Source organism: Camelus dromedarius, chromosome 7 (genome assembly GCF_036321535.1).
Source record: "Camelus dromedarius isolate mCamDro1 chromosome 7, mCamDro1.pat, whole genome shotgun sequence".
Lineage (NCBI taxonomy): Eukaryota > Metazoa > Chordata > Mammalia > Artiodactyla > Camelidae > Camelus > Camelus dromedarius.
Window position 1 is genome coordinate 68,100,039 of NC_087442.1, and position 288,358 is coordinate 68,388,396.

The 288,358-nt window shown below is 35.4% G+C and overlaps 1 protein-coding gene and 2 non-coding genes across 5 annotated transcripts; 1 reads left to right on the plus strand and 2 right to left on the minus strand.

Annotated features, from left to right (window-relative positions):
• The first annotated feature begins 35,650 nt into the window (after window positions 1-35,650).
• On the plus strand, window positions 35,651-212,680 carry SEMA3D (semaphorin 3D). 3 transcript variants are annotated; one of them, XM_010977991.3, is made up of 20 exons: window positions 35,651-36,028; window positions 61,871-61,966; window positions 95,362-95,552; window positions 115,269-115,429; window positions 132,471-132,533; window positions 140,664-140,783; window positions 146,138-146,231; window positions 149,961-150,089; window positions 160,561-160,703; window positions 173,872-173,986; window positions 175,176-175,245; window positions 177,956-178,100; window positions 186,827-187,049; window positions 189,188-189,276; window positions 191,120-191,161; window positions 193,975-194,132; window positions 196,311-196,375; window positions 202,968-203,107; window positions 206,165-206,188; window positions 209,968-212,680. In XM_010977991.3, exons 3-20 carry the CDS (start codon window positions 95,402-95,404, stop codon window positions 210,391-210,393), a joined length of 2,358 nt encoding a protein of 785 aa, XP_010976293.1. In that variant the 5' UTR covers window positions 35,651-36,028; window positions 61,871-61,966; window positions 95,362-95,401; the 3' UTR covers window positions 210,394-212,680. The 3 variants fall into 3 exon arrangements, with proteins under 3 accessions (XP_010976293.1, XP_064343688.1, XP_010976294.1); XM_064487618.1 differs by lacking the exon at window positions 61,871-61,966; XM_010977992.3 differs by lacking the exon at window positions 206,165-206,188 and having other exon boundaries at window positions 35,653-36,028.
• On the minus strand, window positions 126,949-127,054 carry LOC116154157 (U6 spliceosomal RNA). Its single transcript, XR_004138042.1, has one exon. It is a non-coding gene; the product is annotated as a U6 spliceosomal RNA (small nuclear RNA).
• Window positions 212,681-246,706: 34,026 nt separating the features above from the next.
• Window positions 246,707-246,781, minus strand: TRNAS-AGA (transfer RNA serine (anticodon AGA)). Its single transcript has one exon. It is a non-coding gene; the product is annotated as a tRNA-Ser (tRNA).
• Window positions 246,782-288,358: the final 41,577 nt, after the last annotated feature.

Here is a 288,358-nt window from a genome sequence, read left to right on the forward strand (position 1 = left end):
TCTATTTCAAAAAGGAGACCATGTTTAACCTTTACTTTAAACAATGCAATTAATTTGATGCAAATCTTTGGCTTATGATACAAAGACTTTTCTTGAATATGAACAGAAAAAAAAAATCAGCATCTTAGGCTTTCAGCGTTGGAACTGGAAAACTGCCTTTCCCATCATATAACCACTTCATCAAAGCAAACTATGAATTCAAAATCCTTTTTGATACCACAACTACCACAAAACCTGCAAATATGCTATCTGGGGTCCTTCCACAACCATAGAAGTTGAAAGAATATTTGCTATCATTTATAGTTTAATTCCACATTTAAGTCAAGAAAGAGGTCACCAAGTATACCATAAGTGTGTCATTTAATAAGAATGTGAACTAGTTTTATAAAAATAAGGATACTGAATTGTCTCTGGATTGAAGCTGAAAAACTCCAAGTTATTACTATTTTCATGTGCAATATGAAGTTGCTATTTTAATTTGTTAAACCTTAAAAAAAAAAAAAGGATAGAATGGAATGCCTATACCTTAGATTTTTTTGAAACTGAACTCTTGATCCCACCTCAAAAAAAAAGAAAAAAAACTTTCTGTTTAATAGACTGTCATATAAATCCAAACTGGTAAAGAATATTTACAGCAGAGAGAATGAATAAAACACATGAAAGCCATGGAATTTTAAACAGACTTAATACTGTAGAGAAATGTATTAATAATGCACTTGTAGAAAAATATGGGAATTTGATGAAGAGGGGCTAAATAAAGATTTTGACAAATTTAATGATAAATTGGCAAAAGAGAAACCATAAATGTAATTTAAGAAAAATTGCTCCAGCTTTTAAATCAAAATTAATCCACTGTGGAAGTTTTATAGTCTTATTTGTATCGTTTTGTATTGGTATTGCATTATATAGAATAGCAAGTGAAGTGTCCCAGGTAAGTCACTTAATAACTTAAGAAATTATGGTTTCAAAATGAAATCATAAAATCTATTTTTGCTTGTTTAAAAACTCATACTAACATCAGAAGTTTAAAATATGCCGATGCAACATGCTCTAGTAAAATGCAAGACACAACCTATGCTATGAAATAAATGTTGATGTAACATAAAAGTATTAATTTCTGAGGTTTCTCTTTCCTTCAATAGCATTTCATTACACTTAGGATAACTTCACAGCTATATCTATCTTTCAGACAAAGTGAACACAAAATCCTAAAAAAAACCCCAAAACCTTAGCTGTTAAACATGTGTTTAATAATAGGTCTCTGTGTTAGATCTAAATAAGCCACTGAATCCAGTAGGCTTGTGGGGCCTATGGCTTCTACCTCCTTCTACTTACTGATCCTAACCAGTTAGAGAAAACCATCTGAAAAATTATTCAAGAGATAATGTATACTCATGGTAGACATAATTTAAAAATTAAAGAAGAGTACAGTCTAAAGTACAAAATGTCTCTCTCTGGACTCCTCCTTTATTCTAGAGTTTTATTCTAAGATATGTATTATGTGTACATACACTTCCTTGCATAGCTTTAGTATTGCCATTATATATACATAAATCCTTTGCTTTATACAAATAACTCTCCTCCACCATATTGTTGCAATAAAAATATAGATTAACCAGATGTCCAGCTCAGAACACACAGATCACCCACAGTCTTTTAAAGAGCTACATAATATTCCACTAAATTCATACATTAAAATGTATATAATTATTCACTTCGAAATGGACCTTTGTTTCCAGTGTTTTCTCACTACTTTAATGATAAAATGAAAAGCCTTGAACATACATATCATTGTAACTTACTGGAATATATTAGTAAGATAAATTTTTAGAAATAAAATTGTTGGCAAATGTTGATTGTAAAAATCAATTTCATTGAAGATGTCTGCAAGTCAGATTTTTTCAATCCACTGTGTGCACATCTATGCAATTGATCTTTTTAATAAATACAATTAAAGAAGAAATGAGTTCCTATTAATATTGATGTTATGAATCGAACGTATACATCCTCCATCAAAATTTGTATTTGGAAGATCTAAACAACGGGGTGGCTGCGTTTGGAGATGGGAAGTCTAAGGAAGTAACTAGGTTAAATGAAATCATAAGGGTGCAGCCCTGTTCCAGTAGGACTAGCATCCTTGTAAGAAGAGACACCAGAGAGCTCATTTGCTCCCTCTCCTCGTGCACACAGCAAGGAAGGGGCACATAAGGATATAGTGAAAACGTGGCTGTCTGCACGTCAGCAAGAGTGCCTGCACCAGAACCCAACCAGCTGACACCTTAATCTCAGATGTCTAGCATCCAGAACTGTGAGGAAATACATTTCTGTTGTTTAAGCCACCCAGTCTGTGGTATTTTGTTATGACAACCCAAGCAGACAAAGACAACTGATGTTATTGTCACAATTTTTCTGTCAATTAGATTGAATAATTACCCAAATCACAACTGCTGGTAGCTATCCAGAAAAACTTTTAAACTTTCAATCTGGCTAGATATTACTTGTTAATGGCCAATTCAGTAAAAACTATATATATGATATATATAGAGAGACATAAGATATACACATATGCACATAAAGATGACATAAAAGGTAGAAAACAAATCCATGTTTCAGGAAATGTAATTCACAGCATATGTTTGATTTTCTTTCTTAGAAAATATTGGTCTTTAAAGAAAAATTCTCATTCAAAAGTGTTTATGAAAACTAAGAAATGAGAGTTTTTTTTCAACATATGAAAAATAATAAATGAAAATAAAGCCATAGTATAAAGGAATAATCATTGAATGTATACATGTCTATCGTCAATCACTATTTCATTGAATGTCTATTCATAAGCAAATTATTTAATTCTAGCATCCATATGGAATAGAATCATTACTCATACAAGAGTTAGCATTTTAGAAGTAAATTTCATGCATCTATTCATTATATTCCTACTCTTTTACATTCCCTAAAATAAAAATCACATGCTGGGAGTAAGATGCATGAAGTGATATTACTGAAACTTTACAGCTGAGGAAACTTAGGCACAGGGAAATTAGTGTAAAAATGTGAACCAAGATTTCATGAGTAACACTGTGTTCCTTCACCTGCAGTGCACTCTATTCTTTCTTTCATACACCTTCATAGATCCTAATGAACAAACTTTAGTGCGTGTCTTTTCAATGTTAGCACTGTGTGAGAAAAGAAGTGAGGCGGGAACATAGTGGTGTGGAATCAGAGAAGTAAATGAACAGTGTAAGCAGGGTAATAAATGCTCTAGTAGAAGCAGGCCCAGGGAGCGTGGTAATAGGCAGCTGACAGTCTGCAGAATATCAAAGAAGGCTCCCAGATAGGGTGATGCTTGGACTGCCATTAAAGGAGCCATGAGAATTACCCAGATAAACAAGGAAATGAGAAGTCAAAAACAGTCCTTATCAGACTTCAATCTCTAGTAATATGGAAAATGAAGGCTAGCTTACTGTTCCAAGACCCTCTCCATGAGAATACATGTATATAAACACTTGTGTGCACATATTAACTATGCTGATATAGACATACTTGTATTTATATTAATTTCCATCTCTATAACTATATTTATAGATAGACATATTATATTTACATTGAATTCATTTCTAAATCCGTAATTATTGAGATTCATGAGTTCACACCTTATCACTTTCAATTATTCTAGTTTTCTCCCTTTCAATATTCGTAGCTTCCCTAACAGTGAGATACTGAGGTCCCATTATTTTTAATTTATTTACATATTCTATTCACCCTCTGTAGTAACCTCTCATTACGTCAGCTACCCAGCCCCTGCATGGACACCTTATTTATCAACTCTTGTACTAGGAGAAACATCATCTTCACCCCGTCCAGGTTTTAATATCCTATACTAATTCACTCCACATACAAATATCTCTGCTTACTTGGGCTCTGAAACCCCACAGCAAGCCATCCCTCTACAGGGATGACCCTCACCAGGTCACCCAACCCCTTCATAGGGATGACTTCCTTATTCTGCTTTGGCTCTCAACATCCTACATCAGGCTGCCCCTCGAGGTGAGCACGTACCTTGCTCACTGTACCCCAACCTCGCCTCCCCCAAAGGCTGCAAGACTGAATTGTTCAGAAAGATCAGGGGAAGGGGAGAAAAGGGAAGAGGAAGAGTCACAAATCCTAAGAACACAGCTTGCTCTTTTTCTACTGGATAACCTGGAGCAGTGATTTCACAAAAAGGATACACCATAGATTCTGTGGGTTGAATCGCATAGCCAATATATAATTTTGTATTTGGAACAGAAAACAAATGTATTGTTTCCATGATACAAACTACTCAAAATGAAGCCAGACAAAATCTTCATGGATAAGGACAGGATCCTGTGGTGAGGGGGAAAGGAAGTAAGATTTTGCATTTATCAAAACAAAGCGTGAGTTTAAAAGTATAGAACAGGCATCTTGGCATTTAGGGAATACTGGTTTTGCTGGCTTTATTCCACTCAATATTTATTAGCATTGCAGGGTGAAAGACAGAGGACCCTGAAATAATTCAACACCAGGAAATCCTCAATTCCCTTAAATTCAACTCACTATATACATATGCATATAATATTTAATATTATATATGATACTTAATAGCATTACATATGATGTTTAATATCTTTATATATCATGGTTAATATCATTATATAGAGTGTCTCATATAAAACTTCCTTTACAATGATGGTACTAAGTCACTTGCAAGAAAATCTGTGATTGGCTAATTAGAAAATCATTTTCTTTTATTGCTTTATTTTTTTCAATGCATATACAATTTTCAAACAAACCAGAAATGAATAGAGGGAGAGGCTATAGTGCTTCCATTATTAAAGTGGGTATTATTGATGGAGTAACATGATGGTGGGTTAATACCACATATTTGCTGGTGACCTCATTCCTCCTTTTGGGCCACTTGAACATGGCTATTTCCACATACAAAAAAAAAAAAAAAAAACTGTAACAGAGAGGCTGCATCATAATGTTCTGCTTCAATTAACAAATTATTGAAAAAAGCCTTTAAGAGCTGCAAGATGCCTTTTGAATCATCAATTTTAAGAATTTACCTTAAGGGAAATTTCCTAAGGAAATCAGAACATATACAAATTTTAACTTAAGTAATAAAGATAACTATGCTATACAAAATTTTAAAAATGAAAACCATCTGAGATCCAGCAATACAAGCTTGGATGAATCATTATTTTATAACCATAAAATAGGATATCAAATAGTTTTAACAACAATTTGAAGCAGATATTGATTAGAAACTAATATTTTTATATGTTTTGAGTGAAACCTAGTATAAATGAATATATTTTATTTTAAAAAACAAATTTATATGCATTTGTATTTGTGCATATGCAGAGAAAGGCTTGATTGGGTATACATTAAAATAGCATTATGTACTGGGATTACAATTGGTTTTATTTTTATTTTTTGTTCTCCCTCAAATTATTCTTTGGTTCATTTTTTGTCCATTCCTTTAACAAATATTTAACTCTATCATGTTCCAGGCTGAAAGAGAAAACTTCATGTATATCAATACCTAATCTCCTTTCTAGCTGAGGACACCTGTCCCATCTTTTCTAATTTATAATTATTCAAAAAGACACGTGAAAAAACATTCTGAAACACCTCAAGTTATACCCTAAGTGATTTAAGCCTTCAAAAATATTGAAATTAAACTTAGCACGAAGCAAATCTTTTAAATATAACCTTTAAAAATAAGAAAATTTAGATAACAAAGGGAGAAATTTTATCTCTGAGCACATATAAAAATTCTCTGTCCAGAAACTGTGGAGTGTATTAGCTTGAACTGTAGGTACACAGTGGATGATTTAGAAAACCAGCATCTCTCTTTAGCCATTGTATTAAAACCAAGGAAATAAAATGTCTATATCCTGATTTCTAACACAAAACATTCTGATTACTGGAGAAATGTTATTCTACCTAGCTAGCTCAATTTGAAACACAGTGAATTAGACTAACTACGTTTATTTCTAAATTTATTTTGTGTGATCAAATAGATTAATTTGATATATTAATGTAATGATTACTGAGTAGGAAAGTGATTACAAACTACAGGAAAATAGTCTTTTATTTTAACGTTCCTTGTAAGCACAGAGATTTTAAAAACCAGCAGCTACTGTACCATTTAATTTCTATAAACTGGTTTAGGTGTTTGTGTTATAAACAATAAAACGTTATCAAGAGGAGTTAAGGATGTTACGGTAACTCACAAACCCAGGAGGCAGCTATATCCTCTTTATGTTGATCCTGAGTACTAAGCTGCCTAAACAGATGAGGGCAGTATCGGTATTGTTTACATTCTTCTTTTGCTCTAAATTTGGAGAACAGTCAGTAAACATCAGCTTAGATTTAAAGAATTATTCTCTCTAACGTATATTGTATTTCTTCGAATTTTTACTGAAATAAACATTCTCCTGAATTACTAGTTTCGGATTATGATAAGATCAATTTTGCAAACTGCTAGGACGCTATGCATCTCTCTAACACAGAACCATGAAGTCTATCTGTGAAGTGTTACCCTCACCCCTACCGTGGTGTTGGGATGAGACTGCTCCAGTATGTGATCTACTCCGGTTCAATCACTGCAAGCTTTCACAGCCCACCCTCACCCCCTTCCACAGAGGATACAAGAGCCTTTTTCAACTTCCCTACTCTATTACCCACAGCAGTTTGACTTATGCAGATTCAGATACAAATGCAGGGATTTCTGGATCTGCTACTGATGGTGACCAGCCTTCCCCTGGTGCAGCACTGGGTATGAAAGTGGCGATAAACAAAATCAGTTCAGTTCCATCATTTCTACAACGTCTAAAAGAGATGCCTTGCATAAAGGTCATTTGTTCTTCAGGTTGGGGAAACATAGAAACTCATGTTCTACATTTATTAGTTGGAGGGATCTCTTTCATTATGCTGTAGTGGAAAAGGTGAGTTTGTGTATGCAGCAAGGCATGACTAAGTCTGTATGAAAACTCGTCAAACTTGTCAGTGGTATACTGAGAGGTTCATCATGTGAATTGCTAGTTATTTGTAACATAAAACAATGAATATTCACGTTCCTATTTTACTGGAACAAAAACCATATCAAACAGAATGGTTTTAGAAAATTTATATTATAAGGTCCAAAGCCTAAATATGAGCCCAAAGTCTGCTATGTGTCCATTAGGAGGTGATATTTGGAATGACTCATTAGTAGGCAAAGCTAAAACTCAAAAAAGGCTAATGAAGCTCTTTATTTATGTAGTTTTCACTAGTGATGGAGAGCTAGCAAAATCTCTGTTCTTCCATTGACCATGCAGTTATCACTGAAATTTCAGTCCAGCCCTCCTTGCACCTAGAAAGGGATATATGATAGTTTGTTCTAACATAACACAAAAGAATTGATATGTGCTAATCATGGACCAAAGCATTTAAAAAGCACTTTCCATCTCCATTTTCCTTTTGTTTTCTACCAGCTAGCATCATAGAAGTCCAGGTTTAAGGGGATGACAGAGCCATGGGATGGAAGAAGCCTGATTCCCTAAATACCCAGATAGAATAAAATTGCCCCCAGACCAGGAGCAACTGTATGAGGCTTGTTGATACATGAGCCATAATTGTGTTAAGACACAGAAGTCTGTGGATTATTTAAGAAATTATCATTCTGCTAACATATTCTCTATATTACTCAAATAATGATTTGGGTAGGAAAAAAGGTACAGTACAGGAGAAAAGAGGAGAGGGATGGGCATAGGCACGACTGGGTTTTTGTTTTAAAGTTTCTTTCTTTTTTTTTAATGGAGGGCCTGGGGATTGAACCTAAGACCTTGTGCATGCTAAGCATACTCTCTGCCACTGAGCTATACCCACCCAATCGGGTTTTTGTTAATGTGTGAACAAAATGACACAATAAACAATGATAAAGCTAATCCTGGACTAGTTAAAATCTGCACATTCTAGTTCATCCATTACATACTTTAGGTACCTTCCCTGCTATTTTATGCAAGTTTTCTAAACTGCAAAAGAAGAAATTCCACTAGATAAACTATATAATTACTTTGAGCTATAACATTGCCAGTCCATATTTTCACTAACACAGGAAGCGATGTACTCTAAGTTACAAAAAGACCAAGCATTTATCTGAGAAGAATTGTGCTATAAAGAACACAGCACCGGGACTCACCCACCAGGATTCCAGGGTTTCCTCTATGCTAGATGGCTGCAGCTATTAAGACAAGTTATTTACATTTTCTGGGCTTCAGTTCCTCCCCCAGTAAAGTAAAAATAAAGGTAAAATTCTCTCCAGGTTTCCTTTAAGCTCTAATATTCAGCAAGGTATAAACAATCCAGTTCGTGTGATTTTTATGGGCATGAAAAGCAAACCATTAGTGTGCTTCTTAAGTAAAGGACAGAGTTTTCCCTATCGTATTATTAGGAAGTTGGCCAAAATCTGTCGATCCATAAATAATTTTTAAGAGACCACACCATCTTCACCAGATCTTTTCTCGCTTACCACTGTAGGATTAGGAAACTTTCCCTGAACAGCACAACAGAGGCAGCAGAAGTGCAAATTTATAGTTAGGTCCCAGCCCCTAGGCTAAGGTCACATTCCTCACTGATGATGTTCTCTCAGGGCAGGAGCTCCTCTGGAGACAGCAGCGCAGCGCACGCCCTCCTTTCCGTGCGGCAGGGAGGAGGGCTGTTTGTGTCATGACTAGCTACGGGTGGGAAGGTAAACATTTTCTCAAATTAGGCTTTGAAAGCATTAATTAATTCTGTCCAGGTCTTTACAACAGCTCAGATCCTCCATACACAGAAAAGTGAACCAACTGAATTTATCTTAAAAAAAAAAAGTCAGTGGACAAGAAAAAGAAAAGTAGGGGGGATGGCAAGTCAATTTAACTGTTAGTTATTAGTCTGTGTGTGTTTGTGTGTGTCTGTATAGGGAGGGAGAAAGAAAGAAAGAGAGGGAGAGAGATAGAGAGAGACTTTTTATTAATCTGTGCATTGCATTGGAATGGTTAATTTCTACCTATCTCCAAACATCCATCTTAGGTAATTTTTTTCCATTAAAGTAATTTGAAATTTAAATACAAAATTCCAATTTTATCTCTAGCTCCTTAGGAAAGAGCTTTGTTTAAATAAAATGTCAACTCACCGTCAAAAGGATAAACACAAGAAAATGTTTAGCTTCTCGGGGGTGAAAGTGGTAGCAAAATAAATTTGAGAGATAAAGACTTTCAGATTTTTTTTGGTTTTAAGGGTGTGTATTCTATAAATGAGAACACATATTAGGATTAATTGGGCTAGTAATGCACACATCTTGAGAATGGACAGCTAAATTTGATTGGGGATTTCTAAACCTCACTGCAACCTTAGCAGTTTCATTATCTGCAATGATTATATTTGTTTGCCTTTGTATCTTGCCTTCAGGAAAGACTTGCTTGACGGCTATTAACCTACATGTAATGAATTTGAGTGGCATAAAAAAATGCAGTTGAAACTATAATTACAGAGTGTGGTTTTCATAAAAAGGGAATTTGACATTTAAGTCAATGCTATTATTTCCTCACTTTTTTGTGTTATTCGTAACATGGATTTCTAAGTTTATTTTAATACAGATTTTCTCTCTTGCTTTCTCCTAAAGATACCTATAACATTATTTGACATTTTGCATGAGACATTTTATTTGTCCATATGTGTTGTATATATGTTTCTTGTGAGTGGCATAACATGAGGAATCAAGCTGTTACATACTTAGCTCTCTGTCTTATATTTACTTATATTTTGAGAACACCAAACATCAGCAACTATCATTGGTGATCACCAAATGAGAACATTGTGATGACCATCTTGGATGGTATAATGCAGAATTCAAGAACACAGGCTTGACAGCAGACAAAACTGTATTCACATCCTGGCCAGTCTGTGAACTTTGGCATATGATCTGTCCTCTCAAGGTGTGTTTTTTCTCTGCTGTAATGTGAGGCTATGTTGGAATCTTAACCTTTAAAAGTTTCTACTTCAAGCAATAGAGTATTATATGCATTGCTATTCTACCTCCTTTTGCATTTTAGTTTTTGCATTTTGATGATATTATTTATTGAGTTGCTTTTTACTCGTATTTTCTTCTCTTTCTAACATGGGCATCTACTGTCCAAAATGAAATTGCCTGGTTAATCAACGGAGGGTTTAGACAAGGATTCATCATTTCTCCTCTAATGGTTGAATGGGATCCATGCTAGTTTTGACTATTTCTCTGCTGGGGTCATGATATTGGAGCACAGGTCTGCTTGAAAAGACCTGAGGCCAAGGCCCTCTAGACTCTCCAATCACTTTTCCACCTGACCCTGACCCTTATTTAGAAAAGAAGTATAGTTTGCTGCTCTGACTTATACACTGCCCTGATCCAGTTTTCTGTTGAATTCTTTGTCCTACAGTTTGTGCAACATGATTCTCTATAATCAGGTCTTGGCCCTTCTGACCTGAGCCAACTGATTGTACCATGAGTTTAAGTGATTACTCTGGTTGGATCAAAGGAGAGAGCTCTTTTCATTCTGTGTAAACAGCACCTCAATAGTTGTCTTTCAAACTGTGCTGTCTCTTTATCAGGCAGAAGTGAAACATTAATTTTAAATTTGTAGTTTCCTTTAAATGTTACAAAGACCATATATATCTGTTATCTCTTAAATTCCTTCTAAGAATAAGACAACGCAGATAAAGTAGGTGTTATTGTTATCTTAATTTTACACCGAAGAAAGCTAAAACCCAGAGAGGTTAAATGAGTTGCTCAAAGTTACACAGTAACCAATGTGCAGAACTGAGATGAAATCGCAGGCTTTTTGGATCAGAAACCAATTTTTTTTCCTTCCAATAACCATATGACTGACTTGAACCATTCATAATTCGTGAATCAAAATGAGGAAAGACTGAGTGCCAATAAACATTTTTTGTTTCTCTTTGGGGGAAGAAGTGTGGCCAGAAATAACATAATGATAAGTTGAACATAAATTTATGAATAGAACTTTGACTGAAGAGAAAAAGAATTCACCCCAAAACTCTGCCACCCACATGTAATTCTTATTGAAATGTTTCTAGGCTAACTTGTTGATATAGCCAAGAAACCGAAGTGCCACTACGAGAGTGAATTGTTTAGGTACATAGCCACAACACATGGTGTCCAGATCTGCCTCAGAACATCTAGGATATAATACCAGCTGTTAACATAAAGAATGTAACACCTGAAAGAAGATGACATAAAGTAACTTTTTAAAAAAAGTACTATTTTTTATCATTAAAGTTAAAAGCAAACAAATATATTTGAGGGGGAGATTATTGATAATTTGCAATCAACATATCAGATAACATATTTAAGCCTTGATGATTTTAAATTTCCTATTGACAAAATTGGAGTAATATTGATGAAAAAATCCTATGAATCAATTGTGGGAGACTTTATGTGTGTTCTTTGCATTTGTATGAATAATTTATAATTCAAACTATTGTGGATTCATTATTTACCTATTTTTATTTCACAAATTTCCTTTGAGGTGGTTAAACCATACTGATAGGTGTAACAGGAAATACTTTGCATGCATAATCATAGAATTATGCAAATATCCCACTAGTGTTACTATCTCTCCAATGATAAGGGTATAGTTTGATCATACTTACATCATTGAAAGACTTCTACAATCAGGAAATGCTTTCCTGTGAGTATATACCTGTGTGTGAGTGCATATATTATGACTGTATACTTCTACTAGGAATCCTATTGACAAATAGATATTTTAATCTAATTAACTACTTTTACTAGATATATCAGACCTATGAAATAAACTGAACTTACATATAATTACTGTATAATAGAGAATAACTACAGAATTGGTGATGTATTGCTGAGCAAATAAAAATATCCTTCATCTTGTATTAATGGCCTAAAATGTATCAGGTACGGATGATGTATCTGAAATACAAACATGAATAAAATATGATCAGTGTCCACTCTGAGCTCTAATTCATTGAGGGCATTGGCCAAGAAGACAACATAACCCATTCTGTTATTTAGTAGTAGAAACCTCTTCATGCCCCAAAGGGCTCCTTTCCTTTTTCTCTGTGGACTCTAGATAACAAGCTACCTCTTTTTCTCTGGCAGCTGCCACTACCTCTTTCCTCTAGAGTTCTTTGTCACACAAGCACGGGTCTACAGAGGATACGACCTTCTAAGCTGTCACGCCTTGCCTGCTACTCCTTGAGCTGTGAACATGGGCCATATTCTACTTACGGTTTTACAATTAATCATGATTAAGAAGCAGAGAGGAGATTTTCCAAAATAAATGCAGACAATTCTAGAATCCATATATTCGACTTCTCAATTTCACGTGTATTTCAGAATCACTTTGTAAGTACTTTAAAAATGCATATCATGGACCAGGACCTGAATCAAATCTATGGTAGTTGAGACCTGGGAATTCCCATATTTTAAAGAAGTCTCCTGAGGGATAAAAACTGCTTTAAAAATCTCACAATATAGTTCCTAACTGCAGATGGTAAATAAAATTCTAGGACACTGGTCTTTAGGTAAACAACCTTGGCTTGCTCATGATAGGAATACAATATTCCAACTATTACGTATATCTAAAGTGAATGGAAAACAATTAAATTATTTCCTATTAAAGCTCAGATTGAAGATTATACTACAAATATAAACACAAATAAAATACAAAAAAAAGTAGCAGAGCTAGCATATCTCCAACAGTATAAGCTCTTTGAACTGCACATCATGAAGTAAAATCAATGATGATCTCATCAGATACGCCAAGGAAGTGTATAAAAATATCCAAAATTTTCGAGACTATGTGAAATACGGAGTCACATCAGATAGTTAATGGTATACCTCCCATGAAAAAGCTAAAAGTACATTAAAATATTGTTTATTTAATAATTATTTTAATCCTAATTCCTATATCGTGAATGTTTTATAATGTGCATAATGTATTAGTACAGTAGTAAATGTGCCTAATTTATAATTATATACATGTTGGGATACGTTCAGATCATTTTTACTCAGAAGTGTGCAATCAGAAAAGTGTAGAGACCAAGTCTAGAGATCTCTTCTTTTATTCAATTAAAGGATATATATTTTTTTCACAAAGTCTCCACTTTTCATGCAGGAAACACAATCAAAGAAGAATCACTGAATGCCATTTATCTCAAATGAACAATTTGTGTTTCTTTGGGTCTCCTCTCTGGGTGGCACAATTTGGGCACTCAGCCATGCCCAGGAATGACATCTTGTTTTGGATACAAATTTATAAATAGCAAAATAATTAGCTAATGATTATTACTGAAGTGTACAATGCTATGAACGCTACAGCTGATTGCTAAAAACAGTGAGACCATAGAGTAGCAGTAATAAATGATAACAACAATAATTTAATGACAGCTTTACAGCAAGCATTGTGCTGAAAGTGCATCAAAGGCAGTTGTTCTCTCCATGTATAATGAAGAAACACCTTTATCAAGGAATCAAACTGCTTGGTAGAGTCCTGAAAGACTTTGTAAAAGATAACATTTTTACGGGTCCTTGGCAAATAAATGGGTATTTGCTTAGGCACCTGTTGGCAAAGGATATTCCTGGGCAAAGTAACACCACAGCAAAAGGGTACTCACAGTTTCTGGAAGTTACACAACTCTCATTCATCCATCCTTTATTTTATTGGCTAGGTCTTACACTTCTTTATGATACTGACTTTTCTCCACTTACCAGTCTTCCTTGTCTGTTGAATTGTCTGTTGAATTCAGTGTCCCAGAACACATATCTTAATTTTTCATTTAATTATTTGTCTATAATCTCCAAACAGTATTTTCACTAGACTGTAAGATCTGTAAGAACAAGAACCACATCTCTATTACTCATTTTTATCTTTCCAGAGTCTAGGAGTATGTAAAAATACAGTAGGTATTGAATAAATATTTGATGAATGAATGAATGAAGATATTAGTCTGGCTTGATAACAGACAAATGCAACGATCACCTAGGGGTACCTAGACAGAGTAAATACAAATACTAGTTTGGCCTAAGTTTTGAAGGCCTCTAAGTAAAATAGAAGTCACAGCACTACAAGCCAAAGGAGTGTAGACAACTGGGGGGAGAATAAAACAGTACAAATCAGATTAGACAAATTAGCCTTGAATCCAAGATATTCCAGATTACTCAATCTGTGATATTAGTAGGCAATGTTTTGATGCTTCTAAGTCTCAGTGTCTTTATTTCTAGTTTGCTATTAACAATAACATCTGTTTCATAGATGTAATTTGAAATTAATGAAACTTATGCTTCAAGGCCTGTGATTTGCACAGGTATCTTTCAAGCCCTAGTTAATGAGTGTAGGACAGTTGAGAATAGTTACTATTCACTATTAAAGAAACTCTGAAAAGTCCTAAAATCTTAAAACTTTTATATGAAAAAAATTTAGTAGCATTTCCTGCAAATTTGTCTATAATCCTAAGTGTTTATATGATCTTGACTAAAACATGTTAGAAAGCTGAAAGGATCTTTCCTAAATTATCAGTGATAAAAATACAGATTTTAACAACCTTGGCAAAGAAAAGAATGATTTTTTTCTTTTTCTTTCCATAGGAAAAAATATTACAAAATTATTATCATATGAACAAAAAAAATCATAGAAAAATGTGTTTATGTGCATAGTCTGACCTGTTTTTAGAACACTTGATCTGGGGGTTACATACAGATAAAACTATTTAAATCATGATTATAAAAAATAGATGTTAAGTGGAAAGAATTTAATAGATGAACAATCATCTTATTCTCACCAGACTAAAATTAAATAACACCTTATTATTAGAGATGTTAGCCTAGGCACAATTAATAAAACATTGCAAACAATTTATAAAATGTATACAACCAAAGCATATTTTCTAATGATGACCAATGTTGGAATGTGAAAAATGTCCTGTTGCTATCAATCCACAATGCTGAATTAGTGATTTTACTCTAAAGAGGGGATCATATTTGTTAGAAGAAGAAACTGCCAACAAACCAAAACAATATGTGTATTCTATTACTCTTCTCATTTGATGTTTGACAAAATAAAATGGTACCTATCCAAACCACAATATCAGGTTATGTATCCAACTGAGTTTTGTTTATTTGAATCAATATACAGGATTGTGCACGTTTATGGGTTTCTGTTACCACAGCCACAGATGGTAGCCACTGAATGTATGACATTTTTACATGGATGCACATGTTTTCAATGATGCTAAACTTAATAATTTATGTATTTTTTTATATAGCCCATGAGACTGAAAGGCAGCCAAAGAGAGCCACATCTAGAAATGTTGCTGATGCAAACTAAATACTAAACATATGTATCAGATGCAGTTTTAGTACTAATCAAACACTGTGGGTCACAAAGGTTAAAGACATTGTGCACTTACGTTAAATGATTAAAGGGAGAACAGCTTCTGTTTAATGCCCCAGAATACTGTCCTCTCTTGTCTTCTTAAAAGATTATACAGCCCCAAAGAGAGGAACATTCTTTATCCATCTGTTAAGAAATGCAGACTGTGGTGGATGCAGGGCAGCCGTCAATACACTGAAAATTAGAAAACAGTTCCCTAGAGATACAGAATTTGAAGGGTGACTGTTTAAAAAAAACAAATGTATGCTCTGGAATTATAAGAATAACAAAAATCTTACCTGAAACTTATTGGAAAGCAATTTTTTCTTGCAATTAACAGTTAGCTCACCTGATAGCTTACAAATGAAGTGAAAAATGTCATATTGGAATTCAGCAGACTATACTTTCAAAGGAATTTCAACTGATGAAACTTAGTATCTCATTAGATACTTTCAGCATTTGTAGTAATTAGTCAAAAGTCTGGTAAACTCTTTTCACACGCTACTATTGCAAATAAAAACAATGGTTAATTCTTTATATGTGTGTTTATAAACTAAGCACACTATATTTATTAATTAACTGCTTACTGGTAGATATGTTGCAAGGAAGACAATGACCATAACTAGTGTGTCCAACATACGACAATTGTGATTTTTTAAAATCAGTACTATAAACTGCTAAACATGTGGGAAAACTGATTTTGTAGTAATATTAGCATTAAAATGTCTAAATGCATCCTCATATGTTTTGTTATAAACTGGTAATTTATAACTTTCAAGATAAATCCGCAAGTATAAAAACGGTTCTTTTAATAGTTGACAGCGTAGGCTCTCCTATGGGCAAAATTTAGACAAGTCTATAATTCTGTCTAATGCACTGTATAAATCATTACTTCACAAAGTTTCATTTAACAGATATTTTGCCTGAAATGCAATCACACGTATACATTTGCTATAAATTGAATGGAAATGAAAAATCCTTAAAAATAAATAATAAATAGTGCATGTTTTGAAAATAATAATACCAATTTGTAAGTTAGACTTTGGAAGAAAACCTTGTTACCAAAGCTGGAGTTTTACTATCAAAAAAGTTATCTTTGATGAATCTTTGAAGAAAGAAAGGTTAATTTACTTCAACTGTATAAAAATTTGATATTAAAAGGAGGAATGTTTTTCAGATGTCTAATTATACACACACACACATGCACGTACAATTCACGAATAGATTTATTTGTTTAAACCTTAGCTTATATCAAAGTTGAAAAGTAGAAGAGAATACACAGGTACTATATGTCTCAGAAGAACCAGTTAGCCCTGAAGTCTGCTTCAGGGAAAAATACTAGTTTAACAGGCACACAGTGCTGTCCTGAGGCTGGGGGCTTTCCAGCAAACAGTTTTTGCTCTGCTGAAGTGTTTTGATGTCAACAACTCAAGTGTCATGTGAAAGAAAATGTTCCAGCATTCATCTTCACCTAAAGGCAGAGGCTACAGGAATTCTCTCTAAAAAGATATCAGCAAAGAAAAAGACAGAAGGAAAAATTGTGAATTCAGTCTGGAAAAGGCCTTCAACAGAGATTAGCAAGCAACAGAGGAAAATGAGAAGACAGAAACAGAGTTAACAAATGCTTAGAATTGGGTCCCATTTCTCCTCCTTTCATCCAATTTTAGGAATTCATCTGAGCGGCTAAATTTTTCACAAATTCCTTACACTTACTTTTTAAGCTTATTCATCTTCCTTGGTCAAACAGCATTGAGGGTTGCTGTGTGTGAGACACTGAGCTGGGACAGTAGAGAATAAAGAAATCTCCCACTTAATCTTTCACAGCACCATAAACCTTGCCTCCCAACACTTATCACAGTTCCAATTTTACATTTATTTGAGAGTTAATTTAACAGGCTCTCTCTCTCAACTAAACCAAAAGCTGGGAAATTGTTTGAACGCACCACTTTTCTTTAGCATCTGCAGCAGACTCGTAGTAAGTATTTAATGCAGTATTTCATGAATGAATAAGTGGAAGTGATTCTAACAAAATCTTTTGGCCCAGTCCTACTCAAGATCATAATAAGCAATGAGCCACATAGCCCTGCATCATAAATTGACGCATATCTTACAGTATCTGCAGATCAATTTAGATGGAGTAATGCTTGGCATAAGTTAGTTTAGCAGCTTTTTTGATTTTTTGCCCTCTTGCTCTAGAAAAACAGTTTTTATTTCTAAATATGGTCTCTTTCAAAATAATCTTCAATCCTATTCAATGTTTATTTTATGTATATGGTGCATGTGCTAATTAACTCTTTAAACTGGTTACTAATGTAAAAGAAGGTATAGTCCATGATACAATCTTATTCATTTCAGACCTATGCTTTGCATCTAGCTACCTGGAATCTTTCGTCACTTTACCTTTCCTATGTAAACCGATGATCCTAAAATGTTTGTGCACATATGGATGCCTTCCAATTAACTCTGGAGTGTCAGATGATTGCAATTTGAGGAATTCACTAAAAACATAAGCTAAATAAAAAAGGAGTAAGCCTATCTTGTATAGTTAAGGTAGTTCAAAAATAACTTTTCAATTTAAAAATTGTTTGTGTTATGATCACACAATGGTTAACCCACGTCTTGATAGGAGAAAGAAAGCCAAGAATAATCAATAGATTATCTTCGCAGCTGTAAAAATGTATGTTTTATTATCAAAAGGAAGATGTATGAAGATAGTACTTAATTAACACTTGCTTGGAGAGGCTGTGGTGTATGATAGAATTAGCACAGAAATGGATCCTAGTTTAGAGTCATCCAATTAGTTAACTGTGTGACCCTGGGCAAACAAACCATCCTGACCCTCAGTTTATTGTCTGTAAATAGGAGGCTCGATCAATAAATTCCAAACCTAAAGTTCCACCGTTTTCCATGATGCCTGCAGGGGTTATCATTCCAGTTCTGATATTCTCGCCACCTTTTGAATGGAGAATTTAAATACACTGTAAATAGTTTGCCAGGCTTAATAACCAACACCAAGACTGACAATTGCTGCAAAGATTAGGTTTTTTTTTTTTTTTTGTCATTTTAAAGAAAACATATTTTAGTTAACCTTAATGAGAATTAAATATGCAGACATTGCATGTAAAATGTTTAGAGCCTAAGAGCTCAAAAACTAGTTGATCATTCATAATTGAAAAAATCTTAGTATATTGAATTGAACAGCTTGAGTTTTAGAGCTTATAGTGGTTGGCGGTGAGATATAAAATTTTATTGAGGGGAAAAAGTAATAAATCATTAGAAAGTGTCAAAGGAAAAGTGGAATGAGGGGGAGAAGATGGAGAGAAGGGCAGATAATCAATAAAGAATAATTATTTTTGCTTTCAAAAGCTTTTAGATAATTGGTGGGTGAGAAACAGAGCATGTGCTCAGCTGTGATGCACTGTGATGTGTTAGCCTCTCCCTGCTTCCTCTCCCTCCTCCTTTGAGAGGCCTCCTCCTGATTCACAAGTGCCTAACTGGTGTCTACCCAGGGGACCAGAATGTGTAAACTGTGATGACTATAATTTGCACAAGGCTTTAGTACTATCACACCAGTTGTATTTGTGTGTCTCTGTGTGTATTATACTTAAAATTATACACTTTTATACTCTACAAAAAAGTAGTATTTTCACAACTTCACTTCTGCCATCAATCATATCAGTAGATATATTTTGAGTTTGTTCTGTTAAAGAAAGTTCATGCTCAGACTACTCTATACACTCATTTTGATTGCACTATCTTGTTACCACTTACTAAACTGAAAATGGACCATATGCAGTGTTGATCTGGGGATAGATAAGACTAATGAGGTATAAATAGGTCTGATGGAGACAAATAAGACTTGTGGGGGTGTAGAAGAGACAGCTGCCCTTAGCTCTATTCGATTAGGATGTTCACTTATACTTGTCTTTCCTCAAATGTAATCATCTCTCAAACTCCAAAACAAAATTTTCCTCTTCCAAGTAACACATCAAGGTTATTTTTTGTAATGGCACGTGGATTTTCTTTGCTGTTTAAAGCTGTGTGTGTGTGTGTGTGTGTGTGTGTGTGTGTGTATGAGATAGAAAGATATAGTTTATAAGTGCCTTGGTTTACTTACTTTTTTTGCCATCTATCTTTTCTCACATTTCCCAGTGGCAGTGTGGGGTGTGATGTGATGGAATAGGTGAGAAGCAGAGCTTATCTTCTCAAAGTCACCACTGTTGTTTCTCCAGGCTCAGATTTCCAATTCAGATATGCTGAAAATGCCAAAGAAGTAAGTATCAAAAGCAAAATTTGGCCTAACCTGAGGTCAAAACCAAATCTTATCACCACAGAATGAACTAAAAAAGAAGAAAAATGGAAACCTTATTTAAAAATTATTTCCCCCTAAAAAAATGGTTAATTTTTTTTAAGTTTGGCACTATAATGCACTAATTTTGTAGCACTATTCATAGCTTCTTTGCTTCTGTAGTTACTCTACTGTAAGTTTGCAATATCATATGGATGCTAAAATATAAATACTTGTTCGCTGCTATGATAATTATAATACAATGATTAAATTAAGCAAGGAGTGTCTCAACTTACTCTGATGCATCTAAATGTTAAATTTTTTTAATTAAGTGATGTTCTACAATTGATAGTTACTTGGTGAATGTAATTATGCAAATCAAATGTTTATGATATTTTATAATTAATAAAGTTACCAAACTTTCTTTCAGAAATTAGCGTGTGCAAGTTAGAAAATCGAATCTGAGTAACTTAGTATTTATTTAGCATATAATTTAAAATAAATGAAACTGAACTTTTGGAAGACAGAATGCTCACTCTCTTCTGAGTTCAGTGAAAGCAGCAAGATATTTTCATCTAATGCTGCAGTGGGCACTGCAGATGGTGATGCTATGATTAACTTATCAAACTATTTTCCTTCCTATACTGAATGACCAAGACATAGACCTATCTCCATGTTTACTTCAGAACTTGAAGACTAGTAAAGATGAATTTCATTGAGGCAATCCACAAATTAAGTATTTTTAAAACACTTATAAAGAAAGTACTTACTGAAAATTTTCACAAAGTTAACACAATTGCCCTAACTTATATTTATATATATATATATACCTGCTGCTTCACAAACTCACTTGAAAAAAATCTTAATCCTCTAGATATAGGGTGACAGATCAATGCAATTAGCACGCAAAATAAAAATAAATAACATCTCTGAACTTCCACCTGGATCTCCACTTCCACTGAATACACACTTTGTTCAACATCTTTCTTGGAAGAGAAAGATTAGTTGAGTCTTCAAAGCAGGTATCATAAGGAACGTTTGCCCTCTGAAAGAACACCATTTTGATTTCTTCTACAGCTGGTTTCAGCAAACTCCTCCACAAGCAATCATTGGGTGTTGTTAACTATATGTCATCTGAGAAGTAGTGCATTACAACATTTGTTGAAGCACCTTTTTCAACATGAGAGCTGCTATTCTACCTTGTTGGAACATCTTGCACAAATAAATGCCAAGGAAGCTATAAAACCCCTTCTCTTTCATGGAGTTTGGCTGAAGGAGAATGATGAAAACACCTCATTATCTTCCTGCCTATGAACAGTAATTCTGTCACGTGGCACTTAATCACTTTCTAAACCCATAAGGAAAGAATATGAAAAAAATTAAGACTATGATTTCTCAATTAATCATAACCTTCACTTTGTCTGTTCCATTGTCTATGACAATTGTGCAACAATTACTAAGTTTCCAAGCTATAAATATTGTGACTTTTGTGAGATCAAGAAATCTGTTGGTAAGGAAGTAAAGTAGAAACAGAATTTATTTGATATGATGACAACCTATTACTCACAAAATCACTGATCCTGCAAAAGTTCAGTTACAACAAAAATAATGTGGAACTGAGTATTTAGCAAATAGCATGTCTGAGTCACAGACTTGGTCTGAAGCTAAACTTTAATGATGACATAATGTCCAGAGACTTTCCCTCCCCAACTCCAGACCAGTGTCCAGACTTATGACCTTCTGGTGAGGAAATGCCCTCTAGATAATCTTCTGGACATTGTCTCCCAAACTGGGGATATACTTTTAAACATTTGAGTACCTCCTTCTAATCTTTGGCCCCTAAAGAAGCCTCATTATAATTTAAGTACATGTAACAAGGGTAAAATTTTAAAAGCTCTTCATGTGTCTCCTGAGCCTTTGGCCTTCTCCTGGTCTGCCTGAAGTGTCTGTTTCCTGGAGACTAGGAATTCGTTTCAGAAATAATGCACAGAAAAAGCATAGCATTCTGTATGTGATAGTCAACGAGATTTTATAGCGAGCAATAATTTTGTGATGTAGGATTTTCCTGAAAGACAAGTTGGTTGTCTATTATTCCTCTCAGTCTGGCTTGCTGAACCAAAGCATTTTAGAAGTAAAGTAAGTTATCCATATTTGGAAATAAGAAGGCAAGAAGGAAAACCTTAGTGATTTCTAGCCACTGGGAATTACAAAGGAGAAGAGAGAATGCAAGCAGAGGTACGAATCAGTCAAGTGTATCCCACTGTAGGGCTGGAGAGGGGAATATTTACTAGATAAGTCAGTGTAGAGTGGCTACTCCTCAACCATGTACCAGTCTGGGCAACTCACATCAACTTGGTGGTCTGTCTGAGAAGGGCCCTGAGATGTCATTTTTCTCAGAAACTCTCTAAAGAGAGATAGCTAAGAGCCTAGAGAGCCTGCCAAGGTCAAGATGTCACAGCAAGAAACTCTGCATTGGTTGCTGCAGAGGAAACTGCCCAAGTTGTAGCTACACGGGCAGGGGAGGCAGATCTCAGTGTTCTGTAGAGCCAGTGAGAGCTAAGGAAAGCCTGAGACAGTCATGAAATGCTACTGGGCCTGGTGAAATTTATACCATGGAATACTACTCTTCCATAAAAAAGAATAAAATAATGCTATTTGCAGCAACATTAGATGGACCTAGAGATCATCATTCTAAGTGAAGTAAGTCAGAAAGAGAAAGAAAAATACCATATGATACTACTCATATGTGGAATCTTAAAAAAAAAAGACACTATGAACTCATCTACAAAACAGAAACAGACTCGCAGACATAGTAAACAATCTTATGGTTACTGGGGAAAGGGGGTGGGAGGGGGTAAATTTGGGAGTCTGAGATTTACAAATGTTAGCCACTATATATAAAAACAGATTTTTAAAAAAGGGGTTTTTTTTTTGTATAGTACAAGGAACTATGTTCAATATCTTGTAATAATCTTTAATGAAAAAATATGAAAATGAATATACGTATGTATATGCATGACTGGGACATTGTGCTGGATACTAGAGATTGACACATCATAACTGACTGTACTTCAATTAAAAAAAAGATCAATAATTGCCCCAATCATAGACTTTAGTGAAGAAGCCAGGGGGGGCAAGCATCACTCATGTGGATAAGCGGTATGCTCTGGAGAACAGAAAAAAACCGAAGCTATTGTGCTCCAGGACTTTGGCACTTCCCCGATGCTTGTGAGGCTACACAAGAACTAGGTCAGGCTGTTTAGGGAAAGAAGCAAGATCAGGGACAAATTACCCCAGAGTTTGATCACTTTTTTATCCCAAAGAGATTGAAAACAATTTTAAAAGAAAGTTTAAATTATTGATTTTTGCTAAGATAAGCGAGGGAAAGGAGATGAGAAAGACAAAAGAGATGGGAAAAGGAAAAACAGGAAACTTTCTTGTTTTAATTTCCCTCTGATGACTGATGTTACCATTTATTAGAAAATTTCAAAATATCTTTTAGTTTATTTCAGGGTCTAGAGAGTACCAGGAAAAAATGTAAAAGTGAGTTAGAATTCTTACTGGATTGGAAAGAATGAAACCAAGAGTGTTAATAGGGAAAAAGGATGCAAGAAGGCCAATTCCTAAGGGTAAATAAGGAAGAAAATACTGAGTGAGACTGGGGAACTAAGCCTGCTTCCGACGATCTCATTACTTCTAAAAGCTTCTATTCAGGACACTCAGACTCCTCTTAGCCTCACCCCTGCGCACAAAGTCTCTTCTCCCTGATCATATTAACAATCAACCATCTGGAAGGGAGAAACCATCCACACCCATCACTGCTAGGAGCCCTCTTCCCATCCCATATTGAAAGAACTAAACATGCCTTCTCCATAGAAATGTTATACATTACATAGTATGTTTAGGTTACATTGCACTGGCTTAGGTCTGGGGGCTATTTTCAGGAAAAATAAATTTCTCAGTCTAACCAAATCAATACATGACTTTAGAAGGCTATTTTCAAGTGTCTGACAGTCTGTTTTTACCATATTAGATCCATAGCTGTCATTTGAAAGGTCTATTCATTCAAGTGCTTTGGAGTCATAGTCAGTTTGAAATGCCTTTAGTAAATTGGAAAAATCACTGCCCTCAGATGAGTAACACGGGAAAGGTCAATTAAGTAATAGTCTGTTCTAGTCTACCAACCTTCTTCCCTGCCAATGCCAAAATATACATTTATTTTTCAAGAGCTCAAACGTTTTAAGAAGTGTTCTGTATTATGCATTATACAAAAGAAGACTTTATTTTTAAAAATGATTTTTCTGTTTAAATTATGTAGGACATACAATTTTCAACTATTTCTTACACTTGAACTGTCCCCATTCATAGGTCATTCCTTGCGTTCAGATCCTTATGACCCTGGAATATTGTAATTATCTTTTAGAAGGACTTTTGGCTTCTAATTTCCCCCACTTCTACTACATGCTATTGGCAGATTGGACTTCTTAAAGCAAACAGCACTGATATCACTACTGTGTGCAAAGTTTTTTAGTTTGTTTTGTTTTGCTTTTTTAATATCTCTCCTATTCAGTTCGTGAAGTTCTGGCTTTCTTAGTTAGGCATCCAAAACCTGCTAGGGTATCTTGCACTTCTATCTTTCATTCTCATTTCTTACTTTCCACTTTTATAGATACTTATTCCAGAACAACTGCACATGTTTACATTCTCCTTAACATACCACTCACACTCCCACATCAGGACTTTGTTCACATGGTTTTCTTATGAACAGTCTCACCTTGCAACCTCTCCCACAGACACCCACGCACCTCCCAGGTGCTTATATCCTGCTCACCCTGTGGGACCTTGCTCAAAAGCTATCTTAACTACAGTCTATCCTCAACTATGCTTAATTTTATAATCTCTTCTGCACAATCTTAGGTTATGCCTTTTCTCTGAACTTTGGTAGAACTTTATGTTTAGCTTTTATGAAATAGCCCTTTATGGCTTCAAAACGTTTCACAAAACCACAATTCTGGTTACATCTAACACTTCATTTAATTACTCCATGAAAATATATGTTATATTAGCATATTCATATTTCCAAAATAAATTAGGATAACACGTACACCACGATGATTTTCTTACTAGCAAACCCCTACTCTTGTGGGTATCTATTGCATACTTCCACTCTCTGCTCCTTACACTCACTCCAACCTTCTCCTCAGCTACTGGTCTTAATCATCCATTACTGGGAAGAGAGGCGGTAGGAAGAGAACTTCCATAAGCTCAACCAACTCTTTTATCAATTAACTTGCTTCTGAAAGCACGCAACTCTGTCCTCTCATTTTACCACAAACTCTTATTGCTCTTATTAACTTTTTAACTTGGATACTAGACCTCATTCTCTTTTGCCTCTATGTGAGAATATTATTCCAGAAGTTTTCTCCTAATTCTGCAGAATCATATATCTTTCTATCTACACTGTATAATTTCCACTGATATAAAACCATAATATAATTGTTTTTATGAAAAAAAGGGAAAACTTACGTTTTGTAGAATAATGACAACTACCTACATCAGAATCTCTTCTCACAACCTCTGAAAAACCTGTATAGAACAAGAAGGAATGCACATGAAATCTACCCTTAACTCATTCCTAGATCTTAACTAGGAGACAGAAAATACCACAGTCCTTAATTTACATAGAAGTAAGGGAACAAACATCCAAAAATGAGCAGGGCCAGATCTGGAAGCTAAGAGTGAGGAGGAGACTTTAAAGAAACAAGGAGAGGGTGGTGGGGCCAAGTAATGGCAGAAAACATAAAACCATCCACGAGAGAGAGAGTCCTACACTTAGACATTGAAAAGAGGTCACAGTGTGGACTGCTAGGGAATTATACAGAAAGAACTTAAAAATGCAGAATTAAAGTTAGCAGTTTTGGAATGGAAAGGCATAGCTTCTGGGAGAAAAGGAGGCATTCCTAGGGAGATTGGGGTTAATGGGAAAGAATAAACAAATGGTGCAAACTAAGCATTCTATGGAAAGAGAATTGCAAAATCAGAAGGCTTACCGATCAATCTTTCTCTTTCCCTGAAATAAAGGAGCCATCTATGAAGAAAACTACCGTTCACTGTACCAAAAGAACTTAGAGACCGAGAAGCTTAAGGATCCACATCCAAACTCCTCGTAGAGAATATTTTGGTTTTTGCTGGTCTAAGACAATCTAATCTTTCAAAAGGAATGACATTAACAAAAATCATCCATATATAACTTAGTCAAAAGAAAGCAGAAAATCAGAATCAAAACATTTCTGCTGATGAAAATCACTCTCATTCGAAGTAAATAATATCAAAAAGGAAGGACAAAACAAAAGAAAAAATTATAAAAATACAACATTATATACATGGTGAATAAAGCACAAAATAATATGACTGAGTTTTGTCAAAATATACTAGTTACATTAAATGTAATGAGCTTAATTCACCTATCAAAAGATAAACATTTTCAAACTGGCTCACAAACTAAAAGTCATCTATATGCTGAATTAATGAAACAAACTTAAAATGATGCTATTCAGAAAGCTAAAAATGGAAGGATGGGCAAAGGTGTATCAGGAAATATAAATAATAAGGAATAATTGGTTGTAATCCTGGTAAACAAGGCAGAATAGGTAAAAAGGCATTAAAGCAGACAACTTATAATGCTAAAGACCACAATACACAATGAAGATGTTATGGTTATCTATGGACCAACTATCAGAACAACTAACTTCATAAAGCAGAAACTACTGGTGAGGCAGAAGAAATAGACAGAAAACCACTAAAACTAAGAAATTACCACTCTCAGTGCAACAGAAATCAAGTAGATGAAAAAAAAAAATAATAAGGTTAAAGAATAATTAAGCAACATCATTGAGAGGACAGACCTTATGGAAATACACAGAATAACAGAAAAAGTGCCTTCATCTCAAGTGCACAAAAAAATGGTCATGAAAATTGATCATGTATTTGGTCCCTCAAATCCCCCAAATTTCTATGAAGTATGAATACTAAAACTAATATTTTCTTAAGTGGAGACAATAGATTTAGAAAACAGCACAATTTAAAACTAAACAATAACAATGACAGTATCTCTTTCGCCTAGAATTTAAAAAAAACAACTATTAATTCACTGGAGAAAGATAAAACAGGAAATTAAATTGAAGAATTTCTGAGAAATAATAACAATTCAACACTACATATCAGACACTATTGGCTCTAATTAAAGTGAGAATTAAAAGTAAATGTATAGCTTTATGTATTTATATTAATAAAAATCAATGAGTGAAAATAATTAAATTCTCAAAGCCAAAGTTAAAAAAAAGGAAACCCTAAAAAACAGCAGAAGGTAAATAATTATGGAGCAAAAATTAATGAATTTTAAAGTAGTAAACAGAAAAACTAATTAATAAATGAAAAAGTTCTTTTAACAAAAATCAAAATAATTATTAGCTTACTTAATCAAAACATAAAAGAAAGAAAACATAAAGATAATAAGAAATTACAACTGGTAAAAAAAATCACGAAAACAGGAAAAGTAAAAATAAAATGACTATGTATCCGACTCTATGCAAATAAATTTGTAAATTTAAATGAAGTAGGTAACATTCTAGAAAAATACAATTTACCTATATGTAACCAAGTAGACACAGAAAGGTTAAATTTCTATAAAAGTTATTAAAGATTTCCTCCAAAAATTCATAGACCAGATAATAACAATTATATGACAGTATTAATGAATAATCCAAAAGAATTCTTGATAAAAGAAAACAGTAAAATAATTCAGAAAATTAGTAAAATAAAAAATTAATACATAGAAAGCAGTATCTTCTACATATATAAACAATATCCAGTTAAAAGTTATAATGAAAGAGAAACCTCATTTACAGTATCAGCAATATTGTAAAATAGTTTGCACTAATATTAAGAAATATAAAAAACCCTTAGGAGAAAAGCTTCAAAATATTAAAGACACAGAAGTAAACTTGAACCAATAAAATGACATTCTTTGTTATTGGTTTGGAAGAAGCAACATCATACAGAGTCAATTCTCCTCATCTTGCATGATTATTTTCTATATGAAAATTAAAATCAACTTGTTTACTTCCATGAAAAAAAAAAAGACTATGAATCATGCTATGTATGTCTGTCTTCTTTCACTAACTGTTGGTTTTCTAAAATTAATGTATGTTGCTGGTATAGTTGTAGTTTATTTTTATTGCTCTATAACCTTCCATTGTGTGAACTGTCCACAGTATATTATCCATCCTATTGTTGAGAATAGTTTGCACGTTTTCTAATGTGAGGCTATTGCAAATAATTTTGCCATGAGCATTATTGTACATTTATTTTGATGAACATATCTATATTTGGGGGGCCTCAATCTATGCATAGAATTACTGGTTATAGAGTATGCATATATTTAGTGTTTGGTAGGTAATGCTGAAGAGTTTTCCAAAGTGGTTTAAAAATTTACACTTCTGCCCACAGAAGTATGTGTAAGAGTTCTGACTGGTTCACCCTTAGAAACTACTGGCATTTTCTCTTTTTCATCATTCTGGTGGGTATGTAGTGGAATCACATTGTGGTTTTAATTTGCATTTCCCTGGTAGCTGCAGAATTACTGGTCCTTTAAATACCCTCTTCTATGAAAAGTCTGTTCAAGTCTTTAGATCATTTTATACTACTTTCCCTTCTGGCCTTTGGTTAGATTTAGTCAACAGAAAAATTCCCAGATCAATAGACAAGGGAAACAGAAATGCTTTATGCTTCTAGGTCTCAAAATGAAGCAGGTACTGGTAGTTTCTGGTAGTTGCAGGTGAAGAAATAATAGGGTTGAACTCCAACACCGCAGAAGTACACCTTTCAGCAGACCACTCCTGGTCAATGCAGCACATCTTACAAACAATCTACACTGGAGCATCAAGCCCAACAGAGACTTGCAGCCATGGGGCATTAGTAGTATTTAATCTCTGAAAATCATTCTTCCTTTGTTTTTACTCTTCCAGATCCTCTCCTTTTCTCTTTTGTTGCTTCTTGCAATATTTTTCATCCAGTTCCCTATACTAAATGCCTTTGGTTTGACAGTTAAATGCTTGGATTGATTTCTGTGTTCATACTGGCTCATAAAGGGCCTTAGAGACAGAAAAATAAAATGACATACACAAGCATGTTCACGAAGCCTTGTTTGTAATAGCAAAATATTGAAAACAACTCAACTGGTCATCAATATGAGAATGGGTAACTTGTGATACATTCACACAATAATGTAATTAAAAGCAACGAAAATGAACAAAACAACAGCATACACTTAGGGAAAATGAATCTTAGTGCAGAGTAAAGAAAGTCACAGAAAATTACTATATTTAGGAAGCTGATACTATTTATATAAAGCTTAAAACAATAACACATCATGCAATTTATTGTTTAGAGCCACACACATATGTGGGAGGAAAAGGTAGAGAAAACAGTGCAAAGTTTAGAATACTGTTCACTTCTGTATTGGAGGCAAAGGGATGGAATTAGGGAGGAACACAAAACTTCAAAGATACTCATAATTCTCTAATTCTTATTTGGCGTGGCATAATCTTGAGTGAGAGTTCTATTTTACTTTGTGTGTATGCTATTTTTTGTATTTCAAATGTTACATAACAGAAGTAAGTTTTACAAAGGAAGGCATTTGTTACTCCCTTAAGTTTGGAGCCAGAAAACAAAATTCCCATTGTTTACATGAATTATATATCTAAGTGTATTTTTCCAGACTTCTAATTTATTTTATTTATTTGGTTATCTATTTGCTAACCGATAACTTACTATTTTAATATCATAATTTTTTGATGTTTTAATAGATAATATTGGTAGATCACTATTTTTAATACTGGACATGCTATCAATCATATCATGCTTGTAATATTGACTTTCATTATTGTGGACTGCTTGTCTTTTATTCTTAATTAGTGACATATTAATTCCTTAATACATTTTTAAATGGCCATGTTTTTGTGTTTTAAAATTGGCTTCATTTTTAAAATTGGAAGTTTTAAATATAGTAAATTAGAGATAATTTAAAAAATATGTATTATCATAGACTTTCAACATAGAGACTCTTGGCAAATGTATGAATAAACTTTGGAAAGTAAAATTTTGCTTAACATAGGGCAAGATAATTTTACTGAAATGTCAAGTAGAAAGAGAAAGCAATTTGTTAGCAGTAGTGTAGTATAGTGGTTCATTACTATTCACTAATTAAAAGTAAATAAAATTTAAAATCTTAAACTATCTTATGAATTAATGCTTGTTACAAATGATAATTCTAGTAAAATATAGCTGTGCTTCAAGGGTCAGAATGATTATTGAACTAGATAAAGTAACAGAATTCCATTTTAAGCTTGTAATTTAAAAAAGCTCCATATATCAAATTGGGCACTTTCGAAAGTTGTATTTATTCTTCCTGATAAGTAAAATACAATTCTGTCTACTTCAGCAGCAACTTGCTAAAGTAGGGTATAGATAAGGACATGGCCCATGGGCCCACTTAATATATAAGTAGAGCCAGTCAAATAGAACGTGTGATTTAAGTCATTTAACCATAAGTTTCTTCATATGTAAAATAATAATAATGTTAATCATAATTATTATTATTAGTATAGGGTTGGACTAAGGATTTAGCACTCTGGACTGTTTTAAACATCTGACATTCACTTAGTTACCAAGTTATTTACATCACAGTTATGTGAAAGTCATTCTTTCAATTAGCAGAGGTCATTTTCCATCACTAAACCTATTTCCACTTTGCTGTTTTTAGGAAAATACGATGGGCATTTTGTGTAGTATCATGAATTAATTATACCTGAAAATCATAGGCTGTAACACATTTGTTATATTTTCATTTCTGAGGAAACTAAAGGAAAGGAGATAAAAAAATATGCAAAGAATGAAAAGTCAGGATTTTCTTCACTGCTTCATTATACATGTTACTTGTTTAATGGAAAAATAAGCATCATCCCACAGTTAAATATTAGAGGCATAAATACAGTAGGAAAGGAAATCATGAATTTTCTCCTGTTTGTGGAAACTGATGGTTTAAGTTCGTCCAAAATAAACCTCACTATTTAGGAAAGAAATTCTATCTAATGCATTTATTTGGAAGGTATTTTTATAAAATCTGTAAGAATCTGTGGGTTATTTTGGAAAATCTTCCCGTTTTTAGGGATACTGATTTCATGTGGCTAAGCTGCTGCTTATGACCTTGAACAAGGCAGAAGTCTTGGAATGCCTTCCTGCTGTCTGCACCGACCTGTTCTCTCCAGTTACTGCACAAAGGAATAGTTTAATTCCACTTGGAATATAGGTATGTTTGAGTGTCAGGAAATAATAGAGCACTGTTGGTTAGTTGTGAACTAGAACAAATAAGCCACAAGAGGGCATATTTTTCTTGGTTTCCTCACCCTTAAATAAATAAGTCTTGCCTCAATTAGGTATCATAGGAATCCCTCTCCCTCCCCCATTTTCTTAGAAGAATACACTATGTCTAAAGCCTGCTCTAAGGGTGGAGTAGTGGTGGTACGAGCTATTAAGAAAAGCAAAGTTAAAGATATTTTTTTCCCCATATGATGTATAGTAAAATTGTTTATTTTTCCTTAACGTCCTTCCTTAGTGATTGTTTGTTGATATAAGAACATTGTTAAAAATAAAAAACAAAGAGTCATTTATTTGACTTTAAATTCCCTCATTCTGCAATAGCTATGTGGAGTCCTAGATCAGACAGAGAAAGCCTTTCCAGCCTCCAGTAAATGTTCATAGTCAAGGAGGTTTTCTTTTCTGAGGTCTCAGGACTTGGGCCAAAGGGGTTGGGCTGTGTTTTTATTTTTATTTTGAAGTGCATTCCTGCTGAATTTAATTATTCACCACACCCCAACCCAGCTAAGTAAATATAACCTTAAGATTCTGGCTTGGAAGGGTTTTGAAAAATAGCTTTTTTTTTTTTTTCCCCAAAGGCTCTATAGCAGGGTGCTGTTTTGCAGAGGGCATCAAGTCAGGAGTCAGAAGGAGCAAGGTGATCACTCTATTTTCTTGGCCCTGGTTTCCTCATATATAACTTGAGGGCTAGGAGGACTCTGAAGCCTCTCCTAACTCTGAATGTTTATGATTATTTATGATGTATAAGAGTTTAAAACTCAAAGACAGTAAGCAAAGTTCTGACAGTTTTACATTCTGATTAACTAACCATAAACTATCTTCTGTCTTTATTTGATGATGAGAAATAGGGCTCCACTTACTTCTGAGAGTTCCAAGCATGTGTAATTAATACTGCATTAGAGATAAAAGTCAGGTGTGTTCTTTTCCACCACTAAACAAGCTCTGATGATCCTAATATGTAACTACCTAATGATCCAGTGATGAGTGACTTGCCATGATCAAATGAAACAGATGGAAAAAAAATCTGCAGTTTATAAAGGGAAACTGATAGAAGATTAGGAGGTGGGTGAGCTGCTTTCAACTCATGCCATCACCTGTTTCAGTTAGACTTAAACTAATATATATCCCAGTTTTCTCATATGACATTTTTCATCTGTTAGTACTGATATGTTACTATATGGGAAAACATTCATAAAGTAGTTATTTATTATAAGGCAGAGAGTTTTTATGTCTTACCAAGGCAGGATGGGTTTTATAGATGTGAACACTAAATGGCTTCGGCCTCATCTCCATTTTCTTGCCTTTGTGCACAGAACTTTGCAATCTCTTTTCTCTATATTCTTTTTTTCTTTCCTTTTAAATTGACCAAATTTCCATATGCTTTGTGAATAGAAGACTGTGTGGAAAAGTACCTTCTTCTGAAAGTGTAGTCAAATCCTCTGACATCCTGCTAGATTTAAATTCAGGACCCAGTAATTATCTCTCTCTTGTCCTCTGGACAGAGGTGGCTATATGTGGAGTTGGAAAAGCCTTGAATATACCTATTCTGCTTTTTCCCATCCCTGCTACCTTCCTTTATGGCTCCCAACATAGGTGGATGATTCTTGAAATTCCACAATTAGAAATGTATGTGTTGGCCTCATTCAGTATTAAAATGTAATCTTTTGACAAAGAGTGTATTTCATATTATCTAACACATATCTACTACTGTACAGTTAGACTGACTCACTCAGATTCTACGTGTAAGCCCTAATGAAGATGGGTGAGGGGTGGTATGTCACAGAGGAAGAGTCTGGACCTCAAGACAAGTTTACTTATTCAACAATGTTTCTAAGCACCTGAAAAGTATTTTGTTTTTCATTTCTTTTCTTTTTTTTTCCCCTCAGACTGACACAGGCATAGCAGCAACAAATACACAGTGCTAACTGAGGATATACACATCTCTTTCAGTGTAATTAAGGATCTTTTACTGAATCTTGAATAGTCACCCCTGGAGGTCAGCTAAACTGTATAACATAATTTACATTTTAATAAAATGTAATATAAAATAGACTTTTTCCCACTGAATGTCATTGCAAGGATTCAGATAGGGTATTAACCAACACTACAGGACAGATTACCAAATTGCTCTTGACATTAAGTTTCAAACTCTTAACACGGGTTACAAAACCATACCAGTAGGATCCTGTATAGTTAGCAGAAATCACAGAAATAAATTCAGTGACTAATTATTGTCATCACATCCACTGTTTTCATTACCTCATTTCACCCCGAAATATTTGTTGAGCACCAACCATATGCAAGACACTCGGAGAAGTACTGTGAGGATTACAAAGCTCTGGACACAGCTGAGGCCATTCATCACGACTAGGCTGTGCAGTGGCCTCTGCCTGCTGTGTGCTCAGAGTAATTAAAAGGAAAGAAAGCACAGAACCCAGTTTCCAGATGTTGCCTTCTCATGGTATGTTCAGGATGCCCTAGAAAATGCAGCCTAAATTTGAAGTCAGGGTACTTCAAACCAAATCAGTTCAATACAAATTCACAGGCATTGTTTTAGGAGCTGTGGAAACGAGGACACAAAACAGGCAATGCTCTTTTATGGGAGGCAGACAAAAATGCATTACTTATTATGATATAACATGAAAGGGACTTATAATAGTAGTGAAATCAAAGTGCCTTGGAAAAACAGGAGGGAGTGATTAATTCTGTAGGGCCTTTGTGGAAAAGGTTGAGACAGTAGCAAAAGAGAGATGTCATCTGGTTTGAGTACATTAAACTAGGATTTTAGACAGTAAATAAAAAGGGGAAATCCCAGAGTTAACTACAATTCTAGTTAAATACAAAATTCTGGCCAGTAAACTGACAAAATTATTAGAAAATTAATAAATAGAGAATTTTTAAAAGACGAAAATTACTTATCATGAACCTAGCATGTGCAAAACCCTAATCTATGCTGTGGGAGACAGAAGAGGTATTTTGTCCTTACAATGAGCTTGCAGTTTTTACTGGGGGCAATGACATAATGAAATGAAAACAATATAAAAGTATTTAAAAATGCAATAAGCACACCAAGCATATGGTTAATTATAAAGCGAGTGGTGTATGTAATGTTGAATACAAAGCATTTAGGAAAATGTGGCTATAGGTTGGAATAGTCTGTAGGGCCTTACATTTTTCTGTATTCAAAGAGGAAAATTATGGGGTTGGTTGGTTGACAGTCAAAACCAAGGTTATAGAGATGGGGCAGCATGAGACACAGGAAAGAACTCTGGTCAGAGTTAGGAAACTTGAGTCCTTCCTGAGCCTGGCTCAGCCACCAACCATCTGTAACTTAAAATGACTCATTTAACTTTGGTGGCCCTCAGCGCTCTGCTGCAGAGGGAAGGCTGAATGAAGTCTCCTCCCCTCACCAGTTCTTTCCATTGTTGCCATTGTCTGCTCACTACCCCCAAACCAAAACAGCCCTTGTCATTTGCCAAGGGAACTCTGGGACCTTACAAGCTGTGCTCTTAAATCAAGCTGACAAATGCAGGACCCCGTGGCTGCTTTTCTTCTATGGCTCTACCCCAAGTCAGTTTTATGTTTGGGATTAATAATTGCAAGGTGTGTGAACACAGACCTAAAGTTCCAATCACACAAGGATTTACCATGCAGCCAATAAGGCCTCAATTCAGGACTCATCACTTGCACAGGCCCTTTCTATGTCCCTGAGGGCAGCCTGACAATTAATTCATATGTCACATGTTTTTGTAAAATCTGTAGAATGAAGCTGTTTCTGCATCTTTTCTTAAAGAGGATCCCACCTCCAAATCCTGTAAGTTCCAGTTTCCACAAAATGTTGTATCCACTCTGGTCCCCACACACTTTCAGGTTTCCTGCTGAGTGGCCAGGGTGTGTGCAAGTCTACAAAGGAAACCTAAGACAGGAAAAGGTGATATATCCCTGTTGGCCTCGTATGAGGTAAAAAGGAAAGAAAACTTACATCTTGTGTTTGTATTTTTGTTTTTGCTTTTCCTTCTGCTTGGTCCTTCCTCAGGGCCAGTCTTTTAATGGAGGGCTGATCTCTGTCGCTTCCTTGTGCCTGCTCTTTAAAGGCCAGTAACAGTGGATTGGGTTTTACTGGAACACAGGTACTTATTTTGAGGCTTAGAGTTTTTGAGACAGTATTTGTCCTGCTTCTTCCGCAGGGAGTCCTTGGAGACTTTATGGTATAGAATAAACACGTCCTAAAGCCACCCGGGCGCGGACTCAAACGTCAGAAGTTGCTTTACATACAGAGAGGCCTGTCCGGAAAAAACATCCCTCAGCGTGGCCAGAGCTACATTTAATCCACGCTGTTGACAGCCCGCGCGTCGACAGGGATGGACTTTTCTGCACGCCGGGGGGACTGGCGTGCGCAGAGGAAGGGAGGGGCTGAGGGCTGGGGGAGGAGATCGGAAGGGAAGAGGTAATCCCCGGCGTTTTGAGCATCCCCTTTTTAGAAAGACTGAGTCTCTCCCAGGACAGCTGCTGCGGTCACACCACAAACTTAAAAGCTGCCCTCCCGCTCCGAGCGTGCCTTTCCTCACCGCCCTCGCCTCCTCAAAGCTCCAGCTGGTGCCTGGCTCCGCGCCGCTCGAGGCAAGACGCTCGGGGGTCAGCAGCGCCCCCTGCCTCCCAGCCTGGTCGCTGCGAACGCAGCCTCCGCGCTTCGCCAGGGCCGCCGGCGGCTCCGCGGCACAGCCAGGGCTGCCGCTCACAGGAGGTCGCGCCGGTGCCCGGGGTAGCCGCGTCGCTCGCCCACAGCCCGCACCCCCTTCCTCTCTCTCTGAAAAGATATTGGGCAAAGAGAGAGGGAGAGAAGAGTCTGCGGCAGGTAAGGCTGGCTCGGGTCACCTGCTGCTCCAGTGGGAGGGCGCGCTGGGGACCGCGGTGGTAAGCAGGGGGTGACTGGGTTTCGGGGTGGCTGTGGGTCTGAAGTGAGGATACTGGGCGAGATAAGGAAACGTTCCCTGACTGAAAAAGCGTTCCGGAGCTGACAGGGAGTGGGCGCGCGGGGGGCCGGACGCGGAATCCCGGCGCTGAGCCGCGTACGGCCTGGGCGCGCGCGCGCGCGCGCGCGCGGGGGTACTGCGTGGCGGCGGGCGCGGTCCCACTCGCCGCTGCCGCTGCTTCCTGAGTCCGAGCCTCCGTGGCCCGCACGGCGCAAAGTTTTCTTCCCGAGACGCGCCGGGAACTTCGCTCTCTCCCTCGCTTCCTCGCTCCCTCCCGGCCCGGCGCCGAGAGCGCGTTTGAACGTGCCCCGTGGCTCCGCCGGCTGCAGGTTCATTCGGAGACGCGTTGTGGGGGACCGTCTGACGAGGACTTGACCGAGGGCGTCTGCACCCTCGCTCTCTCCTTTTCCCGACGGGCTGGAATAGGGGATGAGGACGCCGTGGCGGTTATTTGTGTTGTGGTGTTTTTGGGGAGGGATGGGCGACGCCTTTTTCTCTGAGGGAACCGCAGCGCTCCGTCTGATGGAAGCAGGCATCTTTCCAGACTCTGAGGGCAGAGTTGGAGGCAGACACCAACCTCAAAACTGGCTGTCTGGGAAAGGCGGTTCCGGAAAAACGCACTGTTGCGGGAGCGGGGCATCCCTGGGTAGCCTCGGCTTTGCAGCCTCCGAAAAGACCCGGATTTGACCCCTGCTGGGAATTTAACCGGTGATTTTAAGCCTGCGGATATCCTCCTCCCCTCAACCCCCCTGCCCCGCTCCCTCCCTCCGCTCCCGGAGTTGACGCGTTAATGGGCTGCCCTGGCAGCGCCCGGGCGGTTTTCGGCACTGGCCGAGTCTCCTTCCCTCATGACTTGAGTTCAGCCTCGTGGGCTGGTTGCTTTGCTTGCGTTCCAGTGCGCGGAGGGGACTTGACAGGAGGAGGAGACGCCGCCCTCCCGCCACCAGGGTGGACTCGTAGGAACTGGACCGGAGCCGCGCGCCTGGCAGCTGGGGCCGCTGAGGTCCCGAATTCCTTGTTACGGAGATTTAAGTTAAATGGGAGAACTTTTCAACGTTTGGCCCTGACTGAAGCCGTAATAAAAAGAAAAAGTCCCAAAGAGGACTGTTCTTTCTCCTCCAAGGCCCCTCCCATCCTTCCTTAGCTTGCCAGTGCCTTCTGCAAGAAAGAAGGGTTGGGGCGGGGAATTAAAGTTTTAAATTTAGCCAGAAAGGTACTTCCTCGATGTGTGAGTGTGTTGCGGGGTTGGGGGTCCTAAGGGATGGAAAAGGTTGAGGGGATCGTAGAGGAAACGGGATGACACCCTTCTTGGGTCTGGTGCTGCTGTTGTGTAACCATGGCAACCACCAGGGCAAGAGCGGTCAGAGCCTTCCGGGTTCTGCACGTGGAAAGAAAAATGTAAAGAGTGGGGAAGGGAGAGAATTAACATGTCATCACTCCAGTGATGCCTTCGCGTCTCCTGCTGTTCTGAGGCCAGACGGCTAGGAGGATGAGCAGGAAGAGTCTGGGCAGCCCAAGCTCGGAGTTGCTTTAACTCTGTCCAACCTTGGAGTCACTGAGGCTCGCCTCAGCAGCTAGACCTGGCCAGAGGAGCCATCGCTGACAAGCTACAAAGTTATGGTTCAGGTCAGGGAGATGAGAAAAGACCTTGGCCCTTGGAAGAGAAAGGCCAGGAAATACAGGAAGGTGATGTGGGAAGAGATAAGAATAGGGTCAAGAGGTAGCTGCGAGACAATAAAACGGTACTGATCTGGACTGCCAACATTTCAAATGGAATTTGCCCATTTATGAAATGGAAAATTGGTGAAGGGAAAGGACATTTATCAAACGCTTATTGCATCCTGGGTGCTTTGTATCACGTATTAGTATCTCAGGCTTATTACATACTAGGTGCTTTGTATCACGATTAATACTATCAACATTATTTGAAGTTTCATTATTCTCCCCCTTTTTTTAAGATAAAAAAAGCAGAGACAGAAGGTTTGAAATGGGTGGTGTCTCATTTTGGCTTTTGCTATCTTAAGAAAAATCATAAGTCTTAAAAATGGTATTGATGGTTAGGGGAATAGACAAAGTGGTTATTTTCATCTTAGAGATGAGAATGATGAGATGCAAAGGTGTTAGTTGATATGTTCAAATATAAACTCGTAAAGGACAGAGATGAGATTGAAACTGTTTTACCAGGATGTGGGTCACCTTTTAGGGACTTAAGGCAGCTTTCCATGGCCCCTCTTAAAGGGAGGGCCTTTCTAAGCTTAGTTTGTTGCAGTATCTGTATATTATAATTTACAGAGGAAGAATCCCAAGAATTTAAATGGGATCCAGGGTCGAGGATGAGTATGGGCTGCATCAAGTCTGTAGGCCAAGAATCATATATACATGATATTAATAATCTATACTTATATGGGTCTTATTGTACTTTATAAGAATTATTAGTGGGTTTAATAATGTTTGTAAAGGAAAAATTAGAACAAAAGAAACATTTTGTCAAATAGTTACCTCATGACTCTACTGAGAAAATTTCCTGCAATTAATGAAATTTTCATTAGTCTACTTATTGCCTTCATGACTTGAATACCTACAAACTGACTTCATATTTCAGCACCACTGGTTCACCTTTGGAAGAGACTGTCACCGTTCACTTGGGAGAAATAATAATTTGGCTCTGTTACCCTCCAGCTGACTCTCTGAGAGGGCGAGGTCAAGGAAAATTGTCTGGTAATGCAAAATGTTTTGGAATTATCAGGAAACTATAAACAACACCAGCAGAAACTTAGGGTAAAAGGCAAAGAAATAATTATGTATCCTTTCATTTGCTTTTTTGCAGAATTTACCTTCATAGATACATCTTAGTTAATGAATTTGCTTTATAATTTTGCATGGGTAAAACGCACAAAGATAAATTATTTTTAATCTCGTGTGTGTGTGGGGGGGAGGGCTGGTGAGGGTGGGAGTGAGAATTATTTTTGGTGTCAGGGAAAGTCAGGAATATAAACAATTACAAAGGCAGAGGAAGCACATGTACTGTTTCCAGTGACAGGTTAACAGACCAACTATAGATTTGAACTTCAGTCACTGAATTGAATTACTCTCACGTCTTCTCTTTTCCAGAGCTAGGAAGTACATTGGGGTTGGAGTTAAATTAAGACAGGAGGTTTCGTGGTGCTCAGTTCTTATTCTTCATACCATGTTCTCATTCTATGACATGGGTATTTGTTAACTATCAAAATTTGTCACAGACCTGAAAGTGTCTCTGAAGATGTCCTCTGGAATTGGCAGATATCTGTGTGGCCCAGTGTTTGTTTTCTGTTTGGGCAGAGTTACTGGGTTAAGTCATCCCATTTTTATTAGATATTTGAAAAATCAACTTCTCAGTCTCAAGGAGAAACATTCTGACTGATGCTGGTTTAATAAATATTAGTATGTCTTCAGACTGTTTGTTATAGCTTCATTATTTAGGAAAAGACAAACGTGACTCAACTTTTACTGTTCTTTCTGGGAAACATAATGCTTGGATGACATGTTCTTTGGGAAACATTCTTGTCAATTAGATGATTTATTTAATAAACATGAGTAATCATAGCTCTGTTTGAAAAGTTACTCTTAAAATAGAGTATTATTGCTTTCATGGAAAATAAGTAAAATTGTATAGGTATAGTATAGTGGTGATGTTATTAATATACTTTTACTATATTAATTATTCATTTTATTCGCTCTTTTGTTTTAGTCAGTCTTTTTTCACATCTTACACAGCTTTTAAGGATTATGGTGTTATATTTGGTCCAGAAATGAGCCTACATAACTGGTACCTAATAACTGAGTTAAATGTATATAGTTTTGAGTATATTACATTAGCTGAAATTAGACTAATAAAATTACTCAGTAGAGATATTGTCTGGAGTTGGCATTAGTGAAGAGAAATAGTATAATCTATGCATGTATTATGTGCATGTATGATTTACTTAAAAACAAAGTCCAAAAAAAAAACCCAAAGTTGCTTAAATAGTCCCATAGAAGCCTTTTTTAAAAAATATGTTGACAGTGTGATCCATGCCTAATGATGTCATAATCTCAAGTTATGTATAAACAATCTGGTTTCCTTTAATGGAATATATAAAATCAGTGTTAGGCTTTTACTCCTCTGTGGTTTTGTATCCTTCTCATAGACTAATCCATACAAAGGAAATTAAGGCATTTATTGATGCATATGAAATTCAGGTATTCTTGTGTTTTGGTATTTGCTGTTGTTTTCAGATAAATCTTTGCTCTTCATTTCTGAAATGATCTGTGATAGAAAGAAGTGTTTTCTAAGGTGAAAAATGAATACTGTTCTTAGTTGGAGGAAACTTTTCAATTTTGAAATATAACAGCACTTCACTTCAAAGATAGCTATTTAGAACTGTCAGAATTCTCAGTTTTATTTGTAATACTAAATACAGGGTCATTAGAGATTGATACTAATTTTAGTTTTCTTTTTGAAATCGAGTGTATATCCTTTAGAATTTGTTTATTTATTTATTTATTTATCTAAAGGGTAGGTAATTAGGTTTATTTATTTATTTTTAATTTTTTTAAAATGTAGATACAGGGGTTTGAACCCAGGATCTTGCGCATACTAAGCACACGCTCTACCACTGAGCTATACCCTCTCCCGATCTTTTATATTTACATTAATGGTTTTCATTACAGATATAATTCATGATCATTACTAAAAGACTAGAAAATACAGATAAGCATAAAGTAGGGAATTGTTAGTGAAAAATTATCCATAAATCTACTACACATAAAGATATATGGTAGTTCTTGGCTTAAACATGAAATTTTCTTAAAAAATAAATTTTGTATGTGACATCCAGTGCCTAGATCTCATTTTCTAATGTCATTCTCCAATGACAGGACCCAGGGATCCTCGGGGAAATGACTGTTCTAGGACTGGGGCTGGAAATATACATGAGCCTGGAGCATCTTGTGCCAAAAAATAAACAAATGCTCAAAACACACAGACATATATATGTGTACACACACACACACACACACACACTCTATCACACCACATATGCACAGTGATAGGGGTGTGTCAAAGAGACAAGCCAAAAAGAAAACAAAAACAAAAAACTCCCAATGGCCAAAGCTGGAACAATTTGAGCAAAAAAACAAAGTACTATTGATTATAACCCAAAGTATAAAATAAATATCCATGAGACCATGTTACTATAAATGAATGATGACTAAATGAATAAATGAAGGAGAAAAGACAAATGTCTCACCCAGGAGAATTTCAAATAATTTATGGAGATACTCTGCCCTCAAGGAAGGGGAACATGTAACTCCTTATTTCTGAGGTGTTAACTGAGCATGGTCACTTCCTCCAAAGAGTACTCAGTTTGGAAAGGGGAGAAAAGAGTACTTTAAAGTGAATAAGCCCAGCAAACATTGTCTCAACCAGCAACCTCAACATTCTAAGTATGTGCCCTTGATATGTTGGGTTGAAAATAACACTCACTCTCTCAATCTCTCTCCCCAAAACCCATAACCCCAATAAAACCATTGGAAAAACATCAGACAAATTCTAATAGAGGGACAGTCTACAATATACTTGACCAGTACTCCTCAAACCTGTCAAGATCATCAAAACCACAAAGTCTGAGAAACTGTCATAAGCAAGAAGAAGCCAAACAGACACGAACTAAATGTAATGTGGTGTCCTGGATGGGATCCAAAGAAAAAGAACATTAGGTAAACACTAAGGAAATCAGAATAAACTATGGACTTTCGTTAATAAGAAAGTGTCAATATTGGTTTATTAGTTGTAACAAACGCCCATACTAACATAAGATGTAAAAATAATAGGGAAACTGGGTGTGGGTTATAGGGGTACTCTCAGTACTATCTTCTCAATGTTTTTGAAAATCTAAAACTGCTCTGAAAAATAAAGTCTGTTTTTAAAAATTATATTTGCAAACATATAGGTTAACCATGGTGAGAAACTGTATAGAAGGTAAACCCTTCTCTGGCCAGAAATGTTAATGTCATTCAATTTAATGCTCATTTTTATTCCCCTAGTTCAAGGTACTACTATTCTACGTTTTTTTTTTTTTTTCTGTTGATGCTAAATATATTAGAGCTTATCATAATAAGCATGTGTTTTCAATTAGTTGTTCTCATAATTACTTATTTTTCAAAATAAAGTGGATTATTTGTATTAACAAAAGTTTCCAGATCCCCATTGTTACACATTCTCATGCAAAGAAAACTAGGTATCAGTGATGTCCTATAAAACAATCTTAAATGTTAAAAGAAGACAAACTTTTTTCTGCTTCTGGTTTTGCTATTTTATTGGTATTGACAAGATCCAACATATATGCCAGGTATCTTCAGTTTTACACAATGATTGTGCTTCCAAATTCTTGCTAAAATAGCTCAGTAACTATATATTCTTTTTTCCCCTCTTTGAATCTCAAGGACATCAGCTACATTAAATATGTTAAAGATTATTCTCTATCAAATATTATATGTATACTACACATATCATTGCTATTTTGAAATTTAAAATATACCCAGGAGGCCTCTGTGTGCCCCTGAATTCCTAGAAGCTGAGACGCAGGTGTATTCCAGAAATTATATATAGGCTGCCGTTTCCCTTTTTACCTCTGTGTGTGTGTGTGTGTGTGTGTGTGTGTGTGTTTTCAGTGCTTTCCCTCATTTTGTATATATACTTTCTTTTTATATATAAAAATCACATGTTATTCCTTCTATTCTGTGTTACAAATTGTTGCATAGTTTTTTAAAAACATTTTTTATTGATTTATAATCATTTTACAATGTTGTGTCAAATTCTAGTGTTCAGCACAATTTTTCAGTCATACATGGACATATACACACTCATTATCACATTTTTTTTTAAAAAAATTGAGTTTTATTTTCTTTCAGTAAGCTCTCTCACTTACGGTTGGATCCAAAGTCCTGTCATTCCACCTTATGCAAGCTTTTATACATGCTGATGTCTTATTTTTGAATGTTACCTTATGTTTGTAACTACTTAACAATTGCCTGATTCTGTGCTTTATAGTTAATGAGTTTCTGCTGAATTTGTGCTCTACTGTGGCAATTGTTGAAAAGTTTAAACATGCTTTGTTTTTTTCCTGTTTTTAGTTTATATGAGTCATTGCACATAAAAAACACATTTCAAGAACTTGTTCGGGAAGAGTCATGGAATCCAATCCCAGAATATGTGACTGTGTGACTAAAAGGCCTCTTTTTTTGGTGATTCCCCACTGAACTTCCTGAAATAATCAAAGTGTCTGAAAAAGACTCAGATCAATATGACTAATATGCTCCGGGCTCTCACTGGAATCTTAGATGCAGAGTTTTCATTTCTGTTACACGAAAGAATTGAGTAACATTTTTTAAAAGAGAGATCCTGCCTAGGATAATTTAGCTTATTCAAAAAGAGGAATGAAGAAATAAACCTTTAGAAATGCACATACCTAATTTGCATAATAGAGATAAGTGCAATTCATATTTTTGCACAGACTATCATGTTGCCTCCTTTTTACTTCCTATAGACATATTTTCAAGTATTGATGGATTATGAATACATAATAATAACCAGAGTACCATTTTTTAACATATCTTTGCAGATTAATCATCTCAGATCTCATCAATTTTGAGGTTTGACTGTCCTTATTAGAGGGCAAGTTTTCTATGTAGTTGTATACTTATTAACTTTATCCTTGACATATATTCTGATTCAAAATTTGCTCTTTTGGCCACGCTAGCTTCTGTCTCGTAGCTTCAAACATTTCCTTATCATAATCGAAATAGTGTGTTACAAGTTGCTTTCCAAGCATGTTGTTAGAAGGTTAAAATAACCAGACTATTCTGTCTGCTAAAGTATTTGCATGATGAAAAAGTGTAAGATGAGTTATTTATAATTTTAAAATGAGAAGTTAATATAAATCAAGAAATTATTGTAACAACTTATGAAGGTAAGGCTTTTATCACCTGTAAAGTAGCTGTTCAAAAGCATTTGTATAGGATATACAGATGAGAGGGTAACATTTCCCTTTCTTTGGCTTGATTCACATTTCACAGAGCTGTGGGGATTGTTGTCTTAGACTGCACTGTGATGAGGTTTGGCAGAGAGTGTTCATTGTTCAGGTTTTAAAAAGGGCAAGTTTTTGGCAGGAGTAACTAGCAGAGAAGAGGAATGCTATGCTTACACATGTGCACTCAATAAACCCTTCAGAGAGCTCGGGCTAAGATATTGCAATTCCTCACTCCACCCTACCCCCAGTCTCTGGATGTTGATTGTCTAGAGCCCTTCTTTTGTTGTGTCATTATCATGTGGGCCTTTTCATATTCCAGAAAATGGTACTTTTGATCCATAGTTCAGAAGTTACGGTCCGGTGAGTAGTCATCTCATATCCTGTACATTGTCACTTGAGACTTATTAAAACTAACAGTTGCATTCAGGTCTGCTTTCCCCTAATATTTATCAATCACACAACCATCATCTTTGTGATAGCCATCACTATAATCCTTTAATATATTTGTAACTCTTGGGTATTTCTAGAGTTTCCTTTTGTTCCTTTATTGGGTACAAGCAGAGTTAAAGAGTGTTTGTACTTTAAGTAGGTAATGTATTAGGAGGAACAGAAACAAAAAAGTCTTGTAAATTCCCCAAATTAATAAATGGGACAAATCAGCATTGATCAAATGGGCCCACAATTTCTGTACCCTGTCCCCATGGGACTTTACATTGATTCCTTCTTTCCCTTGGAATAATTTCCTTTTACCCACCATCACCTCTCCTGATCCCCAACCAATGCTCCCTTTCCTAGCCACCCTCACATATATCCACTAGGTCTTGCCTGGAAAAGTGCTTTAACTCAAGTTTTGCCCTCCTCTCTGTAAGATCTTTTTCAGTCTCAATGACTATTACTGTCTCTCTTACTTCCAGTGTCACAAGACTGTTTCTCAAGGATAAGGACCAAATGGTTGTTACTTCGACATCTTTCTCCATATTCTCATGCATATCATCACCAAGTCTTGTATATAATAAGCACACAGTCTCAATACTTGAATAGAAATTAATCTATTCAGAATCCATGACCTGTTTTTTCTTTGTGACTACTTTAGATGTGTAATTCATCATAAAGGTTATCGCGCACAAACATTCCTTCATTGCAAAGGTCATTTCACACATATTCATATTACTTTTGATGCCTTCCTATCCTGAATTCCCTTTTCATATTTTCTTCAATTCAGGAAGGGTTTATTGAGTTCCTGCTATGTGCTGGGCACTGTCAGAGTCACAGATGAAATACAGAAGTAAAAACATGGCTGCCACCCTGAGGCAGATGATTGTAAAAAGAACTCATCATCATCACGGGTCAAATCAAATCCCTTCATGAAGTTAAATCCAAAAAAACTAAAGGTCCTATTCATAGTCTTGGTCTTTTCTTTCTATCGCCTTTTCTTTAATGATGTCATCTTCTTCCCTGACCTCTATTTTTATCTATGTGGAGGTTATGCCCAGAGTATTATCTCCAACCCTGACTTCTCTCTTGGGTCCCTCTCCAACACCTGGGGATTAGCCTTTATTACTCACACTCCACTTATAAAGGAGGTCACTCTGGTAACTGAAAGAGTCTTTGATTAGTGTAACTGTAAGGCTTTCAGGTGTGGGGAGAAATGTGGTGCAGCGGTTAAGACTATGCCCTATGAAAGCAGACAGCATGGGTGTGAACCTAGCTCTGAACCTAGCTCTGAGACCTCTTAGCTCTGTGATTTAGACAAGTCACTTGACCTTTCTACATCTGTTTCCCATCCTTTAATTGTGAATTCATGAAAGCACTAACCTCCTAGGGTTATTGTAAAAAATAAATGGGTTAATGTAGGACAGTCAGATGCTGTATGGTACATCATGTTACCTGTGTGAGTATTATCTTTCCATTGTGCATACACAGATTATGCAGTTTACACATAGGTCAGGTTCTCACACCATCTATGCGTTGCTCTCCTGCCTTCTTGTATTTTGTCTGCTGAATATCATTCACCTCATTCAAAGAAAAGTCCTGTGGTGACCTCCTTCAGATATATCCCTGGGTAAGAGAATGACATTTTAGGATTGATTATTACCACCTCATGCTTTTGCACAGAAGTGTGTTTTTTTCTTTTCTTTTCTTTTTTATTGAAGTACAGTCAATTACAATGTGTCTGCCTCTGGGGTACAGCACAATATCCCAGTCATGTATATACATACCTATGTTCGTTTTCATATTTTTTCCATTAAAGGTTATTACAAGATATTGAACATAGTTCTCTTGCACAGAAGTGTGTTTAAAGAGACATCATTTGGGGGCAGACTACAACAGATCATGATGTGGGAATATGAGGGAGAATCCAGGGCAAACCCTTTAGCTGTCTCAGAAGGAACAGCTAGTTATAGAGGATAAACAGCAAGTAGTAAAATCTTTTGGTGCCCCATGTAGATTGCCAGGTTTATTTTGTAGCACTCCCCCATTCTCCTTTCTCTGTCTAATACTGAATTGATCACATTACATATTTCCTGGCTAAAGTGCTCCATCCCCAAGTAAACAATACAGAGGTGTTCAGCAGCCTCCACGACCCACTCTGACTTTTCTGCCCAGTGCACAGATATTTCTTTAGCCCTCCAGTGTGGGCCTGTGGTCATTCTGATCCCTTGCCCACAGCTTACTTCTGCTATTTGATCACTTCCTCGTCCCTGTACCCCTCCTAACCAGTGATTGCTCTTGAAATTTCTTATTAATGCCCTCAGGATTGTGTGGTTTGAGAATATCCTATTTCAGTCCTGCGTATAGGGAGTGAAGGGAAGCAAAGTGGCCTAATTCACTGGCCATCCACTAGAGGATCTGGAAATCTGCCCAGTGACACTCTCTTGTATGCAGTCTCATGCCCAGGGACTAGCCCTTTACTAGACGATATACCAGTGCTGAACTTGCCCTGCTTGAGCTAGAGACATCCCTGGATCCTTGCTCCCTAAGTGCTGGGCTTCAGGGGACCTCCAGGAACCTATAGTACGGCACTCAGGGAATCAAGTGGCCTAAGAGAAGCTAAGCCCTCATCTCTCAAGGAGGAAGTTTAAGGAGAGCCCTGAGATAAATGCGTAACTCCTGCATCTGGGTGTAAGCAGACTGATACACAGAGAAAACCTTTGTCCCATGCTGCCTCACCTGCTTGGCAGTTCTCTGGGATGTAGCTAATAGAAACAGCAAGTATGATATTTTCCAGAAATTGAACTTAAAGGTCACTTCAGCTTCTGAGCAAGTGGAAGTGAAACTGAATAACATTCTAGTTATTTTATGGGAAAATACTTTTCTAAGGCCGTTCTTGGTATTGTTTCAGATTAGTCTATTCCTATAATTGTCACTTTGGCTTATGACTGTTTATCAATATACTTTATATGAATCATAGTTTATAAATTGTTTTAGTGTATCTTAAATTATCTATTTTATATGTACTATATTCATAACAATATATAAGACCCTATTTCTATTTCATAGAAAGTGAGGCATTTCAGAAATAGGATAAATAAGATTTTCTTGAAATAATTTCTAAATATTTTCTGAATAATCATAAAGCCTTATACTCTACAGTGTTTATCTAGGCATATTAAATATTCTCCTGTGGTTGCAAATAAATAGATGTAAATTGACGTAAAATGTTTCTCATATATATGAAAGATTATATATATATAAAGATATATATATCTTTATCTTTATTATGTGGCATTTTCTATTGCATGAGTTCTTAAGGATAATCTTACTAGAGCAAATCAAGAGAAGGAAACAATTTTAAAGACTAGAACCCAGAGTCAATTTAGTTTGTTTGCTTTGTTTTTATAAATTCTCTCTTACTCCTGTTGGTTTTTTATTACTTTAGTGAATAAATATTTATAAATCTCCTGGCTTGTCTCTTGATGAGATTTTAAGTAAGGGAGATAATTTATATTACTTTTCTAAGCATTTTGCTGGGGCAGGGAGAGTTTCTTTTTCAAATGATTACTTCTGGCTGTCATGGGGACCAGCCAGGTTAATAGTGGTTTTCTGCACGGTTCCAGGGTCATTAAAAAAGTGTGATGTGGGCCAAGGTCATATTTCTTGTTCCAGGTGGGTAGTTCAGGACTGAACACAGGGAGAGGGGATGATCCTGGACTTCTCGGGCACGTTGTTCTTTGGGGGACCCTGTCATTTTGGGGTTGTATCTGACTGCTCCTTCTCTAGCTCCATCACTGGTTCTCCTTTTTCTTCCTCCCACTAATGGCACTTTGCCAACGGTTCTGTTCTTTTCTCTCTATAGACTTTCCTCCCTGATCCATTCACTTTCCTCATTTCTGTGACTATTTAAATGGGAAAGACACATAAATTATTAACCCTGACCTCTCTCTGGTCTTGTTCATGTTGCCAGTGCTTTTTCCAGGAGGCCCTGGTCTAAGGCAATTGATCATCCACTTAACAGGCAATTTAAATTCCTGTTATGATCTCATCATGTGCTTTCTTCCATTGTGGTTGTGATTTTCTACATACAAGTGTTTACACTTGATTGTGGTGGAAAGGGGGTACACTTTGGAGTCACAATTTATTATTTGGGTAAATTCACTAAGTCATTTAATTCGGCTTCTGGATCCCTCATATATTGAAGTGGGGTAGATGACAGCTCTGTATACAAAACACATCTGAGTATTAAGTAAGAAAATGTAAATAAAGAATCTCTCCTGGTGCCTGACAACACTGTTATTTAATAAATCAACTGAAATAGTTTTATTTCTTCTCACCAACATATATTAAGCAAATTTTTTTGGATACGAAAACCTACCAATGCCAAGATACAGACTTTGGATTTTATTTTGTAGGTAATTTGGAGCCACTAAGTTTTTGAGCCATGAAATAATCCATGAATTAGTGTTTTAGGAAGATGAAAGTAGGAATGGTTTTCAAGGAAACCAGCTAGGAGACTCTGTAGATAAAATAGGGGCTGGACTAATATGGTGGTGATGAGAATAGAAAATAAGCAAAGCCAGAGAAATAGAAGGCTATCATCTCAGACTTGTTACTTGTGTATTTCATGATTTTGCCGTGTTATGTAGCCAAAACATTATTATTGTCATAGCAACTTTGTACTCAGCCTGACTTAGAACTGCTCTATATTCCTCTCAGAATCTGAATATGTTAGCATTCAAACTTTCTCATTGATGTTAGGCTTTTTGAAATAAATACATATTGCTTCCAGAATTCATAATAGAACACGTAATATCTTCCCACATATAAGGTCACAAGTAAGACTTGATCCCAGAAGGATATAAAATACTCATGAACTTTTTTCCTGCTAAAGAAAGTTTTAAATATTTCAGATTACTGAAATAATCTTTAGTTACAGAAGATGGGAGTTTGTGTAGACAGCAACTTTCAGGCAGATATCATGAAACTAGAAATATAAGCCAATGACAATCTTAATATTTAGTTTGTGAAATAAAATAGCGAATCCTTATTTTGTTGTCATATATGTTTAACATTTAGTGTCCAGTATATGTCATGCTGCTATTCATCCTTTTGTCTTTTTAAAAAAAAATTATGGTATCCTGTCCATTTTTCAAAAGCTAATTAATGCAAATCTCATGTTCTTCATCAGGATAACAATTCATAAAACATAAGTAAGATTAGTAACCTATTTTCCCTGTCACACACATTCACATTTGTAATAAATTAGTTTAATTTAAAATACAGAGGGGAAGGTACAGCTCAGTGGGTAGATCACATGCTTAGCATGCCCAAGGTCATGGGTTCAATTCCCAGTACCTCCATCAAATAAATAAATAAACCTAATTACCAACCCCCCCAAATACATACATACATACATACATACATACATACATACATACATACATACATACATATTATACCTTTAACAAAACATCATCTCCTAGGGTAAAGATACGTGTCTACATCTTGTTCATTCTCCTTGACACCTCGTAATCAATCTTTGTTGATTTGTAATTGCAAGTTAAAAAAATAAAATCAAAGTAGAGCTGTGAGAGTCAAAAATAAGATCCTGAGTCATTATTTTGTTTAAATAAATAGCTATTCTTTTTCAGTTTTAGTTGGAAAGAATCTGGAAGTCATAGAATGATTATCCTTTCCTCAATGAAAGACATCTAAAATAAGTCTCATAGATAGCAGTAGTTATTTAATTAAAAAATGTTAGGTGCTAGATTAACTGTTTATAGCCTTCTGTACCACTAAGTTAATAAGTTATGAAAAGCTCCTTACTATCAGCTTATTTTGGCTTTAGATTACCTGCATTCAAAAGAAGGTTAAGAGCAAAAGTTACTTTGTGAAAGTAGCTGCAACATGTTAGTTTAGGAAATGTTACTCCTAATGTTTAATTTTACATTCTGAATATATTGAATTCGTGTGTATCCAACACTGAATTTTAGAATTTCTCCAACATGGTGTATTTCGTTAAGACTTCTTTAACAGAGCTAGTACCTGTGGGCTTTTGTTTGCATGTCTGTTTTAATTCTGGCCTGGGAAACAGAATGTAAGCCTGATAAATTATCAATCTCAGGATACCTATTTTGAAATCCCTGCAATTAAAAATATATATAAATAGTAAAATAACTTTCATCTCATAGACTCATGATATTTCAAAAAAAAAAAAACTGAGAGAATGTCTAGTCCAATTTCTTAATTTTACAGTGAGGATTGAGGATGAAGTAATGTGAATTCTTCCTTCCGTCCCTCTCTTCCTTACTTCCTTCCTCAAACATGAAAGAACAACTATATTCTAAGAATGGTGCTAAATGTTTGAGATGAATGGCCTGAGGCTTCCTTAATTCATGATCCATGTCTGTAAGACACTAGTTGTATTGTGTTCAGAGACACATAAATGAGTCATTACAATGCTGAGATTATAGTGAAGTATCTTCACTCCTAGAAGACCAAGGATCTTTTTTTTTTTTTTTCACTGATGTTGATAGATGACTTGGAAAATAAATCTAGTGCATTCTGCTGGGGCTGTTAGACCCAGGCAAAGTAATGACTACTAGTCACATAATAATGACCATTTCCAAAAGAACATATTAACTTTCTTATCTGATAACCAAAGACTCTGTTCTGCTTATGATCTCCAAAGCTGTAGAGCTGCTCTGGATCTGATCTCTGTCCTCTTTCATTATATATTTAAAAAGAATGCCCTTTATTAATGTTATAGAATTTTTAATCTATATATCTATGTATAGACACTCTTATGTATACGTATATATGTAAATATCTAAAGGGGAACAAATGTGTTGCCCCCAAAACTGCCTCTTTGGTGTAAGGATTATCTTGACCTCGTTATTTTTTAAGAGACAGCAGACATAGGAGAATCTCTGAAAACCTAGTAGAAGCTACCCTTTTGTAAGAGAAATTTGCATTTATAAGGGAAATCTCCATTTGTAAGGGTATCTTCTACTCTGTACCAGGAAGACAAAGGTGACTAAATCTTAAACTCTCATCACTGGAGAAGACCACTGACTTACATCTGCACAACAACTATACCCTTGTTTTCTGGGCTTTGCTTGGTAACTTCCCATAACTGGCTCCTCGTACTCCATATCTTTCTTTTGTCTTTAGCTGAAGAATGTATTTTAGGTGGTAGCTTGTGCCACTTAGTTTAGTTACTCAGTTTTCCTGGGTATCCTCCATGTATACAGGAGGTATACATGTTATTAAACTTCTGTTTATTTTTCTCCTGTTAATTTTTTTTTATTATAGGGGAAGCGGGTGTCTCAGCCAGGAATCTAGAAGGGTAAAGTGAAATTATTTTTCCCCCTTACAACATATATGTATGTACATATATATGTCTACTGCAACATGTTAACCCTTTAGGATATATATAATATAGGATATATATATGTGATAATATATATGATATATATGATAATATAGAATATATATATGACTACATATATAGTACATATAGGATATAATTTTATGTATATGTGTGTGTGTATATTACAAGATTAACATGTTAAATGGTAAGAAAGTTTTGGAGGGTTATTAAATACATTTTAAAAAACTTATTAGGAAAAAAATTTGTTAGGAAAGAATCAGAGCACTGAGGTAGAAGATGGGTTTCCTACTTTCTCATGTAAAGTAGTTTTTATTGTGAAGGAAAAGCCGGGTTGGTCTAACAAGATAACTCACAAGTCTAGGAATGTGAAGGAGAGGCTGGGCTGGGCTGGCAGGATAACTCACAAATGTAGGTATTGGAATACTGACCTTAGTTCTGCTAGACTAACTTGTAAATCTAGGTTAATTAGTGGTGGTTTGCTGTTCATGTTTTTTGCTAGCCAGCTGGATTTTCAAAGATACATATCTGGCTTTGGAATGTTTGTTTGCTGCCTCCCCGCCTCCACTTTTGTGATGATAATGCTGCTAAAGCTGTTTTATGCCTATTGGCTGAATACCCCAAGCTTGTACTTTACCCTATAAAACCTCATGCGCACGTCTTGGAGGTGCTCAGAGCTTTGGAGCAGAAGCCCCTCTGAGCCCGCCGGCGTAATACATCTGAGTATTCCAACCCTCCGAGTGGTGCTTGTTTCTTGACTGGCCTGTCGTTTCCGTAACATTTCAACAGTAAATAACATGAAAGCATGTGATGACTCAGACTCTCCTCTCCCAGTTGTAGTACTCACCCCTTGAAATCACCTGTTTTCTAGTCTGCAGCCTCTGTGAAGGCAGGAATGTATCTGTCTGGATGACCATGCTGTCACTGTAGTGCAAACAAATAAGCATTAAATGAAGGAATGATTCTTATATAGGATGTATGTCTGTGAAGTGTTCTTTGTGATGCTTTCATTGGTTGAAGACCTTCAGGAAGATTCTTCCAGGCAACCTGGAAAGTGTGAAGTCTTTGATTTGCTTTCTTGTTCTTATTTGAACTTACCTTGTGACTTATATTGTTGTTATCTATCAATTTTAGAATAGCCTCTTGATTCAAGAAACCTAAGCCAGATATAGGTTTATTTAAAGGTACTTGCCCTCATGCACATTTTGGAACTCATTTGTAAAGAGAGGCTTTTAGTAATAACTCAGCTATTTAAAAATATAAAATAAATATAGATTATACTTAAACATTGTTAAAAGTTGTTGAGTAGTATTTGCTGTTCATTACCCTGAGCAATTTGCTCTGAGTAACTTGTAGAAAGGATGAAGCTTTCTTGGAACTGGTGTCTAACTGCACACCCCTCACCCCCTCACCAAAAATGCTAAGTAATTGATAGATTATGTGAGCAGAGATGGGACTTTTCCGCTTTTTTAAAATATGAAAATCTGGTACAAAATGCTGTCAAACCATTCAACTAGACTAGACTTTAATCCAAAATAAATGTCCTTATCAAAAATATTCATGTTAATAGTATACTTTGCATTTTCTGGTTTGTTGTTTATAGTTCTTTGTCTGTAGGAGGTAGCCTTATGTAAAATGTGGCCATTTTACATTTATCATCTGGGTGTGAACAAAGAAAAAGAGATAACATTTTTACACAATATCATGCCTTCTTGATGTGATCACCTTTAATAATAGAAACCAAAAGAAACATTTCCCAATGTATTCATCATAATTCTTCCAGGAAGCAGATGTGCAGTCTTATTTTCTCTTAATCATGTATTTATTTATTTCATTACATCTTTCATTTGTGAATATTTTCCTGTCGAGGGAAATTCCATCCTTCCTGGAATAATAATTCCCAAATTTTGTATGTGTTTTTTTAAGCTGACGAGTTGATGTGGAAATACACTCTCCCTTCTTATTTGTATTGTTTTTTTGGATTGTATCTCTATATAGGTGGAGTTTAAGTGCTTATAACTCTTCCTGAGGACATTTCTGTGGTATCAAAAATAATAGATCCAGGGAATTTTAAGGGGAAATAATCACATTTCTACTAAAATACGAACAAATGAATCTCCAACAATAGTATCAGCTTCATGGGAAATTATAGTATCATCTAAAGGTGAAAATTTATAGTAACTCAACCTCTTACCACTCTAGCTCTTTCATTCCTTTCCTTCACTCCTGCTGAAATGATTTGTTTCCCTCAGAACATCCCCACCCTTGACTGTGCACCATATTTCCAAAATCTCTGGGTTTCACTTGTTCAAGTATCTAGCCTAGATCTCCAGATCAGGCATTTTAAACAAACAAACAAAAAAAATCAGCCTATTGCAACTCTCATTGCTGATGTAGGTTCCTACATAATGATGCATAATCTGGTTTGAGCTTTTTGATCCCCAGGTGGATTTCAGTTCATCTGGGTCTAATGGATTACCTATTGGTCCTCCAGCCATCTTTGCTGGTGGGTAGTTCTCTAAGGCCAATTCATTTGTGTTGGCCTCAGAACAATGTTCAGAAATGTTTGGCAAATCTGGTAATTATACTCACATTCACAATACCTATACGCCATCATTCAGACCATGGTGTGATCAGTTGTTTTGGCCATAGTCTGTTACACGTTATAGCCTCCTGTACAAACCTCCAGCTCATATTTCCTTATCTACTTTGATATCTTCCTGGCCTTCAAACACAAAATATGCAAAATAACACAGGTTTTTTTAATGTTTTATTTTCTTTACTGAACTTATTAACCTCTTTATTTCTATTATCTCCATTCAATCTGAATTTAATCAACAGTCATATATAATGCAGTGTAGAGCATATGTTTTGGGCTTAGTCTACCTGGGTTCCCATCCTTGCTCTGTCACTTATTGACTGTAGCTTTGGACACCTAATTTTATCTTTCTGTTCTAGCTTCCAGAACTGTAAAATGGAGTAATAATAATATTTAACAGGTTACTGTGGGGATTAAATAAATCAATATGAGTTCACAACTTAGCAGTGTCTGTTCTTTAATTATCCCCACATAAATGTTAGCTGCTATTATTATCACTTTCTGTTGCTCTTTATTTCTAGTTAGTTGAGCAATTTTTCTTAAAATGTCCCTCCTTTTTGTTCTGACTGTCTACACCATGACTCAAACCTTCATGATCTTTTGCATGAATTATTTGAATAGTTTCCTAACTCATATTCTCATTTAATCATAAGCTATAACTTAGAATGTTGCATTCCAAAACCTTTATCTTGGTTAAGAATACTGTATTTGGTAAGATAAAGGTTTTATAGAAAAATTTATAATCTAAGCAAAACTGAAAATGGCATTAAATATTATGAATATATGTATATATGTGTATGTGTGAATGGGTATGTATGTGTGTGTATGTATATGAAACCTTGTTCTAAATAAAAGTAAAAGGAACATCATTCTAACCAAATTAGACTCTCATGATTATTAAACCTGCTCATGCTGTTAACTGTCTTCTTGGCACCTTCCTCTGTTGATTAAAAAACTACAGAAGCATGTAATATGCTCAGGTATGTATTTATACAATTTTATGTTACAGAGACCATATATATTTTAAAATTTGTGAACCAGTTTTCATTTTCTCTTGATATATATATATCCATATATATAAATATATAAAATATATATATATATTTCTTTATTGAATCTTCTCCCCATTAATTGAAACTCCTTATACCACTCACTTGTTCCTATTTTTTTGAGAGGGATGCTCTTTTGTTTAAAAGGAAAGATCTGAAGTGGACTTAGATGTTGTGAATTTTTAAAAATCGCTCTACCTATGCATCAAGTTACTGAAAAATCCCAAGTAATGAAACCATTGTGGTAAAGTATGATTTTCCCCTGATAATGTGATCCTTTCATCATCAGCCATACTCTCATGCCACGTGGTCATTCATTCCCTGCCTGGAGTGATGGCAGAGTCCAGTTGAAGTGCCTTAAATTGGTATGATCTGGCTTTAATCTAACTTGGCATCTTAGATCACACTTATTTCAACCACATGAAACTGTAACAACACTAACAACACCTCTTTTCTCACGCCATGTCTTATGTGTCTCTTCAAGTATTACTTACTCTCCAATTCCAGCCTAAATGATATCCTTGCCATGAAATTTTTATCGACTTCACCCAATTCCCCTTCATCTTAATCATCATTTTTAATGATTTAGTTCATACTTTACATCTTTTATAGCAATTGCATTTTGCCCAAATTATAGCTGTTGTGTACATGTTTTCTTTAAGTACATTGTTACCCTCCTGAGTAAAGGACCTTATTTTACTGAGCAGCTACAGACAAAATACAGTGGAGCTGAGTCTTATACAGGTTCTAAGTTTTAACGTCACTATTTCAAGTTAAAATTTCATCCTGTCAATACTGTCCTGAAAAGTCACTAAAGTAATACATAAAGTGTATTATGCAGCATTTGTGTGCCACTTTAGGAGCTGACATTCAGTCTCTCAATAATGTATAACACTGAAAGTTTTCCTTCTGCATTGGCTCAAGTCACTGTTTCTTCACGTTAGCACAGATGAAGTAATTGGCTTGTATTTAGAGGCTGCGTCGTATGAAAGAATCCACGCCTCTTTAAACACGAAAACCAAATACACCTTGGTGAGATGCTTAGACTATCAGAGCTGAGAATGACTAAGGGAATTTCATTTTTTTCCCTTAAACTTATTTTTTTAAAAGCTAAGTTGTCTAAAAACTATTTTGTACCTTCTTGGTTTTTGTGAAATTTAGTTGTCTACTTTCACAAGTGTTGGGATAGGTAGGTAGGTAGAGATATAGATAGAGGGAGGTTTGGGTAAAAATATACTAGTTAGGGGGACTATATCAAACCTAAAAACTTTTGTGCATCAGAGCAAACAACTGAGTTTCAACGGCAACCACTGAAATGGGAGAAATTATTGCAAATCATGTATTTGATAAGGGTTCATATCTAGAATATATAAAGGACTCCTACAACTCAATAATTTAAAAAAACTGAAAAATGAACAAAGGACTTGCAAAGACATTTATTCAAAGACGATTTAGAGATAACCAATAAGCATATGAAAAGATATTCAACGTCACTAATCATTAGAGAAATGTAAATCAAAACCACCATGCCATGCCATTTCACATCCATTAAGGTGGCTACTGTCCAGAGAATAGAAAATAACAAGGGCTGATGAGAATGTAGAGAAATTGGAATCCTTGTGCACTGTTGGTAGGAATGTAAAATGATCCAGCCTCTTAGTAAAACAGTATGGAGTGTTCATAAAAAAACTGAAAATGTGCCCAGGAGTGGAATTACTGGGTTATATGGTAAGTCTATTTTTAGTTTTTTTGTAAGGAATTTCCATACTGTTTTCCATAATGGCTACACCAAACTACATTCCCACCAATCGTATAAGAGGATTCCTTTTTCTCCACACCCTCTCCAGCATTTATCATTTGTGGACTTTTTAATGATGGCCATTCTTACTGCTGTAGGTGATACCTCACTGTTGTTTTGATTTACATTTCTCTGATCATTAGCAATATTGAGCATTTTTTCCCTATGAGCAAGCAGTGCCACTCCTGGGCATATATAGAGGGAACTCTAATTTGAAAAGATACATGCACCCCAATGCTCATAGCAGCACTATTTATACTGGCCAAGACATGGAAACAACCTAAATGTCCATCAACAGATGACTATAAAGAAGTTATGGTATATATACAATGGAATACCATTTAGCCTAATAAAGAATAAAATAATGCCATTTGCTGCAACATGGATGCACCTGAAGATTGTCATTCTAAGTGAAGTAAGACTGGAAGAGATAGAAAAATACCATATGATATCACTTATATGTGGAATTAAAAAAAGAAGACACAAATGAACTTATTTACAAAAGAGAAACAGACTCACAGACACAGAAAACAAACTTAAGGTTACCAGGGGGAAGAGGGTGGGAGGGGATAGATTGGGAGATTGAGATTTGCAGATACTAACTACTATGTATAAAATAGATAACCATTTTTACGCTATATAACACAGGGAACTATAGTCAATATCTTGTAGTAACCTATAATGAAAAAGAATATGGAAAGGAATATATGTATGTATCTGTATGACTGAAACATTATGCTGTACACCAGAAATTGATGCAACATTGTAAACTGACTATACTTATGATTACCACATGACCCAGCAATCCCACTTCTGGGTATATATTCCAAATACTTGAAAGCAAGATATCAAAGAAATACTCCTCCACCGAAGTTTATTGTGACATTATTTATAATAGCCAAGAGATGGAAATAACCCAAATGTTCATCAATGGATAAATGAACAAACAAAATATGGTTTGTATATACAATGGAAAGTTATTCAGCCTTAAAAAAGAAAGAAATCTAGTCACATGCCACAACATGGATAAACCTTGAAGACATCATGCTAAGTGAAACAATTCAGTCACAGAAAGACACATAGCATATGAGTCCACTTTTATGAAGTATGTACGTTGTCAAACTCATAGAAAGTAGAATGGTTGTTTCAGGGATGAGGGAAAGGAGAAATGGGGAATTTGGCTCAGTGGGTATTGAGTTTCAGTTCTGTAAGATGAAAAAGTTCTGGAGATCTGTTGCACAACTGCTGCTGTACGTAACAATACTGAGTTGTACACTTTAAAAAAATGGGTAAGATGATAAATTTCATGTTGCATGTTTTTTTACCAAAATTAAAAATGATTTTAAGAATGCTGGTTTAAATACAAATGTTTAAATCTAGGATATTTGGCATGATATGATGTAGTGGTTCAGTTCAAATTATTATTCAAGAAAGGCTTTGCAATAGAAATATTGCTAAAAGAGCAAACTTTTACTCGGATAGACCTTTGTTCAAATCCATGCTTTGCTACTGGCTGACTATATGACCTGAAGCAGTAGTTTGAGTTCTCTCAGCATCAGTTTCATCACAAGCTAATTTGGATTAAAAATAATATCTACCTGTAGAAGCTTGAAATGAAATGCCTTGAGTTTAGCATGTAGTAAGCATTCAAAAAAAAGTTGTTTATTATTATCATTCTTATTGAAGGTTCCATTTAAAAAATAAATATTTATAACTTATATTGCAAGTTCAAAGCTTCTTTGTTAGAACAGGCATCTATGACTTTTCATTTCAATTTATATTTGGAAGATAGGCAGGCTTTACTTTTTTTTTCCTACTATTTTTGAAAGGGCATTCAGACATGAAATGCTTGATTATTTACTTGAATCAGGATTGAAACACTTGGTTAGTTGAAGGCAATTCTGGGAATGAGAAGAAGGGCCCCTCTCTGAATGACTGAAGCTGGATTTCTGAATTGCGTCTTTCAAAAATAATGGGGTTCTTTGCCCATTTTCCATTAATTTACATTTTTCATAGAAAATTGCCTTGGATCAGATACCTTTTAAGTAACATCTTTTGGGTTTTTTTTTTTTTTCCATTACTTTAAAAAAGTGCAGCCATAACTAATCTTAATCTTTCTCACTCCCATAACTAATCTTAATCTTTCTCACTCTCCCTATATCTTTTCTGTTGGACATTTGATTCTTTCTTTCCTTGTTTATTTTCCTATCATGTTTACCATTTTTATAGCCTTTGTTTTTTTGAGATTCCATTTCTTACTTTTCAAGTGTTATAAATATACTGTTAGGAATTTTTGCTTTATTTTGCTGTTCACTTTCTCACAAGCACTGTGTTCTTTGCTTTGTAAGAGTTTTCTTACTAAATTATGATTCTGTTGTGTGGTGAGTGGTATTGTTTTCTACTTTACACAGATGAGAAAACAGAGGCACAGAGCAATTACATAACTTGCCCAAGTTCCCGCCTATTAAGTGTGAGGAATGGGATGTGGACCCAGGCAGTTTAATTCCAGAGCTCAGGCTCCCCATTGCTACAGAAATATCAGCTCATTTTCTTGGAGAGACACTTTCAAAGGCTGCCTTTTGTCCCCTTTCCTTTATCCTCTGTATGTTTTACATTCTTGCACATTTCTTTTAGGAATTTTCTTCTTCCCTTCAAGCTGTAGATTAACATTTTAGAAAACACTGCTTTCCCTCTCCTGTGTCTTTCGTACTGCATCTCTGTCCTTCCAGGTCACTAGCTCACTGCTGGGATGTCCTCAGGCTCTGAACATTTGCCCTGTAACATTCAGTTGCTGACTCAGTTCTTTTACTTTTGACTTCCAAGTAGTCTGAGCATTTTAAATGTTATTTTCCTTTAAGTCAGTTCCAAGATGATGTTTGCCTCTGCTAAGTGTATTTCCTCTAAGCTACTGGAACCTTCTGTTCTGCAGATTGCTCCTTGGTGCATTTGGAAAGAAATTGCCAAGTCTCTTTTTTGTGCATATGCTCGTTTTTCAGTTCCTGGAGACTGGACAGAATTTCCAACTCTTTTTCTACATTTTCCTTCTTCAAGTTTCGCCTCACTCTCCCAGGATACCTCTACCATATTGTTTTCTCTCCAGCCCACTTCACTTCAGAATACCCTGTTGTTCCAAATGCTTGAATCTACCAGAACCTTCTACTGTCTTTGTTATTGTGACAAGAGTTGTGTTTTAATCAACTAGGATATGTCATTCTGTGAAAACAAATGGCTACACATTCTAGAAACTTTAGTAACTAAATTTTGTTATTATTTTTCACCTGATCTACGTCATCTGCTTCTTTCATTTTTCTTATAAGAATTGTGCCTTAATGATTCCCAAGAAGCTCGTGATAAGGATGTGGCTTTACATAATAATCAATTTACATGAACTCTAAATATTTATTGACACTGCGATTGAAGACACAAGTCACTTAAGAAATCCAGTGCAGCGGGAAGATGACAGGCATGCAGTCAGAAAGAAGATGCCAGTCTTTGCTCTTGGTGGTTCTTGTTGTCCACCTGACCTTAGGTTCTGTGCCATCTCCTCTTATTCTCAGCTTTGTTACTTGTAGAGTGGAGGATTAATGATACCTCACTCCAAAGGTGAGGCTCAAATGAGACAAAAACCCCACATGTGTTTTACAAATTGGAAATAGCTACACAGCAGGTCCAGATTGTTATTATATTGACTCTCAAAGCATAGAGATGGAAGTTTGTCAAGTGCATAAAATATTTAGTGAAAAGGAATGGAAAATATGACTTGAATGGTATAAGAATTTCATTTATTTGGTTTTCTACTGAGCATCAGGAGTTTTCTTAAAATACTGAAATCTGCACTTTGGGTTTTACTTAATAAAAGAAAGTTTCTGCGTAGGCCTGTGAATATTTGAGCATGTGAGTTTGGGTTGGTAACACGTTTTGCTGACCCAAATATTGTCATCCAAAAATAATACTTGTGTGGGTAGTTCTGTTTCTTTCTATGATAGGGTGGCTTTTCCAGTGTGATTCATAGGCAAAACAGATGGCCCACAAGGACGTGCAGCAACATGGTTATTATGGAAGAAGTTCTACCTGGGAACCCCTTGCTTCCTTCTGTGAGGAGTCATCTCACTCCCACAGGAATGGTGATTTCAAGGTTTTATCTATCCACATGTCCAATTATATACCAGATTGCAAGCCAACACAAAGAATCGCTGAAAACAATGTTAAAAGGATGATTTATCCCATTTTATGCCCCTATGAAAACTGCTGAATTATTACACCATTTCAAGCCATTAATTAATGAAGACCTCCGTATGAACAAAACATGGAGGATAAAGCTAAAATTTTCAGTTGTTTTAAAAACTGAGCTTGTTAACATGATTCCAATTTATTTTATTCTGTTGATTGCTTTGTCTTTTAGAGTTGTGGTCATCATCTGAGTGGTGAAGTTGCTTGTATCCTATACATACAGACGGATATCAGCTGTTTCCCAGGACGGAGCCTCACTCCGTACCAGGTGAAGGGATTTTTTGCTTGTGTGTTTATACTTCCCTTCCTAATTTTAGGATTGCCTTCTTTTCTGCCTTATTGCAATCATTCTCTGAAACCTCTCCCCTTGGTGCCAGGTTGAAGAATAATATCTTTTCTCCATATTATTTATGTCCTTTGCCTGTTTGTAGATAGCTAATTCACCCCTCAACTTGTTGCTCTGCCAAGATGTACTCATTTAATGCTTTCATCTTTTATTATTAATCATTTTTCTCTGCATCTTATTCATTCTTCCATCTTGTCTCTGAACTCCTTCCAATTTCTCTGCACCTTTTGGATAATGAGGTGCCTGGATCCGAACACCAGGTGCAGTCCCATCAGTCCTGTCAAGGAGGGTCCCACTGCCTACAGGCCTCTGTGATGCCTTCTTGTTCCCTGAGGTGCTCATTAGAGAGATGATGCCTGTCTCTACAGGCAGAGTCAAGCACGACTCCATCTCCCCCCTTCTCCAGCAAATCCCTTCTGGCTCATTCTTCTTCCAGAGAGAAAGACCCAGAGTTTCTCTCCCTCTCTCTCACATTCTTGCTCTCTGTCTCTCACTATAGTTCTGTCCCTGTTGTTCTTTGTTTGTAGTTTACTCATCCTGCCTGACTCATGATCTAATTGATCTGTTTGTTTCCTGTTTCTCTGTTTTTCTTGATCTAACTCAACGCCCTCCCAGTTCCGTAACTTTATACTTGGTGCGGATGGCAATCTCTGCCACTCTGACTTGCACGCACATCCATCTCTCAACCATACTGGTGTCTTTCACACCTCCAAGGAAAAAGATGCTTTTATTCTCTTACGTTTATCTAATATCTTGCCTTTTCATTTTTTCAATCAAATCACTATGTAGTTTGGCATTCTGTTAGGCTTGGAAATTTAATTATTTCATGGTTTCTCAGAGAATTGAGCTGTACATTATTTTTAATACTACCATTTGCAACTTAATAAAATAACATCTAGTTCAGTTTTTGTCCATACATTATATATTTGGGGGAAAGATATAATAGGTATGGTATCTCTGAAATAGTTATGATGTAAATAATGGTTTGTATTTCTTAATACTTGTTAGTCCTTTCTTCTCTCACTCCATTCTTTCCTGTCTTTCCTGCTTCCTTCCTCCAATCACATAATGGTTACGGAAATCCTACCATCTGCAGGACAGTGTGAGGAAGAGAAAGCAGCACCTGTCATGCTAGACCCTGCTCTGAAAGTGAGGAACTGCAGCCGCATCAAATCGCTTCCATTGTCAGTTGTGTTCTCATACATAAGAGTGGGGTTCAAAAATATGATGATTAAGTGAGAATAAGATGGCATTTTATTTGCAAATATAGGAATAGTGAGAGATAGATCCCAAATAAAAGTTTGGGGTCAGATTGAGGAGGACCTCGAAAACTCACCAAGTTACATGTAAAACAACAAAAGACTCCCATTGCCTGCCAGGTGACTTTTATCAAAACACCTTCAAGAGTATGAATGTGGTTTGCATATGAATGGAGAATTGAAGTGAGGGAGGCTGGAAAAGGAGCTTTGAAAATATTATAATAGTCCAGGAACTAAGTAGTAAAGACAGATGAAGGTTAGAGCTTGGAGGAAAATTTGAATCTCATACTATAGATTTGGGAGCCAACTTTAAAATTAGTGGCTAGTCAAAAGTGGTTAGATGGAGTCTCATACCACCTAGAGTGTCTTCATGGCTAATCCAGACTCCTGAATATGCCTCTGTGGCTTGCTGAAAGGGGGTATTTGGAGATGGTAGTGTGGAAACCGTAATTGTTACAGTCCTCTCTCAGTTGCTTCATATGCTTACAATTGGTTACAGAATTTTCAGGTGCAAGAGTCGTCATTGTCAGAGTAAGTTAATTTTAGGGTCTAGTGTGACTAGGAAAAGGAGGAGTAACCAAAGGGGGTCAATGGACCAAGAGACTAGGATCAGTCAGGGAAAAGCTAGCGGCTGCAGTGAGAGATTGATGTGATTTACCAAGCCGGTAGACACAAGAGGCGCAGTTGGTGGGAATGGGTGAAGAAGTTAAAGTAAGGAATTTGTGAGAGACCAAGGAATTCTGAGCTTTTGCTTTCAGTAGAATAGAAAAACTTCTGAGTGATGTTGCAAATCAGTGTGCTTTAGCTGACTAAAGTGAAAATTTGAAAACAGAATATTGTTGGGGAAGGGGACTACACCTCTGGCCAGCAGAGGTTTTGTTATTTTATTCTCTTTTGTTTTCTCCAAATAGTGATGATGCATGTAAAGCTATGCATTAATGCTTTTCCTCTACTTACAACTTTTGGGAAAGAAAAATTAAAAAGGAAATGGCTGATCATCTTTAGGCACAGTGTGAAGGACCCAGACATCAGAATATTTGAGCACTTTAGATAAAATATATAAGGTTTAGGCAAGCATCAAATAGTGGAGAAAAGATACATAAATTGTACAGTGCGGACCTGTTTACCAGATTATTAACTTCTTTGTAGAAGCATCTTTCAGAACTTAGTCTCACTTGGGAAAATGAATTAAAAATCTTTCTGTTAATATTTTGAAAATAGCCACAATCTTTTATTGAAGTTATTTTCATTTAGTAAACTACACCAGTATTTCAGCATTAACATCACAATTGTTACCTTGTTTGATATTAACATAACTTATTTATTTACTGCCACGTTTTTAGTATGGACTTTATTCATCTAAGCAAGTAAGAATGACTCTTTTATAAAATGAAGAAATAGAGTCAAAGCCCAGATCTTTTTTTTAAAAACCTGACTTAAATAGTAGGCTTGTGTCAGGGATCATGAGACTTTCTATATTTCTAAGTGGCATTTATTCCTGAAGCATGTCAGCTTCCCTGCACAGTGACTTACTGTTTTTATCTTTATAAAGAGTAAAGTAAACTATTATGCAAACTCACTTCCATTTGGGAACTGTGGTGCCAAGTGTTAATGGCATCATTATTCCAAACAAAATGTGTTAGAACTATTACATTTTGTGATAGGTTTCTTGTGGGAATTTCTATGAAGGGTTTGTAGTTTGTAAGATATTCGCATGGCATAACTATTTTCTTCTTACTATCTATTATGCTAATGATGTTCTTGGTAGACAGATTGGTCCTTTTATAAAGACATGTCAATTTCTTAACTTTTGCTAGTGGTCTGTTGAGTGTATCATTTATACTAAATGAATCTGGGTTATAAATAGGTGATAGCTTTGGAGGGAAATAGAAACAACACATAAGGGAATGGATGGGGTTTGCTCCTAAGTTGGTAAGCAGCTTAAAAGTATTCAATATTGAATTAGAATGCTGGCAGGATCATAAGTCTTAAAGAGAGACTTGTTTTTCTCAACAGAGAATTTTGGAATTTTATTGTTCTTGACAATCTCCTTATTCCTTCAGGTTATTAGAATCAAGCTCCAGCATTCTTATAAAATACTTAAAAGTTGGAGACTGCTTTATTATATGAAGAATTACTTATTTTACAGCATAATATGAAATATAAATATAGTAACACCTTATTTTGTCTACATATAGCACTTCTAAGCTAATATATGTGATATATAAATATATGTCAGAAATAGGTGATTAAAAATTACCAATCTTCAGAAGAAAAATCAATATAATTGAATAAATCCTGATAAGTTTGGACTTTAAAGCACATGAGGTAAAATGAAGAAAATTGTATAAATGTGATGAGTCATATTGTTCATTCATTATTTCAACAGCGTAGCATTAAATTGTTGTTAATTAGGGTGCCTCAGTTTTTTAATGAGAAATCAAAGACTGATTGCTTGTTATAGGATTGGTGCAAAGACTACTCTGGTTATATCAGACTCTTTAATAATTTGCATTCTAAGGGAGGAGGATATAGCTCAACTGTTAGAGTGCAAGTTTAGCATGTAAGAAGTCCTGAGTTCAATCCCCAGTACCTCCTCTAAAAAATAAATAAATAAATAAGTAAACCTAATTACCTCCCCCACAACAACAACAACAGCAACATAATTTGCATTCTATTGAAGAGCTAACCTGCATTAGAAATAAATATCTAAAATAATATAAAGCATTCATATCTGTAAATATGGTACACCTAGAAGGTAAAAAAAAACTATTATTATTTGATTGTAGTTTTTCAAATGTGTTTCACAGTCACTGAGTATATAAATGAATAATTTACAGAATGTCTTTCATTAACACTATCAGTAGGGGCTGCTCACTGATTTGCCCATAACTGAAGATTCATGTACACTTTCATATTACTCCCTAGTGTAAAATATGTTAAATTTCAGTATGACTAAATGTTTTTAGGACTTTAATATGTACCCATGGCAAAGAAAATAAGTCGCTGACCCATCAGGGAGATTAAAATTAATGCCATCACCTCATAAGCACCAAGCTCTAATGGACAAATTAACTAGCCTCCTAGTGACTTAGTGCACAGTAAGAAATGCATTTTGTTAATTATCATCTCTTAGCAATGTATTTTTAAATTACAAGAGAAAATAAAAGTATTTGTATCATGCTGAAATATTTAGGGGTGAAGGGTACTGATAGCTTCATCTCACATTGAAAATGTTTTTTAAAAAAATCAGATGGATTGGCAGAATGGATAGATAAGTCATAAAGCAAATATAGAAAAATGTTTATCATTGAATCCGGGTATGGATATATGGATGTTTGCTGTACACTTTATGTTTTATAAATATTTAACATTTTTTATAATAAAATTTGGAAAAACATTTGCAACCTAAGAAACTATTACATCATTTTTGAAAGCAATCAATGTGCTAAAACATGAAGGGAGCTGCCAATAATAACATGACATAGTTCCTTATAAGTAGAAAGACAAGCTAGGCTGTATTTTAAAAAATGAAGTATATTTCATAAGTTAATTTGAACTTTAGCTAAATTCCTTTCAGACATATGCATTTTATGAAAAAAAAAAGATTTTGCTCTTTTCTCTAGATTATGTGTTTAAACCTAATTATTTTTTATGATTGTCTATTATTCAGGGCTCACCTAAAGTTATCACCTTGCGCTGTATTTTCATCAATGGGCTTATTCAGTTTTACGAGTCTCTCTGGTAATTTACAAAGCACACTTTATTCTGCACTTCTACTGCCCTATTAACAAGGAAACAATCTCTACTACTGTATTTTAAATCATTGCCATCCCAACCATTACTTCATTTGCAATAAAAAGCACAAATAAACTCAGCAAGTGCATTTCATAGATGTCTGTTTCTGAAGTGTTAATGAGTACATGCCTGGTCAACCTTGGCACAGAGGAAAGGCAGACCCCCCACATGAGGCTGGATGGGGTACCAAAGTGTACCTCTCTGTCCATCCCCCTCTCATCTACTAGTCCTTCCAGGTTTTGTTCCATCTTGTTTTGAAATAAAACATTTAAGCAGTCTGGTAGAAGATAACTATTATCAGCCACTATGAGTTATCAATATTTGAGTTTTAATTAATGTATATCCTAGACAGTCCTACGAAAATGGGGCACAGGGAAAGTTTGGAACTTAGAAGTTCTCTGATGTCTGTAACATCTGAACATGTCTTAGTTCATCAGGCACCAGGGATGAAGCAGCGTGGAGGCCAGGCCGTCAGGAGTAAGCTAAGGCAGGTGCTCGGTAGGAGGAGCTAGATAAGGCCTCTTTGGGTTGAGTTGATGGAGAGACAGTCCACACCAGGGCTAACCATCTTTGGATGATCTGTGTCCATACCGCATGCAATAGTCTTTATAGAGATGACCAGTTCAAAAAGACCTTTGATGACAAATGATGTTTGTGTCTCTGCCATACAATTCTGATATTTCCACTGATATTTTTCACTGAAACAAGTACAGTATAAAGTCATTATAATGCCTTGAGTCCTACTAGTCACGTACTTTTTAATGTCATCAAGATTAGAAATTACCTATAAAGAGTTATTCATCTCTCACAGAATCAGGGTCACAGCTTTCTGATAATTGCCCAGTAGGAACAAGTGCAAATGTCCCAATTTCTGAGGCTACTTGACTTTGATTTGTGTGGGCGCCAAGAGCAAAAGATTGACAACTATGCTTGGGCTTTCTGCTATCTCATTAGGTTGACAGAATAACAACATTTACCGTATGGGTGACAAGCAGGTGGTCAGTTTCTTATCTGGATCAATATTTGTATTTGTTTCCTAAAGTATACTTTTTATAGAAATTATTTGGATAATGAGATTATAAATATGTATTTGAAGGCATATCACTAGTACCTAATCTTAGCAACGCTCTTTTATCATAAAATTATTGCTAGCTATCATATGCTCTGTTGGAGCTCTATTGTTCCACTGTTTTCCAAGCATAATCAATAGCTCTGTTTTCTCTTACTGTTAGATATTACTAACTTTTTACATACTTCTTCAGTCTGAGATCATTTTCATCCTTGCCAACTTGTCTTTTCCACAAACCAACATAGGTTTATGCTGTCTTCATACTTTACTGCTGTTCCTTTTTAGGCAAGAGTACAGATGTCTTTTGGCTACCAAATCGTTTAATTTGTTCACCTGAGATCAAATTTAGTGGTGAATGTTGGTATATCCTTCACTTGTTTATGGTTAACAATGATCTTTCCATATGCAGCTTTTGCTAAGAGGTCAATTCAGTCATTACTTACTGCACATTTCAGTAAAATTTGTCCAACAGATGTTTGAAATAATCAAAACCTAAGATCAAAAAGCACTCTCTTTGTATAAACAAATACTTTTCTACAAGTAAGTGTGGGTGTAAAATAAAACATAAAACACAACAAGGAAGGAATCAAAGCATTGATAAATGATTAATAAATCAGAGGGAAGCAGGATATTGTAGACTGATCATATTTTCCTGTATTCATTATCAGGCCATAGCAAACATACCATAATGAACATCTGAAATAATTAGAAAGTAAAGAAAACAATTCTGGATGTATAACACATTTGTAAGAAGTTTTCTTTGCAAATTAGTTTTGTGGGCTTTTTCATTATTTTAATCCAAGTGAACTTAGAAAACTTCTGATTCTTTTTAGAGAGGATCTAAAATTTGTGAATTTATAATATGAATGACAGTTTATTTAACATTTTTTAGAAAAAATCTAACATAAAACCTCAGGATGGCCTAGAACCTTCAGTTCAATATAATGAACTGAATATGAAATATTAATGCAAAAAGGTATTATATGAAATGCTTTGAGAATATATAAAGAATGGTATTCAAATAAAATAAAATATAATAATTAAATTAAAAACTGTATGCCTGAATGATTATCACACATACACACAAATTGATTATGAACTCAGTTTTAACCAGTACTGAAATATATTCTTGTCAGGTTATTAAATCATCTGATGAAGAACTATATACTTTCTGGAATTGATTTTGAAAGCAATCTGTTACTGTTTGTTAAGAACATCACACAGTTTTTGTTTGCTTATATGTTTGCTTTGTTTAGTTTTGTTTTAGTTTGGGATTGTAAGATTTCCAGAAATTGTTTGTATGAGTAAACGTAGATAAGTTTACCTGGTTTTACTGAAGATTTCCAAAGTGAAGAATGAAGGAAGGAAAGAAGACAGATTATTCAGGCCCAAGGGAAGGAAGGAGAAAATGAGCAAACTTCATGAATAACAATTTATTTTCTCTCTTCAACTTTTATATAGGTTTTCGGTGGTTATTTCCTTATGTCGCTTGTCTTTTAGTCTCAGTAATATGAGATAGCTTCTCTTATTCCATAGAGGGGTGTGTGTGTGTTTATGTATGTGTGTGTGTGCACATGTGTATTTCTTTGTTGCAAGTAACAGTGCTATTTAAACATTTATATTGCTTAGCATTTGAAGAAAGTTCAAGTGATATTAAGCGTTTTCAATATTATAACTGGGTTAAATTTATTTTTAAAACTTTGGAAACATTATTTTGAAATATTATTTTGTTGATCCCACATATACAGTGAAAGAAATTCACAGGAAACACAAAGTAACACCATCACCACAGAGGGAAGTCAGTGTGAATGAAGTTAGCTTTGGAGTCTCTCTAGTGGGACTTGATTTTGGTACCACAATAAGGACATTGTTATACTAGGATTCTACCTACCTGGTGAACTTCGATGTAAACTCAAAAAACAGCAACATAGAAAACCTTCAATGACTGTAATCTTCTGGCTATAAACCTAGCAAAAGCTGGAAAATACAGAAAAGTGTAGGAGATATGAAAATGAAGCTTGAAGATTCAAGCAGTAAGTTAATATATTGCATTTGCAAATTCTCCTGCAGATATGATTTGATGGATGGTCCTACTTGCAGTGATACATTTTTTAATTTCCCAGAAAAGCACTTAGAATGGAAATTTCCAGAGCTTCTCAGTTCACAGTACCTTAGCAGCTCAGTAAATTGTCCATGGCACCATTAGGGCAATAAACAACCAACCAAGAATTCTGTTTATTAAATAGTTTCAGCCAAACAGTTTATTAGTTATGGCCAGACAACTTAGTAAGTGTTTATGACCTGACAACCTAAATCGAAAGGAAAAATAAAATTAATATTTTTATTTTATTCTTAAATAGCCTCAGTTACTTATTAATGGGGGTGGGAGGTGTGTGCATAGGCATGTTGGGCCCTGCACAGTTTCTCAAACCTTGGGAACAGATTGAACACTGTCAACTTCATGACCTGTTCCACGTGGATTTTCAGGAGGTACTTACTTTTTATCTCATGACCTGCAGAAAACCCGGTTCTGCACAGCTATGACACCCTTGAAAGGAATGTTGCCCTCTCTAATGTTGAAACTGTGAAACACCTTGAGCAGTAATTTGTAACTATCTAACATCTGTGCCTGACAGACGTTGAATGCTATTGTGTTTACCTTGACATTTTAAGGTACCCCGCAGCACCCGCTGTGAGTTCGCTTAGCACTCCAGAGTGCCTTGGCATACGGTTTTGGAATCAAGTAAACTGTAAGATGCTAAAGTGAATCTTAGTCCCTGAATCTTAAAACTGAGACGTCAGAAAGCCTCTGCCAGAGTGAAATTACATGGGAGGCACCATAAAGCAACTATAAAAGCTCATCTCTTATTCTTGACTCTGAGCGTTTTCTAAGTCTCCTTATCACAGTTGTTTCTCAGCATTTACAATATCTTTCTGTGGCTTTGGAAGTTTGATGTTAGCATACACAGCGGTTGTTTGAGGCAAATATTACTTGTATGTTTTAAGAAAATAATATTATCAGTGTCTGTTAGGACCTTATCATTTTGACATGGCATTTTAAGAATTGGGCTGAATGTTTGTCAGAATTTCCAGCTACACATTTCACTCAGAAGAGCTACCTTTTCCCCAGCAGTCTGTGTTAGATGTACTGTAGGAGAGGAGGTTTTCTGTCCTCTTGTGTGTGTATCCTAACTGCAGACAAACCCTGAGGTGCTCTTAAGTCAGGGGATTTGAACTAATTTTCCAGTTTTTCTAATTTTTGCATTTCAGTCACCCAGTTAACTATATAAACATTGTTTCCTTTTAAAAACAAATATCTTATGGAAATGTGTATTTACTCTCAGCTAAGGAACTCGGTGGGTTTTATCTGGATTATTGGACAAAATCAAGTATGAGAATTTTTAAACTAGATGATGTTATCTGTTTCTTGAACAATAAACTGTGAGAACCGTGAGTGTCCCCAACTGAAGGCTCAGAACCAAAACCTAAAGCAAGTTATACTGAAGTGAACCATCAAGAATATAAATCCATTTTTAACTGAAAAGAAAAACAGAAAATATAAAAGCATAGAAGTCTTCTTACATATCTCAAGCAGGGCTAATATTGATCATTCATGGAGATCCCTAATTCCCATAAGTGACATTCTTATGATTTTGAATTCAAATTTTGAATCATTTATTTTTTTCCCATCTGTTCAATTTTAATCCCAATTTCCAACCACCTACTTTGTTGGTAAAGTTTCCACACCTTTAAGTAAATTAACATCATCATAATCTCTGGCTGTGGTAACAAATTAACTGGCTTTAGTAGCAGGGATAATTTGTTTAATTTTTATTCACTGGTTGAAATCACTTCTCATCTCCTAGACAATAGGTGTTTGAAGGAAGAAACCCAGAACTAGTAGTGCTGGGCGGGCTGGTTTGTCTGGGACCTTGTGAATTCTCTCAGTTGAAAGACTCCTGAAAATCTAGAGGGTGAAGTAGCAGGGAGTTGGTCATATGAATGAAGGCATTTGGCGGTAATGGGAAGGGCATTTCTCCTATGTTGTATGTTCAGGACTGACTGGTTATTTCCCGTCTGACTACGAGACAAAGCAGTAAAGTAGCCTATACTGTGATGTGCAATATCTAGGTAAGTGAAACATTAGGAGAAAATAATAGGGTACTAGAAGAACAAATAATCTGATTTTTTTTTAACTTCATAAAATCCTATCACCTAAATGTTAGAAATATTGAGTGTGCGTCTATATGTGCGTGTGTGTATACGTACACACACCTATATATGGTGTTTGTTTGCAGATTTTGCCTCTAAATTGTTCATGACATTTTATTTTTCATGATTGATATTGAATTGCTTTCTGTCTAAGTAATTAGTAGCACTTCTATAGATAGAGGCATATTTACAGATAGTTAGAAATAGGGATGATTAGAATGATGGAGAGAAACTCTGTCCCTGTGCTTACAACTGTGAGTGAATAACATTAACATTGTGGTGTGCAGCACAATGAAACCCCTCCCTGGAGGAATGTAAATGTTTACCTGGTTCACTCTCTTCATCCTAACTGCTATACCAAAGTGCCTTCTTTTGGGCTTTCTATTCCTTAGGCTCTTTCCTTGAAGTGTCCGTGTTTGGTCTGCTACTCCTCTGAGCACCCATACAGATTTGCAACATACTTTTTGAGCTGGCTTCACAAGTCTGCTAACACGTTACCAAAATAATCTGCAGATTTTGCTGTGTATTTCTTCATAAAAATAGATATTCAGATGTATTTGTAAAATGAGAGAAGACTGGTTCTTGCCACTCTTCCATTTGTTTTACCTATGAAATTTGCCAGTGTGCTATATTTTTGCTTTTGGAAGTATGACTAATTTCTTTCTATCAGTACAATGGTATGTCATCTTAACTGCAGACCTGAAGGATTTAAAAATAGTATATGTGAAATGTAATGTTGCTAACATGTGTACATCTGTATACATATTGCAGAATTATAAAAACCTTACTAAAGATCCTTACAGAAATTCTGGTGGTTGTGTAAATTGGGTTCATTTTTCTGTCCTGTCAAGTCTAAGGCCAAAAATATCTCTATACTGGGAATCCCTTCCCTTCTGTCTCAGAGCAAAATATATTTTCTACCTCGGGGGACGAGGATGAAGGGTGCAGATCTCCACATTTTACAGAAGTTTTAAAGCTAGCTTTAAATTCACCTCTTATTTTATTTTAATTAATTTAAAATTAAAATTTTGACAGTGGTACTCGATTCAGTTACAGGAAAACTTTTAAGTTTGTTTGAAACATCTATGGTACAGTCAATCTCCCTTTTCAGTTGTAAATTTTGTGAAATCTGAATACACACCAGGTGTTTCTAATGAAAATTTAGCATTCAGATAGGTAAATGCTGAAAGTGTAAAATGCACAGCTGATTTCAAAGACCTAAAATGAAAAAAATAAAGTGTCTGATTAATACTTTATCTATTGATTACATGTTAAAGTGATGATATTTTAATATGCTGGATTAGATAGAATATAATCATCTGTTTCACCTGTTACTTTTTGCTTTTCTTATGTGGCTACAAAAAAATGTTTAAAATGCATATCTTGCATTGTATTTTTATGGACAGAACTAGTATATATTTTAGAATTGGATTATATTAAATATAATATTACATATAGTAACATATTTTATGTTATTTTTATTTCTAACCATCTTGAAATTACTGTGATAATAAAGTTAATTTACTTTAGAACTTATGTGTCAGGTACCCTGGTAATCACTTTACTCATATAGCTGACTGTATTCAAGTGCACCATGTCATCTCATTTTCATGCCTAACTGCATGTAGCGTCATGACAGATATGTAGTTGGCATCCATTATCATTCTTGTGAATGAGTAATTTTTAAGATGCTCTTATTGAAGATACTTTTTGTCTTATGGGTAAAGGTATGATAGACAGGGTTATTGAAAAGAGAAGAAAGATTTTAGCAGATTGTCTCAAGTAGACTTCCTCTTGATGTTACTTTTCCCAATTAAAGTGGCGATGTCTTAGCCTTTGGCATTCCCAGAGAAAGTCTTTTCACTTCATGGCTCAAGAGGGAAATACTTAGGAAAAAAATGTATAAGATGAATTATATTTATTTTGAGAAACCATCTCTCAGCCAAAGAGAGAAAAGGTTATTACATTCACATCATATTGCTTGTCTGGGAATCTTTCTAGTGAGAAAGCAAAAAGAGCCATAAAATTAAAGAAAATATTGACAGGGTTTTCAGACACTAAGAAATGGCAGCCCCTCTTTCCTTTCTTATGAAGAATCTCTTTCTGGGATCTCTGAAACCAAACAAATATCAAAAGGCTTTATTCTTCTTTCTGAAAGATGTCTGCATCCTGTTCTCTAAGATCCATGACGAATGCAAATTGGGAAAGTGCTGTATTACCACGGAGAATGATTAAATAAAAATAGGACCACCATGAGACAGTTAGATTCTTTATGTCCCTGATGTAGTCTATGTCTTTTATAAATAAATTCTGACATCTTTAGAAAGTTTTTATTATGTAGTTTTAAATAAGGCTGTGATTTCATGTCTCAAAATAAATTTTGACTTTTAAAATAAAATTCTTATGGTACTAACTCTAGCTGATATTAAAGCTGTAGATGAAACTAAGCACTTTTCAACATTTTACTAGGCATTTTTGGCTCAAAAATCTGTTATATTGGTAAAGAAATAACTCATTAAGCTTTAAGTCAACAATTGAATAATTTAAAAATTGGGGGAGAAACACTAGCAAATTGTATTTCTTTAGTGATATTGATACATCACTGTTTAGGAGTTCTTATACACTCAAACCAAGGAAAATTCATTATCTACTTCCATATAATTCACAGAAACACATTGTTTTTCTTGGTTATTTCTTTTCTTTTTTGGGGGGGAGGGTGGCTGTTAAATTTAAATAGTAACTTAATGTATTAAAGCTCTGTTTAAATGCAATTTTTTTATTCTTTTTCTATTCTTTGTTTTTGAGTGCAAAGTGCATTGCACACATCATAAATTAATACTGAGAAATCCAAATTTACCCCAATAGGGTCTCTCAGTGATGACTTTATAAACTAGGCCCTTGTTTATTCTGTGTGTGGCCACTTTGGCTATTAGTAGGGGATACACTGACTGCCTTTTCCCAGATTTATGAGACTTGGCAAAAACCTTGAGAAAACAGAGCCCTGCTTCTCTCAATAGAAAACATTATGAGATATTAAATAAACATTAATTTAGGTAAACTGGTACTACTTGGCCCAATAGGAATACGCTCTTATTGGGATTTCACTCTGATGGGTGAAAGAATTCATGAGAGGAAATTGGTTTATAGAGGTCACAAAGAAGGTACCCTTAAGTGATAGCTAAGACTTTGTCTTTAGAACATCTTCTTGCTCATTCACGGAGAGGGCAGTGCTTCTCTGCCAGGGAGGCACGCAGCATGTCCTTCTCCCAGTGGGGAAAGATCAAGAGAACATTCAATCTTTTAAAAATCAGCACAGAATGCCTGGTAGCACAATGATTAATTTTCTCTGGATTCCAGCAAAAGCTTGGGGAAATAGGCATCCTGCGCAGTTGGTTAACACATGGTTTTCAAATAACTTACTAACTCTTGATAACATTGAAATTTATGAAGAGGTTAAAGCATGCTTAAAAGAATAACTTGAACCTTTCTCTTGTCAACAAGTTAATGTCATGAAAAACAAAAAGGGGAATGATTTGTGTGGTGGATTAAAAATGAGAGAGACACAGCAGCTAGATACAGTATGTTACACCATCTGGATCCAGAGATGGAGAAACCAATTATAAAGAACGATTTGGGGACAAAACTGAAAATTTTAATATGGCCTGGATATTAAATAAAATGAAAGTTTATTGACAGGCAAATGGAGATAATTAACTTATAAATAGATTATAAAATAGAATATTTGATATGATCTCATTATGATTAAAAATATGTATGGAAGACTATGGAAAGAGTAACAAGACTTTAACGGCGATAACCTCTGAGTGGAGTGGGAATAGAAATATGATGTTTTTATTTTCTTCTTTTTGTTTGTCTGTGGTCTGTGTAGAGTGCAAACATACTACTTTGGTAATAATTGCAATCTATTTTTAATAACATAACTAACCAGCAGTAAAATTTACCTTGATGTTTACACCAAGATATTGTATATTGTGAAAGAATATTAAGAACCCTGTACTTTAGTCAGGGCAGTAGGTTATGTCTTTAGTTTGTGGGGTAGACAACAACAGGTTGCTTTAATGCTGCTAAGTTTTTCTTGATACTAAACTACATGGTACAAAGAACAACACTCAGACTTTGCTAAAAAATATCAAGTCTCTTTCTCTCCAATAAGAACTTGATTAAAGCAGATTTTTTTCTACTTTTGAGAATTCTAAATGCATTTTGAATTTTTAGGGTAACAAAACAGAACACATTGCTCTGATAAAATAGTTTCTCAGAGTCCTTACATTCTCATCCCTAGTCATCGTATGCATGCATTCATTTAGTATGAGGCCATTCCCTCAAAAAAGGTCTTGAAACTTGGATTAAGTAGACTTGACTCTTAATAAGGACTCTGCGGTAATCAGAAACTGTTAATAATGTGTTCATGTCTTGCATGTTGTAGACCATAGTTTACACAGAATAAATGACATATGACAGCCAGGAAATAAGAAATAAGATCTCTGTTGTAACAGGTAGGACCAAATTGTGTGCTGATGTTTAAAGTGACATCATGATGAAGAATGTCTCACCTTTTCTTTTTAATGTAAGGAATCTTGCACACATTAGGACAGTGAGACACCTTAAAGACCATCTTCATTAGTCCCTTCTTTTAAAATAAGGAAACTAGAGTTCACAAAGATAGAATAATTTTTCAGCAGTCACACTGATATTTATTGGCAGAGCATAAACCAGAATTTAACTTACGTGATTTCTAATATTGTGCATTTTTACTCTGCCAGACTAAATTTTTTCCATATTTGAGGAAGGGGAGAAAATGCAGAAATTTAAGTAAGTTGATATGCATTACAAGAAATCATATTGAAGTTACAAATGAAAGCTTGAGGGTAAGCTGATTTACTCCTGGATGACCAAATATCTCCCTCTAAAAATTTAAGAACAGTAACCTTAAACACATCAGTTCATTTCCATAGATGCTATATGTTTATTTTAGCCCATTATATAATATATAGTGTCATATAATACCATTCACATTAATTAGTTCTCATGTTTAGAGAACATGTGACTCTACTAAGAATTACAAGTCCAAATAGTCACTTGTTACTCATCTTAAGATTGATTGAATATAAGTAGGCTGATTATATTTTTACTCTAATTTGGATTTCAAAAAGAAACGACTCTATTATGTTCTCCAAATGTCTTTCTTTTTTCAATTTGCGCATCAACTGAGATATGCAATTTGTAACCACATCATGAAAGTATGTTTGAACATTTTTATCGTCCCATTTGGCATATCTAGAGAGGAACAATGCCAGGTGAAAAAGAGAGATCAGAGTGTATTTACAGTTTAGAAAGAAAATCATTCTTCTTCTAAAGTGGAGAAAATAAGGCTTTTTTCAGCCTTCTCATGCCCAGTAAGTACAATGCTGCAAATGAGAACTGTCATTGCTTTGAATGTGGTTACTCTGTTTAAATACTAAAGATGTTTTAAATGTTCACAGTAAGCCTACTTAATGTCACTTAGGTAAGTTGTCCTATTTAGATGATAACTTCCTTGTCCCGCCTTTTAAATCTCTTGCATTTTTCTCCTTAGTGTTACCACATTCTGACACCTTATATTTCCTTTGTGTTTGGTTTCTGTTCCTTCTAAATACAAGCTGCTTGAATAGAGATTTTTTTTTCTGTGTTCACTCAGTATCTGTAGTGCTTGACACTTTGACACTTAGAAGGTGCTCAATAAATATTCTCTTGAATGAAGAAATCAATTCATAGTATCCATATAGTGGTTCAATTATTATTTTAAATCAGATAAATTAGAATATTTGTTTCCTTATGTTAACAAATACTGTATTTTATGCATTTGTATTGAAACTTATAATAGGGCTGTGTTCCTACCTGTCTTGGAGTTCTTGAATGATTATGTCTATGATACACTTGGTTTTTCTTGAGTAAACCTGAAATTCTAGAATCACTCTGAAACATTTTGACAAAATCTTAGTCAATATTATACTTAGTATATGTCACAGATGTAGAGGTGAAATCTAAAAATAAAGGTTAGTGCTCTTATTGCTAGTAAACTTTTCCTTCAGACCATCTGTATGGCTTTTTAACTTTAGGAAATTGGAGACAGTTCATCATGACTAGATCTGCCATACCGGAATTTTAGATTTAGAAAAGACCTTAAGGTTCCAGTAGTTCCAGCTTCTGTATTTTAAAGAAATGGACGATAAAACCTGAAGAGGTCTATCTCAGTCTATTTGAACTGCTATAACAAAATGCCACCAACTGGGCAACTTATAAACAAAAGAAATGTATTGTTCACAGTTCTGGAGGCTTGAAGTCCAAGATCAGGGCTCCAGCTTGGACTGTTTTGGTGAGGGCCCTCTTCCTGGTTCATAACCAGTGCCTTCTTTCTGTGTCCTTACCTGGTGGAAAGAGCGAAGGGGTCTCCCTGTAGCCTCTTTTTATAAGGCACTAGTCCCACTCGTGAAGGTTCACCCTCATGACTTAAGTACCTTCCCAAGCCCCCATCTATGATTGCCATCATCTTTGGAGGTTAAGATCTCAGCATATGAATTTTAGGGGCGGTGTGGAAACATTCAGACCATAGCAAGCTCAGATAAATTATCTGAGGACTAAAAGCTTGTTGGTAGCAGAACCTGGCCTCAAATTAATATCAGGAATCAGACTGATAGTCAGATATTCATTTATCCCTTGATGCTTTCCATTAAAGAGCATTCCATTATTATAAAAAGATGTTCATCAATTATGGTTGCTGTTAAAAAGAATGAAAAATTCTAAGAGGGTGAAAATGAAGTATCTTGGTTTTGCCCTTTGTGTGAAGACTATGTTGATTACACTAAATATAATTTAAAGTAATGGAGTCATTCAAAGAATCTGAGTGTTACCACCTAGTTTGATATTAGTTTCCCATGTATTTCAATGTTAAATGCTTTATACATCAATTTACATATTTACTCCATATTCTTTCTGTATTGCATAGGTCTTCTACCTAATATCATGTGCAGAAATAAATGAACACAAAATGAATAGTATTACAACTGCTGTGATATTTTGGTACAAGGGTGTTTAGTGATGGCATAGTCTGTATTTTTATGAATATGAGTAGTGTTATCTCAAGTTAAGTCATAAAATAACTCCATGATATACATTTCTTGTCACTGCATTTGTCATGTTACAAATAGAACATACATTGTCTGTTAGCCATGAAATGAAACCATGTTTTATATTTATCCAGTCTTTTTTTTTTTTAAACTTCTAATCGATTCCAATTTGATTATCATTATCAGGTTTTTTGATCCACCTTAGTTAACAGCTTATTAACTAGCACTTAAGGGGTAGCATTTTTTTTGTAGTTGCTGTTAGAGAACATGCTTGTGAAATTCCATAGTAAAATTAAAGAGGGAATAGCATCTCTAGGCTGAAAGTAAGACAAAAACATGGCAGACTGTTGATTAAATACTGCTGAAATATGTTTGGCTGAGAGAGCTGGAATTTTACAAAGATTAAAGAGAATCTTATCTGCTAATTTTTATCCTTTGATCACATGACAGAAATAATGAAACTTTATTTTCTAATAAATTCAGGAAAAAATATTCTGTATTTGTATTGTTTTAAAAAATAATTTTATTATGAAATGTATTATAAGTAATAGAGGATAGAAAACCTATCAAAGGTTTTATATCTACAAGCTGTAAACCTATTTTTAAAACCAGTTTAATGACTACTAATAAAATGAATATCCGTTGTTTTCCTGTTAAAAAGGCCCCCAAATGCAGAACTAGAACAAGATACAAGGGTGTTTCTCTGTTGTGCAGAAGGACTGATGTAGTCAAGGGTCCAGCGTCAGTAAGTGGCTTTGTTCTGCTCTCAGATTCTTTGTCTTGGTGCCCTGAGTGCTTTAGAGTGTTGCCCTCAGCTGCAGTGTCACCACAGCGGGCTGACAAGCACTTTGTCCATGTTGTAGCCTGTTTAAATAGAGAATGAGAGGGAATGGAAGCAAGCAATTTATTTTAAAGAAGCATTAAGTGCATTATACACATCCCTTTGAATTAGTCAGAATTTATGGACCCTGTCTCATCAGCTGTGAGAGAAGATGGAGGATGAGGCTTCTACCGTGTGCTTTACTTGAATTTAGGGCTGATGGGTTTTTACTCCTAACATGACGTATGGGTATTGACACCCGCTAATGTCAAGTAGGGGTGTGGATACTGGGGGATGGTTAATAGTTCCTGCCATACCTATATGCTTATTCCCACCGTAAGATAGAATTTTTTTAAAAATAGATATTCATTTTCAAGGAAAATACCATTTGTAATGCTAAAAGCTAACTTTTTATCTTTCATTAGTATTTCATTGTAGATTTTCAATCAGATCACACCTTACTATAAAGCACAGTAGTTGTTTTGTAGCTATATATGCAAATTGTAACCATAACTTTGAATATTTTGTCTGAAATGTGATTTATTTAGTCTAAATTATAAACCCGTCGGTAAACTTTTGAAAAATCAGTTTACGTGAGAATTTATTTTAAAATAAAGTCATCCTATTTATGGCCAACCGTCTTACAGAAATGGATACTATCAGAACTGAAGCGAAGAATGGTGCAACTACACTAGGACATGTGAGAAACGGTGTGATGTTTCTTTGTCTACACCTCAGTAATCTTTTTTACTCATAAAGCATAACCTATCTATCTTTCCCATTTCTTATAATACCTAGTCAGGTTTGTCAGGTTCTCTGTCACAAACTGACATGTGATTTTCAGGTTATTCAAAAATATCATTTATTTCTCTTAGAAAATGTGTGCCCAAATTTCATTTAATGTTTAATAAGTCAGATGAGCAAGATTAAAAAAAGAATGTTTTCCTTTAAAAATTTGTTGATTTCTTATCCATCTAAAAACCATTTTATTAGGCTTCTACTTTGAGCCTAGTCAGCTTCTGTGGGCTAATTTAAGGTAAATTTAAAAGAATATATGTTTTCAGTGTTTAAGCATCTTCCAGTATTTTAGGGGGAGTAGGAAGCATGCACAATTCAGGCCATGTACAAGATAATTTGACTGTAAGTTAGTGTGGTAGAAAACAAACTGTGCCGTAGTGATTTTGAGAGAGAGTCAATGTTTCGACTTGGAATTTATCCATAAATGGATGAGATTGGATCTGGGGAGCAGGGTATCATGTACAGGGAGAAGGAAATGAACATGGTTTGGATGGCGTGTGCTGGTTGACCATCTTGACTGGAAAAGGGAGTACACATTGAGGAATCGAGAGTGAAAGTAATTTATCTGAGGAAGGAACTGGCGTACCAAGGTAGGGAGTTCATATTTTAAATTAAAATGGCAGTATGAAAGCAAACACTTTCTGAAAACAAACAAATCTGGAAACATCAGGCTCTCCCAAGATGGGAGTCCACAGCTGGAGTCCAGAATACCAATTGTAGTAACCGAGGCATCCAGTAACTGTAACAGCTACTCAGGGCTCCCTTAGTGGCTTTGAAAATGGACTAGAAAAAATTAATCCTAGAGGTAACATAACATGTATGTTATTAAATGACATCACTGACACAGAGGATAGCCTTGTTTGATAATTAAAGAATAGATATTCCCTCACTTTTCCCTCCTGTAGATGTGTTACATCTCTTATTTGATGAAGTAGAATAGATCTGAAAGCAGGCTTTCTGATAACTGACTCTGCACTAGGTATGATCCAATAACATTGATCCTTGAGAAAGCAAGATTGGAGCGAGTGGAAAAAATGAACCTCTTTCAAGAAATGGGTTTATGTATGTTGTCTTTTTATTATTTTCAAAATATTTATCTGCACGTTACTAGAACTACATATTATCCCTATTAGGTTGATGACGTGTCAGCCTACTAAATTTATGGAAAAGAACTCTAACACTCTGAGTGGTTAATTAAATCCCTGAAGATAAGATGTCCTGTACGAGGCAAAGCCAGGCCTTTAAGCTTTAGTGCTTTTTTCTGCTGCAACATGGTTCATTCTTGTTCGTGTTCTTCATGTCCTTTATAAAATAATAGCTGGAGAAGCTGACATATATTAAAAAGTCAGATTTTAATAGTTAAAGTTGTGGGATGAAAATCTATAAATAGCAAAATATCAAAAATGTTTTTCTCCCATTTGAAAATCTTTTCCCAGTTGATGCAAATTCATTTTTTAGGAGCAATAAGGCATAATTTGCCTTCCAAGGGTAATGATTTGAACCTTTTTTTATAGTGTTTGAAGCAAAAAACATAATTATAGAGAGTTATATAATTAATTGCTTTAAACTGTATCTTAAAATACCATTTATAATGATGAATATAATGATTTTTCACAAAATATATGAGTTTACAAATTTGCACTAGGTTGATGGATGATGTAGGTGCTTGTTTTAAATGGTTCAAATACAATATTTGAAAAATCAAAGTTGCATGCTTACTTAATACTGATGCTTATCACAGTCCCTGGCAGTCAGCCCTTTTTGAGTGAATAAGTAAGATAGAATTTATTCACTTAAACTGAAAATATTAAGCCACATAGTAACTTTAAAAAAGAGAATTCTTAGTTTTATTGGAGTAATGCAATACGAGAGTTTTATTGAAGAGATGCCTGGAAAACAGATTTCTTGAAGTGCCAAGGATAGGAAGATACCTCTTTTTTCTCATCATTTTATAATCAAGAATTATTTGCTGTTCGTTGACATTCCAAAAGATGCATGCAAGCGCTATTAAACTTGAACTTCATATTCATTATTGCCCAAGACAGCAATAATCTTTGCATTTCTACTTTTTTCTCTTAAATAGCTTGCATATTTTACCACTTAGACACTGCTCTCCTATCCCCTTTTAATCTGGATATGCATTTACTAAGGAAAAGGTTTGTGCTGTGAATGTTTTAGGACAATGGGGACTATAAAGTCAGGGTGAATATTTAAATATGTGCTTAATTTCTGCTTATGTTCAAGTTTATGCTGTGTCTTCAAAGGTAAAAGTCAACAATTGACAGAAGGAGACAAGGGGAAGTAAAAAGGTGATAGCAAAGAAAGAACCACATTAAAATATCACATTCTTATTTGAAGGTTTCTCCATGGAGACCATTGGGGTTTCACGAGGGGAGTGAAACTTAACAGAATTTCCCTAATGGCTAGTGGGCATTCGCTCACTTTCAAATCATAGGGGCCAACAGGATACATTAGCAGACTGCGTCCAACTGGGAGAATTGAACTATCTTAATCTGTATTAAGGAATAATCATCATCATGGCTAATATTCATTTTACACATACTACATGGAGAGGAAATTGAATGGATACCCTTTCAAATCAAATGACATAACAAAGTTGCCATTATTGCCTAAATTTTGCAGAAATTCTTGTCCAGAAAGTGCTAACGTTAGAATTCATACCCAAGCCCCCCTGACTCCAGATGTCAAATACTTTACTATTTCATGGACTCTCTACATGTTTCTGCAAAATCCTCAAGTGAGGTGAGAAAAGTGTGACTCTGAAAACTCTTTAAAAAAGATACCCAGAAATATCAAGAATGTCCCTGACCCCCTCAGTTATTTCTTCTATTTTTCTGGAGGTGTGAATCTTTGTAGCAGCCATGGGGCCATTCTAGTTTGATCCAGAAGTTCCCATATGTTTCTGGTACTCCACATAAGCTTTCCAAGTCTTCATGACATCACACACACAGATGATTTGTAGAGATTTTGGCTGCTTCATCATTGTGAATCATATAAGCAGGCTGGTAAAGGAAAAAGGAAGAGATTGACTGCTTCTTTAATTTATTTAACAAATATATGCTCATCTCCGACTATGCCAGGCGCTATGCTAGACTGGGGATACAGTGGTGAATAGCATTCTCATCCTTGCCTTCATGTGACTTAAAAGAAGTACATGTGTCTGCCATTGGGGATTACACTTGTTCTGGAAGGTACAAGGGCAGACCTCGTGAGATGTAGGGAATGGCCTAAATAGGATTTGGAACACATTTTTTAAATTGTGATTTTACCATACCATGACAGTTTACTGTGTTTTGAATACTGAGAAAAAGTACAGCAATTATAATTTAGGTAAAATTCTTTATGTGTATAAATTCTTTTGGCTCTTATAATATCTAAATAAGCTTTCAGAAGGAACTTCACATTAACTTGCCATCAAAACTGTTTCTAAATATTCATCTCAGTTCAAAGGTTTTTGTGAAACATATTTAGTAACCCCCACATTGAATACTTTAAAATAAAAAGCATTTATTTTTCACTTGGCCTTTATTATTATTTTCTAACAATTTCCATATCCAGTAAAGCATGTGTGTTCTTTTGGTTAAGATTTCATTTTGGCAGTGTGCATTGCCAGAGCTCAACAAATTGGAAGTTCAGAGAAAAAGAATGTATTATTATTCCTGCAATATGGGATCTTATCTAATTGTGTACAGAAAAAAACTTACATTGTGGAATGAAAGTTGAGAACTTTAATGCCAAATTACACAAACACATTTGCAAGCATGATAGGAGAACATGGGAGTTTCTAGGTTTCCTTTTAAGTTTCATATTCACTTACTATCTTAGGAAAAAGAGTTGCTATCATAGTCCATGCAAAAATGGAAGAATTTTCAGCTAACGTATTTTTTTGAGTGCTACCTGTGTGCTACACAAGGTGGTATGTGCTTTCCATGCATTATCTCATTTTAATCTTGCAACAACCAGAGTTAAAAAGAACTGATAATCTTGTTTTATAGATGAGGAAACTGGATTTAGAGAAATTAAGTGAATTCTTTCAGGGTGTAAAGATGATAAGTAGCAAAACAGGGGTTACAACCCAAACCATCGCACAGCCAGAGCCTAACCTCTTAGGCTGTGTTATCGCTGGGAGATTCAGTAATTTTATAGTTGCTATAACACGTGGTAAAAATAAATGAGGTTATTTATAGAGGATTTTGAGAGAGAATCTAAAATGAATTCTGTATTTTAAAATCCAGACTACAGTGCTAGTTTCACTTGTAAATCAACTTCAGAGGTCATATCATAGAAGGTGATAAGATATTTTTTTCTAAGACAGAAATACATAAAAAATAAAAATGAGGAAATGTCCATCTGTAGCTGTCTGCTCAACGCAGGAATCTCCTGCTTATTCTAATTGAGGCAGAAAGATTTGACTATTTAAATTCACTTTTTCAGATATAGCTGACTATTTAAATTCATTTTTTCAGATATAGTTGATGAGGATGGAATAAAACACAGCTCAGAAACTGATATTAAATTTACACAATGTTATATGCCAATTATATCTCAATGAAAAAGAAAAAGAAAAAGAAAAAGAAAAAAGAAGCTGATACTGGTGAGTAGGGTACTAGATAAGAATGGCCATAAGAGTGCAAGAGGACATTGAAGAGCCAGATATTCAGCAAATGGTTTTAACCAGCAAGCATCCAAAAAAAAAAAAAAAAAAAAAAAAAAAGTTTGCATAAGAAAGAACAGAAAGGTGTTTAGAAATATGGGGCTACCTGATAAGACATTGAAATTTCTGGTATCTTATCAATCTCACTTCATAAGACAGCATCCCAATCCATTCTCCACACAGCCATGTTGCTCATGCCCTGGGCAACTGCAAGTTACTTTTGAAATACAAATGTAGAGAATGTTGGTAAAAGGGATTAATTCAGCTTTACCCATGAGCTCTTTAACAAGGTTCACACTGTGCTTCCAAATTGCATACCCAGTATAACTGATAGTGTTTCTGAAAGAAAGTGTTACAGAATCATGCTTTAAAATATGGTATCTTCATATGTATATATAAAGTTTAAAACTTATGTTAATTATAAGACACTACTCAATCATTGTATAATAACACTATTTGGTATTATACAATGCACTGTCATATTTACTTTTAGTTTTATTAATGTCTAATTAACATGAGTTAAAACATGCATTTTGAAGACAGTAAAGCTTATGTTATACAAACATTAAATGCTTATGCAAATACATATTTGAGTAGTCATTGAATATGAAAGGAATTTTTTAAATATATACTTTTAATATTCCACCTTAGAACTAGTAGATATATTAAGATGTTTTAAGAGGTACAATAGCTCTTTGAATCTGTGGGAGAGACAACCTCAATCTTTGGTATGTTGTAAATACAGCAATTTTGCAAGCTGTTATAAATAATAGTTGGAATGTTTACAGATCTGGAATGGTTTAAAATGTAATTGATTTTTTTCTTTTTAACTTACCTAAACCCAATTGAATATTAACATAATATCTAATTTTGCCCTGCTTTCAGTCAGGAAATATTGCTTCCCTATTTTCTGGGTTATTATAGCCAATAAACTAAAAATTATTTTTGAGCTCCTGCTATGCATCAGGCAGTGTTTTGCTATGTTATGATATATAGGGTATTAATAATGAAACTAGATCAACCATGTTTTGTAAGCTGGTATGAATTTTAAAATATACTTTATAATAAAACAGCAACTTTAAGGTAAGTAAAAAAAACTTGTCAAGCATTGATCTTGGATGAAATGTAACTTTTTAAATATGATTATTTTTCATGCAGGAAAATTATTTTCATTTGTTTAAAATAATGCTGTACATATATCAAAGCATGTTAGCAACTTACAAAATATAAATTATATAAACTTCTTAAGTGGCATCATAATTAGGCACAGTAATTTGTTTAAAGAAAGTAAAATGCAAAGTACACTGATAAGTGTGAAAGATCTTTATACCCATTTTAAAAATAAAGGTGAAGGGTAGAAATGAAAGCAGTACACTAAATTAAATAGAATAGATGGATCGATGTGTAAAAATTTAAAAATATATGTAATGTATTAAGATCCAGTAGAAAGGATATTTATTATAGACATATGTTATTGCTATACTTTGAAGAAACAAAACAAAAACCCAATCCAAAAATGGGCAAAAGACCTAAACAAGCAATTCTCCCATGAAGACATACAAATGGCCAATAGGCACATGAAAAAATGCTCAGTATCGCTAATTATCAGAGAAATGCAAATCAAAACTACAGTGAGGTATTATCTCAGACCAGTCAGAATGACCATCATTAAAAAGTCTACTAACGATAAATGCTGCAGAGGATGTAGAGAAAAGGGAACCCTTCTATACTGTTCGTGGGAATGTAGTTTGGTGCAGCCACTATGGAAAACAGTATGGAGAGTCCTTAAAAAAAAAAAAACTACAAATAGACTTACCATATGATCCAGCAATCCCACTCCTGGGCGTATATCCAGAGGGAATCTTAATTCAAAAAGATACATGCACCCCAATGTTCATAGCAGCACTATTTACAGTAGCCAAGACATGGAAACCACCTAAATGTCCATCAACAGGTGACTTGATAAAGAAGCTGTGGTATATTTATACAATGGAATGGAATATTTATACAATGGAATACTACTTAGCCATAAAAAAGAATAAAATAATGCCATTGCAGCAACATGGATGGACTTGGAGATTGTCATTCCAAGTGAAGTAGGCCAGAAAGAGGAAGAAAAATGCCATATGATCATGATATCACTTATGTGTGGAATCTAAAAAGAAAGATGAATTTATTTATAAACATATAGAATGAATTTACAAAACATATACAAATGAATTTATTTACAAAACGCTGACATATAAAACAAACTTATGGTTACCAGAGGGGAAGGGAGTAGGAAGGGAAAATTGGGAGTTTGAGATTTGCAGATACTAACTACTATGTATAAATCAAATGCAATCATTTAAAAATGGCTAATACTCATTCATCATTTACTATGCACTGGGCATGGTGTAGGGCTTTACATCATGGTCTTTTAATCCTTACAACATATGAGTTAAATATTGCTATTATCTACTATTTCAGATGAGATCAGGCACATTCAGGGTGGTATGGCTGTAGACTACTATCTACTATTTCAGATGCAATAAGTGAGACACAGTGAGGTTAAGTAACTTTCCCATCAATAGACAGGAGGCAAGTGGCAGACCTAGTGCTACTCTACTTCTGACATGTCTGGAGGAGTTATGGAAGGTGTAACTGGGGATGTTTAGAAATGTAGGTAGAAGAAATTTAACAATGCAGTCATACAAGGGTAAAAAAATTATAATTATATAAAAATTTAGTTTTACTATGAAAAGTTTATTGTATAAAAGTTATAACTTTATTTTTAAAATTATTTTTAGTGTTTTGATAGCAGAACTAAACCAAATGTTGAGGGTACTGACTGGGCCAGGGTCTTAAGAACTCTTGAATTTCTGGTAGTAGCTGAGGATTATCTGTGGCAAAATTCACAGTTCTATTATGGATAACCATCTTGCAGAGACCCAGCCCTTTTCTGGGCTAGCAGGCCCTAGGGTGAGCATGTGCAAACTTATCTTGTAAAATTCACTCAAGAAAGACGTAATAGTCATCAGTTATTGAATTCAGTATGCTAAAGAGGAGTTTGAAAAATTAATTTATTTTCACATTTAATTACATTAAAAATTGTTATTTGTTTACTTATTTGCAGCAAACTTGGGTCAATTATCATGGAATTCAAATCTGATATGAAGACCAGGTTTCTAAGTTCAGCATAAGACATTAAGTTCCTTTCACATGCTGCCTGTTTTTCTTCCCAGATAGTGTTATGTTTATGAAGTGAATTATTTAAACTCTTCTCCCTATGCAGATGGAATGCCTCACATTGCTAGAAATGTTTATTTCCTGTAGGTGTTTCATTAAATAGTGAAGAAAGAAATTGTGTTAATGTGTTGAGCACATCCTTTTGCTTAAAAAAAAAAAAAGCACTACAAAGGAGTTATTTGACTTATCGTAAGGGTTTTGATCTCAAAAGTACCTACATTCCTGGAGAATTTATGTGAATATGAAGTTCAGGGTCACATTTTTCCTGCTATGTGCTGTTTTTCAGATTAAGAAGTTTGCTTTTGATATTAGAGTTGCTGGTAGATTTGATTGGATTTCTTAGTCCGTTTATTTAAAAGTGTTAGATGTTTTACAGAGGTTCTTTATAATTGTTCCTTATCTTATGCCTGAAAAACATAATTTAATTAGTTCATTATTATTTACTAGTTTCCAATAGTTATAATCTTAAGATTCTAAATTAAGTATAGTGTGAACCCATGTTATAATTTAGCTTTGCTATATATAGGAACTAACTTAATTACTATTTCCTATACATAGGTGGTTTTGTATGATAGGTTGGTATTATGTTTATAAATTGGCAACTAATAACCTCTATGTATTGTTTTTAAGGATATGATGAATTCTCTGTTTTCCTTCCTGTAACATAACATAATCTTTTCAACAAATATTTTTAATTGGAACATATAGCATAACAGGTGAAAATTATTAAAAAATCAGGACCACCATACAGATCAGGAAATAAGAAATTCTTAACTGTATTCGTTCATCATTCCTATGCCGGTGCTGTGCTCTTGCCTTTGTGTGTCTTTACGTTGCTTCAGCCTTACTGTAAGTGCTGCTGAAGTCAGCAGCATGATGATATTTTTAAATGTAATAAGAGACCTACGTTGCTTTGAGAGACAAACTATGAGGTGCATAATTATTTCTGCTGATACAGAGACCATGGGGCCACTACATTAGTTTGTATATATAATATTCTATACATTTAATTGTTAGAGAATCAAAGATTTAAATCCATTTATTGCTCACCTAGCATAAATAGTAGATCAGTATTATGAAGTTTGAGAAAATCTTTACTGGGCAAGTAACTCAATGTCTAAATTAAAACTAAATGTGTTATTTCAGAACATAAAGTTAAAACTTTTGGATATTTACCAAAACATCACTCAGTTTTGATGATAATGACAGTCCTAAATGCTAAAATGAATAAAATAGAGGAACCACTGAATAATAAAAGCATGGCTAATTCTATTTTTTTATATAAAGAAAATATATATTTTTGCCTTCTTAATTAGTAGTAATTCCTACTCTGCTTTATTCGATATTCTGTTTATTTAGAAAAAAATCTCTTTTTAAACTGCAGGGGGCCACATATCAGACAGAATATTTGAGGTGGAGGGTGTTAAGTTTTAGAAAACAATCAGTTTAAATAATATGCATTTATATTTTGAATACAAAAGGCAGACATTAAAATTTGACAAAATATTCTATCATTCTCAAAAAGTATGTCAGAATTCCAAAGGGTGAGGAATAAGATTTTCTTGGTCATGAAAAGGTGCTTGGATCAAAATGCTCTCTTGAATATGAGAATTTGGAAAGGAAAATCATACACCTTTGAATTGTGGATTAATCAGATTTAAAGAGAAACCAACTATGATTATGCCATTGTTGCTTTCTCTGACCCTACAAATTGAGGACTACCAGTGCTCTGCTTTGAGTAGTCAATTAATAGGAAATTTAGGCTAAGATGACTAGCAGTAAAGTCATTTACAATCATGTTTTATTAATTTTTTGTAAATGTGTTAATTTCTTTAGGACTTTACAATGAAAGCATGGTTTTGTTGTTACTGTCACGTTCAGGAAAAAACGTAACCTACAATACTAAATCTAACAGGTTGCACATGTGTGTTCTGAAATCTCACTATCATATTATTTTTTATTGAGCTGGATTCATTAGGAGTAAGATCCTGGAGAATTTGACCTGGCTGTAAATACAAGACTATAAGACATGCAAAACCAGGTACATGTAACAGTGGTGCTTTGTTGAGCAGGATTTATACAACAGTATACTTTCAGTGTCTTTTAGAAATATAAACATTGTGTTTAAACCACTGCAAAATAAAAATGGAACTACTGTAGTTTATTCTTACTGACAAATAGCTCAATTTTACAGCTGATTACTGATGATGTTCATATTTAGTTTGGTATGTGGTAAAACGTCACTGACTTGTTTTCATAAGGATATTAGGAAGTAGATTAATATTTAATGAAATGTAAGTCTCTTCGTGATCTCTGAAAAATCAGATGGTCTTTCAGACTCCATTGGAATATATCAATGTATGAGGAATTTTTGACATCTGAAGGCAATGAAATCCATTAAAATCTGTCAATCAAAAGTTGCTGCTCTGTACGTTCCACTCATTGGTAATAATACTGCACAGCTGAGCAGTGATTGCATACCCCTGCTGGAACTAAAGTAGTAGAACATCATCTATATGTAGAAAACACATAAAGACAAATTTAGAAGGGATGACATAAAATAAACGTAAATGAAACACTTAGCATTCCAGGCTCCATTGCGATGGAACTTCATTCACCCTACTTGCATTCCACTTTGATTTCACTGCACTTCATCAATAGAATATAAGGTATCCCTCTGCAAACGTGAAGCTTCTTGTTTGCTATATTGTCTCTTTGTTGCTCAGATTTATTCTATAATTTCTATTTGGTTTCTTGTCAATATGTTCCAAATCCCTGTCAGGAAATAATATTACTAAATACTCGATCAGTCTTGTGTACTCTACAGGAAAACCATCCGATCAAAAAATAACTAGAAAGTGTGAGCTACAGTTAGGCCAAAGCAAGTTTATACTGATAGTACTTTTAATTTGGGAGTGATCATAACTCCTTGTGTCTCCTGAGTTAGATAAAAATTATCTAGTGATCTTACGTGCCCCACAAAGCTACGAAGAACAAATAACTCTTTATAAATTAAGAGATCAAGGATCCTTTTCCTCCTTTCCCCAACCTACACACACACACACAGACACACACACACACACCTGAGAAAGAATCCCAAATCTAAGTGTTCACGGTTTTCATGTGTGAAGACTTGTCATGTATTTTAATTATTCTTCTATGCATAGAATGTTTTTTTCATTATAATTGTATATTCTTGCCTTAATGACTTTTGGAACAAATAGATATAAGTAAATAAGACACAGCAATGATATTCACATGCATAATTGTACATCCCTAGCTTTTCAAATAATATTTTTGACGATTTGCCATCCATCTAATAAGTTCTGGACTCTTTGTATTCCTTTGGGAAATGGCACAAGGCCTTCTTGAGTGTGAGATTATGCATTTGGATCTCTGATTTAGTGGAACAGTGTATAAAAATCTCTCATAATCAGAACACTCCCTATTGGCTTCACATCTGAAGATCCCCAAGAGTGCTGTTTGTCCCAGTGAACATCTGGAATAGATTACATGCAGTTAATTGGCTCCAGGTCGAGCTTGTTACAGACAGTAGCATGCAGTATAACCTATGCAGTTCACCAAATCCACCCACTTTACGTTAAATCACACCTACTTCTCTCTATAATTCTTCCCAGATGCCAGACACACACACATGTGGGTACAAAAAACACTTGCAGACACCAACAGACACACATACACTAACATGCACTAGAAGATAGCAAAATATCAATAGGGTTGTTTGCAATATATTTAACCCATAAATTATCTCAATTGAAAGATTAACTATTGAATTCAAAGGATGGTTGGGAGGAAAAACAAAGAACCAGGAGCAGCTGATAATAGAGAGTGACTTTTATAGGACAAAAAAAGTTTTTTTTAAAAAGTTCCAGCAGGTTCAGAATTTTTGTTTTATTTTGTCCCTCACCCTTAACAAATGTTTTAGCACGTGTGGGCACTTCGAATGTCATAGTAGCAAGGAAAGCAGTGCTTTGATTTTTAACTTATTTAGCAATATTAATAAGTTGGGTTACAAGGAACAGTATGACTACTGTTCATTGGAAACCAAAACATCAATCTTCTTAACTTATAGTGTTGGAGGCACAGGGCATGTCTTAGCGATTAATGACCAGTTAGAGGAGTAGCTATCTCAATACACAGCTAAGGGCCATTAACCCCAACTGGTCATTAATTCACAGGAAATGTCCTGTCCTGAGGTCATTATTGCTAATAAAATGCACACATGGAAAGTTCCCTCTCTTTTGCCTGTGTACATAAACATACAGTCACATTACATACATTGTTACATGTCATGAAAAAAAAATCCTATTAAATATGTCCAGAAGCTCAGAAAAACTAAACCTAATGAGAAATTTAATATACTTAATCTCTACATTCAACTAACCTTTTACTTGTTTTGAGGGTGTAGGGGGTGGTGGAGGAATTCATGTTTGTGTGGCAAAGCTGTGGATCTGCTGTGATCAGATAGATACCCATGTTCTGCTAACATACGGACATAGGGAACAGTGAAAGGAACATGCAAATGGGATTAGAGAAGCACTGGTGAACATGGATGAAACCAGCACCTATGATCTAATACTAGAGGCAGTGTGGAACAGCAGCAGCATTTAAGTCCTAATGTATTAGGTACCAGAACAGGCAGGCGGCACATTTAAGCATTAGGTCAAATTCCTCTTTGGTTTCCTCTCTCTTCCACTCTACTGGATTATGCTATACTCTCTCCCTTCTCAAGTCCATCATGCTTCCAGCTTTTCAGGAACCCTTAACTAGGTATCACTGTTATCTGGAACTGGCTCTTTTTACTTTTTGTTCTCCTTTCTCTGTCCTCTATGAAACCATCCTTGTCTTGCTTAAACCTCTATGATTCTCCTTTGAGCTGTCTCCCATAGCGTCCTATAAATATCTCGATTTTAGCAATTATTTCACAGTGTTTTATTTGTGTATAATCTACTGTTCCTCCCAGAAAAGGATCTTAAATCTTTCTTCCACCTTAATAAATGGTTGGAGATAAGCTATGGTGTTAATGGCCATAAGTATATATAATATATATATGCATTCTTAAATGTTTATTTGTATTTGCAAAAAAAAAAAGTAAGTTTTTAAGGAGAATCTGTAACTCAAAGAATGCATCTGTGTTTTACTGGTGTAAATGTAAAATCGAAAAGTTGCAAAAATACAATTCTTAAGACACTGAGTAATTCAAAACACATAATTTTAAACTAATTCTGTTAAATTTTTCTGGAACCTGGTAAGTGACTCTGTTTCATGCATATGCATGTTTTCCTCCTAGTTCTGAAATAATACAATTCTTTATTTTTTAAGAGTTTGCTTTAAATATGTTATTTACCGAAGGACTTTATCAGTGTTTTATTTTAAAATATGTATTATTGAAGTTTTAGAAACTAGAATTTACATAAAGGTCTGCTGATGGTATAGATCTTTTTGGTCAGACAGACATTCCTGTCTTCTCTTAAATTATATGATTAAGTGAAGCCAAGAACTCAGTCTAATGACCTACTTGTTTAATTAATTTAGCAGCATTAAGTCATTTAATTTATGTAAAGTACTTTTTAAAAAGAGTCTGGTTCATATAAATACTCAATAAATATTATTTCTAATTATTATTATCAGGCTTAATTTGAAGTATGTGAGTTTTGGTTTACTGAATGTGTTAACAAAGACATTCTTGTTGATAACTACCTCCTCCCTCTTATAAACCCTTTTATTATGCAGTTAGTTTTTCTATTCAGTGCTACCCTGTGTGGAGTAATATAGGGTGCAGATAAGGTTGCATTGTCCCAGACTTAAAATCTGTACTCGTGGCCCTGACTTGATCTTGTCCAATTGTTCTGATTTTATGTAGACTTTTAAAATATTTTTGTCAGAATCAAAAATAACTCTTTCAAAACTGACAGCTTTTATTTAGTTTTGCTTAAGAGTATTCTCCTTTGAGGATGATGGGGGAAAGAGTAGGCTTCTACCAGTATTCTTATCTCATCAATTCATCAAGTTACAGAAAGAATTGGTTCCTCCTATATTTGCATTAAAAAAAGTGAAAACTTTAATAGAAGTGATGCTAATTAACATAAAGAGTTGAATTTTTCACTATACACTCATCTCCATCTGAGTAAAGCCAGACCTGAATTTATTACTCAGTTCTGATTCATTTCCCCTGCAACAATTTGTAAGAGCAGAACAGGAGAGAAAGAGCAATTAAAAAAAAATCTTAAATACATTCAGAAAATTATAATTTAATAAGTGTAGGGATATCTGCAAACTGCTATATTAATAGCTCTTCTCTTCTTTTTAGGTTAAATTCGCACCATTTGAAAGAGAACATTGTTTTCATCATGAATGTTAATAAAGATGAGAGACTAAAGTCCAGAAGCCACTATTTTTGCCTTTTTCATGCCTTGATGATGCTAAGCATGACCACGCTGTTTCTTCCAGTCATTGGAACTTCTAAGCAAAATATTCCACGACTCAAGCTAACCTACAAAGGTAAACCTGTCAATGTTTCTCAAATTGTCTTTTTAATGACAGTATTTCTTTTATTTAGAAATGCATACTGACTTCAGTGCAATGTTTCTAATATTGGCATCAGTTAATATTATTATTATAGAACACGAAGCCCAATTACTTATTATTTTTGTGAAGAAAATAGATGTCAAAACTGTTCATGTACACTTTTCAGTTCATTATTTATAATGATTGACTCTTGATTAGCATAATGAGGAAATTTTTGTCTGCAAGCTGTAGTCAGTTTTGTATTAAAACAAATCAATCCCTATGTGTAGTCAGGCCACTCGCGATGGCTGCTCTCTTGCTCTCTGCACATCCCTGCTCCACCAGTGCCGGCTTCACCTACACTGAACTCACCTGACTGACTTTAACGCATGACTGCCCCAGGCCCCAGCTAATGATCGTTCTAACTTTAACTACCTTGATAGCTTATCAAAGAGGCAATGAGGAGCTGCTCCTCTGCTAGTTACCCTGGTAGCCAATGAGCCAACCTGCCATCAATTTCCCTTATAACTGGTAACCTACGCTTGCTCTCCGGAGTGAAGGGTGCCGCCGCGTCCTGCCCTGCCTCCGGCCCGTCCCCACCACACGATGGGGTGTTCCTCCAGAACCTTGCTTCAGAAACGTAAGCTCCTCCATCCTTTAAACTACTGTCTTTTTTGCTGACTCGAAGCTCTTTCTTCGGTCTTGAAGTTGGGCAAGCACAGGCTAGAGAGCATTTTTTAAAACAGTGAGATATCTTCCAAAAAATTAACACACTAAAATACCTTCAACATCTCCAACACATACATATTTTGTTTAAAAAAAGTCTATGTGAAAGGCTTAAAAATTTAGAAATGAGAGAACATTTAAGAAATGAAATCCAATTGTTTTTAAATGTTTAAATTACTATAAAAGCAAAGTTTATATGCTATATGTAATCATCTTATTTATGTATGTATAATATATCAATATGTAAGTGAAGAGAGAGAGAAAGAGTCAAGTTTCATGCTCAAATATTTATATATTTATTTATTTTTTCTGTGTTATCCTTTTGGCTTCTTTAATACCTTAAGAAATGAGAGGAATGTAGGAGATTCAGACTCCTTTTTTCTGAACTTGGCAGGTGAAAATTATGCTGGCAGTTTTAATCTTGAAGACAGCTTGTTTTCAGCTTAAATTAAATATCAAGAATAAAAGCTAATTCGATGTCCAATGTAAGTGTAAGTGGAATTAGCATATTACATCCATTACACGTTTCATATGTTGGTATTTATTTGTAATCTATAACTCATGAATTTAAAAGTTAAGGTAAAATTATTTTTGAGTTTTTATATTCTAGCATTTCTAGAACACATGAAACTAATCTATGATTAAAAAAATCAGAACATTGCCCTTGTGCCATTGGGAGGAGGACTGGATGGAAAGGGGTTTGAGAGGAAACTGTGGGATAATGGAAATATTCTCTGTCCTGATAGGGATGTGGATCATGCAAGTATATAATACGGACTTTTCACGGCCCATCATATTGCTCTTGTCAGATTTGTTTGCATACTTTCCAAATTTACCCTACAAAAGGAATAGAACAAAAATTAAAAAAGTTTGAAAATTAAGAGATTGAAGGGGAAAAAAAGGAAATGCTATCTTGCTTTTTATGATATAGTGAATCACACAAGAACATTGCACTGATAAGTATGAACAATGTGAAATAAATTAGACTTGGAAAAAAACTTTAATAGCTTATAATCACTCCCTGAGGATTCTGTTATGAGCAAAGTATTCGCATAACGACTGTGAATTATGCCATTTCATCCTCATCACCTCCCTGTGAGATAGGGGTTGTTACCACCTTCCTATATATGAGGATACTGAGATACTAAGAAACTGAGAAATGAAGGTCTCAAATTAGTTGACAGCTCAGCTCCTGAGTCAGCCCCATGCTGCAAACAGCCTGCATGCCCAATGCTATTTCTCACACCCTAGACTTGAGGAGTTCTTCCCTGAGGCACTTACCTACCAAAGTGAACTTTAAAGTTAATAGAAGCATCATGCTGATATTTGGCTAACTGATAATGATTTCAGTTATCAAAATGAAATGGAGTTGAAAAAGACCACACGCTCTGTTTAAGATCACTAGGTAGCCAAAAGAGATTTACAGACTTGTGGGATTTTGTGCCCTTGGATAAATTTATGGGGAAAAAAAGGAGACTGTTAGTGTGTTGATTTGTGTTCATAATCAAAATTTTATATGACTGATTGTAAAATACTAACTCAAATATGGTTATTTGATCATTTGAGAATAACTAATCAGTTCCTTAAGATGAATAAGTAAAAAACATTAATTTTATATAGCTGCTACTAATTAGTTTATCCCTAGTTAGAGGGTTTGTTTTTTTAAGTATGAATGTATGTTTTTTGAATTGGAATCAACCATGTAATAGTTTAGAATTTTGTTTATCTTTCTATAGATTCTCACTCCTCTCAGCACCTAGTACTTATATAAAAGGAGAACTGATGTAAGTGTTGGATTAAATGCAATAAGAACTATTCTTCTGATGGTTCTTATGTTTAGTATACTTTCCAAATGCTGTATTTTTTTAGGTATTTATCTAAATGAAGTTATCTGCATATCAAAATCTAGTCAGCAGTAATAAAGATTGAATGCAGAGTAGGAATTTTAAAACTCTCTCAACCCACCCTCAATAGACACACACACATACATAGACACACGCTTTCTCTCTCTCTCTCTCTCTCATATTGTTCCCCATGACTGCAATTAGCCATTTATTTCCAGATTGTGTGCTAATAAGAGTAGTCATCTTGGCTAGAGAAGTTACTAACAACCCTTACGGAGCACGCCTCTTTCCACTTGGAGAATTTGAGGTCTTTTCTTCAGAAATCATCAATTCAGCACTGTGAAGTTGGCATTTCCCATCCATTTCCAAGAATTTCAGCAGTTTCCCTAGGCACCTCTTCTATACCATATCTGAGAGTATAAAAACAAAGTAGTTCAAATTCTGACCTCCTAGATTTTAAAAGTGGCCTGTTTCTGAATAAACAAAGTTAGAACATAAAAATCACTGCCAACTTAGGGTTATACTGAGGAAAATTGCTTGTTTACCACATTTCTACCTCTGAGATAATAATACAACTCTCCCTTCACATTTTCTCTCTTTCTCTTATGACTCTGACTAATGAATTAAGATCAGCTAGTCCCACCCATTGCTTAGATAGTTTTGGGGAAGTCTAAAATTTCACGCTTGGCACTAAAACGCTGCCAGATTGTGAGATTAGAAAAATTAATTTTATTTTCAAGAGTAATTCATTTTTATGGGCACAAAATCAGCTTTTTTTTCTTCACTTTCCATAACTCAGGCTTTCTTAGGTGCTGACCAGAGATGCAAGCCAGTATCAGTAGAGTTAGCTACTTTGAACAGCTGCAAGATTATTTTGAGGGATTACTTAAAGGCCAACAGAAATATAATAACTGTTTTATCCAAAGAATGCTCTTTGATAAAGACTTAGCTTTGAATCTCTGAATCCACAGGAGCTTGTTTGGTTCTATTGTTGTATAAAGAGATTTCCCTTCAGTTGCATATTTTGCATTCTTGCACATTTATGCATACTCAATCTGTTTCTTGAGTAACAGTTAGTAAGGAACCTTGGAGGTTAGAATGTTCTGTATTGCTGGATTTTGTGTTAAAAGAATAATAGATATATCTAGACTGACAAGGTGAGTTTCTCACAGTAGCTTGTACACTTTATACTACAGATGTAGTAAAACATAGTTTTTGAAAAATGACCAACTTGAGTCTTGCAATAAGTGTAAATATTTTCTGTATTATGGTCATCATGAAGGAACTCATGTGGATTAAGGATATTTATACCCAAGAAGCATAGAATCTGTAGTGGTACTTATTTGGAAACTCCTGAAGATGAGATAGGTATGATAGCTAAAGAGGGAATGGACAAAAGCTTTGAAAAAGGGAGAGAAAATCAAAGTCAACCAATTTTCAGAGATTCATCCTTTAAGGTGAATTGTAATTACTTTCATTTCATTTTTTTTTGTATATTCTCTTTAGCCTTCTTTTCTTTCCTATTTTAGATTTTAGTATTAACTTATATTTGAATGACTTAGATACTGATATAGGTTAGATTAGATATGTACTGAGCAACTACTACATACCTGGCACTGTACTAGGCTGGGTCAGAGAAAAGTCACTGTCCCCTTTGAATTTCTTTTCCAGATAGGGAGGCAGACAGTGACCAGGTAAACAAACGGATGAATGTTACTTCAGTTAGTGGGAAGTGCTATCAAGAATATAAAGCAAGAGTGACTGAGTCCAGAACCCTTTTTAGACTTTATCATGTCAAAGTGTTAGAACACTCTGAAGAAACATCGTTTTTATACCCATTTTATAAATAAGAAACATGAGGTCAGAGCCTGAAGGCCTTGTCCCAAAGCAAGAAGCTGTTAAGTGGCAGAACTAAATTGTGTGTTTTCATCTCTCTAGTTCAAGGCCCATGCTCTTGCCACCTTGGGCCCTGGAGGGAGACATTACATATTCAGGAACACAAATATCAAGATAAAAAAAAAAAATACCAGTTTTCACCATTACTTCTCTGGCAGTATGCTCTTTTCAGTAATTACCAGAGTACTAATTACTTTTTGCTTTGCATAACTTGTATGTATTTTCATAGAAAAGAAAACTTGTAATCACATTTCAATGTTTAATCTGCTATTGTATAGTTAAACATTAATGTATTTGATAGAATGGTTCTTTTTGCTTGATGTTTCTAAGAAATGAATGGATAAGTCTACATTTTTTTTCTTTACTTATGGATTGCTATATTTAGCTATGATATATGGCATGTGTCAGGTAGAGATTCATGGCTACTTGACTCATCTCACTTGTTTGATTTGACTGGTCTAATATTAGTTCTGTTACCTCAATTCAGTGTAACAGTCAAGAAGGCAATTTCTGAAGCCAAACTGCTTAGGTCTTAACTGCTGTTACTAGTTGTGAGATACTTGGATGTGTGTTTTCTATACTGCAGTTTTCTTAGTCATAACATAGCCAATCTAACAGTAAATCCAAATGCATTAGTGTTTAATTCTAATAAGGTTGTTGTGAAGGTGTGTTGATCCAGGTAAAGCATCTAAAGCAGTTTGGCATAGTAAGCATTTAATAAATACTGTCAATTAGTATTTCTTGTGAAATATTATTATCTTCCTAGATGTTAATGGTTGTTCCCAGACCAAAGTTTTTTCTATGTAAACAAGTTTGAAAAATATGACATAGTTCCCTCCTGGGGATTTACAACATATATTAAAATTGCTTTTGTTTATGCCCAGAGATTTTTCTACTAGAGTTAATTTCCCCTAGTCAAGTACCACCCACAGATTGTGAACTCATTGAAGGTACTTTCCAGTATTTTTCTTTGTGGTCTTCTAGTAGTTAATAAGTGCATAGGTCATTGCTGACCGTGAGAAGAGTAGTGTCTTTGAGTGGATGGTAGCCTTCAGAGTGGGTTAAAAGGAATCATAAAATCCTTCAGGAGTTCCTACTTGATGCTTTCCAAAGCAGACATTTTTGTTGTCAAATTAATGAGAAAAGACGGCTTGCTCTAAATATCTATCTCCTTAAGTACGTAGTGAAGAAGCATTATCGATCTTATGGTAAGAATTCCCATACAGTTGTTTTTTCTGTAAAGCAGGTCATTGATGGTTTAATTTTTAATAAACTCATTTGTTTTTCCAGACATATTTTCTCTAAACTGAGGCTCTGTGTATGATTGGGCTTTGGTAGGTTTAAGAGTTCAAGGATAACATTACTGTGTATGTGATACTTAGCAGTCAACAGTTAATAACAATACTGGCCAATGCCCACTCTTTCCAGCCTCATTCTGGCAATAAGGACATACATTAGGACGTAGAAAAGGCAAAACTTCCTGTCATCATGTAGTTTATATTTTGATACAGAAAGGCAGACCAATTTAAGTGCATTACACAGCAAGATAGAAGATGCTAAGTACTATAGAGAAAAATGAATCAGGAAAGTTAGCTAGAGAGTGGTGGGGGTAGAGTAATCAATATAGTGGTCAGGGAAGAGCTCACTGAGACAGTGATGTTTCCACAAATACTTAAAGAAATTATCATTGCAAGTCATGTGGATACTCAGGAAAGGAATATTTTTGGCAAAAGGAACAGCAAGTGCAAAAGTCCTGAGGAGGAAAGGTGTCTGGCATGTTCAAGGATCCTGCAGAAGACAGTATGGCTAAAAACAGTGGTTTGGGGGAAAGGAGAAAATTGATTAAGTCAGATTGATAATAGGAGGGAAGGATTAGATCCTTTGACTGTTTCCATTGTTCAACCATTGGTTTTTAGTCTGAGTGTTATGGGAATCCACTGGAGAATTTTGAGCACAGAGGTGACATGATCCAACCTTCATGATTATAGGATCACTCTGGTTTCTGTATTGTGCATACACTGAAAGGGAGAGGTCAGGGGAATAGGGCACCAAGTTTGAGGGTTTCATGATAATCCAAGTGAGAAATGATGGTCCTTGAGCCAAACTAGTTGCACTGGAAGTAGGAGGAGAAGATAGGTAGGCAGAGCCAACAGGATTTGTTGATGGCTTGATGTGAAGTATGAGAGAAGTCAAATCTGACTCCATGGGTTTTTATATTTATTTGTTATTTTTTTATTGAGGTATAGTTAGTTTATAATGTTGTATCAATTTCTGGTATACAACACAATGCTTTAGTCATACATGAATATACATATATTTGTTTTCATATCCATGGAGTTTTTGTTTTTTATCTAAGGGTGAAGTTATTATTAAATGAGATGGTGAAGTCTATGAAAGAAAGTTTGTGGGAAGATCAGGTGAACATATTTGTTTGAGAAGGATATTAGGTATATAAGTGAGAGGCAAAAGAAGGCATTTGAGTCTATAATCTCTGGAGTTTATGGAAGATGTCAGTTGGAGACATGAATTTGGCAGTTAGCATATAGAAATTTTTAAATCCATGAAATTCTGTGATGACTTAAGTCAGGAAATGAGAAAAAGGAGGAATGAGTATCAAAGAGAACTGAAAAAACATGCTAAGTATGTAGGAGAATAATCAGACGTTCTAGAGTAGCGGAAGTTATATGAAGAAAGTTAAGAAAAGGGATCATCTGCAGTGTCGTATTCAGCTAATGTGTCATGAAAGATAAGTAAAAATTAACATCAAATTTAACAATAAAAACCTCTTGTTGACCTTGATAAGAGCAGTATCTTTAAGTGCAGAAACCATAGCACAACTGGGATGGATTCTAAAACGCATGGTCTCAGGAACTGGAGACAATTATAGATAATTCTTTCAAGGAGTTTTCCTCTAATGTAGACAATGGGCAGTAGTAGCTGGAAGGACAATGAGATCAAGAGGCTTGTTTATTTCATGAGCTAAACAACAGCATATTTATATGTTAACCTAAGTAATCTAGGAAAGGAATAATTAAGGATTCAGGAGAAATGTGGGCTCACCCATACCCTATTGAAGGAAGTATCAATGAGAGTCAATTTTTTTTCTCTAAAATCAGGCTACTTATAGAAGATACGTTAATAGAATTGGCTTATTTTACATAATAAACTATTACCTGGTTCATTATTAGTGTCAATTGTCTAGGTGAGAAGAGGGATTAAACAGATACAATATATTCAAGGAGGAATATGTTTCATTTGATATAATACAGATTGGAAGTACTACGTTCACTTTGAAAATTGATACATATGGATTTGGAAATAAAACTCCAGAAAGATTAAATAATAACCCCAGGGTCATATAAATAGATAATTAAAAACTAACCTAAGTCTTCTGTATTTCAGTTCAATAGTGTTTGTACTACAACTTGCCTGTATCCAACACTATTATTTAGTAATAATTACAATCTATTTAACACTGTATGTGGAGCACTGTTCTATTGATCTGTTGAGGTTCACAAAGTGGTAAAAATTACCCAATAATATAAGGTAACACCTGATGTAATATTGTCATACAAGGATCATATAAAAGAGCTCCTGAAATTAAGAACATACATAAAAGTCACTGAGTTCTATGTGGTCATCAGGGTCCTCCTGCCAGGTAAAGAAGATCTATGTCAGGACACACTTTAATTATGTCCTGGTTATACTTAAATGTGAAAGGGACTTATAAGGACATAGCTTAGGTAAAGGCAATTTTTTCTGAGATTAAACCCAGTCAACTATTTTTTTGGTTAAAGTATTTTTTAATAGATCTTATATATAGTTGGTTTACTATTCTATAAATTATTGGGGAGATAAAATTTTTTTATATGCAACTGCTTGTTCTATGACTTCACTTACCTAAAATTTGTTTCTAATTCCTTGGGTCTTATTAAGGGAATTTTTACAGTGAGAGTCTTTCAATACATGTTTAAAAAATTAAAAATTTATGGATTTTTAAAATGAATGTCATTGATTCTTTTTTAATAGAAAATTTCATGAATGCCTCCCTCTTTCTTAAGAACTAGTGATATACACTTTGTATTTTTCTTGAGTCCTTTTAACATGTTGTTTTAATCCTGTTAATTCAAAAGAGGCATAAATTAAAACTAAAGTGCTTTTTACTTAGAAAGAAAGATACTTATAAAGAGGTTTATTTCACTAAAGCCACAGTGAGCCAGACACAGTCTAGAAAATAAGATAAATATTTCAGTAATCCTAGTGGAATGGTGAAGTGGAGGAAGTAATAGAAGTGAAATTGTCTGTGGGTGTGTTTCATAAAAGCATAAGTAGAATTGTTTTAAAGAATCTTGCTTTTCTAAGTAATGATAAATCTTAAAACATAAAATATAGCTGTAATGGGTGATGAGGCTTAGAGTTGGAAGACCTAAATAGGTTTCACCTCCTTCTCTGGCGTGTGCTGTTCTGCACCATTAGAACAGTTGTTCTGAGTCTAGGTTTTCTCTTCTGCAAATTAGTGATAATCCTTCTCATTCTCCTTAAGGGTCAAATTAAATAATGTAGAGAAAGCTTTTTGGATGTTATAAAGCATAAAATGATATTATGATAGGGCTTCAAAAAGAGACCAGACAAGAATAAATTACTGAATTAACTGAAGTAAGATGTGAAGAAAATTCAAGATCTTTAAAAATGTAATTATATTTAGGCATCTTGGATACAATTTCTGCTGCCACCAATAATAGGAAATTTACTTCAGTCAATAATCATAACTTATCTTTACATCTTCCAAGTTAATGCACATTAAATGAATGTACTTCTCTTCTCTGTATGAGAAAACTGAAGGGAAACAGTTTGTCATTGGTTTAAGCTAAGTAGGTCATTTATCACTTACCACAATTAAGTTAGTTTTAAGTTAATCACATTGTTAGAATAAAGTAATGATGTGTAGATTTGAGCAATGTAGTATTATAGAGGAAAAAATAATTTGGCTATTTTGCATAAATTAACTTATGTCATCATTTAAGAGTTGGAGAGAAACTCTAGTGTGGAGAAGCAAAGAAAGAGTCCAGCACTTCAAGGTTTTTGGGGGCCACAGTGTTCCTTGGCTTTTCTTCTCCAACTGTGATTCAAGAACCAGTAGCACCAGTATAATCCGGGAGCTTGTTAGAAATTCAAACTCTCAGACCCCTTCCTAAACTTTTTAATGAGAATCTGTTTTTTTTTTTTTTAACAAGAATCCTAGCTAATTTGAATGCAAGTTAATCCTGAGAAGCACTGCTTTAGAGTGTTTTATTTCAGACTCCCTACCCTTCCTCCACTTCCTCCCATCCCCCACGCCCCAACACACAGAGAAGAGCATGTGGATATCACAACAGGCATCTCTTACAATTGCAAAGCATTAGAGCCATGATTGGGTCTCCAAATGGCACATTTAACCTCTGTGAATTATTAAGTGATAAATCCTGATTTATATGGAAGTTAGATAAACCGATACAAACAAGAATCACTAGTTTGAAAAAATCATTGGTTAAATTTTTATTAAACTTCCTATGTGCAAGAAGAGGTGATGAGTCATAGTGATGATGTCAACTTTATTCTCTGCAAGGGCTTCTGGTCTTTTTAAAGGACAAAATAACTGTAAAAAGATTAATGCCATAGGAATAGGGTAAATAAAACCAAACATTTTAAAGAATTTTGGAGGAGATTGGGTGTGAAATTGAACTTTGAACATGAGAGGAAATTTAGTTTATTGAATGAAGTGTATGTTGGCATTGGAGGATTTTGATCCCAAAATTCTAATTAATTGTGATTTAGGGGGTAAAAACAGAATAGGCAGCATCATGTGGGAGGGACTGGTAAGGGAGGGGGCAGAGAACAAGGTAGTATATGCGCCTGTTACAATAACTTTGAGGACTAGTAATATGGACCCTAGCCAGGCTGACAATAGGAATATATGTTTGAAGAAGAAGAATAGAAAATTTGCATGATGAAATCTATAAGGCTTAAAATTTACCTGGATATTGCTGTGAGGGGAAATGCAATAGACTTAGAAGTACCAGTTATTTAAATAGGGGGAAAAAAAGAGTAAGATTGTAGGAAAGATAAGCTAAAAATGATTTTGATATCTTGAGCCTGAGGACTAGGTCATGTCGTTAAAGTCGTTATAGTTAGTAGGATGAGATGGTTGGGTGAAAAATGACAATACCAAGCAGGCTATTGGAAATTCTGAACTGTGACTGGGGAGAGGCAGTGGGGTTTTAGGTGTCTATTTTGAAGTCATCAGCAGAGAACTAACAATTTATGGGAAACTGTAAATAGAAAACATTATGTCACTGTTGATGGCCTATAAACACTGCCTGAAATCAAGGAGAACATTATTCTATGATGACATTTTTAATCTCCCTCTTGGAAGTCTATGTGCATATTCTGATGCAAATTCTCTGCACACCTTTACGGGATTATCTTCCATGGGTAAGAGATTAAAGAACCCTTTCTGGAGAAAACCTAGAGAAAAGTTCCATGGATAACTGACATCTGTTTGTTCTGAATGAAAAGCCAAACTGAAGTTTTCCTGAATCAATGGAAATTAAGTTTCAGATCAGATGTCACACTGAATGCCCAGCATGATAAATGAAAAATAAGTCAAAACAAAACAAGACGTATTCAAGCCAATTATTTTAAATTTCATAATAGCAAGAGTGAGGGGGTGAAAGGAAAGACAGAAGACTTTCAAAAGCTTGGGATACTGGTGGCATGAGATTTTTTAATCATGACTTTGGAAGCTGGAGGATAGTGTATAAAAATGCCTCAGATCTCTGAGGGTGAATGCTGTTCAACCCAGAATTCTATAGCTAGTCCAACCATCAGCAAAGGTAAATTAGAAACATCTTCACACATGGAAACTTTCAAACACGTAAGTCACAGTCACTCTTTCTTAGGAAACGTCTGGGGATGTGCTGACCAAAAATAAGCAAGTAAATCAAAGAGGAAAAAGACAAGGGATCCAGGAAAGATGGGATTCATTTGAGGACAGAGAAGTTTGAGAAAGCTATTTCAAAGGGCAGAGAACAGCCAGTCCAGATTGTAGGAGGTAGAAAGGGCTTAAGAGGGGATGTTTCCAGGAGAAAAATAAAAAGCAACCTGACAGAATTTCATTTGAAAATTTTATGGAGACATTTTTCAGGAAATAGAGAAAGGTTTGATCATGATCTTAGGGAAATCTATGCAAAGGATTATTAATAAAAGCAACGTTCTTTTCAAGAAAGAAAGTATGATTAGAGAACACTACTTTTCCAAGTAGGGGAGAATATTTACCTTGCAACAGTAATGGAATGATGGAATATAGCTTTCATAAAAATGGACACACCATAATGTTAGGAGCTTGGTTGGAAGGACAGGGTCAGCATAACAAAGGTAAAATTCTCAACTTCTGTAAATACGAATTCAATGGAAATGTCTGAAAAGGTGTTTTAATAGTATATACATACATTTATATACATGAAAATAAATAGAAAATAAGCTACTTTATATGTTTATGTGGGGTCTAGATTGGGGGTGGACAAAGGACGGGAGAGGAGACAGATGGGCTTACATACACCTTTTAATGTTACCTTTTTACTTATGCATATACTTAGATTTGATTAATTAATCTTAAAAGTGATATTGTTATAAAATACTGATATATTTTAAGTTATTCTCACAGGTCTTTGTGATGATCTTAGGGTGAGAAATTATTTACTCCTGTCACATTTGTTTTGCTATTTAGAATCAATAATAAATGATGTATTCAAGTATGACTTTTCTAAGTTTTAAAAAAATTAAGTTCGCCTACCAGATTGAAAACAAATTCATGGTCACCTGTGAAACAGTTTTGACTTTAAATATTCCTCGAAATTTGAAAAGGGAGAAATTATTTTTTAATTAATTAATTAATTAATTTTTAAAACCTTTGGGTTTTTTTGGGGGGGGAGAGGTAATTAGGTTTATTTATTTATTATTTAACGGAGGTACTGGGGATCGAACCCATGACCTCATGCATGCTAAGCATGTGCTCTATCACTGAGCTATACCCTCTCCTCCAAAGAAGAAATTCTTAATACTTTGAGAGGAATGAAGAAAATAGTTGTCAAAATAGAATCAATCTTCTCCAGAAGTATCCTCTCAACTCCTTCTGAGGCCATTGATTCTATTAGAGCATTGTCCTTTTGGAAATGTATCCTGTATTTATAATGTTAGCCTTTTTTTAGGTCAGTAGGAAAAATTACCATGGCAAAGCTTTTGAGAATTTGAAACGATTCGTTCTTAGTCAAAGCATTTAACTAGGACCCATAATCATAAATTATGAATCTCACATGTGATGGATTATATAAGAAGCATCTACTATTGAAAACTAGCCAAATAAAGAATAAACCTGTGATTTAAAAGCATGGATGTAGATGGAAATGTGACGGTGTAAAATTACCACACTCCTATTCCACATCCTGCCCTGGCAAGAACATAGCTCTGATGATATGACAGGCTTTGTTTGTTCCTAATTTATGTTTCCCCATGTGATATCATCTGATTTATTATTGACATAGATAATGTTCTGTCTAAGACCTAATGAACATAATGATTTCCAGCATTCCATTGCAGGAGAATAAATGAGAATTTGATTTTTTTTTTCTTATTTGGACTTGTGTTTGCAGGAAGAAAATCGGGTTAGACTTGTCACCTAGGAAAGTAAAATGATATAACATACACCTATAATTTTGAACTAGTCTTTTGTAAGGATTTTAGGTTTGAGTAACATTATTTATTGGATATTATTTGAGCAGTAAGCTATGAAGACTAAACGTACATAAACAGAGAATAATTGATATGTTTGATAGGTGGAGGTGAGCTATCTTGGTAACCACAGTCTATTCATATGATCTCAAGCCTAACAATTGAAAGTCAAGTGGGACAATTTAAGATGAGTTAATTTACCAAAGATTGAATCCAAGGGAGAATCCATGCCTTGACTTGGACCAAAAACAGGAGAAGCAAATAGAGGTTCACAGAGAGCCAAAGGGGCTCAGTGAGCCACAACATTAGGGACTAATTTTCATTTTGGAATGAACAGTTTATTCCCTTTACTCAATTCCTGACCTAAACTGAGAACAGGCTTTTTGGAGGAGAGTGGGGAAGGGGAAAATGTTTTGGTAGCCAAAACATTTCTGGAAACTATGGGAAGAAGGAGTTCCATAGAAAGAATCTTGGGAAACTAACCATCAGCAAGAAAGCCCAGGGAATTCAGAGATCAAGGGGGGGAAGCTGGATTTATGGGCAAGGCAGGAATAAAAAAAATCCTTTACTTCTTTATTTAGACAGCTTTGTAGAGAACACATTGGAGATGCGACTGTATTCAAGAAACCTCAGAACAGCCCTAATGATATAATAGCTATTTCCTTAAGTTAAAAAAAGGGGTGGGTGGGGCAGGAATTTGTGCTGAATGTCCTATGATGGTGGGGAAAGGTGACTGGGTTTTGATCTGCATTCATTTTTGGCTGTGAGCTTTCTCTGCCAAGAAATTATACTCCTTAGATTGGAGTAGATTGGAAGTGGGCTTTTCTCAAAAGAGATTTTGTTCTTGGCCCCTGAAGTTCTGCTTTTAATAACTTTGATTTTCTTCTAAAAAAAAAATGGAAAAAACCCTTCCTGTTAAGTGTTCTTCTTTTAAAAGATGTGGGAGGCCATTTTTTAGCTACGTAGTCTACTCATGAGAGAAATTGTCAACTCCACCCAGTTCAAAATTTCTGGCAATAAATGCGGGATTTAAAGGGTATGAGATTTTTGTTCATTTAACACTGAAATGCTGAGGAAGTCTGTGCTGCTTAATCCTGAATTTATTAGATTCAGTGTGACTGACCACTCCCTTCCTTTCTGGGATAAAGAGGAAGAGCGGAGACCATCAAGTCAACTATTTCTTCAGGCTGAATGAACAATATGAAGGGACACTCAAAAGGAGACACAAAGAATTCGTTTCAGAACAGGCATTTATTTCGAATAGGAGAGGGGATTCCGGGACCGTTAGCCTTCCCCTCAAGTCAAGGGGTGAGGAGGAGCTATGAGTGAGGAGACGCATTGTTGCACCTTGTTGCTCTTCCACCACTGAGAGCACAGTTATGACTAAGCCCACTTAACTGCTGCGGACCTCACAGCAGGGCAGCCAAACAGGATTATTGGGAAGATCTCCCTTTAGCTCTAATTGCCTTATACTGTATTTCTGTTCTTCCCAAAGGTTAGAGACTGCTTGGTCCAAGGGACAGAGGAATGGCCAGGAGTAGATGGGTGAATGACAGTTTGTTATTTGATACATCCTGAATTTGAACCAAGTTAAATGTAAGGCTGTAACGCCATAGAACTCCAATGTTGGAAGGCACTCCAGAGACCCCTTGGTTTCTCTACCCACTCAGTTCAGTGAGAGAACTGGAATCTCATTATTTAGCTTGTTAGAGGACATCCACAGAGGACGTTCTTTCCATTTTGCTATTCAAGATACATAACAGTCTACTACTGTAAGTACTATTGCCTTTTGTCACAAGTATTTTCTCATTTTTGTGGTGGATGAGCGTCTTGTCTCCAGGAGACTCTAAGGTCTGTGAGAGAGGAACTTTTTATGAGTCTTGGCAGCATGTGCAGATTGCTGGTGATCTTAGATGAGTCTGTCGTTTGCCTTCAAAAATCTAGTTGTATGAAGGTAGAGACTCACTTTGTTGTGCTAGAAATGAGAAATTATTCTAAATATAGTTATTAACTATGTGGGAAACATACAGTCTATCCCTTGACTTTTGGTGAACTATCAGGAGATGTTGAAGAAGATTCTGGACATACCCTTCAGAAGTGGACATATACATACAACTGTATGAAAATCTCATATCGTTTAAAGGGTTTTTGACCATCAGAACCATCCCGTTGCTCTGTAGTGGTTTATTGATAATGGATCCTGAACACCATCTCTGTGTCATCATTCAATTAAAATCTGTCTTGTGCGTGATTTCCATAGTTAAGCTAGTAGAATAAATGAATAATCATATCTTTGCTTCATTTATTTTAGAAATAATCAACTGGTAGATTTTTTTCAAGAGTGCGTGGCTAGAACAAGAGGGAATTTGAGGGCCTGGGCGATTGAGTGGAGATTATAAACTGAGAACAAGGTTATAGGACAATGACTGAAAGAACAGTTAGAAGGAGTGATTATGTGGATTAGGTCAAAGGTTTAGGTGGATAGAACCAAGAATGCATTTAAGACCTGGAGGTAAATGCTGCTGTCCTCTGAGAAACGGTGGGGCTGGTTAAGTACGTACAGAACAAGCCTCCTCTGAGTGGCATTTGTGAAGCAACACACGCACCCCAGCGCCGAAGGGGGAAAAGCAACAAGAGTTTCTGTTCAAAACGATTATAAACTGTGGACGATTTTAAACATCACATGCCTGAGACTTTCCAGTGTCAGAAAAGAAAAAATAAACCTTTGAACTATATTGCCAAGTTACTAGTCTTTAACTTTCATGAGTTTGTGGTCTGCGGGTCCAGCATCCATATCTGATTCCTGAAATCCTGGGAGTATATTAGCTTTAGGTGTTAAGATAGAGACTCTGGATTTAACTTTTTTTTTTTTTCCCTGGGATTTTGTTGATGATCCCATGGAAACAAAAATGACTTTGCTTGGTTTGGCAGAAATGCAAGAAAGATAAGCTGCTGGGGGAAGAGGGAACCTGTCCCAATCCCTGTCCCAAGGTCTTTTCAAAATGTGTGCGTTAGCCTGAGAAATTTCTCACATGTAATGCCTAAGTCTAATTATTTAGTTTGGCTCCAAAGGATTGGTGAAGCATGCTTTAATGTTCTGATGCTAACATTGTCACAAGGCAACATTAAATCATTTTGAAATGATAATACTTCAGGGTAGTCACTATTTTTGCAGCTGTTTCTCCCTTGTCAAATTCGTTTGAAACTCAACCCAATAGAATTGGTTATGGTGCAAGAAAATAAAGCAAATGACAACGTCCACTTTATGTTCCTCGCTGTGTAAGCTGAGAGGGAAAATGAGATGCAAGATTCTTAAACATCTTCCTCCTCCCGTTGGCACTGCCATAATTCAGGAACTCACCATCTTTTAGAAACTTCTCTGTCCCCATCCTTCCTGATTCTCACCCATCCTGAACGCTGCAGTCGTTATTTCTCTAATACTCAGCTACAGTCTTTGTCACTTTCCTAGGTAAAAAATTTCAGTGGCTTTTTGATACCGACGTAATACCCAAACTCTGCAGCCTGACGTCTTACGATCTGATTCTCTTGAGGTTCCCTTTATGTTCAGCCTCACTTCTCACTGCCCCCACCTGTACTTTCTGTTTCAGCATATTGAACTACTGCAATTCCACAAATGTTAAGTGCATGATTTGTCTCAGACTCTGAGCTACATGTAGAGGGTTCCAAGATAAGTAAGACCTGATCTCTGCTCTGAAGGAGCTCATACTCCATAGTAGGAGACATATTCAACGTGCAGTGTGTGAGCAGAATAATACATGATGGTATATGCCCTTGAACATACTACCTATTGTTCTTCTGCTTGGAATCAACTTTTCTTTGTATTTTTCTTGTAAAGCCTCTGCCTGTCCTTCAAGACTGTTCTCAAATATCACCTCTTTTGTAAGGTGATGCCCTGTTAATTACTTGAAAGATTTGTTAACATTCTGTGTAGACTTCTATTAGAATTTATTTTGCTTATATTATACTGTCTGTACTTATCTCTTTGCACGTTGACGTGCGAGTTTCTTGATGGCAGTGCTCAGCCATCCCACAGCCCTAACTGTGTGCTCAATACTTCGCATGTACTAGAAACTTATAAATATTTGTGGACAGAATAATATTCCAAAAATATTTTTTAAAAATTGAGATACTCTAATCTTGATAAACCAGATTTAATGGAAGATGAAATAATATTCTTCTTTAATAAAATTTACTTGGCCGAAACCGGAATTTAACAAAGTAACAGTTAACATTTATTAAACTTTTCCCATCTTCAAGGCATTGTTCTCAGAACTTTATGTAAAATTACTTACATTCATCATCAAGAGAATTATGAGTTGAGAAATATGACTTCCTTTTTATAGATTTTTGTATAGAGTTTAAAAACACATCATCATTATTATAATAGCTGATAGTTACAGAGCACCTACCGTGTGACAGGCGCTATTCTAATACTGACCATATATTAACTCATTATTCCTCACACCTCTGTGATTTATTACATAGTTTCTATTAATTATTATCTTCATTTTAGAGATGAGAAAACCAAGGCACGGAGAAGTTAAATGTCTTGTCCTAGATCATACAGCCAGAGTTGCCAGGCTATGATCTGCCCCAGCTGATCTGGCCCTAGAGCTCACACCCTCTCTTGTTAGGCTAAGTCACAGTTAATTCTGTAATTAGTGTCACAGTGCATGGTTCAGAATAGTTGATTATTATCCAAGGGCACTGAAATAGTATGGATTTATATTATAACCTATTTTCCTGTATTAGTTGGGTCAAGATATACTCTTGGAAATCTCATGTGCTTTCCATTTTTCCCATTGCCTGATTGAATAAAAGTTTGTGTGAAATGTTTTCTCTTGTTAAGGCTTCAGATCATATCTGTCGTATCTGTTCTCTCAGTTCCATTCCTCTCCCTCCTGTTCTACTTGACAATCAGTATGGAATATTTGTTGGCTCCCAGCCCTGCCCCTCTCCCTCAAAATAGGCTCATTACATTTGAAGATGATAAAATATATTATTCCATTGTGTCTCTGGTCTGAAAAACTATTAAAGATTTATTTAACTTAATAGAAAAATAATTAGTAGAGAGTTCAGACTTCCATCCAGTGTGCACAAACCATGAGTTATAAATATTAATGAGACATTTGTTTGGTAAAGCCATATTCACTTGAGAATTCAAAAAGTATCATATCTTCTTCAGCATACAACCTTTTGGTTTGTCAGAATTAAGACAAGAAATCTATCTTAGTGGCTAAGGGAAATAACATTTAACCATCGTAAATTAGAAACAAGAGTGAAAAGAATTCTCAAAAATATGAGATAATAAAACTCAATGGTGGATGGCTAGACTATATAGCCTTTAAATTTAAGGAGCTCAAATATCCATTTTCCAGAGGTTGAAAACTGCCATTACACATTTTAGAAGTATCTTGATGCCTGTTTCTGGGACATTATCTCTTTTTATTTTTCTCATCAATTAATAATGAATTGCTTGAACATTATTGTTTAAAATCCAGTAACAAATAATGGACTTTAATAAGTGATGAGTGATATTTTTACCTTGTTGATATTTAATACTCCAGGGTTGTAGAAAATGAGAGGGTATGTTAATTACTTGGGGTAAAACATATTGAAAAGATTTGGGTTACTGTAAACCCAGACCTAAATTTAAATAGGAATCTGTCCATATCATAATCATAACTGATACAAAGAATCAGGACCTATAGACCAAAGATAAAGGGAGATTGTGACTGAAGTTATATTATCAGCTTTCCCACCATATTTTTGTGACTTTAGGGCATGTGGCTTCACCTTGATGGAATTAAATGCGTTTATTTATAAAATCATGAATTTGCTTTAATTGATTGACTTCTTGCTTTACAATTGTGATTCTGTTACTGATTCAGGGTCACATCTCTTTCAGAATCCATTGCTTCTTTGTTTACATCTTCCTGAATATATGAAATAGGCACAGTGTAATCTTTCAGACATGGGCATCAATCTGAACACCATCAAAAGTAGAAGGGAAAAAAATGCCTGTGATTGATCACACACTTAGTTTGCTGCTTACTTTTGCAATACTACTTTGCAAATACTACTATAGGTAGTGTATTTACAAGTTTGCTAATATTACTATAGGTAGGTGCTTTAATTTATAACTTAAGAAGGTGAACATAGAGTTGTGAAAAATTTTGCTTTTAATTGCTTTTGTGTTAATATGTTTTACATTCATTTTAATATCATGCATTTTTGATACATCAGATAAATATTGTATCAATAAAATAGAAGTATAATAAATTACATCTATTTTGAATGAGTATGTGCTAAAAACTGTATATTGTTTGCATACATTTAAATTGGAGCTTTCCTATATATATGCATTTACCAAATGGAGCAATATATGTATGCAGGCAAATAATATTTTGCTTATTAAGAATTTTTTTCTTTCTGTCCTTCTTTTGCTTTTCCATAGACTTGCTGCTTTCAAATAGCTGCATTCCCTTTTTGGGCTCATCAGAAGGACTGGACTTCCAAACCATTCTTTTAGATGAGGAGAGGGGCAGGCTGCTCCTGGGAGCCAAGGACCACATCTTCCTGCTCAGTCTGGTTGACTTGAACAAAAATTTTAAGAAGGTCAGTTTATTTCTATATGGTTGACTAGATGCATTTATTTCCATCGATGCCCTTTTCCTTCTCTTGTTTTAAGTGACTAGGCATCGAACTCAGTAGGTCATTTATATGACAAAAAAAGAACGTACTAAAGGTACTTATTTTGTGAGGGTTGGGGGAAGGTAATTAGGTTTATTAATTAGTTAATTACTTTAATGGAGGTACTGGAGATTGAATCCAGGATCTTGTGCATGCTAATCAGGCATTCTACCACTGAGCTATACCCTCCCCACCAAAAGTACTTACTACCTCTATACATGTTTTGGATTTTTAGGGATTTAAGTATATATGCATGTTCTCTGTTAAAAAATGAATGAGTGTGGTACTAAAACCTTTGAGAATATGAATGAAAGGCATGAAAAATTAGTGAATGAATACTACATTATAGAATAGAAATGTAAAGTCTGGATTTAAAAGCTGGAAAATGAATTATTCATCAAGAATTAATATTTATATCTGTAGCAATTCTTATAAAATTAAATTTTTCTTAACTTTAAAAGAACAAATAAGCATTCCTTAAAAATGATAGTGTGACTATGGTAGCAGTTTAACACCACACTGTTTTCTCCATACTCTCATCTTATATCTGAACAGGTTTCTTCTATGGCCTGATCACACTCAGACAGTGCAGATTAATAATGCCCTACTTACAGGCTCTTTGAGAACAATTTTTCCACTTAAAGGAAATATATGCTAGTTATTCAAAACCCCAAAACCCCAAAAGCAATCACTGCTGTAACCAACTACTTTTCAACTACCAAGGTGATACCCAAAGAAAGACTGTCACACTTTAGGTCTTATCAATTATTATTATCTAGTAATTTAGCAATTATTATTAGCTAGTAATTTAGCAAATACCATTATCTATGCAAACATAAATGGATACCAAGTCTAGAAGAGATGAATTACTGATGAGAAGACATAATATATGAACTATTAGGCATCTAGGAGGTATCTGGCTTTTGTCTCTTCTTCTCCAGAGGTATTGAAAAAGAATACTAGGCGTCACTGCAAGATTTCAGGTCAGTAGTTCCCAATACTGAATTAAAAGAGACTTCTTTCCATTTAAAAGAGTTGTTTATAGTCCATTCGAGGACTTTGAAATTTCAAGAGCTTTCATCTACAATGACCACTTTAACTTAACCCTCTAATTTTGAGATGTTTTTAATAACTAAATATCAGTTGTTCAGTTATTTGAATATTATCAGCACTCAGGGCTTTGTTCTACATAGGCAAAATACTTATTACCATATGTGCTAATGTTGCTTAATTAACACCCACATTGGAAACAATGTTTTTGCTCTTCTAATCATTTAATTTTTAAGTAGTACTTCCCCACATTTTGGAGGCCCGCCAAAGGAAAAGAAATACTTTTTTATGAATGCTCAGGTGTGATAAAGAAATAACCTTTGAAAGGAAAAGAAATACTTTTTTATGAATGCTCAGGTGTGATAAAGAAATAACCTTTGAATGTGATAAAGAAATAACCTTTATATGCGTGCACTTCGTGTAATCTGTGTTTCTAGAAGAAAGAATGAGGCCTAAAATATTGCCAGTATTTTTCTTGACTTGTGTTAATCCAAACACTCAAACTTATCTTATTTTTTTAAGATTATTTTTATTCTGTAGCCTGGATATTGTTTACAGTAAGGTGAAAAAACAGTTGATTATATGCTAGAATTTGAAAAACTTGCCCTTAATTTTGCCTTTATACCTCCATTCCATTTCTTCTTCAGGGTGTATTTTTTCCTTAGGAATTTTTTTTAGGTACTCATACTCCTAGGAGAGCCTATTGACGGTATCAGCTAATATCCCAGTCATCAGTAAATACCTTAGTAGGGGATGACTCTTTTCATGTAAGAGACCAAAGAAAATCCTACTCAACTTTGCAGTTTTGCTTTAAGAGATACTACATAGCTAACAAAGCATTTTTCCAAATATGTCTCAGTTTTGGTATAATAACAAAAAGCAATTCATACTTTTAAGGGAATTTGTTCTTGTGTTGTTCTCTGCCTTCAGGGATTGGAAGAAAAAGTCCATTTATCTGAACTGAGTGTATTAGATCATTGCTTAAAATAAATTCTGATAGCATAACTTCCTTCTGTGGCTATTTTAAGCAAAATCTTTCTTTGGCTGTATTCCATGCTTGAAATGTGCTAATATTTAATAAAATAAATGTTTATGAAAAATTGATTTCCCTTACGATGTTATTGAAATAAATGGTCGTTTGAACGCATTATAAAATTAGGGTCTGTACTAGAGATTTTCTGCCTGATACTTCTTTAACTTTTTTAAATGAACAAGTCATAAAGGAGTTATGCATGCAAAGGTGAGAATTTATGTTTATGTAGGTATCCACCTTTAAAATGTATATAAACAGTGCCAGTGCTAAAAGGTACTTACTCCACAGTAGCAAATAAGTGTCAAGATGTAGTTGTTCAGCAGTGTTTAGACCTACGTGATTTGCGTGGGCTCGTTGCCCTTCAGCAAAAGTCCAAACTCCTCAGTGGAGGAAACTACACATGTTGGGACTCTGTGGGGCTGAAGGATGTCCTTTGTATTCTTTTAGAATTAACTCAATTACCTGTTGTAGATTGCTTAATGAGTGACGGGTTGGGAATTTTTTCCTCTGGAAAATTAAAAAATTATATAGAAAGTATTCAATTGAAGTATCAAAATTTAAGATATATATCTATTTGAGGGTTTTGTACAAACAAGGCTGTGCCTATTGAAAAATAGCCATTATCATTTCATATTTGCCACAAGCCTTTGGTACAAGATCACCAGAAATTATGGCAAAATCATTTACAAAACGAATCCCGTAATGAATGTTTAATAGTATCCTTCTTATTATCTTTACTCTGTTCAGACTAGATTTTGATCTTCCACAATGAATGGTGCAGGTACACGAGCAATAAACTTTAAGTAAATGGCTGTGAAGGAAGAAAGTCAAAATTAGATCTTTCAGGGCATTTCTACTACCTAGAAAGTAAAAATTAAATAGACTGAGTTTTTTTAAAAGTTTTATTTTTAATTTTTTTAAAAAACTGACATTTAGATAATAGGGAAAAAAGATTCTGTTTTTTTTTTTTTTGTTTGCTTGTTTGTTTTTGAGGGGAAGGACTATTTCTATAGGGACTTAATAGACTTAAGGGCAAGTATAAGCACACATCAATCACCAGGGATGTAATACCTCATAGTTTAAGTGGGTTTCTTCTAGAGTTGATCCATAAGGTCTCTCTTTATTTAGGGCATAGCCTGTGGATTCCTCTCTGGGACAAATTTGGGACAGATAGTCACCTGATTCTCTGTTCCCATCCCATCTCTAGATCAAAATAGAGCAATCAGATCCAGCCAGGAGTGATCCTGTTCCAAGGACACAGATCTGAAACTGTATTTAACCACTCCCAACAGTTTGGTGGATGAGTTTCCTTGGAAGCCAACCATGAGATGAAGATTAGCTTATAGGAGATTTGTGGGGGAGTGTTCTTGGGATCAACACGTGGGAGAGTGTCACTAAGGAAGTAGCATTAGACAAAGGAGAACTGAGCTGTGATGCAGACCCAACAGAAGCCTTAGCTGACAGGCCAAGCTGATAAGTTGACAAATATTTCAGTATTTTCTTCTTGTGTAAGTGATAGTACCATTATTCAGCTAGGTTTGTCTTATAAAAGAGAATCTCTTTTCTCCTCGTCTCACCCACTCACCATGACCATCCGTGTAATCTCTTAAAAAAATAAAAATCTAATTATATTTCTTCCTGGTTTGTACACATCTGGCAGTTCTTGATTTCCAAGGAACTCGAAAGAACTTGAGGTTTCTGTTGACATCTAATACCCTTCCTGCCCATTTCTGCCCTGGGTTTCCTGCCTCATTTTCATCCTCCCTTCATTGTTCTCTCACTAGCTCTTTACTTTCTGCTTCCCTCTTTCCCTCTTGCTTCATTTTACTGTAACTAATGCATTAGTTCTTTCAAAATAAGTAGCTTACTTTCAAGTTTTGTGCTTTTTTTGCTACAACTTCCTGAAATTGCGATTTACTTTCTTGCTTATCTCATTCCTCAGTTTTGAAGGCATTTATCTAATTTTACTCTTTTACTATCTCTTGCTTTCCAAGAAAGTGTACCTATCTTCGTGTTTACTAGAGCATTTTCTGTATTTATGCCAGTGTCAGATGTTCTGATAGAATTATCATTATCCATTTGGTAAATAGATCCCCTGTTTTATTTATACACACTTTGAATGGGGTGGGGGGATGTTTTACATGCACTTCTGATTCTCCTTTAGTACATAGTACAGTGTCATACACATAAAGGATAGTAAATAATGTTTATTTTTTTTGAATTGGTAATTTTGTTGTCTTTTTCTCTCTTGTGTGTGAGATGGATGGATATATTACTCTCAATCAATTAGTGTGCTGTCAGCTTACCAAAAAAGACCTTACTTAGGAGGTAAAAAAAAAAAAAAAAAAAGGAAATTTATTATATTCCAGAATAAGAATAATGTCTAGAGTTTGAGTGGCTACAGAGATGGTAATATCATCTTAACGGTGTTATAAAGGACCCAGTTCTTTCTGTCTGCCGTTGTTGGTGTTGGCATTCTTCTTAGGTTGGTAGCATGATGGCTGTAACAGGTTCATGAATCACATCCAGACAGGGAAATGTCAAAGGATAAAAGATCATTACTTACTAAGTCTCCTTCTTAAGAGCAAGAAAACCTTTCAAAGAATCCTCCCTCATATCTCATAGGACAGAAACATGTCCATCCCAATTCTGACACTTGAAAGAAGGGTGAGGAGACTGTGATTTGCTTACATCAATTATTAGCTGCTTTAGGTAGAAGAAGTGTTCAGGAATCAGTCACATTGATCATTTTCCTTACAGAGAGAGTAGAAAACACGTTTTCTAGAAAATAAAAACCAAAAAACGTTGCTTAGAGGTTTTTTTTTCCTTCATTAATGTAGTTTTCCTGAGGGAGACAAAAATTTTCTCAGACAATCAAAAAGTGTATATTATCTCTTTGGTTTGAAAATAATTATAAAGATTAGCTAATTCTAATTAGGAAATTATCTGGAAGGATTTTTTTTTTTTTTTTGAGGAGATAGCCTTGGAAAGTATTCATTGCAAGTAAAAATCCTTGAAATAAGTTATTTTCCTCCACACTGCATGGTAAAAATTGAAAAATCTGCTGACCTTTACAAATACTTCTCTTGCTTATGTAAGGGTTCATTTGCCTCTATCAAAGTTCTCTGTGATTCTTTATTTAATCTAAGCTTTGTAACATCTAATCTGCTGTAGATTTCTTCAAATTTGCTGATACCTTTTAAGTTTTCTCCCTGCAGTATTGTTAACTGATATTAGGAGTGACATTGTCAGGAGAGAATACATTACAATTTAACTAAAAGAATTAAAGACTACATCATTATTCTGTAGTACTTAGCACTATTGAGTAAATAATGTACAAAAGACATATTGTTAAAAAATCAAATCGTTAAATATGACTTAAGAATCATTGAAAATATTTTGTAGCGGAATTACATCTAAAATAATGCTGCTTTGATTGATTTGAGTGTGACAGTCTCTGGGGTTGAAACCAATTATATGCATTTATGGAAGTAAACCTGGGGATACTTTTTAGTGATTGATTGTTGAATTTTTTATTTTGTCTTTCTACTTTAGTCAAGTGGTTTTTTTGTTTGTTTGTTTTTTCATTTTTTCATAAAAAATACTGATGTCTACCACCAGTTCTAAGAACAGTAACAGATTATAAAACTCAGGTCTTGTCACTGCTCATGCCCTAGTTAGGAAGACAAGACATAACACAGTTAAACAAGTTATAAGACAAGTCAGAAAAATCTTTAAATGTCCAAAATAATGAAATAGTTCACATATTATAAGAATTCAGAGAGGGGAAAAAAATCACATGTTGTGCATGGGATTTGAACTACTCCAAGATGGATGGGCAAAATTTGAATGATTGTTAACAAACTATTTAAATTTGCTTAATTAGTTTGCATTTGGAATTGGAATGTGAGGTTTATTATTTCCTTGTTCAGTTAGGATTGGGAAAAACATGTTTGAGAAAAAGAGTAGAAGAGAATCGTGTTCTTCCTTCCATGTGTAAATTTCTCATGGTTCAAGTTGAAGAAACTAGATTTCCCTGCCCTAAGACTGCACATCCTACCCCATGTCTAGAGTCCAAGGAATTTTAATAGTTCTTGAAAAAAGTGATCAACTGGATGGTTACTTACATCCATTTATCATTCATTTATAAGTGATATATGAGAATCCTGGTCAGTGTAGACATCACAGTAGTGAAAGTGTTGGACACTTGTACAATATGCTTTAAGGAACTATGGTTTCTAAACAAATTATCCTAAACTACACAGCATGTGTCACTTTGACAACAAGTGAACATCTCTACCTCAGCTAGCCTTAAGCAGTCCTAGCAATAATTCATATAAAATCCAGAGCCCTCTCTATGTAAACTTTAGGAGTAATATATACAAGCTGAAAGTCTCACCCTCTCTCTTTCTCTCTTTTTTTAATGGAGTCATAGTTGACAGTTAAAAAAAAAAAAGTGCAATACTCTCTGTTTGGTTATGTTATTTGGTTGCTTTCTTGCTTTAATGAATTGTTGGGATCCTTCCATCTGAAAATGTTACTCATTTTGGAAGTGGTTCAAACCATGCTTGGGCAGAGTGAGTCTCTAAACAGGTTGTAAGCAAAACAGGCCACAAGGGGAATGATGAAGTAAGTACTGCTTTTGTATCTGTATTAATGAAGCATTTGTTTCTTGGTTGTCTTTATTTTGTTTTATCTCTCTCTTTTTTTTTTTTTCCCACATGGGCTATAGAGGCAGATAAGTAGACCAATGAGAAATAAACTGACTCTGAGACTATAATTATTTATTTTAACTACTAATTAACAGCAACTGTTACGTCACCTCATGGAGTGTAATAATGAACAACTTTATCTGACCTCCCTCAATCACTTTCAATCTAGTCTGTGGGACGAGTTCTTCTCCCTGGACCTGTTGGATGGCTCCAGCAGACCCCATGGCTTTCGAGGCCACTATTAGGTAGTACAGACAGTTGTTATCCAACAATTAAAAGATCCTGTCTAATGTAATAAAATGCCCAACCTCATTTAAAATTGAACCTCCGTTTGCTCTATCTGTCCCCGTTAGGTCATGCCATGGGAGGGAGGGCGGGCTCCTTGCAGAGGCTTCTTCTCTTGTCCCTGCCTAGTGTTTCTCCTCTTCCCTGAGCTGTTACACACAGTGTCCGACCCCTTTTCAGGAGGAGAGGAGAGGAGAAGGGTGTAGAGAAGTGTCTACTGCCCTTGTCAGAGGGACCTCACTTCTCAACTTTCTGGCCTTGTCAGACGTTTAAAGGGTGAATTTTCTTTCATAAGCATCTTTGTGAGTTTTTGGAATTTCCTCTTTCTGGAGTTCTTTCCTTTGCAGTTCTTTGGATAAGTGTGACTGCATTTCTCCTCTGACTGGTATGTTCTCATTCTTTATCCTGAGACAGATTGCAGTCCCACCAGGTGTTAACTTCTGAAGTCTTTTCACTCAACACTCTTGAATAGGACTTGAGGTGACCTCATTCCATCCCGTTTTTGAGCGAGTATGGTTCCTATCTGTTCTATAGGAAGCTGTTGTGTGTATTTTCCTGGACACAGCCTGGAAGTACAGGCTGATATCAGTATGGCCACTGCTCCTGACCTGTGTTTCCATAGCAGCCTGTCAGTCTCTGTGTCGCTCTTTAGACATTCCTCCACAGGGTCGCACAAACTACATATTCAACAACAAGTGCTCTTGAGGTCCCTTTAAAGCCCCTTCCCTGGCACTTGCTCCTCACCCCGGGGCTTGTAGGACACCTGATGCAACTGCCTCAGACAAAATATCCTTCTCAAGGGAAAGGAAAAAAACTTTCTAATCTCCAGTACCCAACTGTTTCATAGCTTGAACATAAATGAAATTATCTAAATGATTCTTGACCACCTACCTTGAATGCTTTTGCATCCTGAGCTAGCATTCATTTTGAATTTTTTCTCGGCTAAAATTTCTTTTCTGACCTCTTGCTCTACTATCCAACCCATAAAATGAGCTCTCAAAAGAATGTAACTTTACTTCCTAATGTTACGGGCAAGCTCACTGTTTATCATTCCCCAAATACATCCTTTGGAATCATGGAGTAACCAAGTGGAGAATGTCAGTATCCTTATTAGTATTATTTACATTTTGGATATTAATACCCTTAATCAAAACATTTACTGTTGTACATCTTGTTGCCCATGTTTTTCAGTAGTTTCTGTGGGGTTCTAGCTAAGCTACAACTGAGAATCTAGATAAATGAGAGTGGAGGACATGCAGTGATCCATTTTTAAATAATCTTAAAATTAATCTTCAAATAGTTCACTTTCATTTTAAAACAATAATTAATCTTTTTTCCTTTTTATTTAACTAATTAAAATATTTTCTGTTGAAGCTAATGGGTGTCAACACTAAATGTTGTATGTAAACTGTTCAAAGAATTGCTACATTAGCTCATGAGAAGTGAAGAACTTTAACTGCGCCCCAACAAAAACCTGTTAACTAGGCTTAACAGTAATGAAGACAAAGACAGTATAATACTTGACATTTTTATGTTTAAACTAATTGGTTTGTCTTTAATGGAAAAAATGCTTAATATATGTCTTGGGGAGAAAAGAAACATTTCCTAGGGGTTTTACAATTAGAAAGAAATGTATCAAAGCAATATACACAATTTGTGGCCTACCTAAAATAACTCCGTATTTTTATGGAATAACCTGAACAATTTCATTTCACCTTGGTAAGACTTAGGTCCCCACATTTATCTAAGAACTTTACTCTTGTTTTTTTTTTAACCAAAAAATAATCACAATTACTTAAAAAGAAACAGTGGACAAACTTAAAGCTAAAACACTTAAGCTAGAACTTGGACACCCTGAGAAGATGGAATTTTTTTTAGTAGATTGTTAATGGAGTCATTTCATGTTTATAAATGTGATAGTGCTTTTTCTTCTACTTAGCGATCGTAATGTAATTCTGTATTTTTCTCCTTATTTACCATGAAAACTGTGTATGTAATTAGAAAAATTAGATTACTTGAAGTTCATCGAACTATGCCCCTATTTTAAGCACTTTTATTAGGAAAATAACTAATCTAAATGAGATTGTGACTTTAAATATAAATTTAATATTAATATATTAAATTAAATATAAATTTAAATATTCAGTGGAATATTTAAGTACCCTCCTTTGTGCATCATGAAAGGGACTTTGTTATTTCCCTTTCTTTAAGGAAGTCTACAACAAGAGGGTGTTCATACATGAAGATCCTGTACTTGATTGCTTTATATTGAGTATAAGCAGAAATGCCTTTATAAATCAGAATGACCTTCTGACTCTAATGCTTTACGCTCTCTTATTTAGGGGGAAAGGCTCAGAGTAAATAACTTCTCATTTAAAATCAAGTTATTGATAAAAGAAAACTACCACTCTTTTTATTCTTAGTTAGTACTTGAAAAGAAAATATAAACCCTTGGAAACCATGTGGACATCCCAATAAATTAACTTTTGGTATTAGGCACCCTGCTTAGTTTCATGGTGATTAATCTGCTCCAATTGCCTGCAGAGCACATGCTGTCTCGTAATCACAGAGGTAAAACAATCACTTCGTTCATGGATGCGCTGGCTCCCCCACCCGCGTGCTGATGTGCAGGTCCCATCTGGTCACTGTAACAGACTGTCGGGATATTGTCAGACTGCTTAGACTTCTGCCAGAATGCTGACAAGAACTCTTTCTCTGTCTCCAATTTTCAGGGAAATTTTGCAGATCACTTTTCAATAATTACTGAGTGCTTCCTATGGATGTGATGCTCTGCCAGGTGCTAAAGATGGTAGGAAAAAAAGCATTGTCCCTTGTCAGTTGATCTCAGTGATCACTCTTTAAGAAGATAATGGAGACTGTGATCTGTATTCCGTACAAAGTTTTGAAATCTACCCATAAGCGTAACTGCACAGAAATTCAAAAGTACCAATTCATTTGTGGATTTCTTCACTTTCCTTTTAATGTGTGTGGTAGAGTAGCATTTCTCTCATTTTCATTCAGTGCATATTTATTGAACTCCTACTATTCCAGGTAGAACACACTCATTCTGAAGATAGTGCTGAGATGATAATGTTAGAAAGTGCAACCTTCGCTACTAAGTGGTGTAGTCGAGACTCGAACTCACATCTTCAAGTTCCACTGCATCTCATTGATCTTTATGCCCGGAAAAGGTCCCAAACTAAATCTACTAGCAAAAACAAAAGGGCAGATGGATGTGAAAAGCATGAGCACATGGGAATTCAGAGGAGGTTGGTGGAAGAAAGCTAAATGTAAAAGAGGTTTTGAGCTGAGTCCTAAAACAGGAACAGGAGAGACAATTCTCACCTGGGACTTCATGAAGGAAGCTACATGGGCAAATCAGACCCAAAACTTGAGAATTTAAACTTCCCTTTTGTAACAGTTTCTACCCTAGCCACTTTCAGTTTTACAAGCTTTATCGTTGGCTCTCCTGTCCTTATTTTCCAGTGCTTTATCTGAGCTCAAATCTCCTCCCTCAATCTGCCCTTGGACCCAGAGTAACCATCGCTCCCTTGGTTGTTCAAATCCTTTTACCATACATCATTTAGAGCAGCATTTTCCCAACTTTTTTACAACCATTCAAGAACTTGAATTTTGTTCTTTGATAGAGATGGCCACTTGCATTTTTAAGGCTCTGATTTTTTGGTCTCTAATTAGGTTTTACGAACAAGTTGTAACTTCCTCTTCTGTATTCCATTCAGTTGTTTTGGCATCTCTGAATTAGGCCAAAGGGCATTTGACTGACCTTGCACTTGCTAACTTGAGTCAATTAAATTGCTTCTCCAAAGATGAAACAAAGAGCAGATATAATTAGAATTTCCTTAGGATGTTGTTACAAGGCCTTATCGTTATTTGAATGTTTCTGTAACTTGCCTAAGATTAAATAATTAAAAATAAATTGCCTGACATTTCGCCTTACTTCTTGATAACTGTTAATAAACTATATAAATTCTAAATGGAAGAATAATTGTCAGAGACATTGTGAGTTCCTCCTGCCTATTTGTATTCAAAATGAAGTAAAAATGCTTCAAAAAACAAACTTTTGAATTTTGAGTACAGATAAGCAAATAGAATCAATATAACTAGATCATAGGTTGTATTTTTAAATGCATGCAGCTCCCTTGGTATTTTCATAAGAAAGTGAGTATTAAATCTCTTATAAAAATGTATTTAAAATATAACTATACAGCATATGAGCATGTATCAGGTGACATTGAAGACAATTTTCATTTCATTAGAGCCATTTATTTTCAAACTAGTAATCTATGTTCTGTAACTCTTAAAGGAAAACATATATATACATAAACACTTACACTTTTTTTTAAAAGAATATGGAATGCTTCACAAATTTGTGTGTCGTCCTTGTGCAGAGGCCATGCTAATCTTCTCTATATCATTCCAATCTTAGCATAGGTGTTACCAAAGTATTACATATATACTTTTAGAGGTTAGTATTTGATTCTTCCAAGTGTAAAAATGTAACATGCGAAAGTTAATCCTTTGGAAATGATCAATTTCAATGGTGAAATATGAAAACTACGTAAACATACTAACATGGTTAAGTCAGTAAATCATAAAATACAGGGACTGACTTATCATTTATACTTGTTTTAAAACGTTAACCCATAAATGATCACTTCCAAGTAGAGAACTTTTATAAATGTGTTTACTTCTGTTTCCCACTGTAGTTTTCTGTTATCAACCTGATCTCTAAGATTAGCACTCAAATTAAAGCCAATTTGCAACCCTTAATTATTTAGCAGTGGTTCAATTAGTAGTTACTACCTAGATAATTATGTTGAGAGAAATTACTGTGCTCCTCTGAATCACAGAAAAGATCTGTTTGATTTCTGATGTCTGTCCTGCATGTGGGTGGAGAGAGCAGCTTTTTACATATTTGAGATCCTTGATGTCTGTGGCAAGGTCCTGAAGACTACTTCCACCAAAATGATAGCCTTACCAGCTGTATCTGGTACATCGTACAATGTGAGTTAAGAACTAGTATCCTGTGGGAATATTTCAGGACAATTAAAATATGGCAGTTATACAAGTAGCATTTCTGCTTTTGGTAAGCCTCTCTTTGCTAAGCAAGAGAAAAATGTCTGTGGATAACTTTCTAAGGGAGTGATACCACTGCATCTCCTTTTAGAAATAGGGGTATGCATTTTGCTTTGTCCTGCTTGATGCAACTTTTAATATGGCATGATGCTGCATGTGCAGAGCCCCCAAGTGCAAGAAAATGTGTTCGTCATTTTACTGCTGATAAATTCAGAGGGCAAGGAGAGTGTTAATGATCACTGCTTTAAAACTTTCACATTCCTTAATGGTCAAGAGGGCTTTTTAGAGATACTGTGGACTTTGTATTTTTATGTGTGTGGTATGATCTCTGTCTGAGAGTGAGGCAATCTGTAAGCGTACTAACTGGACTACTAAAATGATTTTAGGATCTCAGGTGCCTCTTGGGTTTTTGTGTAAACCATGCTGAAACTTGAGACTATACATGAAATATTCTATGACCAATCAGAGTTAACATCTTTATCTCTCCCTCTGTGTGTCTCTCTGTCTTTCTTGCTATTTGCCCCCTCCATATACATATACACACATACACATACACACACACACACACACACACACACACACACACACACACACACACAGTTTGACTAGAAACTTACGGAAGTGGTGGAATGCTTTTATATAGATAGAGAAAGAGAAATAGAGATATATATGTCACTTCAAAAGATTATTGAAAAATAAATGTTTCTTGAACATATTTCTGCCAACCCCATGTAAGTATAAGAGTGTGTAGGGGTTTTTGGTTTGTTTGTTTTACTTTATTTTTAGATTGAATTAAGTGAATTTTGTTTTTTTAAATTCTTTACCAACAGGGATCAAAAGGAATATTAAAAAAATAAGCCCTTTATTCTAATGACTAGGTGGCAAGTAAAAGAAAATCTCACCGTAAATCATAATTAAAATGTTAGCTTTTAAATATTGGCACAACTACAATGATTTTTTTTCCTTTTAAGTAAATGTTTACAGTCTGGAAGACAATCAGATATCTTCTAGATTGTTATTATTAAGGTAATTCTGTTTGTGATTCCTAAATTCTTGACAGCGCTGTGTCAAAATAGGCCAGTACATAATCTCAGTAACTTTGTTTTTAAATCTTGAATGTTTCCTTAAGAAGTAAAGTGATCTTTGTGATACTATCTTAGAATTTCTGTGCAATAACAATAATGATTTAAGGATAATTTCTATTTTTAACAAGTTTTTGACTTTATGGGATTGAAGGTGAGTGATGAAAAGTGAGACAACATTTTAAAGAAAAAAATCTGCTTCATAAACAGAGATTAGAAGATTTATTAAAGTTTGTTTCTAGAGTCCAACAAATTCTCAGTGCTTGAGTATCTTTTTATAACATTTACCCGCTAATTAGAAACCAATTCTCAGAAGCTTGTTTTTTTAGTTTTATTGCTTCATTTATTAGGATAACACAATTCAATTTACAATTGTATGACTGAAAATTAATAACTCTAAATGTACAACAAAACCATTAAGATATATTTTAGAGATTTATATCCCTTTGCAAAGAGAAAAAAGAATCTGCAATTATTGTTTTGGTGTCAGGTCCTTAGGACAAATTTATAGTTGAAACTACTGAACTAAACTAAACTATTACATTAGAGTTGAAACTATTAAGAGCAAGTCATTTCAAACAAGGGCTCAGAACTGGGGACTGGTCAGGACCCTGTTTCCCGCTCAGTGCCCTTCAGTGCTCCCTGAACATCGTGGCTCCATCCTCTGTGTTCTCTTCTCACTTCATTTGTGTCTCCTTCGGAAATTCAGTTCCCCTATTTGTTTATAGATCTATCTTCCTGACACATCTCTTAGCACCTCATTGCCACAGAATATACAGGATATACAGAAGGCCCTTTATAATTATGTGTCCAATGAGCCAGTGATTAATGGATAGTAACTACTCTGTGCTAATGTTGGACTTTCATATAGATTTCAAAAATGTTGTAAAGATTGCTTCCCTATTTTGTCAGTCTTTAAATAACTCCCTCCTTTTTCAGGCTCCTATAAATATATTCAAAATCAGTTTTAGAAATATCATTTTTCTCATCATTTACTTATCACCCAGTACGCTGGTGTAAGGTAAAAAAAAATAGAACCCTGTGATGTTCTTTCTCCTCTTAAAGCCACACTTAATGTGCAAGAGTTCTGTTTTTTTTTTTTTCCTTTTTTTAATAGTACTAATACCAATAAACTATTGAGGTACGATGAGATCTACAAATATTTGTTCTAAATTTATTTCCGAAATGTGATTAAATCAGACCATTCTATAGAATAGAACAGAAGAAAATCTGACATAATAAAAGGACTTAAATATTAATATAGACTAGAGACCAAATAAAATGAACTAGAAATTAAAGTAATTGATAGATCATAGACATGCATTCTGTGCACCACTTATTTTCAGTCCAACAATAGTTATCCTTTGTAAAATCACTATAATATTCAAGAATCAGCCAGTATAGAGTTGCAATTTTGCAAGATGAAAGAATTCTGGAGATTGGTCACATAACATGAATATAATTAACAATACTGAAGTGTATGCTTAAAATAGCTAAGAAGGTAAATTTCATGTAAAGTATATTTTTCCACAGTTAAAAATACGGATAAAAAGGGGTCAGCAAGAAAAAAAGGGAGAAGATACATTAACCTCATTCTTTCAAATGTGAAGCAAAGATTCTATAAAATTCAAGATGTTATTTTTAAAGGGAAGAAAAAGAATACTCAATTCAGTATTTTTGCTACCAGTGATTACAAACAAACAGACAAACAAACAATAAAAAACAACTTGAAGAAACTTTCAAATTTCCTGCCAGCTACAGTGTTTTATTTTTGCCCTTCATTTATTCATTTATTTAGGGCTTCGTGATTCTAGGTTGATGACTGACTGTTGTCATTTGGCCTGTGCATGGCCCATTTTAATTGATTTATTTACTAACTTACATTGCTTAGTTGTTTTTAATTATGTATTAAACACCTGAAAATGCACCATCCAGAACAAAAGCTAAGATCTGTTAAATAACCTGTTTTTTTACCACCAATTTAACCTTTTTCTTTTTACTACTCTTGGGTAATCATCTTTCAGAATACTGTATTCATCACTCTCTTGCTTTTCTTTTCACATACTTAATGGATCTACATATATATCTTCAAAGTATCTCTTATTTTAGTTGCTCTTAACATTATTCTTAGGAGATCATGCTGTTTGTCATTTAAGAGATTATACTTTTTTCACCTAGTTAGGAGTTGCTACTGTTTTTCATTGCTGTAGTCCATTCAAGTTCTACTGCTGGCCACTTTTCAGAATGGTGTGAAAGTATTAATGCAGTGATTTTAACCATTTCTCAATAAGTAGCATCTTTAGGTTTTTACTGTGAGCCACATCAAGGTTAGCTGGTCACCTGAGCCTGCTGCTGGCTCAACGACCCTACCTCTGAACACTCTTCGATTGTAATTTGTAGTTGCTAAAATGTGCTCTAAATGAACAACCTTACTTCATTTAAAAATTGCAGTAATTTCGTCGTATTTGTCCATTAAGAGAGTGTGAATGCTATTCTCTGTTCTTCTTTATTCAGAGACATAAAACCCTAAATTTTTGCTATGAAGATAATATCATATAAACATTAGTGACTTCTAAGTCATTTGTTAATTCCAGGTTTAACAAGTCTTTTTCAGTGTATTCCCTCAGGATATTTTCCTTTTTCCTCACCTATTAAAACATTTTCTGCTAACATTGGTGAGAAACGTAATAAGAGTTTGTCAGGAACTCCTAGAACATACATTATAAGCAGCTCAGAGCTTGACTTTCTTGTCTCTTCTTGCCTGTAGCTTAACAGAGAGGCTTTCTCTCTGTAAGCCAAGGGACTAATACAACTGTTCTGAGCCTTATTTTGAAAAACTTCCTGGCAGAATTTCTAAAGTTTGTTGAAAACGAAACAAATTATTTGTGATGAATTCAAGACTGATTCAGGAATTCAAGATGAATGCATGATTAAAAGTGACCAACCAAGGAGCCTGCTGCCCTTGTCCCTAATCATTTGCGCAAATGAAATTTGTTACGCAGTGTTTGAGACACCACCCCCGCAACCCCAGTTCAGGAGACAGACTTTGGGTCATGTTTTAGTTCTGTTGCAAACCAACATCATAGAACCTTGCGTTGTTATTTAATGACTGTATAAAGAAGTTTTCTGACCTGAAAATGAGGAGAGTAAGTATAGCTATCTCCTAGGGTCATTGTGAGATTTAAATAAGGTAATGCTTATAGAATGTTTTAACTAAGTCACACATGCTATCTCAGCTCCATCTGTGTTAAATATTGTCAGCAAATTCACACTGGTCTTTGACTTGGAGTGGTAACATATGCTTGTGACAAAGAGCTGTTTCCCACACCTCACTGCACATGTTTGTAATGCACTGCCACTCTGAGCAAACACAGGAAAACAGGGTAGGAAGAATCTCTCACTTGAGCAAATGCTACCCTGAAATTCTGTTGACATCAGAAGTTACGGCCTCCTCAACATGATTTGTCTATTACTAAATAGAAATTAGATGATTAACAAATAAGAACAGATGATTTTAGCCAGTTTTTTCTCGTAAACTTTTTAGGGTGGTTTTGGAAAATATTTAAATCTCAAAATTCTTACATCATATCTAACAAAATGCTCTTGGATTAATATTCACTCTTTTATTACACACACTCGTTTTCCTAATTAGAAATGTGGAGTGTTTTAGATATGCAGATTCTAACACACCTTGAAATGTTTTACAGATTTATTGGCCTGCTGCAAAGGAACGGGTGGAACTATGTAAATTAGCTGGGAAAGATGCCAATGTAAGTATGACTTTAAAAAGTCTTCAAAAAATACTTTTGTTAAACTGGTACTGATATGACAGCAAATATTTATATTGGGTTTTATTGAATTAATGGCATTAGTGTATTATTTTTAAGATTATACCAATATTCTGTGTAAAGATTAATATGGAGTATAAAATATTTCTACTATGCCAAAAGAAATGAGTCTCAGAAATTTAGAAGAATTGTACTTTCTAAGGTGTTAATTCTGAATATTATTATTTTCTTGACCAAAAACAATCTCAGAAATATATTTGAAATATTTAAAAATAAACCATCAGAAAAGAGTGTATTTCTGGAATTGTGTATTTTTCATTTAATGCACATATTTTGTGAGTGTACACAAAATCATTAGTTGTTTTAAGCATTACAAGCACAGACTTGATATTTTATTTAATTTGGGGTGAAATTAAACTTACAGCATTTACAAGAATTCTTTCAAAAGTTTACATTATAGAGATACAAGAAGAATGGTTGAAAATGAATAACACAACAAGAACAAGAACTGGAAATAATTTACTCAAATTTACATAAGCACAACTAGGAAATAACTTATAGAGGATAAATAGTGGGGTCCTAGTATAAACTTCTAGTTTAAGCTCGCTTAAGGACCGGAGAAACCCCTTAGACATGAATATCTGCCATCACCATCTTTGGGGTGTCTCATGTAGATTGCTTTTGCATTGTGCAAACTGTCCTACATGCGCCCCAAACTGTGTTGCATGTTTTCTGTCCAGCAGTGCTGTGGCTCTGACTGCCTCTTCCCATCGGAGTGTTCTGATTCAGGCCAGATGCTCTGTGTTCTGTCCTGACTTCTTGCACTGTGGTGATAGGGAGAATTGTTCTTTTTTGGAAAAAATAAATCACTTTCTGACTGTGACCCAAGACGAAAAGTTTTAACTCTGGTCAGAGGCATGGACATCTCGAGGCTTCTTTTGCAACATCCTCGAATGCTTGCTTTAACCACAATAACCCAAGAGAATTAAGCTGAGCAATGCCTTTCTTTGTATTTAATAACAGCAAATAGTGTGGGTTATATGAAAGCATAATTAGATTAGAAAGCCTCACTTTATCAGTGTGATAAAAGTAAAACAATAGGATACATACATGTTTCTTAATGAGTTAAGGGGAAGTTTAGAAGATTAAGAATCCAAGACAACAGGTTTGTTCACCTATTTGTTTATTTATTCAACAAATATTTATTAAGAGCCTAAATATGTGCATAAATTTGTGTGTGAAGCACTCATGGAACTTTTGCTCTCCTGAGGGATACACATACTACACACATGATTACTTATACACAGAGGCAGTACAGTGAGCCCTTGGTATCCATGTGTTCTACATCCAGAAATTCAACCAACTACAGATTGAAAATCCTCCCCCCAAAAAATTTCAGAAAGTTTTAAAGAGCAAAACTTGAATTTGCTGCCTGCTGACAACTATTTACATAGTATTTGCATTGTATGTATTACTGTTTACATAGCATTTACATTGTATTAAGTAATCTAGAGGCAATTTAAACTATATAGGAGGATATGTGTAGGTTGTGTGCCATTTTATATAAGGGACTTGAGCATCCTTGGATTTTGCTATCTGTCAGGGTCCTGAAACCAGTTCCCCATGGATACCAAAAGATGACTGTCCTGTAAAACAAAATAATCAAAATACAACAGAAGAGAGAAACTTTTGATTATACCTGATTTCGTATTCAGTCAGTGTTAAATGTGATCATTTCAACCACATCTATGTTAGCAGAACTACATCAGGGAATATTTGCTTCAAATGCAACGGGAAACAGTTTTTACATTTATTTTACTAGAAATAAAAGAGATTAAACTATTCTAGAATATATTCTTCCTACCATGTCTCTAATTCCGTCACCGTGTTCAGTATCAGGTGCCCTGTGAGCAGGCACTCAGATCTGCAAAAGCATCAGTACTTTTTTGAACTTAGGGGAAAAAAGATGTTTTAGTTATGATTTATCCAAAAATTTTCGTTGCATAACAGTAGAAGCATGTCATAAACAGTGTGAACACTTTTATGTTTTGTGTTTCACCAGTACTGAATGGGTGATAAGGAGGCAAGTAGGAAAAGGGTGTTTTAAATTTACTCCAATAAAGTTACGTCAACTTTCCCATGGAATAGATGATGGATAAACACTCAAGGTCGGTCAGTGAAGGTTTTAATTGGGACAATGTTCTCAGTTCAGTATGTTCACTAATTCCAGTTATATAGTAACTCAGTTGCCCCTATTAGTAAGCTAAAGCAAAGATGATAAACTTTTTTGGAGGTGATACCCTAGAGAGTACATAAGACCCAGTATATGGGACCTATTCTTCCAATTCAGTTGTATTGAGGAGTTAGTAGTCACCTCTAGGTACACCTGCTGTTAACCTAGGATTAGAGATTTGGGGAGCTTTTCTCTTTCTACTGAAGTCAGGAAAGTTTGCTGTAGAATTCTGTAGGAATGATACAAATTTTTGTCTCCTTCTTTTCAATTTGACCCTTTAAGATAATATTATATATCAGAGTTACTAAGAATAGCTAACATTCTTACAGCACTTACCACGTCCCAGGAACTGCTTTCAGTGCTTTATACCTATAATCTCATTTAATCCTTGCAACAATACTACATGTTAGCTTTTATCATTATTCCTCATTTTCTAGGTGAGAAGACTGAGGCCAGAGCAATTAAATGACTTGCCCAATATTACATACATAGTGAATAGTGAAGCCAGGAATTAAATCCAGACATCTTGCCCGACAATCTGTGCTCTAATAAAACACTATAATCTACACATAAAGGTACAAATTTGATGTAAAAAGAGTAAAACCTGTATCCCTCAAATCATTTCTCTCTTCAGTATCACCATAATGTAGACGATGATTTTACAGCATGACACAGATTTTGGCCAACAGAAAACTGAGACAAGTGTGTGGTTTTACTGACATTTTTTACTGCCTTTGGCATTACCCTCTCTCCTCCCTTCCCTCTAGTAATTTTTACCTGCTTCCCAAGAGAATGTTTAGAATTAACAAGTGTTTGGAAAGACTGTCCCTTTACTCAAAGGTACTATATAACTGAAAAATAGTGAATTATTTACCATAATGAAAGTTAGCTAATTGGAATGGGGAGGGAGTGGAAGAAGAGGAAACACAAGAGAACTATTTCACTTTCTTGAACACAGTCCCCAGTTTAATCCAAAGAAGGGAAGAAGTGACAGGAAGCTACTTGGTTATATTTTATTTCTGCTTAGAATATTATTCAAAAGAAAATGCTGTAAAAGAATGGGGTAGATGGCTCAGTCCAGGCAAAAGAATGCACAGGGTGTGGGCAGCCTGGACTGTCTGTCCGCTTAACTGTTGGGGTGCACAACCTTGTCAATGGAGACATTATATAGGGTTAAAGATCTCCCTCTAAGGGTCTCTGATTACATTCTTTATTTTTTTTTTAAGAACATGTAAAAGTAAAACAAAGTGTTCATTGTAGAAAGTTTCAAAATTATATAGAATTTATCTGTAAATATCTCTTCCCCCATGAACATTAGCCAGAGATAGCTGGTGACATTTTGATGTTTATTCTTCTATCTTATCTATTTACTATTTTTCAGAATGAAATCATTGTATACATAGTCCCTTAAAACATTTTTTTTTCACTTCGCAGACTGCCATGAAGATTTTCCCATGTCATTAAATTCCTTTTTATAACACTACTTTTAATAGCTATACTGCATTCCTTTATATATTATTTCATCACTCCCCAATTGTTAGAGTTTTGGTATAAATCCAGTTTTTACTATTGTAAATGATGCTGCACATAAAAAACTTTATGTATAAATATTGTGAACATCTTTGGTTATTGAGTAGAATTACTGGTCAAAGGATATAAAATCTTTTATACACATTGTAAAATTGCCCTCCAGGCAGTTTATGTGTCTTAAGCTTTAACCAGCAGTGATGCTCTTGAGAAGGTACATTTCCCCTTACTCTTGCTAATATTGCATGTGGCATGTAGTTAGTAGTTAATATGAATACACTAATGAGTAAAATAAATGTCTTAAATTTTTATCACAGAAAGAAAATTATTTTTGTTGTTTTAGCTTGAAATTCTTTCATTACTATAAATACTGTTTTAGGTAATTGTAAAATTAGAGTTTATATTTGTATATTATTACTGTGTGATCCACACATGTAAAAAAATTCTTTCCAGTTATCGAATTTGATCTATAGATTTAAAAATATTTAAATAGGCATATCTCTTAATTTTTTCCTTTAAAATGGTTTTCTTTGTCCTTCTACTTTTTCTCTAAGTATTAATTTTTATATTTTCTTTCTTTATTTAATTGTATTTCTCTCTATATACCTGTAAGGATGTATATGAGAAGTTAAATATTGAAGCAAATACTATTACTTGTGAGAATGAAAAGGTTGATACTTTTTTTTCTGTCATGGATGAATGATACTTTTTAATTCTCTCTATTTCCAGTGGACCTCTGGGAGGTGGGAAAGGGAGGAGGTAGGAGGAATAAGGGAAGGAAGGAGAAGTTCAATTCTTTTCCAAAGTTGAGTCTATTATTCACTGAACTGAATTGTTTGGTCACATGCAATAACTCTTGCCATTGTGGTCAATAGCTCATAAGTTAGCCAGCTTTCAGGGAAAGTTGAAAAAAAAAAAGCTGCTTCTCCAAGTTATCTTTCTTCATGCCTCACAAAATTACACTACCATTGATAGCCATGCAGGTCACTAAGTGAATTAAATCAAGTTAATTATTGCTCATGCTATTTAAGCACAACTTGGAAACTTGTGCATAAAAAGAAAACAACACAGAATCTTTGAGAGTTGAAAAAATAAGTTATAAATTAAAAGAGAAATCATTGTAAAGTTTTTTGCATCCCTTCTGGTATTTGGCTGAAATGTCCACCCCAGACAAAATTTAAAGTAAGAGACCTTATCTTTTAGAATCTCTTTTCCCAGGTTTTTTTCCTTCAGGCAACTAATGCCTTTTCATTGCCTCCAGGCCACTTAGAGAACTGCCCTCCATCAATGTCACCGCAGAAAACTTTGAGCAAAACTGACTTCTTTGTAAACTATGTCAATTAACTCAGGACTCATCCGTACATTGTTCTATCCCATGCCAGCCCAATCTGAGAGAAGGGAGGAATTTCATAAATAAATCCTTGGTAATGTCGCACCAAGTCGGTTACTTTTCAGGGCTGACTACATTTTAATAAAGTCCTCCTGGAAAAGGATGTGAAATGCTCTGGGTGTGATTCAGAGCTTTTTTTCTTTAGAATCACTAAAATTGTATCTCCTATGTGCCTAAAACTTCACTGTGGGCCTTATTTCCCTTTTTAAACAGTGCTGTGTCTCTCCTAGTCCCTAATCGTTCTGACTGCATAATTTATAATCTGGAAAGGGAGTTGTTTTATTTCTTTAGACAAATATTTATTTCAGAATCTTGTAAAATCACTGCGTTAGTCAGCTCGGGCTACCATAACAAAATACCATAAACTAGGCTGCTTAAACAACCAACAGTGATTTCTCACCATTCTGGAGGCTGGGAAGTCCAAGATCCAAGTGCCGGCTGACTTAGTTCCTGGTGAAAACACTCTTGTAGGCTTGATGGCCATTTTCCTATTGTACCTTCACAAGGCAGAAAGTGAGAGCAAGTGCCTGGACTCTTCTTAGAAAGGCACTAGTCCCATCATGAGGATCTCATTGCCCTGACTTCTTCTAAAGCTAATTACTTCCCAAAGGTCTCACCTCCTAATACCATCACCCTGGGGAGAGTGGGGGGTTGGGGGGGCAGTTAGAGTTTCAACCTATGAATTTTGGGAGGACACAGATATCTACTCCATAACAATAACCCTCTGAATTCTGTGACTATTTGATAAAACTGAGCTTTTGAAAAAATAATGAAATCACTGGCACTGAGTCAACCCCACCTCACTCCAGGCATATACCTCTAGCCTCCCCCTCCCTGTGGACTGTTCCTTATGTAAATCTCTTCATGGGGAAAGACTGATAAATAGAAGTCCCTTAAGTGAGCATGAGTGAGCAGAATAAAGGCTGGAGAATATTAGAATCTCTTACCCTAGCAGTGAAGCCATCATTACAATTTATTTGAGGATCACATGCATTTTTTACACTTTTGCCTTGCCCTATCTCATAGTACTGTGTCATTATTTGTTCAAAGCCATCAGTGTGGCATATTTACTCTCTGAATTAGGTTTTCATGTGTGGTTGCCTAACATGATGTTAAAGAACGCAAAGCTAGTTCCCTCTGGTGCCTTTGTGCAAATAGAAAATAAATTTTCTTTATCAGACACCTTGATAGAAGGGTGGGAAACATAATGTGATTTTGTTAAACAAGATAATCTGCCAGAAAATTGTCTCAATGAATATAAAATTTTCCTTTCTTGGAGTCTACATACAATAATTCTATGAGAACATATACTAAACAGATGAAAATACTTAGGGAAATAAAGATGTCTGCAGTGTGATTTGCACATCCTTAGATACGACTTTTTTTTTTTTTTTTTTTTTTTTTTTTTGCAGCATACAACCTAAGTAACCATACACAGCAGCTCTCCTCCTATTAAGAGAATGCTGACTCTTCCTACCTGATAAAGAAACATCCTTCCCTTGCATGGCTAATTCAGGGACTGATGCTGTCCTTTCACATACTCTTAAACAACTGCTTTGTTTATAAGGAAGCAGAAGGCAGAAGAGTCAAAAAGTCAGTTCTGTAGTAGAATGTGCAGATTTTATTCCCCGGGATCTACAAATTCTTGAGATGTAAAATTACTAGGCTGGCTGGACGAAGGAAGAACTAGGTACAAAGAACTCCATACCCTAGAAATGCAGACACAGCTATTCATTCTAAAATCAGCCCCTGGGATATTGATATTTTGTATAGTCAAAATCAGCATAAGTCTTACATGATTATTAAATGTTATTTAATTTAATCCACATAATAACCATCATCCTATCAGCTACATGTCTGCCTTTTAAAATTTTTTAGTTTTAAAAACCACCCTACTGGTTAGGTTATTGTCTTTTTTATTTTTATTTTGTTAGTATTTTTGTCCAGTCGACCCTAACAACAACAGTGACCTGATGGATGAGAGACCCATGGCCACTCAGGCAGAGAGAAGCTGGACTTTCTCTATGAATCCCAGAGGTTTCTCCTTCAGAGACATTTGCTTGTCTCCTGGGTAGTGTTAATGTAAAATAAAAGTATGCCACTGCCTAGTGTTTCCTCAGGCTTCTTTGGGCCCAGGAATCATGAAGCCATGGTTAAGAAATAGTTTCCAATAGTTTATGTAAAGATAAGGAACGACTTACTGGAGGTGAATTGATAATAATACGCAATAACAAGAGTGATGACTCTGAAAAACTGAGTCATTATTTTACAAGTAGCTGGGGGATAGAAACTAATTAAGTTATAAAGACAATAAGTTGTAAAGAAATATTTTTAGGCCTAAGCATTTGCAAAAGAGGCGGACGTAAAAATGTCTTAAAATTTTGACTTGGTGTAAAAAAATATTTTATGAAAAAAGCAGAAGAGAGTCCTGGAATAAGCAGGAATTAAGCTAAGTCTTAAAGGGGCTGTAACACTGAATATAAATGGTAATAAAGTGGCAGTGCATTCTGGAAAATAAGAATGGAATAATATATAGGAATACACATCTGTGTCCAGTGTTTTTGTTCAGTGTGGCTGAGACAGTTGGAGTTGCAAACAGCAGGATCTATATGGAATAGACTTTGGGAACATCGGAACATGGTGGATTGGTTGTCTAGGTACCTCATATTCCGTTTATATTCATTCTCGAAGCCCGACAGAATCCCACAATAGAGATGTGCATTCTAGCACTCCAATCAGTTCAAAACCTTAAAGCTTCAAAGGTACTCTTTTAAGCCAAAGTTTCTAATTTGTTTTGTTTTGCTTCCTTTACTAACTCAAGTGCTTATACATTTCTCATAAAACTATTTTATTTTTGCTCTTATATTTGATGATTTATCTACTTGAAAAAACAGGTGGTATGAATGATTATCTTTCAGATACCTGAGTTGTTTGCTAATGCTTTTATTTTTATGTCCAACAGACTGAATGTGCAAATTTCATCCGAGTACTTCAACCCTATAACAAAACTCATGTTTACGTGTGTGGAACTGGAGCATTTCATCCCATATGTGGATATATTGATCTTGGAGTCTACAAGGAGGTAATATAATAAAACAGCATGAAAACAATTTACTGTAGTAATTTGTAACTTAATGCCTATGACTTAAATTAGGCAGATTTGATTATCAAGATTGAATCGTATTCTGTATGAACTGAGTAAGAATTTATGTTCTCAATCACTTTATGGATTGCCATTTTGGTTATACACTTTATCTACCTAATAAAAATTTGTTCTATTAAAAGTGTTTTATATGTTTACCTGGGGGAAGGTGGGTAGGAAGGGATAAATTGGGAGTTCAATATTTGCAGATACTAACTACTATACATAAAATAGGTAAATAACCGGTTTCCTCTGTATAGCACAGGGAACTATATTCAGTATTTTGCAGTAACCTATAATGAAAAAGATTATGAAAACAAATATATGTGTGTATATGTATGACTGAAACACGTTGTGCACTAGAAATTGACACAGCATTTGTAAATTGACTACTTCAATAGAAAAAGAAAAGAAGTTTTTAATGAGATGATGAAAATTAATAATGTAAAACGTTGAAAGTGCTTTTTTTCTAGCCTCTCTGTGTGGTTTTAGTTTCTCTTCGGTTTCCTTGATAACTAGATCTATTTAGTATGTTGCTGTTGATAAAAATTTATTTTCCCTAAGACTTTACGATAGAATTATATCTTATAAATTTATTTTTCCCATCTAACAAATTTGACCTGTTACATATATTTACAATAGTAGACATTAAGTACAAGTAATTTTAATGATTTTCTTAAAATTGTATAGATAGTCATTAGCACACTGGACTCATTATTTCTGCCAGACCAAATTGACCTAGTGGAAATAAAGGATGTATTACTTACGAGTGATGTGTTCCAGCTATCAGTGAGCATTTCAATAGAAGAGGAACATGCAGGTTGGAATAATTCCATCAATAACTAATATGTTAGAATGCTTTCTTTGTGTCATGGATGGTGCCAAGCACTTTACATGGATTGTCTCTTTGGAATTTCACAGGACCCTTAATGAAGTTGGTACCTTTATAACCCCCAGTTTGCAAGTTAATAAAAATTGAGTCTCAGTGGAATGAAATAGCAGGCCTAAGATCACCTAACTAATAAATGGTCTAGCAAGGAATTGAAACAAAGGAGTCTATCTCTAGAGCAAGCTTGCCCAACTGAGCTTTAGAATATGTTTTCTAAATCGTTTCTTTGTGTGGGTTGACGGGTTACACTGTCATCCTTATGTTTATGTATATACTTCTTATGAATAACCACATGTATTTGCAGGATAATCGGCTGCCTGTTTGAAAGTAGAGGCTGGGCTCATGGAACAGGTTTCTTTACATTGATTTAACTGATTCTTGCAGAGATCAAACCCACAACTGTGGCTGCATAAATTTTTCTCTCTAACCAACTTTTCTAACCAGCCTTTTCTAAACCAACTTTTGATGGTTTGAAAGTAAAGCAACCCTGATAGCTGAATCTCTGAACCACTAGGAGACTTGGCAACTTGAATCCATCATTCTTTGTTGCTGGTGTAATGTTCTCTCATCTAGCTTTGATGAAGGGTAATATATAACAGTGGCTCATAGCGTAGGGTATAATTATATGAGATAGCCCCACAGCTTGGATCTGTTTTGAGGCTGGAGGCTAAAGGCCAAACCCCCAACCTGCTGAGGGATGCAAATAGTGTTCTTTAACTCCTAAAAGTCACAAGTGCTGAAAGGGAATGTAGAAGGAGCTAATTACTTAGTTTGAGACTGTCAGAGAGCCCCGGGGCAGTCAAATTTACAAGTTCTGTGAACAAGAGAATTATGAGTGAACAGGAGTATTGAGCCCTGTGGGTTTTCCACTAGTCAGGAGTGCAGGTCATTGTACGGTAGCCCTGCTTGAAGACTTAACTTTTAAAATGGTCTGTTAGTCCCAGGATTTGCTGTCCTTTCAGGGGGAAGGCACTTCCATTTTCAAATAGATAAGGTTGCTCCTAAGGTAGCTGAGAAGAGAGAACAGCAACAGATAAAAGGGTCAGAGGAAGTACAGACAGTTTACAATGTTGTGTCAATTTCTGGTATACAGCACAATGCTTCAATCATACGTGAATACACTTAAATAAAAAAAATTAAAAAATAAAATTCACCTTTAAAAAAAGGGACAGAGGAGAGAACTGTGGGAAGTCCTCTTTCTGGGGACCACTGTTGTGTGTCTGGAGCAGTGAGAAGGAAGAGGAAACAGCTAAAATGAATCCTGGATTTCTATCTTTGGCAGTGAGTTGGAGAGTGGTGTTATTTATTGAGGTGAGAATAGTAACCGATTTGTGGGGGAAATGGTGAGTTAGTTTTGTACGTTCTGCATTTGTGGAATGTTCTGTAGGTCATGCCAAGTGGGCAGTTGGATCCCGATTTCAGAACAGAAGTCAGGGTTGTTGTCAACAACTAAGAGTTTGAACATGGGGAGCCAGAGTGTGAATTATGGCCCCGGTCCTTTTATCAGCTCCATGGTCTCCTGCATAAACTTTCTAAGCTTCAGTTTATTCAGCCAAATTATGATAATAAGAGTAAGTCACAGTTATTTTGAGAACAAAGTAAGAAAATGATTGCATGGTCTTTGGCATAGGACTTGTTCCATTTTGGTCACTTAGTACTCAGCCATATTAGGCAACAGGAACACAGAAAGGTAAAGAGGCAAATATTTCAAAAGTATGTGTGTAAACTTTATTTTAAAATAATGTCTGCAGGGGGAGGATAGAGCTCAGTGGTAAAGTACGTGCTTAGCATGCACAAGGTCCTGGGTTCAATCCCCAGGACCTCCACTGAAACATAAATAAATACAAATAAATAAGCCTAATTAAATAACTTAAAAAAAGAAACCTAATTACCTCCCCCTAAATTTTTTAAAAAAATAAATAAAAATAAACAGAATTTATAAAATTACCTCCACCCTCAAAAATTAAAAAAAAAAAATCTGTAATCTGTCTATTCTGCAATACTGGGACTGCCTGATACTGTTAAAAATTAGACTAGAAGTATGTTCTTTACTCTGGAATCTCCCTTCTGCTGCTGTATATCTCAATAAATATTAATAGTATTAATAATAACTTGGCCTAGTTGAGATGATTAAATGTTTCCTATTCTTATCCCTTCAACAGTATTTGTTGCTGTGCAGTTTAGATGGGTACTTTTTGCATAATTAATTAGGCTTCAGGAATTTAGTGGGAAAAATCTTCTAAAATTGAAGTTGTCTCAAAAGTTGGAGTGCAACTTAATTCAGTCAGTTTATCTCAGGAAGTCCATTTAATCAACCGTTATTTTCTACATCATTTTCCTGTTGGTGCCCTTGACTGTGGCTCAAGGAAACTTGCTTTCCTTCTATCTCCTTTCTCCAGGAGATTATAAAGGAGACCTTGTCCTTTGTCTCCACAAATACCAATTTTATGGGCTTATCTTGAGAATTTAACGGAATGTTGCATTTTGACAACAGACGTCTGTACAATTAGAAAGGTTTATCTAGGACTTTGCATCAACTATGACATTCTCCCTGATATTTTCTTTTCTTTTCTTTTCTTTTTTTTTTAGCTTTTCACTATAATCTTCTGGCACACCAGAGTTCAGTTTACTTTTTCCCTTTACAACCTCCCATTATAGACTTTAGAGTCAACAGTTCTGTTTGACCTATGGCGAATTATGTGCCCTTAATGATATTTAAACATACTTAAGAGCCGTGATCTGTAGGTATTTTTTCCTGATGTATCTCTAGCCCCATCCACAGTTGGGAAACATGCCCTAAATGTGTTCTCACTGGACGTTTTTCATCCCTAGGTGCCACGATCACAACTTGTCATTAGCTGACCTGTTCTGACTAAACATACTTGAGCTTGATCATGTTACATGGTCATGGTGAGCCTCTAAATTAATTTCAGCACATTTTTAAATCCATGAGTTTGAAATCCTGAGACTAGATTAGTTAAGAGCATGAACTTCAACAGCCCTCAGTTCAAGCTACTGCTTTGCCTCTTACTAGCCAAGTGATGCTGAACAAGATAACCCCTTGTATTCTCAATATTCTTCTTGTAAAGCTGGAATTCTTAAAGTAGCTACACCTTTAGGTTTATGGTGAAGCTTCAGTGAGACAATGGACATGAAGTCCCTGGCCCATGCTTAGTTGGCATTAACTGTTAAGTACCATTTCTCTTAGTATGAAAGTGCATTTATGGTGGTTTCATCGGTGTAGTCTTCTGTCAAAATTCATCAAGTTGTACATCTGAAATAGGTGTAGTTTTCTGCACAGAAATTATACCACACTAAAGTTGTTTAAAAAAAAATAAAGTGCATTTATTGAAAACCGTGAAATAGCAATTGTTAATCATGCTATTTTTTAATAAGGCAGTAGTTCCTATTGGTCCTGTTAAAAAGGAAAAGATCTGAAATGACACATAATACAATAATAATTGTCCAAATGATCCAATTTCCTCTATCCCTTTTGCTTCACTGCTTGATTTCTAGGGAAGTGGCACTGAATGGTCCCTTATAATTACATGTGTGCTCTGATATAAGCGTAGATTTGCTCTCTAGAGAGAATGTCTGAAATGCTGAATTTCTCTAACTAGGGCATGTGAGGGGTGAGTCATCTGTCTTTTTGCTGGATAGTAGTGTTGTCCTTGTTATGAAACACTCAAGCTCATAGGGCCATATTCATTATACATTCATATTTTTCTTGGAAAGTTCAACTTAAGCTGTTTATTTTTCCTGAATATTAAAAGTCTGCCAATGCCATTCTGTCTGTGGCCACTATTATAAAAATAGATGTTTCAGCCAAAATAACTATGTGGCTTTAATGTACGCAGTGTTTTCATAATAGTGAAAATACTACAACAGGATTTTTTTTTTTTTTTTTTGCCCACATGTATCAACAGCTCTGAAAATGAACCGCCCGCCTGCCTTACGTAATTTGGTATTGTTGCAGACGCTTAGGTAGCTAGACCATTGTAGTTGTGAAAATATAAGTGTTATGGTAAATTTATTTCTTCAGTGGGGAAATTGGCTTATTAGGCTCAGTAAATGAGTTATTAGGCTTAAGAAATATGAGTGCTTGATGGTGACTTTTGATTATGATAGTGGGCCAGGCTGAAGGAATTGATGAGTATATGACTACTTCTGACTGAAAAATTCATTCATGATTATCATGACTACTTTGGGCCAACAGAGACCAAAACATGGGAGTCTTGCCAGAAATAATATTTGTGGAAGAGTTAAGGAGCACAGCATGATGCACATGCTATATGCTCAGTTTTTCTTGAATCAATGAGTTAGAGTTTAGTTTTTATCTCCTATGTTCTTGCTGATTCTTGTATTTTTAAAAAAATCTCACTGTCGTTAATGTTTCTCCTAACAGGAAGTTATTTTCAAACTGGACACACATAATCTGGAGTCTGGCCGACTGAAATGTCCTTTTGATCCTCAACAACCTTTCGCTTCAGTAATGACAGGTAAGGTCAGCGACCGACAGTTCTTGCTTCGAGGTGTTAAAGGAATGTGTAGATGAAACCACATTTTCTGAATGTGTTACAGGTTGTTTTAGATTAATCTTCCACTGGCTGTTTGTTTGTAGTCTTTTAGTGTCAAGTCTCTCTACTCTTAGCATCCTTATCCATAAACTGAGGCTCAAATTCTGGTTGCATTCTTTTTAATGCAAATCACACACACTTGTTCGATCTATAATTTTACATTTAGGTATCTCAAATTTTCTTATGTTTCACTATGACCCTGTTTGGTTCACTGTAGAAGTTAAATTTGGCAATTCCTTAAACATAATATGTTATAAAATATGTTGAAGATTTGACTGGGAGGATTAATAAGAAGACATAAGTAGATAAATTCATAGGAGAAGTATTAGAATTGTAGAATACAGATCATAGAATGTTATAACACCTTTTCCCCCAAGTTCACCCTAACCTTATTATATTAATGGAAATGGGAAATTTTTGCTAGCACATTCAGTCTCCTCTCGCTTTGTGTATATCTTCAGTTCTCTGATGGGAGGACTATCCTGTTTAAAGAAGGCAGTACTGTCTGGTCTGAAGTCTTTTCTGAGGAATGTCAGCATGACCTTTAAATTTCACCCATTACAAGGACTCCTTTTGTCTTGGTTTGGTTCATGACTTCAGTCTTTATTTATTTTTTTTTAACTTGTCCATCAAATGTTTGAATAGATGATAAGAGTGAAGCACCATGACATTTTGATTTTCATTTAGTGAGAACTAGTGATCTTCCTTTGAAGTGAGTGTGTGTGTGTTTGTGTGTTTTGAAAAATATATGACTCATGTTCAGTGATTACCTGCAGAAAATGAGATTGATGATTTCTGGTTCTGATCTGTCAAGTGGAGTTGACACACCCTTAATAAAAAAACAACAGATTGTAGGCATTGGTGACCCCTCTTACGAGTCCTTAAGTAATTTAAATACAAAGAAGACAGTTTTAAAGCCTGGCTATACAGAGCCAATTTTTATGTTGAAATACACCATTTTTTTCTGACAAAATACTTAAATATTTGCAATTCTGTGTTTCAGATTAATGGTGTGCTTCCTTTACTCTCTTTTTAAACCATTGTTTATTTATGTATTTATTTTACAATATCATATTTTTTAAATTGAAGTATAGTTGATGTACAATATTATATGTTACAGGTATACAATATAGTGATTCACAAATTTTTAAAGGTTATATTCCATTTATAGTTATTATAAAATATTGGCTCTAGTCCCCATGTTGTACAGTACATCCTTGTAGTTTATTTTATACCTGATAGTTTGTACCTCTTAATCCTCCACCTCCATCTTGCCCTTCCTCCTCCCCTTTCCCCACTGGTAACCACTGGTTCCTTCTCCACATCTGTGAGTCTGTCTTTTCTGTTATATTCACTAGTTTGTTGTATTTTTTTAGATTCCACATGTAAGTGGTATCTTACAGTATTTTTCTTCCTCTGTCTGACTTACTTCACTTAGCATAATGCCCTCCAAGTCCATCCATGCTGTACAACAGAAACCAATACATTTTAAATCAACTGTACTTGAATTAAAAAGCAAGCAAACACTCCATTTAAATTATGGGCAGAAGAACTGAACAGACATCTTTCCAAAGGAGGAAATGCAGCTGGCCAACAGGAACATGAAAAGTGGCTCAACATCAGTAATATCAGGGAAATGCAAATCAAAGCTACAATGAGATATCATCTCACACCTGTCAGAATGGCCATCATCAAAAAGGACACAAATAACAAATGTTGGCAAGGATATAGAGAAAATGTAACCCCTGTGCACTGTTGTTGAACGTAAATTGGTGCAGCCACTATGGAAAACAGTATGGAGGTTTCTCAGAAACCTAAAAATAGAGCCACCATATGGCCAGCAGTTGTACTCCTGAGCACATATCCGAGAAAAACAAAAACATTAATTCAAAAAGATACTTACCCCGTGCTATTAACAGCAACATTATTTATAATAGCCAAGATATGGATGCATCCTAAGTGCACATCAATAGATGAATGGATAAAGAAGATGTCACATATATATGTAATGGAATACAACTCACCCATTAAAAAGAATATTTTGCCACTTGCGGCTCTTCGTTCAATTTTTTTTCACTTCAGAAACCAGAATTTTATAACTGGCATAAACATTTCCATCACATCAAAAACAACAAAATACCTAGAAGTAAGCTTAACCAACAAGATTACCTATACTCTGAAAACTGTAAAATATTGTTTCCTTTACTCTTACTGAACTTTTTTCATAATGTCTTTATTGATGTTGTTATTTTTGTGGTTCTGTTTTTAAAAATGTGCCCCACAATGAAATCTTACTTTCCACTAGATATATTTAAGAGATAGAATCAGTACCATATCTACATTTACTTTACATAACTGGATTTCTCTCTTTTATGTGTCTGTGTGTGTGTTTTTCCCCTCTTTGGAAGTTGACTATTGTCATTAGTATTGAAGTTGGTGGTCTCAAATAGTTCGGTAAAAGCCTTATTTAGATGGATATAATCAGAGGATTTTTAAAGTATCTGCATCACTTATACAAAGGCAGCATTTTAAAGATAAGTTTCTGAGAAAAATCGAATTTTAGTGATAAAACACTGTCTGTAGTTGTTTTTACATTTAGGCATTTAGAAAGATCTAAATACTCTGTAGAGATAAGCTATTTTTTATTTTAGTCTATTACGTGTAGCCCAAAGTAGTTGGCTATAAAGATTTCCTGAAATAGAGGCTTCGCTCTCAAAGGGGTAATACGTTCTCCTGCCACACACCACCCCCCACAGCAGTGTGCTAACCAGCATCAGGGAACACTGACCACCGTGCCCCTCTTTTCCTCCCTCCATCCTTTCCCTCCCCACTCTCTCCCTCTGTCTTTTCTTCCTCTCTTCCCTTTTATCTTCCACTCCTTCCCCTTTTCCTGCTCCTTCCTTCCTCCTCAGTCTTCCCACCCTCCTTCCCCTTCTCTGCCTCTTTCCGCCTCTCTCACCCCCTTTCCCCTCTCCTCTCCTCTCCTTTTTTTTTGTCTCTGGTAAAACATGGATATTCACTTTACATAAATAACAGAACAAACTAGTTTGGTATGCAGGAATGGCAACATCCTTCCCTTTTCAGAAATTCCTGTTTATCAGAACTATTAGAGACATGATTAGCTACAAGGAATGCACCATGTTCTAATTACAAAGCATGACTTCAGTGCTGAAAGCTCCCTTTCAGCAGAGGTTAGGCAGAGAAAAGTTGTGGTCATTGAGGTTGTGGCAGTTAAGTAAATACTAATTACACAATTCATTCCTCATGATGGCGTTTGCTTTTTTAATATGTTTTTGTGTTGCTACAGAGAGGAAGTGCTAATTACGATATATCCTTGAATTATTTGTAGAGAGAAGGGTAAGAAGAAGAGCGCTTTCATAATGGAAGCTAAATTCATGTGCAGCTATTAAGTCAGAAGACTGTGTGGCCTTTTTTTAGGTTCACGTATCTGGCATCAGCTTCCCAGAGTTCATTGAGTTATCTTTTCTTAACTCAGTAAATTTTTCAAAACCTGAAAGGGAAATTTATGCAATGATATATTCTGATCTTAAGCATAAACATCTCTGGTTTCAGGCTGTGAAATGAGTATGTTGTAAATCGTTTCTGCTGGTAAACTCTTAGAAGCCCTGTGCACTCTCTTCTCCCTGGCAGATGAGTACCTCTACTCTGGAACAGCTTCTGATTTCCTTGGCAAGGATACTGCATTCACACGGTCCCTTGGGCCTACTCACGACCACCATTACATCAGAACGGACATCTCCGAGCACCACTGGCTCAATGGTTAGTGGCTTTCACACTTTGGATCGTTTTGCCATTGCTTTTGGGCGGTTAAGAAACTCATCATTGTTCATTCAGATGTGTTTGGGGATAAGTGATTTCGCTCAATGTATAAAATACATTTGAAATAATTCCTCACTATGTTAGACAAGGTCTCCAAAACCTGTTGCGTATGTAATTGTAATAGCTGACAGTTACTGAACACGTGCTTTGACCTTGACACTGTCCTTGACAATTAGAATTGACTTTCTAAAATATTCACAGTGACATAATACGAGGGATGTATTATTATGTTGTGCTTTTTAAAGGTGGATAAGCTGAGGTTGAGAGAAGTGGAGTCATTTGGTCAAGGCCTTAGAAGTGGTTGGTGGCAGAGCTGGGGTTCAAGCTGGCAGTCTTTGTCCTGCAGTCTGTTTTTTAATGACTAAGCCAAGTACTGCCTGTGAGCATATAGAAAGGGGTTAGATTGTAATGTTCGCTTTTTTGGTTTAAAAATAATTGATGTTTGGGTTAAAACATGTCCCTCCAACATTTTAAGCATATTGATATTGATATCAGTTTGTCTGATTACTTTTGTGTTTAGGGGTCATGCAGTATTCAGGTTTTCAACAACAGTAAAAAAGACCTCCTAAATGAACTGATTTCATTCAAGGAATAATGGAAGGCTTGCTTGCTTGCTTGCTTGCTTGCTTGCTTGCTTTCTTTCTTTCTTTCTTTCTTTCTTTCTTTCTTTCTTTCTTTCTTTCTTTCTTTCTTTCTTCCTTCCTTCCTTCCTTCCTTCCTTCCTTCCTTCCTTCCTTCCTTTTCCCCCACTGCTTTACAACAGGTCAGGTTTTACCATGATTTTCTAAAGTTTTCTAATTAAATTTCACCACATGGTAGAGTAACATAACACTGTGATTGAAGCAGGCCCACAGCGTTTCTCATTCCCACGGTAAATATTGGGTTTTAGTGGAGGAGGCCTGGGTAGAGATTTCTGAGGGGCTATCTCTCTATCTCTCGGTATCATTCAAACAGTGACAACATAAACAAAAGGGGAAAACACTTTTAAAACATTTCTTTAGTCGAAACCTCCAGATCCATTTGTTTACACAACAACGTGATCACTGTTGACCAAAAGGGAACCCTGTTAATAGAGTAAACAAATGTAGAATATCCCCAACTAAGTCATTACCATTCATTGCTTAACCCTTATGCAAGGCAGGACCACCTTCTAGAACATTGTGAGGTTTTTGTGCCCATAACTTGGTTTGCGTGTGACTCCATAGATTTTACCAATAAAAAAGCTTAGTTATCTTTTAGGTCACAAGATGTATGTATGGCTTCAAAAATGAAATATAAGTTGTATTTCCTAGTCTTGGGATGACAAATATCATCATATTGCCACCTATTTAAGAGATTGTTCAGTTTTTTCCTTGCCTGTGACATGTCCATAAAGTAGAACAGTAAATGTGGGAAGTGTTTACTAACCTATTCTTTGCCTAGCATGCTATTCTTAGTGCTGGATGAAGAGAATTACAAAATAGGAAGCCTTTGTGTTGATTTAACCGTCTCTCTCTCTCTTGCTCTCTTTTTTTTTTGTTGAAGTATAGTCAGCTTACAGTGTTGTGTCAGTTTCTGGCGTACAGCACAATGTGGCGTACTGAATGCTGTTCTGCCCACTGGGCCTGCAGAGATTCTAGGGGAGAGTTTCTGACCTTATGGATGATGAATGTCTGGAGCCTGAGAAGAGAGTGGGAGATGGGCCTGGAAAGCTGTAAATATTTTTCTGAAACCAGTGGGAAGTTATCTGTAATTTAATTCTTTTTTTTTTTGTCCTTTTTTTTTTTTTTTAGATATAATTGACATAAAACATTATACTAGTTTCAGGTGTACAACATAATGATTCAATATTTACATATATTGCAAAATGATCACCACAAGAAATCTAATCAACTTCCATCACCACACAGTTACAGATTTTTTTTTTCCTTGTAATGAGAACTTTTAAGATTTACTCTCTTTGCAACTTTCAAATATGCAACGTGGTGTTATTAGTTACAGTCACCATGATGTACATTACATCCCCATGACTTATTTATTTTATAACTGGCAATTTGTACTGGCAGTTAATTCCCTAATCTTAATCAGAGAATCAGATCTTTGATTTTTGTAAAGGTAACTGATGGTAGCATGAATGGAAGTGTAGGGAGGATGAGGACGGAGGGAGAAGGGGCCATGGCACAAAAATAGGAAAATGAGAATTGGACCGGAACAAAGGACAAGGCAGTGGAGGGAGACATGAGAATACACAGAAATAAATATATGAAGTGAAATATATTTGTTTGGGAGTAGAAGAATCCAAGGATGTGAGGGAGAATTCCAGGGAAGATTTTGGACACTGGGAAAACTTTGCAGTTAAAGAAGTCAGTAGAAGGGAAGAAATTGAAGGTGGGAGAAAGGATACACAGTAGAAGAAATCTCAGTGGATTGAATGCAGGCAAATGATGAAGAATTGAACTAACATTTATGGTTGTAGGACGTTCGAGGCAGATTGCTTAGCGGTTAAGAGCCAGAGGGCTGTATAACCTAGTTTGCCCTGCACATATCCAGTTTTCCCCTGCTATTCTTTAACTCTCAGAAGTGCCCCAGTTGAGACAAAAATTACAGCTCTGTTTCTTTGGAACTTAATTTCCTAGGTTTAAATCCTGACTATCACTTATTTGTGACCTTGGTCAAACCTTTCTGTGTGCCTTTAAATTCTTTATCTGAAAATCTGGCATAATAATACTGTCTGTTCACAGGTTGTTATAAGAATTACATTATGTAGGGAAGTCTGATGAAAGACAATCTTGAAAGCAATTTAGTGTCAATATTATCATCACCATCATTATCATTATTCTTAAAGGTGAGACAGGGGGCCGGTGGGACTAAAATCCTGGATGCTCTGAATCTGACATCTTCTTAGCATGTTTAAGTGCTGACTGCCCTTTCCTTCTTTCTCTCTCTACTTCATAATTCTGTGAGCTCATCCATTCTAATAGTTTCAACTGTTTTTGTGCACTACTGTTTCCTAAAACTGCATTTCCAACCTTTTTCTGTAACAAAGTGCCCTTAAAAATATTTATTTGGATGTCTTACATTTTCATCTCAGATCAAACAAAAGAGACCAGTTGTTTAATATGGGAATAAAGATATCTAAGCCTTAGCCTTGATTGTGCCACTAAAGTGCTTTGAGATTTACACACATTATTTAGTGATCCTTTGCTTGAGGTTCTTGAAATAGATATAGATATATTTAAGACTGATTGGATTTAAAATCTAAAATCCTGTAAGTTTAACTTAAAGTTATCTTCTTTTCTCTTTTTAGCCTACCCTTCAATACTGGTTTCCTGATTTTTATCTATCTTAACTTTAACTTCATCCAGTTGTCTTGAAGTTATCTTTAATTTCTTCCTCTCCCTTATCTCCTGTTATCTCATCTATCACTAAGAGCCTTTACTTCCTTCTGACCTTGTTCTTACTATGGCTGCCATCTTTCTTTAGGTCTGCATCACCTTAGCTCTGCTTTGTTGCTACTGTTCTGTTTGTTAATTCATTTCCCTGCCTCTGGTCTCTTCTGCTTCAAATTTATTTTATATAGCATCTTTAGCCCCTGTATTAGACGTATCTTTTTTTTTTTTTTTTAGTGGTATAATCTAGAGAGAATTACTATTTTCACTTTACAGTTGGAGATAGATTAGAAAGATAAATAGTTCATGGTTAGACAGTTATTGGAAATGAGATTGAAATTCAGGGATATCTCTCTAGCTCTGGACACTATTCTTTCCATTGTGTGATATAGTCCATCAACCTAAATTCTGCTCTCTTGACTCTGCTCTTACAGCCTCACTACAAACAGGGTTCACATCTCCACACCATGTTGGGTAACAGCAAACTGAGGCTGTGTGGGTGGTTGCTGGAGACCAGGGCAGATGGAGAAAGTGTGATTGGGTAAGCAATGGCTGGCTCTCGTTAGGGTAGATGTGAACATCAGGTTGCACCTTTGCTGAGGACAGGCTGCCCAGAATCAGAAGAGCACTATGCTTCAGGAGACCATTCAATTAGGAGCTTCTTGGTCCACGGAAACTAGGACAAAGCTCGGGAGAAATTATAGAAACTATATGATATTCTTAAAATGAGGAAGTCCCTGACATGCTAGGGCAAACGATTGACTTTCTTTCTGTTCTCCATTCTGAGAAGTGGCCATTTTCCAAATATAGTCAGCCTAGGGTCCAAAAAATAAGGGTCAAAGGGGTCATCTTGCTAGTGTCAGGAATGTGGGGAAACAAAAAGCAATGATTGTTAAAGGAACTGTGGTGATAATTAGGAAGGTTGGACATTATCTTATTCAACCCTATATTCTACAAATTGAGACTCAGTATGAAGGAAGTGTATGTTTTGGTCTCCTAACCGCCAGGCCCATCCTCCTATTACAATAGCAAACTTCTGGCAAGGGTAGCATATTGTGTCTCCTGAATCTGGAAGCTTGACTGCCATTTTGGTGGCAGTTACGGGGATAAAGGCTCTGTTTCTTCCTCAAACTGGACCTGACATAGCACAGTTACGGATACAGGCTACTTGCTCTAAAGCTACACCGTCCAGTCTGGTAGACACTGGGTGCATGTGGCTATTCAATTAAAATTAAATAAACTTAAAATTTAGTTTCTTAGTCACACTAGTTGTATTTCAAGTGCTCAGTAGCCAAGTGGGCTAGAGGATACCTTATTGGGCAGCACAGATATAAAACATCTCCACCATCACAGAAATTTCTATTGGACAGCACTGGTCTAAAGTGTACTTACTAATTATGTACAGTAGCCCACAGTCACATCATGAAACACATGTGTAAATTTTCCTCTACAATTCCTTTAGCATGTAGATGTGGAAATCACTCCCGGGATCTTTACAGTTATTGCCAGGTTGAAAGAACTGACAGATATTTGATATTTCAAATAATGGAGTCCATGTCTAATTACTTTCTCCTGTATATTATTACATCGTTGTATTACTTATTTGTGGTTAGACAGTTTGAGAATTTGTTTTTCTGCTAAATTTTGCTTTCTGTACTTTTATTTTTAGGTTAAAAATGTTCCTTTACATGTTGGTGATGAACTAAACTCCTATAAATTGATATTATGTTTAGATTAAGTGAAATACTAAAGTTTAATGTAATTGAGTATTTAACTCTTAAGATGCAGACTTTAAATAATTAACCTTTTAAAAATATGATTCTACGGGAATCTTTCATAAGCTCATTTTTATCACTGAAAGACTGAGGGAGTTTAAAATTCTTGACGCTTGTGTATATGTAGTATTTTGTCCTTTGCTCTGCCTAGAATTAACCAGAGTGAGATCAACTAGTCTCTTCAGTTACCAGTCCAAGAATCCTGGTCAAAATTTCTGGAGAACTTTGTCTAATCCAATGCCAAAAAACATAAGAAGTACGAATCCTGACTCCTTTGAGAAGCTAATCCATCTATTAAATACCACACTCCCAGGAGGTTGAAAAACTGCAAAGATGAAGTCCTGTGGGCAGTTCTAGATGAAGACTTAGATGGTTCCACAGATCAGGAAATGAGAATATGGATACAAGTCAGAGAGGTTACTCTAACACAATTGAGTTTTTATGAGAATTTTAGGATTAAACTAGGAAGTAAGACCATTTGGAAAATGAAAACAAACAATGACGCCTCAGATGCATATGTTTTTGTTTTCTTTCCTGGAGTAGATGAGAACTTTTGTTTTAAATTTTCATTTTTAACATGTGGAGGCAGTTTCCATTTGAAATTTCTTTTGGAATACTGTTGTCTATAACTTCTTCTTCCAGATAAAAGGATAGCATCTTTCAAAAGTATTAGGAAAAAGAAATTACAAGAAGAAATAAAGTAAGGAACTCACTGAGTATTAAGCCATGGTGTAGGTGTGCTCATCTGGGTGAAAAGAGCTTCATAAGGAGAAATGAAAGTGACGCACATTTCAGATTATGTGGATTTATGCCATTTTCATTTGGCAAGGATTCTTGGTGTCATGCTAAAATTTCATTTGTGAAAATGCACGATTTCAAACTCCATCCCTATTAGGGCATGTGTTTCAAATGCCGAAGGGGGAAAATGCACTATAATAAAGCCCAGGTGTCTAGTGGTATGATTCTAAATTATTTAATTGAACTATGCATGTCATACACTGATGAAATGATACCCATTTTTACCCAAACTTGGCAGCAAGTCAGGAAGGAGTTTCTATCACAAAATACTAACATCAGTGTTCTAAAACCCAGGACCTCAGTTGAATCTGCAAGAAAGGAAACTCTATTCTTGAAAGACATATTTATTTTTAGCTCATAAATATATTTATTATTTAAATCACAGAACAGAGCACTGTTGGATACTAACTAGTTTTTCATAATTAGATTTCTTCACATAATAAATATTGGGCCTAAACACTTCCACTATTTAATTTTCTTACAGGACTTCAAAATAGTTTTCTTATAGTACTTGGAAAAGATCCAGCAATTAAAAGAGCGTCCAGTAAAAGCAAACAGTCATTGACTAAACACAACAAGACCATTTATGTTGTATATTAGTTGAAAGTTAAAAGAAATTTAACTTGGAAAAGTATCTACTCTCTTTTCCCTCACTGATATTGTTATGAAGTTCCTGGAATGTGGACTGGTGTCATACTCTAACTTTTGAACTTTTCAAATGACAATATCTGGCAACAATACCTGGATAATGTTTTGTGTAGCCAAGGTGGGTTGTGCTGTATATTTCTACAATAGGAGAATTTGAATTACCATATATGCTTGTACTCCTCTTAGACAGTGTACATTGTGCTCTGCTGTAGAGTTGTGTTTCTCTTGTTGAACTCTGTCAACAAGAGACCACAAATCAGCTCAGCTTGTGACTACTTCTCCCTTCTGTGTGTCTGAGGAAAGCTTTCCTTTTACCTATAATGATTTTCTGTTTCCAATCATTAGGATCTTGTTTTCTCTCTCAAGAGAGAAGACTGTGCAAATTTTGTAACACTATGTTATTTTTAAAAGTATAAATTCAACTCAATCATTAAGTAGTTGTGATAGGATGCTTAAATTACAAGAATCAGCATGCTGCATGGATAACTTCTACTTAAATTATATTTAAGGGCTATGATAAATTCTACTTGTGTAATTTCCATTTTAAGCTCACATATTTGTTGAGATAAAACAAGCCAGTTGTATTCGTATAATTTCTGTATAGTTTATGTTTTATCCCTTTTTTGTCCCCCTCTAATTATTGAACTTGTATTTATTATCAGTCTTTACTCCTCCTATCCATCTTTTTTTTTTTTTAATTGATGTATAGTCAGTTACAATGTGTCAGTTTCTGGTTTACAGCATAATGTCCCACTCAGATATACTTAATATTCATTTTCATATTCTTTTTCATTAAAGGTTATTACAAGATATTGAATATAGCTCCCTGTGCTATACAGAAGAAATTTGTTTTATCTATTTTTATATATAGTTGATTTTTGCAAATCTAGAACTTCTAAATTTATCACTTCCCACCCTCTTTCCCCCAGTAACTATAAAATTGTTTACTATGTCTGCGAGTCTGTTTCTGGTTTGTAGATGAGTTCATTAGTGTCTTCTTTTTTTCTTTTTTTAGATGCCACATATAAGTGATATATGCTATTTTTCTTTCTCTTTCTGGCTTACTTCACTTAGAATGACAATCTCTAGGTCCATCCATGTTGCTGTAAATGGCTTTATTCTTTTTTATGGCCGAGTATTATTCCATTGTATACGTATACCACAACTTCTTTATCCAGTCATCTGTAGATGGATGTTTAGGTTGCTTCCATGCCTTGGCTATTGTAAATAGTGCTGCTATGAACACTGGGGTGCATGTATCTTTCCGAAGAAGAGTTCCCTCTGGTTATATGTCCAGGAATGGGATTGCTCGATCATATGGTAAGTCTATTTTCAGCTTTTTGAGGAATCTCCATGCTGTTTTCCATAACGGTGGCCCCTGCATTACTGACCAAGGGTTAACAAGTCCTATCTGTGTCCTTTTTCCATGTACAAAATGGTATTCTATGGCAGTGACTCTTAAACTTAGATTCTTGTAAGAATCACCTATGAGGTTTTATTTATTTATTTTTATTTATATATTTTAAAAATACACATGCCAGTGCAGCTGGAGATTTGCATTCAGGTTGATGGCATTGAATTTAGGCATCCGTAAATTCAAAAAAGTTCTGTAGATTATTAATGCCTGCTCTGCATCCCTGGGAGCCCTCCGTTTGTTGTCATTTTTCTCTACTCATTGTCGCAATCTCCTTTCAAGTCATTGGAAGTATCAAGACTGGGCCTTCTTCTTAGCCATATCTTGGCCATATATTAATATTTTCTTAATCCAGATTGTAATTGGTTTGAAGTGAAGAGTCAGTTTTTATTCATTTTTGTGTTATTTGATCCTAGCTGTTTTTCTAAGTGCCTTAAATGTAATTAAATGTACTTTTTGTTTTCATAAATTTGCTGAGATCCTAATGCTACATTTGTAGGAAGATTTGTTTCCACATTTTTTCTTTTTTACAAAAACATGATATATTTAAATAAAAAAATTAGAAGTATGAATTTATACTTTTCTCAGGGATTCAACACTAAGTGTTTGCGATTCATCAATAATTTTAAAAAGGGACTGGAGAGGGAAAAAAAACCCCAAAATCTTGAGTGGAATTGTTAATGGACCTTGCTAACTTAAGATTAATTAGAAAAGAAAATTTTAAAAATCTTACATGATTTTCTAAAATTGAATTTTTATATACTTTAGGACCATATCAAAGTGAGATTATCAGAAGCATGAAAATCCATTGGAGTTCTAAGTTACAGGGAAAGGACAGGGGAATAATACAGAACAAAAGGGAGAAAGTTCATGAATATATTTCGCCCCTCTCTTTTCCTCTTAAGGCTTCCCATTTAAACAGAGAAGAGGCTGGTTGGGAGACCCAGGTTTGACCCAGAGAGGCTGAGATGATAACAACTGAACTACTCATCACTTGGAATCAACTATTAACTGTTGTCTGTTGAAGGAGTCTATTGTGAAGTCTGGTTTACTGGGATGTTGACCAAGTGTTGTACATTTGCAGGGGAATGGTTTTCAATCCAGCCTGGGGTACCTGGCAATCAAGGCCCTGGGCAAAACGCTAAAGAAAGCAACGTTAATTTTTTTTTTAACATCCTACGTATTAGACTTACTTATTTTCGGGGAAACTTTTTGTCTTCTCTTATTTCCTGCTTCTACTTCCTAAGCACTGCTATGGACACTTTCTTCCAGGCATCTTGTATTTCCTACTTAATTGAAGTTCTTCATTCTTCAGTAACCTCTCTTTATCTTCCTTGCTTTAATCAAAAGGATTATTTCTGAACTAGTATTACCCAATTATAGATCTGCTACCTGGTTAACTCCCAGTTATGTAAAATTAAGACTTAAAATGCCTAATACTTTTTAAGCAAGGCGTTAGTAACCCAAACTGAGTTGTCATTTTTGCAATGCAAAGGAGTTTATTGTATTGCTATTATTTTTTCACTTAATATGTATTATGGACATCTTTCTATGTTAGTACATTTAGAACTGCTTTATTTTTTAAAAACTACGTTATTCTTACATTTGTATGGTTGTAATTGTATGCTCAATTTTCCATCATTCTCTAGTGTGTGATAATTATTATCATCCCAATCATTTTAATAATAAATAACACTTATTAAACCCTTATTATGTATCAGGCATTACCAGTAGTAAGTGCTTGGCACATATTAATTCACTTGGTTATCATATCAGCTATCCTACTAGGTAGATGATGTTGGTAGCCTTATGTTAGGTATGAGAAAATTGAGGCGTAGAGAAGATAAATAATTTGACTAAGGTCACCCTTCCAGTAATGGCAGAGATAAGACTATAAACGTGGAAAGAGTGTCTTCAAAGCCAGCATTGGAGTTGACCCAGTCATTATTGATTGTTTCAGTTTTTTTTCACTTTGACAGTTATACAAATAACATCATAATATATCAAAATTTCAGATATGTTTATAGTTTTTCCTAAGCTATTCATAATAGACATTGTGGTTAAAAAGCAGTGACTCCAATCATAAAAAAAGGAAAATACAAACTCAGGATCTCCAGGTTTGAAAGGACTTTCTGTGCCATTTAGTTGAATTGTAACAATTGTGAATCTCAGCCAGTCGTGTTCTCACCTGAGCTCTGGAGTTCCTAAACAACTTGTTCAGACCCTTTGCATGCTAATACATGTTTCTTCTTTGTGTTATGTTTATGTGTGTATGTGTCTCATTTTCCACATTCCATTCATTTTTTAAAAAATTCCACTGCTAATTGTTTTATATACAAAAGACACCAGTGCTATGGTGGCTGAATTATTTCAGTGTTTTAACATATAGTTTCTTTTCTTCCAAACAGGAGCGAAATTTATTGGAACTTTTCCCATTCCAGACACCTATAATCCAGATGATGATAAAATATATTTCTTCTTTCGTGAATCATCTCAAGAAAGCAGTACTTCTGATAAGACCATCCTTTCTCGAGTTGGAAGAGTTTGTAAGGCAAGATACATTTATTTTACTCAAGGCATATATATATATATATATATGTATGAATAACTAACCATGTAGTGTTGAAGTCAATGTTCATTATTTTTAAGTGGTAGAATAAATTCATATTATCTTGCTTACATAGTTTTTGAGATCCAAAAGTAAAAAGAAGGATTAAGAATTTTCCAATATTGCAAATTGTTTTTTCTGCTCCTGAACTGTTCCCCGCGTTTGAGGTAGATCTCTTTGGCAGTTTGCTCATTTTTATCAGTGGACTCTCCCTCTGCCAGTTTTACTGTTCCCAGTAAGATCACTGCATTGTCCTGATCCATGGAAGTTAAAATGTTTAGATCATCTTATTTTGAAATTGAAAGTAAGTTAATATCCTCACTTAAACACTAACAATCATATTCCATATTTTTATCATAACACATCACATGTAAAATTATGTATCTTCACATGGATCAAATAAATTGGAAATATGGTCATAGGCTTGCTATAAAAATATCTTCTAGAGCATTCGTCTAGATTAGGTTCTGAGAGAATAATGGGATAAGGAGGAAAAAAGCAAATAAACCAAAATGCAAAACATTTATTTTAAAGAACACTGCAATTTGTTTTTTAATATTGACATTTTGTGGAAATTAGAGGAAAATAAACATATGAAATACTTCCATTTTGTGCCATCAAAATTCTCATTTGAATGAATACAAGCTTTATAGAGTAAAAATGCTACTGGACTCATATTTTTCTGTATATTCTTTTTTGAGTTGGGCTTATCTTCACTGAAATCACTTTTCTTAAATAACCAGACACCTTCAGCATACACTCAGTTATTAAGAAGAAGAGCTGTTAAGTTAATAAATACTCTCAGCGGGAAGCTTTCTTTGTGGTCTTGTACAAACTTTTCATTTTCTTCCATCTGAACCTATCACTTTTTTGTCTCAATCTGTGCCCCTAGGCTTTTGAACACTTCCAGGGAGAGAAATACAAACCATCTTTGCACTTTAAAGTCCTAATGAAAACATGGCTTTTGAATGAGATCAAACTTGTGAGGGCAGATCATTCTTTACCTAGTGTCTTAGTCAGTAATGCCATCTTCCCGCTGATCCCCCCCACCCCCCGCCCCGGGGACAGCTTCTCTGAAAAGCATCCTCATTCTTTCAGAGTCTAAGAATCCACAGTCATTTCTCTTGAAGCCTCTTGCCTAGAGATGAATGGCCTTGCTTAGAGGAGTCATAGTGTGTTAGTGTACTGAAGCATGCCTTATAGCAACAGCTCCCCGGCCCTGGAAAGCTGTGCTGTGGATTGACATCATTTGTATAAATGAACCACGTTAAATGTGTCATAAGGGATTTACAGTCAATTAAGTGTGTTTTAAGAGTCATCTTGTGATGAGCACATTTAACAAACATGGGTTTTGTGAACCAGTTCAATACTTATTTCTTGATTGGTCTAATCCATTTGATAGAAATTCATTTATCACAAAGTAATATTTTTACCCTTGCTTTAAATACACTGAAAGTTAATTTTAGAGGTGGAGAAATGTATCAATGAAAAATTTAGTTGCCCCACTTTAAAATTTCTCTATTAAAAGCATAATCTGGACTTTAAGTAATCAGTCATGGGATATCTTGTTTAAACTGTGAACAAACTCCTATAGGACTGGAAAAAACAGAGAATTGCAGGACGTGCGTCTTTTCACCACAAAAAAAAACCTCTGAGGCCACACAGCAAGATTTTGTCATGCTATTGTGTTTGGATAAAAAGCTAACAAATTGTGAGATCAAAAGGACTTGTGATGGATGGTTTTCCTTAAAAAAAAGATGTGATAGAGGTTCTTCTTACCTTAGCGTGTCTTTTTACTTAACCACTGTCTTCGGTTAACACCCTCTTCAGAATCTCCCACTACACATATGATCCATTGGTCAAATGTTTACAGTATTTGTTTCTAAATGCATCTTTGTAATTTCTTAATTGCAGCATGCCTTGCCCACATCTCTAACTTTACTTAATAATTTAGGATTGAAGCGTGGTTAAAACTGAACACTCCTACGTGGAGGTTTCACTGACAAGACCAGAAATGACTTTAAATCTTTTATAAAATATGCCCTGCAAAACAGTAACAAGTTGAATTTTTAAAAAAAGAGCTATTCAGCATCATCATTGTTGCTATTATACATTATTTTAACATAAAAATATTCTTCTGGCATTTTGGGGAACACACTTATCCCTCCCTGCTGTTTCATTTTTTTTACCCCCATGGGGTTATTGTAATATCATTTTTCTATTTTCAACAAATACTAACAGAACATACATCTATGCTATGAAGCAAAAAGAGTTCAGTAGATATAAGGAAAGAGCTAAGAAGGAAGAGCACATGTTAGAGAGAATTCATGGAGTAACGGCGTACACTCCACTGAGTTCACAGAGCCTCTCAGTAACAGGAGGGTCCTTTCTGCTGTTTGTTCCACCAGGATATTTCCACAGAACCTACTCATTGGAAATATTCTGGTTTTGTTGTTCTTGCTATTATTGTTATTTATTTTTTTCATTTTTAACTGATAAACTTCAGCACAATGAAAACCTGTTGACAATTTAAGAGTTCCCTACCTCTTCGGCTACTAAAACTAAAGTTGTTTTATTGACCTGTCAATGATATTAGACTAATATATAGTGATTGGCAAGGAAGAGGTTTTGGCAATAGGCAAAAATTACACAAAAATGTACAAAGAATTGTTTACAGGATAAGGGTGACTCTTTTCAATTTTGTAACCCATTTCTTCATTATCGTATCATTTCATTATTTTAACAACAACATGAAGTATAAGTTCTGTGCAAAGTGCAGTCCAGTAGACACTGGGTGAGAAGTAATCCACTGTCCCTTTTCTTAAAACCTCACAATACAGTGAGGGTGATAGAGATAGAAACAAGTAATCCCAGTATAATATGGTAGAGGTCGGACTGAGAACTCGACACATTCAATGATGCTCAAAAACTGAGTCCTCCAGGAGGAGGAGGAGGACTACACCAAGGACAGGAAAGGAGCACAGGCAGTGCAGGCAGCATTGTGGCAGAGTGTATTTTGTTAACGAAACAGAAACGTGGTTGTAAATGGAACTTGAGGGGTGATGGGGAGAATGTTATTTCAGACTGGAGTGGTAAGTTGGAAGATAGACAGTATTATTTTCATGTTAGGGAGTTTCAGCTCTATCCTGTAGACAATGACAAGTTACGAATGTTTTTAGGAAGAGAAGTGCTTTGATAGGTAGATGTATTTAGCAATTACTTGAGGAATGCATCTGGACTGAGAAGTATTCATGACTGGGAGACCTGTAAGGTAGTTTCTTAAAGAAAGCAGGAATGAAGAGTTATAGGTAAGTTCAAGAGATATTTCTAAGATGGAGTTTACATGTAGATTTCTAAAAGGTTCTTAATTTATTACCATTTTGTTCTTCATTGCTTAGTGTAGACAAGTGATGTCCAACAGAACTTTCTACGATGATGGGGACATTCTATCTCTGCACCCTCCAGTATAGTAGTCATGTGGCTGTTAGTGTGGATGTATGACTAGTATGATTAGGAACAGAATTTTTAATGTTATTTAATGCTAATTAATTGTAATTTAAGTAACCTCATATGGCTAGTGGCTACAGTATAATTAGAGACCACCAAAACATTCATTTACTTAACACATTTATCAGTAACCAACCCTGTGCATGACACTGCTAAACAGTAAGTCTTATAGAAGTTAAAAAAAAGTCATACCTGTACTCAGGGGACTTATGACCTAGTGGATGATACATGCATTAAACATAAAGCACACAGGTTAATACATAAATGGAAAGTGTGAGAAGTGCTGTAATGGAAAGATCACAGGGTGCCATTAGGAAAAATAAGTGGGCTTTAGACAGTATATGGAAGGTCTCTCTGAGATGGTGACTTTTGAACCAGATGATTAAAATGATTAGGAAATTCTAGGGCAAAGGTGACAAGGATGGGGAAGAATATTCTAGGTAGAAGGAAAAGCATATGTGAAATCTCAGCGGTGAAGGAAAGTATCTAAGGAATTAAAGGAAGTTTACTGGGACTGGAGCATAACAAATAGGTGGAAACGCAGGATAGTGACTGTTTCCTTTTAAAGCATGCATGAAATGTCAGCCGTCGTCAGGAGTCCTATCTTCCCTGTTCATAGTCAGGACTAAGTGATATTGCAGATACTGACTCCACGATGTAGAGGAACGGCTGCAACAAGTTCCTGTCCTATGAGATCCTCCCTGCATTTTAATCTCCCTTATCCTATGCCAGAGACCTCGAGACTAGCTCTGTAGACAAAAGACTCCTATGTTCTTAGTAATTGTGGTTTCCAGAAGATAAGGCAGAGATGAGGAAAATGTACAAAGGGAGACATTCTGATATTTCAGATAAGAAACACCAAAAAAAGTTGATGGGCATAGTTGTATATTTGGACATGTTGAATTTCATATGGTTCTGGGATATGCTGCCATAATAACCAGTTGAAAGTATAAACCTGAGACTCAGTATTGTCTGGACTAAGGATTGTGGAAATCACTGGTGTATCGGTGGTTCTTAAAATTATGGAAATGCCTGAAATTGCCCAGAAGATTTGTAGTACAAGATCAAAGGGCAAGGACAGAATCCTGAGGGACAGTGACATTTAAGAGAAAGAAAAGGAAAGTGTCCATGACGGCAATTGAGAAGAAATAGTTTGATAACAGGTGGAGAACTGGACAAGAGTATTGTCACAAGTCAAGGATAAAAACCGTTTCTAGAGGAAAGCAGGTGCCAGTAATGTCACACACCAAAGGAAGCCAGGTAAGATTATGACTAAAACAATCAGGTATTAGATTTGGCCGTAAGGATATCATCAATATCTTTTGCGCAAATGATATGAATATTCAACTTGAAATCAGACCTAAGCTTACATCTCTGCTCTGCTTCTTTCTGGCTCAGTTTCTTAACCTAGAAAATGAGGACACCCATCTCTTTCATGACTATTTTATGAAGCAAATGAGAGGCTTAAATGAGATCCTATAAATTTGGATGTGACAGACACTGAGGAAAGTGCTGGTAAACAAGGGCTACTTAGATAGATTTCTGTTTTCAGGCAGTTAACCTGACAGATTAACATGTAAATAATGTGAATACATGATCATGTTACCCTAAGTGACACATCAAAAACCACATGTATACACACACACGCACGTCATCTATGCACACTGTGCTCAGGAGTGGAAGAATGGTGGTGTGTGTATATGGTGGAGGCGGTGAGAGGCAGGTTGGTTACCAAAGATTCCTGAGAAGAGATGGTATTTTATTGGTTTTGAAGGTGAAAATTACTATTCTCAGCCGTCATTTTTAGCAATAGTTGTACTTTGAGGATGGATCTTATTTCTAGACATAGTCAGGAGAATTTGGAGATACATCTGGTGAAAATTGTGGGGACAGTTTGAACAAGGCAAGTCTGGAACAAGAATTGTGGACAGGGACACACACTAAACAGTGAAGAAACTGACTTAGAAGATAATGCCATAAGGTGCTATTGATCAGTGGCAGCCTTGGGGGAATAAGTACCTTCATCCAAAGACTCTTTTAAACTCAGTATGTTTCTCATTGTAAATGGCAGAACACACTTACTAATGAGTTATTTTTCAGTAGTATAGCTGCTTTTCAAATTACTTTTTTCAGTTTTCTCTTATTTAAAATAAAGTGCTTAGCCTAGAATGCTTTTTAAAGTCCTTGCCAGGCTCCATAATTCTTTGATTTGAACAGTCAATGTTTTCAAGCACGAGATGGTGCACCTTATGCCCTGGACCGCTCTCACAGGTGGTGAATTACAGAGAGCTTCGAGGTGAGGTAATGAATGCTGCAGGTGAGAGAGCATGAAACAAACCCTCTGAAAAGATTTCTGTCTGTTTACTTTGCAAGTTGGTCCTTTCGGATACTATTATTTATGTGTGATGTTCACTGCCCTGTATGTGTGTGTGTTTGTGTCCCTTCAAAATGCACCCTGTAAGTTAATGTGTGGAAATACCAGTCATTTCAGTGGGGCTTGCTTGCAACTCTCTGCCTCAAGGCTGTTTTGCATTATTTTTGGATTCTATTCATTTTTGGAAGCCTTGTCCATTTGCTGACTTCGGTTAGCCCACTCCGGATTCCAGCTGTAGGTTATGCCAGTTCTCTTTTTTGTTCTGCAGTATTTCCTTTTGTCCACGCCAGGAATTCAGTTTGGACGGACCTCTCACATAACTTGCCTGGGGGTCTAATTAATAGCCCTTTGCTTCGATTCCACTTGCATTGTCCGTGTTGATAAATGGTCTTATTTGGACAATTACTGCCTTTGAAGATTTGTGTTTTTAGGCCAATGACACTCTATGTATTTATTGATTGCCCCCGAATTGTGGGGTTTTTTTGGCTTACTTTCAGCTTGTCTCTTACAACCTACATGAGAGATTTAGAGCCCACGAGGTACAGATGTGCTTTTGCTTCACTTCCTTCTGTTTTCCTGTCAGAAATTCCTAGGCAAGGATTTATACAGTTGGCTGTAATTTTTCTATTTTGTTTTAATTTAAGGAACTCTGATCCTACCTGAAGAAGAAAAAGGCTGCTGACTATGCCTAGATTTGCCTAAATTTAATCTGTTAAATCTTAGACAATCAAGTCTTTAGCACAGTGTATTACCCAAGTCCTGCATTTCTAATAATCTTTACAAGTTTTTGAAGTAGTTAGAAAAACTTGTTCTCCATTTCGATTCTCCAATGGCAAATCAGAAACAGTCATCTCTCAACACTAGAGTTCCTTTTAAGAAAAAAAATAATTTTTTCTTTTGCCTTGAAAGCCTATTCAGAAGTTATCCCTTGGAAACCACTGTGTTCAATACCTGCCATACAAGTTTTTGTTTGTTTTTTCTTCTCTCTTCCCCTTTGAGATGTTTGAGTTTGCCTAGTTTTGTTTCTTCCACTACTCGGGTATTTCAAGGTTACTACTGGGTAAGTAGAAGACTCATTATTCTTTTCCCTTTTTGCTTTTATTTTTAGTGGTCAGATTTTTTTTTTTTTTTTTTTGCATCTTGAAGAAACAGTTAAATGAAACGTAGTTATGACATATGGCTGAAGAAGACATAGGCTGAAAAGGAAAGTACAACCTAGTTCTCTTGTTTGATTCAGTGGGTAAAACTTCACTATGTTCCATGAGTGCATTTAGTTTATTACAATATCCTCATTTCAGCTCTTCCTCTCAGTTTAACAACATATTTTGATACATATGACCTGCCCTTCTAATGAGGCTCCTGGGATCTTATTCTGGCTTTGACTTCTTGTTTCTACCATGTCATAATCATAGTTTCAAGCTTCTCAATAGGCCATCATGCATCTGAATTATCCTTATCATTATTATTTGCTTACCCAGCCCATACACACCATCTGCATTAAGTTTACAAAGTTTCTAAAATCTGTCTCTAGAAACAACTCAGGGAGGCAGCACAGACAGAAGTATATTGAACAATTGCTCTGCAGTGTCTATTGCTGGGATCATATCTCCAGAATTTCCTAGTGCAAATTGGTCTTTAGGTGATTTGAAGGCATATCCTAACACAAGATTACTGAAAACCTGCAAGGTACAGCAGTTATTATAAATGACAAATCAGATAAAAATATGAATGATGTATTGAAATGCAACAGGCATTAACTTAAAGACACAAAAGTATGAAATTGCCCTAATCTTTCTGAATCTGTAAAAAGGGTCAATAGAAAGCCTGAGTGTTTGCCTTAATGTGATAGTTTCCGTTAATGGAAACACAAATGTTTTGTATTATAGTATTTAGATCACACTTCAGAAGAAAGTGGATAGTGTTAGTTCAGGATAAAATCTCTGAGATTAAATGTTATTGATGGGTGGAACAAGGGAGAGGGGTGCACAAACATGCACAGATTATGGTTTAAGTGCTTCAGGGAATTCCATTCTCCTGTTTGCACAAAGATCCTGAAGAGCTCCATTAGGCAAAATAGCTAAATTTTCAACAAAGGAGAATTTATAACCTCTGACTTCACCAGCAAACCGTTTTTTCCGCCCTCTTTTTAAAAAGTGCTTTAGGTGTGCTTATTTATTAGAAAAGACTGGTGTCCTTCCACTTATGGTTACAAATTTCTGAATGCACATCTGAATTTTAATAGGATACACCCTGTTCACAAATGTCTTGGAGATTTCGTTGACTTACAAAATCTTTAGGATTTAAGAGCATAGGTGCTGAATGTCAATTATTACACTTTTCAAGAGCTTCTGTTTCTCAACAGAAAGGTGAAAATGACAATATTTATAAAGTGCTGAGAGATCCTTGGAGAGGACGGTATATAGAGATAAAATCATGTTTAACAGATGAACCCAGCATAGTGACCCAAAGGTCAAAAGATACACTCAATAAAAGTTCATGTGTGACAGCTCGTAGCTACTCTACATGTCTGTGTAAGATTTATAAGGACTTGAGTTTGCTGTGACGGTAGAAGGAAAATGGACTCACCATTAACCTGCCTCCTGACTGATGTTCTCATTAGGAGAAACCAGGAAAAACCAGGAGTTAGAAGATCATAGTATTTCATCACATGCAGCCATCACCAAATCAAATGACTCAGAGATACTGTATTTTAAAGCTGCATAAAGATTGTAAATTGTGTTTTCTTTTGTTTTTCGTTTTTTTCTTTTCTCTTTTCATTAATCACTTGAAAAGTAAGAAATACTACAAACATATAAAAAGCTATAAAGAGTTAGAAAACAGGCAGCCTCTGCACTCACCACCCAGACTGAACGCATGTGGTCAAGCTTGCTTACAGTTAATGTCTTTGCTACTTTCATCTGCATCTTTGTGCAGAGGATGGTAAGGCTTTTGGCAACCTGACCACAAAGAAGCTGTGATAAATAGAGTGGAGACACACAGAAGTGACGGGTGACTAAAAGCTGCTGATTCTGACATCTCAATAATAAATCTATAGTGTTAGTGAAATGGTTGTGTTCTTTAGAACTTCACAAAAATAAGCACGGAGGTGACAATTTAGTACAAAAGTGGTTACTTCCCTTTCAACCCTCTTCTGGGCTTAAAGTTCTCAAGGGGGATTTTGTGGATTTGCAAACAAATCCAGGGAGTGAGAGCTGGTCCGCAAAGTCAGTCAACTGACACTTCCCTGCAGGAGAAATACAGCTCCCTGTGAAGTGAACTTTGCCATCCCAGGTCATGCTTCTGGACGTCTGTAAGAGTTACTATCCAGTCATTAAATGCTTATAATCCATTCCCGAGAGCTATTACCCCAGAAACCATGCTTGTTTCCCCACTGACAGCAGGTGGTTTTCATCTTTGACCTGGATTTTTTTGTTTGTTGTTAATCTTTTTATTCCTTGAGAAGGAAGGAAGGAAGGTTGCTAGACGGGTGGGCAAGAGCATTTAAGCACTCTTTTGTTCAAAGGATTGCAAATTTCCATTTGTCAGGTTAAAGAAAGATATGCAGGTACAGTATAAATCCCTTTCTGTTCAACAGATTTGGAGCTCATAGAATTAGAATTTTTTCATGGTTTGTCTTAAATATGGGTGATAATTGCACATAGAAAGAGAGACAGTGTTTGAAAGTGAGTCATTTCTTGTCAGTTTTACCTAATAGAATGTTTAAAAGAGAATGTGGTTGCTCATTTTTGTGAAGTAGTGATGCATATGATTGTTAAAGGAATGTTAGCAGCAAATATTTGATAAATCTGTTTAGTTAGCAAAATAATTTGAGCATTTGCTCTGTGCTGGGGTAAAGCAGTAAACCAAACCTAGTCCCTGGCATTATATTTATGATAGCTGATGTATCTCTTTATGTATATTGAATTAATGCTATTTTTAGTTATTTATTGCTGACTCTCAAAATACACAAGTATAGGCAATGCAAATTTTATAAATATTAATATAAATCTGTAAGAAGAATGCATTCAAATAGAAAGGCTTTAACTAGAGTTCTGTTTAGTACAACTGGGCTCTGCTAAAATAAAACCATATAAAGGCTAAGTATGTAAATTAAAAAATAGCTAAATCAAGGGTCACGAGAAAGGTGAGGAGATAACTTATATTTTTAAATTCATTTTAAAAATCTCTGAATAATTCCAAATAACACATTTTCTCTCTGGAGTCTTACTGTACATTAACACAGAATCCATTATTACATTAAGAGGAAGCATGAATATTGTTGCCCATTCATATTACCATCTGAATTTATGTTAAGTGATCAGAGGATATTAGCAGTAGAAGTGAAAGTCACACCTAGAAAAATCTACCCCCACATCTGCTGACGTCAGTAATAATTTAATAGCTACCTGAAGTGTTATTTTTATTACTGAGCAACGATACTCAAATGATAGAAGCACCGTATACAAAATATAAATTTAAGAGCAGTTCTAGACATGTTTGCTTCTACAGGGTTATTATATAAAATATGTATTCATTTTCTTTCAATTCTTTGCTGATTACTAAATCTTTTAGAAATTCTTCATTGTGTACCAAATTACACATAGACGCTTTGGCCTGGTATCAAAGCCTTTCTTGATCTTACCCCAACTTACTTTTGGAACATTTTCCTCTATTTCAATTTATCCCAGTCTTCTAAACGAAATTTGCCCTGGTTCTCCATACATGTTCTGAATCGTCTCACCTGGTATTCTTTCTCCCTGGTTTCTAGCACCTAGAATATTTCCTGAACCAATCTCTGCATGTCTGAACCCACCTGTAATTTTAAGACAGTGTTAAAGCTAACTCTTCAGGGAGATCTGTCCCCATTTTCCCAACGAAGAAATTTCACGGAAGACTCAAATTCTTTGGCACTTATCTGTTCCTTTATCTATACTTTTCTAAAGATTTTTGCCAGTTTTACCTTATATTTTTAATTGTTCACTAATCATTAAACATGTTTTTAAGAATACCTGACAAGCAGGATGTTAGTGTAAGCATATCTGGAGTAGATACTCGGGAAAAGAATTAAGAGAATGCATTTTCTGGTAAGAAGTGAAAACTATTGGAAAACCAACAAGATGTTATTTTGCTTTTTATTATCACCATGTGTTAGCAATTCTAAACAGTACCAGTGACAGAATACTACTGCCAGAAAAGTCTTTTGTTTGTCCAAGTTCTAAACGATTGCCATGGTTATCATTGTGTTTCCATTATGTGTATTTATATGTAAACGTGTATGTATAGTCAGTCCCCAAGACACATGAACTCAGCTACATACATGTTTCAAGAGTAAGTTCACAGTGACTTGGAGTCATTTAAAATTTCCGACAGTGAGACATAGTGCAAAGTGTGAGGTCTGATTCTTTGTTAAGTGCATATTTTAAGTTCATACTAATTATTGAACTTGAATGTTTTTCAATTTTAAAATCATTCTCCTTTTAAAATTATTTGTTATAAACCTAAAGAACAACTCAAGGAAAGAATAGTTACTACTCATTTATACAGAGCTACTACTGAACATACTTCCGTTGTTTAGCAGAGAGGGATGTAAAGCCTGATTCATTCTGGATGTGCGGTGCACCCCTGGTGTTAGGTGCTTAGGCTGTAAAGACAGCTGCGGTCTCTGGCCTCAGGGACCTGGCCTGCCCTCTTAGCCCTCCCACAGATCTGAGAGCCTTCTGCTCTGTCAGCATCATTACATCATCTGAGAATTTGGATTTCCATTTTACCCACATTAATACTCAAAGGGAGCTCTCTCCCTTCCTTTCCCCCACCCCCCCTCCCCCTGCCACTTCTTTCTTCAAGAATAGCAACTATTTATATATGACTTGGAATTTTCTTGTTTGGAGTGGTCATTTAGCTGCTTTTCTCTGATTTAATTTTCAGAGATAAAAGAATCATGGGGAATATAGTCCCTACATAGACCTGAAATTTGACAGTGAACTATGTGTGAACTTTATAGAACATAGACTGCATGAAAGACAAAACTTTCTTACAGAATTTATATTTAAATGGAAATATATTAATGGACATAATGGCTTCATAAGTAATTTTTCAAAGTCAAAAGTACTTAATGTATTTATACCATGAAACAGTCTTATTATTTATTATAAGCATAGCAGATCTAGTTGAGTCAAACAAAAAAATCATATTCATTTAGTGTTCACAGAGATATGTTAAATTACAAATAGGAAGATATCTTTTTATGGTGAATTATTAGCCTAACCCTGTTTGTTCTAATTGATTTAAATGCTTATGTTTTGCTAAATGTTTAAACATTTTTTTCATTTTTTATTGAGGTATAATTGGCATACAACATTATATTAGCTTCAGGTGTACAAACATAATTATTTTACATTTTTATATATTGCAGAAGAATCACCACAGGTCTAGCTAACATCCATCACCACAGTATTATTAAGTGTGATCACCATGCTCTGCATCACATTCCCATGACTTTATTTTTTAACTGAAAGTTTGTACCTTTTGACTCCCTTCACCTATTTCACATCCCACTAAAGAACATTTTTAATGAAATACTTCAGAATAAAATAGTGTGAAAAGACATCACTTAGTATTTAAAACAAGATTGCTTTTATGTGTATGTTCATGTTGCCTTGGTTTTTAATTAGTCGGGTTCTAAATTTGGAAAGGACTATTTTTAGCTCTATACCAAGGCATATTTCTAAAGGATGCAAATATTGATCTAAATCATAGGCAAAAATATGTAAGTTATTGCTAACATTTTTTCAATGTAAGTTGCCTGGCCTTTGCTGAGCACTTTTTTCCACTTAATCATCAAAATAACCGTATTTCAAGGCATTACTCATATTTTATGAATGGCAAAACAGAGACTTGGAGAATTAAACGGCCTTTTGTAGGTCATGGAGCAAAAATTGGCAGAGAAGGGAGTAGATTCCAAGGCTGCCTTATTTACTGCTGGCTTACACACATCTGCTCATTCAGCAAAGCTATGGTGTTTACATTGCACACAAAACTGTGAGAAAAGCATTTAATGTTGAGGGACAAAAATGCCTTTTCCCTTCTTTGAGAGTTCAAGGACTTAAATGTGTAAGCTCTCTGTCTTTGTAAACTAGGACATTAATAAGACACTGCCTATGATAACCACCAGTTTTAGTTGGTGATAGAATCATGTTGGTAAATCTGTATCTTTTTTTCTTTTCCCCTCAGAATGATATAGGAGGACAACGCAGCCTGATAAACAAATGGACCACTTTTCTCAAGGCCAGATTGATTTGCTCAATTCCTGGAAGTGATGGGGCAGACACTCATTTTGATGAGCTTCGTAAGTCATATTTCTTTCTTCTTAAAAAAAATGTCTTACTGCCTAATTGAGTAATTCAGCATTTATTTTAGCCCCAAATGCCTGATTATAAAGCCCAGGACAGTTTGCAGGAGTGGTGCTCACTAAGTTCGTACACGCAAAGAGCAAGGAGGTGCTTTATGTCTGGGTGCACGTTGTAATGAAACAGTGCCTCTCTTTGTAAGCGTCCTCAAAGTTAAGAGGGAAACAAAACTGCAGTAGGAGACAGAAAGGTACTAGCTGTGGGACTACAAAGTCCATCCACCCTCCACGCACTTATTTAAGAAGCCACTGGCTATCGGTAGCAAGAACTTGGGTTCCTTATTCTGTGGATGCCCTCTGCTGGAGAGCCCTGGCGAGCCGGTGAACTCTGTCCCTACGGCTTGTTAGTAAAAAGGGCGCTCAGAGAATCATTAGGGTCTTCTCTTCCATTTACCCTCTTTACTTCTCGCAAAGTTAATTCTAGAAGGAATTTTTCTGTTGTATATTAGGTTAGTATCATTAGCTTTTACCTTTTGAACTTTTTTTTTTGGTTCTGTCATGCAGTGTAAAAATGATTATATCATTAAATTAACATTGTCAGGTTTACAGTATTGAAAGTATATATTCAATAGTCATGGATGGTCTCTCATGTTGTATATAAGCATGTTCACCTCTTAAATCGTATTTTAAGGAATATTATTCACACATACATTAGTATCAGTGCTGCACAAGTGACTACACAGGGAATACTGCTCAAGGAATTAACTAGTCTAGCTATTTTCATATTGTTCCCAAATAGGCAATTAAATTACTGACAAGTTGACATAATTATAAGACAACATTTTTTTACACTGAAGGGTAAAAATAACTTATGTTTTTAGTTTCTACTGTATGAAATCACATACTCCTAATTGGAAACAGTCATGGAGATTATCAAGTAAACCAATCCATTTACAGGTGATTGAAGTAAACACCTTAAAGGTTAAGTGTTCAACTCTGTGTCACATAGCTAGTGAGAACCAGTCTTTCACCCTTAACTTCTTATGTCGTGGTATAATGACTTCCACTGTTACCCTAATTTTATATAGTGTTTAGAGTCCCAGGAATATTGCATTATTAAAGAAAATGCATACATGGAATATTGAAAAATACTAACATAGTGAATCACTATTTTTTCCCCCATTAATAGAGGACATTTACTTACTCCCCACAAGAGATGAAAGAAATCCTGTGGTCTATGGAGTCTTTACCACAACCAGGTAAGTTAAAAAATATGCTTGCAGTCCTTTTAGAGAATTGTTGTATGTATGTAAGAAAAGAGTTGTATGTTCTTTTTGTCTCTTCCTTTTGTGTGAAAAAAACACACTTTTTTTCATGTTACTTTTTCGTTTAGTGTTTCCTAGAAACCTTTTAATATTAACACATAAAGTGTCTCTCTTTTTTTACTCCCCGTATCAGTCACCATCACCAGGGTTTGTTGAACCCATCCCCTGCACATAAGACGTTCCGATTGTTTCCTGCCCTTTGCTAGCACACATAGTGCTTCAGTGGCTAACCTGGTATAAACGATGTTCCCTGTATGAGCAGGTGTATCTGTAAGCTAAATCCTTAGACGGAAATTACTAATTGCAGAGGCATGTGCATATACTAGCCATAATATGCACGTGGAGCTGCGTGACACAGAGGTAGCACTAAAGACACCCATCTCACTCATCGTCTGGGCTGTGATCATGAGATGACACTCGGCTTTCAAAGTGTCAGCCGGTGCGCTCTTACTTGCACTCCCGCATTACTCTACAAAGACGGGGTGTGGCTGTTCCAGTCCCCAGAACATCACTGCTCCACTAACTTAGGCAGAGGAAGTTTGTGTGACATGTACTTGCCCAAAGAAAAGTGGCCAACTATTAGTAATAATGGGGCTAGAACTAAAGGTGTTTTCCTAATTTCTCCCCCTGTGTTCTTGTCTTCTTTCTTCCTAATACTGTCCTGTCCTTGTCACTGAGGCTCCATGACTCCCTTAAAAGTTGTCTGAGCATCTATGATGCTTTCCCGAAGAATATATGGATCTCAGTTAATCTTATTTAATATTAATTTTGTTTAATTTAGTAACTTACATTTGACTGTGTTCCAGATGCACCTTGATTCTTGTTACCTCTTATTGCCTCAGTTACATCCTTTGAAGTGCTTTTCACATTTTCCACCTTTATCAGTGTGTATTGATACCAGTATTGGAGGATTGGCAGTATTGGCATTAGTATTAGAGAAGTCCTGTTGCTTCCCTTTGAATAAATTCTTAAAATATTTTGTAGGCAAATTATAATTTATTTTCTGAGACATTACTATCATTTCATTCACAATATTTTATGTATTAACTGAAATGTATGTACTGTTGGTTTGGAATATATCAAAAAACAAAATGCTATTTGTTCCTTATAAGATATAGAATGTGAACATTTAAATATGAGAATAAAGACGATGCCCTAAGGAGCTGCTGTGCTGAACTCTGTGTTTGTACCAAGTGATACCTGAACTGAAAGGGCACAGGAAGAGTAAGTGCCTGTAGTCGCTCACGTTACTCGTCTCCACCCTACTTCTCTCGGCATCTTTCCAGCACAGGATTTTCTTTGAAGTCACTGGGTGTTTCACACGCGAGGCACAGATGGGTGCCAGGGAAATGTAGCCCCAAGATAGTTCTCTTTTTCTCCTACCGAGTCTGGCCACCCAGCGTGTGACGTTACAAGTCAGCTCTTTGTTCTTGGTGTACTTTATTGTTCTGTTTTTAATACTGCCCTGAAGACTCAGGTAACATCGGGATGCCAGTCGCATCCTTGGTCCAAGGAGAGGATGTAATTAACCCACAATAACAGCAGTGCCATTAAGCACAATGCATCGTTCCTTTAAAATACCACAGGCAGATCATGGGGTTTTGATGGGAACATCAGCTGCCTTCTTAGCAGCTGGTTTTCTCCCAGCTGCCTGTTTATCACCAGCTCCCAATGCGTCCCATTAATGTCATTCTAAGAATATTAATGATGGAGTTTCTCGCTAGAGAAGCCTAAGCGCCCTTGCGTTGTGCTGAGATGATGTCTCTCAGGGAGCAGAAAGGGGGGTCTTGTTTCAGAACAGGGATCGTTGAAAGTTTTAGACTCAGAATGTGTCTTTTAATTTCCAGACATTAAACAAAAAGGAAATACCTGATGACAGTGCTGACGATGTTCATCATTAGTTTACAAAAATGTGCAGAATTCCCATGGAGCTTTCTGCTGCTTGCTTGTGCGTGCTCCCCTCCTGTGGGATCACCATTAGTGTTAGCATCAGATAAGTTACATACATAAACTCAGAAACTCAAAAGGAGCAGCAAAAGATCGTTTCAACATTTTTTAAATTAATAAAAATTACATAAGGAAATTATTAATATCCAGTATTTAGGGATATTCACTCACTTAAAGAAAATAGATAAATGAGATGTTTAGTATTACAAATCTAAATATTCCTTTTTAAAAAAATGAGTAATGTAACTTTTTATTTTGTAAGTTCTTTAGAAGGCATTTTGCTGTAATAACTTCAAGTACAATTCAAGAGCAAGTGAATAGATGTTAATACTCTTTCTCGCATATTCCTTTCTGTTCTTCAATATTTTAAATTTCTAAGCAATTCCTATTTATCCATTAAGGTCAGTTTAGATGGTATGTACTCCCTGAAAACTTAACAGACAGCCCTGTATTGGGTACCCATCTGCGTGCTTGGTTACCTTACTATAATTACCTGTAATGCAACTGTTACCAAACTTTATTCTATAAAACTCCTTGAGGCTGTAAGTTCCTTGAGGACAGATGCACATTTTGTCTGCAGCTGTCAAATAGAATGTCCTGAATAAATTTGTCCACAGCACCTGGCAACAGCATGTGCTCAATAACTGTCCACTGAATGAACCTGTGAATGATTGAATCATGTTGCTTTTTTTTTCAGCTCCATCTTCAAAGGCTCTGCTGTGTGTGTGTATAGCATGGCTGACATCAGAGCAGTCTTCAATGGTCCATATGCTCATAAGGAAAGCGCAGACCATCGCTGGGTGCAGTATGATGGAAGAATCCCGTACCCCCGACCTGGCACAGTATGTATCCAACTTAGTAATCAAATTATTTTCTTAAGCCCAAATTCTCTTCCTAATTCTATTAGAATAAACTATGCTAATCACCACAGCAACATGCACTGTGGTTTTTAAAATAACAATTATTTATTTACAGTGATGTATTAGCATGTCTGGCCTACACTAGAACTTAACAGTTTTCTTTTGAGTAAGAATTTTAAGTACTACAGGAAACAATGGACTATACCGTAAGGAGCAGACTACCCTGAGAATATAGTGTTTACCTTCAATATGTCTATAGAATTGTCAAAACGATGTGGTATCTCTAATGACAAATATTCCAGGTTAGATGGAATATTAGCATTCATTCCTCACATACAGCTCCGCATATAGCTGGAGGCTTCTTGTCCCCACTTCTACTCTAAAAAGACTACATCACCTATAATCGTTCATTTAAATGACCACCCCTCGTTCTGCATTCATACTTTCTTTGTCCTGTTGCACTTTGGAATTATTTGCATATCTTAGATGTGGAAAAGATCCAGAGAATTCTGAGTCCAAAATTCTATTCAAATAGCATAAATCATGTTTCGAGCAGAGATAAAACAATAAAACAAGTAAGAAATGTGTTTTAGAGTTTATGCATCTGTTTAAAAAAACTTTTAAAATCTGTATGTGCATTATAAATGGAAGGCTTTTGATGATGTGGTTAAAACAGTTTGTTATTTAAATATTTTAGGAGTGGTTAACTGACCAAATGTAAAGGTAAAATGTCTTTTTTAAAAAATTTAGGATACATTATGAATATTTCTACCACGAGCTCTAAAATAATCATCAAAATCTCAGAAAAATTGTTGACTTAACCCATCTAATTCTACTTTTTATCTTTTCCTATGTTTGTTCTTAAAGGGGAAATAGCTGGTAGCCAGGCTTTCTGAATTCTTTACAAATCTTAATATAATCTTTATAATGACTTTGTGAAGCAAGTGCTGTTATTATTCATGCCAGGTCACAGGTGAGCAGGCTCAGGCACAGGGAGGTGCAGTAACTTGCCCAGCGTCAGGAAGCTAGTAAGCGGTGCAGTTGAGTTTTAAACCCGGGTCTTCTGGTGACAGAGTCCAAGCTCTTAGTCCTTGAACTCTGATACTATATTGATAAATGTGTATGTTAAATTATATCTATTTTCTCTTCCACAAAAGATCTTTTACTGAATATACATACTATATATGTAATGTATAGTCATTATATATCTACATGAAATATATATATGTATGTATACATATGAAGTTTGAGGGTTTTTTTTTTTTTTTGAAGAGGATGGTTAAAATTCAGGGGGATCTCTAGTTGGGAGAATTTTACCATACTTTTGTTGTTAAGTATCATAGACTCATTCTGAGTTCTTTCTACATGAGTTTGTTTTAAAAAATAAAGACTGGGACCATTCATGCCATTAAAAAAAAGATTCAATTATCTGGATGTTACTGGAGAAAGAACTTGGAACTAAAACCATCTGCATTAATTCCAGAAAATGATTTGCCTACCTCTGTACAGTAGTTGACTCTTCTAATACTAAGATGTGGAAATTAGTCCTCAAAATGACCTCCTGCCGATACATCCAGCTCACGTCACTTTCCAGTGACAGTGCAGGTTGGAGGTGCTGCAGAGGTGCGTGTGATTACCACATCTCTGGTCCTGCCGGAGAGAGCTGTGACTGTCTTGGTGCTTAAAGACAACGCCCACGTTACATGACTTTCCCCGTTAGCGCAGGTCACCTCTCCCACGCGTAAGTGACCCCCTCCCCCAGAGGAAACATAAATGTCAGCGAGGAGAGGTTTTCATCAAAAGAAGCACCACATTATGTTGACCAGAGCATCCTTCGCTGTTGGAGTACTCCAAATACACAATGGTTACACTGTAGATATTTTCTTGAAGGGTTCAAAGTTATCTAAGGAAGAAGCTGCATCCAAACTACCAAAAAATACTTCTCTTTAACAGTTTAGAAAAGGAATAATAGTATCAGGCATAATGAAGTGACATTTAACAAAGTTATTCTTTTATCCTTTCTAAACATCAGTATTTCTCACAGAATCTCTGTGCTTTTGTAAATGTGTCAACACATTTGCATCTGAGACTAAGCTTTGAAAATTATGCCTTTTAACTAACCTTTAATCGGTTGGCCCATACTCACACTGTTGGTAGCAGAGACAAAAAGACGACAAAGCCTCCCTTGGGGGACTGCGGGAGAACACTCTGTTTGATCAGGTACATTATGTCCTTTCATAGCATTTAGGGAACGAAAAATATATCCTAGTTACTGTCAGAGATTATTTATCTTTCTTTGTAGTTTGGGTTAAAAGAGGCGTTCTTTCTTGTTCTGCGCTAAACTCAGATTATGTCTGTGTTGGTTTTAGATGAGGAGCAGCCAGATAAGCTAAATAATTTATTTGTGTAAAATAATATCACTGAGGTATTTTTAAACTATTTTTTTTATTGACTATCTTTTTCCATTTGGTTCTGTGTAAGAATAGTGATGACCACTCCCACTGAAAGATTTGCATGTGTATCAAGAAAGCTACCATAACCAAAGGAGACCAGTTATTTCTAAATAACCAGTTAGTTTTGTATTCTCCATGAAATCTGTGACCAAATTAGAAGGTGTCTGAAACCATACATACATTTTTAACCTTTTGCTTCATTAATTCTTGAGTTATTTTTAACATGATGTCTTAATTTTATTTGCCCTTACTCAGATTTTTCACATTATGTTTTACACTTGGAGGGTTGGTGCTATCTGATATGAAAATTTGTTACACAAATATGCTTTTAATGAACTAACATATTTAAATAGCTGTCATTTAATAACTGACATTATATTCCGTGGTGTATCAAATAAGGGCTCTTGTTAAGTTTGAGAATCCAAGAACCAGAATGGATGAGAGAGACCATGCAATTCAGCCTCGTTGTACAGGGAAGGAAGCAAATGCCCAGAATAATAACTTTCTCAGTATCATGTCACCAAACACAGCAGAATGAAGAGGGGAGTTGGGGTTTTCTGACCAGTCCTCTCTCCTTTGTTCTTTAATATTCTCCAGTATTCACCTCTCCCCTAAATTCATCTGCTAGATATACTACTGAATGCCCTATCTCAAACTGGCTGCATTTAGTTTTTACATATTCTCCTGACATTCTTGCTCATGTGTTTTTGTTTTTTTTTTTTAAGCAGCCTAATCTCAGCAATTTTTGTTTAAGTGATGCTAAGACGTTTCTTATCTTCTACAAACCTCTGGTTTGGAAATTTTAGTCAAAAACCGTTATTGAACCCATCTCATGATCAGAGTCAGTGGTAAAGACTTCTCTGTTATCTTAGTACATCCTTAGAAACAAAATGAACGGTGTAGATATTACTATCCACTTTTATAGGTAAGAAGAAGCCCAGTGAGGGTAAGCATGTGCTCAGGGTCTCATGGTCTGAGATGGTGAGACTGGGATTCAGCTGAGACCCACATACTCCAAGTCAAATGCCATCAACCTCCACGCCGTTCTGCCTTCAAAGTGATAAAATCGAACAGCCAGACAGAACCTTCCCTTGTTTCACCAGGGAGTGATCTGTTCCCTACAAAAATGATGATCAAGTGTCAAAGCCTTATTGCATTTGCCATCTCTTTTATTCTAATTTGGGGGAACACATCTTACTTTAAAAAAGCGTTGCTGAGTAATTTGCTTTCTGTTGAAATGTCAAGATCTTTACTGAAAGCCGTTTTCCACTTAGGTTAAAAATTTGTAATAGATTATTTTAAAAACCACCTTTGGGTGTATCTTTTCTCGTCCATGCTGCTGCTAAGGGTGAGTTCGAAGTTGTTCTCCCAAAGTGCCTTCTGGTGAAACACTCACTCCGGTAAATACACACTAGAACTTCCTGTGTGTCATAGCTACTTAATTTTTAAAAATTTGACAGACTTCTGTACTTCCTGTGATACAAAGTCAAACGTGAACTCCTAGTCTTGGAGTGACAGCACTACTCCACAATGTTAATAAGCCTGGAAACTCAAGAATGCACAGAATTACTCTAACAGAATTCCTTCACTGCATATGATTCTTTTGCCCTCTGGTGTCCAAACAGAATGTCTGCACAGAGTGTATTTTGTTCAGATAGGCTTTTTCAATTATTATTGAACTGCTGAGTCTTAGTAATAAGTTCCAAGTGAAATGCAGCATGGAAGAATCCATACAGTGAGTAACACAGGTCAGATGCGGAAACCAAACTGAGATCAGACCCAAAATAACAGAATCTGGGGAAGATCTGCAAAGGCAGAAGATGTTGTTTTTGATGTTTGATTTATTATTTAAAATTTACTCTGTAGTTTTATTCTGTGTTGATAAAGGTGTTTGATGATTTATACATGAACGTAAACATTAATGCACGTTTACTTAAAAGTGAGCTTCAGTTTTTAAACCATTCTCTTACAGAAAGGTGAGAAGAAAGTACTTTTTGAAAAAAATTATTGTGATGAAAACACTTAACATGATTAATATTAACATGATTAATACCCACTTACTATGTTTAATAGTGTTTTCATTTTTTGAGGTACAGAAATTCCTTGGAAAAAAGAACCTTAAAAAAAAAGAGAGGTAGATTGACCTGTATATTTATACCCCCAACCTTTCTGTGTCTTGTACTGAATATAGCATCTTTCTTTTTTCATACATGTTATTAACTGACTCTTAGAAAAATAAGCAGAGGGATAGGCTGGCACCTATTACATCTGCATGTTTTACATTATAAATTAAACAAAGCGAACTTGTTGACATGTTTAGCTTAATTTTCCCATTTTGCTAAAAATTGAAAGCCTGGTTCCACTCGTTCCTCGTGCCAGTCTTCCCTCACATTAGTGGCCCTCTGATTTGTTTAAAAGGAGGCTGCAGCAGAGTAGCCCAAAGCTGCAGGGGGAGGAAACTTGTCGCAGCTGTCTGGGGCCCTGCCAAGGGGCAAAGTCCTCTCATTAGACATAACCCGTTTTTCTCCCCTTATCCATTGCTTCCCACTGCAGGACTAAAGATCCCCTATAAACACGCAGCCCTGCCAAACGTAATGTGCTCACACCTAGTCAGGGTGGCAGCCAGCGAGGGAGACGGGCGCTGGACCAGGGCTTGCTGCCTCCGGGCCTACCCTTTCATCTCAGAGCTTCCCCGCCAGGTCCTCTTCTCTCCTGCTCTTGTGCTGGTATTGTTTCTAGCAAGATACTGACATTTTAGAGTTTGGGTAATAGCTCTGTCCTTTTTGCCCCCTCACATTTTAAACTGTCTTAAGAGGTTTTTGAAATGGTAGGTGGAGACACAGATAAGTTCCTTGGTTTCCTTCTTAAAGTCGCAGGAGCTGAAGTGATGGAAGTCAGGCAAGTGTTAGAAAGCTGGAGGCAGAACTCTAGGGCCCTCTACAGTATATGCAGATGGACTGTGTCAGCAGGGAGAACTTAAAGTACAGACTTACAGAGAAAAACTCACTAGATTTTTAATACCTGGGATGTATAGCTGCTGCAATTGGAAAATTTTCTAGAATTTGTGGAAGGAAAGTAATTGGATATGGCTATTTAGATGTAGCATTTTTCCACACGCTTTTTCCTTCATGGAAATTTTCTCTCCTACTTTCCATTTACCTGCATAAGATGCTTGGCTTCTCAAGTTATTTTTAGATCTGTGTGCGGACGCAGCTATACAATATCAAAGGAAACATTCCACTCGTTTTTCATGTGCTAAAATAACAATATGTGGTTCTGACTGTACTATCTTAAACCTCGGGGAGTATCTCTACCAAATCACTTTCATTTGTGAAAGCAGAGTGGAGACGGGGACTGGAGAGATCACACACAGCAACCTAGAGGGTAAAGATCTTATCCAAACACTGGCAACATGCCATACGGAAAAGCGGCCGCATGAAAAAATTCATCTTCAAAGATCATTTATAATACTCAATAGAAACCAGGTCTTCCTTCTCTTTTTTTTTTTTTTTCTTACATTTTTATTATCCTTAAACTTTTTTGTCAGAGGTGAGCAGTGAGGAAAATTGTGTTTCTTTGTTAAATGTTCATAGCGTCATTCCCCTATACTTTCTCACATTGAAATCTCTTGGGATTTGAAAATCTGATACCAAAAACTGGCTTGAATGGCAGGATATTATTTCTTTTGAAATACTGGCTACTGCATGACTGCAGCTACAAAATCAAAAGATGTTTTTATTAAGTTGGAGGGCTGTCTCAAAAATGTAATGCAGGCCAAAAAGCTCACATTTGCTTTGATTTTAATGATAGACCCACAGATAGTACCGCAGGCATTGTAAGTGATAAGCCCACTATGAATGGCTTTTGACTGAGCCTCAAACATGCAGCCTGTAATTGGGCAAGAGCTTTGTATCATCTTTCGAGCTCCATATCCATTTTGAGTCACAGCTTAATCTGTTTAACATAGGGTGCCTTCCATTACTGAGTTGACAGATTCCACTTTGCTGAAGGCAAAACGGTAGAAACAATGAGATCTTTACTCCAACACTCAGTTAAGAATATGCTCAGGAGTCACCAAATGGCTAACATTCTAGGACATTTCTAACCTCTTCAGTGCAGACCTGGGACAAGTCACTAGATACCAAGAACAGATCAGCTTCTGAAGCTCAGACAGGCAAGATTTTTCTGAAAGATAAAAGATATTCTCAAATTATTTATAGAAAATCATTAACAGATTTTTTTTGAAGTACAACTTCTTTGATATTTCTTGTAATTTGGTGAACTACTTACGATTTTATTGCGGTAAAATTTGAGGTCGGGGTCATATATGGTGACTAACTCCAGTAGCTTTAGTTCCCTGAGACTGTCCCTTGTGAATGTTACTGACCGAGAAGTACAGATTTGGAGCCTTGACAAGATTCTAATCAGTGTTGTGTATAATGGCTCAGGTCAGTGGAGATTTTTTCCAGTTTGTCTACAAAGTAAAATAGGTAGAAAGCAGCACTTTCTTACCAACTTTCCTCAATGTAGCTCATTTTCTTTTCTATGCCTGCGTCATATAGCCAAACTTTTCCATTCCAAAATGATGTATTAGCCAGTCAAGAATTCAAGTGCTACTACAGAAGAGTTCTCTGAGATAACTTCCTAAATTGTAATATAATAAAATCATAATAAAATAGATTTAGCATGTGGTAGGGGAGGTATCTGCTGGGGAAAAAAATGTATGAAATTCTGACGCAAGTCTCTTCATGTTTTTGCATAGAGGCACATCAAATTCATTTAATTTGTACCAGTGTGAACTTTTTACTTTTACCACCAGGGGGCAGGGTCTGCTAACTGCTGAGTTAGTGGATGCCAAAAAGCACACAAGAATCAATTTTAGACAGAAGTGAAAAATTCCCTGAGGGTTTCCCCACAGATTCTTTCAGGGAAGAGCTGTTGAATTATTCACAATAAATTTTCACACTAGTTATGAAAAACTAGATAATTATGTCAAGCTACTAAAACTCTTCTACAAGTAATTTTATGACATGTTGATTTGTTCCATTTTAACAATCTTGGTTTTAATTTAAAACTGAAATTTTACATTAATTAAAGGAAATTGAATATAATGGCATATATAGATTACTGTCTTAATTATTTCAACTCAAATTCCATGTATCTTCATAAGAAAAGAGCTCACTGTGGAAACTTTAGAAAATACAGGTAAATGAATATAATTTAGTTTTTTTTTTTTTTTTGGAGGAAACATTGTGAAGCTTTAAAAAGCAGGATAATTTGTTTCAGAAGGTTCTCTGTGATGACCATTAGCCATTCTATCTGCCAACAAGCAAAGTCAGTTGTCTTTTGAGATCTGAGGTTAATTCAAAAGAACAGTTCAAGACAATGGAAATACCTAGCGTGGGGGTTTTGTATTCAGTTTTCTGAAGTCAGCCTTCTTGGAAGAAAAGACATTGTCTTGGGATTGGAATTATAAATTTTCATTTATGCTACTGCAACTGAAAAGAGTATTTTGAAAGTAAGAGCCCAGCTGGACATTGATAAAAGATTTAAAATATGTGTACAATTAATGTTTTACTGAGATATAACTGACATACAACGTATTAGCTTGAAGTGTACAATGTAATGATTCAATATTTGTATGTAATGGAAAATAATCAGAAGTCTAGTTAACATCAGTCACCAACATAGTTACATATTTTTTTCCTTGTGATGAGAACTTTTAAGATGTAGTCTCTTAGCAACTTTCAAATATGCAATACAGTATTAGTAACTATAGTCACCATGATGTACATTTCATCCCCAGGACTTATAACTGGGATTTTGTACCTTTTGACCCCCTTGACCCATTTCACCCACCCTCCACCCGACTTCTGGCAACCACCAATCTGTTCATTGTATGAGCTCTTTTGTTTGTTAATATAAGTGAGATCAGTTGGTATTTGTCTTTATCTGACTTATTTCACTTAGCATAATGCCCTCAAGGTCCATCCATGGTTTTGCAAATAGTAAGATTCCATTTTTGTGTGTGGCTGAATAATATTTTATTGTAATAATTTAGAATATTTTGAAAGCAAAAACTGGATTTAAATACACTCAAGATAAACTGCATTTATTTACATGTACATGTGATTTCATAGCGGTCCTGTTGACCATTCCTTTAATATTATTAATGATCAGCCTTAAAAACTTTATTAGCAGTGTAATTTCTCAGGTGCATGAACAGTGTCTACTTCCCTCCTCATTTCTTTTCAGTGTCCAAGCAAAACCTATGACCCACTGATTAAGTCCACCCGAGATTTCCCAGATGATGTCATCAGTTTCATAAAGCGGCACCCTGTGATGTATAAATCAGTCTATCCAGTTGTGGGAGGACCAACGTTCAAGCGCATCAATGTGGATTACAGACTGACACAGATCGTGGTGGATCACGTTGTCGCAGAAGATGGCCAGTATGACGTAATGTTTCTTGGAACAGGTATGCTGGAACCAGATTGTGCTTTCTTGCAAAGGAATTTTTCATTATTAGACAAAGAAAATGAAAACTTCATAAAAATGTATTGGCCAAAATCAAACAGTAATTATTAGTTAATACCTAGTCAGTGTGTTTAGTTTAAAATTGCTTAACATGTGCCTCTGACAGTCACAAATATCTTCCAGGCGCCTCCATTTATGTTATATGAGATTTCAGCATATATTTCTGTATTATGACTGCAGTGTGCCTGCTGTAGTTGAGGTGGTTCTCAATACGTTATTTGTTGAATGACAGTGGACTGAAATTAAGTGAGTGGGCAATGTTTATTTTCAAAAGTCCCATTTCCCTCTCTCTACAGAGGTATTTATTTGATAACCTTACCCCAAAGGATCCCTTCACCCAACTTTGAGAATCATTGACTTAGCTGACTTAAGATGGCTTTTCAAAAAAGTTAGTCATAAATTTGTAAAGATCTTAAAGTAGAAACTTCTCGGTAATTATTTTTTCTGTCCTTGAATTTTGAGGATCAGGCATCACTGTCATTATTAGAGCCCATCTTATCTGCTTATTTTTTGCTTGCCAATTCAGTAATTATAAAATGATCACTTTTTTTTTTTTTTAGAGAAAGAAGTATTGTTTATTTGGTACATCTCAAAAAAAGTAGTATCTGAAAATGTCATATGAATTCTAATGGCAGGAAAGATAACATGTATCATTAAAACAAAAGCACTGCATCCTGGATGTTATGTACTTTGATGGAGCAAGCACTGCATAAAGACATAGAAGTTGATAGGTTTTTAAAGAAATGGGCATTTTTATTGAAATAGGTTTTTAGGACCACAGATGAATTTTAATTAGAATTACTTATTTGAAAAATATTCGTTTTACAGAAGTTAGGCTTATCGGGAAGCATCTGTAGGACAGACTCAGAGGACTTTCAAGAACACCAGTTGTCCAACCTGACTGTTGCAGATGGCAGTACCGAGGCCCAGGAAAATGAGTGATGCTGTCAAGACTACAGAGATTACTACTGAAGGGTCAAAACATGAAATAATTAGTTTGTCATGAATTCTAATGAGTTTGCCACTTAGTTGCACTGCCCACCCAAAGCTCACTGCTAGTTCTTCCACAGTTCAGTGTCAGAAATGCCGCTTAGCCACTAGGTGGTGCTACCTAACTTTTACTGAGAAAATTGTAAGGCTATTAAGGTGGATAGATTTTCAATTATGACATTTGGAAAATGAATATTTAATATTTTTCCAAAGATCTTCATTTTAAAACGTAACAGAGTTAAACAATCCAGACTATTTGTGCAAACAGGATCATTACCATACATGTTAATAGATTCCAACTTCAGTGCTTAGAAGTTTAAAGGCATCTATTTTTTAATTTTTTTTTTGTCTAGATCAATCTATACATTAATTTCCAAATGAGATCTTTTTTTCTTATTCATCTTTCTGTCATAACGTCACCTTGTGGAACTGCAATGTAAGATGCTATATTTAAGGTGTCTTTCCTAATGTCAATCCTGGGTTCATATTATTAAACTTGTGATAGTCTTTTACACTGAACTAAAATAATTTTTTTAAATTTCATTTTCTAGCCCACTAATTATGTTTCTGTAAGTAAAATACATTGGTTAGTGAGCTACCACTTCCCCCTTGTAAGTAGTTCCAATGAGTTCTCTTCCATTTGTTAAGATTTTTGGAAATATATCTATTTGCCTTTCATGGTGAATCAGATAAGTACTGAGTTAATATTTCTTACACTAAGAGAGAGAAAATATGTTATTTTAATATATTTTATCCTTTTAAATTAAGTTCCAAAAATGTTGTTCCCTTTTTGTTACCATTTCAACTAAGATTTAAAGGAGACATAGATATTCCTTATGGTAGGAATATACTCTGAGTATGTGCCTTTTAATATTTTCTTTATGAATATGTATTTTATGAACTGAAAGCTATAATATTTCAGAAGGGAGGAATTATATACAATATGCTTCACTTCCTGCAGGCTTTATTTAACCTGATTTCTTAAAGGCATTGAAAAACTGAGGGCAGCAATGTTGAAGGTTGCTAGGAAAATGCTTAACTAAACATTGAAGTAGACACAGCAGGATCATGGGTAATGTATTTTTTCAGACATTGGAACAGTCCTGAAAGTGGTCAGCATTTCAAAGGAGAAGTGGAATATGGAAGAAGTAGTACTGGAGGAGTTACAGGTCTTCAAGGTAAGACTCGGGCCAGAGTTCCTGGACAAGAGATGCTGACACGGAGCAGTTCTTGACGTAGGGCACATTTGTCTTCATATATCATCACCTTTCCTAGAGAATTCTTTGCAATTACCTCCTTTATTTTTCTTTTCTGTAAGCGAAGGCAAAAAATGTTAAAAGCAAGTAAGAATGGGACCCATTTTCCTCTGTAAGCTATCACCTAACTTGGGGCTCCGAGATTACCCTTCACTACTGGCTTCTCTAAGCATATGGTCGGACAAACGGCCGCAGCACATGAAAGCCTGGGGTCTCTTTGACTATCCAGATGCTTTTCTACTTTGTACATTTTACTTCCCAATTTTTCTTCAGTTGAATTTGAGAAAACTGGTAGAGTGTGTATAAATCATATGTCCCTGCATTACTGTAAGGAAATTTTTTTTAAAGGTGCATCATAGTAAGTCTTTATGTATGCTAAATTCCCCTCAACCACCAAAAGAGTTAGTAGGTCTGAAATAATAGATCTCCAGATTTGGGGAATGTCTTTAGACTTTGAGCAGTAAATTTGAATTGCGGCATTCTCTGTACATCAACAAAATTCAATTTAAAGTTACTTTCTAAAAATTAAATTAAAATAAAATTGCATTTCTTAGAAAAGCTTTTAAAAATATGCTGTGTCTTTCATAACATTTTTGTTGAGACAGCTCATTAAAATAGACTGTTTCCGTGTAAACATCTATCACCTTAAGAGCCAGTAGAGTCTTCCAGTGTGAGGGGCTCACGTTATTGGTAGGCTGGGCTCCACAGAATCCTGTTTACATTGTGATGATCACAGCGATCAAGGAGTTAACAAGAACAAGACCTGCTATCTGGCATCTGACAGAAACAAAATCTTAGGTGGTTCCTAAGGGAAAAATCGACGTCAGATGCAAGTGTGAACCCAGAGGCCAGAAGTAAAGCCTCCACAACACACGTTAGAGTAGGTCTCCTGAGCGGTTGTTAATGGTCAGGACGAACTGTTGGGATTCCCCAGTTAAGATTCAGTCATGAACCTGTTTTCTTAATTCATAAAAAAAGTTATTGGAAAGAAGTTTCTCATTTAACATTTTTCTTTTCATTTTTTAATATATTTTCTAATTTTTTAAAAAAAAAATCTGCTACTGTTTATCGATTAGTAAATATTGGCAGGTTAAGGAATGAATGAATAGCAAGCAATATAGATACAGAGAGAGATGAAAACTTTGTTAAATACTCCATCCTTTTAGTTTGGTAACTTTTGTGTTCATGTTTCTAATTTTATACTGTATGCATAGAGGGATATTTTATACCAATAAAACTTGGCCCTAGTTCATATCATGAAATTATGAGCATCAGTGTCTTGTAGTGCTTTATAAGGACTGTGTTCACCCACAAGGAGCACTGTAACTTTTCAGAGCTCTGCTACTTGAACAAGTGTTTGAACTACTGATCTAAGTAAGAGCAGAAAGAGGTAATAAATAATTATGGAGATGTTCTTGTCAACACTAGTTTGAATTATATGGAAGCAGTTAAGATAAGCAGATTTAGAAAAGGGAGAAACCTGTGGTAACTTGGAACTGTTCTCAATGCAGAGTGTCTCCTCATACAGTTAGGTAATTTTTCTTTAATAAGATTTAAAAATAACTATTTTGATAATTTCTATTAAGGTTGAATCACTACACATGGGAAGGAAAGACCAAACATTGAGATCCTTTTCTTCTCTATATAACAGAGCCTTGAAGTTTATTCCTATGATCTTTGGTATAAGATAAAACAAAATATTGACTACTTATAAATAAAAGACTGTTAGTGATTATCTTTACTAACATTTAACTTTCCTTTTCAGCACTCATCAATCATCTTGAACATGGAGTTGTCTCTGAAGCAGGTACTTCCTAATTTTTGGGTAAAAATTACCCACGAAAGCAACATATTGCTTGAATCAAAGTTCATTTTAGGGAAAATTAATTGAAATTGGAAGTTAAATTATGAATAGCGTAAAAAACTTTAAATGATTTGTTTCCTCAATAACTGATTACAGGCCATTGTTTCAGCCTTGCCTTAAGAGACATGGAACCCAATTTTATTAATTGAATAATACATTCTCCCTTTCCCTTGGCTCTTGAAAATTAAGCTCACTTTCCTAGCCTCGTAAGGATGTCATTCTTTCAAGGCTATAAGAAATCCATGTAGAATACTAGCCTCAATCATTAAAAATGTTTTTTAATCAAGGAGTGTAGGAGTTAGACTATGGACTGCAGTGGCAAATAGCCCAACAGTCAACCTTCCAATTAATATCTCATTCCTGGAATCAATTTTCTCAACAGTAAAGCTAGAAAAATACTATCTACCTCCTAATAAATAGGATACTGCATGCAAAATTCTAAGCAGAGACCTGGTGCCTTCTGAGTGTGAAGTGAATGGCAGCTAATAACAACAATAATATTTAATGTGATGTCATAGTTCTTGGATATAATACTCCAAATCTCTGCTGATTCCAGAGGTTCAGACCTGCATTACCATTTCTGTATGTGCCCCTAAGATTTAAGAAAGTCGTGTGCTAGAGAATATGTTCAACATTAAGGTGTTGCCAAACTTGTCTTAATCCCCTAGGCCTAGTATGGTCCGGGGATTATTAGGAAAAAGACCTAAAGGGTTTCTTTTCATTCTTTTCTGTTAATTTCTTCACTCATTCAAGATTTAGTTCTACTACTGTCCTCGGAGGGTACAGAGATGGATGAATGACATAGCCCTTAACCTCCAGAAGCTCATGGTGGAAGTGGGAGACACGGGGGCATGCTGACAAACCAGTGATAATGGAACCGTGTCGTAGGGAGACAGAGCGGAGAGGAACCAGTCTCAGAGGGAGCTGGGGGAGCAGGGGCATGTAGCTAAGAGACAGGTAACTCGAGCTCGGAAGGATGCTGCAGTTAACCAGATAAATAAAAAGGGATGATGCAATGGGGAAGTGTATGTCAGACAGAAGAGGGGAACATCTGAGAAGGTGTTAAGAGTGAGAGATTCTAACGTTTGTGTGCAACTACAGCACAGAGCATATGTGTGCTCAAGGGGCAGGGAGGCTGGAAATGAATCTGGGGAAGTAAGACAGAGCAAGAGGAGACACATCCTTATGTGTCAGCCCTCCTGAGAAGTTGAACAAGTTTACCCAAGACAATGAAAACTTTGAGAGATTTCAAACATTTCCTGATGAGATTCTTCCTTTTAGAGAGATCACTGAGGTGCGGCAGTGTGGAGGATGGACTGAGTCCTGGGGTAGAGGTGGGGTTGCTGGAAAACAAGACTGAAGCCAGTGGAAATATTAGGACACTGACAAGTGATCCAGGGAAGAAACGATAAGGACTGTGACTGGCAGTGGCGAGGGAGAGGCGGAAATAGATTAGCTCTACATGAGAGGACGGAGAGATAAGGTGGCACTGAAGGAGAAGAAAGAAGATTCACAGACAGCTCCCAGATGGAGCTGGGTGTCTGGGGTGACCGGGATGGTGCCTCTTGGTCAAGGTAGGGTAGGAAGAGTAGATTTAGGGGAACTGGTATGTGCATGTGTATGTTGTTTTCAAGATACCTCTGAGTCTTTGTACAAAGAGAAGGATGAGAATTGAAAAGAGGGATACCCAACATTCAATGCAAAGAAAGGAATCATCAAAGGAAACAAGTCTTGGGCAGAAATAAAGAGGGAGAACAGGAGGAAAAAGGGAAGACAGTTTTAAGGAGGGTGTAGTCTTACTATGTCAAACGCTATAGAGAATTAGCTTATAAAACAAAGACTAAACAATGTGCATTGCATTTAGCAGCCAGGAGGTCTTAACTGACAGTTTAATGGGTGGTAAAGATATAAGACAGATTTCTAAAGGTTGAGTACACATAGGATATTTGTGCCAATATCTATTTCTCAGAATTTTTTCCTCCATTTAAAGTCTGGCATGGTCCACTCAACTTGATTGTGCATTGTTTGAAGGCACAGATTATGGTCTATTCACTTATATCATCCCTCCCCTGCCACCACCACATGCCCTCAAATAAATACACATAAAGAGCAGTGCATTCGTTGCAAGACTTATTTTCAAAATGTCATCTTATGTGCTAAGCTTGTCAGTATCTTGCAGGCTTTCATGTGTGATGTGTCATCCCACAAGCCTCCTTAATGCTTTTTTTCCTGGTGATACCAAATACTTTCTCTCCCACTTATAACTCATTTTCCTTCAGGGATCTGTACTTCATTAGCAAACGAAATGGTTCGTTAAAAACTACAGGAAAGGTTTTCAAACCTCTTTTCGGTCACCTCTTCTGTAAGAACCCGTGGCAGGAGACCATCAGTGCTGCCTCTAGCATCTGTGCTTGGTGTCATCTACCAGAGTGTGTTTGCAACTATTAGGAAAGAATCTGACATCTTAATTCCTCTGTCTAGCAGCTGGTTTTTGACCTTCTTAAATTACTGCCAAGGTTACTCTAGCTCTGTAGAATGCTGTCCAGTTCAGCATCAACATCCTCCAGCCATCATCCTGCCAGGGGTAGAAGTGATTGACTCATCTTATTCTTCGTCAGGTTTCTGAGCAAGTGTTTATAAGGGGCAGGGCACCCGAGGAGACAGACTGAGATCTGTGATGTGGTATTCCAGAAAGGGAAGTTCTTAAGACTAGTCTGAAAGATGCTTCTAATTCATTTGTTTTGCCTGATTTGCAGCAACAATTGTACATCGGGTCCCGAGATGGATTGGTTCAGCTCTCCTTGCACAGATGCGGCACTTACGGGAAAGCTTGTGCAGACTGTTGTCTTGCCAGGGACCCCTACTGTGCCTGGGATGGAAACGCATGTTCTCGATACGCACCCACTTCAAAAAGGTGAGAGGCACATCAAGTTACCACGGGGGCTTCTTTTCTGCACAATGAATATCTCACACAAGTACCTTGCCTTGTAGTTTAAAGAGAAAAATATAGAAAACATGGTCTGTGATAAACGAAGACAGGTTATAGGTTTAATGGATCTAACTGATGATTAGCCTCGGTTTCACAACTTTACAAAATTCCGATAAATTGTTAATGTCCTTTTCCTCCGTCTGTGTCAAAAACTGTGGAAAGTTTGCTTTCTTTACTACTTTACCCTTTGTGCAGTCCTCCCTTCTTCTCTTCTTATTTCTAAATACATATATACTCATAGTTATTATTTTACCAATAATGTATAAATACATGTATGTAAAAGTGTATATACAGCTCAAAGCGCACCCCAGTGACTGTACAATTTTACTTTTACTCTAAGTTGGTCAGTTTCTACCATTCAGATATACTTAAACAGCAGTCTGTATCCTGCTGTTTGTAGTTTATTGCTCTATGTGGCTCTTAAAAATAATGCTATTGTGGGCCAGTAATACCCAGCTAGGAATTCATTCTACACACACACGGGCAAAAGTACCACAAATTATATGTTTGATGTTCATTTCAGCACTGCCTTTCAGTAGCAGAATTACTGGAAACAACCTGAATGCTCATTAATATGACTGATGGTGGCTAAATATATTGAAATATCATTATTTTAAAATGTGGATTATAGTAATACAATACTATTTTCTGAAGTATTGCTCAAAGCATTCATCTTCTAGGTAAAATGTCAGGATACTGTATATGGAAAATTTTTTCATTTTTTTGTCTTAAAAAAGAAGATAACAGGTGAGCATGTGCTAGCCCCACTCCTACATACACACTTTTACCTTTTTGAAATTTTACTGATTTGTCAAGTGGTCAGTTCTAGGGATCACAGACTGAATAGATAGTACATAATCAGATACTGCTTAAAATTCAGAGACTTTTTATATTCCCTAAAATCTCTGAATTAAATGTAAGTAGGGAGATACCATTATTTCAAGTTGAAAGTAAAATGTCACCAACATTTTGTTACAGTTTGACCAAAAATATACTCTCCTATTGAGTCTTTGGGAACGCTTTTCTCTTCCAGAAGCTAAAAAACAAGAATGCTCATTAGTTGGTAATGAACCTTCAGTTTGATGAATTGTTCCTGTTCCTTAAGAAGCCAAGATTTAAAAACATTCTTGACCTTATGTACCTTTGACCATCATAATTTTTTCTTCTTGTATTTCCCAAGACTGTATCTCTGATCTTGCAGACATGCCACTGTGATGTTCTCCCTTACCTAACATAATGTCCATGTGAGCCCAGAAATACACGTGTATGATAGATGAGCCTTCCACAGGGTTGTCACCCGGTCAGCATTCCCCTCAAGGAAGGCCCTACGCATCTCAGAAGGCTTACTGGGACATCTCTGACCTCTGATGTGGCAACATAAAATAGCCAAGGGGAATGAAACTGTACTCTGAGTGTAAGCCTTCTTTAATTTAGATGTAGCATTTTTTTTCTTTTTTTTGTAAAATGGTTACTATTTTCTCTTCAGGAAAATGAGTGATAATGCACAAGGCCCTTATTTTATTCTTATCATCACCACTCCTATCACAGAAACAGTGTGAACTGTGTGTCAGCAGATAGAAATAACATCTAGCCATTCATGCCATCTCAGACTTGAACTTCGCTTTCAAAGGATATTTATCTCATTGCTTAATCAAATCAGTATAATAACGAAGTCATTTTGTATTTGTGTGTACGTTCTTACTCACGAACTAAAGCTCTTTTATATCTTAGTACTTCCCCGATGACTGACTGGAAAAACAGGGTAGAGATAGGTACCCTCATCTGATGGATATGAAAACTGGCTTACACTTATATTCAACCTGTTCTGTTGAATAATTTGTCCAAAGTCAGAGAAAAAGAAAATTGTGGTAGTTCAGTATAAGATTCTGATCATCTTATTGCCAAAACAGGATTCATTCTGCCACTAGTCATATTTGAATACTTGAATTAATGCTGGAGTGATTGGAATAATGACCTGCATTTAGGCTAAGTATAAAACAAGCATGGTTCTGCGCCTGCCACTGTTACTAGTGTTAGATGTAGACACTGTATTTTCCAGCGATCATGATGGAAGCTCTAAACAGTTTAATCCATTTTTTACAGGCGAGCTAGACGCCAAGACGTGAAGTATGGGGACCCAATCACGCAGTGCTGGGACATAGAAGACAGTAAGTATAGGTTTACTACGCTTTTTCTCCCCTGGAAAATTTTAAGCCTACTCTTCATGTGTCTTTTTCACGTTACGACTTAAAGCATCTATTATATAGGAAGATCTCATTTTGTGTAATGCTTGTGTTCTGGAAAAGCACCCCTATTCACGTGCTTAAGTGAGTAATTCTCTGTTATATTGTTATTTGTTTCATATGGCTTTTAAAATTCCTATACCTTTTTTTTTTCCTTTTGTAATGCCTTATCCATCCTTGTAAAGTTTGAAACCGCTGCTATTAGAGATAAAGCAGAATATAGTCCAAAACATATGGACGTTTAGAGTAAACTTACAGAGACCCTCCCAGAAAGTTTGATAAAAGTGCTGGCACTTACTGGAAAGAAATGTTAGTAGCCTAGGCATTATTTGTAGTCACTTATTAATCTGTATATCCATGCAATCAGTAAATATTTATTAAGTGACTTCTCTGTGCATATAATTGTACTGGGTATAGTTTGAGACAGCAAGCCTCCTTAGAGAGCTTGCAGTTCTTTGGGGAGATGTCATAAGGCACAATTAGTGATGTGGGAGTTTAGCAAAAAAGAGATCACCAGACACTGTACTGTCAGAGTAACTGTCATAAATGGGAAGATTTTGAAAATCTGAGTATGCGAAGGGCAGAGTGCAGAATCAAGAGTAGGTCTGTTGAGTGACTCTGATAATAGAGAAAAAAATCTGTAAGAGTATATTCCAGAGTTTTGGTTACTTCCCACTCTCCAGCTCTGCCTTCTGATAGAAAATATATACATGTGCACACACACACACACACACACACACACACACACAACTAGAGGGAGAAAAGAACTGCCTTCTCTTCATCACATTGTTAGTAACCACCCACCACTGGATAAACGACCCAGATTTCATAGTCTGTAACTGATGGGCTGGCAGAGAATTCTTTTATATATATATATACATTATATATATATATACACACACATACATATATATATAAAATAATTATATATATATATATATAATTGAACTGTAGTCAGTTTACAACATTGTGTCAATTTCTTGTGTACAGCATAATGCTTCAGTCATACATGAACATAGATATGGTGAGAAAGAATATGAAAATGAATATAAGTTACTACAAGATATTGAATATAGTTCCCTGTGCTATACAGTATGAACTTGGTGTTTATCTATTTTATATATAGTAGTTAGCATCTGCAAATCTCGGACTCCCAATTTATCCCTTACCACCCTCTTTCCCCTCGAGTAACCGTAAGTTTGTTTTGTATGTCTATGAGTCTGTTTCTATTTTGTAGATAAGTTCCTTTGTGTCCTTTTTTTTAGATTCCACATATAAGTGATATCATGTGGCATTTTTCTCTCTTTCTGGCTTACTTCACTTAGAATGGCAATCTCCATGTCCATCCATGTTACTGCAAATGGCATTATTTTATTCTTTTTTATGGCTGAGTAGTATTCCATTGTATAAATATACTGCAGCTTCTTAATCTAGTCATCTGTCGATGGACACTTAGGCTGTTTCCACATCTTGGCTATTGTAAATAGTGCTGCTATGAATATTGGGGTGCATGTATCTTTTTGAATTAAGGTCCCCTCTGGATATATGCCCAGGAGTGGGATTGCTGGACCATATAGTAAGTATATTTTTAGTCTTTTGCAGAATCTCCATACTGTTTTCCATAACAGCTGCACCAAATTACATTCTCACCAACAGTGCAAAAGGGTTCCCTTTTCTCCACACCCTCTCCAGCATTTATCATTGTGGAGTTTTTAATGATGGTCATTCTGACTGGTATCAGGTGATATCTCATTGTAATTTAGATTTGCATTTCTCTGATAATGAGTGACTTTTAGCATTTTTTCATGTGCCTATTGGCCATTTGTATATTTTCATTGGAGAATTGCTTATTTAGGTCTTCTGCCCATTTCTGGGTGGGTTGTTTGTTTTTTTATTATTAAGTTGTATGAGCTGTTTATATACTGGCAAAGCATTCTTAATTTAAAAACAGTTATCTATAACTTATAATTTAATTCTTCTGAAAAATGAGCTCTAGTCCAGAGCAGTATGTGTGTCTTCTTGTTCTAATGTGTAGGTGACTCACTGTTCTGTCCGGTATTTTTTTTTAGCAATCATTACTATGTGCTATGTGTGCAATTTTTCACAAGTGCATATGAGATTTATCAGGGGCTATTTTAGGTATTGAGGTTATACTAATGAACAAAAAAGAAAACAATCTATGCACTCATGGATTGTATATTGATATGTGTGTTAGGGGAGGGAGCCAGCAATAAATGTAAAAACAAGGAAAACACATGCTCTTGTCATATAATGATGAATGTTACCAGGAGATATAAAACACTGTTGCTGCCTAAGGCGCTCACAGTTATTGTATCTACTTCACCATATCCCATTCTTGTTACAACCCACTGCACACTGTCTTTTCTAATCATTACCACTCTACCCAATCCATTTTTGGTCAAGATCACCAGCAGTTTCCTCCTTGCCAAATCCAGTGGCCAGTTTTCAGTTCCCATGTTGACTTGCTGTCTAACTCCCTCCTCCTTGACACACCTTCTTCACTTGACCTCCATTCAGGGATGTGCTGGAGGCAGGTCTTACGTCCCCATGAGAGCTGACTGTTGATTATTGGGAAATTTTGTGAGCTGGTTTTAAACCATTGGTAGTTCGAATCAGCCATGGTGGAAGTTGTTACATAGGAAATCAGGGAGCACTACAAATCAGGGCTTTTTGTTTTCAGAGTTGGTGTCCCAGCACACCTGTGCCTCATGGCACCGCATGGGCAACTTCTGGTTTTCCTCTTACCTTACAGGCTGCTCCTTCTGAGGGTTCTTAACTTGCCTTTTCATCTACATATCCAGTCTCTGTTCACTGCTTAACATCAACGTCAATACTGTCAGAGGCAGTTTGACGCTCAGATTCACAGTCCAGTACTGGACTCTCGCCTCTTTGCAAGACTTGTATGCTTCTATGCCCCCTCATATTCAGGAACCCTTCTCATAAGCCTAGTCAGTATCTCAAATTATATCTGAGAACAACTTCTTGTCGTCTTCTCTATAACTTACATGGTTTCTGCAGACTTCCCATGTTAATAAATAGGCACCACATTTGCCCAACTGTTTAAGTCAAAAAGCAGCTAGATGTGCAAATATTAACTACTATATACAAAATAGAGAAAAAACAAATTTCTTCTGTATAGCACAGGGAGCTATATTCAATATCTTGTAGTAACCTTTAATGAAAAAGAATATGAAAATGAATATACGTATTTATATGTATGACTGAAACATTGTTTTATGCCAGAAATTGACATATTGTAACTGACTGCACTTCAGTTAAAAAAAAAAAAAGAAGCCAGGAGTCATCTTTTTATGCTTCTCTTTCGTTCACATCTTATCACCAACCTCTCAGTATGTCCGTTTGGCTCAGTGGTCACACCTGCCACTTCTCATCACCTCGACAGATGCCATCCTAACCAGACCCACCATACCTCTTCAGGAGCCACTAAACTGGTCTCCCTGCTTCCATGCCTGCCTCCCTCCAGCCTGGATCCCACACAGTAGCCAAAATAACCTCTTGAAAAACATCCGTCAGATCGTGTCATTCCTTTACTCAAAACCTTTCACTCGCTTCTTAGAACAATTAGTTAAAACTCTGCAGTCTTTTCCGTGGCCTGCAAGACTCTATGTGATCTGGTTCCTAACACCTTCTTCTGATTCTCATGTCACTGGCATGGCTTCCCGCTGGCTTTCTCTTTTTCAAAAGCACCAGGCTGGTCCCTACCTCAGCCCTGTTTGCATCTTTCTCCTCTGTACCTGGAGAACTCTTCTCTTCAGGTGTCCACGTAGCCCCAGCTTCACATCATTTAATTCCATGGTTAAAGTGTTAATGTCTCAGAGACACCCTTCCTGATCATCCTACCTCAAACACCTGTCTTCCCTTCTCCTCTTAATTATTCCCTAATCTGCTTTATTTTTACGTGTAATGCGTAACACAGCCAGATACTACATCCCTTCTCTATTCATTCACTTGATTACTTTGTCTTTGTCACTAGAAAGTAAGTTTCTTGAGGGCAGTGAATTTGCCTGTCATAGTCACCAGTATATCCCCCGCACCAAAAGCAACGCCAGTATGGGAGGCACAAAAGAATGTTTGGGGATATTCAGATGGCTAGAATTTGAGCTGTTTCTTAAGGAAACACTCAAATTTTACTACACAGATGAAGTAATTATTAAAATCAGAAAGAACTCAGCTAGATTCGGTTAAGTTTGTGACGATCCCTGTTTTTCTGTGGAGTTTGTTTACCCAGTAGGTGATTAGGAGCTATTTCATATTACCAAGAAAAGTTGCTTTAAAAACAAAATTGACGTTTGTTTGGTAACTGATTAGAAAAGGAGATGCCAGAGGCAGAGAATCAATTGTGAGAAGTAAAGTAGAAATTATGAAGATATTTACAAACTAAGCATTTTCAATCTTAGGAGAGAGAAGGGGTCATGTTTGAACAATAGTTTTTGGTAAAGAAGAAAGGAGATGGCTTGTTTCTAATCCACCATAAACGTGTGTTGCATTGACTTGGTAATCATGTCTTGAATAATTGGCAAATTGATGTTTCGTTTCTTTCTTCCTTTCTTTGTTCATTGTTATATACTATCCATGATTATTAACAATGTAAAATCACTAATGCATGTAGATGAACTGTGTTTAACAATTTTAAACACTTACAGTCTTGCTGCAGTGACTTCAAAGTCATGTCTTATGTTCATTATAAAGAAATCTTCCAGACATTTCTCTGTGAAAAACATTTTTGCCCGTAACCTGGAAGATTAAAATATTACCTTTAAAATTATTTTACATTTAATGAGAAGATATTCTGTTATTTAAAAACATTATTATATATAACTTTTGCACCTTTAAAAATGGATGGTACTAGAATTATATAATATGTATGTATGTGTATATAGATATACATGCACATTTACAGACATATACATACATGTTTAAATTTAAAAATAGAAAATCTTAAACTCAGTGATAAAACAAATATTATTGGAAGCAAAAATAAATTAATTTCCATTCAGACAGATGTAGTGATGATTCTGTGTCAAAGGGTCACTGTATTTTTACTGATTTGAAGATGGCTATCAGTCAGCTCACTATTTCACTTTTCCAGTTGATTTCGCTAATTATCTTTTACCGACCCCCCGGCTGCATCCGTCTGAGTTTCTCCCGAGCCCTTGCCCCGTCACCTGACAGTCTACCTGCATCCTCCCTGCTTTGTTTGGGAACTCCCTTTGCTCAGGAAAATGGGATCTGTTACCCTGAAATGATGCATGTCTCTCTCTTCCTTGACCGGCACTGATCATCTTCCTGTGCATTAGGAACGTATTAACTGTGAAAATCGTAGCTGTAATTTGTTGAATTGGCAGAGATAGTGGATAGATTACAGATTTCAAGTGGAATCCACACATTTTAAAGGTTAGGTGAGGTTAATTCATAATGGGGTCAGCATGCTTGACTTAATCTTTGCTGGTAGGACACAAAGAAGTTCAGAAGTCTTGAAAAGAAGCCTAGCTATTGGATGCATGTGCATTCATGCCATTTGTGGATAATTTTGTGTGCAGAGATTTAGGATTCACTCAGATCCCTTATGCCTTACTCCGCTTTATACCTACGATGCTAAGCAGGCCCATCTGCAGAATTGAGACATCTGAATATACGATGAAACAGTGCATGTTTGGGCCAGGATGAGAAGCTGTCATTTTTTATTTGATCAGATTTGAGCTATAGATCTTAGATCACACGTGGGACCCAGCCTTTGGCTATTCTGGGTGGAATGCATTTCAGATGGTGCAGCTGATTTCCGAGAATAAGGTGTCTGAGACACTGATCCTTGAGCCTTCCATTAACTATCTTGTAACAAATGCATGTTGGGCTAAAACATCCCTCTTTAAACAAGAGAGAACATTTTTGGGGTAGAAAATACAGATAAGGTCCTGATTCTGAGTATGAGAGCATCTAACTTATTAGCATCATCATAGAATTTCATCAAGTATACAGCATTGCACTTTTCTGACATCAACATGTCACATGGTTGTAATATATGATTATATGTTATGTGGTCAGCTCTGTGGACCAATTCATGATAGAATTTCTCTTTAAAGGCGAAATAAATTGCACTTCCAGAACTATACAAAGTTGGTTATATTTTACACGAAGTAAAAGATATTAAAGCATTAAAAGATGTTAAAGTTTATTCAGTTCGCCTCAAAGAGGTGCAATGTTCAGAGTTAGATCTCGTGAATTCTTATTTTAAAAAGAAATTGTAAAAAGCTAATATATTGTTGAAAGTAAAAACTGCAATGCAGGGATAGTTTTAAAAATCAGTCTATTAGATAATATTTGACTCTCAGGTAACAATATTATAACCTGAATTTCCTTTCTCTTTAATAATGTGTATGAATCTTTCCCTGATGGCATCTGTTCTAAATCAGTCTGTATTCCCATTGCTTTTAAAATCCAGTCAAGGTTAATCTCCTATTCCATGTTTGCTTTCCAGGCATTAGTCATGAAGCTGCTGATGAAAAGGTGATTTTTGGCATTGAATTTAATTCAACCTTTCTGGAATGTATACCTAAATCCCAACAAGCATCTATTAAGTGGTATATCCAGCGGTCAGGAGATGAACATCGGGAGGAGGTGAGTTACAGTCATCAGAGAATGCTCGCCTTGAAGGAAACAGAGTAAAACCTGAATCAAGTTTAGGTTGTGAGAGATGTTCGACTTTTAGTGCCAAATGGTGCTCTTTTCACTATTTGATAACAAGGAAAATAAAATTTCATATATTCTAACACCCAAGGTAACAACGCCTCTGAGATAAGAATAGGCCAATTTAATGCAAATGTGTTAATAAAATACATTTAAAGGCAGATTGAATTTTTTTTAATTTACATGATTCTTTTTCATAGATGGTCTATATTTTAGAAGAATTCTCTGATTGAGAACAAGACTCCTCTCCCCCACAGTAGCACAATGACTAAATTCTAATTCACACTGTATTCCATTTAGAGTATAAAATGAAACATGTCATGTTTGTATAAAAATGGAACTATCTACCTTATCATATCATATGAACGAGTTGGATAAGTATCTGGACATATGTACCTTTAAACTCTTAGGTATTAAAATTACATGAACAGATGTAAGTAATATGAATGCTATACTCATCTTTTGACTTCTTTTTCTGTTTCAGTTTATATAACACATATGTGATTAAAACATATCACAGATTTTGTGAGGTAGATAGGCTATTCATGTTGCTAAATTGAATGAGATGAGTTTGGGTAGTCTGAGGAGTCTAATATTTGAATGTCATGATAGAAAGTTTAATTGACTGAATTTTTAAATTTCCATACTAATGCCTATGAGAAACGAGTGATATTCAATCTAAAGTTCTAAAAGTCCCAATATTAAGAACACTGCAATGGTAATGGGATGAACACAGGATCAGAATTAGATGTCTTAAGTTGAGTCACAATCCTGAGTCCTTTGGTAATATCTCTGAGCCAGAATTTTCACAGGTGAACAAAATAAATGCAAAAGTGACTGTCAAAATGAGAAAACACATACAAGACTGTGAATTTCATAGCAAAGGATTACTCACAAGTGTAAAACAGGCATACAAAATTGTCGATACTGTCTACCTTGGAGGACGTGATGTAGGAAATACACTGATGATGTGTTCGCCTTGACTACTGAGAGTTCGTGAGCAGGTTCTGACTTCTCTAGCACTCAGTTTCTCTGTTGTATCAGTAGGTGGACCAAATACTCTCTAAAATATCAGCCTCCTTGTTCAGTCTGTAAACATTTAAATCGTATATATGATAGGTCAAACATTAGTGTGGAATAGTGGTTCTCAACTTCAGGCAGTTTTGCTCCCAGAGTATTCCCATTTAGCCATCTCTGGAGACATTTTTGGTAGCTGGGTGGGTGAGTGGAGGATGTTACTGGCATCTAGTGAGTCGAGGTCAGAGATGATGCCCACCATCCTACAGTGCACCGTCTCTCACAGTCAGTAATTTCCCAGCCCCACCCAAGTGTCGGAGGTGCTGAGGTGGTGAAACCCTGGAGTCAAAGATGCAAATTTTATGATAAGAAATAGATTTAAAGATTTGTTTCACCATTACATTAAGAAGTTACTATCATTCTCTTCATCTAAGAATAATTTTGCTATCAAAATGTTGACCCTTTATGCTTAATATTAAGGGAATTACTTCATTCTTTATGCCCTATTTCTCCAATGAAACTTGATTTTTCATAGCTATTGACATCCATAAATTTTAAGGATATGGCATATCCATATCTATGCTAAATGTTTATTTAAAGGGTCTTTTTTAACAATATGTATTGAAATTTTATCTGATATAGTAGTGATTTAATTTCAAAACATAAAGCATTTATTATTTATCCAAGAAATACTGGAAGGATGTTATATGATTTTTTTTTAACATGCAGATTTTCCTTTAGTTACATTGCAGTATTTTACTTTTGAGTATCCCAAACCAGTATTATTAATTTTATAGTTAATGAAAGTTGATAATTTCTTTTCAGTTAAATATAATTCTTTAATAATGAAAAATTTAACCTGACTTTTAAAAAATATGGAACTCTGCTTGGAGTATTCTCCCAGCTACAGATATGTATATTTGCCTATGCTTTCTGCGTTTACATCTTTCATGTTTCCTGAAAATGCTTTGCCTTATTTTAATGTACCTTTTAGCAGTATATCATACAGTCATGGTGGTTCCATGCTCCATGAATTTCAATGGAGCAGAAATAGTGTATTTATTGAATTATACTTAAAAGTAGTTTAGCTGTAATGTTTCAGCTGGTATTTTCATCTATCTTTGTAAATAGGTAGTTACACCTTGTCCCGGATATGCAATACTGCTTCCTGAGCTGAGGAAAGGGGCAAAATGCAGACTAGATTTGAAGCATTTTCCCCAGCAGGATACCCTCTGCTCTTTATCAAGAAGGTCATAGTTTGAACTCCTTCCACCTCCCCCCCCCCCAAAAAAAAAAAGCCTAAGGGAGGGCCCAGGATCTCCTGTGGCACAGGGGCTGTCACCAGGTTATTCTCAGCCAGGAGGAGAACATTTCCTTGCCGAGTTGTTTCACAGTTGGGTGCTGCTGGGGAGGTCATGAGTCAGTTATCTGCTGACTTTCTTACAAAGCTGTTCTCAAAATTGATGATGTTTATGCTGTAACTAGCAGGTTAATTGGCAGTCCCCAAGCTTCTGTTGAACTTTTCAGATCTGAATAAATAAAAGAGGCAATAGCTTATGCCATTTGTAGGAGTAATCTTTCTATGGATTTTTAAAATGTTTTAAAAACATCTTCAAATATTTGCATTTTTCTATCTGGAGGTCTGTTTTATTTGTGTTGCTTTTAAAAACAATATAAATGGTTTTGAAAAGGTAGTAACGTGTAAAGAACTATGAGGTCGCTAGGTGTAGATGAGCACAAACACTATTTTGCTGTCTATTCTAGCTTCTTTTTCCCCACTATTAGACTATGAGCATTTCCCTCTGTCATTCAAGTCTAATACCATGTTTTCCCGTCCCTTACCCCTGCCATCCTAATGCCATAGTCATCCACAGACGTACCACCCTTTATTTAAATAGTTCATGTATCCTCTTTAAAAAGGTATTCAACTTCCCTATATCTAAATCTTTCTCTACTTGTCTGTTTTCTTAGGACAGATTCTTAAATGAAAAAAAGGTGAGTTAAAGGCTTTAATTATCTTACCTCCTGGGATAAACAACTGCATATTGCTAATTTCCCATCAAAATCACCATATTAGTGCCTTTTCTGAACTCCCGAGGCAAAATTATGTATTATGATTTAAGGAAACCATCACCAGTCTTTATGAAAAGTATTACTTTATGTTAATGTCTATTTCTTTGAGTATTGCTACATGAACTTACCTTCTCATGTTTCTTGACTGTTGGTTTCAGTTGTATTTGTTAAATTCTTACCTGACATTTGCTTAGTTTACATTAATTTAAAATTATTTTAACAAGCCCTTTATATGTTATAGATATTAACATTTTAATATTATGTACATTATCAGTAACTTTTTATGATGTTTTATATCTAAGAATTTTTGTGTTCCTAATGCACAAAAGTTAAATATTTCATGTAGACAAATCTATTGATTTATATCTGTACTATTTATCACTTGTTATGCTTAGAAATTCCTTCCCCAATGAAACAGCAAATATATATTTTCTAGTGATTTTGACTTAATTTTTACAATTACAGCTTACATTTTATATTTACACTTACTCAAAGATACTAAATTATCAAAGAGTGAGTTATGTATAAATTCAATTTTTTTTTTCTTTTAAATCATGAGCCAGTTGCCTCAGTGCTAAATTGAAGGAGGGGGATATTCTTGAAGCCCTAGTCATTTCCAACACACGTACAAGGCTTTAGCTATGAAAGAACTGACAGGTAAATTATCTACAAAGGAATTACCATTAGGCTGCTATTATCTGAGAACGAAGGCTCTGACCTTTACCTGCTGCTTAGTACCTAACTGTCCTTTGTCCCTTTCCATGTTTCTCTTCTCGTTTTAAATGAATTGCCCTTCACTGAAGATCTACATTTAATAATGCCAAATGTATTATCCTTGTTCACATTAGGCAAATGGATAGTCGACCCCACTTCAAGCATGGTTTTGATTTGTAAGGCTGAGCGGTTTTTACTTATCACTTCTAGAGTGGAGAAAATTCCACGAGTTTAAATCAGTGGCCAGAGATTACATTATCTCTTTGTAGAGGAGCTGAATTTTCTAAATTGACTGTGCTGACATTTCACTGTTGAGATGCAGCCTGCATAATGCATCCTATTCCAGCATGGAATGAAAGCATTACAGAGAATGAGAATGTAAAGTAGGCAAATGTTAGTCAACCACTTAATTTCTGGGTCATAGATTTCTATCTCTAGATTGCAAAAACCCTATGAAAATATATCAATTCACAATGTATTTTATTAGGGATACCATTTCATTAAAGGCATATGTTTGCAATTTTAGGGAAAAATCACTTAAATAATCTAATAGACATTAAATAAATCCAGAAAGAAATTCATTAAAGCAAGCTTTATATCTGTAGGTCAAAAACCAAAGAAAAATTATGCATTCGACCAAAGAAAAGAAAGGTGAAGAACCACGATGGACTAATGAAATGCCAGGTGTTTATGAAGCCCTGAATCCTGCAGGGACAGAAATAGACTGGAGAGGAGGGAAGGGGGCCAGACTTCAGAGTAAAATAACATAAACAGGACATACACACAAGAAGACCCCAAAATGATGAACTGTTGTATAATATGTGTAAAATCACAAAGTCGTGTTCCTTTTTGTCAGAAGCTTAAAAAAAACAATAAAAAGTAGTGAGTCAGAGCTGTGACAGTCTCTAAAAGCCACGTTAAATGCAGTTTAAACATTAGCAAGAATACCAGCTATGAAAGGAAATCTAGAGATGAACTGGATCTAAAGGCACCCACTTTGATCATCATGCTAATAACCACAGGCCATTTTCCATTAAAGAATCACAGAACTAAAGGCTTCAGAACATTACCTCTCCAGCAACATGGCAGTAGTCTATGATGTTGCTAATAATGCCTCACACTTAACCTTCCAAGAGCTTTACTTTTAACCCCCCAAAAACACCATCTGCTGTGTCACCAACTTGACAAATGGGAGACCGATCGGGGAAGATAAATGAGTTAGTCTGAGGGAGCAGAGCAGATAGGGACCAGAACCTAGGCTGTGGAGTCAGAATTTCATGATCTAAGATTTATTTAAGTTAAAAAATAATAATTCCTACAATAAAATTGTATAAAGGGAAAAGATATACATAGTGTGTTACATTTGACTTTGATATTTTTGTTTAAGACTGGACGTTTAGAAGCCTAGCGATTCAGATTTAACTTTAGGCAGGAGATTCCTATAGTTCCTGAGAATGTAAGTGAATTCAACATTTGTATTACAGTAGCATTTTAAAATGTCTAGGCCATTAGAATAAATCCATTAGGAAAAAAAAATACTACACACCAACTCAACAAATGGGCAAAGTAAGGGAAACAAACAAACAAACAAACAAAACGCTGATGGTGTGGATTCAGTGTGAAGCCAGGACAGGGCTGCAGACCATTCAGCCTCATTAACTGGGGATCTGGGCTGTGACCTGCCTTTGGCCTCGCGCGGTGCCCCGCTAGCTGCACTTCTCTGGCACAGAGGGTGGTGGGCCATATACTTGTTAGTTAACTGGGCTGATAGCCAGAGATGTTTCTTTTCCTTTTCTCATATTTCCAGAATTGGAGGGATTTTTCCTACATATTTTTCACATAAAGATGCAAAGTATAGTCCACCCACTGTGAATAAATTTAATTTAGCCGTCTTTATGCCTCCTTGATTTCCATCAACTCAAAGTCTACAATACAGGGGCAGATGTGTAAACTGGGAAATCTTCCAGACTTCTTTGTTGTTGTTATTCTACTTAATGCTGAGCCATTCCACAATACCCCACATTAGCCAGGGCTCTTGTGTTGGTAAACATGCCTCTAATTTATTGAAGATAGGTTCGCTGTTCACACCAGATTGAGGGCCAGGCAAGCTTAAATGTTTGAATTGCCTTTCAGTCCTGTTGCTTCAAAGGGCAAAGAGCATCACATTTCAGGGGAGGTTCTTTTTGTTCATTGAGTTTTCTCACACTTGAAATCACATTACCGTGTTACAGTATACTGAGGTATGGCAAACATTTCCACAGATGACATAGTCTAAAGTATCATATATACACACAGTATCAAAATTCAGTCCATAGTTAAAAAAAAAAAAAAGAGAGAGAGAGAAATTCAGCTTTACATGTTGCTAACCTTCTGACTGTAAGGTCCTGCTCAGTTACAGCTAAACATCCAAAAGGCTGTATCCTCCATGCCTTTCCACTTGACTTTTAACAAGTCACCACTTACAGTTCCCATATGCTATTCAGGTCACTTATTTGGTGATATCTAGAAAACAGAGTAAATCCCTTTGGAATTGTTGTTCTCTTCTATACTACAGGGAGTGGCGTGCACTAAAGCCCATTTTCTACACAGTGACTGTCACATTCTAGCTCTGAAATTCAGATACAAATTGGTGTTCTTTGTACACCAATTAGTATCTGAAATTTTAGTAAAGACGGTCAGTTAATAGTTTCCAGGTTTACTTCATTAATTTTCACAGCTTTTTATTCCTGTCTGTAGACTGGGAGAAAAAACTGTATTCCAGAGGTTCAGTTAGATGTAGTAAGATGCAAATATGCATCTTTGGGGGCTGTTACTTTAGTTGAATTTTTTCACTCTCTCTGACTGTGGCTGACAATATTATACTTAATGACAGAGAGATGGGGAATATATCTTTTAGGTTCATCTGAGTAAAATTATGTAGCCTCTTTGCATTTGCTCCCAGCCCTCTCTGTTTCTCATTTATTACCTACATTTTTCCAATTCTGCAGTTGAAACCCGATGAAAGGATCATCAAAACAGAATATGGGCTACTGATTCGAAGTTTGCAGAAGAAGGACTCTGGGATGTATTACTGCAAAGCACAGGAGCACACTTTTATCCACACCGTAGTGAAGCTGACTTTGAACGTCATTGAGAATGAACAGATGGAAAATACCCAGAGGGCAGAGCACGAGGAGGGGCGGGTCAAGGACCTGTTGGCTGAGTCACGGTTAAGATACAAAGACTACATCCAAATCCTTAGCAGCCCAAACTTCAGCCTCGACCAGTACTGTGAACAGATGTGGCACAGGGAGAAGCGGAGACAACGAAACAAGGGTGGCCCCAAGTGGAAGCACATGCAGGAAATGAAGAAGAAACGGAATCGAAGACATCACAGAGACCCAGACGAGCTTCCTAGAGCAGTGGCCACGTAGTTTTCTATTTAATTTAAAGAAAAGAATTTTTTACCTGCAGAAACACTGTCTTCTGTTTCGTACATCCTTATACTAACTCTTAAGAGCTTTCCATGGAGTTTTGCTAAAGCACAAGAACAATGACCTGAATAAGGTTCTGGACGGTGGATATGGCATAGTGAGGACAAATCATTCATCTGAACCAGTTTCAAGATCTGAAATTAAACCTGCAGTGTCAGAATTAGCCTCCAAACAGGGGCTTCCCATTTGTAAATGTTTTATGTTCTGAGTTTTGAATTTATTATGTCATGTAAATAACTGAGCTAGGGAAGCATCAGATTTGGTTATTATAAGAAGGTGCTTTATTTCCCTTGCATGGCCTTTAAGCATGGAGTTTACCATGCAGTTGTGCTACATGTTCTTATGAACAGATATGTCATTCCACTCTAGAACTGGCTACTTGGTGGTAGGGATGGGAGGGAAGACACAAATTCATACAGCTCACATTCTCAACAGGAGCTTTTCCAGTGAGCCATTCACTCTGAGTGCATGGTTTAGGAATTTGGAGAGGTGCATTATTTCTTTCAGACCCCAGGGGTTACGTTTAGTGTCCTGCAGCATTAATTTACTGAAGGGCGTAAATGCTCCTCCCAGGATTCCTTATGATTTGTCAGGAGTGACAGGTTCACAGAGAGAAGTTGGTGCTCAGTTGTGTCTTTAGGATATATGCTGAGTTTTACAGGGACAGAATGCTTAATAAATATTTTAATAGGCTATGGGAAAACATTTTAATAAAATAAGGGAAACATCATGATGTAGACTGCATCCTAATGGGAAGGCATGCAGTTGGGATTTGTTTAGAGATAGAAGGAAAGACAGCCATAAATTCTGGCTTTGGGGAAAACTCATATCCCCATAAAAAGGAGGAAAAATCACAAATATAGTGGGTGAAGTGTAATGTAGCTTTATCCACTAGAGTATAAGTAGTTGCCAATTTGTAATCCATCTGTTTAAAAAATTCTAGACTATATAACAAACTGCTAGCAAAAGTCTGAGGGAAAGTAAATTTTCTGAAGGATCGTGGGAAGAATGAATACAAATTTATTTATAACTAATGGGGTTTTGGTGTGTACTTCCTCTCTTTTTTCTAAAAATTCATCATACTCTATAAATTATTTCTGTTTACTGCCTGTATTCTCTCCTGACTATTGGATTATTAGATTTTATCTGAGTGAATAGGAAAAAACAATATATACATACATAGAGAGATAGACTTAGTTAGACAACAGTGGTGGGAGCGGGGTACTATGTATTTGTTGAATAACAGAACAAATGCAAAAATTCTGACAACGGAAAGGGTTAAATTAACTCTTTGACATCTTTTCACAAAATCTTCTTGCATTTCTGAGGTTACATGCTGTAATTCAAGTAGCATTGTTTTAGTAACTTAATAAATAAACCTTAAATAAGCCTACTTCATGTAAAAAAAACAAGCAACATTAACATAAACATTTTTCATATTTTGTTAGCACTTTCAAATGTTTCCAATTTGGCCTTCCCTCTAAATATGTATGGTGTGTTTCCTGCCTGTTCAAAGCAGGACTCACCTTTCCTTCATATAACACAAAACCCTTAGCCTTCTTCTGTTTTGCCTTTTCACGCTCTTTTTAGTGTGAAATGAAAAATTAGTCACTTCCTCACATGGAAGGCAGCTTTTCAGAAAACTAAATAGCAGACACTGCTCGTTTCTCATGCATTCTACGCGTCTTGAAAGTAAAGCCTGTGAGAACCCATCTGATTAGAGGGCAACTTACTATAGAGTTCGGCATCATGTCTGTGACTGGCTTTACGTTCAAAACATTCTATCTTACATTCATTTTACTTGCATTGCTTACCTATCTCAAAGTAGTCACTGATACATGAGGTTAAGTCATCTTTTGATACAATACTCATAAATATTTGTAGATGTTTTACTATAAGGAAAACTTAGGAAGGTAGGTTTTTTAAAAAGTGAACCAGAACAAATCACTCTTAAAAAGTAATCCATAAGGACAGTTATTATACTATCAGACTGTTAAGTGAATACCATAACAAGACTGTTTGTAACTATTCATTTGCTGGCTTAAAATGTTCCAGGAACTCATAAGACGCTCTAAGTATGTAAGAAGGAACTTGTTTTATTTTTAAAGGATTTCCAACTATTTGTATATCAGACAGTAATGATCAAATTATGGATAGCTTTGGGAAAATTACACGAAGCTCAAATGTTAGGATTGACTTGTGAAAATAAATTTGGTTTTCATCAAAATATGAATGTCCAAGCCATTTTTTAATTAATTCTTTCTAATCTTAGCTATTCAGAAAAAATTAAGGGCAACCTATTTTACTGTACTGCTAACATTCTGGCTGTTTTGTATCTAAAACTATTAATTTATGATAATTACTTTAAAAATATTTGAAATATTTTTAGTGAAATAAATAGTCATATAATAAAAACATGTGGACAAAGATTTATGTGTATTTATAAAGATAGAAGACATCAAAGCTACGTTTAACTTAATCTTTTAATTGCCTAGAACACTAAGAGGAACAGTGTGAATATATTCAATCTAGAGATAAGACACAATACATAGTTCCTCACCACTGAAGGTTTTTACTAAATTTTCTTTGAAATAATGAAAAATAAGATTATAGTTAATAGTTTCAAATATGTTTGCTAAGAAATCAGCTCTTTATGGAGAGGTCTTAAAATGTCTATGTTTATTCTTGGTTTCATGTTTTTCTCCCATTTTGAATACATATATCTCTGACTTACATATTCTCCCCTGCATTTCATTCCAGCTGTTTATGCTGCTGAATGGAATCCTGTTTGCATTCGTTTACATTCAATTTATTGGGAATTTTAAGAGTTTGCTTAGAAATGGATCATCTAAATAATTTATGTAGAACCCATTTCTTCCCCACCCCCTGCAAAGAGTTCAAAACACTACATTCACATTATTGAATAAACATTTTTGAAAACCAACCAAATTACTTAAGAAATGGAAAATACTCACAGAGAAATTTAGAAATTTGCAAAAGCCACAACAGTAGTAGAAGAATTGTAATTCACACTGTACCTCATCAGTCTGCTGGCTAAGTAATGCTTATTTATAATATGCTGCCTGCAAAATGGTCTTACTCTTGAATATATTTTTTGGTCTATGTTTCGGTTCTTTATATGCTATTAACTTTTGTTCCTGCTGAATTGTATAGACTCAGCTAAAAAATAAGTTTACAGTTGCCAGGGCCTGTTTTTCAACTTGATCAAAATTAAATTTTCAAGGACAATTTGATATCATCCAGGTGTCTACAATATATTAAATTGAACAAGAGCATTAATTAAACACTGATGTTTTAAACTCAAATATGATATATTTTATATATATTATAAATACAAGTGGAAATCAAAACTGAAGTAGCTTCCCTTTACAATGTTACATTTGTCTTGGACAACATGTTGGAATTCATTAGCCTTATTGGGAAGGGATAGTTTAGAAAAAAAAATTTGAAATGTTTTTATAGAAATATTTTTTCTCACAGTAAATGACCACAATATTGAAATAATTTAACTTTCATGTGAGGCTAAGAAAAAAGATCTAAATTTCCAATATTGTGTGCATTGACAGTGCTAAGACAGGAACATGCACATGACTTATACCTCTCATTTAAATATTTTATCATATAAAGTATTTATACTAAGTCTGAGATAGGTGGTTTTGGGGGGAAGGGCAAAAATCTGTCAGTTAATTGTGTAATTTAATTCTCTGGTATTGTAAGTGGTTAGCAATCTATTTTGAATTTATAGTTTTGCTATTTTAAAAGAAATGTAGTCTTGTAATCTAAAATAACTGAAAGTTGTTAAATGTATATTTTGGTTGTATTATAATAAAACACAAACATTAGTGTTCTATGGTTATAAACAGAATGTTGGTTCGTGTGCAAGTTTTGTTTTTAAACCCTAAACATGGTAACCAAATTTTATGCAAAGAATTGCACTAAATCAAATACCAAAGAAAATATTTCCTTACAGTTTTTAGTAGTTATATTTTGTACTGTAAGTATACAATAATTTCCCTAATGAAAGAAAAGAATAAGTTTCTCTCCTCAATTAATACAATTATTATATTTAAGCTTTACTGTGATTTAAATTTAGGTGTTGGCAGACTGGATAAACATTACTACTGTATGTAACTACTTTTAAGATTTCCAATTACCATTCTATAAGTGAAATTTTATAAAATACTCATCTATATGTTTAGCTGTATGAGTATAATTTTTTAAAGGAGTAAGCTGAGGTTCTTGTTTTTGCTTTATAAAGACCTTTTTGAATTTCTTTCAAAGAAAATTATATTTCTTGTCAATTTAGTACACAAATGAAGGATATTATATATTTTCAAATAGATAATATTATAATACCCCCAACCTGCAAACCTGGTAATGAAATAACTTGGAGGGATGTTGTATAGAGAAACGTCAAGTTTTCTGAGTACTCTGACAAGCTTCAAACGTGAGAATTTATAGTAATGTATACATATAAAATTTTAAAAGAAAAAAAATTATAGAGGGCATTCTTGGGTAGATCATGTCCAAGTTATTTCTTTAAATAAAATACAACATAGGGTTAATAAGTGAAAAAATTCCAATTGTATTTGTTTGAATATAAAAAGACAGGTGAGTGATTCTCAAGATAAAAGAAACAAGAGTTTAGCATTAAAGTTGAGAATCAAAAGCATCTGTAACCACACAACTTGATATCTGCATTAACAGGATTTACTAGTCCAGGAAACTCTTGCCTAGGAAGATGAAGGTGCAGATAACTTTGTTTATTTCAGAAGCTCATATGCTTTTCCTTTGTGTGTATATTGGTACAGACACATCTTGGAGAGGGATCTGGCAATATCCAATGAAGTTTAAAAGGCACATACTCTAAGAACCAGCTTTTCAAAATTAAGTATATACCCCTGAGACCCTTCTCCACGTGTGTCGTAATAGATATTTTCAAAAATACTTACTGTAAGATTAATTATAATAGAAAAAAGGGAACAATCTATGTGTTCTACAAAATAATAATAGATAAATAGATGTCACTAAATAAATAAAGAAGTTTATTTTTTGGGGGGGGTAATTAACTTTTTAAAAAAGTATTTATTTACTTATTTTAATGGAGGTACTGGGGATTGAACCCAGAACCTTGCGCATGCTAGGCATGAACTCTACCACTAAGTTATACCCTTCCTTGAATATAGAAGTTTAAATGAAAAAAAAAAAAGCTGCATGCATTAACACAGAAAACTCTGAAATCATGTTAAAGGAATAGAATCAAGGAGTATAGGAATGCAAACAGAATTTTACTGGGTATATCAAGTTTAAAGAAGCAAATGATGCTGCTTATGATACATACATTCATATGTAAGCAGTAAACATATAAACATTTCTGGAAAAGTTAAGCACCATATTCATATTTTTCTTAAAGAAATAAGAGAATGAAGACACAGGGGGCTACCACTGTTTCAATAATGTGTTATTTCTTTAAAAAAAATCTAAGCTCAATATTATGTTTATATTATATATACTTATAGGAACTAGTATATTTAAATGTTAATATTTGAAGAAGTTGGGCACTGGACTACAGTTTAAATATATTACTGTCAACATAATTCTGTGTGCTTGAACTGTTCCATAATGAAAAAGTAGATGAAAGATCTAAATCTCAATAAAAGAATAAATTACTCAAGTCAGTTCTAAAGAGAAAAAGAAAAGAGAAAGAAAGAGAGAAAAGAATAACACATAGAAATGTTAGATATGCAGCCATCATATGTTCTAGTTAGATGGCTAACTAGATATGCAATGTTAGATATGCAACCTTCTAGTTCTAGTCATTCTTACATCATGGACATTCTTGGACACCCTGATTATTTTTAAAACGTGACAGCTAGGACCTTGTTTGGCCTCAGGGACCCTGGAATAATGCCTATTTTTCAAAGCAATACCTTATTGTTATGGAAATGCCTAAGGCATCTAGGGTATCTGAACTATGTGTTTAATATGCCAAAAGACTCCAAACAGCTGAGTTGGCCTTTCTTGGATTGAACACTGTTCAAGGTTGATATTTAAGATATAGAGTTTCTTCTTTCTGGCTTACATATCAAATTTATAAACCAACTCATGCTCTTCAGGTAACGTGAAGAGGGGAGAGAAATATTTATATCTTGCAAAATGTCTTTAAATGATCCCACAAATCATTATTTTCTATAGGAAAGATTCTATATGAATATAATTTACATTTTAAATTTATTCTGGATGTTTTGCTCGTGTGTAGAGATAGGGAAAAATTTAGCCCAACATTTTTGCTCTTTACAAATTCTCAATTTTACTGGGTCCTGTTAGTGAGGGACTAATATTTAAATATGTATTCTAGGAGTATAAAGGAGCATATGCAGAGAGTATTAATTTAAAGTACATAAATTTGAGTAAGAAGAAAATGAAACCAATTTACCAGATGGGAAGTTATCATTTAGAATCAGGAAAAGGGTTCTTTAATGGGCCATATCCCTCTAAGCTTTTAATATATTGAAACAAATTACCATTGGATAATTATCTTCAATTACCGTATTGTGTTATAATTGCAGCCCTTTCCAACAGGTCATTTGTACTAATGAAAAACAAATAAAAACTTAGACTCTCCTGTGGCAATTTGTGTTGTTGTAGTTAGTTTTTATAGACATTTGGAAGTAGTCTGAAGTTTCAGGGACCAGAGGCAAAGTTGTAAGTACAAGAATAACCATCCTTCATTCAGGTGTGGAAATCATAGAAAGCTGGACAGGAAGGCAAGCGTCTGATTGCTAGGAACTGTATGATTCAGACCAGAGAGAGATTTAATCCTACAGACAGAGGGAGACATTCTGGTATTCTTAAGGAGAAAAAAATGACATAATGAGATTTTCATCACATTTGCATTTGAGAAACAAAGTGAAAAAATGAGCTAAATTTCTATGTATTGCAACTAGATGGACGGCATTTAAAAACAACAACAGGAATTTTGGTGGGGAAAGAGGTTAAGGTGGGGAAAGAGGTTAAGGTGGGGAAAGAGGTTAAGGTGGGAAGATCATGGCTTCAGCATTGAACATTGTGAGTTTGGGATGACTTAAGGAGTGTCCAGTAGAGAGTTTGATGCTCAGAAGAAAGGAAAGCTGGAATTATTTTGTGGTCACTCGTGGAGACGACAGAAGCATAGGAGTAGTGGAGACAGAAGTGGAGTAGGGAATGCAGTGAAGGTAATTAGACCTGGGTGGTCAACTTAGCCTCAATTAGCGTGTATCTTGATGTAAGTTATCATTAATTTCTCTATACCTCCATGAGTTATCTCTAAGGAATCAACCAGCTTAAAATTTTATGAATTTTTCTTATTTCTTAACTGAATTTCCAGAAGACAGAATTTCTATTCTTAATATTTAGTATAGTCTCTGGCAACTAAGGAAAAAAAACCCATTTAAATCTGTGTTGTGAAACAATGAAAGAGTTTTCCTCAAAACTATTATGATTCATTATTTAAGGAACTATTAAAAAGAAATTCCGCCAAATGGAAGCATTTTCTAAAATTCCTACCCCACGTGCTTCTTTTTAAATCAAATTGGTAAATTGATGAAGGTCTATTTTCATTTTGAATGTTCATCTGTTTTAAGCAAAACAATTACAAACTGGTGGTGCTGAGTTTTCTCCTTTGATTTAGGTGGACTCAGTGCCATAACCTACAAGGTTTGAACTGGCAGAAAGGAAGCCCCATATAATTTGTAATGGATGCTTTGTTTAAACACAAGGACTTGGAAGAGTTCTTTGAAGAAAATGTTAAAGATTTAAATTCACAGCACAGTCAAGAATATAGACTTCTCTGACAGATATTCTTTGGTTAGTAATATTTTAAATTATTTTACTTCTGCCATAGCACTTCCCTATTCAATTTACATTAAAGAGCACATAAGTCCTAAATGGAATCCTCTTGGAAAAACTAGACCTTTAAATGCTAAATGAGAGTAAACCAGAGTTATAACACGATTTATCCATTTTTGACCCTGTTTATATTGTCTCAAAAATGTAGTTGAATTTGGCATACTGGTACATTTACACATTTTATCAATAAAATAGCAAAAGGTAATTTCTTACACTGAGTTAGAACTGTGAAGATGTACTACTTAAGATGCGTCATACATTTTGAAAAGTGAAATATTGACATATGAGAGTTTTGATTTTTTATTTGAACCCAGCATGATGTACGTAACTTAAGCAGAAATCAGCTTTTCAAGGTCCTACTCCTTGAAAAACAAGCATTCCTGCCTATTGGCACAGCTTGAAACTACTTACTTTTTTGCAACTATATAAAAACAAACAAACAAAAAACAAGATACAAGCCTCTCTTCGGACACTTAATATTCATTAAAACTGTTTGCAAATGTAGTTATATAGAGCATTTTACATATCTAGTGAATGAATAATCTAATTAACAGAAAATAAAAACTGTTACTGAGTATGTAGAGTTGTCTGAGATTTATATGATGTAGATGTGTATCTGGGGAATCTAAGTAGGAACTCCACACCAAACACATTTAGAAACCCTTCTTTGTTTCCCACTTTATCTCACCAAGGGAGCGACTAATATAAAATGGTTTATTGCATCTCTTGAAAAGATGGCAAATTGGGTAAGGTTTTATCCATCCTTCTCAGTGTCAATATTATGGTGTGAGTGATGATAGGGACCAAAGGGAAATAAAAGTGTGCTCAATTCTTGTCTTACTGGTAGGATTCCTACCTAGTGTAAGGAATCAGTAACAGTGAATTAATACGAGAGTATGTCTTAAGTTAAGGACAACCTCTATAGAAATTAAAAAAAAAAAGAAGAACTGGGTTCTATTCTAAACATAGACAAGAGGAGATTTATAGCTAAGAAACAGGGTGAGAGTCAGTAAATGGAAAACTACTAAGAGGAAACATCAGGGGAAAGGGGAAGACTCTGGCTCAACCAACTGGAAAGGATTCTTGCTAAAACTGGGTGATGCAGGCCCAACAAAGATGGACACTGAGGTCCAAGATCAAATTAGTTGAAAAGAGGCCTTTGAAGGGCCTGACTAAAATTTTGTCAAGGAAAGACTCTTTGTCAGTGAGGCATCCCAAGGCCCTGGAAGGGGCTTAGTGGCAGAGGACGGACCACACATGGAGAACCTGGGGTATTCACATGCATCTGCTTGAGGTCCTTGAAGTTCAGGAAGCAGGGACAATGAATCATGGGCCTGAGGCCTTTCCCCAGCCCTGCAAATATAATGGGCTAGCCTAGATACACGGATAAAATACACGAGTAAATATACAAAGAGAAAGGATTTGCATGACCCAATGATAATGTGTGATGAATTGTGGACTATAATCAACTCAAGCCTCTGTAGCCGAGGTTACCAAGGGAGAGGAAGAGTGTTGCACTTGTGCAGATAAACAGGAGAGAACAGTTACTGAATTACTGGTCCACGGGAACATCTATTCCTTCATGGACAAAAACATCCCACCGTGAATGTCACTGCAAGAAAAAGGCTCCCTCCTGAAGGCAGCCTTAGTCCAGATTTCCTCAGTGGGCACTTACGACTGCACTGGAATATTGCTTTTATTTTAGTTAACCTTTGAGTAAAATATTTTTACGTGGACTTTTCCAGGATACTAACCACAATTTGAAATATAGTTTTCTGGGGAAAATGTGATTCGAATTTCAAACTGTGGAACACAATAAACACGAAAGTTTCTAATACCCCCCAATTATTGAATGCGTACAATGTGCTAGCTGCTTTACAGACATGGTCTCAGTTAATGTTCACAATAGCCTTAAATGTATGAATTATTACCCACATTTTTCAAAAGAAGAAGCTGAGACTGGAAGAGAATAAAAGTGTGACCTGATGTAATTACAGACATTACAAAGCTGGTAGGTGGTAGAATCAAGATTCACACCCGGGCTGTCTGACTCTAAGATCCAAGTTGTTATAACAGTATTTTCTTGCTGTAAATAACAATATTTTCTCTTGGCCCATTTGTAAATTGAAAACATCAGTAATAAGTATTCTCATTACTGCTACATGGAGATTTAACTTTGCTTGTATTTATTAACAGCTAATCATTGTGGAAGCTAATATTTACTTAATGCAATGCAAACGGCATTAAATTCTCTTAATCTAGTAAAGTAAATACTATTTTAATTTATATTTATTAATTACAAACTCAGAATTCCAGAGATTAAATAAATTTTCAAATGATATATTATGTATTTTACACATACTAATAGGGGCAGAGAGAGGGTTTTAAGCTAAGTGGGTTGACTCTGAATCATAGTGTTGCCTTACAGCTGCAAATTGATAAAAGTAAGCAAGTACTGACACTCAAGCCAAACCCTTAAACTCTGTTCTAAGAATACCTATATTACATTATTAAAGTGAAAAAATTATATACTTGGAGTGACTATCTGGTGACAAAAATTGAATACTCATACTAATTTTCCATGTTGCAGCATGAGAATTCTTATTTACTGGGTATGTTCTTTCCCTTCTGAGATGATGGCCATCCTTATGACTCTCTGAATTAATATATTCCCGTAGATTTGGAAAATGCAATCATGGAGTTAGGAGATGGCATTGAATTAACTGAGTAGTAATTGAGGCAAAGGTTAAAGTTTTCATGTTCCTAAGTTCAGTTCGCATCATTCTAGTTATTAACTCACATTTGAAGCTTTCCCTTTTATAAATATTTAGTAACTTTTGTGTTTTAACATTACTCTCAGCCAAGATCACTTGTGGTTTCTAGAATGAATAGCAAGTAAATATCAAATTTAGGTTCTTTGTTACATCTGAGAGGGTCTGTTGGTCAAAAGTTACTGCTCTTCTGCTTAGAAGTAGAGAGTGACAGTGTCTGCAGAACTTAAACGAATTATGGCTCCATTTTAGAAGCCAGACGAGGCAGAAAACCTCTGCTGGAAGCTTAGAGGACTTACTTTCATTTTTCCTTTTGGCAGAGATTGCTTTTTCTCCAGGGAGCCAAGTTTGTAATCAGGACAAATGTCAGGTAACACTATCAGTAGGAGCAGGCTGTGCTTTTCTCCAGAACAGCATTTGTATATATTCCGTGCTGATCAAGGACAGGGCTGGTTACATCGAAATGATTACACACAGAAGAGTGGAGTGGATTCCAAAAGAAAGTTGCAGGCAATTACTATAATGGGTAGTTATAAAAACAACGAGCTAAAGCAAACACCTTGTCCTAAGACTATGACTGTCTAGGAGTAAAAACAGAAGAAAATAAAAGATAAGGGAGTGATGATTAATAATGTTCTAAGTTGAAAGTTTTTGGTTGGTGAAAGCCTGGCAATTTTCCACTAATATTTTATTTTTTATTTCAAATTTTCTTCTGTCAACTTTTTAAAGAAGGGCTTATTATGTGAACATGTTATGAATTAATATGTACTACACAATGATCCAATGTTACAGAGAGAGTGAAGCAACACAGACAGGTTTATTAAACTGTATCTTTACTTCCCCCTTGGACCTCACTTTTGAAGCAGAGTTATCCCTAAAGCAATGGGATCAGGCATGTTTTATCAGAACAATCATCTCTTTAGAAGCTGAATCTAAACTCTTCAGATTTGGTGTGTGTGTGTGTGTGAGTCTGAGTAGGGAATCTTTGCTCATCTTTCTGACTTTTTTTCTTTCTTTCTTTCTTTCTTTTTTTTTTTTTTTTTTTTTTGAAGATATGTGAGGTAAGGAATGAATCTGGCCAGGGAAAAGAAAGCAAAAAGTGCATGAAAAGTCAATGTCTTTCTACCAAAATCTTAGTATGATAGGAGGCTGGGAGAGGTTTATCTCTTCCTCTTCCTGGAAGCATCTCCCATATGAGTTCCATAGTTTCTTCTAGCCTATAAAACTCTACAATATCCTTCCTGGCTATGTGTTCACAGTTTAGCCAGCCACAAATGTTCAACCACATACTCATCTGATACATTCCTTCCTAAGTAGACATAAAGATATGCACTGGGTAGTAGGTATCAAGCACATGCTTAGTTTTGCATCATACCCATTTATATACATATATAATGTGTCCACATCTAACAGATGTTATGAGATTTTGATACAACAAGAATTAAAAGAGGTGAAGCGAAGGCTAGTGAACAGAGGGAGGGGGTTGGAATACGATAAAAAACGAAGGTGGAATTGGTGAGCCAAACAATAGTAGAGATTGTGGTTAGAAAATTAACAAGGAGTAAAACTTCAATGAGAAGCCAAGTGAAAAGGCCTGAAAGGGTGTCAAAAGGTGGCATTCAAATTCTGAGACTGATTTGGAAGTGATAAAACATCAGAATTTGGGGTTTTAGATGCAGGATAGGGAGAATTATACGAACCAGAATGAAATTATAGTGAATAGAGACTTCTACTCCAGGAAAAGAAATAATCTTTAGCTGCGAGGACCCCAGTGAAAACAGGGATGGAAAACAGTATGTAAAGCAAATGCTGGTATTCCTTACCTCAGGTGACAGGGCTGGGGTGACTGTGTTGAACGCAAGAAAGAACAAAATATGGGGCCATAACCATGTGGATGATGGAGATGCTCATTTCTCCCTCTCTCATCACTGTTAGATTGGGACTCAGTTTTGCTAGGAAAACAGATTGAAACACCCCTAGAAATTTTTCCTAGCACTCATTTTTTTCTGCAAAAGAACTAAAGCTCTAGTCAAGTTTCTGCTCATTTCCAGGTGTAGCTGACAGTCTTCCTGACAATGATATGGAGTTGGGAGAAATGCTCTTCTGACAAAAGAACGATTCCTCTCATTCATCTGCCATGATGTTTGACATTTCCATTTTTAGAAATATGAAAAGTTTTTTTCAAGATTAAGTCCTTTTAGCTCTTTTTAAAAAATTAAAATATAAATATGTTTTATTTTTTATTTCTCAAAGAGACTCCATCAATTACAAATTTCTTCAACTTCCCCCTTATCTACATTACACCTGCACCTATTTTTAGCTATTTAAACTGTACCTTAGAATTTGAAGTTAATCTGTCCACTTATGCTTGTGACCTCATCCATTTCTGTCTTCACCAAGAACTTATTGCATCAGTTTCTTTTTTCTGTTTTCAACATTACTTCTTCCTTGGCTATACTCCCTGGTTATCTTTCTCCAAATTTCCTTTATTTTACAGCCATAGTTCAAGACAATGTTGGTACAACTGCTGTGTCTATTTCTTCTCATTCCTCATATTCCTTCAATCACTGAGTTTCGCTAAGATAATCAGTGATCTAAGAGGTGACAATTCCAACAGGCACTTATTATTTTTTTCTTTTCCTTAAATCTTTTGAGTTTTGCTAAGATAACCAGTGATCTAAGAGGTGACAATTCCAACAGAGGCTTATTTTTTTTTTTCTTATTTGATCTCTCTATTAACTCTGACGATTAACTGTGAATTCTTCTTGAATTAATTTCATCTTTGAGTTCTATTGCAAAGGTCTCTTATCTTACGTTTTAGAGGAGATTTAAGTTTATAATAAAGTTGAGAGTAAGGTACAGGGATTTCCCATATACCTCCTGCCCCCACACATGCAGAGCCTCCTCCATTATTAACCTCACTCAACAGAATGGCACATTTTTCACCAAGGATGAAGCTACATCAACACATTACAAACACCCAAAGTCTACAGTTTACCTTACGGTTTACTCTTGGTGTTGTATGTTCTATGGGTTTGGACAAATACATAATGACATAGATCCATCATTGTATTACACAGGGTATTTTCACTGCCCTAAAAATCCTCTGTGCTCTACCTATTCTTTTCTCCTCCCTGCAACTTGCAACCACTGATCATTTTATTGGCATCTTTGTTTTGCTTTTTCCAGAACGTCGTATAGTTGGAATCATATAGTATTTAGCCTTCTCAGATTGGTTTCTTTATCTAGTAATATGCATTTATGGTTCCTCCATGTTTTTCCATGGCTTGATAGCTCATTTCTTTTAGTATTAAGTAATATTCCACTGTCTGGACTTATAGTTTATCCATTCATCTACTAAAGAATATCTTGGTTGCTTTGACATTTTAGCAATTATAAATGAAGCTCTTATAAATATCTGTGTGCAGGTTTTTGTATGGACATAAGTTTTCAGCTCCTTTGGGTAAATACCAAGGAATGTGATTGCTGTATCACATGGTAATAGTCTGTTTAGTGTTCTAAGAAATCACCAACCTGTCTTCCCAAGTGGCTGTACCATTTTGTACGTCCACCAGCAATGAATATGTCCTGTTGCTTCATATCTTCATGAGCATTTGGTGTTAGTGTTCCATATTTTGGCCATTCTAATCAGTGTCTAGTGGTATCACATTTTTGGATTCCTCATAGGGCTGAAAAACCAAAAACTGATTCCAGAGAAAAGGAATATGTAAAGGCAAGAGCTAGTATTATGTGTACTTAAGTGGGACCTAGGTGGGAACTTGAAGAAAGAAAGATTTTGACAATATAGAGATGGTAAACATGCTAAGGAGTAACATAATTGGGGAAAGATGGAAGAAAAAAGCTTCTGTCCCCTTATACTACATGTCTTTGAGTTCCCTGAAGACCCAGAAATCCATGCTTCTGAATCACAAGCAAGAAAAATAAATAGGTTCCTTTCCTGTACAGCTAACTATCCACTAGAATTTGATAATTTTTTCCTGGAATAAGTGTTTGTGATACTGAAATCAAAAATTCTTTTTAAAAATAATATAGTCATAAATGCATTCCCTGTGAAAGCACTGTAATAATGCAATTATTGCCCAAGACGGCTAAATTAATTCAAACTTTACCTTGGTTTAAAAGTAATGATTCTTACTAATGGCAATAATTGCATCTTTAGGTATATTATATTTTCTGAGTTATCTCCAGTTTGATAAAATTATACCTAGGATTCAATTTACCACATTGTTTAAAAGACCTCAGAGGAAACTTCCAAAAGACCCTTGCATAAAAACACTATTATTTCTTCCCCTGCCTCAATCTTTAATAGTTACAATCCCACCTAGTTTGTTTTACGGTGCTAAGTGCCCCCATAATAGTTTTACCACGGATACTTTCCTCCAAGAAACTAATGTATTTCGTGTATTATTGAAATGTTTAACTTGATTAATAGCAAAACTGCTTATTTATAAAAGGGGCTTCAATCAATGCTTTATTTTGAGTATGCAGAAGATAAACATTGTATTCTGATTAACTTTGCAGTTGCAGCAATGAAGAGAAACATTACCAAGAGCCAACTTGAGCTATTTGACTATATTTTGCTGACTGTAATCAAAGATTTAAACAAAATCATCCAACTTACATTGATTCCTATCACTCTCGTATCATTTGGTTTATACTAAAAGTATATGTATTTGGCAAGAGGATCAAACACAAACAAATAATAAAACATAGCAGCTCTGGCAGTTTGGAACTATTTACTTGATTAGAAGTTCATTAGACAATGAAACAACTCTTTCATATATTCTAAAATAATAAAGATACAGTGCAATTTTATACAGCTTATAATGATTATCTAGTGTTGAAGTGTGTGTTGGAGTGAAAGAATTAATCTGGAAATCATGATCCTGAGTGCTAGTCTGGGAATTGATACTAATAGATGAACTCTGCCAGGTTTCTTTCATAAAAATGAGTTGGGATAAATGTGAGTTTTCCAAACAGTGCTCTTTGAAATATTCTTCTAGAAAATATTAATGGGTATGGAATTGAAAGGGGGTGATTGTTCACACGAGTTTAAGAAATACTGTATTTTACATCCTGTTTTGAAAATTCAGTGTATATTTATAAATGAGACTTTAAATAAATCAAGGCTGCAATTTAACTTTTGGGGTGACATGTATTTAACAAGGTTAGTTGAACATGGAGCACATTTTTATATTATTTTTAGATCCATTTGTAAGCCAGATGACTTCCAAAGTTTTTCTCATTTTTGAAAGTCCATGATTATATTTCTGAAAGCATTTAAATAACATGCCAGTTAAAACGAAATCAATCTTTACTAATGGCAGATTAGTGAGCAATGGCAGAAGTAAAAATTATTTTAAGGTATTTTGCCTTTATCAGGGACTGATGGATGCAGAAATTACAGATTCCCTATTTTACTTATGAACCAAGTTTTTCTGAGCACATCACCAAAATGCCTATATTCTGTTATTATGCATTCATTGGGATCAAAGGTCAGCGATGAGGACTTTCTGGGTAAGAGGAGGGAGGCAGTTTGAAGTATAACACTAGGCTCAGTTCTACTGACAAAACTCTTCCTAAGAACAGGTAAGCAGGTTTGTAAGTTGGCTAAATGGTCATTGCTTAGATATGTGTGTTTGAAATGCTGGCACATGGCAAGAGGACACCTGAGGCTTTCCTGAGGAAGTCTAAGGGTACTGGGAACATCTTTAACTCTATTTACTACAATCTACTTCTGTCTCATTTGGAAAGGGAAATTTGCCTGAAAAATTTTGGGTGAGGAAATTTTGCAGCAACTACAACCATTTGAGTGTGAAAAAATAAATAAATATTTATGGAAAACATACCTTTCCTCTTTCTGTCTTTAGAAATCACATACATTCCTCCAGATAAGGGAGAAAAATGACTACCTCCCAAGACAATTACTCTGCCCTCACTGCCGGTTTGCATGGAAATTACCAACAGAATATAAAAATAAGGAGAAGCTACCTCAATACAGAAAACTAAGGAAGTCTAGGAATTTCCCAATTATATCTAGACAGATGGGATAAGTTTACGGGAGAGCATAGAAAAACACTTGGGATGTTTCCTATATTATTGCAGTTTGGAGGTAATTCCGACAAAACTGTACTAATACCCTTACACAAACTGGAAACCACAAGGGGAAGTTAAGGTGGGTGGGATCATCAATCCAAAAATAAGATACTTAGGGGCCCTCCTTGATTGTTTTGCAAAGCCAGGCAGAGTACAGACACCTACAAGGCTCTTGATGCCGCAAGACAGCCTCACAGAAGTGAGACTCCATGCTGTGACTGCTCTGGCTCTGGGCTCTGTCTTTATTCTCCAGCTGAGAGCTCTGATATTACAAAGTAAATTCACAGCAGCTCTATTTTCTTTGTCTTTTTTTGTAGACCTGAAGATTTCAGGAAGGGACTCATATCAGTATCTGACAAGCTTTTCCCATCTTCTGGCTTGGTTGTAAACCCGTAGTATTGGTAGGAAAGACTTAAAGGGAGAAGTGTAAGCAAGCAAAGAACAATAACCACGTGAATAAAGAGATTCTGCATTGAAAAAGTTGGAGGTCTGGCAGCCCAGAGCTGGTAGCTAGGCCAAATGTCTCCAAATGAATACAAACAATGCTTATAGAATACAGGCACACCTCATTTTATTATGCTTCACTTTATTGCATTTAGCAGATACTGCTTTTTTTTTTTTTTTTTTTTTAACAAATTGAAGTTTTGTGAACAACCCGGCATGGAGCAAGTCTATTGGTGATATTTTTCCAACAGCATTTGCTCACTTTGTGTCCTGTCTGTGTCACATTTTGGTAATTCTCACCATATTTTACACTTTTTCATTATTATTACATTTGTTATGGTGATCAGTGATGTTACTACTACCTGCGACTTGCTGAAGGCTTGGATGATGGTTAACAATAAAGTATTTTTTAATTAAGTTACAAACATTGTTTTTTTAGGTATAATGTTACTATACACTTCATAGACTACAGTACAGTGTAAACCTAGCTTTTATACTCACTTGGAAATTTTAAAGTGCACATGACTTAATTTATTGCGATATCTGCTTCGATGCAGTGGTCTGGAGTGGAACCTGAAATTTCTCTGAGGTATGCCTGTATAAACAGTACCTGAACCTGGCTACCTGGTGGCTGTGGTGGACAAGACAGACGAGACCACTCCTTGACTATGCCTGAAGCCAGACAGAGACAAAGATACTCTACAACTACAAAAATAACAGCCCCTCTACTGATTAACACGAGGGGCAACTACTTCTTTATCACTAACAACTTTAGCTTGACTTTAATCCTTCCAGATAAAAACGACTGTGACAGCCAGTCACTAAACTGCCCCTGCTTCCTGACAGCACTCAATCCAAAAAGGACCTTCATTTTCTCCATCCCTTTGTGGAATCACATAGTCCAAGCCCAAAAACTACCAGAAAACTTCCCCAAAACTTCCAGAAAACCCACATGTTGACGGCAAGGCTTTTTAAAAAAAGCCAACAAAGTGCGTTTTTGGAATTCATGGTTGGTGGGCTTCGACCCCATCAGAGGCTGTGATTCAGTACAAATTAGTTTAACAGGAAACAAATCAAAATAAAAATGACAAGACAGAAGATAATGGGGAGAGAAAATTTTAGATTTCTATTTTTTTCTCCTTTTCAAATAAATTCAAGAAAATACAGAACTCTGAAAATTGAACAAATAATTAAGTAAAGGGAAATTTGAGTCAAGGGAAGATTTCATGAAGGCAAGAAGCAGAACTGATAAAGTTCAAGACAGTCAGTGACCACCAGATTGAAGGTTGCATGAAATGAGTGGAGTGGAAGAAGACAGCAGAGTGTTGAGTGAACAAAACGATACAAGGCACAGGGTGGATGAGTGATCAGGGGTTGAATCCAGCCTGCGTAACTTGTGCCAAGCCATAGGTCTTCCTAAGTTGAATCCATCTACAGGAAAAGAATCATTTTTACCCCGCCCCACCAAAGCACTATCTATCTAGAATACATAAAGGTTAGAATAAGCTAATAACAGACCTGAAGAAAAGTGTATTTCCAGTATATTTCATAGACTAGGTTAGTGTTTCCCATGCATCGGCCCACAACATGTGCTGGTGCTCAGAAACTCAGTTGCTCATCCGTAGGGAATCGCATAAGACCTGGAGTAGGTTGGAACCCTGCGAGTCAGTCCTTTCCAGCTGCAAGAAACCACATCTGTCTATCCCTGTTTGCCATACATTTTCTAAGCCTGCTGTGACATGAAAAAGTTGTGGAAGCACTGACCTTGAGCACTTCACCTAGCGAACCAGTATTTATCATGGTGTGTTCAGTTCTGGAGAACAGCTGAAAAAAGAGCTAAAGACCCAGCAAGCTTCCTACATTTCTCTGCAATACAGTACCCTTTGCAATGTCCTAGTTTTATTGTCTCTCCTACTACCATACAACTCCTGTCTATCTTTTTCTCCCTTCTCTTAAGGAATTTTGTTAGGTACTGAACCTGGACTCTCTATGTAACAGCCTTCGCTTTCACTCCTCAACAGGATTGTATTAAGACACATGGATCAACAACCCACAAAATTTCTGAAATTGTTACTGGCAAACCAGTATCAGCTCATGGCAGCAAAGAAAAGAAACACAGTGAATAACTTCAGCAAAAAGTGGGTGAGTGAACTGTAAGCACATTAGGCAGATCACAGGATTGATAAAGCTTAGTAAACTGCCTTGAAGAAGGAGAAGGGCTGTTCGTCCCCACTTACAGTTTTAAAGTTGGATGTAGAGCTCTGCGCTGCCCTATTTTGGGATTTTCTGAAATAGATGTTCAGATGTTTTTAGCAAATCCTAGATGTAAATTCATTATTTCAGTGCTGCTCTCTCTTCTCAATTTTATTCTTTCTGTTCTAGTTCCTTTTCATGGGATACTTCTGCTATTGTTCAGTTTTTCTATTTATTTATGATATGCCTGGCATAGTGTTTGGTAAACAATAGAAATTCAATTAATGTAAGTTTCAGTTGTCTTACATGTTCTTCCTGAGCACATCTTTCCCTGGAGGTTTCTCTCTCCTGTCTAGCCTACCAAAAGGCTTTTTTCCCACACTTCATTCTGTATATAATCTGGGCTGACACCGTTCACAATTCCGAACTTCATCATATTTGTAACTTAAAGGCAATGCCAACTCCAACTACGCTTTTAAAATACTAAAGGCCCAGTGATTACATTTCAAAACAAACATGTTAGACCCATTGTTTGGAAAAGCCTTCAGATCCATAGCTCTTTCCTGGGTGTGGTGTGATTCTAATGTTCACCCCTTGCTGGGGGAAGTTTCAGCTAATTAGACCCAGAGTCTCTTTTCCTTTAACATGTACCTTCACTTACCCACTTGTCCAAATTCTATATTAGGAAAGAAGACGAAGGAAAAAGGTGAGAGCTCGTTTCTAAGTTTACAAACTTGTCCCTGAACTCCCTTGAGAACTAGGGCTCAAAATCACATACATGTTGTTCCCTTTAAGATAAAAGGAGATACTGTTACCCAACACGGTGAATAAATCATAATAAATCTAAGACTCAGAGCAAGATGAGCACTAGCAAGAGACCAGACAGCAAGTTTGGAGAATCTGAGGATTAGCCAATTGCTCCCTAATGTCAAACCAAGATCCAGTAGAAATAATCATTCTGACATCTGACAGAAGAAGTCAAAGGTCAGGATTTAATGTCACCATAGTCTGATGTCCCAACTTCACTGAGCAGGTGCTTAATAAGGCATGATTATTTGTTAGGTTTAAAGAGCTCAGAGCAGAGTAAAAGGTGGAATCACAAAAGAGAATGATTCCTGGCTCTATTATTCCAGTGAGAACACTGTAACCTTTTTGTTAACGACAATTATGTTGAGGTCATTACTTTGTCAGAGTTGATTTCTTTGCCTGAGGAAAAAATATGTAGTGCAAACATATTATATTACACGGAACTACTAATGTCACTGATGAGTCTTCAGTGATTACAAAGGATAAGAAAGAGTTTAAGGTCAGCAGAAAAAGCCCTGGGTGACTGGATGAAAATGCATTTTACTGCAACTTCTAAGTAAAAAGGTTGTGTAAAGCTGGCAGAAATTTCCACACAACCATCACAATTTATCCATAGGAAGAGAGAATGAGAGCAAGAGTGAGATGGAAGAGGCAGAGAAGGAGAGAGAAAGAGAGACCAAATATAAGATCTTTCCACAGCAAAAGTAGTTAACGCTGACTGTATGAAGTTTCAATTCATGAGAACTTTTAAGCACAACAGGCATAACATCAGGGATTTAAAATCCTGCTCAGTAGGCCTGTTTCCTTCTCTACAAAAGAAGGTTTTTGCCCTTAGAAGTTGTTCACATCAACAAATCTAACATTTAAACAATTAACAAAAAGGGCAGGGGCTCAGGAATCAGAACAACTGCCTGGGTTTGAATCCCAGCTTCCCCACTGACTGAGACACCCTTGCTTCAGCACTTTTCTTAACTTCTGTATCTTTGTTTCTTTGAAATAACAGTAGATAATTATGAGAATTAACCGTGACAATCTTCGTGAAATAAATACTTGTTGAAAGCTTAACCAACACTCAAGAACACTAATCTCCACATCTCTTGGTATTTATGCCCTTGTGTATTTCCCATTCATCTTGAATCTGCTGGCTCCATGACTCATTTTAAACAACAGCAATATTTAAATGGCAACATTTAAACAGCACAGAAGTGACATTGCGCAAGTCTTAGATCTAATCTGCAAGTTTCTACTTTTGAGCTTTGGGGAGCCCTGAACCACAGATGCATTGAATCTGGCCACCCTGCTGGGGAGATCACCTGGAGAGGGCATGTGCAGAGAGAGAGGCCCTGAGGCTGCAGGGAGGCAGAGAAAGGGCCAGCTCAGCCCAGCCTTCCAGCTCTCCCAGCCAAGGAGCCAGACTTGCGATAAGGCCTTTTTGGACATTCCAGCCCCAGTGGTTCTCTAACACCCTCAGCACGAGAGACATAAAGCAAAACCAGAAAATGACTACAAGGTCAACTCACTATGAGATATAATAAATTGTTGTTTCTCAGGCATGAATTGGGGGCGGGGAGCAGTGTGCTATACAGGAGATAACAGAAGCAAGCACAAGGAAAACACATGGGGCAGGGCTGCTCAGGGAGGCAGCCACGAGCCACAAGCAGCTACAGCACTTGAAATGTGGCTGGCATACTTGAGAAATTGAAGCTTGAATTTTATGTAATCTGTTTCATTTAAAAGCTGAAACAATGTAAAATATACATATTCTTTTCTATTAAACACAACTGTTTTGTTAGGATGACATTTCACTTCATTGCATTATTAGCAGTATTGTTATTGGGTTGTAGTTCTGTTAGGACCAGTGTCATTTCTTGTACTACACATAACGCACTACCAAAAAAAAAAGATTGTAATATATGTTGTTAATAATTTTATATCAATTACTTATTGAAATGATACTATTTTTAGATATATCAGGCTACATAAAATGTATTATTAATATTAATTTTACCTATTTCTTTTTACTTTTTGAAATGAGACTTTTAGAAAACTTAAAATCACAAAGGTAGTTTGCATTGTATTTCTGTTTGACAGAACTGTTATAGAGGATTAAACAAAGACTTGTTTTAAAGCAGACTTTTGTTTTTAGAACAGTTTTAGATCCCATATGCCCTACACCCAATTTCTATTATTAATGCTTTATATTAGTATGGTTCATTTGTTACAATGGATAAACTATTATCCATTGGCATATTATTATTAACTAAATTGATATATTATTATTAACTAAAGTCATTCTTTATTTGGACTTCCTTAGTTATTACCTTTGTCTATTCCAGGATCCCAGGCAGGACACCATATTGCATTTAGTCATCCTGTCTGTTTGGGCTCTTCTTGGCTGACACAGTTCCTCAGACATTCTTTGTTTTTGATGATTGCAGTGGGTTGGATGGTGGCCCTCAAAAAGATATTTTCATGTTCTAATCCCAGAAACCTGTGAATGTGACTTATCTGGAAAAGGGATCTTTTATTTTTAATTAATTTAAGGATTTCTGTATGAGATCTTCCTGAATTATCTGAGAAGGCCTTCAATCCCATTACAAATGTCCTTATATGAGGCAAACAAAGGAGAGACACAAAGAGAAGAGGAAGAAGCAATGTGATCACAGAGGCAGAGACTGAAGTGATGCAACCACAAGCACAGGAATGCAGAAGCTGGACGAGTCAAGGGATGGAATCTCTCCTAAAGCCTCTGGTGGGAGTACAGCACTGACAGCTCATTAGGAAATTAAAACAATGACTTTCTCACGGTTCCAACAGTACTGGTCAGGTATTTTTCTCACATGCGCCCTACTGAAATTTGTCTTGTGTTTTTCTCATGGTTAGATTAGGGATATGCATTCTTGGGAGGAAAACCACAGAGATAAAGTACACACTATCAAATGCATGAACTATCAACATGATTAATCATGTTGACGCTGACCTTGATCATCTAGATCAGGTAGTGTTTCTCCACCATGAAGTTACTCTTTTTTTTTTCCCCTGCCTTTCCATATTATACTCTTTGGAAGGAATTTTGACAAATCAAAATAAAACTTATAATCAAAGGATAAGGAAGAGATAGCCGTGACAGCTGCTGAGAGGGAAGAGTAGATACTGTGTGGCTACTGGACAAGCAGAAACACAGATCAGTAATAACTATGGTGTAAAACATTTGAAAAGCAGAAGAGACCTCTACGCCTCTGAAACAAGAAGAAACAAATAAGAACAAGGTAAAGGACAGAGATATTGAATAGGTAATGCAAAGAAAGGTTAAAGACCTCACAGATAAAGCCTTCTTCTCAGGAAAGTAAAATTCAGTTCAACAGTGAGACTTGCTATATGTCAGACACTGAACTTGAACACTGAAGAATCCAAATTTAGCAGGTTTGATTTCTGTCTTAAGATAATTATCACTTGAAAATGAAGGATACCAAATGAAGCAGGTATAAAAATAAATACAGCAATGTAGAGGTATTTTAAAAAGGGCAATAGAAAAGCAGTGTTCACATCCCTCTGAAACTCAGGAATGTTTCCAAAGATCAGCTGGTATTTGAGAGAAAAACCACTAACCACAAAAACTGACATTGTAGTATGACCTGAAAATAATTGTCAAAATAGTTCTCAACTTTGCAGTTTCTGAAATGCTATGTGCCACTGACCCAGAATTGATTAAACTTGGGGATAGAATTCAAGCCAAGAAAAATCATAAAAATATAAACCAGGATGAAAAGTATTAATTATATTGAGAACTAAAACTGTCAGACAAGCTCGATGTGGAAAAGTTATATGAAAAATTGAAATATTAAAAGATTGTTTAATAAGCCTTGAATGGGAGAATGGGATATTTGTTTTTTTACGTGGGTTCAGCATGTAAAGGCATTAACCTGGCAAGCTTCAGTTACACAGTCTGTGAAAAATGAGACTAGAAATAGCTCTTACATCAAAGGATCAGATGAAGTAACATATGCTTAGTACAGAGTCTAGGACATAATGAGCACCCAGGAATTATCATTACTATGCCCATTATTATTTGTTTGGCTATCATTTTCCTTCCCCATCCTGGTTTCTTTCAAGATGGCAGACCTATCACACTCATTTATGCCCCTCAAGTGGCTAACAAAGTGCTTGTCACCAAAAAGAAATGCAATGAGCTTATTCCACTAAAAGAGGAGTTGATTATGTCAAACAGTAAGAAATAAAAATAATTGAGATTGAAAGAAACAATGTGCTTCAAACTGATCTGGTCCTTTAAAAAAGGAAAACATAAAAAATATCCGCTTGAAAAAATGTCTCATTAAAAGCCATTTTAATGCTCTTGAATGTATATATAAGAAAATGTATACATGAAAAAGCTGTAATTCACCTTGCAGCAGGGCTATGTCCTGTTCTTGATTAAATGGAAAGAATTAAAGACAAGCACAAGGGAGTGGGGGTTGGGGTACCTGTGGTTTGGAGACTTGGTTGCTATTTATGAGTAAAAAATGGAAGAGAAGGTGTCATAAAGTTAAACTAGGGAGGTCCAGTACTAACTAAGTCCCAGGATTGTCTCTGTGGACTGAGTTAAGCCCCTTAACAACTTCTCTGTTTTATTCTCTCCATCTGTTTTACCAGACTATTGGGAGGATTATTTAGTTAATGTTGAAAACTATATTTATCAATTTCACAAAATGTCTGTTGTTTAATGATGAGAGAGCTCTAAACGACGCCGTGGGAGTAACACAGGGGCCAGCAACAGCCTTGTTGTCAGCTGAGCCCTTTGGAGACCCACAGGACAAAATATGATATGCAGTTCTCGGAGCATTTGGAATTGTGTTTCAATAATTATTTCTCCCTCTTACTGCTCCAAGGCAATTGAGTTTTCTTCGTTGCGGGCTTGACAAGCAATTTGTTTTCTATGATGGTTGAAATTTTGAGTGGTCTCAACGTTGTCCTGAAAATGATTCTTCTAAATAGAAATTACACTGACACAATGCACGACAAGGTGGTAACCCCTCCTTCTACAGATCCAGGAGTACGAATGCTTCACTTGAAATCCTTATCCAAGATCTTTATCTTTTCCTTTCATAAAAGAAATGGTCTAATTTTTAGTAACTTGATCTTAAACTACAGACTGGGAAGCCCTTAATATATCATATTTAATTGCATTTTTTTCCTATAGGATATACAATACAGAGAAACTGGGAATTTGAAATATAACATATGCTGAATACTTCAAGGAAAAAAAGAATTTCCTTTGTGATTCAGGGTTTTAAACAGTCTGCATTTAAATAATTCCATAATAGGTATCATTCTGACTTAGGGCAGATGAAAACACAGCCCAGAATACTTTAACATACCTTTGATTTCCAGTTCTAGAATATTAACTCAGCACCTTGTAATTTGCAACTAAAGATGAAACTTCCTACTTCAAAAAGGGACCACAAGGAAGAAAAAATATTCAAATACAATCTTAATCAGCATATAATATGCTGGTCTTACAATGAGGCCTGGTAAATAAAATCCTCTCTAAAATGAAACCTCCATATGAGGTAAATCAGTTTTTTCAGGTCAGTAGGGTACCATTTGGTAAATTACCTCTGTTCCTGTCTACCACGAGAGATTGATTTTCCCTCTCTTATTTGGGCTAGTAATGCTCACCATGCATTAGACTCTTCTGAATTGCTCCAAGGATCATGCCCGGTTTGAATAAGACTGAAAATATTATTAATGGATAATTTAGACTTTAGGCCTGAGGCTAGATTCATGCTGTTACTCGGTCAGGATATTGGCACTTTCTCTTCTTTAATTTATGTTTGCACAACAGTGACATGAGCTAAGCTTGAATATCCTTCCAGAAATCTGGCCTGAATCCCTCTTTGTGTGGGTTTAATTTGCACCCTTCGTAGTATTTCTGTGTATTATAGTTGCTTTCATACCAGGTTGAATGGAGTTTCAGACATGATTGAAAGGAGTTCTATTTTCATAATTCAGAATTAATCATGCCCCAGCTACCTGAATGGAGCTCTCTGGGTGGTAATCCTGGAGTTAATCTTCTCACTTGAAGATGAAAACACTCATTTGTGATCTTTATTGAAGGTTATCATGTCTACAGAGCATGTGTTTGGCATGACTTCAGAACATGGTTCCAGTAATTTCTACTGTGCTGCATGTTAATCATGTCAGTGCAGGGGCTCAGGTTCATGTCAGAATCATACACAGAGCTAGAGTCTCGATGCTTTCCAGTATGAAGGAGGGTGCTGGTAGCTGAGCTGTCCGGGAAGGGTCAGCAGGGGCCCAGACCCAGCGTTTTAGAAAGTGGAGGTTAAGAGACAGATTCTCTGACCTGACTGCTTAATATTTGTTGTCTTTTTCCCCCTGTGTACGAATGGAGGGGCGTGTAGTACATGAACACTTCCTTATTTGAATTGGCAATCACTTCTGGAAAAATCAGGACACTTGACCTGTGTGTTCCAACATAAATTTCACAGTTCAGCATCCTCCATTCCTGTTACCTTGTCTGGTCAACTCAGTTTTTCCTACCTCCTCTTTCTCCCACCATGCAGATCCTGCCCCTTGCTCAACCACTCCACCAAAAAGTGCTATAAATTCTAGCACAATACTCAGCTTCGGATCATCATTTCTATGTCAGCGATTATTTGAATGGATAATTTGAATTTAAATTTAAACAATCATTTAAATCAGTGTGTGTGTGTGTGTGAAGTTTTGTAGGCAACATTCACGTTTTAATAAGGATCTTTAACAATTCGAACTAAAGGCAATGGTAGGTGAATTATAAGGTACCTGCTTGCCTCACATGCTCCTTCCAAGCAAACCAGTCCTATCTGCGACTTATCATAACATCCTTCCCCCATTCAACCCGGCTTGACTAGGTCAGGGATAGACGCCTAAGGTGTAGCCAATCACGTTAACACTTCGGGGAATTAGGATTTGAGAACTGAAGAGTGAATTTATTAGCCTTGGGGAGCACAATTTTAAAAACAAAAAAGCCAAGTTCAATTATGTGCTAAAGGCAGCATTTCTTGATGTCCATTTGTGACACTGTGGGTTAATAATGGGAAGTCATTATGTTATGAGAAAAAAAGGTATGTTAAAGAGGATAAAGATGAGAATATATAATCTAGGAAATAAATAGAATAAGGGTCTTATTTACATTTCAATTCTTTTGAGGCCAGATTTTCATCTTGTGTGGGTTTTATAAGATACACAAAAAATTGTCCTTATCTGCAGTTTCCCTTATCAGTGCAAACTGCTCTGTTGAACTTCCTTGTTCTTCCCCCTCTCCCTTTTCTCTGACTCTGACCCTCTCTCTCCCTCTTTTTTTCCCCTCTGTCACTTTAGCCTTCTGTCCTTTTCGCTTTCACTCTTTTCCTTGGTGCCCTTTCTCTCTTTATCCATCTAATTCTCTCCTTGTCTCTGTTTCCTCCTCTCTATCTCTCTTTAACCTTGAACTTCTTTAGATTTATTTTCCTTGCAATTAAACAGGACAGTGACGTTTTTCAGCACCTTGGTAGAACCAGAGAGCAATTCAAGTTTATTTGTAAGTGATTGTGTTGTTTCAGGGGCTTTTCTTTGTGCCCCTCAAATCACACCATTTTATTTGAGTGTATGTAAGAACAACATTTGTGGTAATGCCTTTTAACACTGGGTATTAAATGCTAAAAATGGCGTGAACTGTTATCAGAGCTATGATCTATTTTCATTCATGACAATGGAAATTGTGAACTCAGAAGCTTGGTGGTGTTACTGCTAAATCATTTGTACACCGTTAAATTGTGCATGGATGGGGGCGCTAGTTCCTGCAACATTATTCCCTTGGTATTTCCAACTCTCCAAGCCTTTCACAACTACCTCTTCTGAAATCGTTGAGTAGAAGGGAGACATAAAATGTTAGAAATTTGGAATTGAATCTTTCATTTGGGAATTCACTAAATAGAAGGGACTATGGGCTCTTCTAGATATTTTAAGGTCTGAGGACAATATAGAAGTGAAATCTTACATTCTGTATGGTGTTACAGCTTCACATATGGTCATTTTAATGAGACTCAGTTATCACCTGCCTAAAAAAAGTAATTGGCCTAGATAATCTAAAGTTATTCCCTTATCTTTACACGAATTAAGTACTCTATTGTATTGTTTTTTTCCTGGATTAAACATTATCTCAAAAGTATGTATTGATTTAAATGTGAGTTTATAATGTTACATTGACATGTTAAACTGTAATAAGAAAACCAACCTCGGGTACCTACCAACCAGTTTAAGAAATGGAACACTCAAATACAAGGTAAGCCCCTTCTGTAACCCTGGTATAAATTTTACTCTTCCCCTTTTCAACCCATTTTGTTCTTTTGGCTCCTCCCTCCCCATCCCCCTGCCCCATATTTCCCAGTCTAGGATGCCAGACAAAGGAGAATGTAAGTAAAGAAATTATTCGTATTGCCTTATTCTCATATTACTGTTTTCAGTGTTTTACCATTAAGTGTGATGTTTACTCTGCGTTTTTTGTTGATGCTTTTGTATCGGAGTGAGACAGTTCCCTGAACTTCCTGGTTTATGGAAAGTTTTCATCAGGGATGGAGACTGAATTGTCACTGACTATATATTATTTACTAACTCTAACTTCTGACCCAAAACTCTCATGAAAGAACATCTGATTGGTCCAGTGTCAGGAGTGAATGTGGGTCCAGTAACACAGGGGAAGAGACAGGTTAGGTCCATGTAGATTATTACCCATTCAAGAGAGGCTGTGGTTAAAGACCCTATAATCAAGGATGGGCCATGTCCTACAGCATATGTGGGGTGGGAGAAAAGAGAAGATGACTGTTCCCACTTACATGCCTTCTTTCTTGATATCTTAATTTTACTGTATTTATTTGGTAAACTTTCCTCCAACTAAAAGCATTTGTTGTGTTAATAAAAGGTACATGCAAAATGTCATCAGCATTCACTAAATGTTATAAGTCACAAAAGGACACAACTAGTTTGTTATGTCACAAAAAAACCCTCTAAAAATAGAATCAACAAATCATCAGAAAGCTATCATTTTTTAAACTATTTTTAAAATTTCTTTCTGCATATTATACTATTGAAGGAGCATATGAGTCTTCTTGCTAGATTAAGGACAAACTGTTAAACTAATTTATATTTAATTTAATATACTCAGCATACTTAGGAGATTATCATAAACTGGCAATATTTTATTTGTCATTATATATCTTGGCACCATGCCAGGTTTGACATTAATTGACAGTTATTCTGACTTAAATAAATGAACATTTTTAAAAAGTCCTCAGTGAAAAAGTATTAAGCCTAAATGCATCTGTGCATGGATGATAACACATTATTGATATAGTCTGCTGAAAATGAAGAAGCATGATGCAGGTTTCAGCAGGGTAGAACAACAAGGAACAATGAAAAATGCACAACAAAATTCAAAAACCAATGATCTGAACTCCTGTGTGGTGTGAAGGCCTGGGTGATTTTCTATCAATCAAACATTTCCAAAATAAAGCCACCTATCAATTAACAACTCAAAACCCTAAGGATGTTTAACTTAATGCAGTAACTTACTGGGAGCTTTAGCTATCAAAAATATTTGAATTGTTATGAGCCTCTCTTTTATTTTAGTTTAGAAAGCAGTGTTCTAATAAGACTACATTACGGAAAGGTGGGAGGTGGGACTCTTCAATATGCAATGTTCTGTGTGTATAATTCACCTGGCTAGGGATTTACACATATGGAAGAATGTAATATTTTGGCTAAATTGTTACTAAACAAACCTGTAACTATTTTTGTATTGAGAAAGTAGATATACAAATGGACAGTGGACAGATTGTATATGACAACAGAACCCTGACTCATAATCTGAGTGATGAACAGGAAAGGCAAACCATAAACCATGGGCTCTGTAGCCCAGAACAGACAGGACTTGGTCAATGACTTCCAGCTTCCCTAGTTTTTGCCCCTGCTTCCACCTCATGACCAACCAGTAAAAGTGCTCCTTACTATCAACCCAAACATACAGAATGCTCCACTTCTAGTTAACCGTCCTCTAGCTTCTCTATGCCAACAACCTTCAGTCGCAGGATATGTAAAGTCTTCCCTCTCTTTTTTTTTTTTTTTTTTAAACTGTAAAATTTCTCATGCCCAGAGCTGCCTTTAGGTCTCTGCGAAACCAAGGTGATAGTGACTGACTCCCTTGTTATAGCAAGTTTTGAATAAATAGCCCCTGCTTCTTTTCATTTGGTGGTCTTCATTTATTTGCACCACATATTCCTCTACATCAAGGTATGTTAATTAACTGAAAAATTTAATAACAGAACAGCTTATTCTGATTTTTAAAATATGTAAAATATTTCATTATATCTTTGAGGAGATATCTCCAGATGGTGGTAGACTGATCACATGCATTATCTACTTTCAATGACACTCATTAAAATGAACCTCAGTTCACAGACTCAGAATGCCTAGAATGCATGGGAGGCCAAGACCCCTGGAGGAAGGACCCTGCCACACTGCCAAAAACATACCATCAATCTTACTCCTTCTTCAAAGAACGTGTGGCCATTTTTCAGAGTGACTGTGAATTTGGAAAGGAGGAAAAAACAAACTATTCATGGATTACTAAGCATTGACTCTGAACTGACCCTAATTCCTAGAGACACCAAACACTACCTTTGGCCCAGTAATCTGAGTAGAGGCTTTATGCAAGTTTGATAATCAGTGGAGGTTTGGCTCAGGTCCATCTCAGAGTAGGTCCAGTGGGTTCATAAATCCACCCAAGCTTTTTTATTTTTTATTTTTGATTCAGTTCTGGAATTCCTTGTTGAAATAAATACACTTAGTAACTGGCAGAATCCTCACATGTGTTCCTTGACCCACTGACTAGGTGAATGTTGTGTAACTTCAGCAGTCAACACTCAGCAGGTAGGGGATGGGTATTCTGGCCAGTAAAGGGGATTTGCAAGGGACACCAATTACATTCACCTCTGCAGATACTTCAGGGAGGCGAGGTAAGGAAACGGACCCTAACAATTTAAAATTTCACTTAAATTTTATTTTCATTTCATATCCTTCAAATTCTCTTGTCATTCCTTTCCATGTTTGAATTTTATTTCCCTATGACACTTCATACTAATTTTAAACAATTCAAAGAAGAGAAACTATATTTTACTTTTGAATTTGCCCTTAAAAAAGTTAATACAGTAATGGTTTTAAAGCATCTTTTTAACAATTCCTATAGTAAAAATTGCGGATGCCAACCATTCAACCCAAAGCAGAAAGCTTCACTCTTTGGAAAATGTGGAAGTAACTGACATCACCTGGTTTTAAAATTTCCTAGGCTTATTAAAATTCTCATTATTTCTCCATGTTTCTGTTGACATTTGTATTGTGTGATGATAGCAAAAGGACCTTTGCAGACATAAAATAGACCCATCATATTAGCACTGAGGAACTTAAAAATCACTTGGCTCAACCCCCTTATTTTAGAGATAATATTGTGGACATGTAGAAGAGGAAGATGAGTTGACTAAGGTGGCAGATATTTAGAAAAACTAGGACTCACAACCACTGTGTTCCAGTCCCCTCTTAAGATACTTTTCACATATTTATGAAATCCTAATTCTTAGACTGAAAAAGTTTACTAGGCTTTTCTGATCATCTATTAAGTCCTTATGTATCAGGAGAGAGAGAAATAAAACCAAAGCAGACTCATTTTATTGCAATGGATATTCACTATGAGTTGAGTATAAAAAATGATGGAATAACTTAAGTATCAGTTTTCCTTAGAGTGGGTTTTTATTCCAGGGAAGGGGAAAGAAGATACTGTGGGAAATTTTAGGGCAGGAATTAAAAATTCCTATTTCTGCGTATCAGAAGAGGAGGCTAGGTAGGAGCTTAGCTTGACCCAGAGACAGCTGGTAAGGCTAACAATTATATAAACTAGTGCTCACTATTTACAATAGCCAAGACATGGAAGCACCCTAAATGTCCATGGACAGAATATATATATATATATATATATATATATATATATATATATATATATATATATATATATATATTCTGGATGGAATACTACTCAGCCATAAAAAAGAATAAAATAATGCAATTTGGAGATCATCATACTAAGTGAAGTAAGCCAGAAAAAAAAAATACCATATGATATCACTTATATGTGGAATCTTAAAAAAAAAAAAAAAGAACAAATGAACTTATTTACAAAACAGAGACAGACTCACAGTTATAGAAAACAAACTTATGGTTACTGGGGGAAAGAGGGTGGGGAGGGATAAATTGGGACTTCAGGATTTGTAGATACTAATTACTATGTATAAAATAAACAATAAGGTCCTACTGTATAGCACTGGGAACTATATTCAATACCTTGTAATGACCAATAATGAAAAAGAATATGAAAAGGAATATACATATATACATATAACTGAATCACTATGCCGTACACCAGAAATTAAAACAACATTGCAAATCAACTATATTCCAATAAAAAAAGATGTAAAATAAAAAATAGATATATATAAAAACTAGTCCTCATTTCCAAGAAGGTCAAATAAAGTGAGAGAGAACTTACTGATTAATAAAGATCTAATCACAAGCAGGGTGCAGAAACGTGTTAAGCATACTATGCAGCAACATGTATAAAAGTGAATAATACTTTTGAATTTACCTGCCTATACACAAAATATCTCTGAAAGGGTACAGAAGGAATAGATCATATGAGCTTCTCTTAACAGGGAACCAATTAGTTAGAAAGAGGAAGGAATCAAGAATCTCCAATATACATTTTTTTGTTAATCTTCCATTTTAAGCCATTTAAATGTATTACCTATTATAATTTTGAATTATCAAGTGAAGGTAGATCTTCAAATTAAAAAAAAATAATGATGATGACAAAAATAAAGAATATTTAATACCTTACATTTGGTATTGTTAAACACAAATATGTTCCAGGTATTATGCATGCATCACTTCATTTAATATTTACCTCCATTCCTTTTCTCAGATATTGGGAAACTAAAGTTTGGTGAGGTTGTCTTTTTATGTTTTCTATAGATTTGACCCCGTGTGAAAGAGCTATAGCACTAAGCAATTACCTTCAGTATGAGATAAGGAATTAAATATCCAGATAAACCTTGCTATACCAATTAGCATTACAATTTCCCCAAGTGTTTTTTGGTAAACATTACTTGTTAGCAAATTTATATTCTAAAATTTGGCTGAAATTAACTTTAAAGTAGAAACAATATGCAGTACCCAAGGCATCAGATTCTTGTTTACTACAATTGCAGTGTGTGAATATCTTTTCCTGGAGCCACAGTGCAATTTGCAGATGTGGACCTAAAATCATTCTGCCCTTGGTGTCCTCCCTCTCTGCCACTGCGAATGATCTTCAAAGCAGAGAACTGGACTGTGGCATGTTGAAAGCCATGTGGAAAGCATTTTCTTCACTGACTGTTGAGGTGGAGTGTGAGCTTAAGTTCACCTTTTGAAAATCTTTGTATCAATTAGCAGACTGTCCAATATTATACACTGCACACAGATATGCCCATATATATTCTAAGCTTAATTCAAACATCTTATGTTTATCAGAGAAGCAGATCCACAAACTATGTGGGATCAAACTGGACTCGAACTAGTGTTTCACTCTAGAATCCTGCTTTATTTTTTTGTTGAAGATCTGAAAGATATTTGAAGAAACTTCAAAGATTGTAAATAATTCCTCAAATGTATATTATCTTCACACATGTAAACTGTTTATGAATCTCTGAGTGCTTCATATCTTTGTGCTGTATATTAGCAAATTTATCTTAATTATTCCCCAGTTTTAAGAAGCTCTCTTATGTACACAAGTATTATATTTACCATTTTAATTTCCTGTCCTCAACCAATAATTTCAGAATCAATCCCTTTACTCTATGCTAATTACTAATTATTTTAGTAAATAAATACTTCTTGTATTGACTCTTTTCTGTGTATTCAGACTAGTGTCAACAGCAGGTGATTATTCTGCTTTAAAAGAATTTCAGAGATAGCACTCTTCAAATAATTACTTTGTTCTAGTATAAATATCTTCTTTTATATTATGAACTCAATAAACTCCATTCCATAAATCATTTTTAGTGACTTAGTATGATTCTAAAGCAATTCAAATCCAGAATTATTCATTTCTCATGTCAATAATGTCAGTACAAAAACTACAGCCTTCTAATATTGGATTTAATCTCCTATTATTTTATTTTAAAAAGAAACTGTAATTTTCAAGAGTAAACACAAATGTCCCTGATACTGAACTTCATATGAAACACTACATTCTATGGAATGATATGGAATGAATCCTCTGTGTTACCAGATTTTAAAAAAATTTTTTTCTAGCAAGGAAACAATTGGCTTCGAAATTCTACCCACACACATCTCATTTCACAAAAACTCCGTATCACCTGCAAATAATCTAGCACCAGGCTACATCTCACCAAATCCAATGGAGATGGAAACATTTAAGTATCTCTTTGGAGGGAAGGAAATGCTATCTTTAATGTGCCTCTGTATACACTGTGTCAACTTCATAGTTAAATTATACTATGAACTCATACCAAGTCTCTGGGTCGCACCTCTTATCCCTTTATTAACCTTTAGGTTTTTATGATCTGTTAGGCATAGATTGATACACATCTGCTTCACAGACCTAAATCAAACATAGGCACCTGCCTAAGTATTTCAGAGGCTCCTAGTAAAAATACCTTGCGTGTATAAACAGTGACCAGCTTTACTTTAAGATGAACATATTTTCTATGCACCACAGTTCTCATGGCCCTGTTTTCAGCAACTCACATGGTTGACACCTGTGGCTAGTTGGTTCTGGATTTGTGTGGAGCATAGCATCTCAGGTTCAAAGTATGTTGCATCCTTTAACAGGAGAAGGGTGTAAATCAACCAGGGGAACATATAATAAAAATTCGTTCAAAAATACTATGCCCAAGTGTAAATTTGATTTGAATTAAATTTTCTGGGTCCAGGTGATATAGAAATCTCATAAATTTCAAAAGCAATATTAGAGCATTTAAAAACACCTTGATTTTGTCCCATTTATTTCAAGTCTTATATAAAAGGAGTTGATTAATTAGTACAAGCTGGACAGTCTATCATTTAACTATTTTTTCATTAAAATTTTCGGGTTTCTTCCTTAAATACTCTACTTCAACAAATTGTAGTATATGTTAAAATTAAGTAATGCACTCAATAATTATTTTTAATGCACTCAATAATGATTAAATTAGGGTTGAATTAAAGACAGCAGAGGTAACAGAAGTTTACTTTTAACTAGAAAAAGTCTGGATGTCAATCAAATAGCACCTAGAACTAAGAAATAAAGCTATAGTTAAGACTAATTTCCTTTTACTGTGGCATACTATGGTAACAAGCAAAAATGTAATCATATACCATTCATCATATAACTGATGAGACCATATTATTATATAATGGAGAGACACAGTATTAAAATCACACCATGAAGCTAAACTGGGTTTTACTTAAAGAAAATATGGCCCAACAGTTATATGCTAAGCTTGGGATTGTGTTGTATTTGGGAAAAATGTAGTCCAGATAGCTTTCGCTAACCTTCTGGCAACCTTTTAAGAGGTACAGAAAAAGACACTGGGGATTCAATATAAATAGGAACAAGGAAAATATAAGTAGGAGTGGCCCTGTCCATTGCTACTATAATAATATTCTTTGTTGAAGTCTCAATAGGTTATTCTTAGGAGAGTATTGTTTGTAGGCCATGAAGTTTAGAAATTCGAAAAGTAAAAGATTTTATAAAGTGCCATTGATTCTAGTTATAGGAATTTCATGCTCTGTTGAATAAATGATGGAAATTTGATTTGAAAATGCATTATTTAATTATTTTTTTTTTATTTTGATGGGGTGAGGGGAGGGTAATTAGGTTTATTTACTTTTAGAGGAGGTACTGGGGATTGAACCCAGGACCTCATGCCTTCTAAGCATGTGCTCTACCACTTGAGCTATACCCATCCCCCTGATTTGAAAATGAAATGTTAGTTATTGGTATGCAGATAGAGACCTCTTTCCATTTCCTTCCCCCCACCCCGCCACCTCCCCACTCCCAAGGAAGAATTCTGATAGAAAAATCTACTAAAGTAGATTTGTTATTAGGAGCTGACTCCATCATTAAGTGTCTGCAGAATCTCAGCAGATTTTGAGTATGGTTGCAATTACCAGCAAAATTATTTGTTCAACGAACACATTATAGACAATTTTTAACATTTTAAATTTACAGTGGCTTTTGTGGTCTATTTTTCCATGAATTCAAGAGAGATCAAGAAGTTGTTGAATGCATGTGAAATCTATTGGTCATGAGCAAGTTAACATTCATCACACTGTATATATTTACAGTAAAAATAACAAATAAGTTTTGTGGCTAAGGACAAACTACTTATTTCCCAAAGGTGTTTAAAGATTTAGATAATTTCTATTACATTGTATTTTATATGTCTTTGGCAGCTTAAATTTTATTTCATTGTTTTTATAATGATACATGTGAAAATAGTAACATGGTAAATGGCTTTAAAATAAAATGGAAGCAGAAGATATATTAGCTACTGTACATTCTCATTCTCTACTACACCTTTCTCTAAAAAATAAGACATACATACCATTAGAGGTGAAAAACATGCACACATACAGTCACAGATGTCTTCATGATTCTTTCTTTTTGGCTTTGCTGGGAGTTCTCCAGTACAGTGATTAAAATATCAGCAAAGCAAGATACAATTATGTTGTCAAGGGATCAACAGCAAACATAAGATTTGCTGCTGCTTCACTACTTCCCATAATTCTTAGTGGCTAGCCCTTTAACACAGGTGTTGGCAGTTATCACTGAGAGACTCTCTCAGCTTTACTCCTCTGTCAATCAACTTTCACTGACTTGTTGATGCAAGAAGTGCATTTGCCTCAAGCAATTGGCTTAAAAGCACTTGTAATTCAGAGAGGAACATTTTATGCTGCCTCTGTTAAAACATTACAATTATAACTTTCCGCCAAATTTATAGATGGAGAGGAATCAATTTATGGATTCCTGGTGGAAATTACTGGTGTCATTAGAGAATGGAACCAGTAATTTTGCAGTTCTCAACAGTTTCAGGAAGGTTCATTTCCATTCTTGTTTATCATACACTTGAAATTTGAAGGTACCGTATGCCTGATGACAACTGTTACACAAGTTGGAATGTGAGCAGCTTGTGTAACCAGTATTTCCTCAGACCACACTACACTAAGGACGCCAGAGCATCACAGTCATAGTGAAAAAAGTTCAACCCTGCACTGCAGAACTGTGAAAATTACAGGTTTCTTCAGATCCCACCCAACTATTTTAAGCATTTCCTGTTAGGAAAGGGTCTCAAAATGCTCCCAGGAATAACTGCTTGGGATTTTATAAAATGTATAGTTTCATGTTAAGTGTATCCGTTCTTTGCCAAGACTCAGATACAAGTCAATAGGAGCTGAATTTAGGAATTGTTTTAGTGACACACTGTTCAGGAGTTAATATTGTCTCTCACTTCCACACTTTACAGATATTTTCTATCTCTTTCCACAGGAAGGTGTCCTTCCTTCAAGCATCTCAGTCCCAAATGCAATGGCTCACATTACTGGCCTGTCAGGTTTGCCATTAAAGGCCTCCTGACATTTAAAAATGATTTTTATTGTGGTAAAATGTATATAAAGCCTACTACTTAAACAATTTTAAGAGTACAGTTCAATGTTATTAAATACATTCACATTGTTGTGCAACCATCACTACAATACATTGTTAGAATTTTTTCAACACCCCATGTTGAACTTCTGTACCCATTAAACAATAACTCTCCATTCCATCTGCCTCCCAGCTGGTGAAAGGCTCTCTTCCACTTTCTGTCTCCATGAATCTGACTACTCTACGTATCTTATAAAAGTACTTATAAAATTGTACAGTATTTGTCCTATTGTGTCCAGCCATTTCACTTAGCACAATATCTTTAAGGTTCATCCATACTGTTACATATATCAGAATTTCATTTATTTTTAACAATGAATAATATTCTGTTGTATGTGTATGCCACATTTTGTTTATCTATTCATTGATCAATGGACATTCGGGTTGTTCCCACCTTTCGGCTAATGTGAATAATACTGTTGTGAATGCTGGTATATAAATACTCTCATTTAAAGGGGAGTCTTTAAAGTATAATAGCTCTTTCTGAAATTCTGGAGGCCAAATGCTGCAGGGCTCACCAAACTTGTGTTCAAGACCCTGCTTTCTATTCTTCTGGGTATACACCCAGTAGTGGAAATGCTGGATCGTGTGGTAATTCTATATTTAACTTTTTGAGGAACTGGAATACTGTTTTCCACAGCGGCTGTAACATGTTACATTCCCACCAGCAAAGCACAAGTGTTCCAAGCGTAGCATCCTCACCAGCTCTTGTTATTTTCTGGTTTTTGATAAAAGCTATACTAATAGGTATGAAGCAGCATCTGATTGTGGTTTTGATTTGCATTTCCTAGTAATTAGTGATAAGCTTCCTTTCATGTGCTCATTTGGCCTCCTGATATTTTAAAATTGTGCTGCCACATCTAAATTTAGAATTGTTCTATGCTAGAGCATGCACAGAAAAGAATAGATTAAGCCACTAAACCGAAGGCCAAGATAACAAGTTCCTGGTTCTTACAGTGAAATTCATTTCCAACAAATTACGGGAATCTTTTCAAGCAACTAGTGCCTAACTTATACTGAAATTGCAACCATAAACAAAAACTAACGTGTAGGCCATGGGCTTAGTGACCAAGTGGCAAATGGCAAAGAAATAGCTATCTTGGGTTAGAAAACTGAAGATTCATTATATGCAAGGCAAAAATTTTCTGTAAGAGCTGGAAGGGAACTAGGAGATCTTGAGCCCACTGAGAATGACTATATGTGAACTTTTTTGAAAAAGAAAACAATGCCATTAAAACAGCCTCATTTGACACAACATTGTAGAATGACTATAACTCAATAAAAAATGTTAAAAAACAGACAAACAAACAAAAAACCACAGCCTCAAAACAAAGACTGAATTCAGGGTATAACCGTTAAGACAAAGTCCCAGGGCATGATTTACTCAAGGATGTGGCTGGCACAACTTCTGTTAGACCTCTGAAAGGATTAAGGTAGTACCTTGTAGATTCTTTGAGTTGGCCCAAAGCAATCAATCCTACAAAGATTAAGTGCATGGTGTGCAGAAACCTGATATGTCCAAAGCTTTAATAAATAAGTCTAGAGGAACACATATGGATCAAAAAGACTTATTGCTTATGAATAAAAAACATGGAATACCTATAGAATTTGTGAGACCTCTATTGGAAAAAAATACTTTAAAATTCAAGATATAGAAATACTTTAAGGACTGTGTCTTTATACAGGCACAAAGTGGACTTAGAAAGCTACTCAACCACCACCTTTTCAGATATGTCCAAGGTGGATGACATCAAAGAAGGATACGCCATGTGGTAAAGCCACAAATCCTGAAGAAAAATGGACCTGAGGAACTACTCTCAAGAGGTAGGAAAGAGCCTGACAAAGGGACAAAGGGACATACCCTGCCACAGGTTTGGTGAGCCTTGCAGCATTTGGCCTCTAGGATTTCAGAACTGTTGCAGAACAAGAGCTACTATACTTAAATGACTCCCCTTTAAGTGAGAGTATTTATTAGAGTTATTCTCTTGCACCAATAGCATGCAGAGGACAGATTACTTGTCTTTTTAGTCCACAGGTCTCCAGATTAAGAGGATGCTCATCTGGATCTGAGGTAAATCATAAGACTCCGGACCTCAAGCCCGATGTTGTGAATGGATGAGAATTTGGGAGTTGGGACAGGGAAAGTAGACTTTGCAATGGTAGATTGGACTTTTCACCCAGTTTTCCACTCTCCTTCGGCCACAGGATCTTTCAAGTCTCTAGAATAAAGGGATCTATCTCCTCATACCACTAATATTGTGCATGGCCACATAACCAGCTTTGGCTAAAGAAATTTTCGTGGATGTGATGCAAGCAAGGGTCTTTGAAGTGTGCATGGCATGGTTTTGCCTCTTGCACTCCACTGATGTATCGAGGTATGAACATGTCCTAGGGAACTCCTGACTCAAAGAGTATTTAGAGACATGTGGGTTGAAGGAAACCCAGCATGAAGCCTGGACTCAAATTGAGCTGATATGTAATCTGACTCAGAGCCACCCTATTCAAATTGCAAACCTGTGAGTGAGAACAATAAACGCTCTTCCTACAAGCTGCTGAGATTTTTGCAGAGGTTCGTTTCACATCCTTATTGTGGCAATACTTGACTAGTAAAGAGATAACTAAAAAATTTCTAGTCTGCAAGGGATTTCTCCTTTTCAGTTTCCTCTCAACAGTACTAACAATGAAGAACAAATCACTAAGGACAACCTAAGTATACTGCTTTTGGTATCTTGGTTATATTCTTAAAAAAACCACCTTCCACTTCTCCACCCACTTCAGACCCCTATTTTAATATATTAAATGAACATTCTTGAAATCTACTCTCTATGCATTTATTTAGAGTTTTTATAAAGTATAAACTGTATTGTATCTGTATGCTTACTTTGCATAAATTATTAATAGCTGACTTGTATTTCTTGCTATTTTTCACTGAAAATATTGTATTTTCAAGATCTGTAATGTTAATATATATAAATTGCATTCCTTGATTCTGAATATTGCAATGGTATTCCAGCATACGTATATAAAAATCTTGATTCTTCTATTCCCCTGGTCATGGCACCCAGATGGTCCTTTTCTTCCACAAACACCAGTAGGGTGAGTATCCTTGTCTATGTTTCTGGATAGACCTACATGAAAGTTTCTCTCTGTTATATATCTAAAGGTGATCATGCTTGGATACCCTGAATTCTGGCAAATTTTTCTACTTAGAGTTTACACTAATATCTTTGTTATTTTAACTTACACATATGCGATTACTTGTGAATTTATATCAATTTTTCTTTTTTCTTTCCTATTGGATTTAATGTATGTATCTACTCCTCCTGGGGAAAAATAGGAATAGATAAAAGGAAGTTTTTAAAAAGCACTTGTTTCTAAATCCTGTTCCCCTTTGCTGTTGGCTGAGGTCCTCCCATACTACAACCAAATTGTCTTTGGTCACCCTAATGTTTTCCACAGTGCTGAAGGGTGTTGTTAAGCATGCAACTAAGAATCAGTCACCTCCTTATCTCTCTTTGGCATCTTCAAGCTTGGGATTCATGCTACTTTCTCCAAAACTCAAAGTCTCCACAATGTTTTAAACTTTATCAGCTTTTCGTGTTGGTGCTTTTTAACATTCCAATAACAATTAACTTAGAAAAGGAGAATGTATTTAAAATCAAGTAATATATTTCAACTCTATTATGGACTGAATGTTAGTGTCCTCCAAAATTCTTATGTTGAAGTCCTAACCCTCAATGTCATAATATTTGGAAGTACAACTTTTGGAGGTAATCAGGTTTAGGTGGGCCCCACATGATGGGAGTAGTGTCCATATAAGAAGAGGAAGAGATGGGAATGTAAATTGGTATACCCCCTATAGAAAACAGTACACAAGTTCCTCAAAAAATTAAGACTACAACTACCATCTGATCCAGCAATCCCACTTCTGGCTATATATCCAAAGGAAATGAAAACAGGATATCCAAGAGATATCTGCACTCCCATGTTCACTGCAGCATTATTCGTAACAGCCACAATATTAAAACAACCAATTACTGTCAATGAATGAACAGATAAAGAAGATGTGCAATTAGTACATATAATTATATTAATATATAAAACCAATAATATTATATGTATTAACACATTATTAATCAGCCTCATAAAAGAAGGCAATCCTGCCATTTGTGAAAACATGGATAGGCCCAGAGGGCAGTATGCTAAGTGAAATATGTTTAGACAGAGAAAGACAAACACTCTAGAATATTACCAATATGCGAAATCTAAAAAAAGCTAGACTCATTGAAACAGAAACTAGAATAGTAGTTCCTGGAGGCTGGGGACAGTGGGCTGGGGTGGGTGGTAGGGGATATGTTGGTCAAAGAACACAAATTTCCAGTGTAAGATGAATACGTTTTGGGGGCTTAATATACAGCATAGTAATCATAGTCAGTAATACTATATTATATATTTAAAAGTTGCTAAGCAAGTAAGTCTTAAATGTTTTTACTGCAAAAGAAATGGTAATGTGATGTGTTGTAGATGTTAGCTAAAGATAAGGTGGCAATCCTTTTGCAATGTATTAGTATATTAAGTCAACATGTGCATATGTGCTAAACCTACACAATAACATATAATATTGTGTTAAACTTTAGACAATGTTATATATCAATTATATCTCAATGAAGGTATGAAAAAAAAAAAGAAGAGGAAGAGAGACTAGAGCTGTTGCTCTCCTTCCTGTGAGGCCACAGGGAGAAGGCAGCTGTTTGCAAGCCAGGAAGAAAGCTGCCACCAGGAAGCAAATTAGCAGGCACCTTGATCTTGGGACTTCTCAGCTTCCAGAATGGTGAGAAATAAATTTCTGTTGTTTAAGTCATCCAGTCTAAGGTATTTTGTTATGGCGATTTAAGCTAACACAAACCTCCATCTGTGAGCAGGTTTTCATGCATAAAAATTATCTAATGGAATATTTGGCTATTTATCTCCAAATTATGTCAGTGTTATGCTATAGGAAGATGATCTGTAACTCTTTGCAGTGCCTTTCGTGAATTATTGCTAGTATTCCTCGTCAATCCCAAGCACATCAGTGAGGGAGGGTTCTTACTTCTTTCTGGTATACTATAGTAAAGCAGCTATATTTTTGCTTTACAGCATTGTCTTTGTCACTTTACACTACAATGAGATAACTATAAACTAAAAGATCTTAAGTACAAATTTTAAATTTAAGAATATTACTTATCAGTATTATGTATTATTGCCATACAGAAATGATATTTTTCAGATCAGTTTCCTTTGATTTTCTAAACAACTTGGAAAGTAAATTTTATAATTCAATGTGCTTAATCCTAAATTTATAGACAACTAAATTCAGTAAATAAACAAGTGATTATACTAAATTCTTAACAATAGATTATTTCTCTCTATATATACTTATACATACAGAGGAAAGGAATTATATTCAAATCAGAAAAAAAAAAACTTCTTTAAAAGGAGAGGGTTTTTTTCCCCATCTATTTTCTATTTGAAAATCCAAACCAGTGGAAGATTCACAATTATACATTATAAACATTGTTAGCAAATCCAAGTGACAAATGCAAGACCACACAGCCAGAGAAGATAGTTTGTCTCAAGGGTTAGCACAGTTGTCATTTATCCTTTCATTGGCAGGTACACAGTGTCAACTGGTCAAGGCTCTACTGATAACCACTGGAGCTAAGTCAAATAAATAGTTGGGTAAACATAAACACTCCTGAATTGAGACTAAAACATCTTTCCAATCATTTTTAAGGAAAACCTTGCAGATGCTGTACGTTCCATCTCAGGACCAATAAAACAGTTTAACAGGGGATAGACATCTCCTGACATATTCCAATGAAAAAAAGTATGAATTTGAATGAAATTTTACAGATGGCAGATGTTTTTTCAACTCACAATACATTTCAAAGCACTATTTGAAAATACTTTAAAGCATATGATTTATCAGAAAAGAATATATTAAAAATAAGGAATTATAAGACTACATTTTGTTTCTTTTACCATTTTGTTTTATCTTTTGTTTTACCATTTTCTGTCTAATCATTTAAAAGATTTCCATTTCTTTTTACTGTAACTTAGCTTTTCAGCACAAAATTTCAACAACTTTATTGTATCTTACTTGCCTGAGATTCAAGTATATTCCAAAAGGAGAATGATTAGATAATGTGTAACTAGCTACTCAGTATTAAAAATGTTTATAGAAAGTATTCTCATTTTGTTCATTACTGACATGTATAATCTACTTAGTGAAATAATACCCAAATGTAGCATCCTTCTATGGAGCAAAAGATACGCTTATACTTAACACTTTATTATTAACTCAGAAATTTATATCCCCTTTACCTTATATGAAAACATTCGAGGAAAAAAATCTCAAAATTGTCCAAAGAAATGACTTTTCTTTTTTTTAAATGTCAATCACCCATTTGTGTGTATGGGCACAGAATAGGACATTTAGACTAACACACACACACACACACACACACACACACACCCAAATAAAAGTTAAAATGAGATTTCATGGACTTTAATTCCCACAGTATTCAGCAAGTGTTAAATTTAATCAGCATTATAAAACAGTCTATGTAAATGGCTAGGGCACTGACAAAAGAGGGAAAAGATTTTATTTAAGGTAGAGAGAATCAATTTAGTTGAATACAGTTGAGAAAAACTGGACTTCATGCAAATCAAGTTTTTCCAGGCTAAAATGAAAACACTCTTTTCTTTTATGGACTATTATGCAAAATTCTTTGACTTTTATATCTGTTGTGAGAATATTTTTGACATAAGTAGATACAAAAACAGTATCATTTGAATCTATTTAGTGTAACAAAAAAAGCTATAGAAATTCTAGAAGGATAAAGCTATTGAGATACAAACTAGTTTGTAAGAAAACATCAGGACAATTAACACTCTGCTGAATACTTTAAGTTTCTGTGTAATAATTAATAAATTAAACTGCTTTTTAAAAGGAATTATAAATGAAGCCTATTAACTTTTTCTTTCAAAGCTATGTGTGAATATTTAAGTCAGTCCATCTTACTAGCAAGCCTAAGTGAATTCTGAAACCAGGGCATTTACTCTTTTGTATATTTATTCCTATATCAAAAATCTCTTTACCTTATAGTATCTATAGATTCTAGAAGGCTATTAGATAAAGAAATCTTATATCTTCCTTTGAAATGAGGATTTACTTAGACTTTTTACTTAGGAAATAACATAGTTTTCCTTTACACACTTACTATAGACTAGATGGAAGATACAGCTATGTGGAGGACGTAATTAAACACAGAGAGTCTGACATGAATACAACTTTATTTGTAGCGTTTGAAAGTCACTCTCTCCTCATCTCACCCACAGGTTAGAGTATTGTTAGTTTTGAAAGTAGGGCATGGATAAGTGACTATTACTCAGATGTTGAAGAATATAGATAATAATCAGTTACCTTGTGATCCTGCCCTTGTTGGGGGTGGGGAAAAGCACCTGGGTTATATCCAGATTTTGCTCTCAGGAATGATTCCATGTCTACTACTCATTTTCTGGAAGAGTCTTCCTTGCTTACTATTCTTCGTGGGAATACCTGAAGTGAGTTTGGACAGTATTCCTTCTTGGATACTGTACAAATTTCACAGCAGGAATCCTGCCCCTGTAAATTTGGGCACCTGATGTTTGTTTTAAGTTTCAAATAATAAAATGACTTTGAAATCTAAGCTTGCGGCTTCTTCGGAATGCACTTCACTCAAAAATTCCTTAGGCTTCTGGTCTATCTGTTTCTCATGAGAAACCACACCTGAAGTTCTTCCTTAGAATTTGTTCTCAAGCATAATTCCTCTCTTCCATGACTCTCTCAACTTACTGCTGACTACTCTGTAGCTATCTGGAAAAGGCTCGCTGGGAAGTTGGGAAGGGCAATCACCACAGTACCTTTAAACTCTGCTCGCAAACTGGCCAGTTTTTCTCTGCACTCATCTCTCTTGAGGAAACTTATCACATGCAGCTAGCAATAACCTACTCATCATATCTGCATTCTGCCTCACATCTCACCCAGGACCAGAAGTTCTTTGGGTACATTTTCTGACTTCCAGGTTACCAAAAATGATAGTTTTATCAAATGCTTTGCTATGATATAATGTGGGTTATCATTTTCTCAGCCCTCTATACAGCTTCTTCAATACTCACTACCCACTTGTGAAGCCAGTCACTGACACTTATTTTGGGTGTTTTTTTTTTATGACACCCTTTGGTTTTTTTGGTATCAATGTCTTTTTGTTGATCAGCTAACACTGAAATAAGATTGCACAGCACAGTCCTCCAAAATTCAGTGGCTTATAATAACAGGCTTTTAATTTTTGCTCATGGTATGGCTCTGCAGACCAGCTACATGCTAGGCTCCAGCTTGAGGCTGTAGTTTGGGTTCAGGCATGCTTCATGTCTTTCTACATACTTTGGACAAGCAGTTGCCCAGGCCAAGCCAACAAACCATTCAAGCTTGTTTAAGGCCTCTGTTTAAGTCATGCCTTCTAATATTCTGTTTGCCAGAGTAAGTCCCATGGGCAAAGCCCAACATCAATAAAGTGGAAAAATCATACCCAGCACACTCTGGTGCACTGCAAAATCAACTGGCCAAATGAGGCAGTGAAGAGTTAAGAAAGATAATTCAATCTACGTCTATCTATCAATCATCTATTATCACCTATTATGTGTCTACCTTTTTCCTATATAACAAGCAGAAGTAGAACTATAACTTAATCTAAAGTAAGATAATGTAATCTATAAATTAAATACTCTCATACTGGTCTTTTTTAGTAAACTTCTACCCTCCTATTTACATGATAGTATAAAGGGAAATATATATATATAAATGAATACATATATTTTATATATAATACATATTACTTTAATCTATAATGTAATGTATGTTTTATATAATACATATATTTTATATATAAGTAAAATATTATATATTATATATAGATATTTATGTATATATAATATACATAAAATCGTTATGCAACTGCTTTACTGATAAATTCTAGAAAAAGTGAAGCATTTAATTGAAAACCTTGGACAACTGCCTAAATAGCCATTTATTCACTCAATTCTTTTGTAAAATATTTAATGATCTTACTATATGCTAGGCACTGTGATGGTAAGTAGAGGTTCATCATTCATCTTCCATTTTCCTTTTGGTTTTATGCTTTTTTAGGGATTCTTTATATAGAGAAGATTTTACCCCTTTGTTGATGGTGGTATTGCAAGTAACTTTTTCTCTTAGTTTATCATATATGTTTGCTTAGGTGTGTTTTTGATTTATATATAGTTTAATTTACTAATTGTTTTCTATATATTTAATAGAATTCATCAATCATGATTTATCAATTATGGATTCTGAGTTTTAGTCATAGGAGAGATTTATCTTTGAGAACCTGAATATACATCCAACAAAGTTATTGTGAATTCTTAGATGTATTATGTAATAAGTCTGTAAGGAAGATGACCATTTGTGCCATAAAAGCAAAGTAAAACAAAACAAACAAAAACAGAAAAGGATATTCCCTCTTGAATTGGTGACTTACAGAAGTAAACAAGAGGAAAATAAGAAAAGGGAAACATGAAATTATTAAACAATTAGTTATTTTTATACCTGAAGCATCACTATTCTACAGAAATGTAAGGCAGGAAGGATGTTTCTCATTTTTTAACCACAGGCAATTTTACAAAGTGAGTGGATTATATTTTAACTGTCAATTGTACAAGAAGACTCGGTTTTTCATAAACTGAGTGGGATACATAGTCACCTACTTCATGGAACATATAGAAAACCTTTTCTTGAATCTGATTTGCCATAGTAAAGCAATCGTGAAGCCTGAATCTGCCACAGTAACCACAGCTTTGCCTGACACCGCATCCAGTTTCATCAGGCACCCAGGTGCTAAGCATTCCTCACAGTATAAAGCAGTTGACAAGTTGAAGATAACCAGACCTTTAGTAGAAGTCAAAAATGTGGTTCCCAGCCAAAAAAAATAAGAGTAGTGTCCATTTGAGTGACAACCCAAGACACCGGGGGTGGGTAGTCAAAATGAATAGTCACCACTGGAGTGTTTGATAGTGACAGACAATGCTTGCTTTTGATATGTGTGTGTGTGCGCGTGCATGTGCATGTGCGCGTGTGTGTGTGCATGTGCGTGTGTGTATAGGTGAGCTCAAGCGTGCATGGATGCCTAAAGTTGTGCATGAGGAGCGGGCATCCTACCGTGTTTAAATAAGGAGAAATACATCATTTTAATCTAAGATTTTCCTGAAAATATGACACTTGTGCAAGCACATTTTTGCTCCTGATAGTAGCTTTGCTACATACAATGCACATTCTTTCCATTCATCAGGATGCCATAAATAGATCAGTTTATGTAAAAAATAACACAAAGTTATTTTACCTCAAACATTTTTGAAAAATATTTACTTTTAATTGTCTCCCTAGGCTTGCTGTGGTGATGAAGGTGTTTGAAGATCCAGGGCTAACGCAGAAAAAAATCTGTGCCAGTTATGCCATTAAGATATTCAAGACACTGTCTTGTAAAATAATTGGATAGTAGAGAGCCTGGCGAATTTGGAAAAATCATTGGGTAACCAAATATTTATGATTTTACGGCGGAGAAGCTAAAGATTGTTTAATGTCAAGAATGCAAGACAGAATGTCTGAGCAACATTAGGCGTATTATTATTGAATTCCAACCTCTAATTCATATTATTAAACTCTTCAGATCACTTTAATCTTATAAATCATTAAATCACTTCCAGTCAGTCCCTGTCTGCCGTTTCCAAACATTTATAAACACACTTATTGTTCCCTACCAATCATTTACATGCCTGCTAAGAAACGCAATGCCAGTTTTTCTTATATCTAGTATGTCCATATTGTTGCTCTTTTATCAGTATTTCAAAGCCTCTTCCAACTCTCATATTTTGTGACAATTTAGTAGTCTCTAATTAAAGCCTTTGTATCAGAATGGACAGAAAACTAATAAAAATGAATAGAAAACTTTTATTTGGACTCAAAATATACATAAATCGAATAGAGCATTTGATAACAAATATTCCTATGATCACTACATTGTTACTCTTCTAGTTTAATCTCAGATCGCAGGATAGTGATACTGGAAGTGACTAGCTCCGATTTAGGTAAGTATTAGAGAGAAACTTGATTTGTTCTGCATTTTATATAATGCACTATCTCTTTCCATTTCAAGAAATAGCTCAAAGATTTTCATCATGAAGTCTATAACCCCAAATGCTTAATAAATATTTAAGGAGAACTAGCTAATGCCAAACAATAAAGTTTTTCTATTTATAAAACCAACAGTTTTGGCCTGCAAACTGAACTATTAAATGTATTTTAGGTATTTACAAACCATCACAGTTGTTTAAGAGTATCTTAAAAATAAGCATAAGTTGAAGAAAAAAGGAAGAGCCTGGATGTTAAGACTAGAAAAATAAAATCTTATAATGTATACCACGGATATTTTTAATCTGTTAGAATATATTGTACTGTAAGATTGGTTTCATTTGAGAAATAAATTTACTGTATAAAAATCAACCAAAATATGCAATGTACTTTGCACTTGAAATTTCACGTATAACCAGCTAACATGACTTTACTTCTATTAGCACATAACGTCCTATACTCGCTCTTTTTAGTTTATTTATATACAGAATGGCAGTTTTGCTACCTATATGTTTCTCAAACTTTTAAGGTAAATTTTATAACTAGATCAAGAAAATATAGTATAAAAACAAAAGTCACAGCCTCAAACCTCCTTCAGAAAGGTTATTCTCTGGCTTGGGCCCTATGTCAGGCTGTTGTGGAACAATCCCCTTAAAGTCCTTAGGAGCTCTATTATTTAGCAAAAGATTCAGTAAGGTATGTCTTTAAGAACCTTAAGTCTTCCGAAGAAGAGAAATTTTCTGTGGGGCAGCATCTTTGATCTTAATAAAGGATTTAACTGCCTCATTTTGAATTTTATCTTTGCCCATTTCTTGCTTTGAGTATATTCTGCTGGGGAGAAGATTTTATTTTTGAATCCAGCAATTCCTGGTTCCTTATATGTCTTCTAAAATATGTTAAAAAAAGGAAACTACTTTTTCTTTAAGGCATCTTTCTCTTCCATATTACATTATAAACATCTAGAAGAGCAATGTAGAACTTTCAATATTTGGTGTTGAAATCTCCTTAATTATCCACAAGATAATTATAATCCCTTTCTATTTTTCACATTACCACAGATAACAGTTTCTGCAACTCTTCTGTCAGCATGTAATTGGTGCCTTTTCTTCACTGTCTTTCAAGCCCACACCAACAGTCTCCTTGAGTCCTTTCCAGCTTATAATAACCATTTCTTTAATGTCCTCCCAGCTTCTGTGAAAGCTAATGTCATATATATATATATAATACGTGTGTGTGTATATATACACACACACACATATACATGCATGTGTGTGTGTGTGTGTGTGTGTGTGTGTATTTAATGCATCTACTCTGCATCTAGGAACCAAATTCTTTTCCAGTTACTTATTGCTGCATAATGAATTGCCTCAATATTTCATGGCTTCCAATGACAACCATTACATTTTGACTGAAATTCTGCGGGTTAGGAATTCAGGCAGGCCACAGCAGGGATGGCTCATCGGTGGGGCTCTACCTAGAGTGGGTCAAATGGCTGGAGATGGCTGGGACAGTTTAAGTAGGGCCATAAGTTTACAGCTCTCCCCCCCCCCCCCCAAGACCTACTAGAGCTTGAATATGCAAGCTGATTCCTTTACTCACATGTCTGGCAGCTGAGCTGGGATGGCTACAGTCTTCTCCATACAGCCTCCTTACCTGGCTAGCCTGAGTATTCTCATGGCATGGCGATCTTAGTTTGTTAGACATTTTACATGGCTACTGTGATAAGTGAGTATTCCTAGAGTCCAGTATAAGAGTTTCAGGGTTGAAAAGCTAGCCTTGAAGTCATGCATCATTTATGCCACAATCTTTTGGTTATATAGGGTCAGAGCAGATTCAGTGTTGGAGAGACCTGCACAAGGGTGTGAGTATCAGGAGGTGTGATTCATTTCGTAGACTTAATTACCACAATGTCTATTGTCTAAGTACAAGAAGTGGCTGAAGGCCAAGCAGAGCACAGAAAATTATAGGAGCATTTCTTACAAGCTAGAATTTAAAATTATGGTAGAATTTATAAATCTTAATTTATTCCCACTATTGGTAATTTTCACATTCCTTCTTTAGTTTTCAACATACCAACATTCATTCTATTAAGACATCTGTGAAGGCTTCATAAAGATCCATGGCAATCTTATATACACTTTGTAGATATCAACCTGAGATAATGTTAGATTTGTTTCTCCTGAGGCTGTCTTACAATCTTTTCTGATTACTGTCACAAAAATTAATGATTTGTATCACTAAAAGAATTTTCATTCAATCTCAAGACTTAACTATGATAATTTCTTTCTTTTTTCAAATTTTTATACCATGTCAGTCCATGGATGACATGCATGATTAAAACTGAACCAGTTTCAAATAATACATTTCAAAATTCTAGCCTATTTAAAACCTGTTTCATTGCTAACCTCAAGCTTTAAAAAATTGTTTTTTTCTATTTGTTAACCATGAAAACCTTTCAGTTGATCAAAATACATTTTGGAAATTCTAAAGAGATAAATGTTGTCTGTATGTTAAGACTTAAGCTTTGGAAAGAGCAGATTCACAAGGGACAGACTATGTGGGATAGTGATACTTTGTTAGTAAAACAGAGACTCAAAATGCTCTTTTGAGTATGTCATTATCAGCTGAGACATTCTGGGCACAGCATGGAACACATACTGTGACTAATGATCCTAAGGATGAGAAGTGTGGAACCGTGCATAAAATGGTATTTGAATACACAAACCTTATGTTGCCCATCAAATTTGAGCAGGAATATTGTGTCTAGGAACATGAAACAGACCACCCGTTCATAGGGTCAGGGAACCGGAAAAAAGAAGATAAGATAATGAATTAAGAGGGGAAAAAGGAGGCAAAATACAAAGCACAGATGGTAAATGAAGTATGAGATAAAGGGGAGAAGGGTGGAGTGATGCTCTAGTTACACGGTTTTGTTTTTCACATTTTTAAGTGAGTAAACTAGGATAGGTTATTTTCGTAGCCTGGTCACAGTTTATTTTCTTCTCCTTCTTTCCCTCTGTGTACATCAGTTGAAATTATTTCCATATTGGAATAAATGGCACTGATACAGATACAGGTGGGGGAAATGGTCCTCTGCTAGTTTTTCTATTAATTCAAAACAGAAACAGTCCTTCTCTATCCACCTTCTCCTTTTCTTCTTTGGGTTAATATATTCTTCCAGCTTTCCCCATATTGTTGCAACTACAGCTGCAAAACACACACTACACAGAGCACATCCATAGGGAAATGGAGAGAGAAGTTAGAGGGCTTTGGTTCAGTGAGTGGTCTTGGATTTCTGTAATATCTGTGGACAATTATCATGTGATCTGATTGTGAATCCTTTTATTTTAATGGAGAAAAAGTGTAATTTTTTTCTTTTGCTACCTTTTTTTTTCTGGTGAGTTAATTTTTTATTCTTGGTTACTACTAGAGTACGTTTTTTGGGGGGATGAGGGAGCTGAGGAAAATATCAATTATGCCCCATAAATGTTTCCAGAGGGAAATTTCTGTTTGAACAGAGATTACATTTAACAAATGAAAATAATCCTGGTAATTCTGTTCTAAAAGTTTTATTTCCATTAGGATCGAAGCTTAAAACTGAGTCTTGTAATCTGTTTATTCTTAGTTTGGAGCAGAAGTCATGATTAAAGAGAATTTCCTTTTGATCCTGAATGTTTGACAGATAGTGAGAGGTCAAGACCACACAAGATTAGCTGAAGTTGTTGGAAGTAAACTTTTTAAGTGGGAAATGATTTAAACCACTTTCCTACGAATATGAATTTTTGGAACTATTTCCTGAAAAAGTTCTACACACCTCTACAGTATTCTTCTAGTAAGACCACACCTGGAAATTTGCATTTTGCTCGTGGCATTTTGCTAGAGAGGTATTTGAAAGGTATCAGAGAGATAAATGAAACCACCTGGAGACTGTGGCTCTGGTGGCAATCACTGGCCTTCCCTGGGATGGAGTTATGTTCGCTTTACTGCAGCTGTCAGCCGCCTGCTCTGCTCTTTACAGCTCCTCTCAAAACAGTATCCATCAAAAAGTGTCAATTTGATTTTATAGGTGGCAGCAGCTCCATGTCTCTGAAGGGTCATTATGAAATATATGCAAATAATATTAATAAAGCCTATTTAAATATCTATGAAGGCAAACTCAATGACCCAAGTCCTGGAAGAAAATAAAACTGCTCATAAAATCAGGAAGCCCAGGAAAGCAGAACAAAGTTCCTCAAACGAGTGTAAAACGATCAGTTCCCCATCCTAAAATATTAACGTCTGCGAGACAACCCTGAGTGGGATAATCAGTAAGGAGAACAGAATCAAACGAGCTTGAGCTGCTCTGCCGAGATGACTGCCATCATGTACATGGAAAGGCCCTTCTCCCATCAAATGTGTCTGCTTTTAGAGTTGCTCTCCTTCAGATTTCAAGAACTTGTAAAAAGATATATACATCTCGTGAAATAAGGAAAATCTGGAGAATCACATGTTGAAAATATTGATATATTTCTTCAGGTGGATGAGCAGGAAAGATAACACTATGTTTAAAAGAAGTGTTTTTCATGTTTGAGAACCAATCATTTTTTTAAAGAGTGAAAGCAGCCTTTTACTTTTATAAAAATTGCATATATTTATTGTAGAAAAACAGAAAAAATAAGCAAAAGTAAAAAAGCAAACTCTGTATTATGACAGCACAAGTATTTTCACTCTTAAAACCTTGTTGATACCTCAGAGAATTTTATCCATATTTAGATCTTCCACTTAATGTGGACAAATACTCTGTGTGCATAGAATGTCAGACTGCTATGTGTTAGTTTGCATTAACAATTGTTATTTTTGCATGTAAATATATACTTAGCAGTAGATTCAGATTTCTTCAGTTTTACCTAAACTAACCTTAGTAGCTGTTTTGACTGAGCCAGGATTCAATCCAGACTCATTTACTACATTTACTTATTATGTCCCTCACATCTCTTTTAATCTAGAACAGGTTTTTTTGTTGTTATTTGCTTGGTTTAGTTTTCATTTCAAAGCCTCATTAAAGAGACAAGGCTGGTTTTCCTGACGAATCATCTGTCTTGATTTGTCTGATGGTTTCTTTGAGGTATCTTATAACTTATTTCTCTATCCCCTATATACTCTGCAAATGGGAATGTGTATCTTGGAGCTTGATGGACTTGTTATTTTTGTTTTGCCTTTCCAGAATGCATTTTAGATGATGTTGTGGACTTCATATTTCATCAGCCCAGGAGACTCATAACATATGCTTGAACCACCAGTACTGACACTGAGTTTGACCACTAAATTACTGTGTTGACAAATACTCCATAGCACTGTTCTGTGCTTTCGTTTACAACTTGAAAGTAACATGTGCAATGGTACCTCGGTACTACATAAACATCCAGTTCCTCATCTACTGTCTACCTAATGGTTTTTAAATTGTCATTTGTCTTTTGACCCTGATGATATTGTTTTCCACCTTTGATGTTTTTGGTTTTAATGTAATCAAACTTATTTAATATTTTTTTTTAATGGGGACTGGATTTTAAGTTTTATTTACAGACGCTTCTCCTACCACAAAATTAATAATGACTTTATAAGATTATTTTTTTAAGCATTTAGGTCACCAATCCTTTTGTAGTTTATGCTGATGTACGTTATGGTGTGAGGCATGAGACTAATATGACCTTTTTTCTTTTTTTTTCCTAATTGTACCCATTTGACCCTGAATTAAAGACCTAAATGTAAGACCAGATACTATAAGACTCCTAGAGGAAAACATAGGCAGAACACCCTTGGACATAAATCACAGCAATGTATTTTTTGAACCAGCTCCTGGAGTAATGGAAATAAAAGCAAAAATCAACAAATGGGATCTAATTAAACTTAAAAGTTTTTGCACAGCTAAGGATATCATCAACAAAACAAAAAGACAACCTATAGAATGGGAGAAAATATTTGCAAATGATGTGACGGACAAGGGACTAATTTCGACAATATACAAACAGCTCATACACCTTATTATAAAAAAAAAAGCAAGCAACCCAATCTAAAAATGGGCAGAAGACCTAAACAAGCAATTCTTCAATGAAGACATACAAATGGCCAATAGGTACATGAAAAAATGCTCAGCATCACTTATTGTCAGAGAAATGCAGGTCAAAACTACAATGAGATATCACCTCACATCAGCCAGATTGACCATCATTCAAAAGACTACAAACAATAGATGATGGAGAGGGTGTGGAGAAAAGGGAACCCTCCAGCACTGTTGGTGGGAGTGTAGATTGGTGCAGCCACTAAGGAGGACAGCATGGAGGTTCCTTAAAAAACTAAAAATAAACTTACCATATGACCCAGCAATCCCACTCCTGGGCATATACCCAGAGTAAAATAAAATTCAAAAAGACACATGCACCCCAATGTTCATAGCAGCACTATTTACAATAGTCAAGATATGGAAACAGCCTAAATGTCCATCGACAGATGACTGGATAAAGATGTCATATATATATACAATGGAACACTACTCAGCCATAAAAAAGAATAAAATAATGCCATTTGCAGCAACATGGATGGACCTGGAGATAGCCATTTTAAGTGAAGTGGGCCAGAAAGGGAAAGAAAAATGTGCCATATGATATATCTTATATGTGGAATCTTAAAAAAAAAAAAGACAAAAATGAACTACTTATTATTTATAACTTAGATGATTGATTTCTTAAATATGTGTAAGCACATTTGACTGTTCTTTATGATTGGATTACTGCATTCTGTTGATTCTTATTTTGTGGTTGGCTTTATTCCTTTGACAACTATGTAAGTTAAAAAACAAAAGCTCTAATCTGTTCTTAGAAACAATGATCAGTACATATATGTAAACTAAAAAAAGTACAGTATATAGTATATATGTATTTACATGCACTATAATGTATATGTGCAAATTGTAATAATTCCCGCTAATAAAACTGAAAAAGGAAAAAAAATTATACCCATTTGACCCAACACCATTTGCTAAAAAGTCCATCTTTAGCTTAGTGAATTGAAGGGCTGCCTTTAACATATACTCAATTTCCAAAAAAAATGCATGGCTACATTCTTGCTTTCTTGTTTCATTTCCTATCTTTTAATATTTAATATTAATTTTTTAGGCTTTATGATATACTATAATATCTGGGAAGGCTCATCCTATCTCATTGTTTTTGGACTTTTCCTTGCTGTTCTAGGTTATATGTTTTTGTCATATGAGCATTAGACTCTATCTGTCTACTTTCATAAAAATACCTCTTTGTATTATGTAGGAGTCTATTTTGAATTCATAAATTTTTAATGATAATTGACATCTGTATAATTTTGTTTCTTCCTATCAAATGGCATGACAAATCTTTACATCCAAGTCTACTTTTGTGCCTTTTAGGAGTGTGTTAAAGTTTGCTTCATATAAGAATCATTCATTTCAGAAGGACTAATGTCTGTTTTATGTTTTATTACTCCCAAACCTATATTTGGAGAGCGTGTACATATATACCACCTGACATTAATACTTCCTCCTCTTTCTGATGGGCTAGCATACGTTCGGGAAATGTCTTAATTTCCTCATCTCCCGCTGTCTCCTTTCTTTTTCATGTATGTTTTGTCCTAACATATCATTGCCATTTGCTTTTAATTTATTGTATGTTTGAAGGGAGACTTTCCAACATTATCCATGCTGACTCCCCTCTGTGTTTCTTCTTCTTTTTAGAAAGACATCTTCATTTTAAAATGAGACTGAGCTATGTTTTAAGTCACATAAACTCCCTTTTGGTGTTCTTAAGACATAGACTTGATAGGTTAACTTAAGAATTTAGTATCTTAAAAAAGGTATGAATGGATTTTATTCTGAAACAAAAATGTCCACAAATTATTAAGCCTACAAATAATACTTTTAAAAAGTTAATACAAATGCTGTGGAAAATTAATTATGCTCACCTATTTTGTCTATTATTATTGGAGAATCTGGTGCTATTGTTAAAAATTACCGAATGTATTATAATTAAAAATATGGTCATACTAGTAAAAATTAAATTTTACTGGATGACTTTTAGGAAAACAAGCTGTACAAATATTAAAATTAACTTTAATATTTTCAGTGTTGATCCACTTTAGTTGATCTAAGAAGAGAAATATTGTTCTGGAGGCAAACTGTAGACAGAAGCAGTGCTCATACCTTTATAATTAATTTATAAATTGTCTACATTTCATAGTTTTCTGTAATAATACCTATGGTAACATTTCTGAGTCTGGGAGAAAATAAGCTATTCTAAAAGGATTGTAAAAAATGAACTAATATCAAATGAAAAATGGTGTAGTAAAACAAATTACATATATTAATTAAAAAGCTTATGAGTGAAAGGGTGAAATGATCTATTTACCAAATACAGAAAAAATAAAAAACATATAGCTTATTTGAGAAAAACTACAAAAGCTGGGCCACCAATTATAACAGAGAGAATATTAAAACTAATGTGAAAAATTTAAGCTCATTAGTGGACAAAGAAAAACTGAAAATCTAATAGCAAATAATTTTAGAAATACATGAGATTTCTCATATTCCAGGTATAGAACTAATTCTTGGAAAGGTGAAGATTACTTTTCCAGAAAATCCACCTCCTTATTTCAAAATAAGGATGTAATTTGAGTTTTTTAAAAAATTAGTCAAATATTTGTTACTAAAACCCGCTTTCTGATTTAAATGTGTTGCACAGTAATAGTGCTAAATATCATGAGAAAATCTGTGCACACATAACTAATTAATAACAGTTTTTTATGGGAGAAACTATATTTAGTACTTTTAAAATAAACTTGATTTCTTTGTTTAAGCCAACCATGATTAATACAGTGTTGTTGTAAATTTTCTTTTTCTTAAAATTGGGATTTAAGAAAGGGCTGCCTTAGTATATTGTGTATATGTATTTGCATGCAATGTATTGTACATATGCAGTCAAACTGTAACAATTCTACCTAATAAAACTGCAAACTGAAAAAAAGATAAACAAGTTTCTGTTGTACAGTACAGGGAACTATATTCAGTATCTTGCAGTAACCTATAATTGAAAAGAATATGAAATGGAATATATGTGTATATGTATGACTGAAACATGCTGTACACTAGAAATTGATGTAACATTGTAAGCTGACTGTTCTTCCATTAAAAAATTTTTTTTTTTAAATTGCTGGGTAAGCTGTAAAAAGACAACCAAAACAAAAAGAGAGAATATTTTATATAAAAAAAAAGAAAGGGCTGCATTATAAATTCATCACATAATAAATGAGGTATGTGAACTGACAGCATTGAATGGTTAGGACTCATATTAATGAATCTAATGTTCTAAGCAGAAGATGCAATATAAGCATAGGAGCACTAATTTATATTTTCCTTGAGAAGAGAAAGGAACACATATGTGCAGGCTCTACATTTATGAAGGTATGATATTTAATATTCTTTTGTAAAACTTTATTGGCACAGGCTGTGTTTTATAGCTACAAGATAACTTTTTGTAAAAGTGCGTTATATTGACTTTTAAAAAACTTTATTAATATATAACCATCATAGAAATATAATTAATAAATACGAGAAAAGCATTAAATAGTTCATAATTTACTCAGTGATCATCAGTTTTAAACAGTCTTGTGTTTGTCTCTTTGGACAAAGATATATAGGCCTTTTTCCCCCATGAAAAGATTCATTTTAGAAATACTGTTTTGTAGCTTGCCTTTTAACTTCTTTCCATGCTATTTCTTTGGGCCATGATTTCTAATGGTGGATTATTTAGATTTTCTTTCCATTGTTTCACATTATAAATACTGACATGAACACTACTAATATATCTACAGGCCTTATAGTATTGCTATCAGTGGCAGATTTCAAGAATTAAAATTCTATATTCCAAAGTGGTAGTATTTGAGAACCCCTGGCAAACTTACCAGGGAGGTTTTGGATACTCTATTAATCTGTTAATGTGTTCATCTACTAAGTATAGATGAGCCATCACATATTAAATTATACCATGTAATGCATGATGGCATATGTGTGAGGGAAGCGTCATATAGACTATTTCACATGAAAAACGATTGTGAAGGTTATACATGAAGTGCATTTTACTCAACAAAACTAAAAGACTTGCCATAATTTTCATATGCATCTGAAGAAAATTTGAAGGAAATTTCTACTGATCTTTAAATGTTCTCTCTCATATTATAGAAAACTAAATGGAAAAAAAAAATAAGAGCTCTCATCTTATAGAAAACTGAATGGAAAAAAAAAAAAAAAAAAAAAAAAGAGCAACAGGTCACTTTTCCACCACAAGGCTGCTAGGTTTTAAACTGGCAGCTTAACAATAAACCCCTTTGCAAAATGGACTATAAGGATTAAAACTCAGTAAATGAGTGGGTAAATAGTTGTGTTTACCCATGATCCACTGTAAGAAAATCTTTTCATCTTTTTTGACTTTCATGAATTACTAAAGGCATTCCTGTTAGTCTAATTATTGTAGCTACAGCTATTCACACATCAAAACTAAATTTTTTATATACTGATTATGGATTGGCTTGAAAAGATTCAGATCTAAAAACAAATAACATATATCAATACTTGAATAATGCAAGAATTCTGGTATCTTCAGATTATGAAAATAAGACTATTTATATTGGAGCAAACTGAATGATATCACACTGCAGGGGATTCTTAATGATATTTGATGAATGAGACCTGTGTGTTTTTACTTTAGGTTATATAATGTGACATGATTTTGGAGACGCCTGAACTGACTTGAAATCAGAAACTGGTTTAAGTAATTGGAAATACAATCGTCACCACAAGTTATGGCAACTTCCTGTAGTTATGGATAGTGATGAACACTTTTATTGATTAATCTGAGGTTTTGTTAAGATTAGGGAAAGAAGCACACAGAATTGATTCACTTTAAATAGAAAATTGCTGGGAGAGAGGAGGTATGTATATTATAATTGCTCTAATTCTAAAAAAAATCTAAATTCTTAAGAATGCTTAGTGAAGTGAAAGGTGGCTTCAATTCAATGTGGAAAAGTCCTATTATAACTGTGTCTATTAAAGCACAACAGACAATGGAAACAGCCTGTGACTCAGCTGAACTTGTATATAATGCATCTACTGTGTTCCTGTAAAATGCCAGGATCAAAAGCAGGCTTGATATTGGCTAATCCATGGACTATTACAATTGAAGGAAGAGAATTCTCTCATTTCACTACATTACTTGGGACTCCTTTGTTATTTTTAATGCATATAGGCATTATCTTTTCAGATTACAATTTATTCAGAGTAGCTGATATGACAGTTAATTTTGTTATTTGAATAAGCTTTCTTCTACCTACTTTTTTGTTGGCCTCAATGATTGTCCTGTGCTATTTTGGCTGATGCTTGTTAACTTTTAAAGAACAATAGATTTTCCTTGTCTAACTTATTTCATAGGGCTTAAGTGTGTTAGCTGGTTCCTTAAAGGGATCCTGAGGAATCCTACTGATTTCATGGACAATTATGCAGTGAAACTAAGTCTTTCTAAATTACAGTGAATTAGGTTTCCAAAATACATTGAAACAACATATTTTTAAACTAAAGTGCTAAGTCATTAAAGATATGGGCTATCTCTTCTCCAGAAGAAATTATTTTTTTAAACAATTATGAAAAATGAAAAAGTAAAACAAAAATTTAAATGACTATTTGATTTACTGGAGTAAAGACTGAACTACGTTAGACTGACTATTCTCTAAGGAGCCATGACAGTAAATAAGCTTTTGTGAATATTTTATAGCAAAATTTAAAGAAAAGGCACTTAAATTAGGACACTAGCATATGGTTTACCCATGAAAACATGTTACCACATGAAAAATTCCACTATAAAATGCTCCTCCTCCCCTGCCCAAAATTCAAGGGCAATGGACTGAGGCAGCAGCCCAGGCTGTGCTCTGGAGGCCTGTGGGAATTGGCCGCCTGGGCCCATTTTCCTCTTTGGGATTAGAACTATACCCAATCCTCCAAACTCTCAGTCCCAGGGAGTTGGAAGCATGCTGAGGCTCCTGTGGTGGAGCCTGGTAAAATCTTTTTTTTTTTTTTTTTAAAAGAATGTTCTTCAAGTAGAAGAGTTGTAAAAGTGTGCAGTTATTATCCTTGTAACATTTTAACTGGTATAATTTTGAGAAATAAAATTAAAATTGAAAGCATGTATAATAAGTGTGTTAGCATATGACAGGCTAACTTAGTACACTTAATTCTTTTTTTGCTCTGAGACCTGAAAGATTGCTGAAATCCCGTCTTCAATTACATTAAACCGACATTCTAGGGGCCGTGATACTCTCCCAGTATCAGGTTGTAAGAGCCTCTCCTGCAGCAGCCTCCTACCTGAGTTCCTCTTCCTGTGTCTCCAACCAATTCTTCCCATGGCAAATGGAGGGATATTAAAGGAAATCAGGCCTTTAACTCTCCATTTCTCACTCTGGATTAAAATCTTTTAATGGCTTCCCATCATCCTTGGATGAGGATTTCCAGATAAAATATGGACCAAGTGTTACATGGTAAGTATAAGAATTGTATGATTGTAGTACAAGTCTCAGATGAGACATTTTATAATAGAAATTATTCACTGTTTATCTGAAATTCAAATCTGTATATTTCTTTGTAATATATTTGGATATTTATATGTTAAATCTGTTCCCCCTAGTTTAGCTTATAAAGCAAATCCCTTTACGTGGCATAGGAACCTCACCCTCTCCAGGACCTGCCTATCTTGGCTGCCATTATCATCCTAGCCAGTCTCTACTGCACTCCTCCACATTGTTGTTTTACAAACTGCAAGGTGACCTATTAGTAGAGAGGGGTCTCTATCTGTACTAAAGAGAGAGAGAGAGAAAGTGAGAGAAGAAAATAACTGAAACAAAGATCAAAGTGTCCTATAACACGTAGTGAGGAAAAATGTTTCATAAAACTCTTTTTTAAGTTATAAATGTGTGTGTATGCATATGTGTCTGGTGTCTAGGTATGTATTAAGTGGTAATACAAAATTAATGTTTTGCTGTGGATCAGAGTCAAGAATTAAAAAAAAAAAGACAAACAAATTTTTTTTACAAAACAGAAACAGACTCACAGACATATAAAACAAACTTATGGTTACCAGAGTGGGGAAGAGGGTGGGAAGGGAGAAATTGGGAGTTCGAGATTTATAGATACTAACTACTATATATAAAACAGATAAACAACAAGTTTATACTGTATAGCATGGAACTATATTCAATGTCTTGTAGTAACTTACAGTTAAAAAGAATATGAAAACGAATATATGTATTTTCCTATACGACTGAAGTATTGTGCTGTACACCAGAAATTGACACAACATTGTAAACTGACTACACTTTAATAAAAATATATTAAAAATTTTTTTGAGAGCCACAGTTTAGATAAATTGCCATTTACTTATTTCCTCAAAGCTGAAAGTCCAGCTATTTTCTGGCTTCTGGGTCTTTTGAAAGTTCTGTAACCTCTGCCTGGAATAATTCTCTCCACAATACCTTATGCCTCTAGTGTATCTACTTCCTTGTCATTCTTTGGTTCTAAGTTTAAATGGTACTTTCTAAAGAGGCCTAGAACAGTGGCATCTGTTGGGTATGGAGAACCTGCATGGCCCTCCCTTAATGATCTGAGGCCAACAAATACATTAAATGGTAATACACACACACACACACACACACATCTCTACCTCAATTTTACTGGAATTTACTATTAAACAAAAGTTAGTACTTTTCTGAGTTGGTTCTATGTAATATCAAGTGTAAGCAATGCTACTTTTTTTGGAATTATATTTCATTATCTCTCTTTGTTAAACACAATCACAAATAATGAAATCTAAGAATAGGAATTTTCTTTAATTATTTTGATTGATCTGATTTACATATTTATTACAATGTGTAACTACCTCATTTTTGGAAACTGAATTTCTGTGGAGTATCTGTTTTTAATCCACAAGAGGGATTCACATCTCTTAGTGTGAAATAATTTGTAGAAATCTATTTTGAGGATCAGAGAAAAACTCTTCTTGAATATGCTTACGTGGACTAAATAGCACTGATTTTATTCTGAGTGATACTTATAAAAGCCTTTGCATAATGTCAGTCTTTTCCATTTATATAGACTTCTAAAAAATGAGCATGCTTGTCTTCTAGCTACTAACAACAGATGTGCTTAGCATAAAACATCAGAAGAAGATTTTGCACACTGTGGCTAAGACCTAGTAAAATTGGAATGAAAATGTGCCTTCAAGGGAGCCGTCTGCTATTTTCTTCTGCAAACCTGTTTCATATTTTTCTTAGAAGTGAGAGGAAAGGATGAGCGCTCATTCATGCTTCTGTACTAGTACTGCCTCTGCTTATCAACTTTTTAAAAAGCTTTAAAAAAAGGTTCAAATTTGTCTTTGTTTTAGAGACCTTCAACAAAAGGTTTTTAATTCAAAAGAATAGATAATCCCTTATTTCACTTTTATCTGTAGAAGTCAGTTTTAAAATTCAATTGTCTTCGTCATAGACAGTTTTCAATCATTAAGCATTCCTTTTAATTTTTTTTTCTAAAAATTGCTCCAAATTTAAGGAGCAATAAGGTAAATTCAAAAGCATATGAGACTGCCTCTTCTAATTTATGACAAAGAAATTTACTGCACAGTCTTCTTTTAACATTTTTAAGCATTTTTCTAAAATATTATGCTCTGCAGCACAGCAATTTTCTTTTTAACAGCAATTGTGAGAGGTTTTCAGGTTCCTATGAGCAATCTCTAAATATACCCCAATGTTCAGGTATATTATATTTGTGTTAATAATTTTGGAAATGCAGTGGTTATTAATAGTAACTTACATTTCTATAGCACTGTGCAATTTCTGAAGCATAAATTTCTTTTAAATTCTAAATTATATTTTTGTTTCTCAAAGCTTTGTAAAATGTTTTTCTTGTGAAATTTTAATAAACTAAATTTAATTTTTAAACTATGTTTTTAAAAATTGTTTAATTAAGACTTGGCATCTTTTCCATTAACTTTTTTAGTTGGCTTTATTCAACTATGATATGGAACTATAAGCTCTTTATTAAATCTATTGTCAGGAAGCATCATGTAAATATTTTACAAGCAGATAAAAATAATATTTTTTCTTATAGAATCACAAGCCTTTATTTTAAGAAAAAATATTGAAAATTTATCCAGATTTATCATACTATACATTTCTAGAGACACTATGTAGCTGTGAAAGTAACTGACTGTATCAATATATATCCTATTTTTGGTGGAACTGATTAGTTTTGTAATACAACTTGCATGATGACAAGTCAAAAGTTTGTTCCACTTTAATGCACATTAAAATTCATTCTTTGATTTGCTACTGCAGAATACACTTTCAAAACTAATCACTGTTTGAAAAATCATTTCTGACTTGTGGTTGGCCAGAAGTCTTGATTGCAGAAGAACACCCCCATTCCTGAATGTAGAGCACATTGCTTTTCCTCTCAGAACTGGACAGTTGCACTAGTTTAAAGCCAAGTCTTGATGCTTTGTTAGGTTAATCTCTTCTCCCACGAATAAATTGACATTTCATAACTTTCGCGTTATTTTGAAGCATTTTGATCCCTCTTTCATTGAATGAGCACATCACTGAAATCACAATAGGGACTGAAATTCAAGGGACTATAGAATTTTGGGTGATCCTAAATTGATTTTTTAATATAAAATTTCCTACAAAGGAAAGTAGTATTGCTAATGAGCTGACTCTGAAACCACAGAATGTATCAGTGTTTATGTTTAAATGTCAAGATTTCATCCACAGAAGAAGACTGAATATTCTAATTTTCATAATGTCCTCAGCATTTGGTCTGTGTTTGTGCATCGTGAAACACCTTGAGAGTCTTCTAGATGTGATTTTCATCATTTAGCTTTTTCCTATGCTTTTCTTAACGTGCTGCATCAAGTAACAAAATTCAGGGGAAAGTAGTTGTAGTGGTAAGTTTGCACACTGAGGCATTCCTGGAATGTGCTGAAACGTGTCCTTGAGCGTGTCCAGTCTTACCAGCCAAAGCACTGCAAGAATTCTGCATGGCCTCTAGAAGGCTCACACATGCTGGGATTTTAATTTTACTTGTTTTACTTATGACAAAATAAGACAAATTAGAATTGTTTTCAAGATGACAGGAAGTGTAAGCTGACAGCACCTGTAGATCAATTGTCATTTTATGCTTATGTCTGAATGGAACAAATTTAAAGGTAAAGAACTTGGCTTGGCTTGGCTTGACTAGCTCTGCAAGACACTGTAGAGTTGATATAACCATGGCTGCCATAAGCATTCTCCCATTGGCCTCTCAGACCTCCAGCTGCGGGCAGCTTAAGTGTCTGAGGGCCTACAAAGTGCTTTAAAATTCATATTACTGCTTCTGCCCACTGGCTTCCCTCAGGCTGTTCCTCCAGGCATGTTCCTGGGAGATGCAGGATTCTTCTGATGAGTGATTTTGGCTTAAGGACTAACTGCTCTGCCTAACTTTTCTTAGAATTGACTCCATGGCAGTCTGAGATCGCTCCACACTAACTCACTTGCTCATTACCTACCAATCTACCTATAGCTTTCCTCCTTTCCTTCTTTTCTGCTTTCTTTTTCTAGGAGCCAGACTGTCTAATACTTCAAATCTCTGTTAGCTTTCTCCCCATTTTCTCTCACAGGCTTTTTACTTTATGAGATTTTCTTTCTCATTTTATCTTGTTTTGGTGTCTGTTTCTCAGAGGACCTTGACACAATAACCAATTCTTACATTGCAGAATTCTTAAAGAATTCTCTCCCTGAGTACATAGACTTATTATTTTGATATTAAAATGAGGTGCATGCTTGTTGCAAAATACCCAAGGAAGTCATAAATAATTTCATAAGTAAATTCAAATAGTTTGGTGAATAGACAGGGTATAAATTATAAACTTAAAAAAAGAGTGCTTTCTATACTTCCATACCTAAAGATATAGAGATAAAATATAGTGCTACCTCCATATCACGTATATTAACATTAGGAATAAATGACTTAATGCTTTCAGAGATTTTTGCACAATGATTAGAGTTAGCATAAATCATAAAGGTTAAATATTAACTTTATATTGAAGTTTTTATGTGTAGTCATATTTCTAACTTCAGAATTACTTTTATGTCTTTATATGTTCTTATTTTTATGCTAGAAATCTAGATTATCACTAGACTATAAATTCCTCATTGGTCTTCATCCCCTGAGGACAAAGAGTATGAATAACTTATTTTGTATTTCAAGTACCAATGAAGGCCAAATTCAGAGTAACTGCATAACGACCATTCTCACATCTTCCTACTCAAATTGTTGTTCCATTATTGGCACCACCTAGGAGCTTTTTAGAACTGCCTACAGTTCAAACTTTCCTTACAGGCTTTACTGATGCCAAATCTCCACTTTATCAAGATTAAGAGGTGGTTTTTGTGCATATTAAGTGTGAGATGCAGTGATCCAGTGTCCATCCTTTTGAATGTCCATCCTTTCTACATCCTCCTCCCTAAAATATCCCTAGTTGTAATCAGGTCATCTCCTCTGCCTCACAGCCATTTGATTCAGGAAAAGCTAGTAGCATCTTCAGCATCAGGGGAGAAGCCACATTTATTTAAGCCTGAGGTGCCTGATTCTCTTTGCAAATGATTTCTTTATCTATAGGCCATCGAGTCAGGAGGAAAAGTCTGCTGGAGGGACCACTTCTAGGCAAGGAATTATTTATTTCAAAAAGGGAAAACACCCTTTTCCTATCTCTGAATGCTGCTGTGTCTTTATGGGACTCCTAGCACTGACTTGGCTTCTTTTCTACTTGCCTAATAATGACGCCAAAAAAAGGAAGGTGGGATAATGAGACAGAGAGGTGGAGCCAGAGCCCTGATCTATTTTTAGAAATAGTTTCCATCTTTGGAAACCAAAGCCTTATTGACCTCTCTTCAGTTCAATTACTCTGCCAAATACTCTGAGTATTTAATAAAAGGCATCAAAGCCCCCTTCTTGAAACTTGTCTGTCTTCGGTGGCCTGTGAGACCCCAGCCTCTTCTTGTTGGCTGTGACTCATCTGAATACGTCTTAAAATTAACCTTCTCCAGTGCCTTTTCTTTGCATTTAGGGCAATATCTGTGGACAGATATTCATCTTGAGCCTTCCCTTTTATACTGCCATGGATTTAACCATCATACATGTGCAGGTGATTTCAAAACTGTTTTTTAGCCTCAGCTTTACTTTTGAGTTTCACAGTAAGCTAACAGTTATACCATGCTTCCACTATGGGCCAAACACTGAACTAGTGCTCTAAGAATATTAAATCACTGAATTCCCACAGCCACTCTTTGAGGTAGATACAATTATTATTGCCATTTTATAGATGACGGATTTGAGGTACAGAAGGTGTAATGGTTAATTTATAAGTTAACTTGACTAAACCACAAGGGGCCCAGATTAAACATTATTTCTGGATGTGTTTGTGAGAGTGTTTCTGGATGAGATTAGCATTTGAATTGGTGGACTCAGTAGGCTGCTCTCCCCAGCGTGGGTGCGCATCCAGCAGACTGGCCTTTCCAGTGGCAGTGGGCCCTGTCTTATCCACTGGGGGTGCTGAATAGAACAAAAAGAGGAGGAAGAGTGGATTCATCCCCTTCCTGCCTGCTTGAGCTGGGACACTGGTCTTTCCTGTCCTTGGATTGGGATTTACACCATTGGTTGTCCTGGTTCTCAGGCCTTTGGACTCTGAATTACACTAGCGGCTTTTTCAGGGCTCCAGCCTGCAGACAGTAGATGGTGGAACTTCTCAGCCTCCATACCTGTGTGAGCCAAGTCCTCATAATAAATCCCCTACGAAGTTAGGCTGCTTGCTACCTCTGTGACTTAGACAACTCTCCTACTGGTTCTGCTTCTCTGGAGACCTTGACTAACACAGAAGGGTTGCCTAACTCACAGAGCTATTAAGAAGCAGAACCAGAGTCTGTTTTTAAACACTGTGCTATTTTCCAGTTGCCTTATTGGCCAGATTTCCTAGAAATGAACTCATAATTTTTCTGTTGCTTTTTTCCATATAATGAAGTTGTCATCAGCTTAGTCACCAAAATAGAAACCTAGAATTCACTCCTAACTCCTTATTTTCCATCTACCAATGTACTAAAGGCCATTCAACCAATTCTTTCTTCTATGTTTTCATATTAGCCTTGACTGCCACCCTCTCAGCTCAGGCCGTCAGCAGTGCTGCTACAGACTATCACCGAAGCCACTGATAGAGTCCCCATTCCAGTTTCTCATTCCCACACATACAATCCATCCTTCAAAATCAGTGCAGCTTTTCTTTTTAAGACACAAATATGGTCACCTTGATACTCTGCTTTAAAAACCTGTCAAGGCACCCTGACACCCACAGTACAAAGCCCAAATTCCTCAGCATGACATATAAACCTCTGACTTTCTTATACCCTGGAGTTATTTCATTTTTATGTGTGTGATACAGCATTGTAATTCCTTTGTATGCCTATTTACCCTACGTGACCATACAGCTCTCGAAGTCAGGACCACGTCTTATTCAATCATACATTCATTAAGTATCCTCTATATTCCACACTTAGTGACTGATACTAACGATCTATTTCTAACTTTAAAAAATGAAGTGTATTTCCAGTGCCAGTCTGAGTAACTGTCCTGTGATAATTTCTCAATTGAACAGAATGATAGTTTTCCTGAACCTACTTAAATCATGTTTAACTGTCACATCTTCAGATTCAACCCTTCAGTAAAACAGCACCACAAAGACATTAAGCAGGATGATTTTCCCCAGAACACAAAGCTTGCATATCGTATTCTTCTGTGCCTTTGTATATGTTATTGCCTTGGCTTGGAATGACATTATTGACAATCTAATTATTCTTGAAGATTCAACTCATTTCTGGGAAGCTTTTCCCCAAATTCCATTTCCTTTCACCACCACTTTTTCGATTCTCGCTGGGGAGACAGTTATTCTCTTCAATTTGTTCTATCACCAAAGTTGGTATATATTTTGTGATATTGTGATTTATAAGAAATATATACTTGATACATATAACCAGAATATATTTCTCATTCATGTTTGATCTTCCTCCATGGTTCCCAACACCTTTGGAATTTCCTGAGCAATAAGAGCAAAGGGAGCATCTTTCGTTATAATATTTGGACTCTTGTCATCAGTTCTATAAATACCTTCAGAGACATAAAGGTAAAATGGGTGTCCTGTTATTCATAACAGGCCCCTTTCCACCGCAAATGGGTTTATATTAATGAGGTGACTTTTGGAAAGCACCTAAGGATGGGAACTGGTTGCCAGGAGAACCAACCATGAATAAAGGGCTGGAACTTTTAGTCCTACCCCTTGATTTCCAGGGAAGATAGTGGCTGAATCAATCACCAATGGCCAGTGAGTTAATCAATCATGCTTATGCAATGAAGGTTGTGAACATGTGGGGATTCAGGAAGACAGGGGCACTGGAGATGGTATGGAAGCTCCTCATCTTTGCCCCAAAGCTTGCCCTCTGCGCCTCTTCCACTGGCTGTTACTGAGATAACTTTTCGTAAGAAACCAGTGACTCTAGTAAGTAAAGGTTTCTCTGAGTTCTGCGAGCCACTCTAGAAAATTATTTAAACTTAAGGAGGGGGTTTTGGGAACCTCTGATTTATAGCTAGTTTGTCAAAAGTACAGGTGCTAACCTGGGCTTTCTATTGTCTGAACTGGGGGGAGGGTGGTGGCAGTCTTATATGAATTAACTCTTATCTGTGGGATCTGATGCTATCTCAGAGCAGACAGTGTCAGAACTGAGTTGAATTCTCTGATACCCAGTGGTGTCAGAGCATTGCTTAGTGGTATGGAGGAAACCCCTTCCCCTACAAATTGGAATTGCAATCAGGACACCATTATTATTTTTCAAAAAATGTATTATAGTCAGTTACGATGTGTCAATTTCTTATGTACAGCATAATGTCCCAGTCATGTGTGTGTGTGTGTGTGTGTGTATATATATATGTATATATTCTACGTGGTGTTGGGAAAACTGGACATCTGCATGTAAATCAATGAAGTTAGAACACTTCCTCATACCATACACAAAAATAAACTCAAAATGGCTTAAAGACTTAAATATAAGACAAGATATTATAAATCTTCTAGACGAAAACATAGGCAAAACATTCTCTGACATAAATCTTAGCAAATGTTCTCCTAGGGCAGTCTACCCAGGCAATAGAAATAAAAGCCAGAATAAACAAATGGGACCTAATTAAACTTACATGCTTTTGCACAGCAAAGGAAACAGTAAGTGAAACAAAATGACAACCTATGGAATGGGAGAAAATATTGCAAATGATGAGATTGAGAAAGGTTTAATTTCCAGAATATATAAATAGCTCATACAACATAATAACAAAAAAACAAAAAACCCAATCCAAAAATGGGCAGAAGACCTAAACAAGCAATTCTCCAAAGATATACAAATGGTGAACAGGCACATGAAAACATGCTCAATATCACTCATTATCAGAGAAATGCAAATCAAAATGACAATGAGGTTATCACTTCACACCAGTCAGAATAGCCATCATTCAAAAGTCAACAAACAATAGATGCTGGAGAGAATGGAGAAAAGGGAACCCTCCTACACTGTTGGTGGGAATGTGGTTTGGTGCAGCCATTATGGAAAACAGTATGGAGAGTCCTCAAAAAACTAAAAATAGACTCACCATATGATCCAGCAATCCCACTCCCCTGTCTATTACGTTTTTTTATAATATGGGCCAGTTCTCTATTGAATTGTGTAATCCTCAATTTCTTATCTTAGTATTCTGCAGTTTTTAATCTAGCACGTTTTTAGCATGAAAGAAATATTCAATTAAATATTGTTTCCACTGAATTTAAATCAAACTATTCTCTGTAGGCAAATACCTATTTCTACCTGCCTTGTTGTTCTACGTGTATATTTTCTACCTGTTACCAGTTTGCTATCTGATTTATCAATGTCCAGCAGTTAGACATAGCGCTTGTAGAATAAATACATAAACACCTGACATACCTCACTCCAAATGTGTAAAGTGTTGATTATAATACTAAATTGTTTTTTTCTCATTACATGTTTAATTACTGGATTAGTTGAAAGTGGAGTATGAGTAGGAAACATTATTCTGGAGATACAAGCCTAAGTGCATTAAAGGCTTAGTTAAACATTTGTTTTGCTATCTCTCGACTGAAGGATTTTAAATTATTAGTGAAGAGCAGAACTAGACATTACCATGTGCCCTATGACTACAGTCAAGATAATACAAAATTCAGTCTTTATTTAACAGGGTTGACCCTTTACATGGAAAGATTTCTGCTTTTGATTAAGAAGTAATTCAGGGGTTATTCAGAGACAATTATGTAAGGCCTGGAAATTTCTTGTGTATATGTCCTCCTGGGACACAGGTGCTTAAAGCAAAATCTTGAAAGAAATAATAGAAATAGAATTCTCCAAAGATACCTTAGAATTATAATAGAGTTCCATTAAGAAGGAATTAGAAAATGTGTAAACTTCTTTATATCTATATAGACATTAAAAAATTCTCCTTTATGCATAAATTTTTAAATAAGGGAAAGAAAAAGCTTACTCTCCAGTTAGGGAAAAATAAATATATTCCAGAATATTTTGAGTTTATAATATAGTCTATAATGCAATGACCCAGAAATGTGTCAAGATTTTGCAAAATTAGAAGACATACTTTCTTGGAAGTTTACAATTATCTGTAGTACGGTATCACAGGATTTGTAGATTTGAGCTTGGAGACTTAAAAAAAAAGAAATCCCTAGTTTGTCAAAGAGAGACTCGGCTTGCGAAGGGACACGTACAATGCTTAGTTAATGATGATGTAGGATATGGCGACCTGGTCTTCTGCATTGTAAAGACAAATTCTTGGTGTAGTTCCTTGTATCAAGTTGATCAAACTTGAGAAGGCTGACTCATGTTGATCAAAATCAAGAGCGACAGATATAAGCTACAATGCCAATTCATTTTCTTACAATAGAAATATAACTGTCAGAGCAGATTTCCTTCATGCAAGCTACATGAGGAGACCATTATCAGAAGATTGCTGGCTGACAATAGGATCAGGACTGGTGTCTGAGAGGTGGGAACAGATTGGTGGGATACTTGTATGATTCGAATATTTAATACCCACAGGCTAACACAGACAGATGTATCCATTTTCTCAATAAAGTCACTTTCTCATTCCATAAGAGGGGTTAAGTTTTTGGTTCAGGGCAATCTCTTCCTTGCATAACAATAGGTAGCTAATGCCAAAACTCTCCTTTTTTTCCCCCCTCTGTATACATTTCTAACAAAATTCAGTGGGCACATTTTTTGTTTTCTGCAAAGTTAATTTTTTAAATCCATTTGCTGTCATGTTTTTCTTGCCTGTCAGTGATCTATCTTCAGTGTTATCAGTGGCCTTACATATAATGTGTTGAATTTAGAGTTTACCTTCCCAAGGGAAATCCTTTGTCTCTTATTTCCTACTTCTTGATGGGAGCTTTCTTGCCCTTCTGTGCAGTGACTAAAATAGCCAATGAAAGCATAAAACTAGATTCACAGACCCACGCACAATACTTTCTTCTCATTAAAATCATTTTGCACATTTATAATACTGTAAACTGTATTTTTACTATGATCATTTTGTAGAACAAGGATGATTAGTGAGATAACATTTTGAAAAATTTCCCAGTATCTGTTTCAAAGAATGACATTTATTTGGAGATGTGGAAAATCTTTAGATTATTTGAGGATTGCATAATGTTTAAATAGTTACTACGTATCTAACAAAAATACTCAGTGATATTTATAAGGCAGCTCTGTGTGTGGCAGCTAAGGGGTTGATTAAAAATAACTTTTTTACATTTAATTAAAGATTTAAACAAATTATTTTAAGTCAAAGATTTCATATGAATTCAAAAATAATACTGAAAATAAGTTAATTGGTTTACCTTATATTTGAATGAGTTAATAAGCAGTTCAGTCATTTTAAAACACATCTCTGTGTTGATCTTTATAACCTAGGTTTTTCTAAATAGAAAGGATGGAGGAATATATTCACAGTAGACAGAGTATCTTGAGGATAAAACATCCTGTCTGGTAGGCTATATATGAACCTGACATTACATGTCATGTGTGTATCCCTTTTTCTTGCGTTGTATTATTTGCTTTCTTTAATCATTTATATATATGGGATTTGTGCTTTCAGTCTTCCTAATTGTGATCCCAATTCTCTAGAAATGAAAAGTCAAGTTTTTAAAATTATGGTATAGCTGATTAAGTTTCAGGTGCACAACATTCAGATTCACAATTTTTAAAGGTTATACTCCATTTATAGTTACTATAAAATATTGGCTATGTTCCCTATGCTGTACCATATATCCTTATAATTCATTTATTTTATTCATAATAGTTTGTACCTCTTAATTCCCTACCCCTATCTTGCCCTTCCACCCTCCCCTCTCCCCATGAGTACCCACTAGTTTGTTTTCTATATTTGTGAGTCTGTTTCAAAAAGTCAGTGTTTTTGACAAAGTATGTGTGATTGACATATGACTAACTTTGTGACCCAGGATATCTCATATTGTCAAAGCAAAATGCAACCTAAAACTCCAAACTAGAGACAACCTCCTTGAGTGTGCATAATTGTTCAAATTAGCTGGTATTCAGGGAGCCCACAAAACCCAGTTAAACACCCCCCATCCCCACCCTCTCTTGCTGTACATAAGCTGGCCCCTACAGCTCCAGCTCGCTGTTCTCCTGTCCAGGGGGCAACCCCCTTTGTGAACCCACAGTTGCATCCTTCTCTCTTTCAGAGCTGCAAGTAACAGAGTTCTGCCTTTCATCTATCCCAGGGTCACTGTATTGTGTCCTGCCATCAAACAATTCTTAAATTTTATAAAATACACAGCCACTGTTCCACTCTGTGGTCCCCATTGAGATTACAGGACCAGATTCTGGTTTCTGAGCACACTAGGTGGTTACATCTCCCAACCAGTGTGAGTCTCTCTGGAGGGCTCTCTATTCCTTCTCACATTTCATTAATCATTCCTACAAACAGAGCCTACTTGTGATCACTTGAGATTGAATCACACGAAATGGCCAATATTCAATATTATTTAACCTCAAAAATGACCATTTCATCAACCTGATTATATACATCTTCTCGTATAGCACTCAGCATATGAAACTTTGAGACGTCAGTCCTCACTTCTCCATGCTTCTATATTTTTCCCTAGCATTCTTCAGTCAAACAGAGTTGGTGAGATTGATTATAGTGAAGACTCTTCTCTAATGAGCAATCTTACTGGGGCTCAAAGCTAACACTGTATACTGCCCGCTGTCTGCAGTAAGCAAGCAAAGCAGGGTATGCGTCCACTAGGTGGACCTAGTACCACAGCCTCTGCCTGTATCTGTGGTCTCTTCCAGGCCACTGCTGGGAAGGATAACTTAGAACAGAATCTTCCCTCTTTACATACCCCTATTCCTGGTTTTTACCCAGAGACTTCAGTATAATCCTAATAAAACAATCACAATAGAGGTTAACCTCTATGAATTAATTGAAAAAAAAAACCCAGCAACATTTAGGAAGGAAGCTGTATGGCAGAGGGCATGTATTCTCATGGAATCTGAAGACACAAACTTGGGAAAGGTCAACATTAGCAACAGCACAGGGCTAACAACATCTTAAATTCTGGAAAGGTTACAAAAGCAAATGTAATTTTCTCAGTTAATCTCTTGATGTGAGATCTGGGTTGCTGATGGTTGGAGGGGAAAAAGTGATTGTGTAGGAGTCTCCACTTAAGCCTTAAACAGAAACAAATGCACCAGCAATTCATCAGAGAACACTGCATTGCAGAGGGCTAGATGCGGATTCTTATGTTAATGAAGAAGCTGATTCTTATGTTAATGAAGTATGTTGGTTGCAAATGCCCTCTGCATTCTTTATTCCCTTTGGAAGTTTGGATGATTTGCAGGGCAAAGTTTAGGAAGTTTGGGGAGCTGGATAAATCATATCATCATGGCTCTAAAATCTTTCCCCTACTCTCTAAAAAAGTCTTATTTAAACAATAAGAAAGCATCATAAAATAAGGAAACTGATTGACTTCAAAGACAAAGATCCTCCAGAGAATTCAGAAGCTGTAAGAGTGAGTAGGAGCAGAAGAAAAAAGAAGGAGAAAAGAAGATGTTTAATGTGTACAGGTATTACACACACACACACACACACACACACACAAACACACCCTTTTATAGTCCGGAGAGAAGTGCCATATAGTCACATTCAGATATTTCCCAAGAAAGCAATCTCAATGATCATCTATCCAGCAAGTAATTCTATCACCAAAAATTCTGACCAAAATGCCCAGAAGTAGCCCTCACTGATATGTTCCTTAGGTAATCACTTAGAAAATCCCTATCTTACAGAACCAACTATTCTCAATCAACTATTCCTCTTTGACATCCTAGCCAATTACAGGGATGACCTTGATGAGTTCCTTACAACAGTTATGAGATTCTATCATAAAAGACCAGCTCTGAAGGTATATTCCATATGTGATTGACTAAATGAGAGGCCAATGAAAAAGTTACAGGTGATTTTAAGTGTGGAAATACAAGCATTGTGTGTGACAGAAAGGTAAAGGTGGATTTCACCTAGAAAATTGTTTTCCTCTATGCCCTCTCTAATGAATAATGGCAGTGAAAGTCAGATGAAAGAGATTAAATGGAAGAATAAACCATGACTATGAAAAATTCGACACCAAGTGGAAAGAAAATAAAGTTTTGGGATTTTATTTATTTGTGTATTAGTGTGTGTGCATGCATGCATGTGAGCACCTGCATTTTGCTACTCATCACATAGGGGAAAATGTCCATTGATGGGATAAAAAGAGGGTAGGAAAATGTTACATCGTGAAGAGGTTAAATTAGGAGTGAAGATAAAATCAACTATGGACATGGGTGGGAAGATCATGCTGCAATATGAGGGACTCCTAAGAAAAAGACAGGGTCCTTTCAAAGACCCAAGTTGATTTGTTTGTGAGTTAAATGATTGTTCTTGTAATTTATTCCTTTTGCTGGTATTGTATTCATAAAGTTCCCAGGATACGGGATTATTTGCTTCCAAGTTTCCCATCTCTCACTGCATTTTATAGCGTTAAAGTGCTAAAAAAAAATCATGGGATTTTAAGCTGAGTGTGGATGGGTTATTAGGACTTGAAACTCTTGAACTTTCTGTTCTGTTGCAGCCCAACTTTTACTCTTGTAATCATAATGCATTCTTTAAAAAAAAAAAAAAAAAAGAACCTCACATGGTTGGATGGGGTTTTAACAAATAAACAATGCAGATTTAAACGACATCATTCTTTAAAACCACTCAGTAATTCTCCATGGTCTTGAAGCGAGAGAAAATCAAGAACTTGTAGAAGCTCTCTTCCCCTCCGGTGTAGGCACCCTATGCTTTCCCTCTTGAACTTCACGTTTCAGCACCTCAGGTGCAATTTGTGTTTCCCTGAATTCTGAACCCCTCTTGCATATGCCCTTTTCACTCAGCCTTTTCTTTCCGTTTATCTCCACCTCTCTTTTCCCAGGCAAACCAACTTCCCAAGGCCTCCCCTTAGCATACACACATGTGATGGGTTAATCATTGCTAATCACGTTCATCTGGGGCAGGTTATATTTCTTCCATGAAGCCCCATCTGAACTGTATTCCCATGACTTTCTGATTCCTGCTTTCTTGGCATTAATTATAGTCTATTTTAATGATATATTTACTTGCTGTTAGTTGCTAACCATAGAGTCTGCACCCTGAGAACACTCTTGGTTTCATCATCTTTTTATAACAAAATCTTAACTATGTCTGGCACATGAGAACTTCAATAAATGCTTTTTTCTTAGGTGTGAAATCAAAGCCTTTATTTTGAAATGGCAACCCAAGGGGAGAAGGACATATTTCTTAGTTCTTGTTTTTAATAATTTCTCTATAGAAGGCTATATGCAAACAAGTTATTTTTAGGGAAATGTTTAGTAGCCTTCAGAATGCAAATGCAAAAAAACAAAAACAATAACAAAAACAAAAAACCTACCAGTGATTTAAATAAAATTCAGTAAGTAAGGCATTGAAATTTCACCCTTCTGGTATCTGCACATTTCTCAAGATAATTGTTTTAAGCTCATAGATAACACTGACCTCATCTGTACAATACATAGTTAAATATTAATGTTTAGAAGATTAGTATAGAATAAGAAATACTTGTTTATTTAAAAATTTTAAGTTAATTAACACAAGTTATATGAAATTAGAAAAATCTGTCAACAGGAGTAGAAATATATAGAATACACATGTATGAATGGGGAGCTTATACTAGTAGAGAGATAAATTTTACAGGAAAACATTTGTTTCAAAGTAGTACTAATGTGTCCAGTTTTTATTTATTTACTTAAATGCCTTCTACCTCCTCTTAAAGA

Bases quoted from the DNA above. Each gene is read 5' to 3' on its own strand.
- SEMA3D (XM_010977991.3), top strand. From the start codon at position 95,402: ATGAATGTTAATAAAGATGAGAGACTAAAGTCCAGAAGCCACTATTTT. The intron at 115,430-132,470 runs GTCAGTTTATTT...AATGTTTTACAG, and splicing joins TGAACAAAAATTTTAAGAAG to ATTTATTGGCCTGCTGCAAA. The intron at 173,987-175,175 runs GTAAGTCATATT...CCCCATTAATAG, and splicing joins CACTCATTTTGATGAGCTTC to AGGACATTTACTTACTCCCC.